The sequence below is a fragment of the Lycorma delicatula genome, chromosome 4, assembly GCF_047948215.1.
Source record: "Lycorma delicatula isolate Av1 chromosome 4, ASM4794821v1, whole genome shotgun sequence".
Taxonomy (NCBI): domain Eukaryota; kingdom Metazoa; phylum Arthropoda; class Insecta; order Hemiptera; family Fulgoridae; genus Lycorma; species Lycorma delicatula.
Genome location: NC_134458.1, coordinates 42159043 through 42447400, shown reverse-complemented (window position 1 = coordinate 42447400; position 288358 = coordinate 42159043). Strand labels below are relative to the sequence as shown.

General features: G+C 31.1%; 2 protein-coding genes, 1 long non-coding RNA gene and 1 other non-coding gene across 8 annotated transcripts; 1 reads left to right on the top strand and 3 right to left on the bottom strand.

Annotated features, from left to right (window-relative positions):
- Nucleotides 1-28195: 28195 nt before the first annotated feature.
- LOC142322907 (uncharacterized) lies at nt 28196-147304 on the bottom strand. Its single transcript, XR_012755958.1, has 3 exons — nt 147258-147304; nt 43456-43568; nt 28196-28295 (listed from the first exon to the last, which is right to left on the bottom strand). It is a non-coding gene; the product is annotated as an uncharacterized LOC142322907 (long non-coding RNA).
- On the bottom strand, nt 72421-72493 carry TRNAR-UCU (transfer RNA arginine (anticodon UCU)). The gene has a single exon. It is a non-coding gene; the product is annotated as a tRNA-Arg (tRNA).
- A 12968-nt stretch (nt 147305-160272) lies between the features above and the next one.
- Nucleotides 160273-227165, top strand: LOC142323321 (L-serine dehydratase/L-threonine deaminase-like). Of its 2 annotated transcripts, XM_075362805.1 has the most exons (9): nt 160273-160396; nt 162034-162135; nt 187711-187916; nt 211514-211681; nt 216414-216514; nt 217910-218034; nt 220774-220876; nt 223424-223548; nt 226668-227165. In XM_075362805.1, the coding sequence occupies exons 3-9, from the start codon at nt 187740-187742 to the stop codon at nt 226982-226984; spliced, it is 1116 nt and encodes a 371-aa protein (XP_075218920.1). In that variant the 5' UTR covers nt 160273-160396; nt 162034-162135; nt 187711-187739; the 3' UTR covers nt 226985-227165. The 2 variants fall into 2 exon arrangements, with proteins under 2 accessions (XP_075218920.1, XP_075218918.1); XM_075362803.1 differs by lacking the exons at nt 160273-160396; nt 162034-162135 and adding an exon at nt 176154-176319.
- Pgk (phosphoglycerate kinase) lies at nt 211409-288049 on the bottom strand. 4 transcript variants are annotated; one of them, XR_012756082.1, is made up of 14 exons: nt 287870-288049; nt 282795-282998; nt 272864-273001; nt 262449-262593; nt 259166-259365; nt 254234-254372; nt 253742-253898; nt 250509-250608; nt 243576-243682; nt 238902-238994; nt 236615-236688; nt 232955-233094; nt 221890-222061; nt 211409-211658 (listed from the first exon to the last, which is right to left on the bottom strand). XR_012756082.1 is itself a non-coding variant. In XM_075362801.1 (11 exons), exons 1-11 carry the CDS (start codon nt 287929-287931, stop codon nt 236648-236650), a joined length of 1386 nt encoding a protein of 461 aa, XP_075218916.1. In that variant the 5' UTR covers nt 287932-288049; the 3' UTR covers nt 233797-236647. The 4 variants fall into 4 exon arrangements, 2 of the variants coding, with proteins under 2 accessions (XP_075218916.1, XP_075218917.1); XR_012756081.1 differs by lacking the exons at nt 211409-211658; nt 221890-222061 and adding an exon at nt 226168-226444; XM_075362801.1 differs by lacking the exons at nt 211409-211658; nt 221890-222061; nt 232955-233094 and having other exon boundaries at nt 233797-236688.
- Between the last annotated feature and the right edge of the window lie 309 nt (nt 288050-288358).

Sequence of the window (288358 nt, the reverse complement as noted above, 5' to 3'; positions counted from 1 at the left end):
TACTGCTGATCTGGATAATGGAAATGAAGAAAATATAGTTGCATTTTTATACGCCAGTGGACTTCTTAAAAGTCTATAAAATGAAAGTTTAAAGCTGTGACAAAAGAATCTCTAAGCGGTAGTTATATATATATATATATATATATATATATAAGGGAATCTCGAAGCATGGCACGTATAGTGACGGGAGGTAGCCCTCTTGCGTAGGCCATTTTGGCTCACCTGCATTCAAGAGCAGTGAGTCGGAGTGTGTCCGATGATGGCATGGGGGACCCTCAAGGGTGGATTGAGGGCGCGAGGCTATGGGTGTGCGCGGTGCATGCCTATAGCCTGTTTATAAGAAGGATTCAACTGCCACGGCACCCTGGCGCGACTGATATACTGCTCAACGGCGGTTCTGGTCGCCCCGAGGGTGCTCAAACAAACTATAAACGAGACTCGTATAAGAAAGAAAGAAGGATGTGGTATTGATGGGTTGAATTTTTAATTTCATGGACTTTTGAGAACCTTATCTCAAATTTTAATATCGGGGCCCTTTATACCCCGTAAGTGTTGTGTGTTGTACCTGTCTTTTGTGTCTTAATGTTTTGTGTAGTTTGTGTTTTTAAATAAAATTTAAGGGCCCTTTACACCCTTACATATGACGATCCAGATGGTGATAGTAATTTCTTTTAAAGAATGTGACGAGGAATGACCTTAGCAGTCGATGCCCGTAAAAATTCAGATAAAAAAAAAATAATAATAATAATTATAATATAATTATTATTCTATATTATATTATTATATATTTTTAATTTTTTTAATTCATTTTTCAATCGTAAATATATGTTTTAATAAAATCAGTACAACTTAAAAATAGTAATATAATCAAATACTAATCGGTATTCATTATTTGAAGTTTTCACTTCTGTCGGGCAGTCCCGCAACTGCCTTTTTTTTATACGAATAAATTTATGGAGATATTTTTTTTATACAGACATGAGTCAAAAAATATTTTTATATTATTTTTTATCAGTTCACCCAAAACCTTAAAAATACGCGACCTTTCACGGTATAACGAGCTCAAATCTGGTAAATTTGATTTCAATCCTTAAAGAAATTTTATATATTAAAATTAATTTTATATATTAAAATGGCTAAGATAAAGAGATAAACAAACGCAGCGATAACAAACAGGTTGTAAGTAATAGCCAATATTTAAAGGCAGAAGAATAACAGAATGAAATCAAAGTAGGCAGTTACGAGTTGAGATTCAAATCCATGACCTTTCAAATGCAAGGTAAACCTGTTAACTGCAGCGCAAGTGAACTTGTTATAACATTAATACTAGGATTTAAATAAAGTAATTAGATTACATAACACGAACTATTTTTGTAATTTGCACATTTTTTTATTGTATTTATTTTTATTTTTTATTATTTTTATTAAGCCATGAAAAGTATTTACTATTAACTAATATGGTCTCGTATATCCTATATGGACACAAAAATTTCTTTAAATGATCAATTAAGGAACAATAAAAAACCTTGATATAATCGGTTACCAAGGTTACACGGAGCAAAATAAATAAAATAAAAAATATCCTCAGGATTTAGTTAAATTAAAATATATTAAAAAGGTTTTTAATTAAATTCATTATTTAAACGCTTAAGTTTTAAAATCTATAACTGAAGTTTAATTAAATGAAAGAAAAAGGAATTTTCAATCTGGAACAGTTCGTTTAAAAATCCACAGCTATACATTTTTTGCTTATAAATTTATAACTGCATTGTGAAGAATGCATATCTGACAAAAACAAAATGTATATCTTTTCAAATACAATGGTATTTCTCGTACCGTACATCCTGTTATATTACATCATGTTTTTATATATCTTTTTTTTTATAACAGACAGAAATTATAATAAAAATTTACAGCATACTCCTTTTATTTCTTTATTGACATTTTGAAATCTGTAAGTCAAAATATATTAAAATTTTGGGTAAAACGTTTTTAATGTATGTTAACATAATTTATATCTTAAGAATGATTTATCCAACACTCATAATATATTACAATAAAAAATTAAATTCTGGTTAATTTTTTTTCTATATCTAATCAGAAAAGCTATATTTCGAAGAGACTGAACTTTTTGAAAATATTTTTGTAAGAAAATCAAAACCTCCTCTCACAGAAAATTTAATTTTATACATTTTTCAAACATTTTATGTTATGAACCAAACGACTTGAAATTGTTTTTTTTTTTTTTTTTGTCTTGGTTTTATATTTTTTACACACAAGTAATAATCAGTGAGAGAGTATTCATTCATATCTTAATTTTTGTATGCTAATCCACTAATTAATGTTTCCAACCACATGTTCTAGCCGATCTCTTGTTCTATGTATCAAATCTTCAACAATACTTAATCTAGTCCACTATCTTATGCCGCGTAACCAAGATGATTTACTTCATCCAACACCTCGCCCATTACTTATATAGTAAGGGTTAAATTACTACCAAAATTAAAAAAAAAATAATAATAATAAAACACTGATTTTTGAGTTATTAATTACTTTTTTAACACCTTAGGAAAGAATTCGATCCGTACCAGGATTAAATTTATACCTATGAATTTTTATAATTTTTACTGCTTTTATAACTGAATATAAAAATATTATATTTCTAAACCACTACAGCGATCTCCGTGAAGGAATATTAGTGTATCTGCCTCACATTCAGAAAGTCCTAGGTTCAAAACACTCTATAAAATTTATTTTTCGTTATAAGCGTAATATATAAGCAAATAATTTTTTTTTTTATAACTGGTCAAAGTTAAAAAGCTTAATTGACAAGCAGGGTGAGGATGGATTACTGGACCGGCGACTGGATTCACCCGACGTTACGGACAGGAGTCCGGAAGAGAGCCCAGCGGAGATGCACCGTGAAGGGCAGCCATCAAAGAAGTGGACGAAGAGCTTCTCCTTAACCTTTCATATAAACACTTACACTTAAATTAAATTAAATCAGCAATTGCGACTCCCACCGGAGAAGGGGGCGCATTGCTCCCTCCAAACAGTTAGTGCCCCGTTGTGGCGTATTCCTGCTAGCCTATGAAGTGTTAGCACCGAAAGGACTTCAGTGGACGGTCTGAAGGGGAATTACGTTGGAAGGACAGGTTTCAAAAGCCTAGCCTCCCGCGGTCGGACCATAAAATGGGTTCGAGAACGCTGGTAAAAACGGATTGGAATGCTATTAAATCCGTCCTTAAAATTAAAAATACAAAATAATACACAACTTAAAACTTAGACCCGTCATTAAAAAATAAACCCTTAAACACGCCAGATTCTAGAATCATCCACCAGCAAGGGACACTGTCCAGGTTCTGCGATTTGTAGGGAGAATTTGTGAAATTCCCGCCAACTTTGCATTCCATTCCGACTGGCTTCTTGCTATCTACAATGTCCTGTCGCTTTAATTCCTATAGAACTAGTACGCATCTACGTGTTAACACTTTCTAAATTTTGACGAATAAAGCAAAATAATATGTCATAAAATTAAGATAAAAATTTTAAAAAACCAGATAAGTAAACAAAAACTCTAATTTAATGAAAGTTACCCTAAAATTTATCTTACAAAAACAATGTTGTGATGTACCTCACAATAAGCAGATTTTACTTTTTGTTATAATTTGACTGATCTGATGCCCCTCTCTATTCCTTTTTGTTATAATATAACATCGTAAAAGCTTCTATCCTTTATTTTCTTGCGTCTCTAGTGTCCACGTTTCGCTCCATCGAAATAATTTTTTTTCCTTCTACATTTAATATTAACACTTAATTTTCTGCATAAGAATTCAATTGTCTACTTTTGATATCTACCATATTTAACCCGTTTTTTGTAATTTATAATATAACAAAATTTTTTTGCTTAACAATTTTGCTATAAAGCGTACTCCTAACGTGTTTAATTCCTCTTTGCCATATTTTGTATCGCATTTAATTAATTTTGCTGAATTATTTTTGTACTTACAGATTCTTTGTTTTTCTCTGACATTGAATCCATAACATTCATTGTTTTCTCTAACTTATTTTCAAAAAATTATCGGACCATTTTTTCCCTGTTACTCAGCATTGAAATTTAAATAATACCTTTATCGCTTCTTATATACCTAATATATTAATGTGAAATTTTGTCTGTTTGTTTGTTCTCGCATCACGCGAGAACCAATCGACCGTTTCCTTGCAATTTTTTAGATTGCATTCGTGTTAGGCCACAGAAGGTTTTAAGCTACAGATCGAGGCCCTAACCCCCTTGGGGTTTAGGATATTAAAGATATTCATTAAATAAAGAAAAATTAATCCTTTTACTTTATTATATTTCTGTCAACATGGCAACAGAAATTTAACGAAGTAAAATGAGTAATTATTTTTTCTTTAAAGAATATCTGTAAAATATATATTTTGACAATCATGAGGATTACAAACGCGACGGCTCTTCGTGTACGTTCTTGCAGATCCTGATCTTCCTGTGATTTGCTGACCCTTATTCATATCATAAATAACTCTTCTTTCTGTACACTTTAATCACTCTTTCTTTAAACTGTTGAATATTTTATTTAACGGAAAATATTCTTAATTTAATTTAAAAAAATTATATTTAAATTAAATTAATTTTCTTATTTATTTCTCAAATTTAATTTGTTTATCTATTAAATAATATCACTAATCGAAGGAGCAAAGTCCGTGTAATATCGACTGCTTTAACTAATTTTATAAAAATATAAATTATTTCAATATATGTTGGTTGGCGTGTCTCGTGTATCTCGATTTAGATTTCCGTAATGCGTACGTAGCGTGTCAACGACTGTACTGTAATCATAGATTTATATTTCTTTCCTAATACCAACTTTCATAAAATTATTCTTGTGTAGATTTTTATGAATTTTTACTTTAATAAGACAATAAGATTTTTTTTTTTTTTTAATTGAAGATCAACTAAATTGTATTATTAACAATTAATAAAAAAAAGTTCATCTTAAATATATTTTTAATGTTTTTTTTGTTTTTTTTATTTATGACTGAAATAATACAAAAATGAGTAACTTAACTAAAGTATTTTAAATTTTTAGATATTTTGGATGTACTTCCACAAATACGAAAAATTAAAAAAAGAATCTCAATTAAAAAATTTATGTGAACAGAGTAAAACAAAAATTAAGACTTTTTAAAAAAAAAATGGTTGGGGATGCTGAAAACATATTTGAAATCGAAAAACATATTTTAGGATGAATAACGTTTACTAATTATTAGAGCTAAAAATTTTAGGTTGACTAACATTTAAATGGGTACAGTAGTCAATGAACGGATTTGAACGGGCTTGACCTACGTTGTTTCACTCCGTGTACTTTGCGATTTTTATTTTTTTTATGGTTTTACGATGTTGTTTTCGTTTTGGAATATTGGAAAAAAGTCGGTTGGATATTATAATGGGCACGTCATAATTGTTTGAGATTTGGAATAAAGATTACTGTGTTTCTGAGTTTCTCATTTTTATGAACCTTATTACTAGTACTAATAAGGCTCAATATTGAGTGTGACCGTTTTTGTGTGTTGAACTGGGTTTTATATTTGTATTTTTGTTTTATTATCAGTTTTATTATTTAATTAGTTTATTTTTTTCTGTTTTTTACTTTGGATGATCCTTATTGTTAGTTTCATAAGGCTCACAATTGAGTGTTATAGACTTGATTGTATTCGAACGGGTAAGTGAATTGTTTACTTGGAAGACTGGTTAGTGTTATCTACGGTGATAACAGAAGTATTTAAGCGGTAATTTAATTTTTAATTTTAATTTTATTTTAGCTTGAACTGATAAGATATCAGATAACAAGACTATTAAGACTATTAATAGTTAAGACTTTGATAGTAAAGCTATTTATTAAGGTGGTATTATTGATTTTATAATACCAGCAACCATTTTTTGATTTGGGCTACATAGATGGCAGATCCTCATGAAACAATGGAAACAGAAGAAGTTTTTAAAAATATCGATAAGACGGCCAGGTCACCTAGGGTGACCCCCGCCACCAGTTTAATTGATGTTACGACAGCTGGGACAGTTGCATCAGGTCAGAGTACGATGACGACCAGGAAATCTGAGCATAAGAAGCTGAAGCGACCGACAGTTGTCTTCGGCAGAAGAGGAATCCCCGCCCAGTAATTTGGAAGATATCACCAATAAACTAGCGGGTCTCGTTATACTGCTTAAACAGAAATACGGTGCGAATCTTCGTAAGTACATCTTCAAACATGAGGAGGAACTTGCTAAGATACATACTACCTTTGAAAGAATTATCAAAGATGTCGCCGTCATTCACTACCGTTACACAGGCGACTCAAACCGATGAGACCGGGTACAAAAATCTGATTGCGATTTTAAAAGAACCAATGCCCGACGACTAGTTGCTTAATCTAGTGACAAAGATGGCTTGCGGAGGCCACAAGAAATGTGAAACACATAAAACAACTGAATGCCGAAGTTGGTGCGATAGTCCATTTTCGCGACTTAGCCGATGAACAATGTGCCAAAGGGTCACCGAGCGGTTGTGGCGATATTCAGATTGGAGATATATTTAAAGAGCAATCAACCATCATAGGTCGAGAGGCCCTTCGGCTGGTAGAGCAAATACATAGTGCATTACGACTCCTCGGAAAGTGACGAAAAAATACTACTGGAGATTTTCGTGGCCATTCGGAAGATACGTGAATCACCTGCGCCCATCTACATACTCCCAGTGAGCAGACTGAGATCCCTGGCACGGAAACTAGATGCATATACTTTTAGAGATATTACGAAGCCAGTTCGAACCTTTTCCATGCGTACGGATGCTAAACCAATGGATGATAAGAAGCCCGATAGGTGGAGGTCAACCCCTGCGGTGCAAGACAGCGGTGTAGTTACGGTGGTACGAGTGGAGGACAAATCATACGCCGATCTATTGAGAACTGTTAAGAAAACAGTGACACAAGAAGAGGCGGGCGAAGTCCTGTCCCTTAGAAAGGGGACTAGAGACGAATTGTGTATACGTGTAAAAGGCGCGCAAAAAGACAAAGAATTAAAGAAGACCTTGGATTCTAAAACAGCGGAACTTCTAGTAGACCTGAAAACCAGAAATAGTCAGCGCACTATTGTACATATCAAAGACATTGACGTACAGATTTTTTTTCCCCTACTCTCCCCGACCGGATATCCAATTAAGTATACTCAGTCGGGGAGAGTGTCCTTTTACTCAAAGGAGGCGTCCGGCTGTGCCCACCCGCCGGCTGTACGTCCGGCACGGCAGGTTGGCCTCCCCGGTCTCGGATCTTTTGTTTTACATTGCCTGCCTCTAATTCCCCACTTTAGAGCCAAGGTCCGGCTATGCCGTCCCCCAGCCCCTCAGCAGGGAACCGGAACTCGGTCTTTACGCCTTTGGCCTCTAATCGACAGCGCCGACCCAACGAAGACCCTAGGCTCCCGCAGGGACGACCCCGCCGACCGGGACTTGGTCTTTTATTTTAACCCAAACTCAAACTCCCCTGGAGTTCACCCCTTTCTCAGGTACCCGCACACCAAGGCATACGGGCCCTCCATGGAGTGACTGTCCGCCCTACCCTACTGTTTATACTCCCATTCTTCTGTCTTCATCCTCTTTGGCCCGCAGGACCTCCCCGGCGAACCTGCGGAACCATTCCCAGTTCTCATTGTTGTACCCCAACCAGTTTATGAGATTTTCTGGTGTAAGACCATTAATTACTATTTGACCTCTGTTAAGGGCCCATCTTGGACATATGAACAACGTATGTTCGGCATCGTCGTTCTCTAGACAATAGATGCACTGCGGGGTGGCTCTCTTCCCGATCCTATACAGATACTGACCGAAAGAGCCGTGCCCCGACAGTAACTGTGTCATGTAAAAATTGACATCTCTGAGTCTATTGTTATTCCAGGTTTTAATATTAGGGATTAGACGTCTGGTCCATTCTCCCATTCTGGACCCTGCCCACTCTTCTTGCCATTCTTGTTCTATAATCCCTTCCATCTCTTCTTTCGACATACCGCTGTGTCTGAGGGTTATGGCTTTTATCTGAAGGTCTATGGGTAGGACCCCATAGACCTTCAGATACCGTACCCACAGAGCGTAATACGATACCGTACAATAACTAGCAGCTACACGCAGCAATGCCAGTCTATGGACACTTCTCAACTTCTTTTTATTTCGCTGTATGTTCATTGCCGCCCCCCATATGGGAGCCGCATACAGTACCACCGAAGTGATAGCCGCGGTTATCAATCTTCGAATAACCATTTTAGGTGTGCCCTGGTTTTGAAATAATCCTCTTAATGCCTTTACAGCAGGAGTAACTCTCCAACAAATCATATCAATTTGCTTGCTGAACCTTAAACTTTTGTCCAGAAATACCCCCAAGTATTTTGTTTCTTTTACTTCATCGATTCTCTATCCTCTGATATTTAGATTCACACTTCATTATGGTCTTCTACCCGAGAGGACCAGGCAACAGGATTTATTAGGAGCTTTTTCTAATTTGTTATTCTCCATCCATTCGTCTATTGTTCTTAGAGCTTGGTTTGCCTTGTTCTCCAGTTCATTAATATCCCTGTCTTCTACTAATATTGCGATATCATCCGCGTATCCTACTATCGATACCCCTTCGGGGTAGTTCAGCCTGAAGATTTTATCATAGAAAACATTCCATAAGGTTGGGCCAAGGACAGATCCCTGCGGAACCCCTCCGAATACCTGTTATATCGCTTTCCTTTCTAGGGTTTTGACCTCTATGAACCTATTTTGCAGATATTGATCTATCTGATTTACTAAGGAATTACTTATTTGCATGGCTTGAAGCGCCTCAATGATGGCTGTCCAGGGGACCGTACCAAATGCGTTTCTAACATCAAGCATTATGATCATGGGGATTTTTCTAGTCCTCCATGTACCGCTTCTGCAATTTAATGCCCAGTTTTTTACCTTCTCGATTGTGGTCACCGTGGACCGTCCCTTTCTAAATCCGTATTGTTCCGGATGTAGACATTGTTTTTCCTCTATTTCCTCTCTAAGTCTATTTTCTACCAACCTTTCAACTACTTTTCCCATATTGTTTATGAGCGTGATCGGTCTATATGCTGTGTTCTCTTGAATTTGTCCTGCCTTTGGGAGGAAGACTGTTCTTGCTTCCTTCCAGCATTCAGGGAAGCTTCTATTTGTAGGCCGTAGCTGGCTACGTCGACTATTTCCCAAGGTACGATCCTAGCTATTATCTTAATGATGGCAGCTGGGATGCCATCTGGGCCGGGGCTTTTCTTATTTTTAAATTTATTTATAGCTTCCATGACCTCTTTTTGTGTAAATCTTCCTCCCTGGCATTCTATCACCTCTCTATTATATTGCTCCTCCGTTCTGGGGAATAACTTTCTGATCTGCAACGCAGCCGTTTCTTCATTCAGTGTCGGAGCTTGTCTCTCAAGCCGCTTGGTTACTATTTTGAAAGCCTTTCCCCACGGATCAGCATTCAATTCCTCGCATAGTTCTAACCATTTCCTTCTTTTGGCCTGCTTTATGAGGAAGTTAAGCGTCTTTCTCGCTTGCCTATATTGCTCTGTCGCAATGTAACATCCTATTTCCGAACCACCTCTAGCTCGCAACCTCTGGGCCGTCCTCTTGTGTCTTTCCATAATTCTACGCTGTTCCTCTATCTCCCTGGACCACCAGTAGACCATATTGTGTTTAATATTATTTCTCCTCGGTATTTGGTTAGCTGGCATCTCTCCCGCCACCACCCCATTCGGTCGCCCTAGAGCATAGACCAAATGTTCCGTGCCAAATAACGGCTACTGTGCCTCAAAAACTGATTTGCGACCTCGTTATTCCTAATGCTCCTAGTGAGCTCATATCTTGCGTGAGCGGTTAAGCTGGGTGCCGTACAGCACTCGCTTTATGTGTCCCTACCGCTCACTTGTCACATTAAAACTAGATCGGGGAGGCGCACCCCTTGTTACAATTTAAAACTAAAAAAGTTATAAGTTAAAAAGACGGCAATTTAAGCCACCACGCCTCGTTCGCTGTTTACCAGCTAGTGCCTGTCCACCATTTAAAGCGCTTGGAGCTTATTACTGGCTGATGGCAGCCATTATTTCAAGGAAGACTTCCCTCAGACACGCTACAGGAATCAATAAATCCCATTTAAATTAAACAATCTAATGATGACTGTTGAACATCGCCACCTCATCGAGGAACTCCCACACGGTCCGACAATGCGGCTCACGCCACATTGACTCGCTGTTTATGAGCGGCCAGTTTTCCCCCTGACCTCTAAGTTCCAGGGTGGCCCGGTCTCTGGTCCCGCCAAGAGCAGGGCAGTCGAACATTAGACGTTCGTTCGACTGGACCTCCCCGCAGACACACAACTCATCAGCCGCTAGGCGAAACCTGAACAGATATTGCATCAAATTCACATGGTTGGTGAATTTTCCTCGGTATGTTCGCCATCTCTTCTTTAACTATATTTTGGAATATTTCAGGTGTTATCTGAGTCCTATTTCTAATTCTATTTGCCGCATTATTAGCCACTCTATATATCTGTTGATCAGACAGTCTGATATTGTTATTTATCTGTGTTATTTCTGGCCGTTGCTCTCTGAAGTTAACAAAGATGGCTCTGTGATCGCTGGCTGTTTCGTCATTAAGAACCATGAAATCAGCTGCATCAGTGCGCATCCTTCCATCAATTATAACTAAATCCAGGACCGATTGATGCCCTCTTGCTTGATAGGTGGCTGTCCCGTCATTAATACATGTCATTCCTGTCGCTGCCAGCAATTCTTCCAGGAGTTTTCCTCTAGCGTTCGAGGAGGCCGCTCCAGCTAGAACAGTCCTGCAGTTAAAGTCTTCATGGACCACTATTTCTTCCGAGCTCGTATAATGACTTGTTGGAGGTCAAGGAGTCTGTTCTTAAGAGATTCCCTACTGCAGTTAGGGCTGATATATACACCTATTATAATCTTATCGCTTACCTCAATAGCAATTAGTTCGTCACCTCTACCATACAGATCATAATCCACATTTCCAACGATCTTTCTAATTGTCACATCACCGTTCCCATCGGTCAGCCACTGTTCTCTGGCCGCCGAATACACATTAGGTTCGATGGCCACCAGGAAGTCCGCTCTTCGTATCTAGCTGCTATTTCTATGCTCAAATCACTAGAGAGTAGGCTCCTGTTATTATTAACAAGTATTACTTTAGTCATGACCTTTGTTACAGCACGGGTTCCCGGTCCTATGTGAAGTGGCTCCACAGTTCAGGCATATGGTCGCCTCCTTGCAATCTTTAATTACGTGGCCGGGTTTACCACAGTTGAAGCAGAGGTTTGAACGGTCCTGGCCTCTGCACTCTCTTCTGCTGTGACCGACATCCCAACATCGATAACATTTCTCTATATCCGTCCGGATGTAGGCCCTGCAACTCACCCGCGCTACTCTCAGCCTTGCTGCAATTAATTTCGTTGCATTCCTTTGACTTGTGACCACCGTGGCATTTTTTTGTGTTTCTGAATGCCTCCCTTAGTGATGTTACCTGAAAGTTTTCTCCTTGTCCTAGTACCTTCCCTACCGCTTCCCTGACCACCCGCTCAGTAGTGTCGCCCACTAATTCGGACCTCTAGTTGTCGATCCCTTCTCTGTTTAATTGACAGTATTTCGCCGGCCTCAACCTTAACCTTTTCTTTCATGGTTTTCAACAGATCGGCATAAGATTTACCGGGGGCCCTTACTACGACCGTTTTACTTTCAACGACCGGTGGGGGGGTTCCCCTTCTTCCTGATACAGACCTCGACCTTGCCCTCCCTTGTTCACTCAGGCTGGGGAGTAACATCCTCGGCAAGGTCTTACCCTTCCTCATCATGTATATTACTATTTTTCTCACTATGATGCCCGTTGGACCACTATGATGCCCGGGGAACCACAAAGACAGCTGACTCCGGCTTACCTACAGCTCTTCGTAAGGCCTTTATAATATGAGAGGCCATTATCTTATCTCCTTCTCTAGAGTCATAGATTACCGTGTACCTAGTTCCGGTATTTGTGATCTTTCCATCTTCGAGGATGGTGGAGTCTTGTAAGATCATTGCCCCAGGTGCCGTCCCAGCATACCGGCTGGATGGCTTTAATCCATTCAAATCGATGAAAAAACAGCTGTCATCTCCTGGTCTTAGATCTTTCTCCTGGGTCAGCCTGTTCATTACCCAGGTTGACCATCGTGTGAGTAATCTGTCTATCAGTTGTTCATCTGTCAGCTCTACATCTAGAATATCTGACATCTCGTTCCTGCCATGACTTTCGGTTTGCGTACTTTTGTCAACTGTGTCTGGAGTCTCGTCATTTATTCGTTGTAAATCTTTATAAATTTCTGTCAGTTCCCTCTCATGAGCCTTGATTGCCGTTACACTGGAATTGCCAGTTAGTTGTCTAAGGTGTAATAGTGCATTACCCAGCCTGTATTTAACCTCCTTCAAATTAAGGGGGGCCTCCTCTTCTTCTGATGAGCCTGCTCTCGGCCGCTTGGCGGTTCTCCCCTCTACTGTCTTCCACTTTGCTTTTCCTTGATTTAATCCTGTAGTGTCCATGTCTTCTGATTAAATCAAGGAAAAGCAAAGTGGAAGACAGTAGACGTACAGATTACCGAAGAAGAGATCCATACCACAGTACTCAAGATAATTGGGGACACGGACGAGTTTAAAGTGTCATTAGTCCGACCGGCCACTGCCGAAACCAAGAACGCTACGGTGATAACAACTTTGAGAGCGGCAAAGAAATTGACAGAAACAAGGAAGCAAGAGTAAGAGTCGGTTGGGTTCATTGCAGAGCAGTCATCAGGGCGCCCGAAGACAAGTGTTTTAGATGTTGGGCCGCCGGACATGTTGTGTCCACTTGCAAAGGGGTGGATAGAACGCAAAATGATAGAACACAACTGCGGTAAACTCAGCCATTGATGCGCAGAATGTAAAAATGCAGCCACGTGCTTACTATACGGAAAGAAAGGCCACATTACCGATAGATGTATTCGATCATGAACGTCATGCTACTGAATACAAACAGGAGCATCACCGGAACGCACAGGAGTCGTTCACGACTTAGCATGGGTGGCGGCGCTGGATCGAAACATAGATTTCATAATCACGGTAGAACATAACCGGCGAGTAATTGCTCCCAGGACTGGCTTGACGGACCGTGAAGAAAATGTAACGATCATCAACTTATCTGGTAAATTTGCGGTTACTGATGCTGATAGAAGAGATGGTCTTCTCGTGTTGCAGTTGGCCCATGATCTGCTCGCGGGATGTTATATTTACCCTAACTGCGACCTAGAAACCTTTGAAGACAGGATAGAAGAATTAGAAAATCTGATTAGATCCTCGGCCACACCTGTCTGTTTGTCCGGCGACCTGAACGCAAAGAGTGTTGAGTTGAGGGGAATGAGGTCCACGATAAGTGGCCACATTCTTGCTACGATGCTGGGGGCGACCAACATGGCAGGAGTAAACACTCCTCGCCTCACTACTTTTACTGGCAGGAACCGTGGTTCGGTTTTGGGCATTACCGCTGTTCCTGAGAGATCTATTTCCCGTGTGACGAGTTGAAACATAATTGATGAAGACTGTGGCAGCGATCACCGGGCTATAATGTTTTGTATACACTCTGACCACCCCGCACCAGAGGTTTTCTACAGATGGAAACCGTCAACTCACGATATAAAAATTATCGCCAGAGCTGTTGATAGCTGACTCGATTCTAGGCAATTTTAGACACCTGAAGACCTCTCCTGAATTATGGAAGAAAAATGCTCCCGACTCTAATCCAGAGCGGAACCTAAAAACCAAGGGTTCACTGATAGTCAAGAACAAAAAAAAAGTGGGTACCAGTACACCCAATAACTCACAAAAGAAACATTTATCAAAAGACTTAAGATTTAAAGAGCACAGAAGGTAACCGTCATTTAAGACATTTTTTTTAACTTAAAACTCCAAATCATCAAGATCCTATCGAAATAATGTAAATAATTTTTCCAGCTTCTTTAATATCTTTTAATGCTTGAAAACGTTCTGCTATTTATGTATATATAAAACTCGATTTTCATTTAAATATTTGTGTTGTATGTTTAGTATGTGTGTTTGTGTGTGTGTGTCTCTCTCTCTCCCTCTGTGTGTGTGTGTGTGTGTGTGTGTGTGTGTGTGTTTCCTATAGTTTTAAGTATTTTAGGAACACAAACCAGATTTTTTTTTTTACTTAAAGAACAACAAATATAATAATGTAAAATAAAAAAACAGTGAAATAGGATTTAACTTTTTTTTTTACAATAATAAATTTATAAAAATCGAATAATGTATCTAAACATTTTAAAGGAACGGAAAAAACACAGAGTTTAAAGTAAATGGAAAATATTTCTTTATAAAATAATGGAAATGAAAGTCAGTTATTAAAGGAATTTTCATATATATATATATATTTACATATTTGGAAGTTCTAAAGTATGAAACTTTGAAACAAGTATGTTTATACTCAAATTCCGTTCACATGTAAATATCTTTTTAATACTAAGATTTCAACAAGAATTTAAAAAGGAATTAACTGAATCTGATAGGATTTTTTCATATTCTCTTACTGAAATTATAATCAAAATCACCTGAGAATTCATTAATACTAAATAACCTAGTTAATGCAACGGGTCTAACTTTCTAATTTATCATAACGTTAAATATTTCAAGGTACTTAGAAAATAGCTTTATTTTTTAAAAAATTATATATTTTTTAAATATATTTATACAAATGCCACTGGATAAGATTTTAAAAATAATATATAATAATATAATAATTTTTAAATAAAATATAAGATTTTTTTTTTCTTTTTTAATTAATTCTTTACTTTTATGAATTCCCTATTAACCGTTTCTTTATTTTGCAGTTTCAATTTTTATATAAGAGACATAAATTAAAGATAAACTGATGATGATAACAACAATAAGCTTAATACTTTTAACTTATCACGTAAATGAAATATTAAAAATCAACATTATAAAGGAAAAGGAAATAACATAACTCTGAAAAAGAATTCTTCATAAAAGGTAAAATATCTTCCTTGTGTATACTGCTTAAAAGTGAATTAATTGTTAATATAAATATATCCTATTAGAGTTGCTAGTGTCACATCGATTGCCTCACCAGGAGGCAGATTAGAAGATGCTCACTAAATATGGTGGTTATTAGGAATATAAAATATCCAGAGAGAACCAGAACCAGAGAAACTTAGAAGTTGCAAACTGAGAACTGAGAAAAGGCTGCTTCATAGTTCGAGTTTTGATCTTCAAAGACTAAGCTAATATTTACCTAAATATATCAATTGCCGGTTTAGGTTTAGGTAAGGCATAGAGCTGACTCCTTCATACGGTAAAAATACATTGTCATGAAACAAAAACTCACCTTGCATTTGAACAGAAGATCTCAAAGAGATGGTGAGAGAGCTGAAAATGTATAGATGGCGGAGAGAGAAGAGTGGAACTATAATACATACATCACTTATGAACGGCTCTAATAAATTTAACTAAACACTTGCCGTGTGCAGGACCCTGTAAGACATCCAAACGTCAAAAATCATGGTAAAGAAGCGGGATCTTTTCAATCACAGAGCAGTTTTAAAGCAGCTCTTCTACTTACGCAGAATGAACCGACCACCAAAGCTTGGTGGGAAAAGAATTTAAGGTGAAATAAGCACGATTCCTCTTTGATTTAAACAACATTTTGTGTTGGTTCTTTAATTTCGGTTACTTCAGTCAAACACATCTGAAATATGTACCCTTCTCCTACACATTTTAGTGGAATACACTCTTCCATTACCTCAATATCGCGTCGATGCAGTATACTACAATCGGTAGTAATAAGAAAGCGAATAATGCATTGTCAATGAGAAAATGGTGTTTTTACAAGAGGAACATATTTTTATTATTCGTTACACTTCAGTATACGATCAGTACGAGAATCTTTTTCGTAAGTAGCAAGATAAACCGATTCCTAAGACATCAGTATTGAGGTTAGTAACCAAATACAGAAAGGCAGATTCTATTGGTGACAATAAACACAACGTTGAATCCAGACACAGTTACCGAAATCAATGAAAGATTAACTGTCTCCCCAAAAAAATCAATTAAGCTGAAATTAATTTTCCGAAGTCAAACATTCGTAAGATGACAAATAATTAAACCGATGACAATAATGAAATGAAAGAGTTCATCAACTAGTTGAACCCGGCTAAGAAAGATTTTTACGTGAAGGGGGTTCACGTTGCGGTCTAGTTATTTTTCTCTGATGAGATGTGGTTCAATTTGGACTGCTACGTAAACAATCAAAGTTTGAGGTATTTGGAAGGATGAAAATTCCTACATATATAATGGAAACCGTTGCATCACAGAAGATAGGTGTCTGCTGTGCGTTATCACTAAAAAAATTGTTAGTCTTATTTTCTTTGAGAGAACGATATCAAAATATTTTATTGCGGTTCAGCGTACTCTCGAAAAAAAAAGATAAATTTTACTAATTACGATATGACAGGCAACAACACTCTACTAAAATTGAAAAACTGCTTTCATTAATGAATTCTTTGGTTATTTTGTCATTAATGGTGGCTTATAGCCACGGAGATCTCCAGATTTTTTGACATTGATAGACTTTATCTTTAAGGATTACCTCAAATAAAAAGTGTACAGCAATAAACCACGAACAATATAACAACTGAAGATCAATATCGAAGAAACGATTAAATATCCAGTCACAAACTCTGAAAACAGTAGCAAGAAACAAACTGAAAAGGTAGAAGCGAGTGTATTCAGGAAGTCGGCGACTACTTTCAATATTTACTCTAGAGATTAAGGGTTATAAAGTTTTATTATAAAATGTATTTAATAACGTACTCATGCCCTTTTCATTTAAGTATACCTATTGACATAAGGCTATGATAGATGGATTACGATTTATATGAGGCAATCTGTAGTATTATGTGAATATTAATATCAAGAACATATCGATAATTATAATACTTACACTTAAAGTGTAAAAAAATAAATAAATAAAAATTATTTAAAAGGAAAATTAATACTTATGGTTTAATCTAACAGCCGAGATAAATCGTTATATCCATCCGAAACACTCTCTAAATGTACTTCTTTTTCTACCGAGTGAGATAAAAATGTATAATTTACAACGATGAGAAACTTTTTCATATTTTTACGTTATTTATTTCCAAATTTTAAAGCTTAGATTTCAATAAAAATTTCTTCTTATAAAATAACTTTTTAATTTGATGCAAATCAGCTTAATAGGGTTTAAAACCCAAATGTATGAAAAATTCTGACAACTGTTAGTTCTAAACTTGAAAACTACTTAAGTTTGAGAACTTATGGATTAATGTGATACTAAAACTGTAATCAGTACATCTTTTTTATACTTTCATCAAACCATTAATAATTTGTTTTTCTTAATTTTATTTTTTTATCAATAATTGTATTTTTATTTATAACGGAATGGTTTTTCGGCATCTTTTGTGCTAATGCCGAGTAGGTATTATTTATTTTCATATAAACTACCGATGAATCTGGAAGATTTGGTACCAATTTTTCGTTTATCTACTTTCAAAAATTGACATGATTCATTCTGTCATGATATATCTCCGGCAAGAAGTGACTTCTCTATACAGAAAACCTTTACTATTTATAAGCCTAGTTTAACTTCCAGCATGTAAATAAATTAGTATTTTGCTTACATTGTAGTTTTCCTATACTCCATATTAACACTAATGTTTACTATCTAACCAAGCTTCGTCCAGATAAAATACCAGGGTGAGCAACATAAAACCGAACCCGTAATGCAACCGCTACCCAACGCTATTTATGTAAGACTCTCCACACAACTAGCGCGACTAGGGGATGTATATGTTACTACTGATTGTTGCTGCCATTTCTCAGGTGGTTACGTGTCAGTGCAGTACACATTTTGTTACAATGCAGTATTGTGAGTGCAGTTGTGTTTGTGTAAAATGCCTTATTCAATCCAGGAAAGGAAAGCTATAGTTGAGGCCTATAATCGTTCTGGATCGTTTGAAGAATCACGTCAAGTATTCGTAGAAAAATTTCCGAATGCCTGTATCCCAGCGAAGAGTAGCACACACGATTTAGTTAAAAAATGGCGTACAACAGGTTCGGTTTCAAATGCAAAATAAGATAGGCAACCTTCCGTTAGGATTTCAGAGCCCATTGCCAATATTGCAAGGAGAATTACTGCAAGTCCAAAAAATTCACTACGCAAGTTATCCCAACAATTTGGTGTTAAATATACATCTTGTGGTAAAATTCTTCATGAAATAAAATTGAAACCGTACCGCGTTACAACTGTGCAACAACTGAAGGAGACAAACAAACCGAAACGACTTGATTATTGCAACTGGCTTATCGAAAACATTGTTGGTGAACAGATAGAGTTGTCTACTTGCGATTTCTTCTTTTGAGGCTACTTAAAGAAGAGTGTTTATGCATCTAATCCCCACAATATTGATGAACTGAAGGTGAAAATTCAATGAGAAATCAACGCAATTGACAACAACTTTTGCGTCAGACGACTCTCAATACGGTCAGTCGAACACAAAAGTGCATCGACGCCCAGGGTGGTAATTTTGAACATTTTTTGTAACAATAAGGTAAATAAATTCAACATTTAAATTAAGTTTTATGTTTTTCTTATTTAATTTATCCGTATCATTCATAAAATTTCATTCCAACATAACCTACCGATTCTGCAGCGGTTACATTATGGGTTCGGTTTTATGTTGCTCACTCTGTATAATAGTAAATCGTTAGCATAGAATTCATTTTTAGCAGAAATTTATATCGGTAAATATAATTTTTATATTATTTTTCAATTAAAAATTATAAATTCCCGTATTAATCCCCTACCTTTTTAGTAATATGCCTATATACTATCCGTATTTAGAAAATCTGCCTGATGATAGGTTAAAATTGAATTCTTTAGATTTAAACCCGTTATCACATTTTTCCCTTTTACTTAATGATTTATTTATCAGGCTTCGCTGAGAGTAAACAAATAATCGTTTTTTTTTAAGGTGCGCATTAGTTATGTTGATCCTTAATAAATTCACAGAACACCATACTCGCTTAAGAAAAGACGAACCAAAAAATAAATAAATAACAAAGAAAATGTGTTGAATTAGCACGTTATATTAATTTTCAAATTATAATTTAAATAATTAACATACTTAAATAAACATTCCAAAACGCGTTTAACAGCTTTCAATAATTTAAAACCACTTAATAACGGTAAAATAATATTCCTAGAACGGCACTTTATGCATATTATTATACGACACAACTATAATAGTATAATACTATGTTTTCAGTAAGGCACAATCATCAATAAAGAGGTCAATGAACAGAGTGACGTCAAACTCGAATCTTCCCTCCCCTTCTTCATCAGAGAAACCCACTGAGTTTGTTGTCGCATACATTTGTGTTATGTATGACGATACTCTCTGTTTAACGACCGTGTCAGATAGGTACCGATGAAGACAACTACAGTAATTCATAGAGTCGAGTTGTTCGTCGAGTGAGAGCTGTCAGATATTTTAAAGATGGGTTATAAGAAAATACGGTGTCCGATCCCGATCAGGATGTGAGCTTACGAAGTATGTAGAATAGACAGCGTAATAAAAATTTGCGCAGCGTTCAATGGATTGCAATAATTTTGACCATCGAACGTAATTTGATGATAAGATTGTTTGAGGCAACCGTCGTATTGATAAAAGCTCTCTTAGACTGCTAATGAAAAACCTGAGCTGATATGAGGAAATTTCGAAATGCGTAGAAGTTATAGGAATTCGGTCGTATAAACCGAGGCGCAGGCCGAGGTTTTGATCCTGAAGACGATGTAAATATTATATTTTTGTCTTATCCTGTTTTAAATAAGAGGACACCTGTTTTTAAAGCATGATAGAATGAAGAGAATTGATACAAGGGAAGATCATGTAAGTATTATACCAGATTTAAGATGACGGTATGCCAACAAAGTTCATATATGTGTTACAGTGGTTCAGACCCTGTCAACTTTTGATGAGGTTAATCTTACCTACAATTTCAAATATATTATACATTCACAGTACGTCATAAATAGTATTGATATATTAAAAGTATAAAATTAATAATATAATAATACATGATCATGACGATAAATAAACCTGCGTCAGTAATAAAATGATTTATTTTAATATTATATATCTTTCACGATGCAGGATTAAAAGTATAAATTTATAAATTTGTATTTTATACGTCGGTTATAAAGTAATTTCCTAATTTAAATCGTTAATAACGTTTTAATTTAAACATCGATTTTAATGAAACATATATTATTTAATTCCTTACAGAATGAGAGTTGTATACCAGCAGGAGATAGTAACACAACAACGCTAGACTAAGTGCATGAACAAGCTTAGCTGGCCTCCCGTTAAGCATGGCAGTCATAAACCTCATGGTGTGTTAGAAGCTATCGCACTAAATAAATGCAAAGCTGATATGTACGAGATATGTATCAGTTAGTGGCAAAAGTGATCGTCTCGCTACATAAAGATTAGGGAAGATTGTGCAATTCAGGCAGAATATAATTTTGTTTATGTGGCAGACCTACACCTAATTCTTACCTCGCGTATTTTTCTTATAGGGGTGAACGATGGAGGAGCTTATAAAACCAAATTTAAAATTCTTGACCAGCTGAAGGAGCGTATGAGGGTAGGATCTCAATAAAACAAAGAGAAAGATCTGAAATTTCTGCGGCTGATTTAGCCGCAGATATTTTAAGACGTTTTATATCATTACTGAAAAATCTGCTAAGTAGGAACTATTTTAATACTAATTTAGTTATCACCCAAATAAAATTCCAAATCCAAAATGGTTTCTATGAAAAGGATCAATATGTATAAAATTTATCAGCAAATTAAAACAATGTTACTTCATAACCACTCTATATTAAATATATATATATATATATATATATATATACATGCGTTTATGTTACCGTGAAAGACCGAAATTAGAGAATGTCGACACTTACCAAATACGTCGGTGAATGACCGAAATAGTTGCTTATATTATTATTCATTCGGACCTTCACCGGTATACGTCGATAAACACAGAAAATCTCTGGTGGGAGTCGAAACGATAACTAGAAATTTAAAAAATCACCCAATACTAATCTTTAAGATAAATAGATTACGAGAAAACCTCGTAAAAAAATAAAGTTTAAATTTATGCCTAACATAACCTACGTTCGCTAACCTCGTTTAATTAACGTAAACCATACAAATTATATATGTTATTCTCCAACATTGGAGGCGATTAATCAAATTCACTGCATTCAGCATACACTGATGGTCAAAGATGAATAAAAATATTTTTATAAAAAAGTTGAAGAAAGGGCAAACCATCTGATCTAACCATTTATTTGTATCGTTATCGTTCATCCATGCAGTTAACATATTATGTACATCCTGATTGGCCCTTTCAATTTATAAAATGCTGGAAATTTGATTAAACTTTTTTATAAATGCGGTAAATTTGATTAATCGCCTCCAATGTTGGACAATAACATATATAATTTGTAGATTTTACGTTAATTAAATGAGGTTAGCGAACGAAGTGTGCGTAGGTTATGTTTGCTCTAAATTTAAATTTCCTTTTTTTTACGAGGATTTTTCGTAATCTATTTACCTTAAAAATTGGTATTGGGTGATTTTTTTTTTTTTAATTTCTAGCTATCGTTTCGTCCCCCACCAGAGCTTACCTGTGTTTGTCGAAATACACTGGCGAAGAATCGAAAAAGCAAATATTTCGATCTTTCACCGACGTATTTGATATGTGCCGACATTCACCGGAGAATATTGACATTTGCCAGGTACCGGTCTTTCATGATAACATATACACGCAAATTGTCTTAGTCATTAGAGAGAAGACTTAACTACTACATAATTACAGACTTATTCAAACTAAAACCGATATAAATTTTTATTTTTATTTTTTTCAAAGTTTTTTTTTGTAAATTGCACTAATCTTAGGTTCTTGTGATCACCCGATCATAAAGCTAACTTACTGTTATATTTCAGAAATGTTTATGGTTTACGAAATATACTTTCAATGTAATGTCTGAATGATAGTTTTGTTGAACAACCTTTGATGACCTTTAGTTATAACATGTTGCAAATCCATTGTACCCAAACTTTCATCTTGCTTGCTTTGGTCGTGGAATTTTACGCTCAGCTTAATAAAAAATCTATAAACATTTTATGATTTCTAGAGCATGAAAAATATAAAAGAAATGAACCTGGATAGATTGATGTTAGTCTTCTTGGAAGCATTAAAAGAAACAAACCCGACACTCATGAAAAAATTAAATAGGATAAAAACACTCAAATAAAATAATAATACTGAATACTTTGAGCACAATTAAATCTTTCTGTTTTATAAATCTTATTTTTCATAAAAAAACATTCATATTCGTTAAACATTATCGTCATGTATATAAAAATTAAAGAAAACGGATAAGTTATGTAAACATATCAGAAGTATTTCACTAATGAATGGAGTTTAAGTATAACTTTATTTCTTCATTCGATTAATGCGATTTAACGCGTTTTAACATCAAAGCGATTCGTCAATCATGTGAACTGTAGCCCTGCTTTTACGAATGAATGGCTACAACACTTTTCGCGTCACAACATTATAATACCACGTTGTTGATATTTCAAACGTGAAGCACAGCATATGATTGAATCTGTAGAAAAGCTGTATCACCCGACTATCATCATGTAATAGAATCTTTTTTAACATCTTTGTATGAGAATGGATATTATAAAATTACAGTTAGGATATACAATGATTAAATATACTATGGTATTTAATAGTTGTAAGAGTAAAAACTATTTACTTTAGAAATGTAAAAAAGTGTTTTTCCCTCTTATAGAAATATAGTTATGAAATCTCTTTAACAACTGAGATTTCAGATACATCGCTATTTTTCACATCGGAGGTCCGATCTTCAAATCTTATAAAAAGAAATAACGAACTTACTATATGAAATTAAATCTAATTAATTAGTGTCCCCTACGTTACATAAAAAATAAAAATAAATGTAATCGTTAAAAAGATTTTAATTTTCATTGAAATAAAAAAATATTAGACTGTTTTTTTTGTTTTTTTTTTTTTACAAAAACAGTACTAAATAAATATTTCAATATTTTTCTAATTTTATAAAAATGGGTTGCTGTTTATGTTTGACATATAAACGTTGTTGCTATTTGTATGTGTTACACTTCATAAATAAAAAGATTTTAGGCGACCAAAAATAAATTTAAAGTCGCACCTGAAATTGGCATAGCCATTTTCAAGATAATTTGTATCCGCTCTATTACCAATTTTATTGTAGAGAATGAGGAAAGAAGTGATTTCTCTTTGCTCTTTTACGCATCCAAACATAGATAAAACTATCCCACCGAAATAGAGATAATAGATGATATTCAGTTTTAAAAATAACTCATTATACACTATAATTACTACCTCTAAAAATGAGCATCATTATCTGACTAGTACCTGTATATATTATCTAAATATATTATCAAAAATGTCTTTAACATAGGCAAAAAAAAATGATATGGATATTTTGTCCGTTTACTGAAAAATCACCCTGTAATATAATAAGGTTTGTTAGCGTTATTTAAAAACATGTGTCTTTAATTTTTAGGATATCATTAGTAGGATATCTACTGCAACAGAAATGTTTCGACAAAAACTGCATCTTAAACCTTTTCTTAAAAATCGAATACACATACAACACAAATTTACAAATATTAGGTTCACTTACTAGAAATCTATTGTAATTTCAATATTCTCGTATTTTTATTAATATATATATAATTTTTTAAATTTTTTTAGAAGACATTGTTGCATAGATTTATCTGTAGATTATGAATACAACAAAGATCTTGTAATTATTAATTACTTTCAAATTGCCAAAACTATTAACGAATACAAAGGGAATCGAACAGAACATGTCTCTTTACGAAGAAACTAATTAAAACTAACGAACTTTTAAACGGCAAAACCAACAAAATTCATTAAATACAGAATATTTTTTAAACGTTTGATCAAAACAGGCGAATGAAAGCGTTACGTTCTAAGTTTTTAAAAGACTACATTTTATAAATTTGGTTCGGTTTATCATTTAAAAACATTATTAATTTAAAAAAATTTGATTCGCTGACCATCATGGATATAAAGCATAACAAAATTAATTAAATGTTTGAATTGTCCACAGGTTTCGAATTTTGTAAGAAAATTACATTTGAATAAAAACGATGTTGCACAATGAGGAGACGTTTAAACATTTAATGTAATTTCCTAAATCAAAGAGTTTAGGCGGCGAATATTTGTGAGTATATAATCGTAATTGATTTTTAAAATGATATTTTAGGGTGCGTGGATAAAGGACTATTTTAATTGCAAAGAACCAAGTTTAATATAATTAAAATTATCAGGTTGTAATATCTGTTTTGATCCAGTTGTTACAGGTTCAAGTAGAAATTTTATCCTGTTGACACCCTTGTTAGGATCATTTAGTATTCTTCCTGCCTTAAAGTAATGTAGTTCAGGAATTTGTCTGCTCAGAAGGAGAATATTTATAATAAGCCTATGCGAGTACAGATCATAAGATAAAGATATTCTCAGGAAGAACGATGACTTCCATTATGTTTAGTAACGGCAGAGTGGTCAGGCTGGAGCTGCCACAGTGTGCATTTACATAAGCTATTTTTTATTGTACACCTATAATTACGTTAAATGAATAATGTCTCTTGAACGGAATGTCGTACGACTCAATTTTCCTTTTAACTTATGTGAATAGCTTGTGAAATGGTGACTTTCAAATAAGTACAACTTGTTTTGCTACCGATGATAATAGATTATATTACAGATTGCAATTAATAGTAATAACGACTCTTTAAAGTTAGAAAATAAGTTAGTATAGATTCAACTGTGCATATTCATTATTATTGAATAAGCAGTATTTGCATTCATGTTTCATCTACAATCAAAGAAGTTGTAATACAAGTCCATTCAAATCAATATAATGATCTGGACTCAAAGAGGTTGTATTGCAACTTCTTTGAATGCAGATAAAATTAAATTTACGTCTCAAATAACAAATTACAGAAAATTATAATCGAAAATTTAATATAGTACAATATGTGTTCAAGTAAATTGTAGATCTGAACACGTTTGATCTTAATTAAGCATTTTCGATAAATACATATATTTTATAGGTATTAAACTTGGAATTATCAACTATTTAATTATCTGTACCCACCTAGTGTTCCTAAAGATATAATTCGCTTTAATACAATGAAAATCAGTTACTAATACTATTTATTGGGAAAGGAATATCATAAATTCCATTATATGTACAATTACTGAACCAAATCTCATAATCTAATGATGTACAGATGCTTCGGATTCTCTCTTCCATTTAGATTACGTAAACAGCATATAATATGATATTGTAGAACATTCATACATACATATTTAGAATAGTGGGGAATCTTATTTCAAAATAGGTAAGGTATAGAAAAATTTATAATAATTAATCTATAATAAATTAGTATAGAAGTGTTTACAAAATATTATCGTTTACAAAACAAATTTAAATGAAATTTTTTTCGTCTACATATGAGCGTAACATGTAACAGCCATCAATATAATTATATAAACATGTAGAATTTGGTAAACAAAGTTTATTATTTTTGGGTTCTGGGTTCTTAAAACGTCAGTTTATATAATTATAAGCTAATTTTTAACTTGAACATATTTACTGAAATTTACATCCTTAGTTATTAATTTCATAAATTCTAATTTTTGTGTTTTCTCCAGTTTTTATCTTTTGCATACCCCTCAAATTACCAGGTTAAATTGGATGTCTTAATTCACTCACCAATCTATATCGTCCCTACAGAATTCTTCCGTAAATTTCTTCCCTCTCTATACAGATTCTTATAGAATATTATGAGGTCTTATAAAATATCTTCATTTCAAATTTATCAACCAACCTAATCGTACAAATTTTAAAATTAAATCATTCTTTTCTCCTTTCTCTATCATTTATTCACCATATTTCGTCACATAAAAGCGGCCAATAACACACCATATTTCAACGGCCACTATTCTTTTCATTTGTTTTTTTAATTTCCATTTTTCACCACTTTAAATTTCTACACTTCATGGTAACTTTTGTTTTACATAAATACTCTCCTCTTTTGCGGAACCTGCTTTTTGAATCTTCCTTATTTCGTTCATCCTTTATAATCATACTATATAAATTAAAATATTTTGTAACTTCTGGTAAATTGTGTTAGTAGAGTTTAATATTTAATTAGTTATTATTTTTCTTTTTATCACATCTCATCACCGTTTTTATTCTTATTTATTTTCAAACTGAATTTCCGTCTTTTTCAATAATAACTCTAATTCTTTCTGATTTATGTAAAAAGAACAGTACTGTCGGCGCATCTTTTTTATTTTTCTTCATAAAAAGTTACACTTTCAAATTTCACATTGGTTTTATTCTTTTTAAGTCTACTTTCTAAGATACAGTCTCGCTTTTACTCATGCTCTTCTTGTAAGTGAACAAATCACCTAAAATAGCTTTCATCACGTAACTTTACTGCGGTGATTATAATCAAGTAATTGCATGTATAAAATAAATTTTATATCATACAAAATTTATAAAGTAATTTTTGTAATAACACTAAGATAGATTTTTACTTTAAAAAAATGGAAAATTGTTAAATATAAAAATTTATTTTTCGTAACATATTTCTATTTTTAACGGCAACATCCACTTTTTATGTTTTTTAATGATGTAGTAAAATATATGTATAAATAAAATTTTAATTATGAAGCCATTATTACACAAAAAATGTCAAATGTCCCTTTATTCAGAAAAGTAATTTATTATAATATTATTTTCCGTTAAATAGCATACAAAAATTAGATTGTCAGCAGTAAATAGACATATTTTCTAACATCTAGAAACTATATGAATGTGTAGATAAAACAAGGCTGTGTTTTTTTCTGGTGGCAGAACATAACTTTTTGATTTATTTTTATATATGATTATTTATATTCACAAATAATTTACCTATTAAAATTTATATTTGTTCTACTTATTCTATCTTTTAACCGGTATTTTTTCTAAAGCTTTTTCAATTATCTAAGCGTTTTCAAACGATACCTTTATCGATAGATGTGCTAAAATTAAAATAAATAAGAATATTATTTAACAAAAATGTAAAATAATGAATAATTTCAACTTTCTAGATTCGATATTTTTTTAGTTATAGGGTTACATAACATAAAAAATATTGATATTTGATAAGACTCGTTACTTTCGTTTTAATAATAAAACGTATTAGCCGTTACAATCGGCTTTTAGAATTTTTATTATTTTAATAAATAGATCTTAGCTTGAACCGTTAGAATAAAATACAAAATTTATTTACAATGCTTTCCATATTTTGAAAAAATCAGTCGATCGATGAACTTTTAAGATTTTAATTAGAATATGTATATTTCATTTCCTTTTAACTGCAAGTATATTTTTCACCTATAATAAAAGATAAACGAAAGAAAATACGGAAATAAAATTGATAAACTTTGAATTACAAACAATGAATCAGAAAAACAGAAAACAACATTACACCTTTGTAAGATAAAATTTTATAAAAATATTTACATTTTATAAAAATACTTAAACACAAGATAAATTGTGTTAGCTGTAATGCAAGATGAATTGCTTATTTTTTATTTTTTTTCTGAACTATAATCTAAAGAATGTAGTTGCTTCTCGTCTTTTTAGCTACTTCTGAAGAGAAAAAAAGTACATAAATAGATAGAATGAAGGTTAAATTAATATTAATAGATACGAAGACATCAAAGGAATAAGTTTTTCAAAATAAAATATGATTAAGCCTTATTGAAATTACATATAAAATAAACTTATTATTAGGCTTAGTTTATATTTCAAAAAACTCTTGCGCATTTCTAAGCAAGAAGACGTACTTTTCGTTATTTTATTTTGTTTCCTTTTGAAAAACTATCAGCTCGTTCTAATCTAAAATTTAACAAAGAAAATAAATTAAGAAATAAATAAGAAACACATATAATTAAACAATCAAGAAGCAAATTAAAATAAAACTACACAAATACAAACAATAATAAAAGAATAATAATTTGAATGCACTGTAACAATAAAATCAGTAATAAGTTAATAGTTTCGACGCCCTAACTATTTTGCCGTCAGAAACGCACTGAATTTCAGAGTACTACGCACTACATGCGTTCGATTAACTAGTAAACCTACACAGACACGTCAAGTTTCAACTCGCTCACCACTGTAACTCACTGCATAAGCTCCTATGAAAAATACACCACTACACAGTCAACATAGCCCTTAGATAAAAAATACATACCAAGTCATCATGACCCTCAAAGTAGGTAACGCTATCTGAATACGCCGAACAATCAAATACTGCAGATAAAGAAAAAGTCAATATTCCAACTAGCAGCATCTTAACGAACCACGCTTCTAACTTGCCTCGCTCAAATGTTTTCGACCTTAAATTGAGCGTAACTCAAGAATGACTACCAATTTTCATCAAATTTTCACCTATACAATTTGATACACTACTGCAGTATATCTATATTTCAATGAAATTGATCTAGTAGTTTTGGAGATTTTGAACCCAAAAATTTTACACATAGGCCTATAAATAAATGTATATATAAAGGAGACTACAATTTAAATTAATGATATTTTCGTATTTCTCATGCCCCAAAACGTAAAGAAAATTCATTTCCTCCCCCCCATGCAACCGGAAATAATATTATACTTTTCTTCGAAAAGTGTGTAAAAAAAAAAAAGATAAAATAATAATCTATCTTAAATATAAACCTACATAAAAAATTAACTCATAAATGATTTAGCTTTTTTTTATTGACAATTATTCATTTATAAATTAGTTTTTATTTAATTATTTAATCGTAAAGTTTATTAATAAATTTTTCAACGTGTTACCAGCAAAGAGTTTTAATCCACAGTTTTAATCCACAGATTACGATTACTTCGGATGATTTAAGAAGTAATATCACGTAATTTTATAGTTATTTTTGTTGGACTGAAATTTAAAAGAAGTACTACCCCAAATGGTTTTTCGCACATACCGAGCGAAGGGGTGGGCGGCTTTTAATTTTCTTTTCACCAAAATTCGTTATTTTTTTCGGGTTGTCAATTAATCTAATTAAATGTCACCATTGCCATTTAAAACTTTTTGAGTTGTGATGTGTGTTGGAGGGGGGGTGGTTGCTTGAATTAATGAACTGTGAACTATGAGCCTCTTATCGCTGTGAGTTGGGCTTGAATTAATGATTCGATTCAATCGAATGAATAATGTTACAATAATAATACAATTAAATTTATGTTAAACAAAGTAAAACAATAATAAATAGAAATATTTTTAAATTTGTTTATTAATAATGGGCTTCTCGTGGGAACTGCGTGTGAGGTTATAAGGTGAAGCAAGCACCTCAAGTAAGACTAGACAAATCATCTACATCAATTGGTAGTAAAGGGGGTGGCCTCTGGTGCGCTGCTTTGGTAATACAATGGGGGTGCTGTTATATATCTCTCCAAACAATAGTCCGATTTTCAGAATTCAAACTGGGTACTTGTTAGTATGTTGAAGATTAATTTTTACTTGCGTCAGATCCCTTCTCGATCTAACAGATCACAATTAGTCGGAAATGTTGTATTTTTGCAACCAATCTTCTTATTTTCAGAATTTAAACGGGGTATTTTCTTGTACAACACAAAATCACGATAGATCCAAACCAAGACAAAAAGAGCAATGTTCGTCAGCAATGTTTTCATTCGGTAGTCGTGTTTTTTAATTTTTTTAATTTATCTCTTGTATGAGTATCAGTTCACAAACGTCTATGAAAGAATAAATAGCGTTATTGTTAGATTGCATTCCTCTAAAGCGTTTTTATCATTCAACCCATAATAGGGAAAATATATTAAAAATGAATTACAATTATGTCGCAAATCAAAGGTTTATATCCATATCTTTCAAAATATTAAACTTAAACATAATTATTTATGTATTATTTAACCATCTATATTAAATATTTTGACTAAGGTAATAACTGTGTGACTCCAAAAATATAAATGTGAAATGTGAACTTAATTAATTTTTTTAATATCAATTTTTGAAGTTATACATCTTTTGGCGCGTTAGGAGAAACTGATCAGAATGTATTTTCAGCAAGTTACGCAAGTTCCGCGCGCCAATGTAACACACCATGAAGACTTGCGCAGGACCAAGTGGATCAGTTTGCACGAACATGCGTGTAGTGTTTAATTCAGTCAGTCGCTCAATGCAATTAAATGATTAGCACGTGTTGTAAACGTAACAGATTTTGAGTTTTAATAAATATATATTTATATACACGGACTTCTGAAGACGTATATTTTAAACTGTGAATATTTGCGTTCATATTCATAAACTTTATTTATGTTGCAGTGTATATTTATCTTATTTATATTTTTTTTGTGAAAATTGTGTATCAAGATTTGAGGTTACATTTATGTATTATTTTTTATGAGTAAAATTATATTTGTTAATGACACAAACAATAGCACACATCAGATATATTATTGATTTTGCATAAGTAATTTTAAATTTAACAAAAACAAAATTTTTGATAAAATACGCTATTATAAAATAAAACAATTTGAATCATATTTTTCAAATCGTAAGCCGCTTATAACCCTCGTGCCTATTCAATCATCATCCGAAGAATTAATGGAACTAAACTAATCGAAACATATTCGATGAACTTTATTTTGTATGTCAACGAATACTTCAATACTTTTTAAACTGTATAAAATAAGTATTATTTAATTTACTGTAAGTGTTATTTATTCAAACTTTAATTCATGGTATTTAATGTCGTCTATCGGTCGTTTGACTCAGTTCAAATTTGTTTAAATGCGTAAAAAAATTCTTTTTTTATTCACGCCAAAGAAGTATAACTTCTTTTAAGCGTACATAAGTACATACGAGCTTTTTTCTACATAATACTGCAAGAGATTTAGTACCATGCTTTTATTTAACATTTTATACACCTATTTAACGTTTAACAGTTTATAGCTACTATGAAGCGTGTAATTAAGCTTTAAATTTGTTGGCAAAGATATAATACAACGAAAAAACTAAAAAATTAACACGTTTTATTTAAATAATATGTTATGTTACACGTTCGTTTAACAAACAGAGATATATGACTAACGGGTGGGTATGGTATTAAATTCCCAGTATTCTGTCCCAGATGGTGAACTGGTGAGGATAGACGAACGGAGCAGTTTGACGTTGATTCTTTAATATCAAAAACTTTATTCGAATAAAACTTATAAAAATAAAAATGTAATACATTGTTACTTGAATATGAATCATTTCTGACGATTTCATAGAAAATCTTAAATTTTCAATGTTATTTTAAATGGGTTAAATCGTTTTACGACCATATGTTCGTAGAATTTTTGAACGGGCCGCCGCCGCACCGCTCCGGCGATCGCCTACGCCAACGCGCGCGCGTAATCGTCAGTTTCCGTGCCCTGTGCGGGTCGTCTGCTCCGTAACTTCCGATTCCGTTGCAAGCCCGTCGCCCTGCCTGGTCATCTCACCGAGCTGCATTCGACTGTCAGATGGGGGGGCTGGATCTTTTTGTTAAAAGATCCGAATAAGTAATCAGACTGTTTGTTTTCGTCTCCACCAGTAGTTGATTGTGGCGGGAGAATCTCCATTCTATACTAATAGGGGATCTTATTTATGTACAAATAGTGCGGGAAAATACAGTTATCACCAGTATGAATTTTCCTGGGCATAATTACTTAGATCCTGGTAATCCTATCGACAACGGCGACCCGGTTGACGTAGATGAGATCTGTCAGGTTCACGACTCCGCCTATGAATCGACCACTACCAGTGATCATATAAGTGCAGCAGATCGACAGGCTAGAGGCGATTTTTCTGGGGACTTATATCGGACTGGGAATTGACACAGCCTCGTGGGCGCTGGAGGTCTTGCAGGAAAATACGCTGTCGAATCCATCACCGGAGTTCTACATCCAAAAATGTCAGGAAACCGTACCTCAGATTATGGGATGGTGTTGAACGAACCTTCTACAAAGGTGGCTAAACTAGACGAAAAATTCGTGGCTCACAACAGTTTGACGACACCGTATCAATACCGGTATATATCTCGCAGTTTGAGACGGGCCGTCTGCAGCTCAATCATCATCGTCTGTGCCTGTATCTGATCAAGTCCACCACTCTGTAATTCTTAAACCGTCAACCGTTGCAAATTTATGAAACGCACATTCATCACAGTAACTAGTGGTATCACAGGAACAGAGAGAGAATGAATTAAATACGAGATGAAGTTGCCAGCATTCTGTTCAAGATCGTAGGCTAGTGGGGAGTTGTTTCTTGTTTCTTTAATATCGCAAACTCTAGTTTATACTAGTCCCATTAGGTTTTCTGAAAAAAATGTACTGGTATAAAACCACTCTCTATATTTATGAATTCGAGTAGAAAGATCTGTTTTAAATTTAACATGTTTGTAGGTTAATGAAATAAAATAACGTTTTTTTTCTGCTTTTTTTAAAAATAATGCTCTTAATGTACTTTAATAATACTGAATGTATTTTTTATTTACTTTTTAACTTTTCTTCAGAGAAACATGAATCCTTTACCTATTTCTTTAAAGAGTAAGATCTCTGTAAACTAATCAGTTAATGACCACCCAGCTGGTATAATAGGAAGGGAGAGCCTTAAAATGTTCCTCAGGCTATCGGTTGTGTTCAGCAACTAAAAGGATACAACATTCTGTATAATACACCGAGATTAATAAATTTTCAGTTTTCTCCACCTTTTACAATACGTTATCGATGTAAAATATACAGCAAAGAGAATTTAATAGGTACTTCAGAACATATCATTATTATTTTGCAGACTTATACGAAACTCCTTTATGAAAATTATTGATTTTGTGTTATTCATGTGTTACCGATCACCCCTAACTCTTAAACTAGCCGTAACATTAATTCATATCAAAAAAAAATCTCATAAAAATGCCCTCCTATACTTCAAACGTCTAACAAATTTTTGCTATTAGATGACGGATGCCGAACGAGTTTAAGATTTTATCGGGACCGGAACGATTCCGGGATATGACTGTTCTATATAAACAGGAGGAGCATGAGGGTTATTTGATGGGCTATACAGAAGGGAAGAGTAAGAGGGAGAGGGGGTTTATCTGAGCCCGTCACTCTATTAGCATATGTTAACTGGCTCCGTATAACTTGGTCTATTAAGGTATTCGTATTAGTAACGGCCAAGCTATCGAGCTAGTACTCCAACCGGTCCTTGTAGCTAAATGTGCCCCCGGCCACAGCATCTCACAACATACTACAACCTACAAGGTTGCATATATTTCCTGATTCTTCTTTGAAACAATGTGCGGTCAGACATTTATTATAACAATAGATAAATAATACATTACCGTAACAAAGATTCCCTAAGGAATATTAAATTTGTTACAGTCTTAAAAATGGAAAATACACATATACTTTTAAAAATTAAATATCGTTTAAAGAAATTGATTGGTGAATTGAGTTTTACCAATAAATTGTAAAGAAGATAATTAGAGATCAAGAAAATTTATTTAAATCGACAAAAATCAAAGAACATTTTATAAAATTAATTTAAAAACGCTCAATCTAATATCTCTTTTTATTTCTAATTACGATATTTTTTTTATTTTTTTTTTTTTACGGAATTATAATTTCATTTTACGATTACTTTTTGTAAATAAGAAACTAACAAAAACTAATTAAAATAATATAATATTTTTTGTACATTGGATATAAAAATCTTTAAAGGAAGTTGTCTAATATGCACAAAAACATTTAAAGGATTTAAATGATAGAAAAAAGTATCATTCCATTGTAAATTCATTCTTTATAGTAGATGTATAGATATAACTTTACCGTTAATTCTTAATGATCTTATTTAATATACCTGCCAAAATAACCACAACAATAAACAATATACAGAGTGTCCCATATAAAACGCAACCCATCAATCACTCATCCATGAAATTTCAAAAGTCAAGCTTACTCCCATACTCGTTACTGAAATGGACTCGTCCAACATCTTAACATCGCGGCGACGCAGTAGAACACTACCGATAGTCACAACAATGCAATCATAACGTTCAGTGCATTGCTAGAGACAAGATGGTGTTTTCGCTAGATGAACGTATTTTCATTGTTGAGTCGTACTTCACTACGGAATCAGTGGTTGCAGTGCAAGATTTGTTTCGCCATAAGTACCCAGATAAACCAGCTCCTAACAAAACATCAGTATTAAGGTTAGTTGCAAAATTTAGAGAGACCGGTTCTGTTAATAACAAGGAACACAAAAGATCTGCGTCAGTGTTGAATACAGATACAGTCACTGAAATCAAAGACCGATTACTCGCCTCGCCAAATAAATCGATCAGACGTTTGTCTGCTGAAATTAATTTGTCTAAATTAACTGCTCATCGGGCGACAAAACAATTACAATTACGAACTTATCGCATTCAAACGGTTCATCAACTTCTTGAGCCCGTCAAAGAAAAACGGCTACAATATTGTCAATGGTTCCGCCGATTTCTGCGTGAGGGAATTAATGTTATGGATTCGTTATTTTTCACAGATGAAGTACGGTTTCATTTGGATGGCTACGTAAACAGCCAAAACAGTAGAATTTGGAGTACTGAAAATCCCCACGTTTATCACGAAAAACAATTACACCCGCAGAAGTCGGGCGTGTGGTGCGCGATATCGCGGAAGAAAATAATCGGTCATATTTTTTTCTAGTACATCATTAATGCAGAACGATATCAGGATATTTTATTTCAGTTCATCGCACTCTTGGAAGAGGAAGACAGACACTGCTGGCTACAACATGGCGGTGCAACATCGCACTACGCAGGCTCAACTTCTGATTTCGTTGAGGAATTGTTTGGTAATCGTGTTATCGGTCGAGGCTTGTGGCCACCAAGATCTCCAGATTTGACTGGAGTTTTTTCTCTGGGGTTACCTCAAAGAAAAAGCCTACAGCAACAAACCACGAACACTTGAACAATTAAAAGTCAATATTGAACAAGCTTTATTAAATATCCAGCCACAAACTTTGCAAGAAACAAAAGTTGCAAGAAACGCTGTAAAAAGAATTGAAGCTTGTATTCAAGAAAATGGCGGCCACTTCCAACATTTACTCTAAATGTAAGGTAATGGATGGTAATAATAAAAATTACATTTACATTTACACGTGCCTTTTTATTATTTCAATACCTACCAATATCAGGTTGGGTTGCGTTTTATATGGGACACCCTGTATTATTAATATAGCAATAATAAACAAATATATTATTATACCTAATGATTTAAAAGTCATATTATCGGATAACACAAAATAAAACCATTTCTTATAACAAAAAGAAAAGTGGAAATTAAATTATGTGGAAGAATCTCAAGAAAAAATACGTTTCACATACCTTCGGAGCGTCTTCATTGTTAAGACTTATTTACAAAATCGAAATTTTATTCCAAATATAAATAAGATTTTTCTTGTGTTTATCCAGATACGAATTATCGTGATACTATTAAAGAGATTTATACTCACACTTTCATGCTAAATATTCAATCACAAGTTAATAATGGCTTTACTGGGAGAAAAATCAATACATTATTTCTAGGAATGTTAAAAATATAGTTATACAATTAATTTAAGTATGTCTTCATTGGTAATAAATACTTCTATAATATCTGCAATGGTTTTGTCCGTAAAGATGATATAGTTTAAAGATACAATTTTTTTTAATGACGAACTGGATCAAATTTTTATAATAAAAGATTTTTAATGACACCTAAAAAGTTTAATTATTATACTTATAACATCATTTTCCAATTTATTCTATTCTGTCACAACAGTTTATTGTATATCTTTCAAGACTCAAGCCTATTTCTTTTCTAATATAGACTACAGTCAGTTCCGGAATCTTCAACTACACAGTACCTAGTATTTCAAAGGATTTCTTTTACGTTAGAAATACATGTGTTACTATTCGGGAACACCAGTTTTATACTTATTACTATTGAATCCAAAGATGAATGCTATTACAAATTGTGAATCCCAAATTACCTACTTCAAAAAAAAAGAAACAGAATTAGCATCAAATTTTTATTACTGGTTTTTATAAACCGATTAAATTTGTGAAGCGATTTAATTTGTATTAATAACAAACAACGAGGATGTAGGTATTTCCCCTTTAATTCATGACTTCTATCTGAATGTAAGTCCATTTTTGGGAGAATTTTTACGATAAAATTTTAACGATTTTTAATAACAGTGAAAAACAAACATCTAATCTCCCAAATATTCCAAAACAAAGAAAATGTCAAGGGCTTTACATTTTTCGTCATGTTTGGAATCATGATGGCCACTACGAGCAAATTGGCAAAAAGAAAATTGACTGCCCATGAATCCAAACTCAAAAACATTAATCTAGATCAGCGTTTCTCAACCTGGGGATCGCAGTGATATGAAAGGTGAATCGCAAAATTAGCCTACAACTTTACACGTAAACAATAATGAAATTTTTTTTTCTTCAGACATTTGACTGGTTTGATGCAGCTCTCCACGATTCCCTATCTAATGCTAGTCGTTTCATTTCAGTATACCCCCTACATCCTACATCCCTAACAATTTGTTTTACATATTCCAAACGTTGCCTGCCTGCACAATTTTTTCCATCTACCTGTCCATCCAATATTAAAGTAACTATTCCAGGATGCCTTAATATGTGGCCTATAAGTCTGTCTCTTCTTTTAACTATATTTTTCAAATGCTTCTTTCTTCATTGATTTGCCACAACACCTATTCATTTGTCACTTTATCCACTCATTTGATTTTTAACATTCTCCTGTAGCACCACATTTCAAAAGCTTCTAATTTTTTCTTCTCATGTACTCCGATCGTCCAAGTTTCACTTCCATATAAAGCTACGCTCCAGACATATACTTTCAAAAATCTTTTTCTGTAAGCAAATTATATTTCTGACTGAAGGCTCGTTTTGCCTGTGCTATTCGGCATTTTATATCGCTCCTGCTTTTGCCATCTTTAGTAATTCTACTTCCCAAATAAAAAAATTCTTCTACCTCCATAATCTTTTCTCTTCCTATTTTCACATTCAGTGGAAATAACGAAGATGGACCCTTCGTTAATTCTACTACATTTCATTACTTTCGTTTTGTTCTTGTTTATTTTCATGCGGTAGTTCTTGCGTAGGACTTTATCCATACCGTTCATTGTTTCCTCTAAATCTTTTTTACTCTCAGCTAGAATTACTATATCGTCAGCAAATCGTATCATTTTTATCTTTTCACCTTATATTGTTACTCCGGATCTAAATTGTTCTTAACATCATTAACTGCTAGTTCTATGTAAAGATTAAAAAGTAACGGGGATAGTGAACATCCTTGTCGGACTCCCTTTCTTATTACGGCATCTGTCTTATGTTCTTTAATTATTAATGTTGCTGTTTGGTTCCTGTAAATATAAGCAACTGTTCTTCTATGTCTGTATTTGAACCCTAATTTTTTTAAAACACTGAACATATTATTCGAGTCTACGTTATTGAACGCCTATTCCAGGTCTATAGATGCCAAGTATGTTGGTTTGTTTTTCTTTAATCTTCCTTCTACTACTAATCTGAGTGCTAAAATTGCGTCCCTTGTTCCTATACTTTTCCTGAAACCAAATTGGTCTACTCCTAACACTTCTTCCATTCTCCTCTCAATTCTTCTGTACAGAATTCAAGTTAAGATTTTTTATGTATGAGTAGTTAAGCTAATTGTTCTGTATTCTTCACATTTATCTGCTCCTGCTTTATTTGGTTATACCAGTTTGTATAATCTATCAATTGCTTCCTCACCTGCACTGCGCAGTAATTCTACAGGTATTCCGTCTATTCTTTCTGCCATTCAAATCTTTTAATGCTCTCTTAAATTCAGATCTCAGTAATGTTTCTCCCCTTTTAACCTCTTCGACTTCTTCTTCTTCCTCTATAACACCATTTTCTAATTCATTTCCTCCGTATAACTTTTCAATATATTCCACCCACCTATCGACTTTTCATTTCGTACTATAAATCGGTGTACCATCATTGTTTAACACATTATTAGATTTTAATTTATGTACCCCAAAATTTTGCTTAACTTTCCTGTATGCTCCGTCTATTTTACCAATGTTCATTTCTCTTTCCACTTCTGAACACTTTTCTTTAATCCACTCTTCTTTCGCTAGTTTGCACTTCCTGATTATAGTATTTCTTAACTGTCGATAGTTCCTCATCACTGGCATTCTTATATTTTTTACGTTTATCCATCAGCTGCATATATCCTCTTAAATCCAAGGTTCTCTACCAGTTTTTGATTTTATGAGAAAAAATCATTTATTATAAACATTTTACTTACATTTATAAATACACACGTAAAGAAAATAAATTAGTGAGATGGTTGCGTTTATTTTCCATTTAAAAGTTTCTCCATACGTGCATCTATGTTAGAAACACACAAAAGAAAATTGTTTTCAAGTGATAAAAGACGATTCCTATACTTAGTTTTAAGCGCAATCATAGATGAAAAACTCTTTTCACAGAGGTAAGACTTGACAAAAATTTTCAATGTTTCTGTGACTAAATTACCATATTTACTTCAAAGAGCAAGCCAAAACGTATCTAAATCTTCAGATATGAATTGTAGTTGTAACGTTTTATCGGCAGACATTTTGAAGAGTAGGTCGTGAATCTCAACTGTCAACTTAGATGCTGCAAAAACGTCTGCATAAATGGAACCAGTACCCATTTCTTCGAGAAATCATTTTTATCTTCCGGGAAATACTCCGCCAACCAAATTTTTATCTCACGCAAATGATCTTCCTGTTCGCATGCTTTCACAGATTTATCCATTTTGCATAAAAATCTAATTGGAAAAAATAGTTACACCGTTTGACCGAAACCTCAATTATTATTATTATGATTATTATTTTCAATGAAAATGCGTTTTTAAAATCTTAAATAAAGGCTCCAGATGCACGCTTATCATTTAAAACTAAACTGGTGTTCTGCAATCCCTTACCCCTCTTTTATACTTCTGAGAGCACGACGTGTTTAAACGTATCATATGCATGTTCGAACATGACGCTCTCACAGCGAATATAATGCAAGCGGAGCAAGTTACAAAGAACACGTACTCATCAAGCTGGAACCTGTAAATTGCTCACGTTTGTACACTTCACACATGCCTGTTCATGCCCGTCGTTATCAACCCAGCTAAATAGTTTTAACTATTGGATGTTGTTGGGGAGACAATTAACGAAATTGTTGGCAGGCTCCCATGATAAAGGTTGATTAAATGAAATAATCCACTTTCCATCACTTTGAAATTTTTACTAAACTATTCAATTAAAAATTATTTTATTCACTTAAAAGCAAATTTAATATTTAACATTAATTTTTAGTACACCACTCCTCAAAAATACTAAATTCCGATCTTCTTTAATTAAGGTACTCCTGTAGTTTTTCTTCTCCGAAAAACGTTCTGTTTATTATCTTAAATAATTAACTATATGTTATGAATGGAATATCTGATTAGAATAATTAATTCATTCAATGCTTATATTTGAAAATTACGGTGAATCATTAGCAACTTTTTTCCTGTTTAGCCTCCGGGAATCACCGTCAGGTAAAGGATGAATGAGGATGATATGTATGAGTGTAAGTGAAGTGTAGTCTTGTACAGCCTCAGGTCGACCATTCCTGAGATGTGTGGTTAATTGAAACCAGGTAAACCAAAGGTAAGTTAGTTGTGTTGAGTTGTGATAAATTAAAAAAGAATATTTATTTCTAAAAATGCAATTATAGTTTAGATTTTTATCGTAATTAAACCGTTACAAAATAAAAATATCATGCGCGGAAATAAACTAAGTCATAATATTACTTTTGCATCAGAAGGAAATATTAAATTGCTTGTATTACGAGATTTAATATTAGAGTGACATGATATTTGACTAACTGAAATCATTCAAATTTTTCATAACAATGAAAATGAAAATCCCATTTAAGTAGTTACTTATAAATCTGATCTCTTTATTGACTATAATGGCAGTGCAGAAAAAAGTGGAGGAGCAGTGCTCTCGTAAAGAATAAACTTGTTGAATGTTGCAGCTTTAGTAATACACTAAATATGAAGGTTTTCTTTTTATAGAGTAAATTGGAAATCACTACACATATTTTAAACCACATAGCTTACCTCTAGGACTTGGCCATCTAGTGTTTGATAACATTTAAAAATTTAACTACTATTCATATTCTAACTTATTGCATTATCTAACAAGTATATAACATTGCATGTACAGACGTATATTAAAAGTAAAAAGGTCGAAGACGACGAGACGTAAGATAATAATCACTACTAAAATTAGTAAAGATATTTTGAAGAAAATATGTATTACGTGAACCAGGAGTTGAGTGGTTTCCCGTTACTTTATCCAGTGAGCCAAAAAATATTTTTGCAAATCGGTATTCCAAGTCCAATAAAATCCTGAAGGTCAAATCTGAAAGGAATACCTTTACTGTGTTTACCACAGGTAAATAAAAAATTCCATTACTCTCAGAAAAAGCGAGTCTGAATGGTGCCTCTTACATAAATCACTCCCAAAAGATTTGAACGCATAGGTGAAACAAATATTTAATATATCCAACTTAAAGAAAAACGACTCGATTATAAACTTCTCAAACAAATTGAAACGTGTTAGTTTTAATATCCAGAGTGACATAAAAGTATGAAAACGGCTTCATATTTCAAAACTGAAGTAGAAACAAATGCACAGAACTATATAGTTACAAAATTAATATTCTATGGCGTTTGAAAATTTTGGCCGCCATCTTTGATCCGCAACATTGATTAAATCTTTTTTTTTTAATAGACATGTGATACAAGATTTTCATGCAAAATTTTACGAGAAAAACTATGGTGACAACCGTTTCCCGTTAAATCCCTTAGTTTTTTGTGTTATAATCAACTAAATTTGCAAAAACGGAAAAATCACTGTAGTAATAGAACGAGGTAAAATTCCCCGTAGTAAGTTTTTTATTACCTTCAGAATTACACCCAATATCAATCTTTAAACAGCTAATCCTGGAATTAATGGCCCAAAAACTAATAACAACAGCCTATTTCTTAGAGTACCGGTTTCTTCAAATCGTTGTACATCTTGGTTATACTTGATTTAGTTATTGGTTTTCTGTTTTGAAGTGTATTATTTAATAAATGACATACCACTTGTAAAGGTCGTCACTCTATCACTGTATCCATATATCATCAACAGAATTATTATTTCGGTTTCACTTAAAGGATGGATTATTATTTTATAAAACTAATTAATAAACGAAGATAATAATGATAAAATTTACATTAGAAAACAAAACATGTATTATATAGAAACAAGAAAACTAATATTTTGTATGGTAAACTGAAATTTCTCTCCTTAAGGTTGGCGAACCTGTGTGTCGTTCATGACCACGCTAGTAATAAACACCCTGCATTGTTGTCTGTAAGTTGTCGCGTTGTAATATCTTTGATTACGTATGAGTTATTACTCTATAAAATTAATCGAAAATCGATGTTGCCGCCGAATGTGAAAACATGGGAGTCATACGTTTTTTAAACCATCAATACGTTAAGCCGGCTGAAATTCATAGGAAGTTGGTCTCTGTGTACGGTGATAATGGAATGAATGAAAGAAACGTCCGAAAATGGTGTGAATGGTTTAGAAATAACAGAATTAATGTGCATGATGAAGAACATTCGGGGAGGCCCTCGATAATCACCGAGGACTTGTTGAAACGCGTCGATGATGAAATCAGAAAAGATCGTCGCTCAACGATTTCCGACCTAGCACTTCTTTTTCGTGATATTTCAAGAGCTGTTGTTGGTCGCATTGTTCATGACCATTTAGGCTTCATAAAGGTTTCTGCACGAAGGAAGCCGCACGTCTTAACGGAACGTCACAAAAAAATCCGAATGGGATCTGCTTTGGTGTTTTTGATACGCTACACAGAAAAAGGTGATGAGTTCCTTAATTCAATTTTTACCGACAATGAAACATGAGTTTCGTATTACACGCTACAGAAAAAACGGCAGTCAAGTGAATGGCGTCATCCTCAATCACCAACCAGACCAACAAAGGTCAAGCCACAGCCATCTGGACGCAAATCGATGGTCACAGTCTTTTGGGATCGGTTTGGCATACTGCTGATTGATTTCATGCCGCGTGGAACGAGTATAAATACAGAAGCCTACTGCGAAACTCTACGTACGTTACGGAGCGCCATTAAAAATCGGCGACATGGACGGCTGACCGATGGCGGTGTCCTGCTGCACGAAAATGTACATGTCCACATGTTCCGGGTCAGACACGTGATTTACTGAGAACATTTAGATGGGAAATTTACGATCATCCATTATAAAGTACAGATTTAGTTCCTTCTGATTACCATGTGTTTGGGAAATTGAAAGAATGTTTGAGCGGTAAGCAATTCGCGTGTGACGATGAACTTAAAAATGCTGTTAATCAGTGGCTAAATGGACTGGCGGCAGAAGAATACGACGAGGGTATATTGAAGCTGGTGTGTCGCTAAGATAAATGTATTAATTCATGTGGCGATTATATAGAGAAATAGTATAAGGTATGTAGTTTAAGAGAAATAAATAATATTTATAAAGTTTTCAGAATAAAATTTTTACAATGAAACGGTCTTTACTTTAGAGATAACCTCTCGTACATCTGATTGATATCGATCTGTTTTGATAAAATTTAAAAAAATAATAAATACATAATTCTCTTTTTTTACATAGAAGTTTTTAGTGTACATTATAATTCAGAATTAAAACAGTAACATGAAAAGAAATCTGCCGTAGTTGTTACGTACTCTGCGAGTAGCTGTAAATAAAATCTGCAGTAATATAAGTAGTATTGTAACTTGAATAATAATTTTATAGATTTAAAATATTAAATGTAAGACTTGGAAAATATTCTTACCTCATATTTAATTCACTCGTTTAAAATTTAAATGGCAAAAAGGCGATGATTCATGGAATTCTAATACCCGTGATTCATTTGTGCAGAAAATATTTTTGCGCATTTCATCCGGTCTGAAAAAAAGTTTAAATATTTAAAAATGCCTCATATATTTACTAATAAATAATTTATGAGAAGCCTATAATACACTAGTTTCTTGCAAGAATAGGCATAATTTAAAAATTCGAATTTATGACGCCACTTTTCTTCAACCGTTTAAAATAATGTAACTGAGTCAAATATTTCAATGTGCCAATTAATTTCTGAGATGAATGATGTTTTTATTTTAGGATCCCCGTACCTGTTCTAAGATGACTTTTTAATTTCTGAAAGAAAGGAAATTCTTGTTGAAATATATGTTTAAGTCGGTCAACCCGTATAATGATTGATCAATAACGTGCTCCTTCCAGCGGGAGTAAAAATATTCCGATCTCCGCTGAATTATGAGCGGGATAGCACCCATTACACGAAAGAACCTTTTCTTTTGGTGGGTTTGTTTGTCTCGTTATGTGATTCTTCTGAATATAAATCGTCCTTCTTTTTCATTTCTCATCGCTCTTCCTTATTCTTCATCTCTTCTTCCTGATTTTTGATTCTATAACTGTGGTTTTGATCGTAATAGATCCATGCAGAAGACGGATGTCATGTCGAACCGATGAATATTTGATATGAGTTGATGAAAGGGATGATTATTGGCCTTCTCGAGAAATCTATTTCCTCTAAATCATCCATAAGTCTAACAACTGAAATTTCTCTGGCGAAAAGAATATCTGCGACACCGTTTTTTCTTAAGAAAACCTTTTTTCTATTAAAAAACTGATTTTTCTTTAAAAATACTCATAAGTCGTTTATGAAACTTTTTTTGTAAATATCTAATGAGATAGGAAGCTAAGATCTAGTACATACCTTACCTGCCGGCTTGGTCTAGTGGTGAACGCGTCTTCCAAAATCACCTGATTTGGAAGTCGAGAGTTCCATCGTTCAAGTCCTAGTAAACTCAGTTATTTTTACACGGATTTGAATACTAGATCGGGGATACCGGTGTTCTTTGGTGGTTGGGTTTCAATTAACCACACATCTCAGGAACGGTCGAACTGAGACTGTACAAGATTACACTTCATTTACACTCATACATATCATCCTCTGAAGTATTATCTGAAAGATAATTACCGGAGACTAAACAGGAAAAAGAAAGTACACATCTTATTCTAACTATAGCAAAAACACACTTTTTAAAGGGTTTTTAAATAGCGTTAACCCATCTTTTTGTAAAATGGTTTTTATTTCCAGTAAAAATGCTCTTTATTCATATTAAATTTTTTGGTATAATTCTCTGATATTATTATGCAATCTGTTTGTTGTAGGCATGTTTTTAGCAATCCTAACAAATCACGATAAAATAGTTTTATTTTACAGATGTTTACTTTTTTATAATGAATAGATTAGTATAGCTTGCTTTTTCAGCTGCCATAGTCCATTGCCGGGAGATAGCAGTCTGTTACGGGTTTGATTGAGTATGGATTACGCGGTGTGATATCATGATGTAGCAGCCTGTTCGTTTCAATGTATTATAACATGTTTATAAATTTAGTTCGGATTAATATTTTTTATTTTGGAACTTTTTACAATTTTGAATTGTTCTTTTATGATGTAATCCTTGCATATTTTTAAGGTTTTTTGTTGGTATTTTTGGATTTTGGCTTTTAAACGAAATAATGAGTGTTTCATAAATATCATCGTATAAGATAAACCTTATTTTAAAGCGTGAATTAAAAAGAGGTTAGTCGGTAGAAATGTTATTTTAACTTCTATTCATCGTTTAATAATATATATATATATACAAAGCGATTCAAAATTGTATTGTAGGGAATTATTACTTCGGGAATCGATATAGGATATTATTATAATCAACTTCCTATAAATATATATCCAGAATTTTTTTTTTTTAGTTACAGCTAGCGAAATATTTAACTCCGATTTCTGCTCAAATGATAAAATATTGCCATCGTAAAATTCTTGGAACCAAATTAAGTAGAAAATATTGCTATCATAAAATTCTTGGAAACAAACTAAGTAGAAAATTTGATCGTTTTACGTGTATTTTACCTGAAAAATAAAATAAAAAGAAGTTTAACTGTTGTAATTTCTAAGAAAATCGTTGTAAGCCCTAAAATTGGAGTAAAAAAAAAAGAAAAGTTTATTAGATTTTCCATAAATTAACTTCGTTAAGTATCCGATAAACCGATAGAACGTTTAACAAATTTATAGATAATTTAATTCTGTAAATAAATTCTAAAAAAATATATTTAATTTTCAGACATTTGACTTTAATTTAAAATAAATCAAAATAAAGTTTGGCAGAAAAATGTTGCAATTTTAAACAGAACAAACATCTTTATAATGCTGAGTAAAATAAACAGAAATAGATTCTAAAAGGACTTATTTGAAAAATCTTTTATTTCATGAGTTGGCAGTTTATCAGTTACTTTTTGTGTATTGTACGCGTATTTTAATAATTCTGTGGACGGTTTTCTATTGCTATATGATTTAACAATTAGAAAAAAAAAAATTGTTTGTTCTGTTATTTTACATAATAGATGACAAAATGAATTTGTATACATTTAGACAGTTGACGGACATTATATTAATTTATGATAAAGTAAACAATAATGGTATGGTTGCTATTAACCGTAACTTGTTTGAAAATATTGAGAAACGTCATAGAGATACAAATATGCCGAAACCACTAGTCGAGGTCGGTTTCTAAAAAATTCAAATACTGAAGAAAAATACTCGGTGATAACTATTTCTTAGTACAAGCATCAGAAAGTTATCAGGCGTTTAAATGGTTTACTGAAATAAAGCACGTCGTTAACAATATGGGAACTACAATTGTAGCCAATCTTCAAAACACGTATTATAGTAGTAATTATACAATATTACTACCAGATTTTAATAAACTGATTAAACTCACTCAATGGTTGATTATAAAATGTGCAACAACTCCAAATTCCTTAAACATATTCTGATTACTGACGAGTTGTACTTCAAAAGAAATTGGAATTGTCAGTTTTTGAAGCAATTATGATCTGGCGGAAAAAAATTTACAAATATTTCTACCATACCCTTTTTTTTAATGTGTGATTTAGTCTTCTGAAGTGTATTAGTGATAATCTTATTAGTCCTACTTTCGTAAAATCAAAAATTTCAGGAGTACGGTATTACATTTTTTGCTAAATAAACTGACTAAATGTCATGAGGAAGACTTAATAAGACCTTAAAAAAGCTCGAGAGGTTGTTTTACCTTTATCATTTTAATTTTTTGGATCAGCTTATTTTCCATAAAATAGTCAGCAAACTAGAGATGTTGTTTGTGTATGACTGTGCACTAGCTCAATTCTCTCTTAATATTAGAAATTATATAAATAATACATACTGTGATTTATCGAAACGGACCAGTAAAATTACCATCACGATCACTATATCTCAAGCTATCAACCTATTCCTTCCTTTAGGGTTGGATTAAATCGTCAGTTTATGCTGTACACATTGGCACACAAGAAAAAATAGGAAATTGGATAATTGAGGCTGAAATAATTATTAAGAAGAGTCTTGATGCAGTAAAATGTACTGTATATATGTTGGAATTAGTGATATTTATTTTTAATAATTATTAGGGAGATTATTACAACCACCATGAACTCAAAAAGAAACTGGCTTTTCGTGTGTTTAATTTTTTTTTTTTTTTTTAAGTAAAACTTTTATAATTAATTACTTGTAAAATTAAAGAGTGAAGACAGTTCATATTAATAAATAGTTTTACAAAAGAGCTAGGAAATGAAAGAGTTTATAATTTAATAAAATTTATGAACAGTTAATTGAATTAGTAATAAAAATGGTGGGACGGAAATGTAATAATCCAGTTTCTTTATAAGAGATAATTAAAAAAAAAAAGTCCTATGTTTATAATAATATAATTTATTAAGCAATTATTAATTAATTATAAGCAATAATTTATTGCTTAGGATCTTATTACACAATGAGTTTGATTATGAATAAAATGCTATAAATAAATCAAATAATACTGTGATCAACAAAAAATCTGTATATGAAAGCAAATACAATAAATTTAACTTAATATTATTAGTTTTCCTCTTTTTCTTCTTATATCTCTAATTTCTTGTACTAATTATGTATTTATATAGTTTAATCCGAAGTTAACAGACTATAATATATTTTCTTCTAGTATTATATATTATTAAAGTGAATCTAAACTTTATATCTCTATCACGTAACTAAATCACTGTTATTTTGTAAGCGATTATACTTGTTACCATGTGAACAGAAGTTTGCTGTGGCAAATATTGGAAATTAAAGGCTTACCTATCTATCTGATTAAGGTTATTAAGAGCTTGTATAAAGGAACAGCAATAAGGATGACCAAAGGAACCAAACTTTTAAACATTAATTTAGGGGTACGACAAGGGCGTTCTTTATCGCCCATACTAATTAATATTTATTTAGTCCATTAAATTTTTATATGGAAAAGAAAGCACCACTTTTGTAGCATTAGATAATAATTTTTTAAATCATCTATTATTTGCTGACTATATGGTTATCCTTGCTGAAACTGAAGACGAATGAGTTTGTTTAAATTTAATAAAACCACTATGAATTTTAACTGTAATGTCTCTGTCCGTAAAACGGAAATAATGGCATTCAAAGAAAAAGAATTGGTTAGAAGTAAGATAATATTAAATGACGTAATCTTTGAAAAGATTCGACGATTTATTTACCTGAGCTGTTGTTTAACTTTGGATCAAAACAGATATATAGATAACAAGTTGAATAAATTTCGAGCAATGTGTGGAAAAACTCGGAAGAATCTAAAAAATAAGGAGAGCATTGAAAGCCAGTTAAAGGTTTATAAAATAATGGCAGTGCCAATTTTATTTTATGAAAGTGAAGCTTGAGTGATGGAATCTCGAGATTACAGTAGGATTCAAGGAGCAGAAATTGATTTTTTGAGAGGATTGTAGGAATTGAATCGTACGGATAGAATAAGAAATGAAGATATTCGGGCAGACTTGAAGGAAGAAGATCGAACCCCGAAACGAGCTTTAGTTTGTGCTCCTTGTGGAAGACGTGATAGAGGCAGCTCGAGGAAAAGATGGAGTCGGAACAGGTCAATGAGGTAACCCGTACAGGACATAATGATGATGATTATACTTGATATGTCCTTCTATCATCCATATGGTATATATAGAACACATGTAAAACTTATCACTCGTACTCCACAAATTAAAAAAATTAAAAATATTATAAATATGGATTCGAAAATATTCTGTTCTTTTTTTGCAAGTTACGATCACAGAAATATTTTGCCCTGATTTTTGCTGTAACGGTTAAGTGAATCGATGTTCAGACTCTTGAGTCGAAAATTATGAAACAAAATTGGTGGTTTCATATGTTTTGGGAACTGGAAAAATGGATTCCAGAACTGTATTTCTAGAGTTTAGGATAAAATCGTTTTATCCTAAAACTCTAGGATAAAACCTATAACATAAGCTTCATATATAAGTAGTATAACATAAGTTTTAGGATAAAGCCTAAAATATTAGAGTCGGAGTATTTCATTAGATTTGACGTAAATTTGCTTTTAAATATACGACTATTTATACACCAAATTGCAATTTTCTTATTTAAATGAATCGAAAATTCATTTAAATAAGAATTAGTTATTGTGATTTTCTTAAAATTCCTTACAGGAATTGATAATTCAAGACCAAACTGAACTAGTAATAATATTTTAACTTTTAAATTGACAAAAAATTTAAATTGAACTTCGTAAAAAAATTTATTGAGACTTTAATTCTGAAAAATGTTATGTAAATAAATAAAAAATGTAAGAAATTTAAATGTTATTTAAAATGTGACAACCCAAATATGGCAGTAAAATGGTATAACTTTAAAAGAAACAGTAATGATGAAGATTGATGAACTGGTCATATCTGTGTCACATATCAAGTATCACGTTAAGAAATTTACAGTTATAACGTATTACCACGTAAAGCATTTATATATTTAATTTTTGTCCAGTTTTTATTTATTTAGATTTTCAATCTGTTTTAATGTTTCAGTCGAATTTTTATACTTAAATTTATTCTACCCTACAAGAATGCACAAACGATAATAATATTTAGTAAGTAACTTGTTGCTTAAATATACTCTAATAATTTTTTTAAAAAAAGATAACAATAATAGAAATTATGGTTTTAAAATTCTACTACTTAATTCTTTTCTTTTTCTTTTTTTCCTTTTTTTCCCCCTACTCACCTGGGCCGGACATACAATTAAATAAAGCTTGTCCCAGGAGAGTGTCCTTTTACTCTAAGGGTAATACCCTTAGATTAACTCCACGATAATACCCCGGTCACCATTCTGTCGATGAGGTTTTAATTAACAACACATTTAAACACGGTTATCCGTGGTTGTAACATGATACTTATTATACATGAACAACGAACGCAACTTCTAACGGCCTCATATCAAGATAGCTACACTCTATATATAGACCTTTGGAATCATTAAATATAGACTAAATACTCATTAGATAATAATAATAATAATAATAATAATAATAATAACCGTTCACATTACATACAATAGAAATATAATTAAAAAAAAAAAAAATAGTAATAATATGAGATGTTTCTGAAACTAAAACAAGTATCACATAATAAAAGATTAAATTTTATATAATTGAATACTATATTAAAATACATCACTAATAAAAAATTCTGTTTTAATTTATTTGTTACGAAAAAAATGTATACTACTGTCACATTCATATAAACAATTTTATTTTCCTAACGGCTGGTTAAACAGTTGGCATTGTCAAGAAATATCCAAGTGATAACACCATTGATATATAGAAAACAAATAAACCCCAATGCATTTTTAATTTAATTTCAGGAGTATTAACCAGTATCGTGCTGAAAGTTGTAATTTTTAAAAATTGCATTTTTTTCTCTTAAATATCAAGAAAACTTCATTTTCTTTAAATAAGTATATTAGAATTTTAATTTTAATTTTTTTAAATTTCATTGATTCTGTTTATTATATACTGTTCTATTAATATGGAAATTAGTTTTTTTCTAGTTTCAAGATTAATCCACTTTTAAATTAGCAGTTATACATGTTGATCTGGTAAATAAAGATTCTAAAATTAGATAAAAGACGTTCAACTAAAATTACTATGAACATAACATAGCCTATTATTACTGACTATTTATGGATTTATGTCACGGAAGATGGCCTGATCGTTTGTATCAAAACACGATATTACAACATACATATACTACTCAAATCAGAGCTGTTCTCTTTTGATAAAAACCCTACTTTCATTCAAGTAAAACAACATACTAACTTTTGTCATAAAGGTAAACAAATTGGTAAATATTCCTACAACTAATCAATCCATTTTTAAGTTTGTTTATATATATATGTGTGTGTGTGTGTTCAGGCAACTGAATTGCTTTATGTACTAGGATCATTTAAATTAATGCCTTTTACTAGGTTTAATGGTACCACATTTATTATAGCACCTGTTCAATATTCTTTGCCCTAGATAAAACATTCCCAGTTGATTGATATGAATATATGGTTACGTAATTTGTTAAAAAGCCTTGAAAGTATTCTTAAAATTATAAGTATATATATATATATATATATTGTATAATTTTAAATAATCAATCTTAAGTTATGGAAATAGTTCAATTTTAAATTAAAAACTAATTTAAAATATCATTATATTTTTAATCCAAATAATAATTTCGAATTTTTAAAACTTATTGTATACGTATTTTAAATTAAAATTATAATAATGATGGTTATTAAAAAAAAAAACAGACAAAATAGAAATCAAAAAGATAAGTAATCGAATAAATACAATAAGTTAAGAGCAAAGAGAGGAGAGATTAATAAAATGAAAAGATATTACGAAAAATAGAATAAAAGTGAACTTAAAATAAAACTTTAAACATTAACTAGAAAAAAAGATTGGATAAACAAAAAGAATCATCATAGAAGTAATTAGGAAGTATATCCTAGTTATTAAACTTTTGATCCACGAAATTGATAACAGAAAAAAAAACTGGAAAAATATAAACCGCATTATCGATGTTGTGGGAGGTTGGACGACGAAGAGAGAAATAAGGTTATCCGCTACTTTTTTTCTTAAAAAAAAATTAAATTTAAAAAAATACGAGTAATAAATAACAAAACCACCTCTACCAAACCCACGCAACAGACGAGATGTATTTTCGTATAACACAGAGAAATTCTTCGAAGAAAGGAACTTATTATTTTATTACGCTTTTTTAATCATTTTTCAAAAATTACCAATCCATTCAAACAACGAAAGTATTCCCCAAATGTATCTAATATAAAATTAAAAGATTCTGTTTTACAGAATCAATATTATTTTTAAATAATTCTGAGTAAAATAAAAACTGATTTTTTGGCATCCTTATTTAAAGTATACAAATCATTTCTTCTCGAATAATTTCCATTAGTACCTATAAATTATTACTTTTTGTGGTTATTTTATTTATTTGGTATCTTCATACATTTTCTTTAGAATTATTTTTTTTTTTATATTTATTATTTTTAAATATTAATATAGATTTTAACCACTCTTCTTTATATATATATATATATAAATAATTGTATAATTCCCAGCACTACTAAGATTATGATTTTCCCATGATTTTCCTGTCCATACGACTTGATTTCTTCGTACTAAATCCGAGATAATCCCTTTTGTAATCCGTGACGTAGCACACAACTACACATTTCTGACGTGATCTATCAACGATGAGAATAAAATGTTTATTTAAGATATAGACTTAGTAAAAGATAATAAGTAAATAATACTAGTAATTACTTATCGTAAAATATCTATTCTGGCACATCAAGAAATAAACATAAATCATATAATTATAGAAATAATCTCCCGTGAGTTGTCATGTTGCGTCAGAAGAGAGATGTTAATCGATGTTAGAACTGTTTGCATTTGATGACATAAGGTATACCCGAGTTAGACTACAATACTGATAGTAATTAGATGTTTTATGAGATGATTTAATTAGATGTTTATGTTTTCAGTTGGGTGAATAGTACAAATGTGCTGTTATTTATGTGCCGTATTCCTTCACATAGGCATCATGAAATGGAAACATGTGACAATTTAAGGAACTATTGTAGACGTGAAGTAAGCAAAAATCTGTTAATCATTTCGCACTGCAAACGTGATCAGAACCGCTCCAAAGTTAATACGTGTATACAGACCGTGAAGTCTGATACTGATCTTGGACGGATGTACATTAACAAACGAGCCAAAAAATATGTTAAGAAAGCTTAATTTTGAATCTTGATTTTCTATCTACCATGGTATTCTATCTACTATGTATATTTCCTACATTTCTCAGATCATTATCGGTATTAAAAATGAATGAGCTGATTTCGTTCTATTAAACCATTAATAATCCACCCAATAACGAACAACGTTTTTCCTCATTATATTTTAGATACATTTCTTGTTAAATGTTACTGAAACAATTCACAATATGAAGAAAAGAAATTAACATACGAATTCTCTCAGCTGAAGATCTTTCAAGATGAAAAAATTAGAAAGATTATATATATTATTTATAGTAATTACTACTTGTTTAATAAAGAAAAATCTTTACAGAGAGGAGCGCAATGAGGTCCATATTATCATTTTAACAAACATGTATTATATTTTTTAAATTGCCAAATATAAACTAATCGTATAAAAATAATATTGCAAGTATTTTTTTTTTCGGGGGGGACTAGTAAAATTTTAACGTAATTAACCGTTATAATGTTACCTGGAAAAAGGTCAAAAATAAACTAAAAAAGTTCTTGTGTACTTATGTACGCACGTAAGAAGTTATACTTCTTTAGCGTGAATAAAAAAAAAACTCATTCAAACAAATTTTAACAGTCAAACGACCGATGAATACCATGAATAAAAGTTTGAATAAATAACACTTAAATTAAATTAAATAATATTTATTTTACACAGTTTAAAAAGTATTGAAGTATTCGTTGACATATAAAACAAAGTTCATCGAATATGTTTCGTTTAGTTTAGTTCTATTAATTCTTCGGATGATGATTGAATAGGCACCAGCGTTATCAGCGGCTTACGATTTGAAAAATATGATACAAATAGTTTTATTTTGTAATAGTGTATTTTATCAAAAATGTTGTTTTTGGTAAATTTAAAATTACTTATGCAAAATCAATAATTTATCTGATGTGTGCTATTTTTTGTGTCATTAACAAATATAATTTTACTCATAAAAAATAATACATAAATGTAACCTCAAATCTTGACACACAATTTTCACAAAAAAAATATAAATAAGATAAATATACACTGCAACATAAATAAAGTTTATGAATATGAACGCAAATATTCACAGTTTAAAATATACGTCTTCAGAAGTCCGTGTATATAAATATATATTTATTAAAACTCAAAATCTGTTACGTTTACAACACGTGCTAATCATTTAATTGCATTGAGCGACTGACTGAATTAAACACTACACGCATGTACGTGCAAACTGATACACTTGGGCCTACTGCACGCTTTTGTTTTTTAGCGCCTTAAACCGTTCGGCTATAACGGCTTGGACCTGCGAAAATGTTCATGGTGTGTTACATCGGCGCGCGCAGGTTGCGTAACTTGCTGAAAATACACTCTGATCATTTTCTCCTAACTCCCCAAAAGAAGTATAACTTCAAAAATAAACAAATGATTTTCGTTTGAACCATAGTTACTACTTATCAACCATTAGAAAGCGATGTAACATCATATTTATATTACTGATTTTTGTACAAAGGGTAAACAGAATATGACTCTTTTCACTGACGCAGCTGAAGCAGCCAATATTAAACTCCAACATTCTGGTTAATATTTCGACGACAAAAAACTTACAGCAAGTTTTCAGCTCTAAATAATTTAAGTACACGTGACAAGAAACTTTAGTGACAAAATTAGATTTATTTTTTGGAAATTAGTAAATCATCCGACAATTTGACAAAATCCTGCTGTGATTTGACGTGGACCTGAACATTTTTCTACTTTTACAATATAAATAAAATCTATTTTTTGCAACAGTTTTTTATTTCTACCTGAGTGATGACATGACCCATAAAACAAAAAGGTGAAACTGTGTTGAACAGATTAAGAAAAACTATCGTCGGTCGGGTGAGGACACACTAGTATTGTCTAGTTCTACGTCACTCAAACAATATCCCTCTTGGAAGTACCGTATTTTTCGAAGGGTCAAGTAAGTTAAATAACAACTATTTACACTAAGTGAGCTGAAGGTTTTCTCCTGTCTTTGTCAACAGAACTGTCGGCTGTCTTCGGCGGGACGGGCTAGCGGGGGATTGTTCTACTATCTAACCAGATGACATCAACTGATTACTAATAACAGGATACATTTGTATATAAAATGCAATCACAGCAAGCTAGTACAATACAATGACTAACACACTAAACACAACTGTTGGCGAGGGGCAAACTTTCAACTCACCCTTTTGTACTAAAATCTAATGAATCACTGTCAAGCCTAAGCTCTTATAAAAGTGTGGCTGAACGAATTTGTAGTTCAGTATCATTAAGCGTTGACGCCCACTCTTTGAAGATACATTGAGCTTCTCCTGTAGCTGTTTTTATCACACTGCAGTTCATCTTAGGATAGATCATTCTTTCTCAGTACCCATTCCTGGTTCCCTCTACCTAACATTTAGTTCTATGTACATAGCCCCTGCTATAATCACAGTAAGAATGCGGGTAATGTAGATCCTTGGTCTACGAAGGGAACAGTCGGTGGTGCGTCCCGGAAATATTTTTCTTGCATGTCTGCACAATAAACCTAACTGCATCAGATTAAACAAGTAACTCAATATTCATTAAATATACAAAATTCACTGATAACGTTTTTAACAAAATTACTATTGAACTGAAAAAACAATTAATTTAAATATACTTAAATAATTTTTACTTTACGTCAGTAAAAGTCCTATAACTGTCATTAAAGGATTTTAAAAACTGAATTTTTTATCAACTCCATCAGTTTGAGCAACTGCTCTCTTTACTTCAAAAGGAAACCCATAGTTGTTCCCGTTGAAATATTTTAATAGTTCTGTTTACAAACTCAATTCGATTGTATTTTTTTTTTGGTATGGAATAAAAAAATAAACGATGTCCACGCATCTTGGGTTTCCTTATTTTTGTGATGGTGTGTGTGTGTGTGTGTGTGTGTGTGTGTGTGTAGAACTCGTCTGCCATAAATAATCCGTATGACTTTAATCGCTACTGTTCAGAACAATCATTACAAATATACTTTTTTTTCTCATTTAATTCATTAATCAATAGTTCGTATAGCTTCTGACAGGAAAGAGATTGAAAAGTTTGGACGATTACCTCATAATTCATGAGCTATTAAACTTCTGTAATAATTCCTAGGCTTTATATAGCAGTTAATATTATTAATGGCGTACATAAACAACTTTTTTGGACGATCATAATAGAAACAACATTAGCTGTTTGAAAAATTTCGGAAAAAACAGATTTAACTTTATGTAAAATTAAAATGTCCTTTTTTTTACGATCCTAAGAGGTGAAATATGTGTTGTAGAAGACCGTAATCAATTTGACGCCAAAAGTTTGTCGGATTCAAATTTGATTAAAAACGTTTAATATTCTCGAGAAAAAGATTAGCTTTATAATATAATGATGTTAAAAATTGATATTACAACTTGCGTAACGTAATATACAATACAGCCTATATTATAATTTTACGAAGTATTTTAATCAGTAAAGGAAGAAGTTTTTATAAAAACTTTCACAGCCTAATTAAAAAAGGTACATTAAATTATCTTTTAACCGGTTATTTTTTCTTAAATTATTTAGCCTTCAATCAGTCTTCCTGAGCGAGTGAATAAATGAAATAAATATCTTTTGTCGTGGAAGAATAAAAGTAAATGTTTACGAACATTTAACAAGATGTGAAAAGATATAATCCTTATGTTTATATATTACATGGATGAAATAAAAATACGTGTTTTTTTTCTTGAATTTACATAACACTTTAAACGCACACACTATTTCAAGAGGACATAAATTATTACGTAGTACTGACAAAGCCACTTATATTTTGTGGCCGGTTTAAGCTACATGAAGGTAACGAAATTCAAAATTATTACAGTTTGGGGTCGGCATACTCTCGCATTCATCTTTTAAATGAGGGGTGAAGAAGTTTTAGCACGGATACGGGTGGATAGTCTGTGTAAATGAGCATACGGGGCGGAATGACTACTCATTAACAACCGGAGCGCCCTCACCCTTACTAAGATATGACACTTGTATAACCCGACAGTAACAGTCTTCGTGCCATATCTCTAAAGTTGCAACACTAAATCATACAACGACAGTCAAATAATAACACTTCGACTTTTAAGCGTAATTTTTGCACATGCATACACATACACAAACACATAAAAACACAAATAGCATTAATTCTAATAATAACGATTTTAATTACTAAAAAATATTTTTTTTTTTTTAATTAATAAAAACAAAAAGTAATAATTTAGGTCGCTTAATCTAATTTACATTTTAATACCTTTTTTATTAGAAAAGTATTTTGAATATAAATTAAAACCGATTTTTTTTTATCAGTAGCCTGTAATATTTCTTTTTCACAGATACCACTAAGAATTAAATTACAAAGGATTGCAACATCAAACGCTTTGCTTTTTATTAAAATAGTTTTTTTTATATTTAATATTGGTTTGAACCAACCATTTTATGCTGGAAAAACAAAATAGTTACGACAGAAAACAACACTCTGATGATGACGAATATACCTCTTTGTACAGAAGTCGACCACTTAGTACCCTATACTTTTTTAAGCAGAAAGTTGTAGGTTGGAATTACAGACGGGTTTTTTAACAAAATTTATATCATCCTAATCATCATTATAAAAATAAAATAATATTAACAAATAATTTACCGATTGTATCTGGGTATGAACCTCTTTCACAGGAAAAACAATTATTAATAAAAATATTAATTAAATCGTTTCAGGTTTTTTAAAATATAGAGTTAGCAAAAATCCAAAAGACAGAAACAGTCACAAATGCTGATATTTTAACTTAATAAATATTAATAATATTATAAATGTATATATTACACAGTTATTACTTACATTACATTTATAACACGATTAGCATTACTGCAAGCAGTAATACCAAAAAGGAAATAATTGCGTCATAGTTCTGAAAAGATCTTTTGGAAGCATATTTTAAGTATTTAAATACCGAGTCTTAACAAATTTATTAGTAACAATTTACGCCATATTACACGTTGATCCGTAAAAACTATTTCGCTTTTTAATTACGTCTTCATTTAAAAAATAAAAAACTTCACCTACCAAATTAAAATAAATACTACACAATGCGTTTGAAGAGTAACTGTATACTTGTTATGCATTAATACAACACTATGTAAAGTGGTTTCTATGAACATCCAGCAATATCTGAGAGCGTTTCTTCTTTTTCTCAAAGACTCTCACGAGTTGTTCATGTGGAATGTTCTTGGTGAAGACGCTGTGAGGGTTTCCTCGATAAAAACTGACTTTTGCATAACCCCAGAAGTAAAAATCCGATGGACTTAAGTCCGGAAAACAAGGTGGTCATAGCCCTTATAAATGATTCGATTTCCGAATACCTCTTGGAGTTATTTCATGGACTTTCTGGCTGTATGCGCGGTCCCGCGGTCTTGTTGAATCCAAGCGTTGTTAATTTCGTCTTCGGTTAGCTCTCCATGAACTAGTGAATGATTTCACAATAACGAGCAGAATTTATCGTTTCTGCAAAGACTATTCTATTCCTGCATATTGCAACCCAGACCCCAATCTTCTGCTCATGTAGAGGAATTTCACGTACGGTTTTTATTTACGATAGTCTACAAATTCTCTCGTTAGGTTTTTTCGATTCGTAAAACTGATAAGGTAAATGAACTATAAATTTGTTCACCGGTTAGGCTAAACCCGGTTAGGCTAGTCATTTCCACAATCCTAACAGATTGTTTTGTTTGCATTATCCTAATGCAAACAAAACAGAGTGATGTCATATTTTGTAATCGGTACGTCAAACAGTAGTTAATTAATAAGAGAATGCGCAATGAATACAATACTCTCGTTCTAGAACTACAGCTAGCCCCGACAAATTTATTGTAAAAAGGCTGTAGCGTAAACAATTTGTCTATAAATATAGCAAATGGCAAATACAGCTTATGACAAATTACGTATTAATGGGAATGTTCTTTTTTTAAATATGACTAGGCTATACTTCCATGAATTCAGTTTGTTCACATGATGGTAGAACTAAGAACAAATGAAGTATAAAGGATTGACGATTGTGATTTAAATATTTGATTTTGTTTACGTAACTAATTAGTAGATATTTAAATCCAATCCACTTACGTGTGGAACTGATGTAAATAAACACTACTCGGTTATCTGTAGGTTGTGTCCTTGAGCTCACACGGTACATTATACTAAGCAATTTTATGATATAATCGCGCTTGCGTAAACTTCAATAAAATAATATCTTTCCTGTCTAATAAAAATGGTATTTCTCTTTCTAGACGTAACAAAAACTTAGGTTTTTTATTAAAACTATTTAGAGTTGTCCTATAAAATTCGCATAAATTTCTAACCTCCTTCACAACTTTTGAATGTTTATCAAACGTAGGAAGAAGCAAGTCTATAACTAAAAAAAAAAAAAGAATAGTTCTTTAAACAAATTTAAATATCGAAACCATCCGTTTTAATTGACATGTTTTTTCTAATTTCTTCAGTGTCAAAGATACATTTTTTTAAGTTTAAATTTTTTTAATACTTTAAAAATATTATTTTTGTAGCACCTGCTGAAGTCACTATAACCTAGCGAATGGTGTCATCATTATCGCTCAAATACGCGTAATACTGCTCGAAAATACTTGAAGAATAACATTTTAAACTAATAAACACATTTCTTATGACTACGTTACATTCATGAATACAGAAAGATAAGTATAAACTGTTTAAATATACCATAACTTTTTATATATCAAGTAATTAATTTTTTTTTAATGAAAAAATAATTTATTACTTAGTTGTGTCCCACCTTATGTGAATTAACATTTTATTTAGGTACTCCTATTTAAGGTAAACATGTAAAAACTGTACCATTAACGTAGATCCGAGTTTTATAAAAAAGATATATATATATATTTATTGTTACATAAATGTATTTGATACCTTCTTACCCCATTAAAAATGTTACCGGTTAAACGATTCTTCAGATAACCGATGTTTTACTACATTTATATTTTGTTATATTTACAGAATAAATAAACGAATATATACCCCGAATACAAACTAGATGAAAAAAATCATTATCTAAATTTTACATAAGGTGTCATTTACTCAGAGACATCAATAGACTCAAAAGGTGTGACAGCTCATACCTGCTTAAAAACCCGTTCGTTTAACGCTACCAACAGAGAGTTAAATTCATGAGTGTGCTGAGCAAATCGTGCAGAAGCTCTTTGATAGGGAAAGTAAACATTAACGCGTGGACAATTCTTGAGATTTAATTGGTTTTCTTCGATGTACATTCTGACCGGTTTAATAATACTACTATCATTATTAATTTCTGGTTGTACCTTGTTTCGTTGTGTTTAATTCAGATGTAATTAGAAGCACATGAGACTAAAGAGTTAATAATTTTTAAATTAGTCTAGATTCGTAACCGATATTTTAATCACTGGTAATAACAACAATTATATTCAGTCTGTTTTATCTATTTGCACGTTAATTAAAAACAAATAATTATATAATGGTAAAAAAAGGTTACATATTAAAAATCTTTTTTACTATCAATTATCGATAAGACTATAATTTTAAATTAAATCTCAATTTAAAAATTTAATTACTAAAATTAATTTACAAATGTATTAATGACAACCCGTAAAAAATAAAATTAACTAAACGGTAATTAATTAACTTGAATTGAAAAAAATTCGGCTACACACAGACAACGTATACCAGTGACTGACATTACTAATAACGATTCCAGAAAATTTTGGTTGCGGTGATTTTCTTATCCATTCATGCCTTACATTTTTTTAATATTAAAATTTCCATATGTATAAACAAACAAGAATTCAGCTACTTGGGAGTTTTTTCAACCAATTTTAAGAAATAAAAATACACTTTTTTTAATTTATTGCTGAAACAAAAACCTAAAAAAAAAATTATGGAGCCTCACCTATCTACAGCAATTCTTTTTCAAAATAGTATCTAATAATATTGACGCTTCATGTTGAAACAAAACTGTCATAAACAAGGGGTGCACTTGTAAATTTTCCGGTACCGGAACATTTGATTTTTTAATACAGGAAACACAGGCTTTGGGCGTATGACAATGCTATGAATAAATGTACATTAATTTTGATGTTAATGAGATAGATCAATATGACTGATAAGGCAAGATCTATCTTTTTCTGTAAAATGTTTAACAGATTTTCGTAAATTAGATTTTTAGCGGTTTAGGCCGCTGTTTGCCTATAGATATCCAAAAGCAAGAACCATTTCCATGCGATCTGATATTTATAATTTAGTTTATATTTTTTATCGGCTATAAGTTAAAACAAATTTTATGCGAAAGAATAATTTTTTTTTTTTTCCCAAACAGCAGTAACGAAATGGCGTTCCGGTACTAGTGCACTCCTATCGTGAATTACACCCTCTCTTAAACATGAAAATCAGTTTTATAGTGTCGATAATTTGAGTTCCACGATAAAGACTGTTTGTTATATGTGTTTTTCGTTAGCTGGAAAGCTAATTCCATTTTATTAGCTCTAACTGTTAACGCTTTTTTATCTAAAAAATTCCAACCGATCCATTCTCCGAGATATTTTTAATTATTCGCTTCTCTTTTTTTTATTATTTTTTATACTAAGGAAATTCGGGCAGTTTTTATGTTCGAATTTTCATTAGTTATTATTCATTAGTCAAAATTTTCGTTTTCTCAAACGCAATTTTTAGTCCCATTTTAGCAGCTTGTTTTTCTAATTCTTTAATTTGTTGTTCAGCTACATTCCATTTTTTAGCTAATAATGCCATATAAACAAAATATACGGATATCAATAGATAAACTAAACATTTAATAATTATCTACATTAGCTATCACTCGGATGTAAATAACATAAAAGATATATGTTAAAAATGAGGAGTTAAGTAGTTTCTTGTTAACTTCTTCACTTAAATGAATGAATACATCTGTATTACTGCCTATGAACACATCAAGCCAGCGTAAGTGATGATCTCTACGAAAGCCATCCTTACTCGGTTCACCTTACAGACTGGGTAAATAATGGACACGTTGAGGAGAAAACAACAAATTAATTTACCCATTTCTATAAAAAAATCTCCCTCTTCTTAGTATTAGAGATTTAATAGGAATAACTATTACTAGTTTTAAAAAAACGTAGTTTTAATGAAACGGAAATGGTTTAAGTTAATAACAATTAGTAAACACTGTTTGTGATAGTATAAAATGAGGCATAGTTTACATCTTTTTAATATAATAAATACAAACAGAATTAAAAAGATTACGTCATTAACTATATTACTAGTACAACATAAAAAGATTAAAACAAGGCTTCTTACAGTTTGTTTATATGGGGAGGGAAGTGAAAATCAAAACCCGTACTTTTTTTGTAACATTGTCTGAAAACAGTAAGTAATTTTAAATAAATGAAGAAAAATTCGGTTTATCTATTATGAATATAAATATATAAAAATTTTATTTAAACGTTATCAATTTAAAAGGAAATACAATAATTACAGTACATGAAATATGGATTTAACTGTGTGTGTTAGCGCTACCATAAACTTACGGTTGCAGGTGACACGAGAAAGAAACCAGAAGTGGGGGGAAAATATAAGAGTATAATTCATTGGCGTTTTAATATTTTTATGGGTAAAATTTTATTGTGGTCGTTTAAATATTTTTAAAAAGTTTTCCCGATGATCGATTTAACATGCAAAAATTTTAATATAATTACTATTTCGATTCTTAGTAAAGATAAAAATTTGCTCCACTGACACTTGTTAAAGAATAATTACGTTTAATGGTAAACATGTATCGCTCGAACTGTATATAGAATATTATAGTTTAAAATTAAATTTCTTTGTATATAAACAGATTTTCAGTAAAACAGCATTAGTTTGCTTTTTCATAAAATTTATCGGTTCTTTATTTTTTTATTATATCTTAAAAAATCATTCTTTTTATTTTAAATAAAAACATAATGAGAATAGTAGTTGCCTTTATCATCCAAAAATGTTAACATTCGTATTCAGTTTTAGTCTTAATAATACTACAAGAATTATTTTATTTAGATTCCATTTATTTATTTATTATTTTGAAAACATGTTACATGAAAAATTTACTTTAGATTAAAACAAAAAGAAATATATTTATTCATACACACACACACACGCGCGCGCGCGCGCGCACACATATATATATATATATATATTTCTTTATTCTACAGCTTGAAAAGGAAAAATGTTTATGTTCGAAAACTCTTGTTATCGAGTTACGGCAAGCGAAAAATTTCATCCAGATTTCAGTTTCTCCGGTGGAAAGAGGTCATACTAGAATTATTAAGACATTATATAACTTGACGATTTCTTATGTTTTTTATCTGAATAAGTGAATTAAACAGGTCCCAGAACTCTATATCTCGTAGTTATGATATCCAACGTAAAACAGAAAAATTCGGTGACGAAAGCTTTTTAAGGTTTGAAATACAACTTTGTTAAATGACTAATAAATGCGTAAATTTTATTATCAAAACTTGTATAGAAAATTGGTATAATAAAATTTATGAAATACAAAACAAAAATGAGCTTTTATTATTAAAAACAAAACGGAATAAAACTTATGGTGTGAATTTATAAAACGTAAACAACAGCTGTTAGACTTTATTACATCAATTTTCTCAGAAATAAGTTTTCTATAAGCTTTTATAACAAAATTTACGCGTTTGTTAGTCTTTTAACAAATTTTTTGTACTTCAAACCTAAAAAAACGTATTTTTCGCCTACGAATTTTTCTTTTGCAGCTTGGAAAAGATAAAAAAGTCAACTTTTATTATTAAAAATAAAACTTAACAGAGAAATGTAATGAAGTTATACAAATTAAGCACGGCTGTCTTTAATACAAAAGAGGTACATTAACGTAATATCATTTTTCAGAATTAATTTATATGTTTGAAAAATTAAAATACTTTTAATTTACTTTAAAAAAAATACTTACTGTAGTTTATATAGTATTAATTTACAATAAATATTCAAAATATCCGCCATCGACATCCATACACTTTCCCACTCGTTTTCTTACATTTTCTGTCGTCAACCTAAAGATATCTTCGTTGCTCGAAATTTGATTCAACTACAGTACGTGGGTTTTCTTCAGACCACCTATATGAATTTCGTGTGTTGTTTATAGCATTACAGGGCGCAATAAACACTCCTCAAACGAGCTGACCGGCGAGACGACCTACCATGCCGGATATACAGCCGGTTGGTGAGAATGCTCGTTAGAGTAACCAGACACTCCTCTTTTTTCTTTTTTTCTTTTTTTCTTTTTTTTCTTCCCCTACTCTCCCCGACCGGATATCCATTTAAGTATACTCAGTCGGGGAGAGTGTCCTTTTACTCTAAGGGAGTGTCTCCCGGACACCGGTTGTACACCCGGCACGGCAGGTTAGCTCCCCCGGTCTCGGATCTTTAATTTTATTTTATTCGCCTGCCTCTAATCCCCCGCCTCGGAGACGGGGTATGGCTACGCCACCTCCCATCCCCTCAGCAGGGAACCGGGTCTCGGTCAAATTGTCTTTGCCTCTAATCAGCGGTACCGCCCCCACTAAGCACCGAGGCACCCGCAGGAGCGGCACCGCCAACCGGGACTCGATCTTTTATTTGTCCCACACTCCCCAGGAGTTCCCCCCCCTTCTCAGGAACCCGCACACCACGGCGTACGGGCCCTCCACGGAGGGACTGTCCTCCCTACCCTAATTTCACAAACCCCTTCTTCTGTCCTCTTCTTCCTTGGTGCGTAAGATTTCCCCGGCAAACCCACGGAACCAATCCCAGTTATCGTCACTATAGACCATCCAAAAAAAATTTTGGATTTTTTTTTTTTTTTTTTACACTGAAAGACTTACACCTGAAAGAGGTTTTCAGGTGTAAGTCCGTTGTCCGAAATTTCTCTTCTATTTGGAGCCCATCTTGGGCATACAAACACAGTGTGTTCCGCATCATCAGTCTCTGGGCAGTACACACATTGTGGGGTAGGTCTTTTTCCAATTCTAAACAGATAATGGCCGAACGAGCCATGCCCCGTCAACAGTTGTGTCGTATAAAAATCTACATTACCTATTCTATTACTAGTCCATATATTTATGTTGGGGATTAGTCGCCTGGTCCAATCCCCAACTCTAGAGTGTGTCCATGTATCCTGCCACTCTTGATCAATTAGCCGTTCAGTCTCATCTTTGGACATACCCCTATATCTAAATGTTCTTTGTTTAATTTGTAAATCAATGGGTAGAACCTTCGTTAGTATACACAACGCGTCGTATGACACTGTTCTGTATCCCGCGGCTACCCGCAGTAAAGCAAGCCTGTGTACTCTTTTTTAATTTTGTTTTGTTTCTCTGAATATTCATTGTATCTCCCCATATCGGGGCCGCATATAAAATTGCTGACGTGGTAGCCGCAGTTATCAGTCTCCTTATTACCATTTTCGGTGTACCATGGTTCTGGAAAAGAGTCCTCAATGCCTTAATCAAAGGGGTGACCTTGTTACAAATCATCTCTACGTGTTTGCTAAATCTTAGGCTTTTATCCAAAAGAACACCTAAATACTTTGCTTCTTTGACCTCCTTAATTCTCTCTCCTCTAATGTTTATATTGAGGTTTCTAAATGGTCTTCTACCTGAAAACACCAAACAACAGGATTTGTTAGGGGATATCTGTAGCATGCTTCCTACCAGCCATTCATCAATTATTCGTAACGCCTGATTTGCTTTATCCTCTAGGTTATTAACTTCTCTGTCTTCTACTAGGATAGCAATGTCATCAGCATATCCAACAACAACAACCCCCTCGGGATAATCTAATCTAAAAATTTTGTCATAAAAAATATTCCACAGTATAGGCCCAAGGACTGATCCTTGTGGAACTCCTCCAAATATCTCAAATGTGGATTTTCCTTCTAACGTTTTAACTTCAATGAATCTATGGTAAAGGTATTGATTAATCTGGTTGACTAGATAATCACTTATATTCATGGCTTGTAATGCTGCGATAATGGCTCTCCAAGGAACAGATCCAAAAGCATTTTTTATATCCAACATTATAATAAGTGGGATTTTCCTAGTTCTCCACGTGCCGTTTCTACTATTTAATGCCCAGGTCTTAACTTTGTCGATCGCGTTTATCGTAGACCGGCCTTTTCTAAAACCATATTGCTCCGCATGTAAACAACCTTTTTCCTCGATTTCTTCTCTGAGTCGGGTTTCTAGTAATCTTTCGACTACCTTACCCATGCTATTTATTAGTGTGATTGGTCTGTATCCTACTTGTTCTTGATTTGGTCCTACTTTAGGAATGAAAACAGTTCTGGCTTCTTTCCAACTATTGGGGAAGTTACGGTTTTGTAAGCCATAACTTGCAACATCCACTAATTCCCAGGGTATGATCCTGGCAAGGTCTTTAATGATGGCGGCAGGTATGCCATCCGGTCCTGGACTTTTTTATTTTTTAATTTCATGATGGCTTCCAAAACCTCCTTTTGAGTGAACCTGCCAGCCTGACACTCAATTACCTCTCTATTGAGATCTTCTATTCTGGGAAATAGCAATTTAACCTGTCGTGCCGACATTTCAGCACTCAATGTCGGCACGTATCTTCCCAGGCGTTTGGTCACTATCCTAAATGCCTTTCCCCAGGGATCTTCGTTAAGCTCTTCACACAACTCCAGCCATTTCTTTTTTTTAGCTTGTTTGATAAGGAAGTTAAGTATTTTCCTAGCTTGTCTGTAGTGCTCTATCGCAAGACGACCTTCTTCTTCCATTCTATTTCTAGCGCGTAATCTCTGAGCTGCTCTTTTGTATCGTTGCATGATTCTTCTCTGTTCTTCTATCTCTGCAGACCACCAATAAACCGGGTGATATTTATTGTTACTCGGCGGTATTTTAGCTATCTCCTCTTTAATTATATCCTGGAACGCCTCAGGAGTTATTTGTGGACAATTTTTGATTCTGTTTGCTGCGTTGTTGGTAACGCGGTGAATCTGTTGTTCTGTCATTCTACTGAATATGTTTAACTGTCTTTTCCTGGTGGGTACTCTCTAAGGGTGACTAAAATGGCCCTATGGTCACTAGCAGTTTCTTCGTTAAGGACCTCGAAGTCGATTGAGTCAGTACGGATCCTACTGTCGATTATAACCAAATCAATTATCGAATTATGTCCTCTTGCGCTATAAGTGGCAGTCCCGTCGTTAACACAATTCGCGCCATTAGCCTCAAGCAGTTCCTCTAGTATTCTTCCTCTAATATTCGTGTAGGCCGCACCAGCTAGCGCTGTCTTACAATTGAAATCGCCTAGGACAAGCGTTCTCTTACAGGAGCGCGTCATGACTTGCTGTAAGTCAAAAAGTCTATTTTTAAAGGCTTCCGTAGTACAATTAGGACTAATGTAAATTCCTATTATTATTATATTACTTAACTCTACGGCTACCATACCATCACCCCTATGATACAGGTTGTAGTCCACATTGCCAGCAATCCTTCTGATGGCCACATCCCCATTCCTGTCAGTCACCCAATGTCCCCTGGCCGCCAAGTACACATTTGGTTCCGTGGCCACCAAGAAGTCGGCATCGTACCTTGTTGCAATCTCCTCAGACAGATCACAAGACAAGCGACTTCTATTATTATTAATTAGTATTACTTTAGTCATGACCTTTGTTACAGCACGGGTTCCCGGTCCTATGTGAAGTGGCTCCACAGTCCAGGCATATGGTCGCCTCCTTGCAATCTTTAATTACATGGCCGGGTTTACCACAGTTGAAGCAGAGGTTTGAACGGTCCTGGCCTCTGCACTCTCTTCTGCTGTGACCGACATCCCAACATCGATGACATTTCTCTATATCCGTCCGGATGTAGGCCCTGCAACTCACCCACCCTACTCTCAGCCTTGCTGCAATTAATTTCGTTGCATTCCTTTGACTTGTGACCACCGTGGCATTTTTTGTGTTTCCAAATGCCTCCCTTAGTGATGTGACCTGAAAGATTCCTCCTTGTCCTAGTACCTTCTCTACCGCTTCCCTGATCTCTCGCTCAGTAGTGTCGCCTAGCATCTTTTACATGAACAACTGTTCTACGGTCTCCTCTTGTTCTTATATCCACCTGGAGATCCTCTGCTCTGTTCTTCAGCAGGGAGGAAAACTCCCCCGCCTTCTGCGCCCCACTAATTCGGACCTCTAGTTGTTGATCCCTTCCCTGTTTAATTAACAGTATTTCGCCGGCCTCCTCAACCTTAACCTTTTCTTTCATGGTTTTCAACAGATCGGCATAAGATTTACCGGGGGCCCTTACTACGACCGTTTTACATTCAACGACCGGGGGGGTTCCCCATTTTGTTGATACCGACCTTGACCTTGCCCTCCCTTGTTCGCTCAGGCTGGGGAGTAACATCCTCGGCAAGGTCTTACCCTTCCTCATCTTGTATATTACTATTTTCCTCACTATGATGCCCGCTGGACCACTGGGAACCACAAAGACAACTGACTCCAGCTTACCTACACCTCTTCGTAAGGCCTTTATAATATGAGAGGCCATTATCTTATCTCCTTCTCTAGAATCATAGATTACCGTGTACCTAGTTCCGGTATTTGTGATCTTTCCATCTTCGAGGATGGTGGAGTCTTGTAAGATCATTGCCCCAGGTGCCGTCCCAGCATACCGGCTGGATGGCTTTAATCCATTCAAATCGATGAAAAAACAGCTGTCATCTCCTGGTCTTAGATCTTTCTCCTGGGTCAGCCTGTTCATTACCCAGGTTGACCATCGTGTGGGTAATCTGTCTATCAGTTGTTCATCTGTCAGCTCTACATCTAGAATATCTGACATCTCGTTCCTCCCATGACTTTCGGTTTGCGTACTTTGGTCGACTGTGTCTGGAGTCTCATCATTTATTCATTGTAAATCTTTATAAATTTCTGTCAGCTCCCTCTCATGAGCCTTGATTGCCGTTACACTGGCCTTGCCAGTTAGTTGCCTAAGCTGTAATAGTGCATTACCCAGCCTGTACGTAACCTCCTTCAAATTAAGGGGGGCCTCCTCTTCTTCTGATGAGCCTGCTCTCGGCCGCTTGGCGGTTCTCCCCTCTACTGTCTTCCACTTTGCTTTTCCTTGATTTAATCCTGCAATGTCCATGTCTTCTGAGACTTCAGAAACACCATCCCTCTTTCCGGCAGTTCCCCTGGAGGGCCCAGCCTCTGGAGAGGCCTTATCTTCTATTGGAAGCGAGCTTCGTCTTCTCATGACTCGGATTCGAAATCAGGGGTTGATTCCGAGTCCTATGATACCCCACACGGGCGGGTACCCCCCAAAAAATTTGGGGGGGGGGGGTGGTGTTGGGGGGGAAGTAAAATGTGTGTGTCCAAATCCGGGGTCAAAAATTTTGGGGGGGTCAAAATATGAGGGGGGTCAGAAGGTCAGAAATCGTTGGTTTCGGATAGATATTTGGGAATTTTGGTTCTATGGTAAAAACTATAGGAGATGTGGAGGATAGGAGTTTGCCCGTGTAAAGTATCGCAAACACTTAGAAAAATTTCTACTAGTACACCGTAAAACTTCTGAAAATTTTACAAGTCCTTGTTTACTTGTATTTCAATGACGTCACGAACAAGCCAGAGCTTGTCGCTTGACTTGCAAAATTTGTCTCTGAGCAACCGAAATTAATTAAATTAATTCCAATATCAAAAGCTTATCACTTGAATAATAATAAACAATATTATCAGTCGATGCCAGTTACAACTGTCTATGCCATCCACTACAGATAAGCTACACCCGAATTGAAAACAACTCAAGGTACACCACTACTAACACACACTAACCACTGCGACCAGCAGTCAACTATGAACCTTATTGCCAATAGCTATAAGGCTACTCAAATAAAAAAATTCAATAAAAAGGTCAGTCCGCAACCAAAAATCACCAAATTATATTAAAACACTTCCGAAAATTTTCCACCGTCAATTCCCAGTTCCAAAAATCAGATATAAAACCGTTGATCCGAAAAAAAACAGTATAAGACAGAGCGCACAACAATACGTCCGACCGCAACACAAGCTTCCACTCGACTAACCAGACACTCCTCTGGGTGGACTATACCCAACCGTCCGGACCGACCTAGAGGAAAAAAAAAAAAAAAAAAAAAAAACTTCATCCGAAAATAGTATAAACGGAATTAAGTGGTAATTATTGTTTAATCCATTGACAAAACTGCAGCCGTCTGGCGTGGTCACCAAGCTGGAGATGTTGAACTTTCTGAACATGATAAGGATCCAATACTTGAGCATATAATGTTCTCTATGCTGTACTTTGTGGAATGGTAAGTCGTTTAGAAATTGTTCGCGTGCTCGCAGTAAGACAGTTATACCACCTGAAGAATGTTTTCCCTTTCATCACTATGTACCAGTTGACGTTCAGTTGAAACGTGACGGTTGGGTACTTTTTTAAAGTAAATTAAAAGTATTTTATTTTTCGAACATTAAAATTTATTGGAATAAAAACAGGGATTTTTTAATTTTTTTAATTCATATCATTTTCGTTAAATTTTGTTTTTAATAATAAAAGTTGATTTTTTTTGTTCTTCATACACCTTATTGCATCAATTTTCTCTACAAGAGTTGACAATAAAATTTACGTATTTATTAATCATTTAACAAAGTTATTGTACTTGAAACCTTATAAAAAACTTGTTTTTCGTCACCGAATGTTTCTGTTTTACGTTGGATATCAAGAAAACTACAGAAGATAGAATTCTGGGACCTGTTTTATTTGATTTTTTAGGTAAAAAACATAGGAAACTGTCAAGGTTACCTGTTATATAACTCCTTAAAAATTTCAATTTGGCTTTATTTCATCGGAACTGAAATCCGGGAGAAATTTTTCGCTAGTTGTAACTCAACAACAAAGGGTTTTCAGACTATGTTTGTGTGAACCTTTTTCCTTATTTCACGCTCCAGAATCTGCTCCCTAATTATTTTCTTTTTCTCCTGAATCACTCTGTATGTATTATATATTTTCATAATTACCATCATCATCATCATTATTATTATTATTTATTCGTTTATTTTTTAGATAATTGCTAATCGTCTAGGATAAAAAACCTGTTAGAACAGTATTCCTCACAAAATAAAAGCTTTTCATAAATGAGTTAGATTTAGAACCATTTATTTTGAAGTTATATAGGCCTAATACAAATTACTCGATGGAAAAAGCTGAATCTTTAGCCTGTTAAATTGTTTATTTTCTATATTGCTTTTTAAAAAATACTCTGTTTTTGGTGTAATCCAATCAACTTCTTAAGAATACAATTCTATTTGTTTAAATATCTTTTTTAAATTTTATCCAACTATCAATTTAATAATTTATAATATATTAATTTTGTTTCTTTAATTTTTCAATTGGATGTAATTTCCAAACTACTTTAATCTCAACAAAAAGCTTACAAAAACCCGACGAAATATATGAAGTATTTCTTTATGTAAACTATCTCCTTTTTTAATAATTTGTGGATACAATCGTTCCATTGCCCTTCTAACTACGATCACTAATGAACTACAGACAACACTGGTGTGGAAATCTTTAAAATTCTTTTAGAGTAAAATTTTGCTAATTGATGTTTATGAGTGTGCAATTAAGACTGCTAATTTTTCTCTTTTTTATTTACGATTACTGTATAATATTTCCATACTCAAGTTTTTTTCACTTTAAATAAATATTTAGCATGTTTATTAAACTCAGCAAATCGAATCTTTCAGTATTTATACATGACTAATCAACATATCCTGGCAGAAACTAATAACAGTATATTTAGAAATAAAGAAGAGAGGTGTAGATAGTTCGCGGAAAATTTTTCTCAATTAACATAACATATTTCTGAAATCGACCCAGTAATTATATTTATATACGAATTCAATAAAGGAAACGGATTATATATATAAAACAATATTTAATCACACCTTTAATATTTTAAATCATACCTCTTTACGTAAGATTCATTTTTATCTGTCGTTAAAATTGTTTTAAAAAATATCTTGAAAGAAATAATTATAATTTTAGAAATAATTATTACGCTAAAATTTTCATCTGAATATTTAAAACGCTTTAATTCATTAAACTCAGTATGTTGTTTTAAAACAAACCGATCACATAATGACCTTGAATTACAACACCTGTGTAATACAAGTTGTTTAGTTAACCACATAAGGCTATTATAATAAAACTACGTACATTTATACCTGAAGGCTAAAACTAGATTAGTAAAAAGAAAAGATAATGTGGTTAAAAAACGAATAAAAAAAAAATTAATAAAAAAATGAACGGCCACCTGAGCATACCCCGAAATTGTCGATGAACAATTATCAATAGGGTTAGCAGACAAAAAAAAAAAAAAGAATCATCCCTGGTGGGGATCGAACCCACGACCTTTGGATTAGAAGTCCAACGCGCTATCCTCTGCGCCACAGGGACATCTGACCATTCAATATCAAATAAATCTAACTTAAAGTTTACCTTTCACAGCAGTGTTTAATTAACATTTAAGTTTACCTTGTGTATGATTTAAACAGCAGTTTCAAGAAGCAGATCATGATGAGTGAATTGAAAACTGTAGTGACTTTTGAAGATTAAGTTTAAACCGTTTCAAAAAATAATCTCATCTTTAAAATTATTGAGAAATATTAATAAACTCTTAAGATGCAGTGATCTATTTTCGAAACGTTTTGACCTTGACAAAAAAAATGTGTCGGTTAGATTCTGCACGTTTCTACGTCACTTCATATTATAGAACGAAAGCTGATCCAAAAAAGGTATGCTAATTTTAATTTAATATTATATAATATATTAGTACAAAGACGCTGATGGGTAGGATACACATTCTGAATTTTATAAATAAAAATAAGATGTAATTAATAATTAAAGAAAATATTAAATAAAATTAAATAAACCGTTGAAAAAGGAGAGTAAAAAAAAACGGGTTGAAGGAATCACTTAAAATTCCAGCTATGAGATGTCTTACACGGAAACATACTGCAGACTGCTTCATGAAAACAAATTTTGATGTAATGGAAATTAAGATAAACAAAACTTTTTATCCTAGACGCAGACATTCTCCAGCATAAGGTTTACTCCTTTAAAGAATTACTAAAAAATTAATTTATAAACCAATTCACAGATCGTAAATTAAAGATAAAGATTTTTTTTTTAGAAAAAAAAACAATAATTTTTACTTTATCAAACTGTCAATGAATTTCCTTGTTTACTGTATTGTACGAGTAAAAGAAGTATTGTGATCGCGAAAAATTTCGATTTTCAGATTTTTTAACGGAAATATCCATTTTGACCCTCCCTGAATCATTTTGACTAATTTCGGCGTGATGTCTGTACGTACATACGTATGTATCTCGCATAACTCAAAAACTATTAGCCGTAGGTTGTTGAAATTTTTGATTTTAGGCTGTTGTAACATCTAGTTGTGCATCTCCCCTTTTGAAAAATAAAAAGAAAATTGACTGCCCATGAATCCAAACTCAAAAACATTAATCTAGATCAGCGTTTCTCAACCTGGGGATCGCGGTGATATAAAAGGGGAATCGCGAAATTAGCCTACAACTTTACAGGTAAACAATAATGAAATTATTTTTTTTTGTTCAGTCATTTGACTGGTTTGATGCAGCTCTCCACGATTCCCTATCTAATTCTAGTCGTGTCATTTCAGTATACCCCCTACATCCTACATCCCTAACAATTTGTTTTACATATTCCAAACGTTTCCTACCTGCACAATTTTTTCCATATACATGTCCTTCCAATATTAAAGGGACTATTCCAGGATCCCTTAACATGTGCCCTATAAATCTATCTCTTCTTTTAATTATATTTTTCCAAATGCTTCTTTCTTTATCAATTTGCCACAACACCTCTTCATTTGTCACTTTATCCACCCATTTGATTTTTCTAATCTTTTCTTCTCAGGTACTCCGATCGTCCAAGTTTCACTTCCATATAAAGCTACACTCCAAACATTTACTTTAAAAAATGTTTTCCTGACGTTTAAATTCATTTTTGATGTAAGTAAATTATATTTTTGACTTAAAGCTCGTTTCGCGTATGCTATTCGGCATTTTATATCGCTCCTGCTTCGTTTAACTTTAGTAATTCTGCTTCCCAAATAACAAAATTCTTCTACCGCCGTAATCTTTTATCTTCCTAATTTATATTCCTATTTTTATATTCAGTGGTCCATCTACATTATTTCTACTACACTTCATTACTTTCCTTTTGTTCTTGTTTATTATCATGCGGTAGTTCTTGCGTAAGACTTCATCCACGGCATTTACTGTTTTTTCTAAATCTTTTTACTCTCAGCAAGAATTACTGTTCATCAGCAAATCATAACATCTTTATCTTTTTCACCTTGTACTGTTACTCTGGAGCTAAATTTTCTTTTAACACCATTAACTGCTAGTTCTATGTAACGTTTAAAAAGTAACGGGGATAAGGAACATCCTTGTCAGAATCCCTTTTTTATTATGGCTTTTTTCTAATGTTCTTTGATTATTACTGTTGCAATTTGGTTCCTGTGAATGTTATACTTCCTTCTGTCTCTATACTTGAACCCTCCATTTTTTAAAATGCTGAACATTTTATTGCAGGCACTAACAAATGCCTTTATTAAGTCAATAAATGCCAAGTATGTTTGTTTGTTTTTCTTTAATCTTCCTTCTACTATTAATCTGAGGCCTAAAATTGCTTCCCTTGTCCCTATACTTTTCCTGTAACCAAATTGGTCTTCTCCTAGCACTTCTTCCACTCTCCTCTCAATTCTTCTGTACAGAATTCTAGTTAAGATTTTTTATGCATGGCTAGTTAAGCTAATTGTTCCGTATTCTTCACATTTATCTGTTCCTGCTTTCTTTGGTATCATGACAATAACTCTCTTTTTGAAGTCTGACGGAACCTACCATTTTATATAAATATTACACACCAGTTTGTATAATCGTATATCGCTTCCTCACCTGCACTGTGCAGTAATTCTGCAGGTATTCCGTCTATCCCAGTAGCCTTTCTGCCATTCAAATCTTTTAATGTTCTCTTAAATTCAGATCTCAGTATTGTACCTTCCGTTTCATCCTCTTCGACCTCCTCTTGTTCCTCTATAACACCAGTTTCTAATTCATTTCTTCCCTATAACTCTTCAATATATTCCACCTACTTACGGACATTTTCTTTCGTATTATAAATCGATGTGCTATCTTTGTTTAATACATTATTAGATTTTAATTTATGTACCACAAAATTCTCCTTAACTTTCCTGTATGCTCCGTCTATTTTACCAATGATTATTTCTCTTTCAACTTCTGAACATTTTTCTTTAATCCACTCTTCTTTTGCTAATTTGCACTTCCTGTTTATAGTATTTCTTAATTTTCGATAGTTTCTTTTACCTTCTTCATCACTAGCATTCTTATACTTTCTGCGTTCATCCATCAGCTCCAATATATCCTTTGATATCCAAGGTTTTCTACCAGTTCTCTTTGTTCCGCCTAAGATCGCTTCTGCTCGCTTCTGCTGATTTTCCTTTTTAACATTCTCCCAATCTTTTTCTACATTTTCTACTTTACCTTTTTTACTCAGACCTCTTGCGATGTCCTCCTCAAAAATCTTCTTTACCTCCTCTTCCTCGAGCTTCTCTAAATTCCACCGATTCTCTGACATCTTTTCCTCAGTTTTTTAACCCTAATCTACATTTCATTATCACTAAATTATGGTCGCTATGAATGTCTGCTCCAGGATAAGCTTTGCAGTCGATGAGTTGATTTCCATATCTTTGTTTAATCATGATATAGATCTTGCACTATCACTTGGCTTTTTACATGTTTTTTGCACGTGGAAAAAAAATGTTTACAATTAGTAATAATTCAATAATAACATTTAAAAAAGAATAAATATGAGAAGTTATTAATGAAACAAAATTTGATGTACTTTGCATTAAAAGCAAAATGTGATATATAATTTAATAGGCGTACAAGGAAGTCTTGTGATGTCCATATCAGATTTTTTTTAGAGTGTAATTAAAGATACAAGGAAACATGTAGATTTTCAGTTCTTGCAATTTTTTCTAAAGTAATGTCTTCTATACGTGTTTAACGACATAATAAATTACAATTTTGTGTAAAAACATATTACAAATTTTAGGTTGGAAGCGAATATTTAGGTTATTGTGATTCTATTTCAAAAAATATGAATTGATAAATTTTATGGAATACTAATAAGATAATTTCTTAACTTCATTTCAGAGTTTCTTATAAACTGCGAGCAAAATGATATTTTTTCAAGAATAAATATGAACTACCTACAAACCTTTTTTATTAGACCTTCCTAACTCTAGGAAACGGTGAGCAAAATAAATTTAGAAGATTGCTGGGAAGTCATAAGTACTTTTAATTAATAATCAATACTGGAACTGACAACGATGATAAAAATTATTCTTTCCGAGAAGAAATTGAATTATAATATATTTTAAATAAAAGACTTACCGAAGAATTCAATACAGGGATTTTTTATTTGTGTTTTGAAACAAATTTTCTTAAAGACATTTCATTTAACCATTATAAAATCATATTTTTATAAAATGTGGAAAAAGTTGAAAAGAGCAGACGCCAGTTTTATTTTGAAAATAACATTCAATTCTTTTTTTATTTCATTTATTTTCGAGGAAAACTATTGATGTAAAGAGCAACATATTTCAATCCTATTATAATATGTCTTTCATTTTCCTAGAAAAACTAATTTTCCATATCTACACAAAATATATTGTCACGTGTTTGCTGTTCCACAAGGCTTTCTAGTGACAAACAAATGCAAAAATGTCTTATAAATGCAATTTATTACTCTCAAATAAATAATAATAATAGTAATAGATATATAATATACTCGTTTAAAATAATTTCTAGTGACAAACAAACGCAAAAATGTCTTATAAATGCAATTTATTACTCTCAAATAAATAATAATAATAGTAATAGATATATAATATACTCGTTTAAAATAATAATTCAAATTAAATACAAAATTAATTTAATGACCATTAAGTTGTACAGAGATACAGCCCGATTTACTAAAATTTTTATAAAGATTAATAAAAACTAATATTGCATTAACAATAAAAAAAAAATCTGCAATTCATACAATTCACTTTCCGCAAGTATTATTATTTTTCCTGTTTACAAAAGAACTGCCCTGAACTTTATGAATGAATAGAATACTGTCAACTTCTGTTCCAAAATAACTCACCGAACAATTTCTTGTTTTCAACCACTGCCCAAAATGGAATACTCGTGACGCCACTCTTCACTCGTTGTTATCAAACACTTACTGTAATCTCTTTTATCGCCGCTGCACCGAACTCGATCTTGCAGAACTACTAACTCTTTCCACTGGTCCCCGGCAGTATTTATACCTTCTGGCCTGCAGAACCAGTACCCGACTGTCCTTTTGATTGCTCAAGCATAATATTTTTTATTTTCCTCATCTTCTATGCTTTTCTATAAGTTTTATTTCTAGAAAGAACCCATTGTCGTTCCTTCTAGATTCTTTTTTCTTTATTTCCTCTCTGTTTCTTCTTTCTGAAAGAAGCCTGGTCCTGTTACAATATATATAAAACAAAATGTCCTGACTGACTGACTGAAAATCAAGGCCCAGCAAAAACTACTGAAGATAAATCGGTGAAAATTTGTATACATGTTCTTCTTACGGTGTTAAGTAGGCACGAAGAGTTAAAGTGTTTAAATGGAGTAACATTAAATTTTACAATTTTTTTTTTTTTTTAATTACTCTGTAGCAAATGAAGATATCATTTTGATTATTGGTGTACGTAATATTCACGTGTATATTTAAAAATAAAATTCTAGATGTTCTTTCTTCGGCCTTGAAAGGAGTGAAGAAAGGTAAAACATTTCAAACAGTGATTGCAAATTTTCACCATTTCCTACTATACTAAACGAGATGTTTAAAGAGTAAAAAAAAAACATATTTTTTTTTTTTTTTACAATTTTACCGTTTTATGCTATCGCTATTGATACAATGTTTATGAGATTTGGTAATATTGTAATGGCAATTTATGCTTTTAATTCTAATTATGTCTTTCGCGATGTATTATGTAAATATAATACATAATATTAAGCCGCGACGGGAAATGTTAGTTTTTATATAAATATAATAACTATAAAAATAATAGTTATAGCCCTGAGGTAGGTAATCCCCACGTCCGGAACACAACATCTACGTTCCACGTCCAGGGCGGTAACAGCCGTACTTATATACAATACATATAGCTGGCTAACGGGGCTCCGAGTAAATTTCTCGGATATGCTTTTCTTTTGACCTGTTTCCACCTTCAGGTCCCCTCATGGATTGGATTTTTCGGCTACCTGCAGGATATGAACAATTTATTGATTAGGAAGTGGACATATACCAAACTTAGAGCTGGCGATGTGGCAGCCACGGTCGAAGTTATTTGCAGGTGTAACGGAGACCTTTCGTTGTCCACATGCCCCCCGCGATGGCAAGCATGTAGTTAAGGTGCCCATGTTGTTCGGAGCATGGGAGCCCTGAAAGCCTCGGTGTGTAAGGGCCTGCAGTCAGTGCAGACTGCGCATCCGCTCTCTGCCAGGACATATGCCGGTTCCACCGGAGTACCGGAACGGACCTCCAGGGTTGGTAGCTCTGGAGTGGGGGTGTACCCCGGCGGCTAGCCTTACTACAGAAGGGATTTATTGTTCATGCAAGTTGAACAATTAAACGTGGCAGAGGGTTCACGCAAACACCCTCGTTTAGAACCAGCCGTTTCGCCTGAGGCAAAACGGAGAAAAAGTGCGGAAACTAAAAGGATAGAGATTAAGGCTAGAAAAAGCTTACAAAAAGCTTTTTTCAAGAGCAATAATGCACCGAAACCTAAATATTTGGTTATTATCAAGGAGGATGGAAATTTTTCGAAGGTGAGTCCTTTTCTCATCGCTCGGGAGATAACCAAATGCGCTGGTGGCCCTGTAAAAGAAATAAGGAAGACCTTCATGGGACTTCATGTTGAGACTGTAAATGATGTCCAGTCTCAAACGATTTTAGGGCTTAAAAAGATTGGAGAACTGGCTGTACATGTTGATCCCCACGGTACGCTCAACACCTCAAGAGGTGTGGTCGTCTGTCGGGACCTTCTAAATTGTACGGAGCAAGAAATTGTTGAGGAGGTGTCAACGCAGGGAGTCATAGAGTGTCGCCGATTGAACATGAGGAGGAATGGCGAAGTTCTACCTTCAGCCTCTCATGTTCTCACATTTAACCGGCCTACTTTGCCGGAGAAGATTAGACCGGGGATACATCGATTGGATGTGCGGGCATTTATCCCGCAACCAATGCGATGCTTCAAGTGCCAACGTTTTGGCCACACCGCCATCAAATGTGAGAGAACGCAAATATGCGTGTGCGGCGAGGAGGTGCATGAGGAAGAGCCGTGTAAAGAGCCCCCTACATGCATGAATTGCAAGGGACAGCATTCATGTAGATCCAGGAATTGTCCTGTCTACAAAGAAGAAGTAGCTGTGCAGGAAGTTAAAACTCTGCAGAAAGTCAGCTACATTGAAGCCAAAAAGATTGTTAACGCCCGCAAACCCAGAGAAACAACATCTTATGCTCAAGCTGCGGCTACTGTTCCTGCTCCTGCTCCAATTGCTGTAGATGAAAGTCAGCTCATCAGTAAACTTGCTCCGACCTTGGTTAACATGATTAAAAGAATTATTGACAATAAAATGAAATCATTCAATATTAAAGATCCAATAAAACCAAAGATATTAGTACAGCCTCCTCCCGAAGATAAAACAAAGCTGCTCTCGCTCTGAAGAAAACGGACGCCAAAGCAGAATGCCAAGTCCGTATTAGTGAGATTCTTGATGACAAGAAAACGATAATACCCACAGAGACTGTTATGAAGGCTCCCAAGCCTCCTGCAACTGAAGTGGCCTCTAAGCCTCAGAAGCCACAAAAAATCACACAGGGGGGGCGAGTGTCCCCCCTCCCACAGGCGGTGACCGGTGCGCCCCCCGTGTTAGGGAGCGGCCAGGTTGCCGCCTCTCAATCGGCGCCAGAAACCGGCGCCGATCCATGCCCGTCGTCGTCGGCGGCTTCGGTGGTCTCCGATTCGGAGACCGGAAGCTGCACCGGCGACGACGTTCTCCGCGAACATGATTCCGTTCGCAATATGGAGAAGAAAAGAAAAAAAGGATGGCCGAAAGGAAAACCTAGGACATAATTTAATTAAAAATTAGCGAGTCGATTATACAATGGAACATCAATGGATGTTTTTCAAACATCCATGAGTTCCAACGCTTGGTACATGACGTAGACCCGATTTGTATATGTCTGCAAGAAACGCATTTCCGCCGAAATGAAAATTTTAAATTAAAAGGATTCGATATATTTCGGCGAGATCAACCGCCAAATGTAAGAGTTAGAGGTGGAGTAGCTATATTAACATCGACTAGAGCTACCACCGAAGCGGTTGTTCTAAACACAAACCTACAAGCGGTCGCCGTTAGAATGAAGCGTCCGCTCCAGGTCACTGTTTGCAGCATATACTTGCCGAATTTTGATTGGAATAAGGATGACATAGCAAGACTAATTTCCGAGCTTCCCCCGCCTGTTTTACTGGTGGGTGACTTTAATGCTAATAATTCTCTTTGGGGATCAGATCGAGTAGATCCTCGTGGAAGAGAACTGGAAGGGTTCCTGATGAATTCAGAACTTATTATTTTAAACGACGGATCAGGAACCTTTTTCAATGCCAGAGATGGATCGACGTCCTGTATAGATCTTGCACTTATAAGCGGATCGATAGCACCGAGGTACAGCTTCCATGTCATAGACGTTCTGCATGGAAGCAATCATTTCCCGGTGCAAATTGTAACTGATGTTACAAGAACAATATATCCCATCCCTAAAAGATGGTTATTTGAAAAGGCAGACTGGACGAGCTTTACAGCAAGAACGATACTCCCGGAAACAACTGGAGTTATCGGAGACGATGTCGACGCCATAACAAATGCAATAATTGAATCGGCATCGAGATATATTCCCAAAACATCTGGGAAACTTACGAAAAAACCCGTTCCATGGTGGAACGATGAAATAAGTGAACCTATAAAAAGAAAGAAAAGGGCGTATAACGCCTTTAAGAAGCGTCCTAGCATAGAAAATCTTGTTGCCTTTAAGAAATACAGGGCGTATGCAAAACGTCTTATGATAGACTCGAAAAAACGATCCTGGCAGCAATACGTGTCATCCATCGACAAAACTACTACTGCATCAGATGTTTGGAGGAAAGTGAAGGCGATTTGTGGGCGTAATGATTTTGCTCCCATAACTAGCCTTCAAGATGAAGATGAAATAAAAGACACTCCATATGAAATTGCAGAGCTGTTATCCAATCACTTCGAAAAGGCCAGCAGAACGGCCAACTACGAGGAAGGTTTTCAAACCAAAAAAGAAGAACTCGAAGGTCTACTAAATTTTAGAACTGAGTATAATTACTCATATAATGTACCATTTAAAATGGAAGAATTCGCGAAAGCGTTGGAAAAACGCTTTCGCGAATTCTTCCATTTCCCTTTTCCCTTTTGTTAAGATATGCAGCAAATGTATGGGCTTTCCCTGCTCATATAAATAATAAATTGTTTACGAATCATCCTATGGCTGCAGTATATGAACATCGTACTACCTCCAGACCAACTGTCCATGGTACCAATTAGGTACCACGAATTAAGAAGAAAATATGAAATTGCTATACCAGAGACACTAGCAATTTCTACTAGGGAAATACCGCCATGGCTCTTGCCAGCGGTAAATACAAGTTTGGATCTCTCTCAAGGGGAAATAAAAAAGAAACCAGCAGTGATCATCCAGCAGCAATTTTTAGCAACCGTCAGTAGTTACGAAGAACATATTAGAATTTATACTGACGGTTCTAAAACCGAACATGGTGTTGGATGCTCGATATATGTAAATGAAGAAGCCCACTTTTGGAGACTGCCAGATGTGGCCAGTGTCTACACGGCAGAACTCACTGCAATTCAGCAAGCTCTTCGCTACACTGAACACTATTGCGAAGAGAGAGTGCTAATATGTTCCGATTCATTAAGTGCACTCGTCGCAATTCGGAACAAGAACATTAAGGATGTCCTAATTGCAAACATCCTGTCCATTTTATACGTACTAAAACAACGAGGACAGCGATGCGTATTTGTATGGACTCCAGGGCATGCTGGTATTACAGGTAATGAAATCGCAGACGAAGCTGCCAGAAAGGCAACAGTCTGTGATGATTTGGATACATTTCCTGTAAGAGTGGCAGATGTTAAAAACCGTCTAACAAACATAGTAAAAAACAAGTGGAACGCTGAATGGAGGAGTTTAAATACAAAATTAAACTCAGTTAAAACTTCTCCTTATAAATGGAAAAGCAGACTTAGAATCAGTCACACGCGATTAACAAATTTATATATGTTAACCGGCGAAGTGAGACCAATGTGCGGTGTTTGTAATAAAACACTGACAATCAAGCATCTAATAGAAGAGTGTACCATATATGAGGACCTCAGAAAGAGGTTCCGTCTTACAAATAATATTAGTGCTGATCTGGATAATGGAAATGAAGAAAATATAGTTGCATTTTTACACGCCAGTAGACTTCTTAAAAGTCTATAAAATGGAAGTTTATAGCTTTGGTAAAATATACTCTAAGCGGTAGTTTTATATATACATATAAGGGAGTCTCGAAGCGTGGCTTGTATAGTGACGGGAGGTAGCCCTCTTGCCTAGGCCATTTTGGCTCACCTGCATTCAAGAGCAGTGAGTCGGGGTGTGTCCGATGATGGCATGGGGGACCCTCAAGGGTGGATTGAGGGCGCGAGGCTATGGGTGTACGCCGTGCATGTCTATGGCCTGATATAAGAAGGATTCAACTGCCACGGCACCCTGGCACGACTGATATACTGCTCAACGGCGGTTCTGGTCGCTCCGAGGGTGCTTAAACAAAGTATAAATGAGACTTCGTAGAAGAAAGAAAGAAAGATATGGTATTGATAAGTTAAATTTTAATTTTAATTCCATGGTCTTTTGAGAACCTATCTCAAATTTTAATATTGGGGCCCTTTACACCCCGTAAGTGTTTGTGATTGTCCTTGTCTTTCATGTTTTAATGTTTATTGTGAAGTTTGTGTTTTTAAATAAAATGTAAGGGCCCTTTACACCCTTACATATGACGATCCTGATGGAGATAATAATTCCTTTTAAAGAATGTGACGAGGGCTAATGACCTTAGCAGTCGATGCCCGTAAAAATTCAGTTAAAAATAAAAAAAAATAATAGTTATATAAATATTGGGGCCTATATGAAGATAAAAGAAAAGTTCTGAAATCGATTAAGAAAACTTTTATTAGAATTGAAAATACTTCGGTAAATTAAATTATAAGTTTGTTCATGCATTCAACTCAGGATATTTTAAATATTTAAGAATTCTTAAAGTAACGAAATCATTTTCATACCTATATATCCGATAATGGAATCAAAATATCAATTTTCTTTCGAATTAATTTTATTTTTGCAAAAGAAAATATCTTCCGTTAAACAAAATGTAGTGTGATGGGAGAAGAATACTCAGTTGGCATCACAGAATTATACTAATAGACTGACAACCGCAGACCTTTTCAGGTTTATAAAATACGATCACTTTGTGTTTTAAACCGACCGGCTGGAAATTTTTATATCGGATATCTTTTATTTCTAATAATAAAATTACAGAATTTTTCCACCACTGATTTTTAAGTTTTTTATCTATGAATGTCTTGATTATGCAGTTGCTTTATATTGTTTGGTGGTAATATTTTAACCTGATAATATTTATCGAATCCTATTATGCTATTCCAACTCCTCTAACTCCTTACAGATTGTACTTGTATACATCACTCCACTGCCAAATCAGTTAAATGTAGAATTCTTAATGCATATGACCGACCAACCGAGTGCATCTGTTTACAAAGTTCTGCCACAAATTTTATTCCTCGTCTATCGACTTAATACCTCTTCATTTCATACATCTTCACCCATCAGATTTTTCAAAGTCCTTCTGCAACACTACATTTTTAAGGCTTTTATTTATTTCTTTTCTGCTTTTCTATCGTGAACGTTCCGTTATTATAAACGCCTATACTTAGACACACAAAAGACTTTACATAGCTTCTTCCTAATTCTCAGAACTACATTCGACACCAGCAAAAAACCGAAAATCCGCTTTTAACAATTTCCTTACTTCATCGATCTTTTGTAATTTTACTTCCTCCGTAAAAAAATTCTGCAACTTTCTCGACCAAATTAATATTTAATTCCTAATTTATAATACCCTCGTATTTCATTACATTCGTTTTATTTTTATTTATTTTTAAACTGAATTCCTCACTGATAAAGGAATGCATGACACTCATTATTTCTTGTAAATAATGAAGATAAAATACTTCACTCTCATCAGTACATAATAATACATCATATAAAACATATTAGTAATGGGTAACCGTACTAATTCAAGGATAAAATAAAGGATATTTACCAGAATTTATATAGAAGAGTCAAGGAAATCGTGGGAAAACCTTCCTCAAACAAATCCAAAATTTAAACAAAATAGTACATGGTTCAAACTAATATATAAAAACAGTTGTTTTACAAAGTAATAATGATGCAAAATATTTAAAATGAACAGAGACTTAAAAATAAAATTTCAAAGTCACTAATTGAATTATTAGTTTACTTATTTAAGCACATGTACCCAAGAATGAATAAAATTTACGTTTATTCGATTAATATTATTTAAGAACTCTAACAAAGGAATATTGTAAAAGAAAGATATTTTAATTTAATTCTAAATAAATTGTTTTTTTGAATTCTTTTGAAAGATTAGTTAATTTATAAGCAATACAAACGGAAGTATAATAAGACCCTTTCTCGTAGATCGAAGCATTGTGTTGAATTACGAGAAAATAATTGTTTTTGTATTTGATAGAGGATAATATTATCATTTTCATAAGTACTTTTATAAATTACGATCGTAAAATAGTTATTTAAACAGTTAATTCAACAGTATTTATAATAATTTTAATAAATAATCAATTTAATTACAAATAATAATAATATATCTAAACAGTGATCACAAACTATAAGGCATAACTTCGGAAAATTATATGTTGCGTCAAACAGAAAAAGTGTCCAGTGAACATCCAGTGGATCTAAAACTACGTCTGTGTCTGTCTTATATATATTTCCTTTTTTCTTTCTTTTAAGAAATTAATAACTTCTTATCGAGATACGATATTGATCCCAAATTTGGTACAAGTTACACTTTTGTACGTGACCTCAGAAAGTGTAAAATATAAAAATAATTTTTCTAATTTTCAAAATCGCGACCATTTAAAACATAAAATGTCGAATTTCTACATTTGGGAAAATGTAGGGCTTCAAAAATCTCTACTAAATCGATCATGTACTTGTCCCCGGCATTCATATTAATTTACTGACGTGAGGAATTAAGGAAAGCAAAAATGTAACTGATTAGTACTTAGTTAAATCGATGTTAAGTGAGAGAATAGTTTAACTGACCTACGGGACACAGAAGGAAAATATTGGATATTTACAAGCTATTGAATGAATCGCAAAAACCGACTTATCAGAAAATCTTGAGTAAAAATGTAGCATAGAGCGATGAAGATGAAATGTTGAAAGGTTCCAAATAAAATTGATGTCATCCATTAGTAAAGCGGCTAATGAAGCGTTAGGAGAAAAATGTAACATTAGAAATGAAGAATGCGAGAAGGCGATAAAATTAAAAAATCAGGCAAAGCTAAGGATGATAATCCAGAAGAAAACAAGGATAAATAATTATGCTAAATACCAAAACTGAGAAGGAATACAATAAGTTGATCCGAAGGAATAAATGAGGTACACTAAAAAAAAATTAGATGGAGAAAATACGGAAACTAAGAACAACAAATGAGATCGGAAAAATCTTAGCCGCAATTAAAAGAACAAAACAGGAATTTCAACCTAAGATATTGACCTGTAAAGACTTCACTAAAAGGCTGGTTGATGCAGAAGATTATATGAAGATAAAGTAAAGGAAAGCTTAGCTAAGTATTTTGGTGGATTATTAAATAAAAGTGGTAGGCAATGAATAGAGCAAAGGGAACAGCTGAATCTAGATGTGGTAGAATTTCCCTCTATTTTTTTACGGAGGAAGAAATTTAAAACCATTAATAATCTCAACGATGGGAAAACCGCTTATAAGACTGAGTATATCAAATATGGAAGAAATTTCGTAAGAGACCAAATATATGCTTTGACTTTTAACGTATGGGATGAATAAAATATGCCTGAAAGTAGGAATGTTGGCCTTATCAGTCTAATTTATAGAAAAGGAGATAAGATGGCGTGTGGAAATTATAGGGACTTATAATATCCCTTAGTATTACCTCTTTGACTTACAAAACACTTTGTCTACAAAGTGTTTGAGAAAATAAAAACCGATTTTTAAAAGTTTTTATTTACGTTTTAATGGCTGTATTTACATCAATTTTCTCAGAATTAAATTCTCTACAAGTTTTGTTACTAAATCTTCCACATTTATTATTTATTTAACATAACAAAGCTATTGTACTACAAAACTACAAAAAAATTATTTTTCGGCACCGAAATTTGTGTTTTATGACGGATATCTTAAGAACTACTGGAATTACGGTACTGGGACCTGGTATACCCTATTTCCCAGTTTTAATTACACAAGAAATTATCATATTTACTCCTTAATTTGGGTCCAAAAAATTACAGCGGGGCATCTTTTTATTACAAGAGCTGAAATCCGGGTGAAATATTTCGCTAGCCGTAACTCAAAAGCAAAGCGTTTCCAGACCTCTGTTTCTATGAACTTTTTTCATTATTTTCACCAGTAGAACGTGTCCTGAAAATTTCTATCGTTCTTCGTGGGACACTTTGTATACATTTTTTTACGATACCTGTTTGAAGTTTACGTACAAAATGAGTACACCATGTTTTGATTCAATGTCTTGCTCGATGAAAATATGTAGACAAATAATAAAATATGAAGTACTATGTTCACAGGAAGTTCTTCCTTTATTTTTGTAAACAAAATTATTTATCAAAGTTTAGAATGTCTTACATAAGTTAACTTATACAAAAATTATATGTAGAGTAAAATAGTAACAAATTATAAAATCCGTAAAAATACAGCACAAATTTTAATACGCAACTTTGTACACGAGTAAGTGAAAAAATGTACAGTTTCCGGTTAAAGAACAATGTCATCACGCAAACGTAACAACTTTATTTTTATTCCGTAGCTTATTACCGTACTGTTAGAATTTTCCTCAACAACTTTACTGCATCTATTAAATAAAACCTGAAAAGTAACGAGGATAAATTATATACATTTCTCATTATTTTGTGAATTAGATCTTTTACTTTTTCTGCTTTTCTAGCTACCTGATTTTAATATAAATTGAAAACAAATCTTCTTTTCAACTCTATTCTTTATTTCAACCCTCTTCACCTTAATTAGGACCATTAAATCTGTTTCATCTAAAAGTACAATAGTTAAAAATATTTTAAATCAACAGTAAACAAGCTGTTCGTTTTTTATTTGTAATTAATATTTACTGTTTGAAACGTAGAACAGAACTATTTCCTTGACAATTTTGTATCTATATCTGTTATTACCGATTTTTTATTATTATTATTATTATTATTATTATTACAGTAATAAAAATCATAATAGAAGTGTATTTTATCAAACAAAAATTAGAACACAGCTTCCGTTTTGAACATACTAATTATCATCATTCGCATTATTACACTGAAACCAGAAATAATTTCCAGTTTAATGGTTTTGTTTGTTTATCTGTTTCTTTTATATATATATAAATCATTAAAAAAAATACAGTTAAAACTGTTTTTTTTTTAACAACGGTAACACACATATTTAAATTAAACCAGTCAACATCCTTTAATTCATGTTTAGAAAGTTACATTAACTTAAGCACATTATGGTACCCAATAATTTTTAATTGATTATATGTGATATAAAATCGTTAATTTTTATTTAAATATCCTGTAAATATATTCAATTGATGTAATCTAGTATTAATAAATTATACGATAAATAGTATATTATGATATGTATAATTAATTTTTTATTGCGTCAGTGAAAATAAGAAATTAACTATAATGCTGTTTTTTTTTTAAATCATTATATTATACCTGCCGGTTCACTTCTATAATGTTTTTTTTTTTTTTTTTTTTTTTTTTAGCAATATCTTAAAAATAATGGTTTTTAATATATTTGTTACAAAATAATAAGATTTTCCTTGAAAAGTTAACGAACGAATTAGTGGAAAAATGTTTAACGATATCAACAAGGTTTAATGCCTTGTTTTTTTTAAATTTTATTCTTTAAGAATTTCAATTTATTCCAAGAAAATCCATTATAGGAATTACGGAATACTAATAATAAAAATTATCCTGATTTCGTTTGTTTCCCCAGTAATCAATTTCAATTTTCTTAAAGAGATTATATAAAAAGAATTAAAGCTTAATTTTACCTATCTAAAATTGTAACTAAACTCATGAACAAAAATTGTATGTGATGTATACAATATAAATTATAAAATAAAATAATTTTATAATTCTAATTAATAACAAAACGAAGAAAAACCTGTAAAAAATAGTTTACATTAAAACTGCTAGATTTTTCAACCGCTTATTAGAAAAGATGATTAAACAGCCAAGTATACGATTGTTTTGTATTGTGATGTACTTTTGGAGAAACGAGTGTACTCTTTTTTCCATCATGTATTTCATAACGCAAAAATTGAAGACAAGTTTTTCTTTTATGACTATTATAATAGAAATAAAGTTATAACTATAATAAAAGTCGATGTTTCTTTGATAATTTTACTATCTTAGGGTTTTATATTTTTATGTTTTTCACACAAAATTTTACGTAAAACTTCAGATTTTTTTTAAATTTTGGAAAAACAAGTATATTAGAGAATGAATATTAGCTACAGTTTGGGCCGCATATAGAAAAATATCAATACAAACCCTTTATAAAATTCATTTACTATTTCACAACGTAATTTAAAAATAAATTATCAAAAACCATTCAAAAATAAGGAAAATTATTTTTATTTTTTTTCAGGTAATATACAAGTGTAGAAATTCAAACGTAACTATTATCCCTTTTTTTATATACAAGCAAAATTGGTAATATATTTCGCACACAATATGAAAAAAGTACTGAAGTATAAATATTAAAACCTCTGTATCACTTTGCTGAATACCGACATTAATAAATTGCATTTAGACAATCGAGGAATCTGCATTCATTGCAGTCTGCTTCATTGCAATCTGCAATCAAGCCTGTACCTCACAATGAAATTATTCCAGTTCCTTAGCCACCTGTGAATGTATGTTTCAAAAGCAGCGATGAAGAATCAGGCAGTACTGAATAAGACAACAATTATTTTGATTTTGAATTGAATTATCTTCCAATATGCCACATCTTTTACACAAGGTGAATTAAATGACTTGGTTAGGGATTTCAATTTATCAAAAAATCAAGCTGAACTGTTACGATCACGAGTGCAAGGTTGGAATTTACTTTTAAAAAAATACAAAAATTTCGAACTTTCGAAGCCGACAAAAAAAACTTTCTCAGTACTATATTAATGAAAATAATTTGGCTTATTGCACAAATATTGATGAGATTATGTTGCACTTTAGACAAGTTCATAAACCTGAGGACTGGTGACTTTTCATAGATTCGTACAAGTATAGTTTAAAAGGGGTTCTACCACACAACGGTAACAAATATCCTTCGATACCAATCGCTTATGGTATTAATTTGAATGACATACGAAGTGATGAAAGACGTTCTTGAAAAAATAAATTATAAAAAACATAGCTGGAACGTATGAAAGTTATAGCTATTTTATTAGGTATGCAGTTAGGCTATACTAAGTTCATGTATTTTCTTTGTGAATGGGACAGCCGAGCTAGAGATAATTATTATGTTACCAAAGAGTGAAAGAAACCAGACAACTTAACTTCAAACGGAAAAAATATTATTCATTAGTCCATAATTGAACTCAAAAAAATATTTTTACTCCCTCTCCATATCAAGCTAGGAATAATGAAAAATTTTTTAAAAGCAATGAAGAAGGATAGTCCCAGATTTGTGTACATCAGGCAGAAATGTAAGTGAAGGAAAAATTAAAGAAGGAATATTTTTTGGTCCTGAAATAAGAGAGCTGGTCAAAGATGATATATTTAACTCAATGTTAAATACCGCAGAAATTGTAGCTTGGGCTTCATTTAAGGAAGTTTGCAAAAGTTTTCTCGTCAAACAAAAATCCGACGATTACCACGATATTGTTAATCAACTTCTTACTTTATACAGAGCTATGGATGTAATATGTCTTTGAAAATACATTTCCTCCACTCACATCTGGATTTTTTCCCGGACAACGACACGAGACGTAAGTTACGAACACGGTGAACGTTTCCAGTAAAACATTTCTGTGATGGAAAGCCGCTATAAAAGGAAATGCAATACTAACATGCTAGCCGACTACTGTTGGACATTAATTCGGGAAATGCCTGAGGCTATTTATAAAAGAAAAGCATCAGCGAAATCACTCTAACACAGGCATGGTCATGCAAAATTATAAATTTTACAGATTTTAACTGTATTTTCCCTTAATCTGTTTTAAGCGTAATTTATTTAAAACTAAGGGTGACAGAAAAACCGTATTTATAGATCTACAATGTACGCAAAAAAGTAATTCATGAAATGGTATCACACTTAGAGAAATATTAAAATTTTTTTTTAGTCTATCGGCGTAATATTAATCAATTTCAAAATTCTTTGATGTACTTCAATAGTACTAGTATATTTTCAATTTACTTCTTTATATTAATGAAAAATTAAAAGAGATGTTACTTTATTATCCGTTCTTACTATTTATTATTTTTACTATTATTATTTTTTTCATTAATGATATTTTTCTTCAAAAAACTAAAGAAAAACTAATAAAAAAGTATTTTTTTGGGACTACTTTTAATCATAAATCCGTGTCAAACCTATAAAGAATCTAAATTTATGTTCTATTAACTAACTGATACGTAATCTTTTCTTGTTGTTTTGAATAATCAGAGCGTTTTAGCTAATGATTTTCGTGACATCATTCATTTTATCAATAGTATTGGTTATGTGAAAACTTTCAATCAGTATTGGTTATGTAAAAAACGTTGGCTAAGTATTGAATGACTTTCCATAATATTAAAAATAAAAATTAAAAGAGAGCCAAAATACAAAAAACTGAATATATATATTTTAGAGTTGAGGAATAAATTTTAAAAAACATTTTTCTAAAAATATTCATGTATAGGTTAATATTAACAAATTTGCTTAAGAAAGGTTATCAATAATTATAACACCCCCATCAATAAAGGCTAAAATAAGAAAAATAATATTTTCAAAAACATTTCTGCATTTTAGGTCCGGGATTTATAATTTTAAAAATGTAGACATTTCTTTATAGGATTTCCATATATTTTTTTTTATTTTTATATATGAAGTAATTTTTTTTTTAATTTTTCAATAAATATTTACACTGTAGGAAGTAAAAGAAGAAAAAGCACATTTTTCAATTTTAAGAGGTAGAGGTTGATTTTTTGAAAAAAAATATTTTATTATTTATTACAGGTAACAAATCTATTTCAATAAAGTTTTCTCTAAAATTCCTCTGAACAAAATCTAAAACAGTTTTTTCGTGATAATCCCCCTTAACGAATTTTGAAAAAAAAATTACTATGAATGTTCCACATATGGAGATATTTGATACAAATTAGAAGAAAATTGATTTGGTAAATCCTGAAATATAAGGCCAAAAGCAGTGCAACACGTACCCACATATATACGTATGTCTTTTGGTTTTTATAACTAGTTGGACCCTAAACCGTAAAGATTTACAAAAAACCCGATACCCCATTTTTGACATGATCACCAAAATTATTATATATAAAAAGACGGGTTTTCTAGTTAGTTTAACATTTTGGTAGTTACGTTCGAGCTGAACTCAAGCGTTCGCATTTAATATCAGCCCTGATTCCAACACTATATTTCAATTAAGTAGTAAGTGATACTCGGATCTTATTCGAATGCTGACAAGGATAAATAAACAGCGAAAAAAGCAATTAATTGACCGCAGCTCTGCTTGTAGATACAAATACAAAACTATTTTTGGCTATGATTGTCTGTAGACTGATTAATAAGTACAGAAATAATGGCGTATCTTTTTTCTACAGTAAATTTTCTACAAGTAAATGGTTAGTACAAAATAGAAATTAACTGGAAAGTTTATCAAGCAAATCAACTAACAAATGACAAAAGAGTTAAATATAAATATTGTATACTGATTTGCAGCAAACTCCTTTTACAGAAAAAAATAATCTACAGTTTTTTTAATATTTTTGCTAATAAAACATTTTTCTGAGAAAAAAAAACAACAAAAACGTAAATTATTACTGCAATAAAACTGATAAATAGAAACTTTATTTAAATAAAACAAGCAAGAAAGTAAGGTTAAATGAAGTATAAAAAGCGAATTTACTCTTACTTTACGTTCATAGGATAGCGATTCTATTGTGTCTGTAGGCAAATACAAGTTAGATATATACAGAATGGTAAACGACCTGAAACATTAAGTTAACCGCTCCCGAATAAGAAATAGTTAAAGTTCGTAACAGCAACGGCTTAGAATTTATTTACATAGCGCTGTAAGCAAAACCAGTGTAAGCTATTTACTTAATTTTATTATTATTATTATCTTTATTACCACTGCTTTTTATAATTATTATTATAATAATGTATTAATATTTTATATATAAAATATAACACGAAAAAATATAACAGAAAAAACAACAAATATTAAAAAAAATTGTTTTTGTATTTATAATAATGTTCGATTAACAGTTTACTAACCTATAAAATACAAAATATAAATAAATAAATAAAAATAAAATATTTATTTTATATATATTAAAAAATAGTACAATGTATAACATCCAGTCTAATCCAAAATAACTTTCTCTAATTTTTTTTGTATATCTCCCTTAAGGCCCGATCCACGATCGCGTATAACACGGCCTTGAGGGTACCAGTGGCTTCTACTCCCCTGGGAGGCCATGCCACACCCGGCTATGCCGTTCCTGACAGCACCCCTCCAGTGGCTGGGTTAACTGGGTCTCGGTCTTTTAATAAGCGCCTGCCTCTAATCCGGGGTTCCTACCGGGCCCCAGACCGGATCTCGGTGTTTCTTTTCCCCAGCTAAGGACCCCAGGAGTCCCCGTTCAATCATTGAAGGTGGGACGCCGGAGCATCTCACCCCTCCTGAACGGGGCTGTCCTCCCTGCCATAACCCTAACTCCCTCACCCATCTTCCACTTCTTCCAGGGTCTTCTTTCGGATGATGTTTCCTTACTGACTATTACCGTACTGACTATTGACCAGTTTCGTTCACCATGAAGCATTAGCTCCACTATATTATCTGCAATAACCTCTCCAACCGCGTCCTCATCATCAGCCTGTCTTCCTCCCACCTTGGGCACTGAAAGACAGTATGTTCTGTGGCATCCCGCTCTCTACAATATTGGCAGCTTTCAGACGACCGTCTCCTCCTGCCGCATAGGTAGCTATTAAAGCTACCATGCCCCGATAAAAATTGGGTTAGCTCAAACGTGAGTTCCTCGTGCTCACGTCTGAGCCAAGGCCTGTTATCTGGTATTAACTTCTTTGTCCAGAGATCCACCTCTGATCCAGTCCATCTCTCCTGCCAGCACTCTGTCGTCTCCTTCCTGGTCATGCTCTTCCACCAAGAGCTCCGTAGGGGGGAGCAAGGCAATCATCAGAACTGCCGCCGTAGAGACCTTTCGGTAAACCCTAGCAACGACGATTGCCAGTCGGCGCTGCAGCCCCGCAAGCCTCCGAATGGCCACTTTCGTGCACAAAGCCTTCTTCCACACTAGTATGGCAAACAAGGCAACGGGACGAGCCACCGCCGCCAGCATCCACCTCTTTGATGAGCTCGGCCCGCCGACCTTGCTCATGAGCCTTGAGACAACCGACACTGTTGTACTTGTCTTATCGACTGCCTCCCTGACATGATCTTGAAAGGCTCTCAGACTGTCAATCCAAACCCCCAGGTATTTGGCTCTACTGATCGGCTCGATAACGACCCCCCTTACCTGTAGCTTGATGGGGGAGAGTCGCCTTCTCACGGCCATCACCAGCAGCTTCGTTTCCTCTGCAGCGACGAAGCTAAGGACGTGGCCCGCCAATCATCTATCGAACAATAGAATGGGCAGTTCACCTTTCCTGATTATTTCCTCTTCTGTTCGGGCGACTAATACCATAGAGACGTCATCAGCAAAACCGGTAACTGAAACTCCCTCAGGATACCACAACCTCAGGACGCCGTCATATGCTAGATTCCACAGGTTCGGAAATTACCGAACCCTGCGGGACACCGCGCTCCATACTTATCGTAACCTCCTTACCCTCTGCATGACCAACTATCCTCCAGCCAATAAAATAGTCCTAAAGATAACAAAGCTATTAATTTTCTATAACAGCGCAATATTTGTTTTAATCAACATTTTTAAGTAGAATTTAAAAAAAAAATAATTTTGATAAAGTAAGTAAGATAAATTAAAAAAATAAATAAAACAATTTAACAATTAAATAACTAAATTAAATAATTTTATTAATAATAACTAATTAATTAAAATAAAATTATTATTTTTTTAAATATGTGTATACTGTAATTTTATGCCTGTTTTTATCATTTGCAAACAATTTTCACTTAATTATTGAAAAATAAAATTATTTGTCTAAATATTACTTCGAATTAAAAAGAAAGAATTGTTAAACAATATTATTTAATTTATTTGTATAAAATATATTCAATAATAAAATATCTTTAAAAGTTGATTTATATTTTGAAAGAGTTTGGTTTTAGTTTTGGTATGTTCCGATTGGAATGATAATGATGAACCCAGAACACCATCACAAACACCAAACGCTAAAACGATAATTAAATAATAATAATATTGTTAATTAAAATAATATTTCTTTTTGTATAATCAGGAGGATTGAAATGGTTGTAGAAAGTATGTTATATAGATCGATAGATTAAAATCTTTAAGGATTGGGATGTTACCAAAAGATTTAGTTATAATTCAAGCGGTTCTGTGACAACAGAACTTGTCAAAACAGAACATGAAGAGACAGAACACTGAAAAAAACAGAACATCGAAAGAACAGAACAAAGAAAGAACAGAAAAGTGAATAAACAGAACTATGAAAAAACAGAACAAGGAAAAAACAGAAGATATCATATTTACATTCGTCTAATTTCACTTTATTAAAGAAAATACAGTATTCATTTTTTGACATGAAGGGAATAATTAGAGAAATACTTATTCATATAATATAATTATAATTAGATTTTCTAATGACATTTATTTAGGATTTCTGACACAAAACATGTGTTTAAACAAAATAAACGCAAATAATAACAAATAAAGAATTTTGTTTAATTATTTTGTATTTATTCATTTATTTTTATGTCATAATCGCAAAATAGGAGAAGAAACAAAATGTTTATTGTTAATTTTATCGTTTAATCATAACTACTGTTTAAGTAATGGGATAAACAGTTTGGTTTTATTATAAATACAAATAGACTCTTTGCTTATAAATCCAAAAACACTATATTATAATTTTAAAACCAATTTAAAAATTTAAACACTTTTACCTGCAATCATCAAAAGAATGTTATAGGTTGATAAAAACATATCTTAACTATAAGTATAATTACAAAATTTAAACATTATCAGGCACTAAAACACTCTTTAAAATATTTGATCGGTTTTTGAAAAAAATAAAATAATAAAATACAGGTAACTTTCTTAAAATCCTTTTAGAAAGATTACGGATTAAAAATTCCACGAAACCATTACACGGATTTTAATGCGCTTTTCCAAGAAATGAAAAAACTACCTGTGATAACATCTCAGATTCTCAATTTGAATTTTTAAATTTTGATTTCGTCTTTGTGACGTAGATAATTGCCAGCAATAATTCCAAACAAATAAAATCTACTTACGGCATTTTTACAATTTTTATACCATCATATTCTATCAACAATTCTCATAATTAAAACCCATATTTATTAAAATCGGTTGATAATGAACAAAGTGATTAATTAATATTTGAATAAAGGTGTAGTAACATCGAAAATTTTTAGCAATAAGTCCGGCCAAAGAAAATCTACTTACGGTAATTTTACAATTTTTATACCGCCGTATTCTGTTAACAATTCTGCATAATTAAAACCCACACTTATTTATTTATGTAATTTAATGAGGTTTAGCGGTTTTTTAGCCACATCTTCAGGTTTTATATTTTAGGTTAGACCTTCGCGTTATAATAAAAAAACAATCATCAAGAGGTCAGGAATTATTACAAAAAATTCAGTAAATAGTTCCAGTAAGTAGCAAAAATGTTCAGTAAGTATAACATTGGTTTATCAAAAAAATAATAATCGTTCATTTATTAAATCTTTAGTAAAAATGATGAAAATTAGTGTTTGGTATTTTAATTTTGATTCAGTAAACTTAAATTATATAGTTAATGGAAATATTGTTTTTTATGAAATAACTTTATCAAATTCAGTGAAATGATACACTAGTATTATACAATTAGTATTATACAAAAACGAACTAAAATGACAAAATAAAAATAATAATGGATATTTCTTCTTCCCTATTCTGCCATTATGGGATAAATATTAATTATTAAATGCAAAATTAAAAAATTACTTTCCTTTAATAATAAATAGATAATATAATATAACTTATATGTTCTTTACTTTATATAAATACATTTTTGTGTCAGAAATCCTAAATAAATGTCATTAGAAAATTTAATTAAAATTATATTATATGAATAACTATTTCTGTAATTGTTCCCTTCATTAGTAAAAAATAAATACTGTATTTTCTTTAATAAACTGAAATTAGATGAATATAAATATATGTTCTGTTTCTTCACTGTTCTATTCTTTTGCTGTTCTGTTTTTCTGGTTACAAGATAGACCATATCTTAGTGCGTGAAAGGAATAGGAATGGTGTTAAGAAAGCCAGGGGACTACTGGGTTTAGATATCAGTAGTGATCATGTGCTACTTATGGTGGAAATGAATACAGCTTTAAAGTAGGTAGAGAAAGCAAAGGTAGTTAAGAAATGGAACTTAAAAATTTTAATGAAATTGGATGAAAAAACAATGGAAGAAAAACTAGTTAAGGTAAATAAAGAAAACAAAATGGAAAATTAAAACAGTGAGCAGACCTGAATAAAAATAAAAAATCCCATAGCAAAAACAGCAAACAAAGAACCATGATTGACAACTGATATGCTCAAGAATTTGGCAGAAAGATTATTTTGTTATTTAGAGAATAGTACAAGAGAAAATTAAAAGCCAATAAATTAAACAATGAATTAAGGAGGAAAACATAAAAAGCTAGAGAAAGGTGGTCAAAAGAAAAATGCAATGATACTGAGGATTTAGAAAAGAAAGAGCAGTACAATATGGAAGAGGAAAAGCGTTATGAAGATAAATGGAAAGGGAATGGTAAAATGAGAGAAACTGGGTTAAGGATGGTAAAACGCTATATGAAGAGAAAAGAGTAAGAAAAAGATGAAAGGAGTATGTAGAGGACCTGTATACAATAAGAAAAGACATCTGATAAACCAAATATAGAAAATGAATGGGAGGTAGATGAAGAGAATAAAGAACCATCAATATTAAAATGTGAAGTACAGAAACCAATTAAAAAAATTAAGAACAAAATTTGACAGGAATAGATGAACTTTCCACAGAACTTTATCATTACTTAAGTTAAAAGAAATCGAAGAAATAGTTGAATTGTGTAAAAGAATATATCATTTCCCATATATATGTGGGTAAAAAGTCTAAAGACTTTGTGAAAACTTTAACGATACCAGTTACGAAGAAAACTGGTACCACAAACTTTATAAAACATAGAATAATAAGTTTAATAGCCCATGCACCTAAAATATTGTTAAGAGCTCTAAACTGGATGTCATGATCTGCAAGAATAACTGCAGAGAATGCAGGGGAGGAACAGTTTGGCTTCAGAAAAGGTAAAGGAACCAGAAATCCCACTGTGTTACTATGGATGTTTGGGGACAGATATTTAGAGAGAAGAAGAGGAATGAGTCTGCATTTCTTAGATTTAGGAAAGATATTTGTTAGAGTCAAATGGAAGAAAATGATGGAGCTTCTTAAAGAGAAAAAAGTAGAATGGAAGGTTACTTATAGAATTATACATGAGACAAATAGAAGCAATGAAAGTAAATAAGAATATTACTGACTATCTTGGTTTAGGCAGAGGTGTTAGGTAAGGATACTCTCTTTCACCAACATTGTTTGGCTGTTCAACATTTACACTGAAGATATGAAAAGGACTATATTAAAAAAAAGAAAAGAAAGAATAATTATAGGAATACAAAAAGTAAGATGTGTAATGTTTGGTGATGATATTGTAATTTTAGCTGATGGCACACATGCATTTCAAAGATTGTTAACAGCCCTAGAGAAAGGAATAAAAATACATAAAAGAAAAACAAATGGAGTAATGGAAGTAAACGTCAATGAGGATTTAGTGGTAAGGACAAGTTGAAGGAAGAATAGAAAAAGTAAAATATTACAGATATTTGGGATCAATGATAACAGAGGACTGGAACACCACATTGGAAATAAAAGGAAGGATACCAGTGGCAAAGGAAGAATTCAGTAAAAAGAGAAGATTAGTAAGCATTAAAAGTCTAGACTTAGAGGAAAAGGTTATCCAAACGGTATGTGTGGAGTCTTGTATAGGAATAAAGTATGAACAATGAGGAATAAGGTCCAAAGGACTGGATTGAGGCTTTTGAGATGTAGATATGGAGAAGGATGGAGAAAGTAAGGTAATAGATAAAGTGAGGAATGAGGAAGTAATGAACAGGATTAATAGAGAAAGAGCACTAATGCAAGAAATACACAAGAGAAAAGGTTATGTTATGTGGTTAGAGGAGTAAGTGGAATCTGGACAATTGTATTGGAAGTGTTAACAGAAGGTGAAAGAGTAAGGAAAGATGAAGTTAAAATGTTGAGGTGAAGATCGGAAAATACGACGAGACGAAGGAGAAAGTTTGGGACAGTGGTGGATGGAGACATCAGTTGCATAAGGGACCTGCTGCCAAGCAAAACACCAGATGATATTTTCCGACTGAATTCATAAAACAATTCAACTTACAAACAAATGAGAAAACAAAACATCTGATGTGGCAAAAAATCTCAGCTGAGTATATTTGGCGAGTAGAAACAAATCGTTTAAATTAGTACAGAAAAAAAAAATTAATAAATCAGGTTGCGAATTTTTTGCAATCTTAGGAATACTACTAGTTGAATATTAAAAACAGAAAATAATAAAATATGTTATTATATAATCACAGAATTTATTCAAAAAATCACAATAGCTGTTTCGGTACACAGTACCTTCCTCAGTTTTTACGAACGGAATGCTCTGTTGTTATGTCTAATAACATACGGTATTTAGTTATTTTCTTTTGTTGTGATGGATTTTCATCAAATAACGGTTTAATCCACCGATTAGTTAAATACACTAGGCGAATGGAAAAATTACTGAAGTAATATATATCATTAAATGAGTTTTCCAAATTAAACAAATTTTTAATAGTAAAACGTAATTATTGGTATCTATAAATATTTTTTTTTTTTTTGTAATAAATTTTAGCTGACGGTTTATAATACAGTTGTATACATTTACCCATACACTTTCTAAATCTCAAAATTAACAAGTTTTTCGCTCGGGAATCCTGTCCCGTCCTGCAGAGATTTTTGACAATGTGTAGAAAATAGCAATTTATTGCAGAATTAAGTTTAGCAATTCGACACTAAATGATTCTGATCTGGACAAGAAATCCCGATTTTCAAAGTGATTGTGAGCATGATGGACGGTAATTCCTGGAGGAAGCCCAAAAGTACTCGTCCGGTTGGAATTGTCTTGTTTCGCAGTCCCTCTGTATACGCGTATACATTATTCCTATTACGTAATCCATTCCTTTCCCCTATTTTTGATACCTTTCTTCCCGGTGATATTCTATGGGCTTTGGTCAGATGCCTATTGGATCTATAGTAAAATTTTGGAGACCTATTTAAGTAACTGCACCTTAGAAATTGCTTTATGGACCTATCCAAGTTTATTTCCCGTGCGATGAAAACCCAACTCAGAAAACCCGATCTTTTGGCATGTGCTTAATCGCGTTAAGCTTTTAGCTCGCGCACGCACGCGCACATACACACACACACACATTCATACACTACATATATACAAATTTTAACTTATACTGTAAAGTGTGGCCCATAAATAACAGACCACATTTTAACACGCCGTAACTTGTAACAGTGTGTGAATGAAAAGAAAACAAATAGTTTATTTTATAACACAAATTCTCCTTAATATCGGTTTTCCATTGTGTGATCAAATTGCATGCCATTAACGTCAATACAGGCCTGTAATCGCAAAAACACATTTTTACACGATTTTGCACAGAGTTCATGAGGAACGCAGTAAATTCGTCAGTAATCACATCCGTCAGGTCCTGTAGGGTGTTGATGTTGCGGGAATAAATTTTGTCCTTTTAATAGCCCAACAGGAAAACATCTGGTACGGTGAGGAGATCGGGCCGGTTATTCGATTGGCCCGCGACGTCCAATCCAACGTCTAGGGAATGCCTGGTACGACCGATTCCGTAATGTTATCGCATAATGAGGGGGAGATCCATCCTGCTGCCACCAAAACTGATCAAAGAAGTCTCTCTGTTGGAGTAAAAGGTAAACTGTATCCCTAATGAGTTCCAGGTAATTCTCACCATTGACGCCATCTTCAAAGAAGAAAGGACCAATGACTCCTTGGTACGTAACACCTCCCCAGACTATGATGCCAAGACTTCCATCATCGTACTCGACTACCATATTTGGATTCGACATACGCTAGTAAACACCATTATGTCTATTTACACTACCGGTCAGGTGAAATTTGGCTTCATCAGTTCACACCACACTGTTCCAATTGTAGTTCCTCTTCCGACTTGGTGAGCCACTGCTTCAGCAGTGGCCACTGCAGGCGGCAATGAAGATCATCTTCATTTAACCTATTGATGAGTCTTGGATGATATGATTTCAATTTCATCTCTTTGGATATTCGCTGTAATGATGTTCTGGGAATTATCAGTGCTGCGGAGAGACGGCGAGTTGATTTGGGTTTGTGAGGGTGACGATACCAACACCTGCTGCAGCCGTTCCTTGTTCTCGATCGTGTTGACAATTTCTTCCTGCTTCGATGCAGTTGCATCGAAGTGTTTGTTTAAACGTCCAATGGTCTTCGGCTTTGGTTGATCCGGTTCATACTCAAAACGCACGCGGCGATGAACTTCTTACATGTTGTCGGTTGCGGAGTACAAGCGTACGCACCGAATTCGTTGCTCCAGAGGAATCCTACTAACTGCCATTACAGAAGTTCAACTTGTAAAAATCCCTTTTGGAACAACGTAATATGACACCTCTGCTATATGTTAAAACTTAAACCAGTCAGAAAATGCACATTCGCTAGAAGTTATGGCGATTTAAACTGTGATCTACTATTTATGGACCACTACTTTAATATTACATATTAATTTTAACTTTAAGTATCTCTCTTTCTCGCACACACACACACACACATACACACACACACATACACACACACACACACACACACACACACACACACACACACAGAGAGAGAGAGAGAGAGAGAGAGAGAGAGAGAGAGAGAGAGAGAGAGAGAGAGAGAGAGAGTGTGTGTATGTGTGTTGTGTATATTAGCTTATTAGACCTTTCTCTCTTTAAAACCACTGCTTTATTATTGTTTAATTTAAAATTTGAAATATAATTCCACCGAACCAGAAAATATTTGGATAATTCTTACGTTAGTTTATTTAAGTAGAAATATCTTTTTTTAATATATTTCCGTCTTCAGTTTCTTTTTATCTTCATCTAATAACTATAGAGATTGAATTAAAAATATTGAGATAAAGTGTTTAATTGAATCATCCCACAGATTAATTAAATAAAAGAAGTTCAAGATGAATTATATGATCTGTATGCATTAAATTCGGTTCTCATACACATAAATAATTGAAAACTGACTTTATTTTCACGAACTATTTTATTTTTTATAGCAAATTTCACTTCTTCCGTTGGAGCATCGCTGGACTTTCGTAAATTTGAATGTATAAATTTGTGTGGTGCGCGCGCGCGCGCGTGCGAAAAAAAATAATAAAAGAAGAGATATGGTGTAATACTTTAAAAACCTTTAAACGTTTAATATAATACAATTTAAGAAATAATAATTAACCGTAAAATTACAAAATGAAATTAATAATGCATATTAAAAATGTAAGAAAAAACAAGAGTGAACATTTATGCTTAAACGTGGCATCATTATTGTCTCTCCTTCTAGTTAACCGGAACGTGGCGCTATTAACAGCATGGCTGCTTAATTCTTTTAATTGCTTCGATAATTGAATAGAAGAAGCGTTTATCCGGGCTGATTACATTAAATTATTTCCTTTTTATTTTGCAGTCAAATTTTTAACAGTTTTATCGCATAAAATGTTGTTTAAAAACAATTTCTCTTCTTCATTGAGCAATTACTGCAACAAAATTATTCACTTATGGTCAGTATTAATTCAGATTTAATTAAATATATTAAATTGAGGAATAAATTACTGAAAACTACTCTCCTTGATTATTTTATTTTTAAACTGTTAATTACATAAATTTTGCACGAATGAAGATTTATGGATCCTTATTTCAATATATTATTTACAATTCTTTAAAAATTTTGGGGTGAGACCCTGTTCGAATAAAAAGGAGATTTTTTTATTTTGAAAAGGGGTTATATCCAGCTGGTTCGATGGTCGTAAAAGTAAAAATCTGGGCACTGGTCTGGGGAAAGTCGGGAATAAAAGGAAAAACTCATCAGACAAACTAAATTATAAATATAGTGTAAGATTTTAATTACATAGGCCTAGTGAATAAATGAAAATTAATAATTTTAAATTAATTATAAGTTAATTTTATCACTAATGAACTAGCATTATAAAACTGTTCCTCTCAACTTGCGGTTAACAGCATCAAAAAGATTATTTCATTTCATAATCGCGTACCATCTATAATTCTCTAAATATGTTCTAGCATTTATAATACTTTAACAGACAATTATGCTTGTTTTTTCAAGCCAATTATATGTCTGGTAAAAAATTACGCAACTCAACAATCTATTGCGTTCCGGGATCTTCTGCAGCAAAACTCCCACTGAAATCGAAACACTTCTCTCGTTGGATTCCGTTAATATCACACCAATAAAAGTTATTCACAATCCTTATTAGTTTATCATTGCCACCAAACAACCTAACCTTATTACGTAACTTAAAATTGTGACTGAATTAAAGATAGCTTCAAAATCAAAAGAAAAGAAAATAGGTTGAACAATAAATAACGGTGAACTACGGAATACAGTTAATTTAGCAAGACGTTAACATGTAAACTTTATACTCCTTAGCTTCTGATCACAGAGTTTACCACATAATTATTTTTTATATCAGATGAAAATTTTTATTTTAATCAAACAGTAAAAGGTTTTTATATCAAATCGAAACTTAACTTTACATTCTTAATCTGTTTTTTGTCACTCAAGCAGCGTAGAATATTTCAGGGAATGAGAATTTAGTTCCATAAAAATGAAAAATTTCTAATGAAAACTTATCGATATTTTCAATGAGGGTACTTTCCGAGTAATAATTAAGAAATTAAACTTAATTAAAAATCGTTGAAAATAAATTTATGATAAAATTTAAAATAAATTTATGTGTAAGTATACATGTCTTGTTTATTTATTTACATAAGGATAAACTAAGGGATCTTTCAAATTGAGCGTAACAAATTGACAGATTGGGGTGACGATGAAATGGTTTTTTTTTTTTTTTTAGTTTTTCAAGCGTCATTTGTTTCAGCAGTTTGACAAAATCATCATGGAACTGTACACGCCTTAACAATATTTACAAATCATAAAAATTTATATCGAAATATGGAAACTGTTACGGCTACATATTCGCGATATTTATGGTCTGCATAACAGCAACAAAAAAAAGCACAGTTCATCGTTTGGTTAAAAAATTCGAAGAGAATTTTCTGTATTTGATGTTGAAACACCAGTTCACAGAAGAAATGCAAGGAGTCAACAGAATATTGCAGCTGTACATACTAGTTTTCGTGAGAATCGAGCTTTATCGGTTTCATATCGTTCACAAGAATTGGTGAATTCTTCAATAATAACATGGCAAATTTTGATCAAGATCGTGATCTACACATATATAAGTTTCAACTAACTCAAGAATTAAAGTCACTTGACCATTCTTTGCGTAAACGATTTGCAGGTTGGACTAGAGTAGCTCGAAGTGGATCCAAATTTTCATTAAAAAAAAATTGTCTTTTCAGATGAGGCTCGTTGTTGGCTTGATGGGTTTGTGAACAAGAAAAATTGCCATATTTTAGATGATTCTAATCCATAGTTGATTCAACAGCGACATTACATCCGAAAAAAATCACTGTTTTGTATGGATTATGAGTTGGTGGCATCATTAGGCCATTTTTTTTTTTTTTTTAAATGATCAAGGAGATGCTGATACAGTAATTGGTGAACGCTCTCGAGCTGTAATTCGGTGAATTTTTATGTGCAAATCTGGAAAATTTTGTTTGAATGAGATATGATATCAACAGGACGGTGCCAAATGCCGTTCTGTTGCTGAAAAGATTCACTTATTGCGACAAAAGTTTGGTAATAATTCGACGAAATGGTAATGTCAATTGGCTACCAAGATCATGTGATTTGACTCCCATAGACTTTTTTCTCTGGGGGTTATGTTAAGTCACAAGCCTATACCAACAAACCCTTAACGATTGATGGCTTGAAAGCAAATATTTGACCCGTTATTAATGGAATTCAGGCTGATTTACGCGAAAGAGAAACATAAAAGTTTGCTGATAGGCTTGGCTATGTCAAGCAAAGCCGTGGAGTCCATATGAATGATATTGTTTTTTGAACATAATGTAATGTTAAGCTTCAAAATAGAGATAAAAAATTTCGTTGATATTACTCATACTTTTTGTTTTACTGCAATTTTACTTTTTTTCGCTGAAAATGAAAGACCGTTTGCTTTGTATTATATGGAAATTAGTTTACTGTAAATTAAGTTTAGACAGGTAATTATTTATAGAGGTTATTTTCTAAACTGTCATTTCTTGTTTACAGTAAATATGCTTAACATATCACTCACATGGGAAATCAAATGTAATCAGTAACCCCGACCAATTTTATTTTATAATTTATCAAACTAAGAAGAAAAACTGTTAAAGGTCGTGTATTTTTGAACAAAAATATACGTATATATACAGTTTATGTGAATTAGTTTATTAATTATTAATATATAAATATACCCATTAGAATACCTTTTTATTACCGTGTAAAATCTAATTACATAAAACGCCGATTTAGAAAAAATACATATATTTTGAAATTATTTTTTAAGTTTTACCGGACCGATTTTAACGATTTTTTGTAACTGTTCGAAACCTTTCTTAACTATTTAAGACCTTTTCTTAAAAAGCCGTTTTTTTTTTTGCAAAATACCTATCCAATTCCCTAACCGTCGACGATAGATTATAGAATTCGAACTTTTTAAAATAAATTCCTCGACCCAGAAAACTGAAAACCTTTTGCAAAGAAAAGTAAAATCCGTAATGTTTTTGTTGTAAAAATTGTAATAGTCTTGATTTAATTGATCGAAGGTTTTCTGTTCCTATTATAAAATTAAATTCCCTATCTGAATTGTACACATTTAACCCCTCCCGTATCTATCAACACATACTATTTCATCTGGGTTCATATTCCAATCAAGCTAGTGCTAACTCAGAAGTCAAGATGTACAATTTGTTCATTTAGATTCGCTACAGAAGAATTATTTTCACTACGTAAGAAATCAGAATTTTCATTCATTTTAGATTTTTTATTTAAAAAAAAATTTTTTCTAACATAAGAAACAGTGTTTTCGGAATCATCTTATTTTTTTCTTTTTTTTTTATGTGAATTTTTTACGGGCATCGACTGCTAAGGTCATTAGCCCTCGTCACATTCTTTAAAAGAAATTATTATCTCCATCAGGATCGTCATATGTAAGGGTGTAAAGGGCCCTTACATTTTATTTAAAAACACAAACTTCACAATAAACATTAAAACATGAAGGACAAGGACAATCACAAACACTTACGGGGTGTAAAGGGCCCCAATATTAAAATTTGAGGTTCTCAAAAGACCATGAACTTAAAATTAAAATTAAACTAATCAATACCATATCTTTCTTTCTTCTACGAAGTCTCATTTATAGTTTGCTTAAGCACCCTCGGGGCGACCAGAACCGCCGTTGAGCAGTATATCAGTCGTGCCAGGGTGCCGTGGCAGTTGATTCCTTCTTATATCAGGCCATAGGCATGCACGGCGTACACCCATAGCCTCGCGCCCTCAATCCACCCTTGAGGGTCCCCCATGCCATCATCGGACACACCCCGACTCACTGCTCTTGAATGCAGGTGAGCCAAAATGGCCTAGGCAAGAGGGCTACCTCCCGTCACTATACGTGCCACGCTTCGAGACTCCCTTATATGTATATATAAAACTACCGCTTAGAGTATCTATTACCACAGCTTTAAACTTCCATTTTATAGACTTTTAAGAAGTCCACTGGCGTGTAAAAATGCAACTATATTTTCTTCATTTCCATTATCCAGATCAGCACTAATATTATTTGTAAGACGGAACCTCTTTCTGAGGTCCTCATATATGGTACACTCTTCTATTAGATGCTTGATTGTCAGTGTTTTATTACAAACACCGCACATTGGTCTCACTTCGCCGGTTAACAAATATAAATTTGTTAATCGCGTGTGACCGATTCTAAGTCTGGTCACCGCTACTTGTTCACGGCGAGTCAACTTAAAGTCGCTTTTCCATTTATAAGGAGAAGTTTTAACTGAGTTTAATTTTGTATTTAAACTCCTCCATTCAGCGTTCCACTTGTTTCTTACTATGTTTGTTAGACGGTTTTTAACATCTGCCACTCTTACAGGAAATGCATCCAAATCATCGCAGACTGTTGCCTTTCTGGCAGCTTCGTCTGCGATATCATTACCTGTAATACCAGCATGCCCTGGAGTCCATACAAATACGCATCGCTGTCCTCGTTGGTTTAGTACGTATAAAATGGACAGGATGTTTGCAATTAGGACATCCTTAATGTTCTTGTTCCGAATTGCGACGAGTGCACTTAATGAATCGGAACATATTAGCACTCTCTCTTCGCAGTAGTGTTCAGTGTAGCGAAGAGCTTGCTGAATTGCAGTGAGTTCTGCCGTGTAGACACTGGCCACATCTGGCAGTCTCCAAGAGTGGGCTTCTTCATTTACATATATCGAGCATCCAACACCATGTTCTGTTTTAGAACCGTCAGTATAAATTCTAATATGTTCTTCGTAACTACTGACGGTTGCTAAAAATTCCTGCTGGATGATTACTGCTGGTTTCTTTTTTATTTCTCCTTGAGAGAGATCCAAACTTGTATTTACCGCTGGCAAGAGCCATGGCGGTATTTCTCTAGTAGAAATTGCTAGTGTCTCTGGTATAGCAATTTCATATTTTCTTCTTAATTCGTGGTACCTAATTCCGGTTGGTCTGGAATAGGTAGCACGATGTTCATATACTGCAGCTATAGGATGATTCGTAAACAATTTATTATTTATATGAGCAGGGAAATCCCATACATTTGCTGCATATCTTAACAAAAGGATCTCTCTTCTATAATGTAGTGGCATTATTCCGGCTTCAGACATTAGACTAGCCGCCGGACTTGTGCGGAAAGCGCCTGTTGCATATCTTATTCCGCTATTATGAACTACGTCTAACTTTCTTAAGTGCGACTTTCTAGCGGATGAATATACGATGCATCCGTAGTCTAGTTTAGATTGAACCAATGCTTTATACAATCTCAATAATGTCTCTTTGTCTGAGCCCCAATTTAAATTCGATAAACATTTTATAATGTTTAGCGCTCTTTTGCATCTATCACTGATAGATCCTGATCTGTATATGTAATCCTGTATATGTAATCCCCTGCGATCCTGTATATGTAATCCCCATGTAAGGGATTTATCCAATACTAGTCCTAAATATCTTACGCTATCTTTATATTGTATTGGATTATCGTCAATTGTCAACGCAGGACTTTGATGAGGAATTCTCTTCCTACAAAAGTGTACACAGCACGTTTTCTCTGGTGAGAATTGGAATCCGTTATTCCTTGCAACTTCATTTAGAGCATTGATCGCTCGTTGCAATTTGTACCTCACCATAGCAGTCTTGTTGCTGGCATACACAATTGCCAGATCATCAACATAGACGCTTTTGCTGACTTCTACTGGAATGGCTAGTATCAATTTATTAATAGCAATGGTAAACAAGGTACCGCTCAACGGCGAACCCTGCGGTATGCCATTTTCGAAGATTCTTTCACATGAATATTCATTTTTGACGCGTACTTGGAAGGTACGGTCATTCATGTAGTTGCTGAGCAGTATAGGCAGATTGCCACGAATGCCCCATTCATGTATCTGGAGCATTATACCATGACGCCAGGTCATATCGAAAGCCTTCTGAAGATCAAAGAAGACTCCGACACAATGTTTCCTTTTAATAAAGCTGTTATATATAATGTCCTCTAAGCTGATCATTTGATCAGTGGTAGAATGGTATTGCCGAAAACCTGCTTGATACGGTGATATCAGGTTTTCTTTTTCCAAAACCCAGACGAGTCGATTATTAATCATTTTTTCCAGTATTTTTCCCATAGCACACGTCAAAGAAATAGGACGATAGCTATTGGGGTCTGTTAAATTTTTATTTTTCTTTGGTACTGGAACAACATGAGCTTTTTTCCACTGCTGCGGGTACGTTCCATCCCGCCAAATTTTATTATAAAGTTCTAATAATCTGCGTTTTGCAGTGGTATTCAGCTGCCTGATCATATTATAATGGATTTCATCCGGACCAGCAGCTGTGTTACCTGCTTTTTCCAACGCTTTCGCGAGTTCTTCCATTTTAAATGGTACATTATATGAGTAATTATACTCAGTTCTAAAATTTAGTAGACCTTCGAGTTCTTCTTTTTTGGCTCGAAAACCTTCCTCGTAGTTGGCCGTTCTGCTGGCCTTTTCGAAGTGATTGGATAACAGCTCTGCAATTTCATATGGAGTGTCTTTTATTTCATCTTCATCTTGAAGGCTAGTTATGGGAGCAAAATCATTACGCCCACAAATCGCCTTCACTTTCCTCCAAACATCTGATGCAGTAGTAGTTTTGTCGATGGATGACACGTATTGCTGCCAGGATCGTTTTTTCGAGTCTATCATAAGACGTTTTGCATACGCCCTGTATTTCTTAAAGGCAACAAGATTTTCTATGCTAGGACGCTTCTTAAAGGCGTTATACGCCCTTTTCTTTCTTTTTATAGCTTCACTTATTTCATCGTTCCACCATGGAACGGGTTTTTTCGTAAGTTTCCCAGATGTTTTGGGAATATATCTCGATGCCGATTCAATTATTGCATTTGTTATGGCGTCGACATCGTCTCCGATAACTCCAGTTGTTTCCGGGAGTATCGTTCTAGCTGTAAAGCTCGTCCAGTCTGCCTTTTCAAATAACCATCTTTTAGGGATGGGATATATTGTTCTTGTAACATCAGTTACAATTTGCACCGGGAAATGATTGCTTCCATGCAGAACGTCTATGACATGGAAGCTGTACCTCGGTGCTATCGATCCGCTTATAAGTGCAAGATCTATACAGGACGTCGATCCATCTCTGGCATTGAAAAAGGTTCCTGATCCGTCGTTTAAAATAATAAGTTCTGAATTCATCAGGAACCCTTCCAGTTCTCTTCCACGAGGATCTACTCGATCTGATCCCCAAAGAGAATTATGAGCATTAAAGTCACCCACTAGTAAAACAGGTGGGGGAAGCTCGGAAATTAGTCTTGCTATGTCATCCTTATTCCAATCAAAATACGGCAAGTATATGCTGCAGACAGTGACCTGGAGCGGACGCTTCATTCTAACGGCGACCGCTTGTAGGTTTGTGTTTAGAACAACCGCTTCGGTGGTAGCTCTAGTCGATGTTAATATAGCTACTCCACCTCTAACTCTTACATTTGGCGGTTGATCTCGCCGAAATATATCGAATCCTTTTAATTTAAAATTTTCATTTCGGCGGAAATGCGTTTCTTGCATATATGTCTGCAATCATGATGTAGGGTCTACATCATGTACCAAGCGTTGGAGCTCATGGATGTTTGAAAAACATCCATTGATGTTCCATTGTACAATCGACTCGCTAATTTTTAATTAAATTATTGTCTGGGTTTTCCTTTCGGCCATCCCTTTTTCCTTTTCTTCTCCATCCTACGAACAGCATCGTGTTCGCGGAGAAGGTCGTCGCCTGTAAGGCTTCCGGTCTCCGTATCGGAGACCACCGAAGCCGCCGACGACGACGGGCATGGATCGGCGCCGGTTTCAGGCGCCGATTGAGAGGCGGCAACCTGGCCGCTCCCCAACACGGGGTCGCACCGGTCACCGCCTGTGGGAGGGGGGACACTCGCCCCCCCTGTGTGATTTTTTGTGGCCTCTGAGGCTTAGAGGCCACTTCAGTTACAGGAGGCTTGGGAGCCTCCATAACAGTCTCTGTAGGTATCAGCTTTTTCTTTTCATCAAGAATCTCGCTGAGACGGACTTGACATTCTGGTTTGGTGTCCGTTTTCTTTTCTGGAGGTGCAACTTTCACTTTTATCGACTTATCTTCAGCAGGCTGTACCACTATCTTTGGCTTAACAAATTCTTTATTGCCAAAAGGTTTCATCTTGTTTTCGATGATCCTCTCAATCATTTTAGCCAAAGTAGGCGCAAGTTTATTTATAATTTGAGCCTCATCTACAGCAATCGGAGCAGGAGCAGGAACAGTAGCCGCAGCCTGAGCATAAGATGTTGTTGCTCTAAGTTTGCGGGCGTTAACAATCTTTTTGGCTTCGATGTAGCTGACTTTCTGCAGGGTTTTAACTTCCTGCACAGCTACTTCTTCTTTGTAGACAGGACAATTCCTGGATCTACATGAATGCTGTCCCTTGCAGTTGATGCATGTAGGGGGCTCTTTACACGGCTCTCCCTCATGCACCTCTTCGCCGCACACGCATATTTGCGTTCTCTCACATTTGATAGCGGTGTGGCCAAAACGTTGGCACTTGAAGCATCGCATAGGTTGCGGGATAAATGCCCGCACATCCAATCGATGTATCCCCGCTCTAATCTTCTCCGGCAAGGTAGGCCGGTTAAATGTGAGAACATAAGAGGCTGAAGGTAGGACCTCGCCATTCCTCCTCATGTTCAATCGGCAACATTCAATTACTCCCTGTGATGACAACTCCTCAACAATTTCTTGCTCCGTGCAATTTAGAAGATCCCGACAGTAGACCACACCTCTTGAGGTGTTGAGCGTACTGTGGGGATCGACATGTACAGCCAGTTCTCCAATCTTTTTAAGCCCCAAAATCTTTTGAGACTGGACTTCATTTACAGTCTCAACATGAAGTCCCATGAAGGTCTTCCTTATTTCTTTTACAGGTCCACCAGCGCATTTGGTTATCTCCCGAGCGATGAGAAAAGGACTCACCCTCGAGAAATTTCCATCCTCCTTTGTAATGACCAAATATTTGGGTTTCGGTACATTACTACTTTTAAAAAAAGCTTTTTGTAAGCTTTTTCTAGCCTCAATCTCTAACCTTTTAGTTTCTGTACTTTTTCTCCGTTTTGCCTCAGGCGAAACGGCTGGTTCTAAACGAGGGTGTTTACGTGCACCCTCTGCCACGTTTAATTGTTCAACTTGCATGAACAATAAATCCCTTCTGTAGTAAGGCTAGCCGCCGGGGTACACCCCCACTCCAGGGCTACCAACCCTGGAGGTCCGTTCCGGTACTCCGGTGGAACCGGCATATGTCCTGGCAGAGAGCGGATGCGCAGTCTCTGCACTGACTCCAGGCCCCTACACACCGAAGCTTTCAGGGCTCCCATGCTCCGAACATGGGCACCTTAACTACATGCTTGCCATCGCGGGGGGCATGTGGACGACGAAAGGTCTCCGTTACACCTGCAAATAACTTTGACCGTGGCCGCCACATCGCCAGCTCTAAGTTTGGTATATGTCCACATCCTAATCAACAAATTGTTCATATCCTGCAGGTAGCCGAAAAATCCAATCCATGAGGGGACCTGAAGGTGGAAACAGGTCAAAAGAAAAGCATATCCGAGGAATTTACTCGGAGCCCCGTTAGCCAGCTGTATGTATTGTATATAAGTACGGCTGTTACCGCCCTGGACGTGGAACGTAGATGTTGTGTTCCGGACGTGGGGATTACCTACCTCAGGGCATCATCTTATTAAAAATACTTTAACATCTTTTTTTTTTTAGTCAAGAAAACATTTTTAAACCCGCAACAAAAAAAAAAAAAAAAAAAAAATTAAGCTATAAAACGAGAGCGAAAAAAAAATAGAAACACTCGAAAGGGTATGCACTTACCTTGAAAAGACTGACATTCTGCAAACACTTCAGCAATTTAATAAAGAAATTCCCAGTAACAGTTTTTTAGACCCCGCTTTATTTTTTTAAACCGAGTTCATTTCTCAGAGTACATCCATTTTAAATTACTATTTTAGAACAGTTTACCTTATTAAGCTTAAATATAAATAAAGGCAATACAAGGAATAGATGCGTCTTTTTTTACACAACTGCCCAAAAAGGAGTGTAATGTATATATGGTTGTTTGTTTGTTCACTCAAACAACAAAAATATTTAAATGCAGTCGGGGTGGGGGGGCTCTCTTTAAAATAGAGCAATTACTACTCAGACCCACCTGACCATTTAAATATTTACATTAAAGGACAAAATTCTCTTATCGATGTAAGACCTGATTACAACTTAATCATTAGACAACCTTTCACGTCTGCTATTTCTAAAACATGAAAAATATATTTAAACAAATTAAAACTGTCTGAAAGTTGATTTCTCACCCATTATTTTATTTAATTAAATACTGCATAAGATTCTTTATTTCCATATCTTGTTTTCTTTTTTTTAGTTCAATTTTTGACGTTTTTTTTTTTTTTGTTCAATTATTTTATTTTTTTTTTTTGCAGTCATGTTTTTTAATTCCTATAATTGTTTTTATTACTACTGAGATTAATACAATACTAAATTAATATATCTTTATATAAATTTAGCTTATTATTACCTTTTGTCTATGAAATACGCTATACGTTGAAATTAGAGAATAAAATTAATTTTATACTGTAATATTTTCATAATAAATTATCAGAAAATTACCAAATTTTCATGGAACTAACATAAAAGATAAAACATTTTTAACAGCGTTGCTATTCTACCCTTCAACCATCGAAGACACTTCAGCCTCAAGAAGCCCAATTAATAATAATTCAAATTATAACAATGACGATGATAATAATAACAATCCTATATTAATAAATTATAAATTATTATAATAATATTACTAAAATTACTGTCGTTTAATTTTTGTTACGGAAATTAAATACAAATGATTATATATAATATTACAAAAAGCTTATCAATATATTATTTGATTTCCTCAAACGTTTTCGGCTATTCTGCCATCTTCAGGAGGAATTTATAATAATTTAGAATAAAAATATAAAATTGACATGATAAAATTAGAGATATAACAATTGATCGTCATAAGATAAATTTTGTAAACGTTATAGTCGTAAATTAAATTAAAAAATTACGTCAGTTTTGTAACAGTATCAGAATAGCCGAAATTTATGGCAGAATAGCCGAAAAGTATGAAAAAATCAAATAATATAATCGTAAGCTGTTTTTAATATTAGATATAATAGTTATATTTTACCACGGTGCCGATTTTGAAAAACTTAATTTAACAATACATAAAATAAAATGAATTTATATATTAAATATATTGTTAAATTTAGATTGTTTAGAATGTATGGAATGTCAGTGAAAGATATCAGCAACAACGATAAAACTTTAGGAAAAGAAAGTGAATGTTTTGGATCCGGTGTGGAATGACTCAAAATAACGGAATAAGAAACGGATCAACCGATCAGTAAGATGCGGAGTGATAGGTTTCCTGTACAAGGAACTATATTAGGAAGTTATGGAATACTTAACGTAACATAAGCGGGAACAAATAAAAATTAAACAGATCTTCAGTGAAATTTTAAATTCGAAACAACCCATGAGAATATTTTTGGTGTACAAGAAAGAGTACTTCATTATTCTTCCCTTGTCATTTTTAATAATTACCAGCCCGTTTATAAAAGATTTACTCATCGAGTTATTTAAAATAAAATTAAAAGTTTTTTTTACAAAATCAATAATTCTAAATTATTCTAATTAGAAAACCTGAATATTATGCTTTTAACGGATACTTATACTTAAATAATAATTACAATTACCACTACCAAAATGTTATTAATTTTATTTCTCATTGTTTTTATTTAACCCCTTTTATTTTTATTTTTTATTTTTTGGATTTTATTTAAATCGAATACGATTCTTCATTTTTATATACGCAATAAAGTATAGCCAACATTAATCAAGAATAGTTCAAACCCCTGCAGATCTTCAATACCAAAAAAACAAAAAAAAAGTTAAATGAAATAAGGGAAAATTAATTAAAAATTTCGAGTAATACTTGCGGTTAAACCTTTTTTTTTATCACAAACTGAAACAACAATAGCTGACCGTCCACAAAATTAAATTTTTTAAAGTTGGCTACCTGAATTACGACCAAATGTAACCGCAAAATCTTTTCATTCAATCCTACATGAAATTTCAAATATACCGTAAACGAAACGATGTTGAGCAAATATACAAACTGACAGTATGCAACAAACATTTTTTTTAATCCTACTAACCTATGAAATTATTTAAAAAATTTGTTTGTTTGTTATTTTTTTAATACCGTTAAATATCAAGATGTTAATATTGAACGAAAACGAGATGAAACAATATGTATTAAGCTGGTAATATGAAATAACAACAAAAATTAACGGCCATAACTAAACTAACTACCGTTTTTCCTGCACCAGGATTGTCGATTTAAATTCCCGTTTTATTCCGCTTTCGTTTACGCGAACAAATTTCAAAACTTTTAACGGTGAATCAGAAGTTTTGCAATTGTGTTCATTCTCTGAGATTAAAAACAAATAAAATTTTAGAAAGAAAGTAGTGGAAAATCGCATTAAAAATTGAAATATTTTTTTAAAATTTGGAAATTTCATGGATATTAATTTTTATCTTTCTAATTTTTTCTTTCCTTTTTTAAGTAAACGAGTAAATACCAAAGATATTTGTCATCAAGATGGGATTTTCAATGGAACTAAGATAATTTCTTAGTGCAAGTTCGTTAAAGTCGATTCTGCCATTAAACGTACGACGAAATACCCGGTCAAATACATATTCGAAGATTTATATAACGAGTTTATTTTGTCCGTTCAGTTTCAATTCAATTTTGATGAAATTCTTTCTGGTTTTGATTTCATTGATTTTAAATTTGATATTTTAATTTATAATTTATAAAACTACACTAAGAAAAGGTCAGGCATAATTCTCTTTTATAGGTATTAATTTCAATATTACTTGACTGATACGCAATATTATTAATTTACTATTCGAAATTCGTCATAGAAAGGTATTTTGGTATTAGGCAATGACAAAAAGGTGAGCTGTGCTAAACGGTTATTGAAATGGAAAAAAATTTGAAAAGAATAAAGTTAATTTAATTCGACTAATTTATTGCATCTACTAACTATAATTGTATAAAAATCCAAACGCGTTTGTGTACTTTGAACTGTTTTTGTACATTTTCTCTTTTCAAATTAATAAGAGAATTATTAAATAATTAAGTTTATAATTAATATTCACACTTTACCAGTACTCTACTGACGAGATTTTTTCTTAAGGCGTCCGGGTATCGACTACGTTGGTCATTAACACTTTTCACAAACAAACAAAAAAAGAATAAAAATTTCAATCAATCCCTGATAAAAACACTACCGAACTAGTCACAAGACTAGTCTAGTCAAACAGATCATCCAGAAACAGACTCTTCATATAACATTAAAAACCCCCAAAAAACACAAGATTACAATACATCGCCACTTAAAAACATATAATCCATTTTTATGGAATGTTAAATCTATAAAAAGAGCAGCAAAGTCATACAATTACTAAAAAAAACTGATGCTTCATTAAATTCGTCCAAACCTCATAAAATATTAACTTTTTTTAAAGATTATGGGCTCAACTGCTGTTGGTCATTAGCCCACATGGAAATTTGTAGCTGTAGAAAAATGCCAGAGCTAACCGGGATTCAAACTCAAGGTCTACGGATGAAAGGCCGAAGCGCATTCACTTCGTTTTCTATGTTAAAGTGAAATGTTAAAATATATGTATACTAGCACACCCGGCAATGCTTCGCTATTGCTAGATTTGAGTGTATGTATATATATATATATATATATACAGAGTTATCATAAAAGAATGGTGCGGTTTCAGTAATTCATAGGAAGATTGTAGGGAAATTTCTAGATGTTATATTGGTATCCCTGAAAGCCTCCAACCCAAAAGTTTGTTTATCAGCAGTTGTAACCACAACATCAGTTCTTATATTGTTGTTGCGGTGAGTTTAGTGAGTTACTATGTTCTCGGATAAAGACAAAGCAAAGTGTGTTTTATCGATGGCTGAATTAAAATCCGTATTTTTAGTTCGACGTGAATTCGGAAGAGATCCACCACACAAAAATAACATAACACGTTGGTTCAAACAATTTGAAGAAACTGGATCGGTTAAGAAACAGAAATCAACCGGCAGACCAAATGTACCAGACGAAACGATTGAACTAATTAGACAATCGGCAATTAGAAGTCCTGGTAAGTCCATCCCCCGTCGAAGCGTCGAATTAGGTATTCCAAAATCAACAGTTCACAAAGTTTTACATAAAAAACTGCAATTACACGCTTATAAAATCCAGATACTGCAGGAATTGAAACCCGATGATGGTGTAAAACGTTACAATTTAGCTGTTGAAATGTTGGACAGAATAAGTGAAAACGAATCATTTTTAGATGATATAATTTTTACAGACGAAGCTACATTCCATGTGAATGGATGCGTTAACAGACACAATTCACGAATATGGGGCTCTGAAAACCCACACGCAATTATTGAGAAACAACGCGATTCGCCTAAAGTTAATGTTTGATGTGTGATGAAAAAAGGCGTGATGAAAAATCGTGTAATAGGGCATTTCTTAGACTCCGGAGCGATAGACTCCGCTTGGTTCATCATTCCCTGCGGCGAGCGAAACATCATTCTGAAGGGCCATCTCGCGAGTAACCCCACCGCCCCGGTAATTATCACTGTTTTGCTTTTCCATTTGTTTTAACGGGTGATGGTAGATAAGCTCCAGCTGGCCTGTGGGTGTCCGACACCCCTCTTCTCATGACAGCCGTAACACGAGAAACAAACGCTGACCAGAACGCCGCCCAATATAGGTACAGACGCCTCAATATTTGGGTGCCTGTGTTTGGTCCGCGGGTGGTAAATAATGTGGGAAATAAAATTATTTCCCACGTACCCGGCACATCTGCTGACCATCACCTATCCCCCATCTGCGAACGCGTCGTTATAATAATAACAACCCCTCATGGGTTGTTATTATTATTATCACAGGAGCGTCATTTTTATGATCCTGTAAATATAACTTATATATTGTATGTTTACAAACCAAAACTATGCGCGCCTACGAACGTATATTATCATATACATGCACGCCCGCGTAGGTTTTGAAATCTGAAAGTTGTGTTTCGCTCTAGGCAAAATAAACATGAAATGAAGTCCTCCTCGTCTATTTTATGCTATTTATAATTTTAAATAATTTATATTACAAAAGGTACCGAATGACTAACCTAAAATATTATTTAACCTCTTTGTTTATTTTCTGACGAACTTATAATAAATCTTATGCGATTACACAGTTTGCAGCAAATAAGAAAATTCATACTTACAGGTATAACTTATTTATTATTGTTAAAATTAAATTGCTTTTAAATTGATTTATCTTCACTGGTTTTAAATAGGGAATTTCTTTTTTTTTCTTTAAATTTAAATAAGTTTGTAAAACTTGTATGGTACGAGGCCACCAGTAAAGAGATACCGTAAACTGATTATGTACATGCAATCTAGGGAAATAATAGGTATGGCTGAAGGCGACCACCTGAGGTCGAAATATTTCTAGGACGTTCATTTAAAGAAATCAATAAAAAGAAAAATTAATGTAAAATTCGCACAAAATAATGATTTATGTAGCGATTGACTTGAGGATTGCGTAACTGCAAATAATTTTAAAATGTTAAACACTTATTAATAAATACACACTGAATAAATAAAATTATTAAAAATGATAAACGACTCGCTTTCAGATTACTTGTAGATTGTTCTTAGAAAGGTTTTTCGGATCAAATTAGCAGCAAATTCTTAGCTGTAACTCCAATTTAGACGGTGATGCTACTCGTAATTAGCATGAAAAAACTAAAAAGTTGTTCGGAAGAACAATTCACATGTAATTTGAAAGTAAATCGTTTATCATTTTTATTAATTTATTTTAACTGAAAACGTTTATTAAAATTAATTTAAATTTTATCATATTATAATTATTAATGTTTTCACAGTTCATTATGCTGTTGTATGAACGTATTACAAACGAACCCTTTATTCAGATCGTTACAAAATTATATAGATCACATTAGGAACGGGTAAGATCGCTACTGCACAAATATAACAGTTTACGACCCAAAAATTTCCTAAAAGTACAAGGAAAACTATGGATAAACCTCAATCAGAAATCAGAACAGTGAAATATTATAAAAAATGAATAGATAAAAAGGAAAATTAGTTGAGTGCATTAGAAAAAAGATAAAGGACTCGCTTTCAAATTACATTTCATTATTCTTAGAAAGTACCTTTCGGAGTTAATTACAGAAATGTACCAAACATTTTTCCGATTCGATAAGAAAGTAAAAGTTAACGTTCTAAGGCAATTTTTCAAGAATTAATAAAAAATACATCAGCCTAGAGAATACTCTAACTTTTTAAACAACTGAATTAACGTAGAAAATTCATGAAAGAGAACAAGTTGGAGGAAACCCAGTATAGGTAAATTTTAAGAAAAAATCCAAATATTGCAATGTCTAAGTCAAAATCAAAAACCCAGGAATTAATATCCAGTGGTTGGATAAAAGAAAGAAGCGGTACTGTTAAATGATGAAATATCGGAGAAAGTGAAAACAACACATAATAAAGCGAAATAACAGTTGTACGCGTTCGATTAATGGCCAGATAGAAATAAAATAAAAAATGTTAAAATTTTTATTAACATGTATAAATAATTAAATAAAATAACAGTAAAACAAATAAATGAAGATAAATTTAATAAATTTTGGGTTTTAAGTGAAGAAGTCGGGTATAAAAATGTATTTAAAGAAACGTGTACGCCAGAATAAAAGCAAAAATGTAAATTTCTAAGATTATTTTAATGAAATATAAATAATAGCAGATATTTTTTACCGGATTTCCGAAGAATTTGTAGAAATCGGTTCTGCTCCCGATTAGATTATCTAAGGGGGTGTCGGGGGAGAGGTGATAAACTTTTCTTTACGTTTTGGAGTCTTATGAGCACGATTCAGCAATGTTTATATACATATAATGTGTAAAAGATTTTTTTTTACCCGCTCTACCGGACGCCAATCTTAACCGATTTTGACAAAAGTTGGTGGACTACTGTAAACCTATTCCGAATATATCCTCATTGAGTTTCATGCGAATCGGTTCGCAGGAACTGGAGTTAGAGCCAAAAAAACAAGGTTTTTGGGTACATTTTCACATTTTTTTCGTTTTATTGGACGCGTTGTTTTTTTACATTTATTTTTATTTTTTTTTAATAGATTATTTTTTTATAGATTTTAATAGATTATTCTCGATTGAAACTAGCCTCTCTTGTAAATATTGGTATTCTTTTTTACCCATTTATTTATATTTCAAATATTTAACAAAAAATATTTATTTACTTTTAAAGATAAGACCGGTTTGATGTTTATCTACTGCTCTATACACACCCTATGTAGCACTGGTGAAGCATAAAAAATACTTTCATTTACACTGACGGGTAATATTTAAATAAGTGACAATATGTAATAAATTAAATATCTAATTATACGCCAGGAGAAATATTTTTTTGATTAAGTTTTGATATCCTAACCGCGAAACTCAACTACTTAACAATAATACAATAAATATTATTTTTTTAGCGGATTTTATAAGGGGTCAGATTTTATAAGCAGGTCCTGGGAGAGGGGTGACCAACTTTTCTTTACCTCTTGGAGTTCTGCAATGTTTGTTTATATATGTGCATATGTATATTTGTATGTATGTATAACATTTTTTCATCCGTTCTACTAGACGGAAATCTAAAGCGATTTTGACGAAACTATGACGTAAACCTATTGGGAATAGAGCCTTATTGATTTTCAAGCGAATCAGTTCATAGAACCGGAGTTACAGCCAAAAAACGGGGTTATTGGATACATTTTGAGCTTTTTTTCGAACTACTGGGTGCAACTACTGGGTGGTTTTGATGAAACTTGTTAAGATGATGTGAACAGAAAGATAGTATAAATGTATACTATAAATGTAGAACCTTATTGATTTTCAAGCAAATAGGTTCAAAGAAATCGGAGTTATAGGCAAAAAATGAGTTTTTGGGTACGTTTTCAATGTTTTTATATTGTAACTTGAAGTGTGACACGTTAGAAAGCCAAGATTAGATTTTTACGAGCATCACCATGTCCAAGCTGGTTTCCCAACGGTCTCAAAATATCAAAATTATAGTTTTTAAATATTTTATAATAATTAATTAAGTAATGAAGTACTCAAATCGAAAATTAAATTTTTTAGAAAAAATTTTTTGAAAAATAACTTCGTTTATTTCTTTATATGTATTTAAAATAATTGGGTTAAAAAAATATTAAGTCATAGTAAACGGTTAATGAAATATAAATCGACAAGAAAAAATTGTAAAAACGGGTCTCATTTCTATTGTTAAACAACGATATAATAAGTAGATTATGTTCTTTTAATAATTTAAAATATTCCGATTGGCTCGATTGAGACTATCCCCCTCGAAAATACTGGTATTCTTTTTTGCCTATTAATTTATATTTCTATGATTTAAAAAAAAAGTTATTTATTTACTTTTAAAAATTTTTGTTTTCGTATTTATTTTATTCTTACTAATTCACTGTATCTACTGATAAATATTTATTGTTAATAACTGAAATGCGCATCTAATTTTAACATTTATAAGCTGTTTCAGAGTTTTTTCTTTTGTATATTTTATTGTAATCGAATTTTTGATTTAATAAATTTATTTATATATTTTTATACATTTAAATTCGTGTAAGAAAAATTAATGCATAATATGCATTAAAATTTTATTACTATTACATTATGTTGAAACAAGAAATACATTGAGAAAAAAACGTGGTAAAAGTAAAACTGTGCCTGAAGTCCAGTTACAAGAAACAGCTTAAATAATACGTCCAGTCAAAACCAATTTAATAAATTGATTTTTCCGAATTTTCCAAAATAAACACGAAATAAGTATCACAGTTTACGTCTGAGCAGCCAAAAGAAAAACTTGATATAAAATTAAACTACGGGTTAGTACGTAAATCAACAAAATATTTAAAAACCATTCGCCAGACTACGTAGGGTTAAAACTTATCAAATATTCTGGATTATTATACTGTGGCTAACCTGTAAAATAAGCATCGTACGGCGCTTATTTTATACATGCAGTGCTTTAACGGGGGCATAAAATACAAATATTTGAACGGAATTTTTGTAAGTAAATATTTTCTGTGTACGAAACAGAATAAACATCCGCCAAAATGAGATTTTTGGGTCAATAAAAATTTACAATTTGTTTGTTGTTAAATAACAATACTAGCAACAAAAATAAAAACGTGTATTAACCAAACATTTTTCATATTTTTACAGTTAAAAAAACTCTGTGGTCAGAATGGCGGATTTCCGGTTTAATTAGGAAAGAAATTATGTTGCACTGCTGTAATGATTTTTGAAAATAATATTGTTTTCGATGTTTAACTAGCTTACGGCGTTTTATCTTTTTTTTATGTTAGTATCATGTGTTCTATAATACTCTATATATTGTTCCAATAAATACATTATATTTGTAGATTTATGATTTTCTTCATCCTCCTTTTCACACAGTTGTTGAGTTGTGACTGCATCAATTGCTTAACACTGCTAATTACCAACAACCCACTTTGATAATGTTACCCATAATTTGTGTGATTTTAGAGCAGTGCTCACAAAAAAGAGAATGTTCCATTCAAATTGACCCAAAACGATTAAAATTTCAAAACTGATTTTTTAGACACCAATCCCTTTCCTTCATACCAGAGAACATTATGTATTATTACGAAATTAAAGTACTATAACGAAACTAGCTCGCGCCTGGCGGTGCTCGCAAAAATTTGATTTTGGCTTCAAACATGTTACTCTGAATTTGAATCATTGCGAAACCAGATCGCACCTGACGGTACTCGCAAAAATTTGTCGTAATGAAATTATTAATCTGTGAATTCGTTCACATTTATTTTTTTAATCACAAACTGAAAAAATCGGAATCTTGAATGTAGGAATGGTATATTTTTTGAATATAATCAGCTAAACCGATTGTAAAATACAGCTTTAAAAAGATTTACTTTTTATCTTATTTTGAGTCAAAAAATTTCCAAAAATTCCAAGTGTAATGATTTTTAATCGCACAGGATGGAGTTTCGTGTCTACAACATGATTTCAATAAAATAATTATCAATATTGCGTAAAACAAGACATCTATAACCCGTTGCGATTAATTTCATTTACTCAACAAACTCGAACACATCGTTACATTATTTTCCTGCATAGTAAAATTTTAAAACAGCTATCTTATCTAGAAAAGAAATAAGAAAACTAAAAAAATTTCATTCCTCATAGTAAAATCTAGGCATTAACCGGTTTAATTTTCATAAAATTCGATCCAATGGAACTTGAATTTTACGGTGTAATATAGCAAATTGATAACTTTATATAATACTAGCCGGTCAGAACTCGCTTCGCTCACCCTTCCCGTCTAGCCAAGAGGCAAAGCCCCATGAACCGCACTGTATTCATTATCATCAGCCTTGTGAGAATAATAGTGTTAAATACAATAAAACCTATTCAATTTATTTTTAAAAATTGGTGTATTGTAAATTCTTAAGAGCAACAGTTTGATCAGCTTAGGAATCGAAACATTGATCTGAAGTTTGAGAGTAGCCGGCCCCCATCTTAAAAAGAGCACTTACAGCCGGTTACCTATCCTTCGTACGGGTAAGAAAGTATTTTGCACGGTTCTTAGAGTTAGTTACCTTACAAATTATGCGGCGGTGAACATGAAACTTCGTTTCCATTTTTTTATTATCTTAAGTTTTTTAGAAAAGTAACCGGAGGAAGCTGAAGTCAGCCGCGTTCCATATATAGAGTACATATACAGTATGCATAGTACACATACAGAGCGGAGTACATCATCGCACCTTTAAAGCTACTCTTATTGATAATCAGAAGATATACTGAATAATCCTTTTTATAGGAAATTTAATTTAAAATACTGCAAGTGGTGTCCGAATTCGATATAACCAACGGTTTGGCCATGGTAAAGTTGAATACCGGTAAAGAACATAATCAAATTGTTACCGCAAGCCACTAAAACGTTTAACATCTTAAAACGGTGAAACATTTCGTAACGGAAATAGTCCTATGTTCTTCACAGGTATAATAATTATGTTGATGAAAAATTTCAGCTCAATCGGCTAAGTATTTTTTACATGAAAGAGTAACACAAAATTCGCTCGATATATATACTCGTATATCAGATAAATGTAATTGTTACTAGGTGAGTACGTGTACAGATATTTATCAGAAGATGACAATAAAATATAATCATATTATTTTGTTTTCTTTTACTTGAATGACCTTCACCAACATATTAAGATAAGAGAAATATTTATACCCAAATCTATTAGCAAAATTAACTACGGAAAGGAATGTTAAATGCCTTCCTAATGTGATGGCAGTAACAGGCCATAATATTGTTTAGAATAATCTGCGAATTGTAATATTTATTTAATAGTTATTGATAAAACTATAAAGTAATTATGTCTACGTGATTCACAAGCAGCCACATGTATAAGTGTCTTCGTTACGTAAGACATCAAAACGATTATTAAAAACCGATAAAAAAGCTGTGCAATCTTGTTATGAATTTGATAATTCTTCTAAAATTAATACTTAAATATACATGTGATACATCCATGATAGATAATAATAGCAATAATACGAGTAATAATAAGAGTAAAAATAATAATTTTATTTATTCAATTATTTTTTTAAATAAATAAATTTATTTATTTGATTTGTTGTAAAATTGATTTGAAAATCTGTTAGAAGGATGTTTGTGAGCACTTCAAGCAAAACTAACATCTTTAAGATTACAAAATGTTCATATATTGTTTTAAAATTATTATCCCAATTTCCCAAACAATTAGGTTTTTTTTTTTTTTTTACTTCGCCGAGACAACTGATTTAAAAAACAATTAGGTAGCAATTAAATAAAAATGTTTGATAACAATATCCAGACAATACTCCATATATATGTTTGACAATACTCCAGATATCAACTGCTTGACAAAGCGAAGTGTTTAATTAGATGAGGAAGCGCACTATTTCTGTTAACTAGTTAAGAAAGATAATCAAAAGCGTAGTACAGTCGCTGTTTTTGAAATGCGTTTTTCTCTGAATCTATGCATTTTAGAGAAAAGTTTTTCAAACAAAAAATGTAGAGGACATTCTCCTCAACAATTAATTTTTGAAGTTATGACGTATAACTTGAAATTGAAATACTAGGTGGCGCTGAAGTTGTAAAAAAACGTGTTTTTCGGTTTTTTCACCGGAAAAAATTGTTTTTCGTCTGTATTTCATTTGGAAATGTTGTTAATCTCAAAAAAACAGACAACTTTTATTCAAACAATTTTCTTGTAGCGTTCCAGAGTTGTAGCGGTACAATGGCAACGCAGCGGTCCTATTGTTACTGTATCCGGGGAGATCGGCATTGTTCAGCGACTAGACCGGTTTCGAACACGTGCCCAATTCACAACATTTTCACACTTTCACAAGCTACAGTTCCAAAACGGTAAGTCGTACAAAAAATGTACGACTTATCAACTTAACATCATGTACAAAATAATCATGCAGTAAAGCATTTGTAACCAAGAATATACTGAAAAAACCTTATTTATTCATAATTTTATTTGGTATAAATAGAATGACGTCATTAAATGTTTATAACTCGCTCATCAAAGAGAAGTTAAAGACTAACAGTGTCCACTATGTTTGCAGTACACTCACCAACCAAGACTAGAGCTTTTGCCGTCAACTTATCGTACGAACAGCTAACATAAACGTACTTACTGTGTTAGTAAAAAAGAGTCATTTTCAGTATAACTAGGCTACATCTGCATGAGTTCAGTTTGTTTTTATGAACATTGAACTAAGAAACAGTAAAAGTTTAGTCATGTCAAATTCATGTAAAAGGGTTTAGTAAAGACAAATTGAATATTTTGTTTGAGACATCATTCTATACTTTTCAGTCATTTAGAACTGAATTATTTATAATAAATATATCCTTTAAAACTCATATCCTAGTTTCCCAACTATCCGCATTTTTTTTTCTAAGAAATTACTAATTAAAGAAATATATAAGTTATATAAATACTTAATTTACGAAACGTGTTCTTCCATATAACTTTGTATATTTTCAAACACTTCGAATTTTGTATTTTTTAAATGCATTTCAACTCAATATTACAAGTGACTTTTAGTTACTTATTGTCACACTAGCTTACAATGAAATTTATGGATTTTCGATGTCGTAAAGTAAAAATTTGAAAAAACTTCTACAACTTATTGTAGCGTCATCATAATTAGAATACAGACCTGACGTTTTTCCGTTGTAACGTAGCCAGTTATTTTACGATGCGAACAATGAATAATGTAAACAGTATTCGTCTTCATTCAAGACGGTAATTTTGAGGAGAATGAATGCGATGTACTGCCCATAACATCAAACTGTCGATATTATGAGATTTCGTGGATTCTGATCCGGATGTTTACACCAAAACGGTGTTCACAAACTTAGGAAAAAATAATGTAGTATCTTAAGTGGCACAATAAAACACATCACGGAATCATACAGAACATTTAAAATTACTTTACTGAACTCATGTGCCATCGTCAAATCATAAACAATGACCCTTTATTGGCTACTTTATATCTGGGCTCTTAACGTAAGTAGTGAAATTTATTCCCTTTACATAACTTTTTTTTTTTAGAAAAACAGTAGAATGTGCATGATTGATTACGCGCGTGTGTGTATGTGTAAAAAACTCATCTTTAAATTTATAAACATAATATTAATTTTCCTTCTGTTCCACGAACTTTAAGAAAATTAGGTCTACTGTTATAGTTGTAAAATATGACGAAAGAAAATTTGAACACTTCAAAACCGAGTATAACGCAGTTAAAATGATAGTTCGTATAACCATTATGATGGTTCCTAATCAAATTCCGAATATTTTTTAGACTTTTAATTTTTGCAGAATGAAAATCGACAGATTTCAGGGGAAAATGTATTATACATTACTTAAAAAATAATATCGAAGTAAAAAAACGCAAAATTCGAATTGGAGACATTATAATGGAAAAGTACCTGAGAATCATATTAATTGTATTTATTATAATATAATTAATTTTCTTTTTGAATACAGAGACTTTGCTATCGCATTAAAATCTTTCTATGATAACGCGAAACCGTTTTTCGCCCCCCCCCCCACAATAAAAAAAACAATTTTTTATTTAGCATACAATGTGACTGATATTATGAAATTACTATTTCGCTCGCAATTAACGTAAATGTTACACGAAAAATGAAGACCATATTTATTACAATAGTTTTGAATATATGTGATATAAATAATAACGATTAAGACAACCAAGTCGTGCACAAACAGAAAAAGCGACTGTACCACTCGATGAAATGTTTGCGACAGAACGATGAAATGTTTGAATTTGAATCATGATCCAACTGATTGGAGGCTATTCATAGACTTCTCCAAGCTTAGTTTGAAAGCTGTTTTACTTCACAACGGCAACCGTCTTCCTTCTTTCTATTCCTGTTGGTCATGCAGTTCACATGAAGGAGACTTATGCAAACATGACAATCTTCCTAGACTCAATCAAATATGCTGAACACAATTGGAAAATCTGTGTTGATCTAAACGTCATCGCTGTATTCTTAGGGATGCAACTGGGGTACACTAAATACTGCTGCTTTTTATGTATGTGGAACAGTACGGATAGGAAATCACATTATATTCAAGCAGACTGGCTTACAAGAAATTTTAACTTTAGTGAGAAGAATTTTGTTGCCGAGCCTCTTGTGAACCCAAAAGATCCATCCCTTCATATAAAGGTGGGTTTGATGAAATATTTTGTCAAAAGTATGAACCGAGAAGGACAGGCCTTTAAGTACTTAAGAGATAAATTTCCTACATTTAGTGATGCAAAAGTTAAGGAAGGTATTTTTGTTGGGCCACAAATTCGACAACTTGTAAAAGATCCTGCGTTTGACAGAATTTTGGAGGGGAAAAAAAAGGAAGCTTGGGAAGCCTTAAAGAATCATTCATTGAATTTTAGGTAACAAAAGAGATGAAAACTGCAGTCAGTTGGTGACAGTACTTCTGCAAAAATACCATCAACTCGGATGCAACATGTCCCTTAAAATCCATTTTCTCCTCCCACACCTGAACTTTTTCTCTCCTAGTTGTAAAGTTTTCAGTGACAAACATGGAGAAAGATTCCATCAGGATATTTCTCTAATGGAACAAAGATAACAGGGTTTTTGGAATGAATAAATGCTGGCGGATTACTGCTGATCTGTGTGTAGGAATGCTCCGGAACTCACTGACAAGAAGAAAACCAAAAGACAATGATCTCGTGAAGCCACCAGATTCTCTTCAGACCCAACCAGCTTCCAGGTATTCTTCCATCAATTAAGAACTATTAGAATGTAACTGTCATTAAAAAAAAAAAATGTCAAATGGACTTTCTATGCAACTGGTATATTTAATTAAAACGTATCGTTTTCTCTTACTCCGTTAAAATAAAATACTTTCACCTATTGTATATCACAGAAACTAGAGCTACTAAAACTTTTTCTGCCATATTCATTTCTCTCAACCCAAAATTAGTAAGATTTAACTCATGAAGTGACTCAAAAAAAATCGTTTGTTGGGCAGTAATAATAGATCTTACGCAAATATAAACATTATGATTATTAAAGTGATCCCTCCAATCCACTTCTGATTTAAAAAAATATTTAATCCTCTAGGAGCATCCAAGAATCCACATCGACTCTCCCTTACACTAACTTCAATGTAAACGTTATTAGCTATGCTGAAAATCTAGGAAGTTTTTAACACATTAATCTCACTAATTTCCATTAACTGAATTATTTTGAAAAAATTCGTCTAAGTTGAATGTTTTTGATTTAAGATGGTAATCACTTTAAACGAATCGACCTTACGATCGAGGATATCTAAATTGTGTTCTACAATACTATCTTAGTAATTCTTTTGAATTTCACGAAGACTTTAGAAATGCGGTAATTACAGATAACCTCTATTCAAAACATTTCTGTTGAGGAATTGTCTGTAACATATGTAGATCGGTTCGGTTTCCTATTCAAATTTCAATTTTAATTTAATATTTTATCATATAGCCTGCAGATTTTTTTTAAATTATAGGTTAATTTTATACTTTAATAGTTATACTAAAAAATAATTTTTATGCTTCGGCTTCTAAGAGTAAAATAACATAAGCATTATATACGAATAAATTACGTTACGATACCTTATTAATTTTTGTTCACTTTTCCTAGTCCTAAACTGATAAAATCTGTTCATATTAGTCTAATTTTTTATCATGAACTACCCGTTCCTGACTTGATTTATATAATTTGTGTTTATTAACCGATCAGAATAAAATATTTAAAAAAATTAATATTATAATCCAAAAAATATATCACAAATTTACAGTTTTTTCTTTAGTTTTTAAAGAACTTTATTCTTGAGATTTTCTAGTTAGAATATTAAAAAATGCAACGATTTGTACGAAATATCTACCTTGATAACTTAACAAAAAGTCCGGCAGGGTAGCAGAACCATTAAAGAAACATATTTATTGGATCGAGTACCAGTGTTGTCGAACTAGACGTTCTTGAAATATAAATACAAAGAAGTGAGCGGTTATGATGAAGAAAAATATCTGTAGTATTTATCTACAAAAACACTTATAAAGGTTATTGTTAAGTTAATATTGTCCTAAAATAAGATTCATTAGAAAAACAAAAAATTAATAAACCATTAACCGCCGCTGATTAGTCATAATCGTGGAAAAGAACATACGAGTATACGAATAAGATCTTCAAAGTTTCTTAATGAGCCGATTATTTACTGAAAAGATAAAATTCCGATATTTGACTGTTCTTTAGTTCTGTTGTTAGTATAACGTTTTGAAATAAAATGGAAATCAATATTTCACTCGCTACGGTAAGTTACGTTTAATTAAAGTTATTTATCATTAAATAAAATTTAATTTCAATAATTCACATGTATGATTATTATTTTGTAATCAACAGAGCCTTTAACTGTTATTTTTATAATTAAATTATTAAATAAATTATTTCTTCCAGCCGTGCTTCGTACGAATAGTATGTACTGAGGAATCGTAACATTAATTTATTTCTTATTAGAGATCTTATTTTATTCAATATTGCTACAGAGGAATACAAAGCCGAGTTAAGTTTTAATTTAAATAATTTTTAATAACTTCTTTTTTTTGCCCTGAGGTAGATAATCCCCACGTCCGGAACACAACATCTATGTTCCACGTCCAGGGAACGTCCAGGAAATGGAATAATAAACGATTTTGGAAATGGACTCATACCACTCTTAGAGCTGGTGATGTGGCGGCCAGGGTCAATGTTATTGCAGGTGTAACGGAGACCGTTCCGTTGTCCCTGCGATGGCAAACATGTAGCAATGGTGCCTATGTATGTCGGTGCATGGGAGCTCTGAAAGCTTCGGTGAGTAGGAGCCTGGAGTCAGTGCAGAGACTGCGCATCCGCTCTCTGCCAGGACATATGCCGGTTCCACCGGAGTACCGGATCGGACCTCCAAGGTTAGTAGCCCTGAAGTGGGGGTGTACCCCGGCGGCTAGCCTTGCTACAGAAGGGATCAACCGTTCATGAATATTGAACAATCAAACGTGGCAGAGGGTGCACGTAAACACCCTCGTTTAGAATCCTCCGATTCGCCACAAGCGAAGAGGAAAAAGAGCAAAGAGTGTGACAAAATCAAGAAAGATGCTGATAGAATCAGTAAAGACTTACGTAAAAGCTTATTTGGTTATAGTGTACCTAAGCCAAGATTTTTAATTATTACAAAGGAGAATGGAAACTTCCAAATAGTTAGTCCATTCTTAATCGCAAGAGAAATTACAAATTGTGCTGGTGGTCCCGTTAAAGAAATTCGAAAGACTTTTAATGGATTGCACGTCGAAACTATCAACGACGTGCAAAGCCAGAAAGTCCAGCCGTTGAAGAAGATCGGTGAATTTGCGGTTTCTGTTCAACCGCATAGCACACTGAACTCATCCAGAGGAGTTGTTGTTTGTCGCGATCTTCTTAATTGTACAGAAGAAGAAATTGTACAAGAAATGTCGAGTCCGGGAGTGACTCAGTGTCGCAGACTAACCATGCGAAGAAATTGTGAAGTTGTTCCTTCGGCCTCGCATGTTTTAACATTTAATAGCCCGAATCTTCCTGAAAAGGTACGAGCTGGCATCCATCGGCTTGATGTACGAGCATTTATTCCGCAGCCGATGAGATGTTTTAAGTGTCAACGATTCGGACACACAGCAGTTAGATGTGAAGCGCAGGAAATATGCATATGTGGAGAGAAAACACATGAGGGGGACCCATGTAAAGACCCTCCAACCTGCGTTAACTGTAAAGGGCATCACAATTGTCGTTCAAGAAACTGCCCTACATATAAATTAGAAACACCGATTCAGGAAGTTAAAACGCTTCAGAAGGTCAGTTATCCTGAAGCGAAGAAGATTGTTAATCAACGTACACCACGACCATCGACTTCTTACGCAGAAGCAGCGGCTGCCCCTTCCACATCTAAAATTAATGTGGAGCAGTTGCTTAACACGATGGCACCAATTCTTGCGACAATGATTGAAAGAAACATTGATTCAAAGATTGAGTCGACTCATCAGAGAAAACAAAGTAAAGATGAGAAGGCTCATCCCCGGACTGACGCCGTTGACATCAGGGACGCACCAGAACAGTTTAAATCACCAGCTAAACCTGCGATTATTAAGCCACCAACTGAAGTAAGAATAAAAAATCTTGACTTATCAAGCAAAGAGAAACGGATCACTCCGTCGTCTAGTCACAAGTTTAAAGAAATTGTGACAAGAAAATCTGAATCTGCGGAAATGGAGGTGCAAGTTATTATAGAAAAAGCACCAGACGCAGATGAAATAAAACCTGTACCAATAGAGCCTCCAAAAGCGCAAAGATCAGCTTCGGTGAGAGCATCTATTTCAGCTGAACCCAGTACTGCAGTAGAGATAGAGTCCAGCTCATCCGCCGCGGAGACTGCATCGCTTATTAGCTTAGATTCCCTAGCAAAGATGCTAACAGCACCGACGAAACTTTCATCAACTGACGTCAGCCGCAGAACGTCAGTGGCATCCGAAAGAGAGGAAGACGATGCCATGTCTGAGGCCTCAGATACGCTGTCATCAGAGGTTGAGGCCGTCAGAAGAATGGAGAAACGGTGCAAGAAAGGATGGCCGAAACGAAAGCCTAGAAAGCAATATTCTGGATTCGAAGTTAGAAGAACGTAAATTTTTGAACATTTTTGATTCATAGAAATGTGAATAATTAAACCTTTTTTTTTATTTTTTTTTTTTTTTTGAAGTGGGATGGGGCTAATGACCAAAGTAGTCGATGCCCCTAAAACCCTCAAAAAAAAAAAAAAAAAACTTCTTTAATATACACCGCCTTCGGAAATTAATATTAATAAATGATAAAACAAGTTTTTTTCATATGAAGGCAACAGCTCTCATATTAAAATAATAAAAATATTCTAAATTATTAGTTTTAAGATAATGAAAAATTAAAAAAAAGAGTAATATTAAAAAGTAGTCCTTAATAATAATGTTGAAATTAAATTTTCTGTGTATTTTTCTAGGAATAATATTAAAAAAACTAATTAATTTAAAAAATAACAAAAATAAATTAAAGATTCTTGAAAAATTTTAATTAAAAATATATACATACACATGTTACATTTCATAGAACGATAAGAATCTATAAAAGTTAATAAACGAACAATGAATACACTAAAAATTATTCAGCTGCTACCATAATTTTACATTTTACTAAAATTTCATAATGGAAACGTACGTAGATCGATTTTATTTTTATGAAATCCAGAAATACATACATGTAAATATGAAACATGCACGAAATTATCGTTCGGATTTTTAACGGTTGGCAAAGATTTTTGACACGTGGAACGCTCATCATTACAAACGATAAGAAAGGCTTTTCCATTCATTTTTTCACCAAATTTTAATTGTTAATCTTTTTATGATGATTTTATGATTTGTTTAACCATTAAGAGCTTTCATAATGAATATCTCACCTTGATTTTATTTTTTTCATTTAGATTGTTGGAAAATATTTTACGTTCTAGTGGAGTTAAAATAAAACTTTATTTATATATATATATATATATATTTATTTATATATATATATATATATATATATATATTTTTTTTTTTTTTTTTTTTTTTATAAAATATGTACTTCATTATAAGCTCGAATAATTTAACAAATATATGGTGTTACAAAACATCACTCCCAGTAAATATTCTGTTCTTTTGTTATGATGTTCTTTCTGTTGTGTTCTTTTGTTAGGATTTATTATTATGTTTTAAATTTTACATTAGTTTACAACAATTTTTTAATAATGAAAACCTAAGTTTTAAACATTAGGTTAATTTGAAAAAATTAATGCTAACAAATAAAATAAAACGATAATAAAACTTATTTTTAAATCACAATTCCCCTATTTCCGCCGGGAACCAACGAATATTTAAATCAGTTGGATAATTGAAAGAGGAAAAATTGATTGGAATATCTAACCCGGAGGAACAATTCGAATAAACAAAAGCGTATAACAATAATATTTCCGGTTTTTAGAATTGCTTTTCCGTTATAATAATAATTTTTAGATTTTAATAGTTTTCTTTTAATTTACCTTATAAACTAATTATTTTCATAAATTGAATGTAATAAAGAAAATTGCCTTTGTTTACAAAGGCAACTCTATCTATCTATTTTAAAATTAAAATAGATATTTATTTTTAGTACCAATTCAGTACCGTTCAGTTCGGGCATATTTTTACACTGGAGTTTCAGTGTAATGTCTAATTTTATTTTTTTTTTTTTTTAGTTAATGTCTAATTTTTGTGTATTCAAAGTTTGTAAAAAATTATCACATTACGAAATGTTAAATCATAAAAATATGAAAGTTATTAGAACAATTTATATTGAAATTTAATAAGCGATTTCATTATTTAAATTGTTTATATTTATATTACAATAGATTTTTATTCTATTATCCACAGGAAATACATTAAAAACCATTTTACAATTCTAAAACAAATCTATTTACAGTCAATAATTTATTTAATAACTTTCCAAAAATCAAGTTAATGAATTCACAGATATGTTACATAATATATTCCTTGATGACCTCGTTAACATTAATTCATCTTTACATTCAGTCGCTAAATTTTAAGTTTATGAACTGAAATTGGTAACTGCGTTGCATTATAATGTTAAATATTAAACAATTTTAATATGACTTGAATATAACGAATTTACTGAAATGTGAATAGATAAAGATATTTTGGGGTTACCTTCGCAGTTCATTAGAAATTTTAATGAGAAGAAATTTTAAAGATGTTTAGAATAAACATCTTTCACATAACTACACGCAGTTTCAATTGGAATTATATCCTGCTGCAAGTAAGAAACGTGCATTTTTTTTAATCGTATGTTTATTTTTTTATAGTTTATTGAAATAATTTAATTTAAGTAGCAAATATACATCTTTAAAAAACTACAATAAAAACTGTATTTATCTACATAAGCCTCGCCACCGCATAAGACCCGCAGGCTACTTTTAAGATTAACGAGAAAGAAAAGAAATTTAGAATATATACTCATTTACAGTTAGATACCTCGATAAATGAAGACATGGTATTAGTAAAAAAAAATCTGAAAACACACTTGTTTCTGATGCACGGCTTACACACACAATGTAATTTAAAATATTTATCATTTTATTTAAATATAATATTTTTCGTTTATTTAATTCAATGACTCTAACTAAAGCGCGTGCGTAAACCGTATCTAATTCGCGCGGGTGTGGCAGTATTAGCGTCGACGGTCGGCATTAACTAATGTAATTTTCCAAATTACATAGAAAAAATTTGAGTTGTTCAAATGAAACAACAAAACAAACAATTAGAAAAATTTCTTTTGGTTTAATTTTTAACAAATGTGCCTAAGAACATATGGCCTTAATTAGGCGAAATCTCGAGATACTGAGGGTGACCCTGCTCTACAGGTCTTCCTCCGTTGACCTTTTAAGTTGAAAATGTAACGACATCAATGCCCCATATATAGACATAATCTGACCAACTTTGGTCGAAATCGGTTCAGTAGTTCTGGTGATATAAGATTATTTAGAGGCCAACACCGAACACACGTACATATGAATATTAAAATCCGGAAAATTTCCATCCGGTTTTTTGGATTCCTTAGGTGTCAAAACGCCAAGATCCGGTGAAAACCCCAAATGCCGAATTTGGACCGATTACAATACTTTCCTTTCTAGAGCTACAGCTCTGCTTGATAAGCGTTACCTATTTGTGATATTCGAAACTGAATTTTTTGAGTAAGCCAATAAGACATCTCTGAAATTCTGTAAGTTTTTCTTCGTATGTATCTGGCATCTCTGACAAATAGTGGTTCGTTTTCTTATAATCAAACCAGATCTATACGTAAAATTTTGAAACCAACCTCTGCTAACTGTAAAATTCTCAATATTATTTTCTAAAGCTATTTGTTTCACTTTTGTAATGTACATCTCTGTAAAAACTGCAAAACACTTTTCCCTTAATTTTCTAATAAACAAAGATCTTGCACTAATTTGGGTAATTTTTTTGGATTTCGGTTCACAGAACGATGGTCTTTTGAAGAGGCGCCAACCAATAAATCCTTTTACTTCGCCATTCTCGAATACAAGACTCATCGATGTCATATTTTTTACTGGCTGTTAGGTTACCGAAAATTTCAGTTTCTTTCACAACTTTTAATTTCTCAGAAAATATAAATAAACCATTTTTTTGTTCTTTTTTTTTAAACATAACTTTTAAACAAAAGGTAGTTTAAAAAAAAAGAAGAGGAGCCTGTAACTGAGATGTGACATGTATACAAGTTTGAAAGTTTGAATTGAGTACTGAAACGTGAATGAAAAGCGCGAAGGAAATTCATTTGAAATGAATAAAACTATAAATTTGAATGCACCGTGTTTCCAGAAACCCGTTCCATTCTACGTATTTTGTTGCAGAATAAAGCAATATTAATAGAGAAGTAACAGTATTACCCCTTGTACTCTTCCGCTAGAGGTGCAGGCGGGAATTATAATAAAATTCACCTTTGTTTACGTGTTGTACCTGTTTCTGTATAACCTTTCAAAGGCACAGTTATATACGACACTGGCTTGTAAGATAATAATCAAATACAATACAACGTTCATGCAGTAATAATCATTCAGTCATTATAATGATTCAAATAAGAACTACAAACCGACATTTTAAATATAAAATCATCAATTAATACTATATTTAACTAAATATTTTCATTACTTTTAATTTTAAAATTTAATAATTATTACATTTATTTATTAGATATTTATATAATTTATTTTTTTACTTTTCAGTGCATTTTTATATTTGTTAATATATTATATATACATATATATTTTTTTTTTGTTAATATATTATATTATATTATATTTGTTAATATATTAAAGTTCTCAATTTGATTTAATTCTTATTTTTTACTTTTTAGAGGGGTTTTCTAATTTGTTTCCTTTTTTTATTAATGTTAATATTAATATTGGTTAAATAAAAGCTTTTTTAAAAAATAATTTTTCATATGTAATCAAATATATTTTTGTAATTTTTTTTTTTGTATTTTTTACTTTTTAGTCTTAATGAACAATAAACTTTTTATATAAAAACAAATATTCTTAATAATATTTATATCTGAATATTATTGTTTGTTCAAGTTAGTTTGTTTATTAAGACTAAAAAAAAAAATAAAAATATTTATTTTCACACATCGAAGTTACATTACGTGTATCAAATTTCATTGATTTTCATACGATAGTTAATGAGAATTTTAAGCAACATGCATGAATTTAGTTAGCGTAGTGGTAGCGCGTGGAGGGTGGAGGTGGGTCATATTCACATTCTAACACCATAGTATTGTACTGTCATCGAAGTTACATAAGTTTACCAAATTTCATTGATTTTCATACGATAGATCAAAAGATATAGCAGTTGCAAGATTTGATTATAACTAAAGCAGGTTAAATAAAAGCTTATGATAAAAGATTTTTTTTCAGCTTGGAGTTATGATTTATCTTTATGAGAATTAAAAGTAGTGTTTTTAACACTCCTTTCAGTCTACCATATAGTTCCGTCCTTCAGTGATGTAACTACTTGTTAGTAAAGCAATTCTTTTACAAATTATAATGCGTATTTTTGTTAAAATGAAGATAATTCAATAAAAATTTAAGATGTAATTTTTTTAATTTTCTGTGTTAATTGTGAAAAATACGGCTAAGAATTATAAGAAATCAGCTAAGTTTTTATAACAATTATAAAAACATATTATACTCAATTTAATCCGGTTTAAACCTCACATATTATTGGTAGATTTCTAATTAGATGTTTTACAAACATGGGGAGTTATAATTTGGAAGAGACCGCTTGAGCAATTTTCTCAGTAAATGTTTTATAACATTATTTTTTGATATTAATAAATAGTTTTAAGGTTTAATTCCTACCTATTGGCTTACTTAGCAACTAATATCATCGTAAATGACCATTACCATTAAAACACCGCATCTCGACCTGTAGTGATGCAGCAGATCTAGGATGTAATTTAGTTAAATGTATATGATTTTATTTGGACTCCAATGCCCATTTTAGAGCTATTTTTTCATCTTCTGGCTTTTAAGAGAATTTTTCAAGACTTATCTCTCGGTATTGAGCAAACCCAGGAGTATGATTTAAAGTGTTTATTATAAAAACTTAGTAGATGTAAAAAACTAAAACCAGTTTGCTGTTTTTTTTAAATATTATAACATAACCACGTCTGCCATTTCAGAGCGTATTATATCCTCATAAAAAGTTTTTTTTATTCTTTCTCTGATATGTTCTTTTGTTGTGTTTACACACAAGAATTTTATTGTATTTTTATGTAACAATTCTTTTTAGAGTAAATTTAAGTATAGCTTTATAGCATTTTATTAAGGCAATTTCACTTTAATATTTGTAATAAAAGAAGATAGTATCAAAGTAATAAAATTTATTTTTCTGGTACTAATTTCAAGATACACACTTAAAAATGAGTACTTTTCCCGCACATGAGAAAAGAACATGGAAGTGAGAACGGCAGCTTCTCTTTCATCCGAAAAATTTCTTTCCGGTCAAGAAAGCATTTTTCACACACTAAAAATTACCGTATTTATTTCCTCTAGTAGACGAATCAAAAACGAAATCTGCCCGTAAAAACTCTACCAGAATCCTCTCATTCTTAATAAAACAAAAATTGGAGTTAAAAGAAAAAATAATGTGAAAAAATCTAAAGAAGAATGTGATTAAGATAAACTAAATTTTGAATATTTTACTAGAATTTTCTTTTTTCGAAGGCTTCCTGCTTTAAGTTATGATATTTATTACTGTTTCTTTTCTGATCTTATGTAATTGATGGTCCTTTAAAAGTCTTTGAGAAAACATAGTAAAATGTTTGAGTATAATTACTTTCAATTTTTCTGTCATTCAGCAGAAAATTAATTTTTTTATTTATAATTACTTCCAAAATCTTAATACAAAAAGCAATTAAGTCTATACACAAACACAGATAAGATTAAGAAAATTATTAAAATAAAAAAGGATAAATAAAAGTAATGAAAAAATATTTTTAAAAACTAAAAAAATATGAATTACAAAACATTTATAACTTTATTAAATTACAATAAAAAATGTACGAATAATGTACACTATTCGTTTATTTATGTCCATAGTTTGCCGTCTTGATACTATTTCTTAATTAATAATTAAAATTACCTTTAAAAATCTAATTAGATAAAAATACGTAAATACTAAATTAAGCTTTTAGATAATTACCCTACTAAACTAAGCAGCTCTGCGTTAATTGGCCGGAAATTATTCCCCCAATAAGGCGAATCTGCGTTAAGGGTCAAGGGAGTAGAAAATGTTCAAATATTGATTGGAAGTTTACAATGTAATTATACTAATCAAAGTCTGTAAATAAAGATTAAATGAGATTAATAATTCAGAAAACTATATAATTTAAAGAAAAATAGTATACAGATTGATTCAGGAGGAAAGGAAAATAATTTTAGAACTGATTTTAGAGCTTGAAGTAAAAAAAAAGTTTTACAAACATACGTCCGAAAACGCTTTGTTATCGAATTACGACTAGCGAAAAATTTCGCCCGGATCTTAGTTCCCTCGGTGAAATTTCAGTATATTAGGGGTAAACTTGACGGTTTCTTATGTTTTTTGACGTGAAAAATAGAATATAATAGGTCCTAGAACTGTATCTCCTGTAGTTTTCATGATATACAACGTATAATTTGGTGAAAAAAAACTTTTTTTTTTAGTTTGAAGTATAATAACTTTGTTAATAAATGTATATATTTATTATTAAAACTTGTAGAGAATTTTGAAAAAAATGGGTGTAATAAAGTTTATGAAAAACAAAAGCAAATCGACTTTATTATTAAAGACAAAACTTAACTAAAAAATGTTATGAACCTGTAAAAATTAAAAACAGCTGTGTTTAGTACAATAAATTTGAACTTTTAATAAATTAAGTTTGCAACATTAACTGTACGCTTCGAAATTAATTTGAATACTACTCATTGCTGTCATAAAACTGGGGTTACGTATTAATTATAAACGTTATATGGTTTAGTTATTTTTGAAATAATTTTGATTGTCTTTAATAATTTTTGAGAACAACTTATGTACGGTTTTTGTGTTATTTATACATTAAATTGTACCTAAATGTTTCCAACTGAATCTGAATTTAAGAAAGTTAAATTCCATTTTGAACTTTTTGTTTTGAAAAATCCCGCCACATTTCTTCACTCATGCAGAATATGCCGATATGATTTTTGTATACGGTTTTTGCGATTGAAGTGCTCCAGCTGCGGTGGAAGAATACCGACGTAGGTATCCTGGACGAGTAGTACCAAACTGTTAAGTATTTTGTAGAATGTTTAATAATCTTCGTGAGAATAATACATTTACCAACTGAAACATTTCATCTGAACGTCAACCGGTACACGGTGATGAAAGATAAAACATACTTCAGATAGTACAGTTTAGTCCTGCAACTAGAATATGAAGAATTTCTATACGACTCAGCATTTCACAAAGTACAGTACGGAGGACATTACACGCTCATGGAATGTATCATTTTCATGTTCACTTCGTGAACATGAAACTACTGCAGTTTTCTCAATGGGTTAACAATAATAACCACTTGATTCTGTTCATACTATCTTCAGACAAAACTGCTTTTACCCGTAATGGTATAGACAACACGTGGAATTCCCATCGGTGGTCTGAAGAAAACCCACATGATGTAGTTGCATCAAATTTCCGGCAACGATTTTTGGTGAACGTTAGGAGTGACATGATCGGCAACCGATTAACAGGATTATACTAGAATAACGTGTCACAGAGAGAAATAATGTGGAATTTTTAAACAATGAATTTCTTACAGCGCTCAAACATTTCTACTGGCGAAACAATTGAAATGTACTATCAACTAGATGGAGCACCAACACATTTTACGAATGAAGTAAGACAATTCTTAGATGAAAGATTTATTAGTAAATAGATTGGACATAGAGGACCGGTAAATCAGCCACCTGGATCACCGGACCTTACTCTCTTAGATTGCTGCTTATAGGGGTGGATCTAATGTAATGTATATAAGCCTTTAGATAGTATATAAGCATAAGCCTGTAGATAGTGCGTGTGAATAAGTAGACACAAGTGGTGAACTGATCGCTCGCATTCTCAATACTACTGTCCTCATCAAGGAACGCAAGCATAATATTAGGTAAGCGACAGAAAATTTAAGGAAACGAGTTGAAAAGTGCATCGATGTAAATGGTGGAATTTTCAAACATTTACTGTAAATTAATACAGTATAAACCACAGTCAGTATTTTTTTTTAAGTAAATTAAAAATATTTTAATTCGTCAAAAGTCTAAATTTATTGCACTAAAAACAACTGTTTTTAATTTTTTTTAAATTCATAAAATTTTTCAGTATTGTTTTTTTAGTAATAAAAATTGATTTTTTTTTAGACTTTATAAAATTATTTTTCTCATAATTAAATTCTCTACAAGTTTCGATAATAAAATTTACGGATTTATTAGTCGTTTAACAAAGTTATTGTACTTCATTAATATGAATAACCTGCAAGTCATAAGAGGAAAGAGAGAATTATTTATAAATTAATAATTTAAAATAACTGCATCAATTGGTCACTGCTTTTATAAAGAGATACTTTAAGTTTTGATAACCGTGTTTCAACTTCAGATAATTCACCGTAAAAATAAATAAAGTTTTACTTTTACCTGCCATCTTATTAATCGGCTGCGATTTCTAGTACTCTGGACAAACTTAAACAAGTGAAGAGATCAGCTTATATTTCACAAGCGTAGCTGTTCATTCCTAAATTAAAGTCATTATATGCTCTTGTCGTATGATATTATTATTGACAGCGATTTGAAATGTAATCACTATTTTCATTATGACGCTTTGTATGTTGCTGCTGCTTTGCCTTCCCCCTTCTACTAATAAACTAGATAACGCGGTCGTGCTATAGATCTGAAGGAAAAAATACGTTTTGACAAAATTATGCTCCATAAATATTGTAGAAGGGGTGGCTGAAATATAATGCACAGTCGCTTAAAACTCTCAAACGAAAATAAATATTCGAATGAAACAAATATGTAATAAAACTACGTTTTGTTTGTAATATACAATTTATAGCTACGCATTTCTTCCAATGGTGAACCAGTTTCCTCAGTCCGCAAATATAAAATGGTGGCGGTCTTTCCTTGATCTACGACTTTACTATGTCCTTTAGTTCATTATCGGTGGTAAAATAAACACCTTAATATCCCTCTATAATTGTAAAACGAAATGAAAATCGCAGGTTGCCAAACTGATGAGTATGAAGGATGTTGAAGAGGTTAAAATGTCAACTTCACAACAGTCTCGGCGGTTGCACGCGATATGTGTGGCCGAGCATCATCGTGGATTGTTTGAAGGACACACACATCTCCTGAGGTGTTTTAGTATGTGTTTTAGAAACAAATATTTCCATATCCTTTTGGTGCTTTTGAACGGTCGCAGAGACTGGGCGAAGTTCATCCTTAATATTTGCTTTACCAGCTTCTGATCACGAAAATCTATTGTGCACCTACTCATAGTACTTCGATCAACAGTTTCATTATCATAAACTGCTTTTAGACGACAATGAATGTCACTAGCATTCACTTTTTCCGTTATTAAAAATTCAATCACTGCATGTTGTTTGAGACGCGTTTATTTAGCAGGCGTATTCGAACCTGGCGAAAAAATTGACGGAAAGTAAGAGCGCGTGGGTCAACGAGTTTTGGAATTTTAATAGTAGAGGAATGAAATTACTACATAGCAACATGTTTCGCTTTGTGCGATATTTTGTTTTCCTGTTACGTTCCAGTGCGTATTACATTTCAGCCGTCCCTCGTATTAACAATTAATTTTTCGTGTAATGTATTATAACTTTACTTTTTAATTTTTGTATCATATTTATTTTTTTTATAAAAAATATTAACATAAATACGTACACACAAACAGAAACTTACAAAATATTAACAAATTTACTATTAAATTTGCCATCCTGTCCATTTACTGTTACATTATATATATATATATATTTGTATTTTACAATACATATGTTTAAAAGTCGAAAAGTGTGTATAAAATCCATTAAAGCACATTCACCAAGACAAGTGGAAGCGTTTAATATAAAAACCAGTCCTGTTCAAGTACTTTTCTTTTCTAAAAAGAATAAATCAACGTGACTTATTGATCCATGTGTAAAAGAAAAACGGTCCTTATATGACTATAAAGTGTAGAATGTATTTTCTCGCTCCATTAAGTTATCTTTTTTTTACTACTACTGTAATCAGTTTTAATGGATGTTTAAATTTTAATGCGTAATATTTTACATTATTATTGTAAAAGTAATGATAATAGAATTAGAATATCGCATTATATTGTTACAAAGTATAATTTATTTGAAAATAATGTATGTATTTAATAAGATTGTGTGTATGTGTGTGTGTGTGTCTGTGTGTTTCATACATACTCGTGGAAATTTTCACCACGAGTACACAACCGATATGAATAAAAATACGAGTAGAACACTTCTGTTAGCCTGCCATCATTAATTATTAAATAAACAGAAAACCCGCCACCAGTATAGTAACATATAAGAACATATACTGTATAATAATTGTCGGAATTACTACATGTACTTAGAAATAATATATAGGCTTAAATAATGACAAATTTTAATCGATATTTTCATTTTGTTTTAGACTTCAGGAATTTTGCTGAATCAAAAACCGAAATTCACAGATTCATATCTTCCAGCTGCCATTCAAGTACTAACCATACAAATGGACCGTTTGGAAAGATTAAAAAATTACTTCAAACATCATGCTTTTCCTAAGTTATTACTGCCCGAATACAATACAAATATGAACGGTTCTAATGAAAATAACACGCATCAAAATCATATAGAGCAAATTTTAACCACTATTAAGACAGTGGAATCGATAAACATTAAAGCAGAAGAATATACAACAATAAAACAACATCTGGTTTTAGAATCTGTGGGACGAGTAACTACAAATTCGAATGAGTTTTTGAAAAATCGACAGGTAAGCAATTTTATAACACATAAATATGCATACACGCGAGATTCTTTATAAGTAAAAGAAAAAAAAAACATTAACGCAAAACGATTAGCGTCTATCGTCATAAACAATTATGATACAACGAAAATAGTTTCAACTTTCAACTTAGAGTAAAGTAAATGAGAGTGTAATAACATTTATAATAAAATATAAAACAAATAAAATCAAATCTACTCGTAGAGTAAAAGATTCTAGTTCAAACAGAAGATTAAAATTATTAAAATAATTATATTGTGATTAATAGACTTATTCGCTCACAAAACCAAAAAACAACTTACTTATCATAAACAAATCGTTACCCAGATTAAATTTCCTATGTGATGCCGTATAGAGTACTCAAAAACTAAGAGTATGACGCATTATTATTCGGGAACCGCTTACTAAATATAATGTAAGCACCACCAGTCGACATCAAAAAATCCGTGCGATAACTTATTGTAATCCAAACTATAAAAATAACCTCATTCGAGTCTTTTCCATAAGAATAGGCTGTATTATTAAATCTGCTGAGATTTGTTTTTAAAGACTATCAACAAGACTATTCAATTACCGCTTTACGTTCTTAGTAATTACGTTTTTAGAGTTTTTACAACTTATTTTATCACTCTATGTAGCGTTCCTTAAGCTCGTATTTCGTAATTCTATTCCGATACAAAAAAAAATTGGCTGAATGCCGATGTCTTTGGCCGCTGTTTAACATGTTTGAAAAAACTGTCGAAAGAAAATAAAGTAATACAAAAATATTTACAGTGGCTGAGAGGATTGATATCGAAATCGGTCACAAAATGGTTTTTAATACGGGTATTTAGGTCTAATCGAATAGCGGCTAACAATTCGCTACGCATTTCTTCAGGAGGTACCTAAATCGATTTGAGGGCCTCTCTCAGGTAGAAATATTTATTAATAAAGAGTAGTAGAAATAAAATAATAATTTTTGAGCAATAAAATATAGGAAATGACTTAATCATGGCAGAAAGATGGAACAACTCTTTTGTTTGTAATTTTATGCCTAGTCTCATCCTACACGTTTCTCCGAGATTACCAGAAATATGGATAAACATGGACCATTCCTTGACAACCCGTGAAAAATTCAGTCGCTGAAAAGAAAAAACTATTTTTTTAAAATAGGGAGGACGATGCCAACAAAGGTATTTTGATTTGCTCGATTATAAAGGATTTAAGGAAAAAATCAAGCTTTAATAGCTCAAATAGGCATTGAAAAAATTAGATGTAATTTATATGCTGCTATTTTTCCAGGTTTATACAAGTGTTTAAAGTTCATAATAAAAACACGTTTAATTTCCAAATTCTTCGTGTATGAACAAAAAACGGAAGAAAAACTTTAGTTTAAACGTAATTTAGTATATTAATGTTATTAAAAATTAATAAATTATAATAAACATTACAGAAAAACAAATATCAATTTTACATCCGGATGTTAAGCATCCATATAAATAAAAAGTAAAAAACCTTACTAAAAACGAAGGTTAAATATATTTTATATAAAATCTTAAACAGCTTCTTATTGGTAAACATGAACTCAAAGAATTATTCTACAATACAAAATATTATATTTCCATACTTCACACGATACATACGCACACATGCATACACGATCTGCCAATAAAATGAAATATACGATGCGATTGCATGTTAAAATATATTATTTACAAAAATAACGTAAACTACTTTCAATCATATTTTTAAATTATAAAAAAAAATTAGTTCGAAGAACTACATATAGTAACGCACGCACACAAACACAAAAATTTTTACACATATATATATATATATATATATATATATATATATATATATACATAAACAGTTTTATAGCATTTAAAATAACTATTGCGTAAAACAATTATGTTATCCGTAATGAAAAAAGATTTTAAGTTGAAAAATACCAGTCTAATTTTAATCATAGTTTCTGAAAATGTTTCTAAAAAAAGGTTTTTATTTTTCACTTACTGGATTCTATACAATTCATTTTTCATTAAATATCTACCTAAACACAAATAATTTGGAAAAACACCATTTTCTATAAGAAAACAGCCCGTCTAGTGTAGTGACTAGATAAGTATTATTTTAAAGCTTCTGACGTTAGAATGATGAAGAAAATTGTATAAATTATCACATATTTCATTACTAGATTTAATTTTTTTTAAATATGTAACTTGGCGTTTAATTAACCTATCGCTGAACATACATATCGAATATTTTATAAAGTAATAACAATAAAACGTTTGAAAAACTACATAAAGTCCATGAAATTATTTGTGTTTGCTGAAATAATTAGATCAATAGTTAGTTCTAAAGGAAACTCTACTGAAAAAGATTTTAATAATTACTTCAGAAAAGTAATTTCAAAGAAAAAATTCCATTAATTTTAAATTGAGTAATTTACCATTTTTAATAAGTTTAATTATATATTAAAATTATACTAATAACATTTTTACGATTGCAGTGACAGATTTCATTCTTTTTGAGAAAATTTCTTTCACAAGTATTCGTTTACTTTATAATTATCTGAATATCATTATCAAGATCGATAAAGAGATAAAATCGATTACCACGCCGAACTCCGTGGCAGAATGGTAGGGTCTCAACCTTCCAACCGGAAGGTTCCAGGTTAAAATCCCGTTCAGGCACGGCATTTCTTCATAAGCTACGTAATTCCATTCCCATATACAAGCTTCGAACTTATGTAGTTAATTAATTATCAATCACAAAAAAAAATAATCAGCTGATCCCGATTTTAATTATTTTTAACGATAATTAAATACGATGATAAAATTAATTGATTTATATACAAATCTATTCTTAAAAATTGCATAATTCTAAACGACTAAAATATTTTTATGCGTTTAAATATTTTAACGAATTATAATAAAATAATTTTTAAATAATATAAAATCACTTACAATTATTACCAATTAGAATAAGGCGAACTTGTATTTGCCACTTCAGCTACTGAACAATCTATTATTAACTAATCGGTGGTTGAAGTGCGAAGTGCTTACATCACGTCACTGAAAACAACGCCTGATAAATTAAAAGAAAACTATTTATCCCACTGTTGTTTTTTGCATTTTTATTATCTGATTTAATTTCTAAATAACTTCCTGAAATTCGGGAAAAAAATTTGTTAAATAGTTTTATGCGCACTCAATGTACGGTAAACAGCTATGCTTAAATATTTTTTTTATTTTTTTACTTATACTAGTTTTTTCCTCTTTAATACTTTACGACTTTATGACTTTTTTGTACTAATTAGCGTAAAAAAAAATTGTTTTTTATAATTTGGCATGCAATTAATCATTTAAAATTAATTTACCTAGTTGTAAAAAAAAAAAAAAAATTTAAAGAAAAAATTACATATATCATTAATTCATATTAAAAAAATCTTTAAATTTTTTGTAACGTTCTTAGAAGTAAATTTTCACAATTCTTGAGAAAATAAAACACTATGTAAGCATTCCCAAAAATTGACAAAATTTTTGTCATATATTTGAATTAATTTTTTTCGATTTATACCTTCAATATTGATAATATTTTATCATAGAAGAAAATAACTTTCATTTGTTTCTTCTTTCTTAATGTGACATAACGAAAACTTATTTCATCTAATCTTATCAGTAATAGAAATTTCGTAATTTAACATTACAAAACCTGTTTCACTTTGTTTCAAATTAGTATTTTATTATAATCCTCTTGTTTTTTTTGTTTTTTTTAATTTTAACGCCCACATATTTCTGATAAATTATCTTTTACCCAAAATAAATATTTTCAGAACCTGATTTTTGATTATAAACATGATCCAGCGCAGTAGCGATTTTCAAATTCTTTCGAAATCCTCTAATTAATAAAAGCTTTAACTCATATAATAATGTTTCAAACATTGAATACTTATATTTATTCCGTAGGCCAAAAAGCGACAATATGTTCCAGAATTGCTTGAAAAAAAATCACTATCTTAAACTTAAACAGAAAGAAATGAACATAAATTTGAGTAATAGATTTCGTTAATACAGTCTTGTTTATACGTGCAGCAATAAATGTTTACTCGAATCACTTTAAGAGCTATCCTGTTGTAAACAAACCGCGCGGTGTTGAAATATAATGTCTCGTAAGAGAGGCGGACAAATTATATGTTTTGATGTTTTAGGTTTGATTCATGATCCGATTCGTTGGCTTGGATCAGAACTATCCTAAGTCTAAAATTTTCAATTTTGAGATATTCCGTGTAAATATTCTTTGGGTGCATACCTTTTGAGTGCAGAACTATTCTAAGTCCAATATTCAGCAAAGAAACTATTTTTCTAAAAAAAAAAGAAGTATTCTATAAAATAAAAAAAAATTTCCTTCGTGCAGAAGTAGCCTAATTGAGCTCTTCTTAAAAAACGAGTTTTTTGGATTAAGCGTAGTTCTGATCCAAGCCAACGGTTTGATTTTTCAATTACCGCCGAGGTAATGAATCGAGTTATTTACGAATTAATTACATGGCAGTATATTTAAAATTATATCACTGTTTTCAAAAACACGATAGACAATAAACTATTATATAAATTTTAGTGAGGACTAACAAACTGAGTCACCCGGTACATTACTACACCAACACAATTGCATATTCTGCAGTAAAATCTAACTATTACAAGCAACAGCTAGGATAGCTCTTACGCTGAACACTGTACGGCGTCATTCAAAAAGGACTTATCAACTTAAAAAATATATAAAAATTTATTGAGATAACTTACAGGTTCGGTTGAGGTCTCATTTCATAGAAAAGCACATCAAGTCACCCGACATTCACTTTGGTTCGAATGGCTTTCATTTGTAATGCGACAAACATCCCAGCAGTCAGTTTCATTCTAGACTGTAGCAAGTCGGACATTACCTTTGCAGCTGCTGCGTTAATTCGAAGTCTTAGCTCGACAAGAGCAGCAGACAAAGATGGTACATGAACCTGATCTTTAATGAAACCCCACAAGAAAAAAATCTAGCGGGGTCAAATCTGGGGAGATAGGTGACCGTGCAATTGGATCTTCATGGCCGATCCACCGACCTGGGAAGCGAGTATCAAGAAAACCTCCGGATTCTAGGAGGTAGTGAGGTGGTGCCCCGTCTTGCTGATAGTAATGACATCCACCTTGGTCATTATCGTCTAACTGAGGATTTAGAATATGTTGAAGTATATCCAGATAAACGATACGATTTAAGGTTGCCTGCTGGAAGAAGAATGGGCCGTACAGTTTATGTTTGCTCAGGGGACAAAAAACATTGACCTTAGGGCTATCACGAATGTGTTGCAAAGTTTCATGAGGGTTTTCGCTACCCCGTATTCAACAGTTATGAGAGTTCACCTTGTCACTGACGTGAAACGTTAACTCATCACTAAAAATTACTTTAAAAATGTATCGTTGTTAGCAATTGTATCCATCATTTACACAAAACTGCAGCCGAGCAACTTTGTCGTCATCTATAATGTGTTGATCCACAGTTAGCTTGTATGGCTTTAAGCGCAATCGTTTACGCAATACACGCCAATTAGTCGTTTGTTGAATGCCAGTCTCACATGATGTACGTCGAGTTGATTTCTTCGGGCTACATGCAAAGCTTTTTCCGAGTTGTTCCACAGCAGCTTTAGAATCGCGCGAGCGTCCTGGTAATTTTGTAAGTTTAAAGAACTTGTTTCAACGAAGGTTTGGTGCCAAGAGTAAATTGTACTTCTGTAAGGAGGGTCCCTACTGTACTCTCTACAAAACTTACGTTGAACTGCAGTTGCTGACAGCAAATTGTGAAACCAAAACAGCAAGTTCCGCACCAGTAAATGTATCCAATTTTAACAACACCGATAACAGCCCTGGTGGACGAATTCGGAACTAATGGATTACTTGAGTCAAATCATGATGTATTTTTTTAGGAAATGAGACTAGGGGCGGCTCGTAGCTTAAGTTAGTGGTGGTGCTGCTCCAGAAATGTTTTTCTGGGCCTTTTCAAGGCCATGGTTAAAGTTTTCTATAAAATAAAAGAACCGAAAAAATGAATCAAATAGAATGTTATAAGGAATATACAATCCATCGAAATAAAAACAAATGAAACATTTTATGCTGTTGTGTTAAAAGCCCTATTGATTTTTTTTATATGAAAAACATGAGTAAGTAATGAATAAATTAGAATGAAAATTAATTCTATTAAAGGAACGAAAAAGGACAGAAGAATTAATGAGGAGATAGAAAAAATAATCCTGATATTTTATGACGTCTTGGTTAAAAAAATTACATTACGAAAAAAAGATTATGTAAACAAGGAATAAGTACTTCAATAAATAGAATACACTTTTTAATGCATAAATTAACAAAAATAACTAATATAAATTCAATTGACAGAGTTTTCTCTCTCTCTCTCTCTCTCTCTCTCTCTCTCTCTCTCTCTCTCTCTCTCTCTCTCACTCTCTCTCTGTCTGTTGGTCCAATATCTATCAAGAAGTGTTGGCATTTTACATAACTATCCGATTTTATATTTCATTTTATCACATTTATTTGAGAAAAAAGAAAGAAAAAAAACAAAAATAAGAATGAACCAATAAAATATACATCTAGTTCCATTTACAGTATGATAAAACAAATGAATGTATATAAAATATGTTTATGTAGTAAGTGTACATGATAGTAATGTGTGTGCACGCGCGCGTGTGTAAGAGAGAGAGAGAAAGAGAAATAAAACAAGAAATACTTTTTTAAAATTATTTAAAAAGCAAAACGATAGAATTTAATTATTAATTAATATTGTCTACACATTTTTTATTACAACTTTGAAAAAATAAATAATATTAAAATTAATCGAAAATAACCAGAAATTAAAATTGTGAACGGAATGAAGATGTCATTTGTACGTTTGAATATCACCTTCATTTCTTCGGGTTTATTATTCAACTGCATATTTGGTTAAGCAAAGAAAATAAATAAAAAAACAATCCTCTTTCCCTTGCACCATTGGAAAAAATAGGTAGTTAATAAGAAAATAAAATGGCAACGGAAGAGTAAAAATCCCATTTAAAAGCCGAAGATCTATGATTTGTAACGCGAAAATAGTTTTCTAGTTGCGTTAGATGAGGTAAGATTTTATTTTCAGAAATAAATATGAATTCATAAATATAAACGCATGGAAAAATTAAAATTTTTAATTTACAAAATTAAAATTGTAAATTAATTTACTAAAAACATAACAGCATATTAAAAAATAACAATATTAAACAACTGAAACGTCATATTATGCCTAAAAACGCCAAACGACCGCATTATGTTGTTTGTTTATTTCATATTTAAGTGCGCTAAATAAAAATCTGATGGCCTGTTTTTATATCCTACAAACTCGTTCTGAATCTTTAAGAAGCCCCAACAAATAATATTATTTTTCATAGACGTAGAAACATTTAAAAAAATAATAAGTTTAACGTTTTATTAAGATATTTTGAAAAGAAAATTGAGGTTTGATTTTTTCTTTACGGAATGGATTTCATCGTCCAATAACAATTTATCACCAAATGTGATACTAAAGAATTGCATATTATGTACAGCAGAAATAATAGCGTCATTAATTAGAAAAATTATCATGAAATTATTAACATTACTTCTACCTGCAAAGCACGTTGAAACAATTTTATACTTTTTTAAAAAATCAGATAATTACAATCGATTTAATGAGTGATTATTCCGTTCAACCTTAATTTATTAAATCCTATTAAGTAATTATGATATACAAAGGTAAAATTTGGAAAGAAGTGTAAAAGTCTATGGCCTCAGATTTTTACAAAGTTCAGTGAAAAATATTTTAAAAAACAACACTCCGAGAACACTTTCTGTGCCTCTCAACATTGTAAATCTTGGAATTGAGGACCTAGATTTTAAAAAGATGGCTTATTAAAACAATTAAATTTCAACAATCTCTTTAAAGTTGGTGAGATATCCTTTAACAACTAACTAAGAAAAAAAACAAACCAAAAAACGGTAACTTTTCTATTCCTACAAAACGACTAATTCTTTTATAACATTTATTCTACAGTTTGTTCGGAAAATCGCTGTGCAGTATGCTTTAAAATTATGTTTTGCATTCTGTTCTTTCGACGTTAGATTGATTGCCCTGTGGATTCGTTAGGCGTTGCTCAGTAATAAATCAAGACATCAGTTGTTGAGTTGTGATTTAAAGTGATTCGTTTCGTTTTATATTGTTTCGTTTATCGGAATCAATAACTGCGAGAAACGTAATGGTCTTTCAATAGAAGAACGCATTTTTCCCGTTGAGCACGTCAATCGTGAAGGTGACAAGTATACTGATTTAGTGAATTATAAGTTTTCTGAAAAGTTTCCAAATACTTCTGTTCCTTACCGCAATGCAATTCGAACTCTTATCAAAATATTTTGGGCAACAGGCTCTGTTGAAGACGCAGATCGAAGTAGAAGACCACCTAAACTAAACGAACAGAAGCCGATTGATATTTCGGGATGTTATGGTCGAAAGTCCATCAAAGTCAATGCATAAGTTAGCACAGCCGCAACGTGAACTGTGCGAATGTAATGGATGAATGAATGGATGTGCGGACTTGCGACCGTACATAAAGCTGTAAGAAAAGAAGTAAAACTTCTCCCCTACAAAGTAATGTTTGTTCAAGAACTGAAACCTACAGATCATCCCAAGAGAGTAAATTATTGTAGATGGGTTAAACGTATTATTGACCAAAATTCCGTAGGTATCCTCGACATTACGTTATTTACAGATGAAGCGTGGTATCATCTGGGAGGGTATATTAATTCACATTATACACGACTGCGGTCGACAACTAACCCCCATGAATTACACGAACAATCTTTACCCGAAGCAAAAATTGGAGTCTTGATCGTTGTGAATAGAACGCGCATTGTGGGTCCAATCTTTTTTTAAAAATACATTTAATAGTGATCGTTATTGTGATGTTTTAACAAATTTCATTAGTCGGTTAACAAAAGTGGAAATCTATCAAGGTTTATTCCAACTAGATGGCGCCACAGAGAGCACACAGCTAACAGGTCTAGCACACAGGTCAATGATTTTTTAAGAAATTTCTTTGGAGAACGAACCTTTTCGAACAGTTTGTGGCCTGCACGGTCGCCCGATCTGACCCCCACGTTACTTTCTATGGGAAGGCAGCGAAGCAAGCGGTTTATCCCAACAGACCACGCAAGATTGATGAACTAAAAACCGCAATAACGGCATACGTAGGAGACATTCCAGTATATCAGCCGGTTAAAATGTTTGAAAACAAATTGAAACGTGTGCAGTGTTGTATTGATATTGAGGGAAGTCATTTTCAATACCTTTTATAAACTAAGTTATTGTAATATCCGTCTCTATAAAATACTGAAATAAAAATACAAAGTAATAATAATTAAGAACATTTCGTCATTACACTTCCATAATTCCACTGCACAGCAACTTTCCGAACGCACTGTATCAAAATGCTCGCAGTGTTTATATGTACAACAAAGAAGACGGTTATTAGAAACATTCAATTTAACATCTGCATAAGAAATTGAGAATATCCTGATCATTAGTAAGAATAAGAAATTAAGAGAATACCAGAAGAAATAAATGAAGACAAAATAATTGGATATAAAATCTAATTAAATATTTTCCGTTCCACAACCTTCATTATTCGTTACATGGATAGCTATCATCTTATGTGAAAGCGTATGTGTTATTTGTATAATATCGCTTTCGAAATCAGTCACGCTTATTCGAACAAATGTTAAACGCGTATGATTTTAATTTTTCTCCTCTCTTTCAGTCGAAAGCAAGGAATAATATTTTTAAAAAAATACAAAGCATCAGTTAATAATTAAAAGACTTACGAAAAGACTTGCATTTAGAATGTACATGTTCAAATAAATAGGTGAAGATAAGTATAGGAATATCCGGCTACAATTACTCTTTGTTTAAAAAAAAAATATATATATATATATATATATATATATATATATATATATTTATATATTACATCGTATTTTATTTTACACGAATAATTAGATTAAAAAGAAATAAATATATCCCATCATAATAAAATGATTCAATATACAAAAGAACTTTCCACACGTTTCTCAGTACTAGTTGTTATTAAGTTCTGCTTCAGTAATACGTAACATTAAATATTTATTCCTGGAATAATCGGTCAGTATTGATTACAATTCCGTAAACATATATGATAATAAAAAGCAACAGACAATATCTGGTATCCATCACGATTTGAAAGAAACTTTTAAATCAATAAATCTAACTCTGATAAATTTCTCTATAGCCAAACTAAAATTGAATGAAATAACTGGTAATTTAATATTATAAAAACTCTGTCGCAGTAAGAGCATCAGAAGGGCGGATTTCCGCTATTAGTTTAGAAAGAAAGGACGCTGTAGTGATTTTTGAAAATAATATTGGTTTCGGTGTTTTATCTTGTTTTTTGTGTTTTTCTTTTATATCTCATATTATGTTTTCCTTTATATCATGTGTTCTTTTATAACACTGCGAGGTACTGTGTATTGTTCCAGTAAATAGATTATAAATGTATATTTGTGTTTTTTTTTCTTCCTCCTTTTCACACATTTATTGAGTCGCGACTGCATCAACTGTTAAACAACTTGCCAGCAACCAACATTGATACTATTACCCGTAAATTGAGTAATCATTTTGGAGCCGTACTCACAAAAAAATAAAAGGTTCAAATTGATCCAAAACGATTAAAACTACAAACTGATTTTTTTGACACCAACCCTTTCCTTTATACCAAAGCACATTTGGATTACTGCGAAACTAGCTCGCGTCTGGCGCTGCTCGCAAAACATCTGTTTTGGGCTACAAATTTCATATTTTGGGGACTTTGGGAAGCCAGCTTGCACCTTTGGTGCTTTTAAAAGTCTAATTTTGGCTTTCTAACATGTCATCCTTCAATTTACAATATTAAAACCTTGAAAGACCTTGAAAACTTACCCAAAAACCCAGTTGTTTAGCGTGTAACTCCGGTTCCTGCCAAACGACTGGCTTGAAAGCCAATAGGGCACTATTGCCAATAGGTTTACATCACCCCACCAAGTATTGTCAAAATCGGTTAAGATTTGCGTTCGGTAGTGCTCCCGAAAGAAAAGTATAAACAACCTTCAAAACCAGTTAATGGATTTGACAATTTTGATCAAGGCGTTGTAAGATGAACAGTTAACAAGTTTCAGGCAAAACATAATGAACTGCCTTCATTAAATAAATTACATGAATAACTTCAAAAGAATATTCTATTTAAAGGTTTTAGAACTACACTAGCAACTATCCTTCGATCGTTTGTTTGGACGAATCGTATATTATAACGTCCCATTTGACGACAAAATCACGGTCGGATGCCAATGGTGCAGGAGTAAAAGTGCCGATAAATAAAAGCGATCGGTTAATCATAATCCACGCTGGAGGAGAAACGAGGTTCATTCCGAACGCAATGTTAACTTGGAAAACGAGTTCAAAAAGCGGTGACTATCACGACAACGTCAACAACAATTTCATGAAATGGGTATCTGAAAAATTAATTCCTGCTCTTCCCCTCCATTCAGTGAATGTCATCGACAATACACCGTACTACAATTCACTTGTAGTACTAGAGAAGCCTCCGAATTCAAACGATAGGAAATGTAAAATGATTAATCGGTTAGAAAAGAATAATATTTCTTTTAATAAAGCAATAAACTGTATAGAAATTAAAAAATAGAGTACCATTTTTATTAACTATTAAAAACAAAACGGAATTCAGGTTTTGAGACTTCTACATTACCATCCCGATTTAAATCCGATAGAGATGGTACTGAAAAGATAGAGAAGGTCGGCTCTGAAAAGATATGTTGATAGTAATAACACAATTTTTTTAATGTTAGGTATTAAAAATTAGGTGAGGAAAAAAATAATGAAATAAGGATGATTGAAACCCGCATTGCGAACATGTAAAGCAGCTGAAATTGAGTTCAAGAAAATGGAACCGCTAATCCACAAAATGGCGGATAAATTTGTCATACATCTAGACAGTGGTAGTGAAAGTGACGGAAGACAGAGAAGATGGTGGACTTGCACAGGAACTGAAAATGTAATGCAAATTCAAGTAAGTTTTAATTATAATAACAGTAGTACAATCAACAATGAAAACAACCGAACAAAAAAAAAAGAATTTTAAAATTCTAAATATCGTCCAGTAATAATTGTACATCTGATTTAGTGTATTTATTAGGCTGCCTTTTAAAATATATTTCTTGTAGAGACTTAATAATACAGAATGTCAAGACATGCAGAAACGCATATCGGCTATCAATAGTAGAGTGTACAATGGAGGTACTGGATCACACAAAACTACTAATTATTTTTTTTAGAAAAAGTTTCAGGTAACGATCAATGATGTTTTCATCATTGAAAACTGAAAGATTTTAGGATCACGATGTGCAAAAAAACTCGATCCACACACGTCACCGTCGATCATGAAAAAAAAATGGATATAAAAGCACGACTCTTCCCGAAATAAAATAAAGTAGAATTAAATTATATAAATACTACTAAATATTTTATAAATACTAAATACTAAAAAATATCTCATCGCTCTAGCAGATATAAATATAGACTTTGAAAAAAATAATAAGAAAAAATGTGTTATCAATATTCGTAATCGAGTGTTAGACAGAGGTTAGCATTTCTTCTATAAAAGGAAGACGGTTAGAAGCCAGGCCGATCAGCTACATACGCTAATAATTCCTCGATACTATCTCCCGGTAAGCATTCTTTTACCGGGTTCTAATTAATAACAGATTTAAAAATGTATCGAACGTCAAACATACTCATTACAGGAAGAAGAGACGTAACCCACCGGGTTGGTTTAGTGGTGAACGCGTCTCCGCAAATCAGCTGATTTCGAAGTCGCGTTTATTAATTGTACAGATATTATTCCATAATATCTGTACAATTAATTTTTTAATAAGAAAAAAAGGGAAAAATAAAAAGGTAAAATGGAAAGTAAAATACAATTTTTAATGCAATACGTTATCAAACGTTTTCAGATTAAATAGATTTATGCCATTAGTAGAAAGAAATAAAGGAGCTAAAGAAAGGAAGGAATAAGATGAAAGCTCATTTTAATAACATAGTAGTGAAGCACAAGGTACCTGAGGATACAGTAGCGATTAAATAATCATTTGCCCGATCGAAATTAATGAGTGTTACATGAATAACCTATATATAACTTGTATATAGTTTCAAGTACATTACATTCTTTGAATGTGATGTACTTGAAATAGCTTAACATTTTACGGGAAATGTTTAATGCGGTATAAAATTTAGTAAATTTATGGTCGGTTACTTTAAGAGAAATAAAATAAGTTTAACTTTATTTTCTAATAAATTAATTAATTATACAGATATATAATTAATTTATATAATTTATAAGCAAAATAAAGGACTTTTTTTTTTATTCAACTACTAATCATCGATAAGCATTTTTAACAAAACTATTTTAAGTAGATTCTAAAATATATGTAATGAAATCAATGAAGAAAAAGATAAAACTGAATGTTTTTATGACAGTCCACCGTAGTAAATTTGGCCGTTGTTTAGAGCTATACGCTTAGAGTAAGTTAAAAAAATCTTTGCTCTAAGATGATGGATATTCTCGAAAAATAGCCGGTCTTGATGATTTATAACAGCCGTAAACCTTACCGCTTTACTGCACACTTTACTTTGCTATATTTTCGTCTTAAAAAAGTCGGCCGTAACTTGACATAAAATGGAAATTAATACCTTAAAATTTTTCACCAAGAATCGGAAAACATTTAATATACACAGAGGGTCTGATAAAGTCAGTACCTATTTTTAAGTTGATAATACGGAGTCATCGAAGGCAGCAAAAAAAATCATATCTCCCTATGTAACTGAGATAAAAAATTAATTGGAACCGCAAAATAATTGGGATACAAGTTTTGTTAACGTGACCGGCCGTGACCTTGAGCCGATGCGCACAACGGTACGACGCACAACGCCTCTCGACGCGCTTTCAATGAAAGATTCCGTAATCGTTGGACTGGTAGGGCCGGTTTTTTGCTTTGGCCTCCAAAAAGCCTAGATTTGACACCCCTACACCTTTGTCTATGGGGATACGTTAAAAACATTGTCTACAGTGAAAAAATCAGGGATGTACAACATTTAAGGATTACTGCTGCTATTGCCACAGTTACGACTGTGATGACCCAACGGACCTGGGCAGAAGTCGATTATCGGTTGGATGTTTGCAGAGCGACCGATGGAGCTCATATTGAAACATTTTAAGCTATTTAACAAAATTTTTTGGGTTGGTGAATTTTTAAAAAAATCATGTTTTGAATATCTCTAGTAGTTTCTGAGATAAGATATTTTTTAATTGCTGCAACCTTTTTCGATGACCTCTACATAATGTTGAAACATCATTTTAAGGGTAATTATCATACAGATAGCAAGCTTATTTCTTACTATTTATGTTTCAGGTACCCGAAAAGAAGAAAGACCCAAAATCGCAACAATTTACGAAGAATGGAATTCGGTTGTACATGAATTGTCCAGCGTTGGTAGAGTGCTGAAATACAACGCTTAATCTAAAAATCATTAGAGCCTGCTATCGAAAATTAATTACAAGTTCTTTATTAGATTTTCCATGTTCTGGTCGACCATCGACGGTCTGAAGTAAATGTTACCAGAGTACGAGCTCTGTTTGAAAGAAGGCTGTTTAGAAAGATCGGAGTAACACGCTACACCATTCACACTGTTTTAAATTAAGATTTTAATTGTTATCCGTGGAAGCCTCATTAAGACCAACAACTCTTTCCCGAAGACTGCGACCACCGTATGGAGTTTTCAGAAATCACGTTATGATGGAAGAACCTTGTGACTTTTTCTTGTGAAGTTGGACCAAAGAAGAAATTTACAAGATTCATCCTAGAATTCTTGATGAAGAAAGAATCCGTGATGCTTTGAACTCAATGCTTCACGATTTCTGAAGTGGATAATGTACCAAAACGTTTAAAGAAGTGTAGTGACAATGCTCGTGCTTATTTTGAATTCTAAAGGAGATTATTTGCAATGTTAATAAGTGTTCTTAAGCTTCCATGGCCAAATATATGTTAAATTTATATACATGCCGTTTAGGATGCAACTGAAAATAGGTTTTGATTTATCAGACACTCTTTACACATTGTATGGTTATGTTTCATTTCTATAACGCCCGCACTAATACTTTTATACAGTTGCAGCATCATTTTGTTTTATACTTCCTTTTTATTTCTCCCGGTTATTAGGTTACAAGTAATTTTATAGATAAATTTTATATTATATTAACCTAAGTTCAAATTAAACTAGTATTTAACAACGAAATCATGATAGGGGTTATAAACTAACATTAAGAAACATTTATCTCTCTTCTTACGTCAACAAAAATAGGCTAGGACATTTTTCCTTTAATGTTACAGTTAAGTGTAATTATGCGTAATATTTTAATACTGTTAATTTTTTTCTACGAATTGTTTTTATTACTTTCTTAATACAGTACGATCCCCCCTCTATAACGCGGTTCAAAAAAACGCAATAGAAGGGGGTTCCCCGAAAAAAGAACTGTTATTAGATATTTAATAACATGTTCCTACTCCTCAGTAAGTAAATAAAAACGCATTTTAACTGCATATTTAATCATTAATTGAACAGAATAAATAAAAACGATAATACATTTAGTTTTGGGAAATTACACGTAGCTGTACTGTATAAACAATAAGACAAATAACGACAAAAATTAATGTTGACTTAATTTTTTTCCTTTATTTTCAGATGTATTGTATTTTTCTAATATAGTAGTACTATATATTACTTTACGGTTTTTTTGAATTTAAATCAGTTACTACAGTACCGTATATTCAATTAGGCTATAAGGGACGTGCATATTTACCGCAGTTTATCGTTCCGAAAAAAACAATATGAAAATTAAAAATTTATCTTCAAAAATGTAAGTACTGTATAATATATACGCGTTTATGTGTTTTTATTTTTGTACGTTTTATTTTTTCTCATAATATTCTCATTTTTAATTTAAAAATTTTATAATATTTTAATTTAATTGCATTATTAACTCAATTGGGATTGTTTTTTTCTTTCATTTATCACTCTATCTTTGAAATAATGTGTGTATACGTAACAGTTGTCTCCAGGTGGCCGCATTATAGCGGGGTCGTACTGTATATAGGATTGTAAAAGTATAAAAAGTGTATTTTTTCTAGTTAACGTGATAAATGACAAATGCAAAATAATAATATCATTGATTTTATTGTAATATTTGATTAGATGAAAGATTTAAAACAATCCGCATATTTAATATTAATAACTATGAAAATTAGTATTTTAGGTTCATATTATTATTATTATTATTTAGACTGTTTAGTTTATATTATTCCGTTTATTTACTCTAAATGTATGTTCCGTGTTTCTATGTCAAGGGTATATATAATTATTTTTTTATTTTTTATTCCCGTTCATCATACAGGGCATATTTCCCAATTTCTCTTATAATCCACCAATAAAGTTCTTTAAAACCATATTTTTTCTTATTAATTTATTTAATTTTTTGTCGATGGCCTAACTTCTAGAGATATTATTTTATTTTCCAACAAAAATAATATTATACTAGAGGTAAATTTAAAAATTAATTTGATCTTGTTGAAACATCAGAAAAAATAATCCATAAAAATAGTGGCATACAAAGGAAAAGATTAATTTACAATGACGGTTAGTAAAGATACCCCGTATACCATACTGAAGTACAGCTCAAAACAGTTTTAAGTACATATTTTAGTTCAGCTCTTGTGATCTTTACGGTTATTTCACTTTTAAGTGTTGTGAAATTGCGTCCGACAAATAAACAAAACGGAGACGTTTTCTCTTATAATTAATATATTTTTCAAGAAAACTTTGCAAGTTTAGTCGGCTTTAATTTTTATATTCATTTTAATATAAAAAATAAAACTTGGTTGAAGTTTTACACAATTACCTCATATTTCAACTCCCATATACTCTTATTCGTATTCATATGTTCCTATAAACGTATTTTTAATTCTTTTATTTACGTGTTATTTTGTAAAACAACGTCGTTACTCTATGAAATAACTGTTCGTGATCACCATTAAAATATAAAATAACTTTTTTTTTTCTTATTTCGTAATTTTTTTTTTTATTGACCTCATTCCGTCTTTTTTTTTTAGTCAGGCACCATGAAAAATATCGAATCTATGAAACGCAAATTCATTTTATTAAACTCATATTTATTTAAGTAATTAAGAAAATATATACTTCGGGATTAATACCTGGAATTTACCAGATGTAAGCGGAAACGCTACAACTCCGTTATAATAATCGATATTATGAACAACCTAATCTACTTAGTAATTCTCACAATTCAAACTGGTAAATTAAATTATTGTTATCTTTATTAACAAGAAATGGTCTTTTTCGTTTTTATAAATTCAAGGTTTATTTCAACTTCACGCCATTTTAAGAATACTAATTTTTTTCAAATAATTTAATTAGATGTGAAATTATGTACAATCATTCATTTATATATGCATTTATTTATTTATTTTTATTTAACAGACAAATGAAAAACACAATACAAAAATATCGACTAAGAAGTTGAGTCAAATACAATACTTGCTCATAATTGATCCAAGTCAGCAGGAATTATCTAAACTACAGGTAAAGTAAATTCATTTAAAAAAATATAAACGTGAATCGATCATTCAGGTCTGTTATTTTAATAAATATTCAAACTAAACTAACTTCATAATTTCATTTAAAAATAAGCAGTCAAAAGAACCAATGTATTTTCAATGAATTTATTACTAGAGAACGTTCAAAAAGTGACTCATTCTTATGGAAGAATGTTTCCTTCTTTTCTTTCAGGTTTAATTGAAGAAAATTAAAGAAAAATGAGTTACGCAATGCAGCAGCGAATATTCATTGTCTCCCGATGCATTAGATGTGCCAGTTATTACCAGATCCAGAATATCTTCACAGAAAGTATGGTGTGGATGCACCAAGCAAGTCCTCCATCAAGCGGCTGTACGACAAGTTCCAAGAGACAAGGAATGTGGCAGATGCAGCCAAAAGCGGTCGACCGAAAGTGCTAACACCAGAAAACTTGATCGACGTGCAAACTGCATATTCTGTTAGTGTCAAGAAATCTGTGCGACACCTACCTAGCAAGTCTGGTCTCTCCGTCGGTAGTGCCCACACGGTATCCCGCAAATGTTTAAAGATGCATCGGTACAGAATTCGTGTTGTTCACTATTTGTTACCTGCAGACACTGGAAAACGTGTAGTTTTCTGTCAGCGGTTCATGTTATCTGTAACGCCAGATGGGAAAAAGCTCGATGATCGGTTTCGGCTTGACGAGGCATGGTTCCACCTTGATGGATATGCGAGTGCACAGAATTCACGCATTTGGTGTACGGAAAATCCCCATCAGCTGCACGGGTCTCCTCAGCACGGACAAAAAGTAAATTCTTGGTGTGTAATGTCACGTAGGCGAACCTTTATGACATTCTTTCACGGCACAGTGAACAGTGAGCGCTACATACATATGGTGCAACAATTTGTAAATACTATGCCTGAATACCGGCTAGAGTACACGTGGTTTAAGCGGGACACTGCTACGACTCATACAGCCAACAACACTATGACTTTCTTGGATCAGTATTTTCACGGACAAGTAATTTCAAAGGGGTTGTGGTCCCCTCGGTCTTCTAATTTATCCGTGGGATACCTTAAGAAAGCTGCTTACAAAATTCATCCTCACACCGTTCCCAAATCGGAGAGCAAAATTGAACGATGGTCGCTGCAATTCCTTCACAAACGTTACAGCATGTGTTTAAGTGCATGCAACGGCGTATTCAATTATGTGAATCGCATAATGGAGGCCACTTTCAACAACTATTGTAACTTACTCATTTTCCCATAAGGTTGAGTCACTTTTTGAACACTCTGTACCATAAGCTATTAGAAATTAAATACTTACTGAATATTTGGATGGAATAACTAAATTTCTGTACCAATAATAAGTAAAAAAATAAGAAAAATCTTTTAAAATCTGTTAATAAATGAAATAGTTTTACTTTAGCGTCAACAAACAATTTAAATATAAATTAACGAAGTAGAGTGATTCTTATTGTTCTACATTCTTCAAAGGCTATTCTTTCATTTATTATAATTTGTTCACCACTTTCTCCTTCCCACATGCGATTAATTCTGTCTCTTCATCCTACTTCTATCACATCTTATTTTTGTCTAATATGCCATAAAAGGAGATGGGAAGAGATATAAGTTAATTGATGTGATCTCACATCTCGTAATGAATTACCGCCACGCGCCGAGAAATTTAATATGTTTAACATATACACATTTTTTTTTAAATCGCAATTTTAATGTTGCTATGACGACATGGTATGATATCAGTCTTTGTCCATGGAAGCGCTAAAAATGAAACTAAACTGTCGAAAATGCGGGCATTACAGATTTACTCATAAAGATAATAATTGAAATTTAGGATGTGTAGGACAAAATAAAAGAGCGTTAAAACTGGAATAGAGGAGCGTTAGCCAATTTAAAAATAAAATATCAGAGATATCGGCCTGGAAACTGATCAGAAAATCAATTTAAAAACTAGAGTGAAATTGAATATCTACTGATGATGATTGTTTAACGATCACCATTTAATTTTTAATTTTAAGTAAAATTCTTTGTAAACAATTTTTGAGCATTTTTCTTATATTCCAAAATTACAAAAAATAAATAAAAATTTTTAAAAGTAACTTTTATAAAGAGGAAGGTACTCTAATGAATATATAAAAAAATTAGCCTTCATAACTGCTGTTGATAACAGTAATTCAAAGATAACGTGTAGAGTCATTTTTATTCGAATGTACATTATTATTAGTAACGCAAAATATTTAATCGCATTCTTCTTTTCAAATCCCACTCTAAATATTAGTGGTTGTTTATCAAATATTACTAAACATGTTTTCGTATTAACCTCATCGAAACGAACTTTTTTTTAATTAAAAAATAAGATTTTCGTCTGACTGAAGTAGCTATTAGAGTTACCGAATTTGGACCGCTCGACATACAGTTCATTCTACCACAAAAATTAATTACATATAAAGAGTTTCAATAGGAGAAATAAAATACCCAATAATTTCTTCAGAATAGTGTAATTACTTTTTTTTTAAATTAACTGTTAACGAATGTAAAAATCCATTCAAGTAAACCAGTTTCCTAATTTGGTCCGGTGGTTTCCTAGTTTGGACCATCCAGTATATTCGAAAAAATACTTTAAGATAAAATTATTTTTAATTTTATATAATACATAAATGATTTATGTCTATACCAATAACAAATAAAAAAATTAAGAAAAATGTTATAGTAATAATAAAACTGCGTGACATATTACTGACATTAAATACATAATAAAAATATTTTAATATTTAAAAACATACTATACAAAACAATAATAATAATGAAATGGAAGAAGTTAATTAGTAACAAAAATATTAAAACAATAATAAAATAATGAAAACTTTTGTTGCAAACGAAAATTTATTAAATTTTACTCGACGTAATTTGTTTACTCTAGTGGTAATTCCCGCACAATTTATGTGAATCCAAATGCGACAATCCATACACTGTATTATTGGTTTTTCTTTATTTTTCTTGCAAATATTTTAAAATCATTTGTTTTCTTTATCAAACACTTTTACCTGCTTTTTCGGAAAATAGCTTATTAACATTTTTTACGTTTTTCACCGGTCAAATTTGTTTTTCGTCAGACTCAATTAGTTGATGTTTGTATGGACTACTAGTGATTTCCATAGCTTTTTGTGCTGTATCATGTCTTCTTTTTCTGGAGTTATTTCTTGTAAAAAATTGTTAAAGTCATTTGCTCGTTGTGGAGTTGTGAATGTACTTGTCTCGACGAACGGTTTGATTTCTGATTGTGATTGTACAATACCTGAATACCCAAGTGATGTCAACCGCTGTTTCTTGCAATAGGAGTTAATTAAGCGTCAGCAGCTGCAAGGTGTGAATCATAGAAAACCTTCTCTTTACAGGCCATAATCCAGAAGATCGAAAAGCACTCCCTGCATTTCCAACCGTAGCTGCTCTGCCATAGGCTTCATTTTGCAGGCTTGCAACCTGTCTGTGGTTTACTTTATCACCCTTATACTGACGTAGAAATGCCTCTTGTGGCCGAGTAAAATATGTCCTGCAATAGGCCAAACACGGCGACATTCAACGGTTGTAACCGGTGAGTCGGGTGATCAGATAATTGCAGCAATATAATTCCGTATTCCCGAGCAAACCCAACAGCTTCAAAGTTTTTACTATGAGTAGTACGCCCGTTCAGGAACAATAGTACCTTATTATTTATTCTTGCTTCAATTAATGCACATGCAAAAATGCTTAAGCCACTTCAGAAATAACTGTGTTAATATACCCTGTTTCCGAAATGGTAACAAAACTGTCTTGTAGAGCACCAGCTTTTAAATTGTCATTCAATATTTTCCTCTTAAAGGTTATCACAGGTGGAATAAAAATTCCCGCAACCCTGGCACTAACAACCATGATAATCTTAACACTCGCCGCTTGTAATGGCGCCAATCTGCAGTTTACCTTTCAGCCCAACTATTTTTTGAGGCTTTTTTATACTGTTGAACACCCCGTTTAATCTACATTGAAAATGGCATTAGTAGTTATTTTATTCTCACCCATATTTTTTTCTAAAAGATCAAAAATATGGTTTAAATTTTTCTGTTAAAGCCTTTTTCTTACAAGTGACGAATTTTCAGGCTTGTGAAGAGACAAGTTTTTTCTTCGCATAAATGAATAAAATCAATTTTTTCGTTTCAGTCCTTTCTTTTTATTAAACGTCTGAGACGGCGAGTACTTTTCTGCGAACTCAAAAGCAAATTTTCTTATGTCAGTATCGGTCAGGTCGAAAAAAAAATACTTCAAATTTAGGAATGTGGTCAGACAACATTTCTTCAAATCTTTTGAAAATGTTTATCGTCTTCCTAACGCCTTTGCTTCGTTGACGAAAACGTTTTTGCTGTCATCATGCCTGTTATTTGTATCTTTTGGGACTTCATACACTCTGCTACATTCAATAAGTCCGTAATCACGATTTCTGTTGGCTGCTAGAGCAAAAAGAAGGTCTTTTTCAGACCATAACGCTCTCTTCCAGCAATATATATATATATAATCTAGAAGGAAAATATTACTTCCAGTTATCTGGTATTATTTATCAAATTATTAAAATAAAATAATTTTTCAACGTAATATATCAGTTGTCTGGAATGGATCCTCAAGCAACTCACCACGTAACTGAAAATGAGCGACCAAACCTTAACTTCAAAATAAATTGCAATAACAATGCTACCATTACAGAGCTACATAAACATACTTTCTAACTGTACAATAATATGCCATTTTACTTCAGGTGTAATGTCAGTAGGATTTTTGAAATACAAACAAAATATTTGATCACTACTTCATAAAATCTTTTACGTACAGCAAACTGCGGCAACCAGAACAAAGGAAGTGGAGGGACTATATTCCCGCCTATCTAAGCAACTTTTGCTACCAACCAAACATCTAAAGATTTCCATAATTGTCAAGTAGTGGTCCAACGCCGGTCCAATTCAGGCAACTTCCCCTACTTGTAAAATAGTTGTTACTACAATAATTCCCAAATTGGACAAGGGCAATTAATCATTAGGCAGTTCATAACGCCTATGCAGTATTTTTAATTTTTATTTTCTTTCAATTTTTCTTTTTAAGATACCTTTGATAAGAAAATGAAATTGTTCAGTTTACTACAGTGAAAATCCATTGAGAAATAAACTTACATACATCTTGAATATTTATCTTAATTATGAAATAGCGAAATATCTTTTCCAATCATTCTTACGGCTGTTTACACATTTAAAGCATCTGAAGTATAAAATACACCTGACAGAATTGGTTTTATTTACTTCTGTTAGCTTACAATATTATTCATATACAACATACAATTTTATTGTTTAACAGCTGTATGTGGAACATTAAAGTAGAACAATTTGTTTTTGTTGAACGGCTGTTAATATTAGCAAATTACGAAATAAAATTTTCTCAAATAATTTTAATTTAATTTTGAATATGAAAAGTATTCAATTCCTTTCTTTCAATTAACTTAAAAGAATGCTATCAAACAAAATTTTTCGTTCACTTTTTTTATTTTGAGTAGTTAAGTCTTGTTTGTACAATTTTTCGCAAAATAAAAAAAGGTTTTGGTTTGGATAAAAATGAAATTTTTCTGTTAATTTTTGCTCTGTCTTGTTTTAAATAAAAATTAATTTCTTAAAGTTTTCTTTATTTTCAAATGATTTTACACAATTTAATAAATTAAATTTATGCCAAACGTAAAAAAAAGGTGCATATTTCAACTCCAATTTTTTGGGTTTCACAATAATCTTCACCGAAACTACTTAAGTTATTGTTCCGAATCTAACTTTTTCTTTAATTTTTCATATTAATATATATATATAAATATAGAACCTCAATTTTTTTCATAATTTATGCCTCAAGAAATACAATATAGTCTCATTTTAATATCGGAGCAGAATCTTATAATTTTTGTGTGAAATATTTCGCTGGCCGAATTTTGAATAAAAATTTCCGGATCTAACTATGTTTGCGGAACATTTACTTTACCTTCACTAGTAGAGCGTATTCTGAAATTATTTCCGAGACATTCTGTGTAGGTGAGGTTTGTTATTCTATAACCATTTATCGTTTAATGTATTATCGTTTCTTTTTACTCTGATATAATAAGAATAATGTTTATTAGGTACAGAAAGAATAATATGATTTTCTGTCTTATTTTTCGTCAGTTTTGCTTAAATAAGAAACCGATTTTTAAAAGTTCTTTATTTACTTTTTATTCTCTGTATTTACATTAAATTTCTCAAAATCAAATCCTCTACAAGGTTTGTTACTAAATCTTCCGCATTTATTAATCATTTAACAAAGCTATTGTACTATAAATCTAAAAAAAAGCTTGTTTTTCGAAACAGAATTTTGTGTTTTACTCGGATATCTTAAAAACTACTGGAGTTACAGTGTAGGGACCTGTTTTATCCTATTTCCCAGATCAGATTACATAAGAAACCACCAACATTAATCCTTAATTTGGGTCCTAAAAATTACAGTAGGGCTTCTTTTTATTAGAAGAGCTGAAATCCAGGCGAAATCTTTCGCTAGCCGAAACTCGAAAAGAAAGCGTTTTCAGACCTATGTTTATATGAACTTTTACATTATTTTCACCAGTAAAACACGTTCTGATAGTTTCTCCGTTTCTTCACGGGACACATTCTCTACATATATATATATATTTTAATGCGCATAAAATTAAATAAAAATACAACAGTGCTCTATAAAAAATTGATACGTACCTGCAAAACTGTTTTTTATGAAACAAAATAAAATAAATTTAAAAAATCAATTTTTCTCATTTTATTTTTCACAAACCAAATTAACTTTACTCTTTTTATATATTATTTTACAAAAATAAGATTTATATAACCAAAAACTTAACCTAAATATTTAAATAAATTATGTATTATAAATAAGTATGTTTGGAAGATCTCATAAAAATTTCAAACTCTCAAAAAACTGAATTACGTTTTAGATATTTACTTATACTATATTCACTTATTGTTTTGTGCATATACACAAGCTTTTTTTGTCGCATAAAACCAATACAGACTAACGGCAGCAATCATGAGTTTTAAGCTATTCTTTTTCAACATCTCGTAGATGCACTCATATATAAATATTTTTTTAATTGCTCATAAATACTTAACATATCGATTTTAATTTTTATTATTGTAAAAACGATATTTTTTATTATTTTTTTTTTAATTTATGATTTCTTTAGAAATTGTGGTGTTCGATGCTGTATGAAAAATTAATAATCTTAGAAAAATTTCTAACCATAAATTTTTGATAAATATGGTTGTCCGGTGGTCGATGACTTAAAACGTTGGAATGCAAAGCGATTAGAAAAAAAAGGAAAATTAATGAACCGGATAAAAAAGAGAGATGAGCGAAGAAAAATCGATTCAAGAAAATTTACGAGAAAAATCAATTTACGATCAGAAATTTTCTGAGCAATTTATAACATAAATCTATTCGCTAGTAGCATAATAGCAATAATTTAGTTTGACATGCGGATGTTGTAGCAAGAGAAAATTGAACTTTGTATTTTTGGAAGAATTTTGTTTTCTTACAGAGGTGTAAAATTCATATTAAGAACGTCGGCGCTAATGTATGATACTATATAAAAATAATATCTACTGGACAAATGAGTGCGATATGACATATAATTTTCCTCGGTCTGATGTTTATCGTTTTGTTATGCACGTGACACCAGAGTTTTAATGGGAGTTTCTCTGCAGTTTGTAACTGTCACGACCGGCCGACCTATATAATTTCAGTTATAAATTCATTTTTTAGTTAGCTCCTTGTCACTACCAGGTTGAATTAAAATTAGAAGTATTTGAAAGGAAAAGAATAGAGGTGTATTTGTATGCATTTTTGTAAACGTGTGTTGAATAGCACCTTACATTTATCCTCCGTATCCCCGATCCCAAATGGTTGTATTTATTTATAGCGGAAAAATTTATATAAACGGTCAGGCCTGCTTCTACCGTATGTATTATACGTGCAGAAAACATGTTTACATCCTTTTCTACGTAAAATATTTTTGTTCGAAACATAGTGTGATGTTTTTGTACCCGGTTATTTCACGGGTTAACCCTGAACGCTTTCTTTTAATTCATTTACTAAAGAGTTCAAATTTCATATAATTACGGAACATTTTTTGGAAATTAATACATTATTTTTATATCATTTTTAAGAACCGAGATCTTCAACAAATGTTATTCAAATCGTCTAATTTAATGTGTATTACGTCCAAATCTTTAATTATTGAAGAAGATTTGTAAATATCAAGTAATAATAATAAAAACAAGAATAAATAAGAATTAAATACACGGCTGCCAAAAAATTAAAAATTAATTGAACTAAAAAATAAATAATCGAATTAAAAAAAGAAAACCAGGTACGGAAAAAAGGACTAAACATCGTTATGCAGTATTTAATTAAATAAAATAACGGGTGAACAATCAACTTTCAGACGGTTTTAATTTTTTTAAATATATTTCACGTTGTACAAACCATTTAAATCATTTAGCCATTTAAGGTTGTTTAGTGATGTTCACACCATGTCTTACACTGATAAGAAAATTGTGTCCTTCAATGAAAATATTTAAAAGCAGTCGAAGAGGCGGCCTGAATATTTTTTTTTTTTTTTTTTTTTTGTCTTCAGTCATTTGACTGGTTTGATGCAGCTCTCCAAGATTCCCTATCTAGTGCTAGTCGTTTCATTTCAGTATACCCTCTACATCCTACATCCCCAACAATTTGTTTTACATACTCCAAACGTGGCCTGCCTACACAATTTTTCCCTTCTACCTGTCCTTCCAATATTAAAGCGACTATTCCAGGATGCCTTAGTATGTGGCCTATAAGTCTGTCTCTTCTTTTAACTATATTTTTCCAAATGCTTCTTTCTTCATCTATTTGCCGCAATACCTCTTCATTTGTCACTTTATCCACCCATCTGATTTTTAACATTCTCCTATAGCACCACATTTCAAAAGCTTCTAATCTTTTCTTCTCAGATACGCCGATTGTCCAAGTTTCACTTCCATATAAAGCGACACTCCAAACATACACTTTCAAAAATCTTTTCCTGACATTTAAATTAATTTTTGATGTAAACAAATTATATTTCTTACTGAAGGCTCGTTTAGCTTGTGCTATTCGGCATTTTATATCGCTCCTGCTTCGTCCATCTTTAGTAATTTTACTTCCCAAATAACAAAATTCTTCTACCTCCATAATCTTTTCTCCTCCTATTTTCACATTCAGCGGTCCATCTTTGTTATTTCTACTACATTTCATTACTTTTGTTTTGTTCTTGTTTATTTTCATGCGATAGTTCTTGCGTAGGACTTCATCTATGCCGTTCATTGTTTCTTCTAAATCCTTTTTACTCTCGGCTAGAATTACTATATCATCAGCAAATCGTAGCATCTGTATCTTTTCACCTTGTACTGTTACTCCGAATCTAAATTGTTCTTTAACATCATTAACTGCTAGTTCCATGTAAAGATTAAAAAGTAACGGAGATAGGGAACATCCTTGTCGGACTCCCTTTCTTATTAGGGCTTCTTTCTTATGTTCTTCAATTGTTATTGTTGCTGTTTGGTTCCTGTACATGTTAGCAATTGTTCTTCTATCTCTGTATTTGAACCCTAATTTTTTTTAAATGCTGAACATTTTATTCCAATCTACGTTATCGAAAGCCTTTTCTAGGTCTATAAACGCCAAGTATGTTGGTTTGTTTTTCTTTAATCTTCCTTCTACTATTAATCTGATGCCTAAAATTGCTTCCCTTGTCCCTATACTTTTCCTGAAACCAAATTGGTCTTCTCCTAACACTTCTTCCACTCTCCTCTCAATTCTTCTGTATAAAATTCTAGTTAAGATTTTTGATGCATGACTAGTTAAACTAATTGTTCTATATTCTTCACATTTATCTGCCCCTGCTTTCTTTGGTATCATAACTATAACACTTTTTTTGAAGTCTGACGGAAATTCCCCTTTTTCATAAATATTACACACCAGTTTGTATAATCTATCAATCGCTTCCTCACCTGCACTGCGCAGTAATTCTACAGGTATTCCGTCTATTCCAGGAGCCTTTCTGCCATTTAAATCTTTTAATGCTCTCTTAAATTCAGATCTCAGTATTGTTTCTCCCATTTCATCCTCCTCAACTTCCTCTTCTTCCTCTATAAAACCATTTTCTAATTCATTTCCTCCGTATAACTCTTCAATATATTCCACCCATCTATCGACTTTACCTTTCGTATTATATAATGGTGTACCATCTTTGTTTAACACATTATTAGATTTTAATTTATGTACCCCAAAATTTTCCTTAACTTTCCTGTATGCTCCGTCTATTTTACCAATGTTCATTTGTCTTTCCACTTCTGAACACTTTTCTTTAATCCACTCTTCTTTCGCCAGTTTGCACTTCCTATTTATAGCATTTCTTAATTGCCGATAGTTCCTTTTACTTTCTTCATCATTAGCATTCTTATATTTTCTACGTTCATCCATCAGCTGCAATATATCGTCTGAAACCCAAGGTTTTCTACCAGTTCTCTTTATGCCTGAATATTAACTGTCCTATATTTAAAAAGCTCTGAATAGTAATTATTCTATATTATATAAATATTCTTTTTTTGCAGTCGTGTTTTTTTTAATTTGTATAATTGTTTTTATTATTTAACACGTTTTAGTGACCGTCGAAAAAATTCACGATTCGAGAAATTATGGATATAATTTATTTAACGTACTAAGCCAAATGAGAAAACTGTAAACATTTCAATTTATTTATTTAATTACCGTATACCGATCTAAACTAACAGATTTCTCAAGCGATTACGTTCCTCGAGAGACTTTTTATCGTGCGGATCATACAGTAATTATCTGGGATGCAAAGAACTATCGGCTAAATTCTCCAATTGACTCACGCGATTCAGTGCTACGCAGGCCTGGGCCTTAGCAAAGTTCCGAGTGCTCAGATCTACAACAATTTCATCTAGGGTATCCACTTGTAGTTTATGCACCGTCACAGCCCAATAATCAAACATAAAAATAATCATAAATATTAGTGGCAGCATACTCCGTTCCGCTTTGCCTTGTCCCCCTAAAGCATCAAATTCGACAATAGTGGGCTCGATCCTCAATCCGATGCCGACAGCATTGCCTCTAATCGTACTCTTATCAAACTCTACAAAGACCGTTTGTGGGAGCTCGCCGGGCTAAAGCTGATCTCGGAGTAGCGCTGGTCATTCGATTTTTCTGAGTATATCAATTAATTTTTGTTCTGGTTTGGTTCCATCGGGATTTTGTATTATACTAGCAAGTACCGCGTTTGAATTTTGAAAATCGGATGACTGGTTGCGAAGATATAACAACATTTCCGAATAACCGTGTTCTGTTGTCATCGAGATCGAGAGAGTACCTGATACATGCAAAATTTAGCCGTCAACCTACTAACAAATACCTTATTTGAATTTTGGAAATTTGACCATTGTTTGTAGAGATATTATAAGAGCACCCCACTGCACCTCCCAAAACAGCGCCCCAGGGGCACACCGTTTGTTACCTGTTAATGGCGATGGACTAGTCTAGCCTCAAACGAAGTGCTCGCATCACCTTACCACTCTAGCCTCACCCGCAGTTCCCACGGGAAGCCCGTTACTATTAAACAGAATTTTTTTTTAAATTTATTCAATATTATTAAAGGTAAATTTAATTCTATTATTTTTTTAATATTATTCATTCGATCGATTTGAATCATTCAGTTTAAACCCAGTTAACACAATGATAGAGACTCATAGTTCACACTTCATTAAAGTTTGTGCTTCAACCGGCAAATCTTCACTAGTGTGTGTGTGTGTAAATATAAATATATATTTATTGTATATATATATATATATATATATATATATATATATAGCCTATCCAACTCTGGGTCATTCATCTAAATCGGTTCAGCCGTTGAGCTGCTACGTTGCAACAAACACACATACATATACCCTAAATACATTACACTCCTTTTTGGGCAGTCGTATAAAAATTGTAATACTTGCTCTGTAGTTATTTATTTAAAAATTTACCTAAAATTGTAGAGGAAAAAAACGTAAAAAGCTTTAATTAATTGATCAACTATTTTCTGAGAAAGATTTCCTTGTATTAGTATTGAGATAAGTTTTCCGGGTCACTTAAAGTAAACTGTTGAGTAAATAAATCGTTATTTAGTAAATAGTGCGAGTATACAACATTAAAGTTTTTTGTTTAATTTAATATTAAAGCAATTCGTTTAAATACCATAAAAGGTCCGAGTCAAATTATTTAACTTTCTCGGTGTTTGTATAACGTTTATTTAATACTTTAACTAATAATTCTTTTAAATTATTTTCTAAGATATAAAGTTATCAACACGTTATAATTGTTGAAAACAGTATTGTTGTAAAGTTTCACTATATGAATTTATTCACTATTGACAAGAAAATTCTTTCCTCAATCCTCTTTATGCAATCAAATTAATGAAAATTGTTTTATATGACCGTATAAAAAAATTTTTTTTTTAATAAAATATCTGTACAGAGTACTAAAATATTTTTACCTTTACAGTAAAGTACTGTCTTTACTCATTACATAAAGAACGACCTTTATTACTATACTAATCATAAAATTTTTCCCGATGAATTTGAATGTAAATAATTACCCTCTTCATAATAACAATAAGAAATCTAGGATGATCTTATCTTTTCCCCGATTACTTTCCTTTAACCTATTAAATTTCATTTTATTACTGAAGTTTTCTCATAAAAAACTAAATAAAATTATTCCTTTTGAATACTATTTAACCTAACTTGGCTTAATTACATTAAATGTATAAAAAAAATTCCTAATACATGCCCTATTAATTTACAAACTAAATTTTTCTCATTTTCCTCTCCTAATTTGGGCGTTTTTTTTTATCAACGGCTCAACCATTAGGTTTACTGAACAGCCACCGGAAAAAAAAATAGACTTCGGAATCGGTCTACTTATAACCAACCCCCAACTGATCACTTCACTTTTGCAACAATTGTGCAGGTCCTGGTATCATCAGCAAGGACCTATCAGGATCATACCTACATTTGTTGAACCTAAAAGGGATTAAAGATTAGAAAAGATTATGGATGGTTAGAAAAATTTACCCTTGAAGAGAATTTACATCGCTAAGAAGAAACTTCAAACCTCCAAAAAGTAGTGGACGCTTACCCTGTCTACAATCTCTAAGCTTCCAGGACATTTTATCGAGAGATCGGAAGATTGAGCACATTATTGATAAACAATTATACATTACAGTATACATATACGCTACAATGAAAATTGGTTTTCTTACATAAATTTAGGACTCATCTGAGAATAGACACAGATTGTTCTTAATTATTTCTTTTAAATATTGCTCGAATAAATAGAATTTAAACTAACTTTCAGAATACTTTTTCTGTTTCACAACATTTTTTCCAGTTGCTAGAAAGAATCGCGTTGAATTTACTTTTATAGGTTTTTAACACAGTAAATAAACTTTACAATTTTTCAAGTTGGCATGAGAATAAAGCGTATTTTTTTATTTTTTTTTATTTTATGATGTAATATTATTCATGTGGAACGTTGAGGAAGTGTTGTTTATTTATTATTGTAATAAAATTAACAATTCTAATTTTATAGTTTTGTTTATCGTAAAAAATATTATTGATATAGATTAATATAATATGATAAATTACACTTTAATGATACCCGTAATGATCTAATGATACCCATTAATGATAATGTAATGATACCCGTTATTTTGTTCGATTTGCAAACTGTATATTTCGATTTCGCATCCTTTATCTAATCAATTAATCTAAAAAATATATAGTAATGTATCTCTTTTTATCTTAATTGCTTATTTAGCGACAAAAACCCTTTATAATCCAGGAAAACACTCTATTCTTCCTCGTAGAGGTCGCAGAATATAGTGACAATTAGTTCACTACGTGCGAATTAATAAGATCGCTTTTTAAAACAACGGTATCTAGCAGACGTTGAAAAAACCTCTACAGTTGTCAATACATAAACAACTTACTTCATCATTTCTTAAAGGTAACTAAAATTTTAACGATTAATTATAATTATAATTTAAAATAACAGAGTAAGTTAATCGCATTTAAATTGCCTTTTGATTACTTTTTATTGATGAATTATTAATATTTAATTTTCCAAAATAATGCTTTATATAAATTAAAATAACTATTTTGTTCGAATGATTAGAGAAAGATATTCTATTTGTTAGCCTCTTTATAATAATGTTATTAGATTATAATCGCACTTGAATACTATCTGAAAATACAGTTTATTAACTAGTAATTTATATTAACTTTGGAATAAACACAGTTCTTTCATCACCGCGTTAACCCTACTAAGCTGTTTCCTTCGCCAAGCTGTTGATTATTAAGAGCTCTACTAAAACAAGTAAATAGGTTACTACTGTTTTATTTGTTGTACATCAAAACTTAAAAAATTAAATTAATTAATCTCAACCATATTCAGGTTTAATAAAATAATCACTAAGTGACCATTTAGTAACCTAAGTATTTATATAAAGTGTTTTTTATAACAGGAAGTGGCCGCAGCTATGTGCTTAGTATTCTTAGTGAGTAAGATGCAGATCCTTCTAAAGCAAACTTGTTTATATATAGTATTTTCTAGTTCTTCCCGAAAATTTTTTTTGTCACTGAGAATTGAATGTCTTTCTTGAAATCATCTCTAAAAAACTCTAAAAATTACAAAAAGGTTTATTCAATCGATTCAGTGATTTTTAAGTTATAGACTGAGAGTTGAGACATGATTTTTTATTAAAGTCTGTAGAAAATTAAATTTTGTTATAAATGTGCATATATTTTTTGTATTGTAATATTGTGATTAAAAAACAAATAGAGAAAAGTAATGAATATTTTTAATCCATAACCGATTCAACGTATACATATAAACACAGATTTAATTGAAATTTATTGAAAATGTGTCTTTCCATATTTAATTCCTTTTTTTGTGTATATATTTTTTAGTATATTAATATTTGTAAAAAATATTAATATACTAAAAAAATTGAATCAATATTTATACTTCACTGTATTTTAATGGTAAAAATGGTAAAAATTAAATTCTATTATTTAATTATAAATAATAGAATTTTATACACACACACACACACAGCCAACACTCCTTTTAATTTTAAAACTAAGCATGGTACCGTATTTTTTAAACAGATTAATTTTCTTAATTGGTTCAATTAACCTACCTAAATTTTGACTATAAGTAACAAGTATACAAATTTCTACGGATTTCAGGTAATTTAAATATGTTCTTTAATTGGCACCTGAAATTCAAATGAAATAACTACTTAAACTAAAAATCTTACACTCATATATATATATAATAGTTACTTTTTTGGTCAAATTTTTTCCTTTTAAAAGAACTTGCGTTTTTATCAGACTTAAAATATACAAAATAAAACAAACAAACCAAGTCGTCTCATTGATATCTGATTAAAAATTAATTTTATGCTTATTTGATTTTTTTTTTTAATGTAATCTATCATTCGATTTGTAAATTATAAAATGTATTTTACAAATAAACAAAATTAGTCTGAACAAAATTTCAACGGAAACAAATTTTTAAATGAAATATATAATTTTGTCATTTTATATTTTAACTTTTAATGTTTTATATATATATATATAATATAATTATATTATATTTAAATAACCTATATATATATATATATATATATATATATATATATATAGGTTTGCCATACCTCTTTTTCAACCGGGACAATTTTGAGAAAATACACACAATAGAAAATAAAGCCTAGGATAACTACATATGATTGAAAAAGCTAAATAAAGATATTGGTAACATAAAACAACGATGAACTTTCTTTAGGAATACTTTGTTATTTTTAATGGCGTCGAAAAATTCACTGCAATTTAGTCCACTGTTAATTTTACAGCGTACTAAAGCTTTTACGGTCGATTCAATCATTCTACCTCTTTCTTCGATCCATATGATGTTCATAATTGAAAATACTCTTTCGACTGGTGTAGATGTGCCTGGAATGCTGAAAATTTATTTTATAATTTGAACAAATTGGGCAAAGAAATATTCTTTTCTTTGAAACGACTGATAAGTTTTATCTGTTTTTCTTCACAACCTGTGTTTTTCCAAACGTCATTGTTACCTAACCAAAAAGCTTTTGCAGTCACTACTACATCAAACAGCTGATCCGTGTTTATTGTATTATTTGCAACAATTTCATTAATTTTTTCACCCGAAGCTTCAATTTCAAATCATATTAACACATTGCTGTTAATGTAAGTAAAAGATTTGCTCCACCAAAATTGTTTTCCCATAGCTCAATCTAAGAAAGATACTCTGTCATAAAATGCTGTAAACTCTTGTAGGTTATTGATACTAATACTTCCATTATTTTCTAGTATTCTAAAACTTTTTTTTTTTTTTTTTGCTTCTTGAGGCATAAATTTACAATCATGCCTTTTCTAAAAGTTTGTTTTTCATTTTCCAAGTTCAAATGATAATATCAGTTGCACTCGCTTTTGTACTTTCCGTGATCAAGATAGTCTTGTTAAACAATCTGAGTTGCCCTTGCAGAAACCACAAACACATTTCACCACAATCATTATCAAAAACTGTTTTATCCTTACTGGACAGTGTACTTGTGAAATAAAATAAGATTTCAGTCCTTCATATATTTCAAGTATTCTGTCAATAGCTGGAAGTAGCAAAAGAAAACGGGTGTTGCCACGTTGAAGAACCTTTTTATATTCTACATATACAAATTCACAGAACTGTAGTCGATTGACTTGAACCGTATAAACGTGGAAATATAAATTTTGACAGCTAAAGATTCTATTTCAATAGGTAGGAGGACATCAACTGCAGTTTAAAGGCAGTTGTGTAAGTTGTGAGCGCCGCAACCGATGCCGGCAATATTTCTTCCTAGTTTCGTCTTCAATGTACTGAAAATATTGTTTTCTCCATTACATTTAACAACCCCAAGATTAGTATTGCAAATCTCTTTACAAAATCCGATAATTTTTTTTCTATATTATGAGTTTTTATAACTGACATTAAACGGTCAGTATTTCTGCAGTTTAGCAGGTAACTGATTTGAAGTCTAAACGTTTAACTTTTAAGCCACAATCTGATACAAAATACCTTACAACAATCTGCACAGTTTTAATTTCTTTACTGTTGGAAGAATTTACTGAAATCGTCACAAAATTTGTTTTACTTAATCTTGCAAAGCTGCTACCTGAATCAAAAGAGGCTCAATCGCATTAACAATGACTCACACTTTGTTTTGGCTGCTCTAAACTTTGTTTCAAAGAGCTTCGAAATCAATTTAGATGAACGATCGGCTGACTTAAAGCTGAAATTGTGAACAGCAACATGAAATGCAAAATTTTCTTCTTTAACCGCCATTAAAAATTCTTTATCGGTACCTTTAAAATATAAAAATATATTTTAGGAAGTTCCTGCTGCTGCTACTAGGCTTGCTTTATTTCAATTAAATTTTAACGTTTGAACGCCCACCATGAACTATTGTAAATTCTGAAAAGCTCAGTTAACATTTCCACTTTGTCAATACGTCCACAAATTTTTTTCCAAAACGGATAATCCTTTTTTAATTCATCAGTAAACACTCAGTTTCTTTTGGCATTTAGGAGATTAATTTAATATACAGAACAAAATAATTGCGAATACCGACTCGTTGTACTAAAATAGGACATGCGCTGCATTTACATAGCCAGTGAAGTTCCAGTGAACAAAGTATGTAAAAAATGAAATAAAAATATCCGAGTCTCATAAGCTACGTATTATTATGAATTCTGTGAAAAAATATCTATAAGAAAAAATAAAACATCTAAATTCATTAAGCCACATGCTATACATTTTTGAGGAAAACATCTAAACAAAATTAAAAGTACTTAGATCCAGATGAAAAATATTTAGATTGGAAACATTGAGTGTAACAGAGAGGACATTTTAGTTGCAAAATCGGCAGTTTACCCGAGGCTGCGCTATTTTTACTTCTAGTATATTTGGCACTTTTAAAATTTTACCAAACAACTAGGACAAAATTAAGAACTGGTTGGAACGCTGGGACGACATAAACAAACCGGGACAGTCCCGGTCAAAGCGGGACGTCTGGTAAACTTATATATATAGGTATATATTTTAATTATGATTTTCAAGGGTTTGGAATTTGAATATGTAATTATTAATTTATGAAACTGAGACTTATCCTACTTCTGAAAATATGTACTTTTTTTTATTTTCCAATCTAATCAGTGTAATTAAACTTTAGCTTATCATACTTTTAACGAACGAACAGCTCGTTATTGAATTCAATATGTTGGTGGTGAACACTTTTTGCCTCGGATTTTGATTTTGAATTCGGATTAAACATCGTTGGAAGAATACAAAAATACACGAATGACTACGATCGGCCGTCGAGTTTATCTCAAAATGGCCGCCAAAATTAAAATCTTTTAATAATCATTACGCAATAACGGTGTAGGCTATCAAGTTGGTTTAAACTCATTAATGTAAGGTTTACTAAAATTCATAAAATATATAAAAACCAATTTTGTATATCAAGTGTAAGACCTCAAAATGGCGGAAAAGCTGACTTTTTAATGGTTGGAAAAAATGCCGTAAAACTGCCAAAACACGAGATAAATAAATAATATTAACTTACCGTATGTAGGACCCCAATAGAGATTTATTAAAACTGTAACAAACTCATTTGCGCCACCTGCAGTTTTAAAAAAAATTCTTTAATTTTAAAATTAGAAAAATGTGTAACTTTTTAATTATCAAATATATTGAAAAAAGAACCAATGTCATAAAAGACTATAAATTATATTAACATTAGTATATGAATGAGTATTGATTTGATCGGCCACCAAATAACGGTCACTTGACCTAAGGGAATTTTAAAACATAAAAGTAATTCCTTAAAGACTTATATAACCTTAATAAAGAGTGTTTATAAAAGAACTCCTCGGTTTCAAGTATTATGTAAACAACGTTATATGTAAAGTATTACTTACACGAGTATATATTCTGAAACTGTAAATTCTGAAGGTTTTTGGAGTTTAATACACTTCGATATGTACACAATTCGTTGCCCTGCTCTCGTCCAGACGATATCTCTCTCTTCCCATCATCACTGCTTGTTAATTTGTAGCACTCTGTGCAAAAAACGTATTAACGTTAATTTAATAAAGTTAATATGGATTTACGAATAAAAATTAGAAACTAATCTCGAAAGATTGATTTCAGATATCGGGATGTTATCTTAATCGTTTAATTTTTTTTCTTTTAACAACCGCAGACTTAAATTGCAATTACAGTCGATTATGAGAGATCAATTTCGTTATTAGTAAAATATACAAAGTACGGGTGAAAAACCTATTTAAATATTTCAATAAAACTTGCATAAAATCTAGGATTGAGGGATTGTTGTACGGAAACGTATTTTTATTTAATACATTTTTATTAAATTCTAAAAAAAAATATATTTTCTTATAATTTTATTTCTTTTAACAGCATCATATTTTGTTGTGGTTTGGTAGAACTGTATATAAAATATTCAGCGTACAGTGTTAAAAGAACATACTAAATAAAATTGCTTATAGCGATCTGATACGATGCAAAAACAATATCGTGAGTAAGAGCGGATCCAGAGGGGAAATATCTCCCATTCTGAATCACGTACGCACGTAGAACCTTGAGGTTACAATGGTCGGTACTAGATGAAGTGTGCTTTTTTCATTCGCCGATTCGATAAATGCTTTAGTTTTCAGAGGAAACAAATAAGGAATTTGAGTCCGACTCTTATTTTAAACACTTGCCGCCAATGATAATCAAAATGTGTTATTTATATAAGAACTTGCTTTATTTAGTCTTTGTTCAATAAGGCAACTGTAGTCTTTTGTTAAACAATTCAACAATAAGGTAGCTTCTCGTTTAAATAGAGAAAGCAGATTAAAATTCACAAAGGGTCTTATATACTTCCTAATGAAATCTTTTTAATTTTATTTCAAAATTAAATTTCCTTGGAAGTCAATCAAGAATAACACAGAATAATAATATCATATTTTTCCGGTGAATTCTAAATTCTTTCTAGTTAGAGATTACTAAGGAGCGTTCCATAAATCATTCCTGTTGCATATTAAAATCGGTTCCTTAATTTTCATATATTTTTTTTATTTCAAGAGTATTAAATAACTGTCTGTTGAATAATTATGACACTTTATTTGTTAAAGTATTTAAATATACAAATTTAATAGTTGTTGGAACAATATATTTTGTTTTACTTTGAATGTATTTGCTCATGTTTTACTATATGTATTCAAATAATTTTTACATTTTTCTAAAGATCAATTTTTTTAACCGAAAGAAACGTTTAATCAATGTTAATCTCCGCAGGTTTTTTTAATTATTAAGTAAATAAAATAACAATCAAAACCATTAATATAAATAATTTGTTAATTAGTCCTCTTTATATATATATATAAATACATTTTCTATATGCCAATGCATAAAAATTTAACAAGTACGAAATAATATAATTAGGAAGGAATATAAGCTGATCATTACATACAGAGACCAAACATTTTACAAAAATATCCACATTCATCTCCATAAAGTATGAAATAAATACTTTCCAAGTAATCGGTATTCGGGGTCAAAAGGCTAAGCTATGATTATATATTTTTCATAGCTATTTTTAATGATGATATAAAATGAATATTACATCGTTATTTTTATAAAGGCACTAATAAAATTCTAATTAAAAAAAATCCCTTTCGGCATGCCGGAAGGCGGAGGTAGATTTCACCGGTGCTAAGTAGGGGATTAAAAAATATTTCCACCTTAAAGTTAAGAAAAACTTCAAATTTACGCAATACGACAACGGTTGCATGTGAAAAAAGTTTCCCGTGTTTAATATACTACAAGCCCCATTTTCTTACAATTCAATCAATATTTTGGTCATCCCTTGCCGAAAGGGTTGGTCATATCAAAAATTGTTTCAGACAAAAGTTTTAGGTAATGTTTAGAGAACTAACGACCACTTTAAACCGATTCGATACTGATTTTATTCTCTTCGACACCCCATTTTTTCAACCCCCTGGGCCAATAGTTGGTGACATAGAAAAAATTTACTTAGATAGGTGTTTCAGGCCCTCATCCAAATAATAGTAACTTTAATCGAATTCGATATTTTACTTAATAAGAAAGTTGTAGCGATATTTTGTTTTTGCGAACCCCCCCCCCCCATTTCCACTCCCATGGTCCAATTTTGTCCGTTAAAGAACTCGACCGAGATTTTAGGACGAATTATTTTTAAGAAACTATTTGAAAGTGATTGGCGCAAAATTACAGCAGTTACCGTGTCCACAAGAAAGTGAAATATACATATATAAACTTTTGAGCTGACGGTGGTTTTGAGGTCTGGGGGATGTGAAACGCAAAGATATGTCGAAATTTTCCGGAAGTCAAATTATGGTACTCATTACAATAGGTGAAATCTTATGAAATTACAATAATTTTATATGTAAAAACACAATTGGTATAGTGTACATGTAAAGAAGTCAAAACAACACGACAGTAAAAATCTATAAACTAATAACATTTTAAGGAAATATTATCAATAGTGTTGACATTTTATAAGATAACAGATTATCGTTATGGTATTATCGTCTTATGGTATCGTTATTTTTACACGGAAAATTATAAAATTAAAATGTTTTCAAGAATATTAACAATTTTGTTTTGAATGAGGTAATTTAAGTCTTTTTTAAAATTAATTAATCCATAGTACACATCTACCATCTACCAGTAAGCTAGTAATAACTCGATAAAAATTTGTTTGAACATATTTCTATATTTTTAAATAAACGGAACTCTCATGTATACTATTACTAGCAAAGAGGGTTATGTTACTTTCAATTGTAACAAAAATTGATAAGGTTTTCGAGAATAGAAATAGTTTTCCTGCATTAATTACCATTCTTTACCCACTACTATAACTTTCAAACATTTAATTAATTTTGTTTTAATGTCGTTTCACTTTTTTATTTATGATATAAAATTGTACTGTTTAATATATGATACAATAAAAGTTTTAAAAGATTAAATTTTGGAAATCTTCCATTCTTTTTTTTAATTATTACGCCGAAAAAAGAGATCAGGATGCTATTTTTTTTAAATCCGGCTTTTTCTTTTAAAAAAACCCTGCACAATATCCAAAAGCGTGCAAAAAGAAAAGAATTTAGCCCTCGGGAATTCTTTAACGGGAGAAATTGAATGTAAACCTCCACACTGAAAAAATATGTTCATACAAACATTAAAAATTTATTCTACAGTTAAATTTTTTAAGGAGAGATAAATAATGATTGCAACCAGAAAGAGTTTTACAAAATGTGATAAAATTTAACAAAACAAGTCGGGATTAAAGCAGTTGGCTTAAACGTAATTCTGAGCGGTTTTGTTCACTTTCTTCTTTAGCATTTCGTAATCTCTAATAAGTTCCTAGTAGCAAATGTTTAGGTTGTGAACACGAAGAAATTAAACACAAGTTTTTTTTCTATCACCATATAATCTTGACGTGAACCTTTTTTTACGTAGAAAATAATAAACCGCAATATAAAACAATATTTTTTTTTGTACACTATAATTAGAAATTAATGAACGTCGATATCCGAAGATCCGGTTAACCGACCATGAATGAAGTAATGTAGGGGTAACCGATGTACTACTATTCTATTAGTTGTAAACTCTTTTCTCAAGACTTGCTGCACGACAACTTCAGTCGAACCCACGAAATGTCGAAGATTTCAATAAAATTCCTAAGATTTATGTTTAAGCCCGACACTTATAGTCTTACTATTTCTAAACTTTTACCCGCAATGTTTTCATCTCCACTGTAATTCAATACATAACTGACATAGACAATATCGAACGGTATATTTGTGGTCAATCTTTTATTAAAAATATAAATTAATGGAATTATTCTCGAGTAAAAAAAATCCCTATCTTTCTATCATTTTTTTTTTTTTGTAATTTCTCTTGGGATCTTTTTTACCTACAAACATAATTAAATAAGGATATAATAATTTTAATTACAACAACCTTTATACGCAGACATATAAAAATATCATAAGGTAGAGAAGACCGATGAAAAATGCAACTAAGTTTGAACTGTTATAATTCTGTAATAGTTACAAAGAAATATAAATATTACATATATATAAAAATCTACTGGTTTCTGTGAGTGTAACTTTTTCACGCAAAAGCTACTCGACCGATTGATCTGAAATTTTGCAAGAAAATCGTTTTTTTATACTTGAAAGAACATAGTACTGTTGCCGTTATTGAAGATGACAGCCGTTTTAATGGCTAGCGGTAATAACCGGATTATGTTCCTTGTCCAACTTTTCCGTGGCCAAATCGCTGATCAAATAGAATTCAGAGACGACTTGCAGTAAATTAAATTAATTTTTTACAAAAAAAAAGGGTCTCTTTTTTTCGACATTTCTTTCGGTTACTGAGAAAAGTAACTTTAAAGGTGCGACGGAGTAAAGCGAGGCGGCACAACAAAAAAAACCACTGCCACTGTTACTATGTATGTGCGGCGATTAGCTGCACCTGCAGCTAGTCGCCGCAGGTGCATACTTCACACAAAGTTTCAAGTTCTGTACTGATCAAACTTTTCATATGAAGAAATTACAATACACTGATGATTTTTATAAACTGAACAGTGTTTAATTGTTATATATCGGTATTACTCTCACAGTCATGAGAATAATGAACACAGCATGGGTCCTGGCTAGTATATATATATATATATGTAGGTTCATCAAATTAAGTCTATTCTGGCTTACATAATTGTATTAAGAGCTTGTTAATCCCTTTTTTACGCATATTCTATTTCCAAGTTCTATAATATCAACAAAATAATTCTGTGAAATAAATGGTTAGCATACATTAAAACAGGACGAAATTTCTGTTTAATTTCATAAAATTTCAAGTTACTGTTCAATGACAACTGAAGTTTAATAGAATTGTTCAAACGAGCTCTTAATATAATAATATAATTAATACTAATTAAAAAAAAATTATAACAATTAAAAATTCAGAAGTCTTCTTTAGTTTGCCAGACTATAATCAAGTGTTAAAAAATAGTTGCGTTTTATTGAAAGTGGAGTTGGAAAATAAATTTTTATAACACTAAAGATCTGATTAATGATAATGGTAAATTAATTATAGATATGGAAAAATTCAAAATTTAGAAATTCTCCGTTATTTGGAAAATTTTATCCGGGAACTGAACTTCGGTATAGAGAGTACAGACGATTATTTTGAGTAGGAACGATATTGTAATGTTACATTCTGTTGTATCGCGTACTGATATCAGTAGAACATTTTGAAGAACCTGATACTACACGAATGAAAAACTTGAATAAAAACACGAGAGAACAGGTTAGGTTACTTTCAGTCGAATAGATTTTTTAGGATATAAAGAAAATACAGATTAGGAAGGGCAAAAAAGAAAAAGACTTGTTGAATTGGAGAAATCAGTTATGAAAATTTTGGAGTGTAATTGTTAGGTTATTTGGTTTAAAAGATATTACTTCTACAGATCGTCACGCTAGGATTTGATGATAATCAAAATCGGACAACAAAATGGTGACCAGAAACATTTTAAGGAACCGTTAACGGATTTGGCTGGGCTTCAAACTATCAATATCCGAGCAGGAGGCTAACGCTTATACTATTTGTGTCACTGCGACACACAGTCAAGCAGAAAAAATGGAGCGCAAAGGTTACCAAAGGCTATTAATAGCACGTATGGATAAAAGGCTGAAAAAAAGGGGGACGATCGTTAAAAATTTGTGACAACAACGTAAAGAATGTACGGAAAGATATGAGTTACAGCAAGAGAACACTGTTAAGCGCCATTTAATTTGGCGGATAACTTTGCTGTGTTCTGCATAACATCGTTTTTTCTGTATATATACCGAATTTTTAAACTAGGTGTGTATGTATGTTAGGTTGTAAAAATTTTAGTATTGAGAAATTTTTCAAGAAACACTTAAAAAAGATGATTTATTCTAACGTTTTAATTACATTTTTTTTTGACGACGCAGTAACACGACAGTCACCGGCCAGATTTTATAGCGCTTAGTACAGTGCCATTTATTTATATAAACGGCGAAGTACAAAACAGATTTTTACGAAAAATGAGAGATTATCCCACGATAAATTTATGTGTTTTCTTCTATAGTTATACTGTTTATTTAAATCGCATATATATGTTTGTTTATTAGAAGAAAACCTCAGTATTGAGGAATTCCTTATATATTAAAAATAAATGACTAATAATTAATTATTTTACAGAAAGAAAAGAAAAAACTAGCAAAGTAATAATGATTATGAAGACAGAAATCTCAACATGTCCTGCACCATTACATATCCAGACACCTCTAATATATAGCAACTCATTGAGTCGATTAGTGCCTGGTGCTGAAATCTATCTTAAAATGGAATGTTGTCAAGTAAGCGGCTCTTATAAAATAAGAGGAATTGGTCGCCGTTGTCAATTGGTAAATAATATTAGTTAATTTGTTTAATTATTCAAATATCAATTATTTAAACGTAAAAAATAGCATAAATCAACTGACCTCCATGTAGGAGTGGTAGCATTTTGGCTTTCATCCGGGTTTGAATGCAGGTCAGATATGCTGTTTTTCATATGCCACAAAAATTTCCATTTCATACATCCAAGCCCAAGCTAAAAAGCTTATGTGCTTAATTATCTACAACAAAAATAAAAAAAAAGTAATATTATTCAATTTTAATTAAAATCTAATTAACGGTAAGAAACAATCTACCAGTAAATGTGAGATCTTTAATGTGACAATGTAATTTTTTTTTTCTTTTTTATTTAAAAAAGTTAATTTACTAATAAAACCATTACATAAACTTTTGGAAATTGTTAAACTATCAATCAATACAAAGAATGAAGAAGGTGTTTTTTTTTTTTTTTTTTTTTAACTGTCCGAAATACATTAAAAGTAAAGATTAGAATTTTGAAATTTTTTTTAAATTATTTTATTCTTTTTTATCTTGGAGCTAATAAAACTTTTTTTTACATAGTTACAATAATTATGAAATAGTTTATTATAGTAAAGGTGAACTTGAAGAATTAATCAACCAAAATATTTATAATAAAACTCTTCGAAGTATAAAGCCTTCACAATAAAATAAAATTCAATTCATAACTAGTTTCTGTCAATTAGAATAGTTCAACATCATTTCATATTTTCTAAAATAAATTATATTAAAAAAAAAGCTTATGATACAATTAATCAAAATAAATAATTGAACAACATTATTCATCTAAAAATTCATTAATTAAGACTATTTCAAAAACATCTCGAATTTTCGATTTAATTATCTATTAGGAAATATCAGGTTTATTTATTTTTTTTTTTTGTGATGACTGAACATTATGAATTAACAAGTATAATATTATTATAACAGTTCTTCAGTAACTCTGATTTAATATTTAAAAAAAAGAATTCAGCCTGAATGAATCAATTTATAACATTAATATTCTAGATCAATAGATCAAATCATTATATGAATAAATTATAATAATTGGCTGTAGACCATAGCGGTTGACAAAAAAAAAAAATATATATATATATATAACATGCTGTTAAATGTTAAAGATATGCATATATAGTAAACCAATATAAAGATAAAAATGGCAGTATATTAATTTACGTGCAGTTTGGTTTAAGGCACTTTTAATAAATACGTAATTTAAAGTTATTTCAAAAGAACTCAATACGTATGAGGAATAAATTAATTCAAAAAATTTCAGGTAGTGTAAAATATTGTAAAAAAACCAAACGCATTCAAAATATTATTATATAAATTTAAATTCGTAATGAATTAATTCAATTGATGAATTTTATTCTCCCACAGCTTATTTAGTTATTACTATTATACTTATAATAAGTACAAATAAAGAGCTTTGCAAAAAGGCTATTAAAATGAATCGAGACGCTCTTACTTATTTCAACAAAGAAAAGAATAGCGTAAATTTTAAATCGATCTATAGATATCCAGTCTTGCGAAGAAAATTTAAAGAAGGGAATAATCGTTTACTGTAATGTTCTGACGATTGAAAATTTTCATAAAAATAGTTTTTAAAAATTCAAATTTAAAGAGAAATAAGATATTGATTTCATATCGTACTGAAATGTAAATTCAGCATATTGTTAAATACGTTTTTAACGACTAAATTTCTTTTTATTACGTACATTTCTAAAACAACTAAAACATTGGTTTCAAATAAATCAATTTTTTGATCAGTTTCCAGGGAACTAATCTACAACAGATTTCTCTGTTCTTCTATAATCATATTGAGTCAAATTTTCATTTTTTTTCCAATTTCAATCTTTTTTTTATTTACTCTACCTTCCTAAATTGCAGTTATTATCAATTAATAAATTCCCGATTTTTCGATTGGTTTAGTTTTAGCGTTATGATTTCTAGTGGCAGTGACCAATTTCCTGGATGTAGTCATGATAACGTTGTAATTCTCTACTTTGTTTTTATACGCAACAAATGTGCAATATTTATTCATGCTTACTTCTAGCCTCATTTATTACCGTATTGGAAGATTGTTTTACTCCATTTGATAATTTTTTTTATAAATATCAAAGATATTATCAATGATATTTCTAGTTAAACCATAAAAATCAGCTGTTCCTTTAATAGAATTCATTTCTGTACGATAAAACTCCAGACATAGTACTATCGGTTTGTTCTGTAAACCACCGCATTAAAAATCTAACATTTTATGCTGCTTCGAACGAAAAGAACTGTTAATTACATACCAACCTTCAGTAGGTGTGTTTATATATATATATATATATATATATATATATATATATATATATATATATATATACTAGCAAACCCCGCGGCTTCGCCTGCGATATGTAGTTGATCTTCAAAAATTGGAAATAGTTTTTTTATTAATTTTGTGTGGATTGCTGCTCTCATAGAGTTATTGCTATTCACAACTTACCGGATATAATAGATTAATTTAGACGAATAACAACTTTTCAGAAGTTAAATATGTAAATAGTGGCCATTCCCTATAATTTTATTATTAAACTGATTTGTTTTCACGTATATTGATAATAATACAAACAGATCTCTTATAGACAATGACATTCAATTTATTAAAAGAAGTTCCAAGTTATTTATTTATACTTTTTTACCCACGACGGAACGGTGACGGTATATACGTCTGGAGTAACAGGGTTTGTGTGTGTTTTACAATTTTCCTCAAAAACTACTGGACCGATTTCAATGCGGTTTTTTGCACTATATAGGTATCACCTCAGAGCAGCTTCTTAGACACGTTTTACGGTTAGAAGCCGCCAGGAGAAGCCTATAAATCCTATATATATTTATATTAAATTAAATAGTCTGTAAATTAGTTGACAACGGATTGCTTGTAGCGAGAGAAAGTCGTGGCTGCTTCTGGCGCAGAGCGGACCAATGGTGGTACGCCGGACGGCTGCACACGGCTCCTTTAACGACTCTCCCCCGCTAGAAGCAGTCCATTGTCAATTAATTTACAGATTATTAAATTTAATTCAATAACATGAAAATGCATCTATAAACGGATTTTTAAAAGTGTATTTATTAAAATTCAATTAATCCTGAAAAGTACACCTTGAAGAAAAGTTAAAAAAAAAACGTATTTATTCTGTTGCAGAATCGTTTAATAATATGAAAAATAGTTATCTTAATTACCCTAAAATTAAATAAAATGTATGTTGATATACGGCAAGAAAATCTAATACCATCACTGCCGTACAGCAGTTTGAATATTACATCTACTTAGCAGAGTTTCACCAAAATATTATTCCTGAATATGCCTAGCGTGCCTTTATTCAAATAAGAAAGAGATTCATTGAAGAAGGCAAATTCAAAAAGTTCTAGGTCACGGTTATAGGCCACCAAGGGGCACTGCAGTAGATGTGCTTCTCTAAAACGGCTGGGACGATTTTATGCGGTTTTTTGCATTACATAGGTATCACCTTAGAGAAGGTTCTTAGATTAGTTTTACACCGCTGAGGGCGATGAGCCGCTGAGGGCGCTGCAGTAGATATGTTTCTTCAAAACGACTTTTCAATGTTTTTAAGTCTTTCTAACTCAACCACCGGGTTGGTCTAGTGGTGAACGCGTCTTCCCAAATCACTTGATTTAGAAGTCGAGAGTTCCAGCGTTCAAGCCCTAGTTGTGGTTGGGTTTCAATTAACCACACATCTCAGAAATGATCGAACTGATACTGTACAAGACTACACTTCATTTACACTCATACATATCATCCTCTGAAGTATTATCTGAAAGGTAAAATTACCGGAGGCTAAACAGAAAAAAAAAGTCTTTCTAACTCCAGCAAGGCGACATTATTATGTGGATTATTAAATTATTTGTGCTGGTCAAGTATACTAAATTTTCATTATCGTCAGCCTATAAACGTCCCAATGTTGGACACAGGCTTACTAATCTTCAAAAAGTAATAAATAAAATTAAAATTGTTAAAAAACCCGCGACGAAAAAACCTTAAAAAACGTGAAATAATTAAATAGCTGTATTTTTACCTTATAATCCTCTGTGACGTAATATTGTAATACAATTCCTAGTATTAAACAATTATAAATAAAAAAGTAAGTCTATTTTGATTAACCGTCGTGCGTGATTATGATGATAACTAAAGCTTATCTATGCAGTCTATGGGCACGCACGACGGTTAATCAAAATCTTAAATGTTATTGTTGTATGTAGGTACAATTAATAAACTTACTTTAATATTTATAACTATTTAATATTAGGAATTTTAATACAATATCACAGATTATTATATGGTAAAAATTCAGTTATTTAATTATTTCACGTTTTGTAAAATTTTTTCGCCATGGATTTTTTAACATTTTTTTTTCACGTTTTTTAAAGTTTTTCGTGGTGGGTTTTTTAATTTTTAATTTCATTTTTTATTTTTATGTTGCTCACAACTAAACAGATAACAATTTCTATATAAATTTTATATATACGTATATAGTAGTAATCATAGATTTATAAAGTAGTAAGTTTGGTGAGGTTTGAACTGTGATAAACATTCCGGGGTCATAAGAAAGTTACAGTTAAAATTTCGTAATGACTGGTTCAATTTCGCGACTTTCGTAAACAAACGAAAAAGATGTCTCTTTATGCAGTAGTGAGATGAGATGTGGGATATATACATAAAATTGTAAAATCTTAAAGAATTAATATTGAAACCAAAAATTGTAACATCTTTCTTTTTGGATTTTAAAATGAATAATAAGGAATAAAATTTGAATAACTTTATTTTAATCTCCATTTGTTTATTTTTTCAACTTATTTTTCTTACATCTGTGTAAATTATGTAGGATTTTTTCAGAAAAATTAAATAAAATAAAGTATGTTACAAATTATCCTAAGCAGAGTGCTATTTTTAAATTACGATTACGTCTACTTTTAATAAAAATTATGGTAAATGTTAAAATGTATCAATAGAAAATTTAATGGAACGATAACCTAAACGACTCGAATAAGAATATAAATTGAAAGATTTTTATTGGAATTTCCATTTATGGCACAGATTTAAAAAACTTCACAAAGTAATTTCCTATGTTTTTGTCTATAACGTTTGACGATAAATACTATTTAAAACTACAAAATTTTGAAATGATAAACAGAAACAGATCTAATAAATACGTTTTAGTAACTCCGTTAAAACCGTTTCCCGGACATCTTCAGTTATTTATATTATTTTTCTCTCCCTGGTATCAGCTGATGTTATTGCCAAAGATTTTCTTGAGTTACACAGGTACGTACTTCGAATACGGTTGTTCTTAATGTTAATAAACCTCGATAATTATTCGTGCACAATAACGGTCAAGATGTTAACGTATTTAAACATTAATAACGTGTACCACGGAACGAGAAACTAAATGGATACGATCTATTAAAATCTAAATTGTTTTCGTCGTCATTTTTTTTTAAGTATTGTCGTGTATTCGCGGCTCGATCAGGATATTGAGCGATTGACAATTGAAAATCTTTATATAATTACAACTTATTAGTTTTATAACGTAAGTAAAACAAGACAAATCAATAATAATAATAATAATAAACGACAATAATAAACAACTCGCAATAATAATCAGAATAATAATAATTATGACAACAGCAAACAATAATAATAGTAATAATAAATGTCAATAATAATAAACAGTGATTACGTCAAAACAGAATTTAAAGTAATCGTTAGGATTTATTTACAGGAAATTAAATATTGAAAACCAGAATTCAGTGCCGTTGATAAAAGACATTAGCATGACCGCTATCTAAACACTTTTAACAACTAACTAGACTTGTATTAACAATAGTAAAATAGATAAGACAAGTATACAGTTCTTTCACTCTGCAAATATCTTTGCTGTTCACAAATAAAACTACCCTAATAATTTATAAATAAATTTATTACATCTTTTTCTTGTATTATCTAACGTAACTCACCGAACCACTTCTGTTTTCCTGTACTGGAATTACTTGTGACGTCACCTTAATCGCGTCGGACTTGTACACACTAAAAATTCGCTCCTTCAAAGGCTTGCTGATCTCCTCGCAGGATAATCTCGCTTCGGACTCATATAATAACTCCTCGCTTAGAACTCTCTCGCAGAACTCATTTCAACTCGTCTTCCCTGGAGTATTTATACTCCTATCCTCTTGACCTGCAGGACCCGACCCCAGTTGAGCGTGAGAACGATTACCGACCCCTTTGCTTTTCCATGCATTCCTACTCTAGATTCGGTAACTCTTCTCACGGAACAACATCTGTTTAGGTGTGTCAGCGGGCAGTATTACAAAGGACGATTGTTAAACAGACCTGTTACCTTTACTAAAAGGGTTTCTTTATGCCCGTTTATGGATTCCTTCCTTTATTACATTTTCTACTACTTTTCTCTTAATTGGCAGGAATCCGTTACTCAGGTCCGTTATACCGGTCTAGTTACAATATATACGCCTAAAATGAAAAAAAAAATACCAACAACAAATTAGCTGATATCAGAGCAAGAACAGCAGCATCAATCATGGTCTAGAAATTAATAAAAAACGTTTAAAAATAGGCTTTTAGAAAAATTCTAATTGTAAAATTTGGTTCGGTTTATAGTTTTAAATAATAATTTTTTACTTAAGATATTAAATTATCTGATTTAAGAACTAAAATTTGTTCTTCCCAAAAACCAGAGGAAATAAAATGTAAAATTTAAATTAACGCTAGAATTCAAATTCCGGTTATTTTTATTGAGATTCGTCGTAAAACACAGAGTGAAAGGAAATAATTATTTTCATTAAAATCGATTTAGATTTAAAAGTAATCAAAAAGAATACTTTTCTTGATTTTTTTTTAATATAAATTTCAGTAATGAAATTTAATTGCATAGAACAAAAAAATTAAGACCACTGTGCTTTTTTTATAAATTTACTTTTTATGAAGCTGATATTATATTAATTTTCAAAATTAATCGGCAAAGATATAACCCGTATATTACTGGAAGGAACAGAACGTTAATTTCTTCCACAATGCGTCTTATAATTTTTTTCTACCTTAAACGTATTTATACTTTATAATAAATGATCATATTCTGCGTACGGTTCTAAATAGTAATAGTAAATTCTTTTAGCAAATGACAGATGCTGCTGCAAGAGTACATGTCTACATAAAATATTACGTAGAATAAAATTTACTTCAAATCACTTTACTGAAAGATGATTTATATTAATGTAGTTCCAATCCTACAGATTCATAGCTAAACCGGTTCAAACGAATAGTAGACTAATAAATAAAACTCGGTGATCTAAAACTAGCGAAATGGTTCTACTAATAAGCATTTTAAAATATTTTAGGAGGTCTCAATTAACAAAATAAAAAATAAGATATAATCCTATTAGTTATAAGAAATACGTTGACACAATCGACTCCATATACGGTACTTCTAAAATAAGTAGGTTTATAGCCCGAACAAGGTTATTTAATTTAACTGTAACCCGTACGTACAAAGAAATACGGAACATGATTTTATAACCATCTTGTTAATCAATATAAATTCATAAAAACTTTATACTAACTTATTACGTATTAAAGCTTAATCTTTTATGTACTCTTAATAAAAGTTAATAGAGAATTTTGTAACTGACAATAAAAAAAAAAAAAAACGCCTGTCTTTTTTCTCATTTTTCAGATAGATCATTTTGGAAACCATATATTTTCAACCTTCTAGTGTAAAGTGTTTTCAAGTTACATCAGTTTAAAAACAATCGTTGTTTAAGTTCCTGAGATACATAGTGAAATAGTTCAAACGATTTCGTCCCTCTCTTTTATATATATATATATATATATATATATATATATATATATATATATAGAGAGAGAGAGAGAGAGAGTGAGAGAGAGGTTAATTGTATGTAGGTTTTATCCCATTATTATTAGCTAGTAATTTATTTTGATACTGAGCACTTTTATGGTGATCTCTAGTTCATTATACGATAATTAAAATATATAATAAAAAAGTAATAAATAAATAAAAACATTAAAAAAATTAAATGATAGATTATCCACTCTCAGTCAAACTTCAATTAAAATTGATATGTTGAAATGCATTAGCAACAAATAATGAATATTAAAACAGATATATAATTATTATTATTATTATTATTATTATTATCTGCTACAAGAAAAAAATTTAATAAATTATTCATTAATATATATATATTCAGATGTCGGTAATAATATATTATCCAGATCAAGAATGGATAGGTATGCTACTCCAGCGACAAAAAACTCTATTTAACCAGTTGTCTCCCAACAAATGCTTAAATAGAACAAAGTAAACAGCAATATACCTTGAGAAGCGTCGTAAAACACATAATGTTAGTAAATAAAAATAATAAATACATGAAATAATACTGAAGTAAATGTGTGAAAACATTTAATAAATATCAATTTAAAAATTAACAAATTTAAAGGTCATTAATGAAAATTCCCTCTCTTTTTAAGTCATATTTGAACTGACAAAACAATGGTACTGATCTTATTATAAATTTGTGAACAATGTAAGAATGCTAATCAAAATATTTAAATAAATGCCTACAATTCATTATAGATGATTTTCAATAATATTTTTATTTGTTGTTTTATTAACGCTTCAATATATTTTAATATTCTATATACGATTATAGAAAAACACTTAATTTTCCTTGATATATTTATTCGTCATAACACAAGAATAACAATATTTAAATTACTTCGCAAACGTATTCGAAAGTAAATAATGTTTTTATAAATTGCTGTAACTGATAAATTCCTAGGTGTAAAAATCTGAAATTTTACTTACGCTAAAAGAAAATACAAGAGAATATTTACTGTAAAGAAAAATTATTTTTATTGGAAATTGCAGCTTATACACAAGTCTCAAAAAAGCCTATCGGAAAAGTTATTAAAAATTGTATAATTATTTCTTCTGTAACAGTTATATAGTGTTCATATAAATTATTCAGTGCATTTTAGATGTTAATAAAAAAAAAACAACAAAGCAATGCATTTACATAAATGTTTTATTTTTGAATAGGGCATTTCAAACGGTTTTGTTTACAACACTTATTAACTTCAAGAAGGTTCCACATGAGCACCTTTTGTGGTGCGTAACATGTCTAAACGATATTCAATTTCATTACGAAGAATATCTGGAGTTATTCCATTAATTACACCTTCTATTCTTCTTTTTAGTTCATTACTGTTGACAACCTTCGTTGCGTACACCCTGGTCTTTGGCAAACCGCCAAAGAAAGAATTCAAGTGGCGTAACGTTAGGGATCGAGGGAATTGGTCCATCACGGCCGATCCAACATTGAGGAAATCGTTCATGTTGGTAGTCCCTAACATGGAAACCCTATTGTGGTGGTGTGCCATATTCTTAGTAGTAAATGCTGGGTTGCCGATGTTCAATTTGTGATACGGCATACTCCTGTAATACGTCTAGATAACTAACACTAGTAACCGTTGCCTTGGCTAGTTAATAGTCTGCTCCGATCATTTCATAATCAGTCAAAGCACATCAAAAGTTATTTTTCGGGCTATCACGTTGTGTTTGTCGAACGGCATGAGGATTCTCGCTACACCAAATCCGACAATTATGACGATTAACGTGACCAGAAACATGTAAGGTAGCTTCGTCAGAGAAGATTACTTCCTCTGAAAACGCATTAACTTCCTTCATTTTATCAAAAATGTTAACGGCAAAGTTGTAACGGCGTGGTTTAACATTATCTTCAATTCCATGCACCGGCTGAATTTTGTATGCATAAAGCATAGTTTCATTAGTATGCATGATAGCCGCTTGTATAGAACTTCATCATTGTCGATCGTAGTATTCCCGATTCTAAACTCACACGACTAGTCGATTTACCCAGGTTTCTCTGATAAGTTTCTTTTACTCGATCCACAATCTTACTTGGAGGCGGGCGGCCTGCCAATACCGTTTTTGTGTACTACACTTCCTGTATACTGCTTATACCAACGTTTAATAGAATCTTTATTACGAGGATCGTATTAAACGAAATCGTACTTTAAACGAAAACGTCTACGAACAGTAATTACAGATCCGCTTTCATTAAACCATAATACGCACATCGCTATCTCCTGCACGGTAGCCACTGCCTAACTGACGATCCCCCTGTCGTTACATCGCGCTGGCTTGTTCATTCCAGGTCATCAGTAACTTTAGTACCTACTAATTTTTTTTTTAAATCAATGCTTCTACAGTGATTTGTTCAATTTTTATTAACCTCTAAATTGCGCTGAATAATTTACGTTCACCCTAATCCCAGAGTAGCTTTTGTAAGGTTTTATTACATAAGAATGAACTTAAATATGTACATCGTATTTTTAATTTTTATGAATTCACATTTAAGTGCTCGTCGGTAGTTCTTAAATATTCAAGCCTCATTCCTTGTTTATGAAATATGAAAATGTAAAAAAAAGATAGATAAAAAAAATCATTATCTTTTTTAATTGAAAAACGGTTCTTATAACCAAGAAATATTCAACAAAGCAACTTTCGGTTGTAAAATAATAGTATATTGTCGGATAGGTTTATTATTAAATTATAACAATAACAACCTTTTCTTAGTGAGGAATTCCTCATTAAGGAAAGTGGAGAATAAAGTTATTTCCCTTTGTCAGTTTCACTGAACTAAATATACTGAGTCACATATATCCCAATACGCAGCCCTATAAATAGCATCTTCACTTTGTTTATCACAAGAATCGGTTTTATAATTAACATAGCCCCAGCGGCTTCGCTCACGCTATATGAGTATAGAACTTCAAAAATTATAAATCGTTTTTTTAGTAATTATGTGTGGTTTGTTGCTTTCATAGTTATCACTATTCACCACTTGCCGGATAAAATAGATTAATTCGGATGAAAAACAACTTTTCAGTAAAATAAAATTACCAAAAACATGATAAAATAAGAGAATTTTAAAACTTCTGTAAATTTTATTTCTTGGTTTGTCACTCGTTCGAAACAACGTCCTTTGGACCTTAGGGTCTGCAGTTCTGGAAAATCCTACATATAACTCGCCGTGAGTGAAACTTCGAATGGAGATCCACTCCAACGTGATTGAAAGTTTGGACTTGCGACTTGTTAATAGTAACAGCAAAAGAAACTCTGACGGGGAAAATTATAGATTTTTAAATTGAAATGGTAGATCTGTAGAGATTATATGGATTCGAGGAATAAATGCAATTTCCATTGTCGCTGGCCGAGAAAGAATTGTAGATTCAGTGATATTGTTACCCATAGCTCTGATCTGTAGTACGGTACCATTATCAGATAGGGAGGTTGTAGGTTACATAATAGCATTATTGGGGAACCGACTTTTAATATCAATGTATGATATGAAGATCCTGTTGGACTGAAAGCATTAAGAAACACTTGTGGGTAATGGACTCCATCAACGGTGCTAAATTGATAAAGAAATTCACGGAAATTACTGTCAAATTTTTCAAGAGCAATGTTATTTATTTCTTCTGCCGTTATTATGAAAATATTAATACCAAATTGAAAATCGAAATCTATGCCGACTACGTGTATGGCTTATCCTGATGGAACATCTTAGTTCAGGATATAAAAATTTGTAGAGTGGTATTTTACTTGAGTCGAGGATTGAGTTCTCGGGGTTCGCCATCAGATTAGACAAAAAAAATTAAATTTAATAAAAGTAGTTCTAAGTTATTTATTTAAACGGGGTTTTTATTTATAATTAACGTAATAGTTAAAATGGTAAAGTTTGAACTACGGTAAACATTGCGCGGGTCATAAGAAAGCTACCGTTAAAATTTCGTAACGATTGGTTAAATAGTTTTCGCGGTTATCGGGAACAAACGAAAAAACGTCCCTTAATCGTCTCTTTATATACGAGGGCTACTCAGAAAGTAAGGAACGTTTCCACCTGACGCCGCCAGGCGCATGCCAATCGCGTATATATTGGTGTGCTCGTGCTCGGCACCTCAGTCAGCGTCCAGCCGTGACAACTGGAACATCTCCGCACTGCCCGTTTTTTATATACAAATTTGAAATGTGTGCTGCAATCGAAAATCCCGCCAGTTGTGAGGTGCGGTCTGTGATTCGTTTTTTGTTGGCAATAAAACTTAAAACCCATAGAAATTCATCGGGAACTGTGTGAAGTGTACGAAAACAACGTAATGAGTGAAAGTTCTGTCAGGAAGTGGTGCATTCAGTTTAAAAATGGCTGAAAAACGTTCACGATAAAGAGAAGAGTGGACGTCTGAGCATTGTGACTGACGATCTGGTCTCCAAAGTTGACGAAAAGATTCGTGAAAACCGCCGTTTCACAGTAACTGAGCTTTCTCTATGTTTCCCACAAGTTTCACGGACTTTATTGTTTGAAATTGTTTCACAGAAGCTAGGCTACCACAAATTTTATGCAAGATGGGTGCGTCACTGAGTGGTTGAGATCACAGGCGGCAGAATTCTATGACACAGGAATCTCAAAGCTTGTCCACCGCTATGAAAAGTGCTTGAATTTGTATGGTGATTATGTTGAAAAGTAGTATTTTAGTTCCTCTTTCACATGTATATAATAAAAAGTTTTTCTTGTACTTGGTTTTTTTAAAATTCCAAAACGTTCCTTACTTTCTGAATAGCCCTCGTATTAGCGAGATATAATTTTAAAGACGGCAACTTTGATGCTTCTTGAATTATATTCTTTTCACTCATCACAGCCGTAAGAAACGTTAAGAGAGGTAGTGTAAAGTAATAATACACTCCTTTCTAAGAGAAACAGTGCATTGTATACACAGTAGACAAAAGCAAAATAATTAAAAATAGTTGAATCGATAAAGGTAGACCCATAGAGTCTCAAGGGTATATAGCTGAACACCTGATGAAAAACGATTTTTATATTTAATAATGACATAAATGTAACGGAAATTATGCAATTTTGTCTGAGGTACAGTTTTTCTTTTTAACACAAGACAGTAATGGAGTAATAATTACAAAATATGAAAGCTAATCAGCAACGGATTGGCAACAAAAATAAAACCGGAACGCATTGGTCTCCGTAATAATCAACACAAAAACGTGATATTAAAATAAAAACTTAAATATAGAATAAAGAGTACAAACAAATACAGGTTACACGAAAGTAATTCTTTATAAATTATTAAATTAACATCGCCCGACGACTGAAGTGACTTAAGACACGAGTGAAAAACGAGTACGATAGTTAAAAGAATACAGCCAGTTGTTTCGTACGACTATGAAACGGTCAGTAGCCGCGTACAATTAACAAATATTACCAAATATTACGAAGCTTACTGTTCGAAGGGTATTAACTACATATCAACTTAATTGAAAATATCGCCTCGATTTTCAAAAAAGAAAATTAACTTTAAACCGATCTTTACTTAACCTCCGATCGATTTTCGATACATAACGTATATTAAATATAGCACGTAATGTTTTCATTTATATTATTTAAATTCCTTCAACGAAAATTAATGCATATATAATGAAAAAATAATAATAATTTAATAAGACTAGCTGATATGCTGTGTAAAAAACAGATTGACAAGCTATTAATTAATAATTTATAAACGTTTCTTCTCAGACGAAGTAATTAGTCTAAACATCAACCACCAGTTTACTTTGCAACTACTAAATTACTCTCTTCATATGATCTAAGAATCAAAATTTATACATCGCTAATAATCGTAATGTATAAAATATAAAAGTAGTGTACTTAATATAGATTTCAGTAGTTAATTTAACATAAAGCATAGGCGTAAAGAATGTAGTTCCGTTGGCACGGGTTATATTTTTTTTTCAATTTGTGTTTTATATAAAGAATAAATGAGATTTTCTTATTTTTAACTATTCTTCAAATTATCTACCGTAATATTCTTTGTGACGTTAAATAACTTTTATTTTAATATCTTAGTTTTATACGGAATTAATTAAGTCAAACTCAAGGCGAAAAACTGAAAATAAATCAAATAAAAAAAGTAAATACTTAAAAATTATACGAGTAATTAAAATAGCTCGACTATTTAAAATTAAATAAAAATAAATTCGTATAATTACACGAAATTAAGTCGTAATATAAGCTTGCTTCAAAATTCGTGGCGATAGGTGTGTAATAACCACTGGGTCACGAACTGACGTCACGATTTTAAATGGCTGAGAAATAGCTGACAGAGAAATTGAAAGATTTAAAATTAACGTATAGATTGTATTTTCTTCCGTTCTCAAAAAGAAATTGAATAATAATCATCGAAGTAACTGATAAAATGTTCTGTAATATTAAATTATACGTAAATATATTTAAAATTCTCTCCCAATTAATAAATAAATAGGCTAGGGGTGGTATGTAGAGCAATGTAAATGTATTTCTACTTGTGTCAGTTAATGGGATGTAAATAAAAATTTAGTAGGCTATAACAAACTTCCCACCATCCTCTCAACTCATCAGTCTGTCCATTTAATTAGTTAAGCGATTAAATAATTAGTTCCGTTCAAATTATTTATTTGATTTAAATTTATTTATCGTTAAGTTCATTGAGCAATGTTTTCAATTAATTAATAAACATATTAATTTTATTTTACACAGCCCAACATTTATGGCATCTTAACCTTTTTCTCTTTCCCTGTTTAGCCTCCGGTAATTACCTTTCAGATAATACTTCAGAGGATGAATGAGGATGATATGTATGAGTGTAATCTTGTACATTCTCAGTTCGACCATTCCTGAGATCTGTGGTTAATTGAAACCCAACCACCAAAGAACACCGGTATCCAAGATCTAGTTTTCAAGTCCGTGTAAAAATAACTGACTTTATTAGGACTTGAACGCTGGAACTCTCGACTTCCAAATCAGCTGATGTGGGAAGACGCGTTCACCACTAGACCAACCCGGTGGGTCATGGCATCATAACCTAACTAGTAATGAAGATAAAATGTAACATTTATTACACGTTTGCTATAATTGATCTTCATTTGATTTCATACTTCTAAAGATGTTTAAATTTAAAAGCTTAAAATGTCAATACGGCGCAGTTTTCTTCCTTTCCTTAAACAACAATCTCAAAAATAAATCCATATCGCATTTCTTACAGAGACAATAGTTATACTGAAATGAAAATATTAAACAGGTTTATTACATTAATAATAAATAACACTTATATCTATTAGATCATATGAAACCATATTGTGAGCTTCTCAATTGGAGAACTGAAGGAAGGTATTTCTTAAGAGCATTAGTCAAATTACAAATTCCGTCTAGTCTAAAGTCACATTTTAAAACGATTGTAAATAGGAAAAAATAAATTAGAATAGATTCCGACACACCTTTTATTAAAGTTTTGATTACACTGATAAACATAATTTTTGTTTCCTAACACGATTTTAATGTGTTTTTGGATGCTGAAAACGAATATGAACTCAGAATCTTTCTCACACCATTTTTGAAATTTTTTTTTAATTTCAATTAAAGCATTTTTTTCATTTTTCAACGTATAGTTAGCATTTTAAGCTCCTTCGTTGTATTTTGTTAGCTCATTCTTTGTTGACGTACTTTGTAAGCTATAAATAAACAATACCAGACAAAGAATTAAATCGCATATTATGACATCATATCTAATCCTGAAGAGTGAGTCTTCATGGACAAGATTAATCATGTCTGCGCAGGTCAAAACATGTAGTTGAAAACACAGCTGTGTTGTTTGTATTAAGCACTGGATTTAGGAACGAATTAATTTTGTTCACTCTTATTGCTATGTTAAGTTTGTTAACAGTGCAGTGTCACAATGCCTCAAAATTGTGTAAATGATGTGCATGCCTTTTGTTATGTATATGGTGAGTTTACCGTAAAATCAAATAGAAAAAACATTACACCTTTAATTAAAAAAGCATATCATTTGTACTCTCAGTGTAAAATTGGTGTTCTGGATAAAACGTGGGCTCCTCATATAGTATGTACTAATTATTTTGTATATTTAAGAGAATGGCTGAAAGAGACATGGAAGGCTTTGCCATTTGGTGTACCTATGGTTTGGCGTGAACCAAAGGATAATGTAACCGATTGTTACTTTTTTTTATCAAGTGTGTCTGGAATTTCTAAAAAATCTAAATATAGTGTAAAGTACCCTTCATTGCAATGTGCAATCAGGCATGTACCTCACAGTGAAATTATTCCAGTTCCTGAGCCACCTGTGAATGTATGTTTCAAAAGCAGTGATGAAGAATCAGGCAGTACTGAAGAAAACAATGATTTTGAATTATCTTCTAACAAGCCACATCTTTTATCACAAGGTGAATTAAATATCTTGGTTAGGGATTTCAATTTATCAAAAAATCAAGCTGAACTGTTAGGATTAAGAGTGCAAAGTTGGAATTTACTTTAAAAAAATACGAAAATTTAGGGCTTTCGAAGCCGACAAAAAAAACTTTCTCAGTACTTTATTGATGAAAATAATTTGGTTTATTGCACAAATATTGATGAGCTTATCTTGCACTTAGGACACGTTCATAAACCAGAGGACTGGCGTCTTTTCATAGATTCGTACAAGTATAGTTTAAAAGTGGTTCTACCACACAACGGTAACAAATATCCTTCGATACCAATCGCTTATGGTATTAATTTGAATGACATACGAAGTGATGAAAGACGTTCTTGAAAAAATAAATTATAAAAAACATAGCTGGAACATATGTGGTAATTTGAAAGTTATAGCTATTTTTTTTAGGCATGCAGTTAAGCTATACTAAGTGCATGTGTTTTCTTTGCGAATGGGACAGCAGAACTAGGGACAAACATTATGTAACCAAAGAGTGGAAGAAACGAGATAACTTAGCTCCAAATGGGAAAAATATTATTCACTAGCCCTTAGTTGAACCCAAAAAAATATTTTTACCCATTCTTCATATGAAGCTAGGAATAATGAAAAATTTTGTAAAAGCAATGAAAAAGGATGGTCCCGGATTTTTGTACATCAGGCAGAAATTTCCGAATGTAAGTGAAGGAAAAATTAAAGAAGGAATATTTGTTGGTCCTCAGATAACAGAGTTGGTCTCTCTCTTTTTCTCTTTTTCCTGTTTAGCCTCCGGTAACACTACCGTTTAGATAATACTTCAGAGGATGATATGTATGAGTGTAAAATGAAGTGTAGTCTTGTACATTCTCAGTTCGACTATTCGTGAGATGTGTGATTAATTGAAACCCAACCATCAAAGAACACCGGTATTCATGATCTAGTATTCAAATCCGTGTAAAAATAACTGGCTTTACTAGGACTTGAACGCTGGAACTCTCGGCTTCCAAATCATCTGATTTGGGAAGACGCGTTCACCACTAGACCAACCCGGTGGGTCAACAGAGTTGGTCTAAGATGATCTATTTAACTTAATGTTAAATAATGTAGAAACTGCAGCTTCACTTAAGGATGTTTGCAAAGGTTTTCTCGGCAAACAAATACCGATAATTACCACGATATTGTTAATCAACTTCTTACTTCATGCAGAGCTATGGGATGTAACATGTCTTTGAAAGTACATTTCCTCCACTCACATCTGGATTTTTTCCGGACAACCTCGGAGACGTAAGTGACGAACACGGTGAACGTTTCCACCTAGACATTTCGGTGAGGGGAAGCCGCTATAAAGGGAAATGGAATACAAACATTCTAGCCGATTACTGTTGGAAATTAATTCGGGATATGCCTGAGGCTATTTATTAAAGAAAAACATCATTCTAACACAGATATGACAATCCAAAATTATTAATTTTACAGATTTTAACTATATTTTCCCTAATTTTTTTTGAAGCGTAATTTATTTAAAACTAAGGGTGATAGAAAAATTGTATTTATAGATCTATAGTGCATGTAAAAAAGCAATTCAAGAAATGGTATCACACTTAGAGAAACATTTTAAAAAAATTTGTTGTCTATCAGTGTTATTAAAGGACATCAGGTAATGCGACATTTTTTCCAACAGGCAATTCTTCAACCCATATAAGAATTCTAAAAATAATATTTTTAATTAATTCTGTCTAAAAAGTACATCTGATAAAATTTTATTATGATAAATGAAAGGATCAAAAAATTACTTTACTAATAGAATGTACGAAATTTTAAGTAAGATAATATGTTTATTTTAAATTAAAGTAGATGTATAAAACCTCTCTTAAATAAACATGAATAATTAACACTACTATAAGTAGTTAACAGTAAATTAAGGTAAAACCAGTATCGACTGTTATTAAAATGTAGTTCTGATTCTAGATCATATTACCAATTTTGTTTCGAGATTGATATTGAAATTAAATTGAAAGTCTGTTATTTTAATTACTAATTTAATAACTTTTTCACACTCAATAAAAAAACACAATTTTGCCTTAATTTCTTTACTCCTACCATAATCTAAGTATATTGATTTGACGTCAGACCACTCATAAATATAACTACACAGTCTATTATAAATTTATAAAGAAATATATGTATACATAACAGATTTAATTACTTTTTAACACTCCCTTAACATGACAAAAAAAAAACTTTAATTTGTTTAATCACCAACTTCCTTTAATAAGTTTCCAATTATAGCATCGTTAATTTCATTAATTATTACTTCATTTTGTGCTTGGTCAATTATGATTTCTGGAAATAATTTTATTAGCACACACGCGCGTGCACACACACACACACACACATACAACTTCTATAAACATGTCCAGAACGTTTTGTATTTCGAGTTAACTATTTCGGCTAACAAAATACCGGGTGATTCGAAAAGTACTTCACAACTTTAAAAGCTTATTGAGATAACTGACAGATTCGGCTGAGGTCTCATTTCATAGAAAAAACACCAAGTTTGTCACCCAACATTCACTTTGGTTCAATATGACTTCCATTTGTAACGACGACATGCATCCTACTTGAAGTCGATTTCATTCCACACTGTAGTCAGCAAGTCCTCTGCATCTGTTACCTCTGCACCTGCGGCGTTAATTCGAAGTCTTAGCTCGACAAGATCAGCAGCAAAAACCGGTACATAAACCCAATCTTTAATGAAACCTTACAAGAAAAGATCTAGCGGGGTCAAATATAGGAAGCGAGGTGGTCATGCAATTGGACCTTCACGGTCGATCCACCGACCTGGGAATCAAGCATCAAGAAAATCTCGGACTTCTAGGCGGTATTGAGGTGGTGCCCCGTCTTGCTGATAGTAATGGTGTCCCATCTTGGTCATCATCATCCAACTGAGGGATTAGAAAATTTTGAAGCATATCCAGATAACGGATACGATTTACGGTTGCCTCCTGAAACAGTCTATGTTGGCTTAAGGCACAAAAAAACATTGTAGGGCTATAACGAATGTGTCGCAGAGTTTCATAAGGGTTTTCGCTACCCCGTATTCGGCAGTTATGGGAGTTCACCTTGCCATTGATGTGAAACGTTAACTCATCACTAAAAATTACTTTGTTTAAAAACGTATCGTTGTTTGCAGTTTTATACATAATTTCCACACAAAATTTCAGCCCAGCAACTTTTTCGTCATCTGTAATGTGTTGATCCAGGTTAGCTTGTATGGCTTTAAATGAAATCGTTTACGCAATACACGCCGATTGGTCGTTTGTGGAATGCCAGTCTCACGTGATACACGTAGAGTTGATTTCTTCGTACTGCGTGCAATGCTTTCTCCGAGTTGTTCCACAGCAGGATCGCGGAGACGTCCTGGTAATTTTGTAAGTTTAACAGAACTTGTCTCAACAAAGGTTTGGTGCCAAAAGTAAATAGTATGCCTAATAGAAGGCTCTCCTACCGTACTCTCTACGAAAATTACGTTGAACTGCAGTTGCCGACTGCAAATCGTGAAACTAAAATACACAGCTAGCAGGTTCCGCAATAGTACATGTATCCATTATTAACACTGGTAGCAGAATTCAGTAATAATGAACTACCCGAGTCAAAACTTGATGTGTTTTTCTGTGAAAAAAGACCTCAATCGAATGTGTAAGTTATCTAAATAAATTTTTATATGCTTTTAAATTTGTGAAGTCTTTTTTGGATCGCCCAGTATTTCGCCTTGATTCTTTTCAAACGATTAAATGAAGCCATATTGAAATTCTTGGGACCCAAAAATAAGAGGCAAATTTGATAGCTTTATATGTTTATTGACCTGAAAAAAGATTAATCAAATACGATCCAAACTCCAATAAATTGGAACAGAAAAGACGCTGTTTTATGTTTTCCGTTTCAGTAATATTGTACAATATTATCAAGTATTGGGCGAGATAAAAGTTGGCATGAAATTATTTTGTAATCTGAGTATACTAATGATTTCTTTTATAATGCGGCTGTTTGAAGTTCGATTTGAAAAAGCTCTATGTCATTTTGACCATAATAAAACGCATAAAATTGTAACTTATGAATAATTACTTCTTAGCCGCTAGTAATTCTTCAGGTTTCGTAAAATGAAAAATTAAGATGGCCGTAATTTTGAAATTTACAAATGCAAATTCTCCATATTTATTTATTTTTTAGTTTAAAAGGATGAGCTGAATTTATTTATTTTATATCCAACAACTATTTGGAAAAAAGTATCAATATTGTTTCCATTATATTAATTAATTTTCTAAATTTTACTTTTTTATTTCATCAGTTAATCTTTCATTGGTTACACGATATTTTTATATGCGAAATAGAACACATTAAATCTCACAATCATGTGTAACTATTATTACAAAATAAAATCACGAAAAGCAATTTATAATTGAATTAATTAAACTGTAATTTCTGAAAACTAACTAAAATAAAAGATAGATTGCGTTACAAATTTATAATGATAATAAAAGAGATCAATTTCACTAAATGAATTTAAATAACGAGTTTAATATTCAGCTTTACGCCATAAATTAATAATATTTAAACGAATGCTTTACAAAAAAAGGACGTTTCAATCAAGCGCGTAATAAGTTACACAAATAACAAACTGAATCGGCTGATGAGCTGCTAGATACCCGGTACGATATGACTTCTGGACGTAGTGAAAGAGTGCAGCACGTTCCAATGTATATTTTTGTTTCTAGAACTAAAGAATCAAAAAAATGAAATCATACCGTCGCAGATTTAAGTCGATTAAAGCAACAAGGGAAAACTGTTAAATCCATTATAGAACATTTAGGCAGGGAATTAATTAAAATTTTTCAGTACAAGTTAAAAATACAATAAGCAATCGAAGGCTATTTATAAAAACCAATCGCAAAAAATTAAAATGAGATTATATATGCAAAACCTGAGGCCCGTATCACACACACATTGCCCCAGGCCATTTGCCTGTTTTTATCACACACTAGATAATGATTACTATATTTTATTATATAAAATATTTCACTAAAATTGTTTAATTATTTCAAACAATATTCTGCTTTAACAATGTCAATAAATTTTATTAAAAATTATAAATACTTTCAATAATCTTTGTGGAAAATAGTCTTATCTTGTAATAATAAATCGTTAATCTACAGATGAATTTTGCTTTTAAAAAGGGAATATTCTGTATAAAATAACTATATAAATGTAATATTTAAAAAAAGCTTGTAATGGAAATGTTTTTGTGACAGATATTGATAAAAATGACAAATTTGTCAGTCTCTATGATTGTGGACATGACAAAAATTGTTACATTGTATTCAAGCTTTTGTGTTTTATAATAGATGCTGGATAGTTATTCTGCAATAAAGATGTTTTTAAAAAACATATAGTTGTATAAAAAAAATAGGTTTAGTCAAAATGCTTAATTATTTATTTAAATTATTAAAAGTATTTTTACTTTTTTAATAAAATTTGTCAACATTAATTGCTATATATTTATAAATACATTTGAACAAATAGTTTTGTGGCATAATAAAAATAGATTTATTTGCATGTGCTTTAACGGTTCATTATATCAGTTTATTTTTAATTATGAATTGATACCTTTTATTGAAATGTAAATGTTTAAGTACAATAAAAAAAATGTTATAAGACAAGGTATATTTAAAATTGCATATATAACAAAAAGATTTCAATTTTAATTTTTTTGCAATCTCAGGAAAACATTTGATTTAGTTCCCGCATATTTTACCGATGAAAAAATGTGATAACTATGGTATCAAAGGAGCTGCTTAGACATGCTTCAAATCATACCTTACCAACTGCAAACAGATAGTTGTGATCTCATCTTTTGATAAGAATACGCATGAAAAGTTTAGGCTCTCACTTCAAGGTGTAGAAGACAGAGTACTGCAGAGTGTTTTAGGTCCCTTGTTTTTCTTATTGTTTATTAATGACCTGCCTCAAAAGCTTGACATACTCATTGTAATCTTTTTGCAGACAACACAACTAGATATATCCTGAAAATAATTATTTAAAAGGAACTGAGAATTATACAACAGCAAATCAAAAAATTATTAACTGGATTGCTTATAACCATCTAACTTTAAATATTGTTGAAAAAATTGTATTATGCTTCTCATATAAATGTTATATTGCTGATCGCATTGATAAAATTCCCATTAATGATAACAGTAATAACTCTGTTGCCCACAAAGCAAAATTTCTGGGTGTTTTATTAATTAATAATTCTCATGGGAAGATCAAATTGATTTCGTTTGTAACAAACTCAAACTGTACTCTTTTCTGAAGCTCCTTAATAAAATGCTAAGCTTATCATAATTAAATATATATTTTGCCTACATATAATTCTGTAAAGTATGTCATCTCATGGGCCTATCTCAAAAAGTCAGAATTAGTTTTTAAGATACAAATGTGGACTGTTAGATCATTATCTGGTGCTCATAAATATGAATCGCATATACCAATGTTTAGAAAATTAAATTTGCTAACTAATCCTCTTATTTATATTTATGAATGTGCAATCTTTGCTAAAAAGAATGGTCACTTATTTTTAAAAAATAACATTCTCCACCTTTATCAAACGAGGTAACGGAACTAATTTTGTAGAATTCAAGTTCATCTTATGAGAAAGAACCTTATTATGCTTCCATTACCATTTTTAATAAATTGCCGAACCATTTTAAAAATCTCACCGATTATTTAAAATACAATTAAAGGATTCTCTTTTACGGAAATAATATTACTCTGCTGAAGAATTTTTAAATAGTACTAATTAAAAAAATATACATGACTTATCTGTCCTGTGTCAATGTGTACATAAAATATGTGCTCCAAATAATTTTCAATAATGCCTTCTTAATTGTAAATTATTTTGTAGTTATATTCTTACTTTTAATGTAAAAATAAATACATGATATTTAGTATCATCATGTATTTACTTTTACATTATTTCATGCATGTGTTTAAACAATTAAAATTGACATTAAACACATCTATTTTTTATCTTATAATTTATTTTTATATTTATAATTTATCTTATAATTAAATGATTTATATAATGTATCTATCAGAATAAGGTTTATTTATTTATCACTACAGGCTCTTGCAAGAGGTTGTCAAAAACTAGTTGGTTCAAGCGCAGGAAATGCAGGAGTCGCTTTAGCTCGTGCTGCTAGGCTTATAGGATTGCCATGTACTGTGTATGTACCACGAAGTACATCTCATATTGTTCTGGAACGTCTTACTAGAGATAAAGCAAATGTTATTGTAAGTACAAAAAAATAAAATTTCACTATTTTTAAATTCATAACTAGCATATTTATACCTCAAAAATAGTTTTTACTACGAGTTTATTTTTCACAAAATTATATAAGTAAATAATTCTTTAATTGAAAATATACATATAGAAAAAACACTTATAGAACTAACGAACTGTAGTATAATAATTAACACAGCTTATTAGTAAAGATGTTATTTTTGAAGATTTATCTATACAGATGTCCCACGAGAAACCCGACATACTTCACAGGTGTATTCCTCTCATCAAAATAATGGAAAAAGTCTATATAAACATAGGGCTGTAAACGCTTCGTTAGCGAGTTACGGCTAGCGAAAGATTTCGCCCTGAATTCAGCTTCCCCGGTGAAATGAGGTCGTATTGAAATTTTTAGGACGTTAATTGAGGGGCAAAATTAATGGTTTCCTATGGATTTTGACCTGAAAAATTGAGTAAAGTAAGTTTCAAAGCTGTATCTCTAGTAGTTTTCATGATATCCGAAGTAAAACTGAAACATTTTTTGTCTGAAAACCGTGTTTTTAGGTTTGAAATACAATAACTTTGTTAAATGTTTAATAAATGCGTATAATTTATTAGCAAAACTTGTAGAAAATGTTATTCTAAAAATAGTGATGTAAATAAGTTCAATAAAAATCAAATAAACGTTATAAAAAAACATATTTTACTGAAGAAGATGCAGAATGAAAATAAATAAATTATTCTGGAAATTTTTGCAATCAATTCATTTGTTTATTTAAAAAAAAAAACAAATACTGTAGAGCGTAGTTAATTAAATACTTACAAAACATATTTCAAACGTTCTACAAAAAGATGATTTCAAGAATAGCATATTAATTGAAATTCTTTAAATTTATTGAAAACCTAACGTTGGCAACACTGTTCTTTTTAGAAACAAAATTTGAATCGAAGTTATTGTACAGCTGTTCAACATTTAAGTAATTATTAAACATAACAAGTCACTGATCTGTGTCGTGTACGTGCGCTTTTTATGATTTGTATCAAGTATTTGTGCTTTTTTAAAAAATAGAGATTCCATTCAAATCAAGAAAATGCAGATATTGTTTTCGTTTACGGTTTTACTAATGAAAATGACCCGGCTGCACGTGAATATGGACAAGTGAAAATCCGAATGCAATTTGAGTCAAAGTTTCAAACCAGATTTTCGATAAATGTAAGGTGTGGTATAACTGGGGACCAGTTAAATCGGACCATTTATTTTTCAAAATCGCCTTTATGGAAGTGTATAAAGATTTTTTTTTACAAAATCAGTTGCCAGTTCTGCTAGATGTACCTCTCAAACAAAGGGAGCAAATATTATTCAAACATGATGGTGCACCACCTCATTATTCACAAGACGTTAGACAGCATTTAAACTTAAGTATTCCGGGCAGATGGACTGGTCGAAATGTGGTGGCCCAATTAATTGGCCTCATAGGACCCCCGATTTAAATCACTTGGATTATTACCTTTGTGGTTAATTAAAGGAACTTGTTTACACAGAAAGAGTTAATGCCAAAGAATTATTGAATCGAATTTTAAACGCATTTGAACATCTTAAGAACGACCGTGATACTATTAAAAAAGCTTCCTTTGATGTTACGCGTCGCACTAGATTTTCCATACACTATCAAGGAGATCATTTTTAACAGTGGTCTGTAAGATATGAAAATTAAATTAAAAAAAAATTAAATACAATAATTTTTTTAATATACTGAAAAATAAGCGATTACCAACGTGTGTCGTTTCATTTGTTTTTTGTTCTGTTTTTTTTATTTCAGTAAAATTTGATTTTTATTGGACTTATTTACATCATTTTTTTTAGAATTACATTTTCTACAAGTTTTGTTAATAAATTTTACGCATTTATTAGTCATTTAACAAAGTTATTGTATTGCAAACTAAAAAAACAGTTTTCAGACAACAAATGTTCCAATTATACTTCGGATATCATGAAAACTAATGGAGACACAGTTCTGAAACTTAATTTATTCAATTTTTCAAGTCAAAACTATACGAAACCAGTAATTTCGTCCTTCAATTAACGTCCTAAAAATTTCAGTACGACCTCATTCTCCGGGAAAGCTGAATTCCTGGCGAAATCTTTCGCTAACTCGTTAACGAAGCGTTTCCGGCCCTGTTTATACAGACTTTTTTCATTACTTTTATGACAGGAATACACCTGTGAAGTATGTCGGGTTCCTCGTGGGATACTCTGTATACACCTATGATTTTGTGTCCATGATAGTTTCCAAAAAAAATTAATTAAAGAATTTTTAAATTTACTATTTTATCTTTTATTGTCTGCAGTCAGTATTTTACAGCAATTTCTGGTCCTTTAGAACACTTTTTTTTATAGTAATAAATTAATTAAATGTTAAAAGTGTAGAGGTAAATGTTTTACTATCTCAGCTATTGAAATAAAAAATTCTACTTTTATGACTATCGCAATAAATATCTACCACTACAATCTCAAAATTTAATTACGAGAGGTTATCTCTAAAGTAGACAGTTTCATTGTAAAAACGTTTACTCTGAAAACTTCATGAATATTTTTTATTTCTCCTAAATTACATATATTATACTACTTCTCTATATAATCGCCATATGAATTAAGACATTTATCGTAGCGATACACCACCTTCAATATACCGTCGTCGTATTCTTCAGTCTATTTAGCCACCGATTAACAGCATTTTTAAGTTCATCGTCACCCGCCAATTGCTTACCACTCAAAACCTCTTTCAATTTCCCAAACAAATGGTAATCAGAAGGAGCTAAGTCCAGACTATATGGTGGGTGATCGTAAATTTCCCATCCAAATGTTCTTAGTAAATCACGTGTCGGACCCGCAACATGTGAACGTGCAGCAGGACGACGCCGTCGGTCAGCCGCCCACGTCGCCGATTTTGAATGGCTCGCCGTAACTTACGTAGAATCTCGTAGTAGGTTTCTGCATTTATAGTCGTTCCACGTAGCACGAAATTAATCAGCAAACCCCCCAAACCGATCCCAAAAGACTGTGGCCATCAGTTTGCGTCCAAATGGCTGAGGCTTAACCTTTGTTCTGGTTGGTGATTGAGAATGACACCATCCACTTGACTGCCGTGTAATATGAAATCCGTGTTTCATCGTCGGTAACAATTGAATTAAGGAACTCATCACCTTTTTCTGTGTAGCGCATCAAAAATTCCAAAGCAGATCCCATTCGGTTCTTTTGTGACGTTCCGTTAAGATATGCGGCACCCAACCTGCACAAACCTTTCTGAAGCCTAAATGGTCATGAACAATACGACCGATAACAGCTCTTGCTCTTGAAATATCAGGAAAAAGAAGGGCCAAGTCGGAAATCGTTGAGCGACGATCTTTTCTGATTTCACCATCGATGCGTTTCAACAAGTCCTCGGTGATTATCGAGGGCCTCCCCGAGAACGTTCTTATCATGCAGATTAATTCTGTTATTTCTAAACCTTTCACACCATTTTGGACGTTTCTTTCATTCATTACATTATCACCGTACACAGAGACCAACTTCCTATGAATTTCAGCCGGCTTAACGTTTTGATGGTTTAAAAAACGTATGACTCCCACGTTTTCACAGTCGGCGGCAAAATCGATTTTCCTATTTATTTTATAACGTAATAACTCATAAGTAATCAAAGATAAAACAACGCGACAACTTACAGACAACAATGCAGTGTATGTACATAACTAACGTTGCCATAAACACAGGTTCGCCAAACTTAAGGAGAAAAATTTCCCAGCGGTCTTTACTTTAGAGATACCCCTTGTATATTTTTAATTTATTAAAGTAAAACTATTCTCAATTGTGCTTATTGCTTATAAATATTCATTCTGAAGAAACAGAAATTTCTGCAACAGTACTTAGCAAATCACAAAAAAAATAAATAATTGGTGGTAAAATGTTTCAATTAATTTTAATAAACTGATCTATTCTGACTAGGATGCAATTTTTTAAATCATTTATTAATATCAGTAAAATTTATATAAAATTATTATACGTTTAAACATTTTTAACCGTTTTTATAATTATCATCAATGACAATGCAGTTCTTACAGAACTCAATTTTTTTATGATCATTGAATACATTAGTTTTAAATAATTCACCCTCAATGGAAAATAACAGTGCTAACATCACTGATTATGATTAAACAGTCAACTCTCAAATAACTCTAATACCAAGGGCTAAAGAAATTACTTTGAAATAGGTATAGTTCGAGTTATAGAGGTTAATTTTCAGATTTTTTTGACTTATGGAGATTATAACTTATTTTATGATACAGAGATGTAAATGAGCAAACTTCAAGATACAGAGATAAAAAATTCCAATTTGTATCAGTTTGTCATTAAAAATAAATAATTTCCTAAAATTTATGTTATAGCTTAATTTAAAAATTAAAAAGAATTTTAGTTTTTTTTTTTGAAAAGGTAAAAATTTTAAACGTTATATGAAATATTATAATCACAAATAATCAACTTGTTACTTAACTTTTACATTTTTTATTACAATCAACTATTTACTTATTTTAAACAGAATTATTTTTTAAATGTAATTTTTTATATAGCGCTGAAAAATATGATTAATCATACCTTAACAGTTATGAAATAAAAAATATACTCATAACTTATTTTCAAATTGAATAAGTCACATTAATAATAAATGTTTATCGTAATTTTTTTAGATTCACGGAGAAAACTTCAAAGAAGCAACTGAAAAAGCATTAGAGGAGGTTGATGAACCAAGAGTTACATTTGTTCACGCTCATGATCACCCTGAGATATGGTATTATATGTTGTATTAAATTTTATCTATTTTATGAAAATGTTAAATTAAGCAAAATTTATGTTTATAGACTATTTATTTTATATATATTATATATAAAATAATCCTAAAATGTTATCATATGAAGCAATTTCCTCGAATAGAAACGGCATTATAAGATTTAAGACTCCGTTCGATTCCGTACATTTATATCCTGGTAATATATCAGTCATTAGTTTGTGATATAAAAAAAAAGTGGAAATCCACCCAATAATTATTGATCTTGTATGCTGCCAATTCTTTGTAATAGTATATGATAAACCAGTAGTAATACTTACGAGGACAAACCAGTTTTTGAACTGAATATGAGTACTCGTAACACTGACGAAAATTTATTTCAAATCCTGCTAATTTAATTTAATTATACGTAAACTTTTGACAAAATAAAATGCCTTTTCAAACTTTTATTTCATCGATTGATTGATGTAATTTTAAAAATAATATGATATATGATTTTAATAAATTTTAATCTTTTCATGAAAGAACAGATAACAGAATTTCCTTCAAAAATGCATTCTTCAATAGAAAGTAAAAACATCTATATTTTAAAACTGTATATTAACTATAGAAAATATGGTATTATATATACAAACACACACATACCATTTACATGGTGTTTTTGTCAACTGAATGACCACAAATCTGTTTTTAATAATTTACAACTTACTATTTGTTTAACAAAACCAAAACAGTAGTCAGCTGAAAAATAGATTCTTCCTTCACACTTATAAAAAAAAAAGTGTATACAGCTCCAAAATACAGAATTAATTGCTTAGTTTGTTTTTTCATCTGAAGTATCATCAACACTTGTTTTTAATATTCTATCATTATCTTTAGGTTTATATTTTCATTAGGCCTATGTTTTATTCAATATTTGGGATTTCCAGTATATAATTTCTCATATTTTTAGATTACATATTTGTTGGATTTTTATGCAGCTTATAAAAAAAAGATTATGTTAACGATTAATCCCATAAAAGTTTCAAAAATTAAAATGATTTTTAACTTCGATCAACCTGTATAGTCATTGTACATGTGGAATGCTGGAGTAAACGTTGATGGTATATTTTAGAATGCTCATTGCTGTCGCTGATTTCAGTATGCTGTAATAGTAACATTTTCTCTGTATTGAAATACATTTTGGATAAAGGTAGTACATGATGAATTCATACATTTATACGTGTGAATTCATCATGTACTACTACATTTGTGTTCACTTACATGATCTAAATGTGTCTACTCAATGAGGAATGGAATACTTATAACCTACGTGAGTTTAAAAAATTATCATTAATTTTATAAAATAAAGACAATTTTGTCTTTTTAATATAATTAGAATAAATGTTTAAATTACAGGGAAGGACATCAAACACTTATAGATGAGTTAATATTTCAAGCACCTTGTAAACCAAGTGCTATTGTTTTATCAGTTGGTGGAGGAGGTCTTCTTTGTGGTGTTCTACAAGGCATTGAATCACATGGTAATGATAACTTATTAATAATCTGACACAACCGCAGCAGTTGATTTAATCAATATGTAGATTTTACCGACAATAATATTAAATCACAATGTGTCATTACTATGACACATTATGTGTAATTACACGTAGATATTGTAATATTACAATATGTACAAAATTGATGTGGTATAAATTAATGACACTAACATACTGAATTACATTATTTCATGTAAATTTCTAACACTATAGTAGCAAGTAGCACTATACATCTAGATCATAGATCTGGGAATAAAAAAGTTGTTAATGAGCAACAATGAATGTGATAATTAGCTAATTAAAGTTTTTTTGGAATATTATATTAAAAGTAAAACATTTCTAAGTAGCAGACTTTCTAATTTGATTTTTACATTTACGCTTTTAAATATTTATAATCTAATACAAAAAAATAAGATTGATCAAAGTATAAATTAATAGATGATCAGAAATATTCAATAATAATCAGAGCATCTGATTGTGAAAGGAGTACTTCAGTATATTGATATATCAGAGAATACTATTTAAACTGAAGTATTCGTAAATCAAAACCTTTCATAACTGATAAAATCCATTAATAGCTATGTATCAGATAAAAGAATAATTAATTATCCCCTAAATAATGCAAAATTTATCCACTTTTTAATAATCTATTTAATATTAAACAATGATGAAATTAAATTTTAATTCAGAATTCATTTTCAAATATAAATTATATACATAATTTAAATTTACATAATATGTACTTGTTCACAACACTGCTACTTTAACTGAAGATGAAGGTGCAAGTTTGAAGGGTCCATAATTATCATGGTAACAAATTTTGCTCGTGTTTTCGTTTTACAAAGATAATTAAAATTCTATTTCTATTTTGCCTATTAAAATATTCAAATAACCCTCTGGTCTACTAGAAGGATTAATGAGCTTAATTTTTAATGAAAAATGTATACACCCATGTCAAATAATTACTGTGACGTCATGAAATTTCATAAATCCACGAGCATAAATTTTATTAGAGATTAATATTACTCAGTCTTTCTTATGCCCATGATGTGTATAGAGCACCTGAAATATAGGAGGCAAAAGAAAGATTTTCATTGTCTACGATTATTGATAATCACTGTACAGCCAGTTGCTGCAGTGAATAGAGTGCACTTATAATTTTCAGAGCTGAATATACAATCTTCATATTCAGCTCTTCAACAGTTAGGTTTGAATCGGTGAAAAAGGCACCAGAAGACTACTTTATTCCTACCTTTCCTCAGTAAGCCTGGCAAGGGATTCTAATTATGTTTAGAATAGCTATGCATTTCAGAAGTGACTTATCTCACATCGGGTCATCTACAACCATCTTAGGTATGGTGCTGAACATACATTAATGCAGAAAGTAGTTAAGGCTTTGGAGACAGTAAAGGTAAGGCATTGTATATTAGGCGAGGGTGACTCAGAGACGGAGAGGTTGTATTAAGAAGTTTACAAATAATGCTCCATCAGTGAAATTTGATCTTACAGACTGAACCAAATAAGAAAGATCTTTAAATATATTTCTGCTAGAATGAGTACACCACATTCAGGTACTTTCCTCTCTTCTGATATCAATACACCCTGAACAAATGACTTTGATTATTACTGAAAGGATAGTCTTCCGGTTTGGTCTTGTAGACTGAAGTCAATATGCTGAATATCTTGCATTATCAGAATAGATTTTTAAGAATTCTGTTAAATTTTCTGAAAGTCTTTAAATAATAATTATTGTAATTTTATACTCCTATACATTTAAATTTGTATTTTTCAAATTCCCTTTGTCAAATTCTTCTGAATTCATATGAGAATTGAAGAACAGAAACTAACTCAACTTATTTCAATTTATGTATATTAAGTACGATAATCATAATAGTTGTAGATGATCTGACAAAAATCACAATCACTTCCAAAAATGACACACCAACTTGCAAGAATAAATCTACTGTGCAATACTATTAAAAAATATGATAAGTTTTCTCATCGCCTTCACTGACCTGAATATATTGTTGCATATCAGCCTACCAAACCCACAAAAATATAGATTAAATATCAACCACATAATGCAATGTAAAATGTGACAAGCAATATCTTCACATTGTTCACCACAGGGACCGAGTTGTATAATGAAACATTATTTTTCTCAAAGAAAGGAACTATAACCAGTCTCTCTTGTACATCGGTTCGTTTACATGAGTGTCACCATCAAAATAAAACCAGGGCAGGTGGAATAAAAAAAATTAATTAATGTAATATTTTCTTCTGTAAAACAGTGTTATACGCACTGCTTCAACTTGGTAGATGATTTCTTGGTTTTTATAGATTTAAAATAATTATTGTTTGAATGCATATTAAATTTAAATAAAATTTGTAAAAAGATATTCTTGGTTTTATTTAAAATTTTAAATTCTATATTAAAACAAATATAATTCTAGTTAATCTGATGGACTTACTTCATTAATTTTATGATAAAACTTAAAAAAAAAAACATTATTGTAGGGTTAACATAAGCCAATTAGGGTTTTTGTTTATAATGGAAATTAATCTTAATTCGATTATTTCTAATCAAATCTAAAGCATAATTTAACCATAACAGTTAGCATAATGACTAAGTCACAACAATTAAGATCTACCAATATATAAATGGTGTTATATAAACTAATTATAGCAATTAAAAATTTACAAACAATTTTTTTACTGTTTCAGGTTGGTCAGACATTCCAATTATTAGTGTAGAAACAAAAGGTGCACACTGCTTTAATCTGTCAATAGCATCAAATAAGAGAGTTTCATTGGATAAAATTACCAGGTGAGTAAATTACAAAATAAATGTAATTATCAATAAAAATCAGATTAATATAAAAAAGTACAGCTATGATTATTGTAATTCTGATTAAGTAGGAAAAACATAACCTTATTTTTGGATTAATTAACTTCTTACAAGAAATTTTAAATATATTATTTTACCTAAACCAAAGCATACATAAAAAATACACAGATTATTCAAAAATTGATTAATTTATGTAATAAATTATATGCTATTTTTATATTTAAATTAATTATCAAGTTTCTTGTCAGAAGCTACCATAAAATATTTGAACATTAAATTAAGCTAAGAAGAAAAATAAGAATAATACATGAAGTAAATTTCTCCTTTAAATTGAGTCTTGAAGCAATCAACAAGGCCATTTCTTTTTAAATAATTATGGCTTATTTTAATGAGTCTTTTCAGAAGCTACTGTCTTATTGTATTATCAATAATATTTACTGACATGTATCAAATGTATATAATACTAAAACTTTTTCCTGAAATTAATAAAAAAAAAAAAAAATTCCTCAATGTAATAAAGTATAATATTACTTCCTATATATAAGTTATCTATATCATTTATTATCTAATATCAGTACATAAAGTATGCATGTTCAAGTTTGAAGTGCAACAACTCAAAAAATAGTCAATCTATAATTAGAACAAATTTTAGATATTTTTATTGTGCATTGACAGTAAAATGAAAATTTTGAATCCTTCTGGTAATAACGTCAACATTTAAGTAAAAAAAAAAATTGTATTTTTCTTTCTAAATCTGGAAAAGGTGAAATGATGAACAGTAACCTAAAACAACTTCAGGTCGATTTCAGTAATTTTATCAATACAAAGAAAAAGTAGTGTGTATAAAATTACAGAACAATTGTGGTTTATAATTGTGGGAAAAAATTACATTTGTGGTTTCCTTTTAATATTTGCACAATATGTGAATAAATAAAATTTACATCATTTCTCTACAGCCAATAGGAGAATATACTAAATATCACTGGACTTACATCAGGTAAATAATAAGAATCCAGAATCCAATCATTAATAAAGACGCCAATTGTAAAGATTTTTTATTTTCATAAGTGACAATTTTTTTCCACTAGAGCGTAGAGATGAAAAATACAGTCTGGCACTGTTAGTAGAGCATATTATGCTGTCTAATGAATCTCTTTTGTTTCTCTGAAAATTTGTTTTAAAAAAAATTTCAACTGGTAAAAAAATTAAATAAACATAAAGTTCTAACAGAATCCATGAACAGCTTCTCAACATGACTTCCTGAAAATAATTAGGCCTATAGATATAAAAATATTTTACAATTATGTTGTATCAGTTAAAAACCACAGTTATCACCATCAGTATACATAAAATTAACTATAACTAACACTGAAAATTAAAAAAAATCGTGATTCATGACTGATCACCTTTTATTACATGCAATAAGCTAAAAAGTAACACTTAATACCAGGAATATTTTATTTTGGTGTGTGTGTGTGTGTGTGTGTGTGATCATGAAAATGAGAGTTTAAATTAGGGACCTTTCTTAAACTAATGTTGACATTTTTTGTCAATAGGTAATATGATACTGATACTGATACTTTCTAGTATTTCTAGAAAAATGCCTCAATTCTCAATATGATTCTCTCTAGGACTTGTCAATAGACCCATGTAATTTTCATTAAAAAATCAATCTCCTTATTTTGTTACACAGATCCTACTATTCATTTACTGTCACCAAAGGGCAAATAAAAACAAATGGCACAGAATAATATATTCTGTACCATTAGATATTTGTGACAATGATTGCCAGTAGTAAATTAGATTAAAAAGAATATTTTGTTTTTATCTGTACCAGTAGTGAAACTTGGTATCGATATTGCGATAGCATCATTAAAAAAAATGTATAAAATACACTAGGTTCACCAGGTTTCTGACAATACCAGATCAACCTAATTTCAGAATTTAATAATTTTAACTTTTTCAGTCATAAACATCACTTACATAAGTCCTGTTTGAACTACAAACAGATATAAAACTGAACATTTGCTGGTAAAAAAAGCCTTTAGAAATTTTCAAATTTAGTGAGACTATTATAAAATACCAATGATTGAAATTTTAATAAATCTGTTCATAAGTAAAGTCTGCTATTTCTGAAAAGGTACAGATTTATGGGTGTAAATACTTGAGGTATCTGAACAGCAAGTATTCAAATTCCCCAATTAAAAAGAATAAATACAACACTTAAGTCTTAATAGATGAAAATATTGTACTAAATATTCAAGAAAAATCTCATCATAATTATTATGTAAAAACGTTATTCATAAAAACAATTCTATTACAACAAATGGTGAAATGCTGTTAAAAATGTTTATATTCAATGAAATAAAAAGCTTTTGATAAAATTAAAAACTTCATATTAACTTTAATGTTAATCTTAACCTAATCTTAGTTATTGTTGGTATTAACATTTAATTTTGTAACAAGGACAGCACTAAACACAAATTTAAACATTTAATCTAAGCATAATTTTTTTTTTTAACGCAGCATTGCAGTAACATTGGGAGCAAGTGTAGTGTGCAAAGATCTCATGGAAATGCGAAAAAAATTTAAAATCTTGTCATCAGTCGTATCTGATGCTCAAGCTGTTTACAGTTGCCTACAATTTGCAGGTTGGTAATCCCAAATACTTTTTTATTTACTTTAGAAAAACGGATTTTTTACAGAATTTAAAAAAGTAATTGACTTAGCTAAAAAAGCAAAATAAAATCAAATGGAATGTAATAAATTATACCTTATCATCATCTAAAGAAATTGAGAAATACTGAATAAACCTTTATAGTAATATAAGCAGTGGAATAGCAATGAGCATAACCTGAAAAATTTTTTAGAATTTTGTTTATTGGCATCTAGATGTTTGCTGTAGTGATTAAAAATAGAATTTGACAAACCTAATACTAGTACTATCATTTTTTTAACATAAATCATTAGTAAAACATCTGTCTCTTAGTGCCCTCAACTGCAACAAATATAGAGGACTGACACAAGACACAAGTACCACCTGGCATTAATATGTGTGTTTAAAAACAAACATCCCATGTCAAGAATGTTAAGGAGCAAAATGATTCTGTTACCTTCTTCATTCAACCAACTACACTACTGGAAATCAACATTCTAGCTCCTAAAATTTATGTGAAATTTTACACCACAATTGAGACATTAACACTAATCACCTCAGAAACCTATACTATTATAGTATAGTATCTATATTATACTATACAGAGAACATCATGACTTTTAGAAAAAGGTAATATTATTGGTGTTTTTTATACCTCAAGTGCTTTATAAGGGTGGTGAGTGCACTAAGAGACTGGAAAAGTAGTTCTTTTCTGCTTTGAGATAGAGCAATAACACTCTGTACCTAAGTATGATGAAATAGTATATAAGACAACAACTAAGATAAAGTACGTTCCTAAAGAAATTTAATTAATTTTCAATACAAAGATGAAAATGACTTCAACAAAAGAACAGCTACTTCTATATATCTGCAATATTTAAAAATATAAATAAAAAGAAATTTGGTACACAAAAGGAAAGTTGACCTTTTGATAAGTTTTTTTTTTTTAATTTTTCACATTAAGTGAACACAAAGATAGTTATGAAGCATTTTTACTTCAACATTCCTCAAAGGGTTTCATGTAATTTTGTGTCCAGTGCCTAACAAGAGAAAAATATTAAAAAGCATGACTGCCAAAAAAAAAACATTTTTGTTCTGGTTTGGTTTCACCATGATTTTATATAATACTGGCAAATATCCCGTTTGAATTTTGAAAATCAGAAGATTGGTTGCGAAGATATAACATTTCTGAATAACCGTTATCTCTTACATAAAGAATGTAACTGATGCATGCAAAAATTAGCCTTCAACCTACTAATAAATACCCCTTTTGAATTTTTAAAATTGAGCAATTATTTGCAGAGATATTATAACAGCACCCCAGGGGCACCCTATTTGTTACTAATTGATGGTGATGATTGGTTTAGCCTCGCACAAGGTGTTTGCATCACCTCACCACTCTATCCTCACACACGGTCACCCATGGGAAGCCCATTATTATTAAACAAATATCTTTATTAAACAGAACCTTTTTAATTTATTTAATATTAGTTTATTTTATTTAATGAAATTTAATTTATTATTTTTACAATATTATTCATTCGACTGATTCTAATCATTCAGTTCAAACCCAGCTCACACAGTGATAGATTCACAGTTCATTAATTCAATTCATTAAAGTATGTGCTTCAACCAGCAAATCTCCACTACTACATATATATTTATATAAATATATATACATTTATATAACCTATGACATTCCTGGTAACATAAAAATTTCACTGCAGGGCTATACATCTATGTTGATTCAGCCACTGAGCTACTACGGTGGAACAAACGTATATCCTAAATCCATTACACTCTTTTTTAGGCAGTCATGTAAAATGTAGCCAATTTGATAGTGAATAAGATATTTCAATCACTTACATTATACAATTTTATATTCTTATGACAAGAATGATATAAGCATAGTATCAAAGAAGTCATCAATTGCACATCTGAAAGCAGAATATGCCATTTAAAATCTTATTTCTTAGTGTATTTCTTTGTTTACATAATACAATATGCAGAATGCATTAGTGTTATAATATTATTAAAATATAACGCTAAAATAATACATTTAAAAAATATTTTAAATACAACTTAGTAGTATTAATCAGTTGCTTTTAGTTCAATTTCTAATGAATTTACTGTTGCTGTATATTAATTTGTTATTTGCTATGACAGCAATAACTAATGTTACCTCTACAAAGTAACAGTACTCATTATACTTGAGTAATTGTTCAGAAAAGCATTTTTAAAATTTGTTTATCAACTGTCTAATAATAAAAAATCTGCTCCAGTCTCTACAACAAAATAAAATATCTCCACACAAGGAGATTGTTCAGCAATTATCACGTAAGTGATTAGATTTGGTAGGAAGATTTGTGGTGCTACAGAACTTGTAAAGAAACTAGATCGATATTGGTAGACAACTGGCTACATAATTCCTGCTTGGTGTTTAAAGAATTTTTCAAACTGGCCAAGAAATGGATTTGTAGGCCTTAATATAAGAAATACTGTATGTGTAGATTTAACCCAATCAATGATTGACCCTTTTGAGATCCAGATTCCAAAACTTAATATCACACAACACCTTATACACATGTTCCAAATTTGAATGAAAAAAAAAATCTGGAGTTGAAAATTTTTATTACAACCTTCATTTTTAAATTTACAGTCAGTCACTTTGGTAAACATTCTTCAACAGACAAATTCAAAATCTTACACCATAACAAATTTGAAGATTTTTTTTCAGTCAATCCTATGTTAACTTAGACACCAACAAAATGTACACATTTTTTTTTTGCATTTCATGAAACTGCTAAGTCCAGAATACAAAAAAAAAGTGGAAAGGTGATTTTTTGGCACAACTGCTGTACACTCCCCTCGTTGAAGTCTTTAAATTATACCTTTAACAACCGGAAAAGAAAAAATAATTAAATTCATTTACAGCTGAATCAGGAGACATTAACCACATTATAGTAGATATATAAAGGTAGGATTGTGACAGGAGAAAATTTGTAATTTTTTACATACTACTACAAAAAAACAACAAAATGGATAAAGAAATTTTTTGTAATTGTGAAAAAACCTACACAAAATTAATTATTTTCTTTTATTTTCTGTTGATAGATGCAGAACGAGTTTTAGTAGAACCAGCATGTGGAGCAACATTATCAACTGTGTATTTTGGAATTTTACAAAATTTTCAAAATGAGGGTTTAATTGATATTACGACTGGTCCTGTTATTGTGATCGTTTGTGGTGGAAACGGTACTTCACTTGATCTCTTACATACCTGGGGTGAAAGATTTGATGTTTTAAATAAGAAGCCAAAGGCGCTTGGAATTAATACAGTTGATGAAAGTACAGGAATCAATAATGAAATTGAAAAGAAAAAAAAGAACCTAGGGTTAACAGCTAATGATGAAAATATAGCAGTAGCCTGACACTAATTCTTATAATTCTAATATATATATATATATATATATACACACACACACACATACACAATAGCATCGAAGTAGTAGAACAAGAATCTATAAACAGCCTATATAAAAAAATATATATATATAGAAATTATAACTTTTAGTCCTCTATATATAAACTAATAGTATTAAATCAATAAAATATATAGATATCAATTTCTATGATTTTAATTATTTTTTAACCACAAAAAAGCAAATTCAAATTCATTCTTTAATAAAATAAAAACTAGCCGGTCAGGACTCACTTTGCTCGCCTGACTGTCTAGCCAAGAGGCTCTGCCTCCTAAATCCTCAACACGTTTGTATCCTCATGTTTGTGAGAATATTAAGTATTTTACTAAAATATTTTAAGAAAATAAATATTAGCATTTCGCCGCACTGAACTAATTGTAGATTTCTCGAACATGGTTACCATTGATATATTTTGATAAATTATTAAAAATGTGAAAATCCACCTTACCGGGAAATTAAATATGTCAAAATAAGAACCATTAAGGTCAACTTACATATATATTGGTTTTAATATTAGTACTATAAATATATTATTCAATAGAATAAATAATAAAATTAATATGACTAATATAAAATTATTACCAGGTAACAACAAAAAAATATATATAAAAAATTAATACACTCCATTTAGTCAAAAAGTTGGAAAATTTGAAAAAAAATAACATAACACCTGCATATACTAAAATAATAAATTAATTAAATATATTAATAATAAGATATCATATAATAATGATGCTAATTTTAATAAACAAAGGGTATATAGTTTGGGTTGTGAAGATTGTGACATGATACAAATCATTATGACCAATCGTAAATTTTCTATAGGTGCAAAAGAACTTATGGATTGTATTAAAAACAATAAACCAGAAAATTCTAACTTTGCTAAACATATATTAGATAACGGTCATACATACAATCCAACTACATTTATGAAAATTTTAGACATTCTTATAATTACTGTAATACATCTAATTAAAAAAAATCACATTTACAGTAATCATAAAAATCTAATTGAGCAAAAATCTTTAAAGATGATAAATTATTTAAACAGGCCCTGAATACAAAGACATAATAATTTAAATAAACAAAATATCATTCTTATGATATTTTGATATGAATGTAAGAATCTCATGGAATGAAATGAAATTTCATTCCACAAGATTCCATTCCGCATTTCAATTCAGTATACTGATAACTAGCAAACAGTCATGATTACTTAATCATTTTAAATCAATGATTTTATTTTATAATATTATTTTATTATCCTGACGATGGTCTAAGGACTGAAAGATCTACAGACACATTTAATTTGCTGATAAGGTGGATTTTCACTTTTTTAATATTTGTTTATTGTAGTGATTTTTTAGCTATAGCTCCATTTATCGATCCACAACTTATGAAACAAAACTGCATCCCAATAGACATTTTCAACGAGAACCTTCTTCAATTTTTAAAAAAAAATCTGTACTCAATAGAGCTTGTGCAGTAAATTTTTGCGGTTTACAGCCTTAATATTGGGTGTAGAAAGATTGTAAAAACTTTAAAAGAGTCTAAAAATCAAGATTTATCATTGTCCTGAATTTTTCATTTTTATATGATGTTTCATTTAAAAGTTATTTAAAATAAAACAGAAATTTTAAAACCTTTGATAACTGATAATTTTAAATAACTATCAACAATATATGTTTTTTATTTTTCATATTGATAAATAATTAAAAAATGAATCTTTTGGTTATTTCGGAAAAAAAAGTTGTGCAGCCAGATTTGTGCATTAGAAATGTGTGGTTTACTGCCACATGAGCAGTCACATTGAAAAAAGAAAAACATAAAATCCACCCTTGCAATAAATATAAACTTTTTGCCAAATTAGATTTTTTTGTACACCTATGGGATCTTTAATCTTGCATTTCAAAGAAATCAACTTTTATCTTTTATATAATAGATGTTAAGATAAAGTAAAAATGGATAATACTATTAAGTAAATAAAATAAAGTTTAATATTGTAGTCAGCACGATGATTTTTACCACAACAGTTCTGGGTTCAATAGCTACAAAATTATATTTATTTTTAATAGTTCATTCATTTTCAAATAACAAGTACAAGCATAAATTCCATGTAATACCGCAAACAAGCAAGAATTATTATAACTCATGCAAATAAAATGAAAAATGCTTTTAAAACTCTGATATTAGCTATTATGAGCTTCAAACAATAACCTCAAGGTTTTTCATAGTAAAATGAAAGATTAAATATAAATAAAAAAGTAATTCTGAACATCAGTCCACATAAGACAACAAACCGCATTCTTTTTGACTATATTTCCGTAACATTTCAGGAAATAGTGGAAAGAGAAGGTGAAAAGTAAGGATAAAATGCCAACATCGAAAAAAGGTTTAACTAATCAATTGTCATAGATTACCAGTCTAAACAACACTGGTCTTCACTGTAGAGTTGGCATTTTCTTAGAGGCTGATAACCATAACAGCCCAGTATATTTGAATTTTTTTTTAAACCTAAATGTAAAAGGTATTCTGATAGAAACACAGAACTAGGTAAGACAATAAATTGCATTCCTTACAACCTGGTAATTTCTCAACAATTGAAACATCTAACAGTGTCAAATTAGAAATTGAAGAATTTGAAGTAAGGTAAAATTCCAATGACAATATTTAATAAACGTCGGAGATAATAAATGTATAGGTATAGGTAGGTATATTATCAGGATATTTAAATGAAGCGGTAAAATTTAAAAGCTTGGTAATTCATCTGACATTTGGGTGAGGGAGCTGAACTAGATGACATATTATCATTCATTTAATGGCATTTAATAAACATAAAACAGTAGTCAGGTGAACATTGTGCTTTCTGTGTGTGTATTTTATAAAAATGATGACTTAAAGACATTGTACAAAGTTTAATTTGTAATAGATTCAATATTCTGCATCATGGGTGGGTACCATCCATTCGTGCAATTAACTTTTGATTTAGTTTCAGGAAATTTGGTCCACATTAAATTTAAAACATAAAGGAGCAGCAAAAGGTGATAGAATGCCAAAAAAATATTGATAGTTTAAAATGTCATAAAGCCCAGTCCAAAACATATTACAATTAATGATAATCATCAATCTGTCAAATTTTTCATAAGGAATTGACTTTTAACCCCTTATAAAATTCATACTGTTCAGGAATTAAATGATGCTGATTTGGTTGCTTACATAAATTTTTGTCAAGAAATGTTGCAGCACTTGGATGGTGATGAAAACTTAATTCACCATATGTTAATATCAGATGAAGCTCATTTTCACCTAAAAAGCTACGTAAGTAAGCAGAATAGTTGATACTGGAGCGCTGAAAACCAAATTCTGTTATATGAGAAACCATAGCTTAGTCTGAAGGTCACAGTATGGTGTGCACTTGATCATGTGGCATTATTGGACTGTTCTTTTTTCAAGACTATCGAGAAACCTGCTATAATCATTATTGTAGCAAATTACAAAAGCATGGTCATAACATTTTTTTAAGCACAAATTAGTTCCATTTCCACAAATTATGTGGTTCCAGCAAGACAGTGCCATTAAGTTGTCTTGCTTATTAGTCTATTATTGTTTTTAGAGAATGTTTTTTGAACCATATCATACCCAAAAATGGGAACACTGTTTGGCCAGCTAGATCTCTTGATATACCTACATGTGAATTTTTGTATGGGGTTTGCTCAAGAGCAAGGTGTATATCAAGTGACCGTAAAAATCAGTGGAACTTAAGTTAAAAATTTAAGAAGTTGGATGTATTACACCAGCCATGTTAATTGTAATATTATAGAAAAAAAAATATATATATATATATATATATAAATGGTTTATTTTAAGTTAAGTTCACTCTAATATTTCTCTACTTCTACTAATACTCCTTAACTGCAATCTTTGCCTAAGTTCAAATAAAACATAAATGTTAACTGTTAGACATGGTTAATTTTTTTGAAGAATGATTTTAATGTTATTCCTTAAACTTAAAATTAATAATTTAATCTTAAATATAATTTTAGTTTTATAAATTTAGATGATACTGATACTAATATAAGATTCTAAATGTACTCGTACATTAAAAACGTTAATCATTCACTTCTATTGCAGCTTAAAATAATATTAGTAAAAATCTCTCATACTTATTCTAAATAACAAAATATTTAGTTGACTGATATTTTGGTAGTTCAAGAAGCACAACAACATAAGCATTGAGATTAATGCATAAGGTCACACAGTTTAAAGGAGATAACTTTCTCATTTGTCAGCTGTCAAATGTAAATAGCATGTAAAATAATTATTTGGGCTAATTACAGAAACTTTTTGAAGGCAACTTGAAGTAACACACAAGGTCTGTTCAGAAAATAACTGAACATTTTTAATTATGCGCCAACAGAGATATTTAGTGACATGCAGTTGGCAGCATTGTATTCCACACAACCTTCTCTGTAACCGCAAGTTCTTGGATTGTTGATATCTCATTTAGTTTTTGTGTTGTTATTTGAGTGCAACATGTTTAAGTGTTAGTAGCGATTTTGTTAATCTGTGATTTTTGGGAGCAACAACTTAAAATCTTGCTTGAATCTTGGGAAACTTTCACAGAAACATTCCAAATTTTGAAACAAGAGATGATGCTCTGGGTCGTATGCAATGTTACAAATGGTTTTCACAATTTAAAAGTGGTCATTAGACCATGAACAGGCCCTGGCCCTTGCCCAGGAAGGCCTTCAGCTTCAACTGATGACACCCACGTTCAGAAAATCAATGATCTGGTGCATGCAAATCACAGATTGACTGTCAAAGAACTTGCTGAAGAGGTTAGCATCTAAATCGCCCATGCCATGACATTTTGACTGAAAAATTGAACATGCATTGAGTTGTAGCAAAGTTTGTCCTGTGTTTGATGACCAAACAGCAAAAAGTACATCGAGTGGATTTTTGTCTGCAATTTCTTGAACAAGCCAATGACAATTGAGACATTCAAGCAAAGGACCATAACAAGAGACAAAAGCTGGGTTTTCAGCTACAACATCAAGACAAAAGTTCAATCATCATAATGGATTGACAAAGGATTTCCATGCCCCAAGAAAGCAAATCAGTCTCGATCCAATGTCAAAATGATGATCTCTGTTTTTTCGATTTTAATGGAATTGTGCATTTTGAATTCATGCCACAAAGTGAAACAGTGAACCATGTGTACTATCAACGTGTTTTACAATGGTTATGTGAAAAAATCCACAAAAAGAGATCAGAGTTGTGGCGAGACAACTCATACCTCCTTCACCACGATAATGTGCCAGCATACACAGCTTTGTCAATTCATCAGTTTTGTGCCAAAAATCAGATGACTGTCCTCCCTCAGCCTCCCAACTCATCAGACCTGGCTCCTTGCGATTTTTTTTCTTATTTCCAAAATTAAAATCATTGATGAAAGAATGCCATTTTGAGACTATTGATGACATTAAATCAAATTCATCATGGATCTTAAAGGCTATTTCAAATGACGCTATCCATTGTTTAACAAAGTGAAAACACTGCTGGGAAAAGTGTGTGAATAGAAGTGGGGAGTACTTTAAAGGGGATAAGGACTAATAATTTGTAAAATAAATAATAAAAAAATTGAAAAAATAAAATTCAGTTATTTTCTGAACAAGCCTCTTATAAAGAAAATAAATGGAGTTTATCAATACTTAAAATGTAAATCACTTAAATATTGAAAAATATGTATGTAATTGTATCAAAGTATAACCTAGCACAAAGTAATTTTACTAAAATATACAACCTGATTTTAGCAAATCATATTAGAATAATTGATCAGCTTATAATCTACAATAAAATTATTTATGTATAAAATTAATTCTTTAAAAAAAACACTAATTAATATTTTGCAGTACATACCAGTAATTTGACATTAGCACAGGAGCAGAATGAGAAAGTTGATCTGCATTATATTACTTGCAAAGATGTCTTAAAAATTTATTCCAATCTGCAAATAGGTCACCCTCCTTTTTGTATGTAGTAATCTTCCTGCTGTCAATCTACGGAGATGAGGCAAACATTTTATTTCAAACAATATACATGTATTCCCTACACTAATCTGTTTCCAACATATTGAGAACAGAAAACTTATGGTAAACTAAAAAACCCCACTGCAATAGTTTTAACAGAACACCAAGGAACCTTATAATTCCTACAAAGAAAATGAATGAATCTGCAGTCAATCCTCCATAAAGAACTCTTTACACTTAACACAGTACACTTTTACATAAATTGTATATACAATTACTCAACATACACACATGTAAATAACCAATTAATAAGTCTATGATAAACAGGATGTTTATTTATAAACCATTAGTTGATGGGCTGGAATTATTGGCTAGAAGCAATCAGAAAAGGCTTCCAAGTGAATGCGTCAGGAAGAAAAGATGCCTTCATATGTAAACCAAATAAGTGCTAAACAGTAAAACATTAAAAAGCTTGATGTAAAAAAATTGAAAAGAAAATTATGTCTACGTCATTCTCTGGACTGAAATCGAAAGCACAGGCCCCAAAATTTTATAAGCAATGAATGAAAATTTTATAAGCATTTGGTAACAAATTCTGTTAACTCTAGTTTTACTGTATGTCTCAGCACAAACCTCTCTCAACCACAAATCAAAAAAATATATACATCCTGAAAAATATAATTAAACAAGACCTATCACCAGTTAGTAACAAGGGTTAATTAAAAAAATGAATAACAAAATTAACTATTTATTTCCAGTACATAGATAATTATTACCCAATTTACAACAAATTTATGAATAAAATAAAAATAAATAATCATAATAATAGTAAACAAGATTTACACAAATAACTACAACAGAGAAATAATATAAAAATGACAGACAGTAACACTATCAAATACGTATACCTTGAGCAAGTTATATGCATAATTATATTTTTTAAAACAAGTTACCATAACAAAGTAGTAACAATGTTTATATAATCTGCAAGAAAAAATTCTAAAATTCACAATTAATGCAGGTTGTGATAAAATTAGTAAAATGAAATAAAGAGCTTCATCAAAATTTCTTTTTAAACAGAGAATACATCAATACAAATATTATATGGAATTTTTAATACACATAAATCTATTAATTATAGGAACTATCAATTCAGCAAAACACAGTATTTCACTTAACAACTTTATACCATATTCATATTTAGTCAAACTTTGAATTCAACTTTCCTGAAGATTAATTACTGAGAAAAAACCACACTTTTATATATTTAGAATAAATTATACACTCAGATAGTAAATACTCATACAAACAGGTCTTCAGGAATTTTGGAGAACAGTGTTCTCCAAACCTTTTTCCCCAAATAATTTTTTTAGAAGGTATAAAAAGAAATGATTAGTTCAAACTTATAAATTTTGCTATTTTCTGATTCTATGTCAATTCTTATAAAGAAAACCTCATTTTCAGGATTTTCTTCTTGAATAAATGAATTATTTATATCATTAAATGGATTAATTGAGAATAAATTCATTTTATAACTTTAACTGAGATAACTCCAGGGAGCTGCTGAATGAATATATATTTTATAAAGATATAGTTTTTTATTTCATACTTTTTAATGTTTTTAAAGCAAAAAACATAACTTCAAAATTTAATAAAATGTAAAGAAGTCTACAATCAACATTGGGTATGATTTGAATTTTTGATGAAAAAATTCATATCAAAGATTTAGTGAACTATTGTAATAATTTTACTCACCTCAATTACTTTGCTGAACATAAATAAAATCAGAAGTTTTTAATTTATTAATAATAAAAACACTGTGCTGTCATATTAGAAATGTTACCATTTAATTATTTTTTTTTTTACTTCATTTATTGAACTACAAGAAATTACAATTTTTTGCTATTATCATATATAATAATCAATTACAACTTTATTCTTACAGTTCTATAAACTTTGAAACCTGTCTAAGCCAGGTAACAAATAGTATGAATCCTAACTATGATTTTCTAAGACCTAAATTTGTTACCACTACAGTGGTAATAATTTTAAGCTGAAAACTATCTTCAAGTGAATCCAGAAAACTAATTAATTATTGTTATATGTGGAAATTTGAACAGACTTTTTATCATGTAAAATTTTCATGTTATGTATAGTCGCCCATGAAATTCAAAAAACTTTCTAACCTGAAACATACTGTTAGTATTTTAAGACAGGTTCTACCACAAAAATATAAAATACAGTGTTAATATGTTTTAAAGTCTAGGTTGTTACAGTTGTTAATTTTAATTTAACTAATACCAAAAACAGATAAACTAAAAATTTTGATACAAAATCTTGACATAGAGTGAATATAAACTGCAACCAGACTGAAATAAAAATAAAATAAAATGTGTGGCACTGACAATTAAAACCATTAAAAACACAAAAATTAACAATTAAATTCAAAAGTTAATTTTTTCAACAATAATCAAAAATAACAAAAAAATTTGAGTGTCAAAGACTGATCAATTTTCTAATTTTGTCACATTTTTATTTCACAATAACAACACTGAAAACAATTAGTTATTGATCAAAACATAATGTTTCCTTTCTTTTGTTTTTTTAAGTGCACATAACATGTAAACAATTTGTACAACTTGGCAACAACCAGTAATTCCAAAATCAATGTAACCCTTTGCGTAAGGTTTTACAAAAAAATATTATACATATTGTTGAAGGTTAATTTGCTAAATGGGTAAAAAAACACCATGATAAAGGAGATTATTGCAAATTAACATCTTAGCATTGAAACAGAACATTTTAATTTTTTTATATTATGAGGGTATGTAATCCTGGTATATTTGTAAATACTTACATTGTAATTATAATTTACAATTTATTATATTTCAGATGTTACTTTCAGGGAAGTAACTTTGGTATTTAATATAAAGCTATTCAGTACAATATTTTAGATAAATTATATGGTCACTTATTTCTATAATCTAAAAATTTGTAATATAAATTAATTTCTCATCTTAATTTATAAAATTCTACACACATCTACACTGTACATAAATGGAATTTGTATTAAAAATTAATCTGAAGAAGTTAAATATTGGAGTAAAAATACAATTTCTATACAAAATACAAACTAAAAGTTTTTATAGATTTTATAACTTATATTAAGGCGGTATTTTAAAAAATGATATTAAAATATATTATAATACAATATTATATTATAATAAATTTATAATATAAAATCATATTATAATAAATTTATAATATAAAATCATATTATAATAAATTTATAATACATAATATTATAATAAAAATATAACTGAATAAATTTTTAGATGTTCTGTAAAATTAAAACAAAAAAATAAAAATGTTTGTTTCTATTTCTCTTTAATAACTGAATAAACAATGAATGTTTCAAGTATACAAAGGCACTTTTTCATTATAATTCTGATATCTCATATTTTATAATAAATAAATAAAAAATCTTGAACACACTTATGGAATTTCAATTAAGCCTCATAAGTCTGTGAAAGTAGAACCTGTATAATACCTTTTACAAACTTCCTTCACAAACCGTTCCTAATTATGCATTAGACAATGCTGCAACACCGGGAAGAACTTTTCCTGCAAAAATAATATTTTTAAATTATTATTACTTCAGTAAATTTTTTTATATATATATTTATATATATTATAATATATTATATATATATATATATCACTTAATGTATATACAATAACATTACTATAACTTTTAAAGCTATAACTTTATAGTACTGCTATAACTTTTTAAGTTTTTATTTCTTTTTTGTTTTTCTTATTTGTTGTGTTAATTGTAGAATTATGTACCAACTGATGATACGAGATCCTGCGAAAGTCTACAACTGTGGTATTAGTTTTTTTTGGGGGTTTTTTCTTACTATGTTTGGTGGTTAAGTTGTTTTTTGGCACATTACTATATGTATGTGTACATTAATGTATGTGTATATATACATAATTTTTGTTTTTTTTTTTTAAGAAATTCCTTTAATAACCATACTCCTCTGTACCAATACAAATTAATTTATATATTTAATAGATCAACCCTAAGTACAGAACAATTGAAATAGGATGACACCTTATTTCACTACATAACAGAAGCACTTATGCAAATTTGATTCGCATCATCAGCTGCGTACATTACATATATATATATTACAAAACCATCAAAAACCTCCAAACCATGACAACATACCGCCCATTCTCTTATAAATTTATATTAAAAATATTTTTAAACTAATTAATTTTTTTTTTAATTTTTAAATTAAATTTAACTCATTATACTTTAAAGCCAAATAAAAAGTTAAAACCTTTTTTTTAAATTAAAACATTTCAAATCATAATCCCAAAAAGAAATAAAAACATAAAATATAAAAACTTTTAGTAAAATTAAAATTTTTACTTAAGCAAAATCAGTGAAATGACCAGCATATGATTTTGCTTTGCTTAGGTTTTTGTTTTTATTTTAAAACTTTAAATTTTTAATTATGTAACTCTTATCTTTGTTTTTTTTTTACATTTTAATTTTGACTTAGTTAAGTTTAATAATTAATTGATGTTTGAAATATTAAACAATTTTAAAAATTTTTATATTTTACGTTTTTATCTCTTGTTGGGATTATAATTTTAATTTTTTTATTTAAATATAAGGTTTTAAATTTCTGTATGGTTTTAAAGTAAACTTAAATTTAATTAGTTTAAAAATATTTTTAACATAAAATTATGTAATGGGCGGCATGTTATATCATTATTACTTTGTTAAAAGGTTTTTTTTACTATTATGAATATGACCACAATTTGTTGTTTTTTATTACATTAAAACAAGAAGTAAATGCTGTCTCTATAGAAGTTAACACAAGCTCAACTATAATTATAGATAAGTAATTTACATTTATGGCCAGACTGTCCCTATGAGTAAAACCACCTAATAACTAATGCTCCACTTTCTAGCTGCCACATTTGCTAGATTATACAACTTGGTATTTCTTAAAATGCTTGCCAAATTGACATTTTTCAAGAATTTATATCAAATAGAAAAATGTGTATAATTATTTTCTACTTAATATAAGATACTTAGAAATTTGCTCAAATAATTTTCAACTTTTAATAATTTTACTCAAACATGAAATTTGTCTCCAACAGGACACAAAAAGTATTTTTCTCAGACAGATAATTTTTCATTTGGCATTTTTCAGAAATAGTCATTTTATATTACTGAAATCTTTCTCAAATTAACAAAATATTCTTATCAGAATGATGCCCATGCATACTACAAAAAAGGATCCAGAACTATTATTGGACGAATTATTGTGTTCAAAATATTGTGGGAGGAACTAGTGTGCAGGACCCAGCTCTCCAGATCTAGTCCACAAACTCATTGAAATTCTCAATGTCTTCAATAACCCACAAAATTAAATTCTTCAAACTGTTCAATTAAGCAAACAAAATTAATAGAATTCAAAATGTTATCAAAGATCTACAGTTCACATACCTAAATTTTAGAAATGTACTTTGCAATTAACAATAGATTCCAGCCTCTTAATGATAAAATCAGTTGTTATAAGAGCATTAAATGCATTAACATAAATGCTAGTGTAATCTCAAGAAAATTGTACATAATTTAATCTATGAAAATTGAAACATTCAATTAATTTTTTATAGACAGAGGAATGCATAATTCTTTATTCCCTCCATACCCACCACTGGGAAAAAGTAATACACATACATCAGTTAATTCTGCCACCTAGTTTAAAAATAATCTCATCAGTCTATAATATTAAATTTAATACTTCAATTACCTTCTAGAAGTTCTAAGCTAGCACCACCACCTGTACTAACGTGGCTAACTTTATCTTCTGTGTTCCATTTAGCTGCACAAGTAGCGGTATCTCCTACACACATAAAAATAATAATTTAATTATGATACCTATGGAACATATAATAAAATCAATAATAAACAAAAATATTTTGTTAGAAATACAGATATACAAGTATGAATTCAGTAATTAAAAATATAATGGAAGAACAAAAACACCTAAGACCAAGATAGTTTAGTAAACAAAAATTGTCATAATTGTAATATCCAAGCTTCTTTAAAATCTAACTGTCTATTATTAATTACTGCTTCATAAATAAATAATAATGGAAAAATCATTAATCACAGGTCCTTAAAGATTAGATTACCAAAAGGTTTAATATTTCCATATTCAGTAATGAATGTCAAATCTTTCCTAAATGAATGTCTGAAACACTTCCTAAATTTTGTTTTGTTAATGATCCCCAAAACATTACTGATTAACGGAAATTACTGCTTGCATCAGTTTGTCACAGCCTGGAGAATAATCTTAAAATGAAACTATTGGAGATAATTTATAGTCTACAGAAACTTTCAAAGAGATTATGATCAATTATAACAACTAAGAACTTTACTAGTAATGATTTTTCATATCTTTATAACCTACCATGACAACAAACTATTTTCTTATCTGTTAAAATACATTGTAAATCTAAACCTAAGTGAAAATTGTTTTTAATATAATATTTGCAGTCTGTACCATAACATGAAAAAAGGTTTATCCTGTATTTTGACTAACCCATTTCAGCTAAAAAATTAATCTTTTACTAAAAAAGGCTGACAACAGTTGTAGGACTTTCCTGTCACATGGCTTTTCCTGATTCATGGCTTACACACACAAAATAATTTAAAATATTTTATCATTTTATTTAATTCAATGATTCTAACTAAAGTGCATGCGCATACCGTACTTCATTCATGTAGGTATGGCGGTACTAGCAGCCACTTTAAATATTATTCATTTATTTAATTCTACCACTCACCTATGACATCACAACATAGCAGACAACTACAGCAGCTGTATGTCAGTACTACACTAGCACTCCTTGTGGTAAGAAGGGGTACTAATGAGCCACTTAGCCACTAGTTTATTTAGAGCATTTTCTGGAATGGGGGGTAATTTTGCAAATTTTTTTGGAAATATTATTTTTTTAATTTCTACCAAACAAATGTTTCTAAGAAAAAGACCTTAATTAGACCCGCTTATTATTACTACTTTTTTGGAGTGGAGGTGCAAAAAAATATTTACAAAAAGATTTTTTTTTAATAATTGTTCACAAAAGTATTTAAAAAACAAGTTTAGCGACCTTTGAAAATGTGAAACTCCATATCCCACACCACTATGTTTATAACTTTCAATGTGAACCCAAAATGAGGGTTTTTAGGGTCCAGCTGATTACCGGCGATGCCTCAGAGGTTGCATGAATAATCAAGGAGATTTTTCCCGTTGGGGGATGTTACACTGGAACACGGGGAGATGGATGTGGGGACAATATCGATGTTCGCAGTGGAGGAACTTAAGGCAGCCATGCAGCAAGTCCCCTTGGAGAAGGCACATATTCCTGACTGCCTACCAAATGCAATTGTCAGAGCGGGGATTGTAGCTGAACCTGAGATATTTTTAGGGGTATATAATGCATGTTTGAGCAAGGGCATTTTTCCTGTGAGGTGGAAGCAGCAGTGCCTCATCTTGATACCAAAGCCAGGGAAGGATTGGCGCACCTGTCGTCTTACCTCCATTATCAATGATTGATATGTTGGCGAAGATATTCGAGAGAATAACACAACAATGGCTCACCTGCGCTGTGGAGGCTGGGGGACTACATGGCAATCAATATGACTTCAGAACCGGCAGATCTGCTTTAGACGCTGTGGCGAAAATATGGAGCTTAGTTGAGATCACCATTGCTAGTCGCCAATATTGCAAAGGGAGGATGTGTGTCCTGGTTGCACTTGATGTGTGTAATGCATTTAATAGCGTAACCCATGTTGCGATCAGGACCACTGCGTCATGATCGTTTTTAGCATCCAACTGCCCCCTAACAATAATTGTAACAATAATTGGATTTGCAGACGACATAGCACTTGTCATAGAGGCCGATACCCAGAGGGAGGCTGCCAGCCAGATCAGGGGTTCCTACACTGCTGTTGGAGCATGGATAGCTGAGGCAGGTCTCAGCTTGGCACCGGAGAAATCCGAGTTTGTGATTATATCTTCTGCCAAGCGTATACCTACCTTGTCAGTTGATGGGAGAGAAATAGAGTCAAAGAATTCAGTAAAATATCTAGGCATATGGATTGACTCCCAGCTGAGATTTGGAAGGCATGCCATTGAGGTTGCTGAAAAGGCGGAGAGGGTCATGCGCCATATAGCAGGAATTCTATCTCACTGTGGGGGTCCGGGGCAACTGCAGAGGAGGTTACTTACAAGAGTTGCATATAGCATACTGCTATATGGTGCAGAAATCTGGACAGACTTGGTGCAGTACAGAAAGTACAGACAGAGGATTGAGGCCTTACATAGGAAGTGCTACCTCCAGATTGCAACAGCCTACAGAATTGTTTCTCTGGAGGCTGCGAAGGTCTTGGTGGGTATGCTTCCTGTAGACTTAGTGATCACACACAGAAGGCTACAAGAACTTGGTAATTTGAATCCGACTGAGAAAAGAGAGGCGAGTTCGGTGATTATGAAGGAGTTGAGGGCATGGCAAGAAAGATGGGATGGATATGAGAAGGGCAGGTGGACCTATAGAGTAATAAAGGATGTTGGAAGATGGTCCAGAAGAACCCATGGCTTGCTGGATTTTAATTTAACTCGGTTGCTGGCAGGCCATGAGGGATTTAGAGAATATCTATTCAGTTTTGGGTTGGATTACTCGGATGGATGCCCTGACTGTAAGGTTGAAGAGTCGGCATTCCATGTGTTCTTTTGTTGAGCTCATTTTAACACAAAAACAGAGGAGATGATGGATGCCATTGGAAGAGATGCAATGTTTGTATCAGAGGAACTAATGGGGATTATGCTTAAGGTAAAGAATATTGGTCTGCCATTTCCGGATTTCCAAAAGCGGCAATGACAAAATTATGCATTCTTAAGGAAAATCATAGGCCAACAAGGGGTCATCAGACGGTGTGGAGGCAGACAGGCATGGGGCTGATAGCCTAGGGGGTTCCCCATACAAGCAGGGGTCGCCTGGGTGCAATGAGGCCATGGGCACTCCACTCCCACGTCCAATGATGACCCATGAGGTAAGTATGATGTAGTGTTTGATTGCCTGTGAGGTATTTATATATGTGATTAGATGTGACTGATTGATGTGATGTGTGGAGTGTGCAGTGTGAGATATGTATTCTTGAGTGATGATTGGATGTCATGGAGTGTGTGGTGCGATTTTAGTCTGATGTGAGGTACCTTATGGGTGAGTGAGGTCGGTGTCTGTTGACTGTGGTGTTTGAATGTGTGTGAGGGCATATTCCCCCCTTCCTGAAGTAATGCACACCAGCTGTACCAGGAAGGGTGGGTAGCCAGGGGTAGAAGTTTAGTTGGTAATGCGCAGGAACACTTATGCATTTAATAACATCTTGCGGAACCTGTTAGCAAGCCCGACACTGCCTAGGCGCCCATAAATGGAGTTCCTCCAACTCTTTAAAAAAAAAGAAGAGTCCAGCTGATAGGTGGGGGTTAGAGCCACCATTTTGGAGGGGGAACATTTTTGGGCACAACGAGAAAACAAAGAAAACTGCAAAGAAAATCACCCCTTGTACTGCCTTCTAAAGCTCTTCAAAATTAAATCCATATTTAGGGGTGGGGATGAAATTTAGCAAAAATTTTTTTACAAAAGTTATTTACTTCACTTAATTAATATTCACAGAATTAAAAATAATATATATAACCTTAATTATACAAAATCTGGAAACGATTTCGTTTCTCCCCCAGTATCCCCCACCCCATGACCTTTTGTACTGAAAATTTAATAGCATCAATACCCCTACTATAAAAATATTATAGCCAAGTTTTTGTGAAAATAGGTTCAGTAGTTCTAGAGATATAAGGCAATTACACGCCAACATTCATACATATACACATTTTGTCGCAGAAATTTCCAATGCCATTTTTTTTTTGGTTTTCTGGGGTTCTTAGGGGTCAATTCATCAAGATTCGGTAAAACCGGATATGCCCAATTTTGATGAATCACCATATTATATTTTCCCTTCTATATAGCAACAGCTTTGCTATAACTGCTATATAGATGGGAAAGTAAAAATTTTGCATAAACTATCACTGCCTCTAAGAAAAAACAATCAAATATTTAACATTTTTCAGTAAAAACTACAGACAGATATTAGTTTAACCAACAGCATTTAAATTTATTGAACCACTTCTGAAAACCTGCAGCAATGTGATTGGCATCTATTGTTACACAAGAATTACTGAGAAAATAATTTTCATGAAAAAACTAAATACAAAATAAAACAAAAACAGGAACAGTAAATGACACAAATTTCACCAAAAATAAAGATTGTCTTACAATAATTGACTTCTTTTTTAAATACTCATATAGAACACAATAAAAAGAATAATTACAAAATATAGAAACTGATCGAAAAGTATACTTACCTCCTCCAATAATTGTAATAGTTCCCTTCTGGGTGGCAGCAACAACAGCATCCATTAGTGCTTTGGTACCATTTGCAAAATTAGCAAATTCAAACACACCAGCAGGTCTGAAAAATATATAATTTAACATTTAAACTTATATACAATCTTATCAACAATTATACATGTATAATTAACCTGAAATTTTATTGTAAAATTATACCTGAAGTTTAGATAACTAAGATGAATAAAAATATTCTTATAATCAGATGATTCTGTAACACCTAGAACATCTCCTGGAAGTTGTATCCTGGAAATTCAATAATATTAAGTAATGTTGAGTCCTGGACAATATAGAAAACTATCACTATACGAAGATTATTCTTTTTCACAAGCCCCTCTTTTCTTAAACTTAATCCATTCTATCCTGTTATCGACTCTATAAGAAACAGGTTTAATCCTGGTAGATCCTCCACACTGAAGATGCCAGGACCTTGATGAGCGAGAACCATCCTTGGATTATCTGGTACAGGAAACTAACTATAGACTGACTTAGGGATACAATTTCCTAAATGGTGGTTCCACAGTAAACCTAATGGTTGTAAATGCCCATAAAATAGATCCAGGCCTCCTCTGGAACCAGCTTTATTGCATGCTTATATCACAGCTTTATTGGCATTTATTGTGACCAAGGCAGTTAATGTTACCTTTAAAAAAATATACAAATTTTATAATGAAGACAGGTAGTGCAAACATAAAAGTAACAATGTTAAGGTAGGACAAAATTTTTAAAATAGCAACTTTGAACAACTAACATTGAGTTGAAACACCTTGTATGTTGAATTTTAACATAGATTCAGTCATGTCTGACAACAGAAGACAATTTTACATAAGACATGATAAGATTAAATATCAAAATGTAATATTTTAAGAATATGATGAAGCAAGTTAATTTGAAAGCACTGTTTTAAAAAGATTTATCATAACTGTTGGTTATGCATTTTGATGTTCATTAAATTGAATCATATCAGTGATACATGTGGGGAAATATTTACTAAAATATATGCACATCCAGAGAATATCTTTTAAAACTTATTACAACAGACATTTTAATTAGACACAATGATAATTCCAACACTTTATAAAACCATATCTTGTGTTTACCTTTTAAACCAGCCAAAAGGGGTGAAATTTAATTAATATAAGTTTCATATTCCAACCATACCTGGATAAAATTGGGCTTCCTTTTTAAACACCACTAAAAAGGTCAAACAAGGTATGTACAAAATCTGTAATTCGCATGGATATTTCTAACATATTTTTTAAATAAATATTTTTTGCATAATAAAAAAATTTTATGAAAATGTATGTCCAGATTTCCTTTTAAACCATCCTTAAAAAGATGGAATAAGATGAGGAGGTTTGGTACTTATAATTTACAATGAAAATTCTAGAAGTATTTAACACTAACATCATGTGAACGAAAAAACTTTACTCTCTTAAGCTACACATACATGTCACAAATAGTACTTCAAATTGACCTGACCACACAAACAAGAGGACTTATTTGCACATATGAAATATTTAATTAAGTTTGAAAAGGCAAAGAAAAATAAGAAAAAACTTTAAAAATTTAGATATATCTTTTTTTTTAAATAATTGAGACATAATATATTTACTCAATAAATAAATATTAATAATACTTATAGATATATTATATTATTAATAAATTAAAGATTAGTTTTAAATAATTCAATCTACCTTCTCATTTCTCTTAATTATCAATATTAACATTTAACTGAGTCAAATAAATAAAGAAAAAAAGAACTTGCCGTTTGAAATAATCTGCATTCTTGATTAATTAAATTAAAAAATAATTTTGATTTATTATTTTACATTAAACATTATTATTATTGCTGTGACAATAATAAAAGATCTAAATTATTTTTTATATGTACGTTATATTTAGCAATTATGATTGAACAAGGTTTTAAGAAATAAAAGATTCCTCTCCAATGACAAATCATTATTAACCAACAGGGAAGGGAAATTCATTTATTACTACTAGATGATTACCAATTAAGGACAATACGTTTTATATTACTTAAAAAATGTGAGTCTCCCCCCTCTCCATCCCCCCCCCCTCTCTCTCTCTCTCTCTCTCTCTCTCTCTGTGTGGGGGGGGGGTGTGTGGTGTGTGTGTGTGTGTGTCATGATACAAATACATTAACAATTAATATTTTGGAAAAAATTTTGACAATGAAAGTAAATAACTGGTTTTTATTACAAACTAAATTACTGTAAACAGAAAAAAGTTCTTGACTGGAGTTCTGATTCAAGCTTTTGATTAGTTACTTAACTGAGTAGCTACACAGAGAAAAACGTTTTTGTGTAATGTGCTTTATCAGAATAAAATTTAATGATTTGTATACTAAAACCATCTTAAAACCTAGCTAGCCAATAACAAACTAAAAAATTAAAAATTAGGTTCGTTAATAATGGATAAAACATAATCAGCTAACTCTACATGCCTGTAGATCAACAAAGTTAAACAACACTGTGTACAGTTCCTCTATTTACAATTAACATTAATCAATAATCAAAAAGTTTATCCCTTAAAAAAAGAAATGTTTTTTACTACATTAAATCTGAATTTAGATATGCTTCACAATAAAAATGTCAATAAATGATCACTTAAATAATTTTAATAAATACATAAATAAAAGTCAATGTGCCAACAATCATGTATTACAATGACTAATTATAGTTCCCATCCAATCAACTGCTCAATAATGTAAAAGCCGACTGAACTGGAATTTTTAATAACAAAAAAAAGTATGAATTATAATAATTAATAGGATAAAATAACGTACTTCCTTTTTCTGGACAGCACAGAATAATATTTTATAACTATATAACATAACTCTGAATAAACAAACTGTATATTTAGTTTTACTATTATATACAGAGCACATAATCACACATTAAACTAGCAAGAATAATGATTTAATTTTCTAAGCATTTGGCACCGTTGGTATTAACATATTTTGTATAAAATAATATTTCCACTTACCAACAATTTTTAATGTAAGTATTCAAGCGCTTTTGGAGTCACTTCTCCATCATCAGGTATTATTTGAAGTTATTAATTTAATATTGATGTATATAATTTTTTAAGTATAATTATAATTAAACTGAAGTTAAAATTGTTACGTTCATAATAGTCGATTGTCAATTAATAAAATCAGTTATACGTTAATACAAATGTAATGTCATGTCTGCAAGGTGTTTATGGTTATTATCTAACAATAATTTTAACTTCAATTTAATTATAATTATACAATAAAATTACATATAGGGATATTAAATTAATAACTTCAAATAATCGCTGATGATGGAGAAGTGACTCCAAAAGCGCTCAGATACTTACATTAAAATTGTTGGAAAGTGGAAATATTATTTTACATAAAAAAGAACAATGATACCAAAAAATTATAAAAATATTCACCACTCCCTTTTATATGATGATTTCTTAAATATATACCACAAAACACATCTTTAACCTCAAATTCACTATAAAAGGCTTTTAATAAAAATAAAACTGTACTAAATAATGAAGCAAAACGTTACAGATTTCATTATAAAATTTTAGCCTTTTCAGTTAACAATCCTTTATAATTTTTGTTTACATTACATTATATGAAAAAGCATTCTGTTGTAGTTCAGAAATTACCTTTCCTGATACAGTAAGATGAATATTAACAATTCATAAACACACAAGTGCTTCAGTGCAGACATGCTTTTCTTTCCCAAAGAGCATCTAACATGGATAAAGAAGCTCTGTTATCAAGACAAGAAGGGTTAAACTGACAGATATTAACAGTTCTTGACTCTCAATCAATCCAGTTCTTTCCTTTCAGAGAAGCTTTTTTTAAGTTTGGAAGATTCTCATTATGAATAGAATACATTTAGTGACAGCTTTGTTAAGAAGTTTGCTGAAGAAAATAAAATATGCAATGAGATGATGCAAGTGCAAGTTGCATTCCATTCATAGATTTTAAATTTCATGAGAAAATATCCTATTCTCATAGAAGACCTAAATTCATTCAAAAAACTAACACTTCATTTTGAAACTTTGTGATCAAACATTTGTACATATTACAATGGCCCTATTTTAGCAATTTGAAGTAATTTTTCACTCTTAATAGTTTAACTTTTATGTACTTTTATAAAATTGTATAATATATCTGATATCATAACTTTGACTTTAAAATAAGGTGTAACCTTGTAATAAAACAGAAAATCTTTTTCAAATGTAAAATACGAGGTGTGTTCAAAAAGTAATGAGAATTTTGAAATTTCAGGTTGTATTAGTCCGATTCTCAGGATTTTTTCGTTATTATATTGGAAAACATGTCTGAAAAGTATCTGTACATTTTTAGCCAAATTGGATGTTTAATCTGTTGTCAGCTGTCAAAAGGATAACAAGTGTTTTGGTACAATTGGCGATTTTTTATTTGTATAAATAATGGATCAGGGAATTTGTATTAAATGTTGCTATAAGAATGGAATAAAGTGTAGCAATGTTTTAAAAATGTTAAATATTGCTTTTGGTGAGTCTGCATGAGTAAAGCAAGGATTTACGAGTGATATAAGTGTTTCCAAGGTCGTGAAGACGTTGAAGATGACGATCGCCTTGGATGCCCCAACACATCAACAACCAATGAAAACGTGGAAAAAAGTGAAAGAAATGATTATGAATGATCGCCGAATCAAAATCAGAGAAATCGTTGATGATGTTTGGATATTAACTAGCTCATGCCATAAAATTTTTTCAGATGTTTTGGGTATGAAACATGTGACAGCAAAATTTATTCCAAAATTGTTGAATTTCGAACAAAAATAGCGGCGAATGGAAGTTGCTCAGGAGTCCCCTAAATTAAGTCAACAACAATGAAGAACTACTGAAACGTGTCATAAAAGGTGATGAAACATGGGTATACAGTATGATATCAAAACTAAGGCTCAATTGTCCCAGTGGAGGCATTCTGGACCAAGACCAAAAAAAGCTTGACAAGTATGGTCGAATGTGAAAGTTATGCTCATCATGTTCTTTAATTTTAATGGTATACTGCATCATGAGTTCTTTCCACAAGATCAAACGATCAATAGGAAGTATTAACTACAAGTTAAACACTGTTTGCGTGAAGCAATCCAAAAAAACACTCGGATTTGTGGCAAAACAATTCACGGCTTTTGCTCCACGATAATGCGCCTGCTCAAACTTCATTGCTCGTTTGTCAATTTTTAGCCAAAAATAACACTGTAATGATACCCTAGCCATTCTCCAGACATGGCCCCCATGTGAATTTTTTCTATTCCCAAAAATAAAGAGGACCTTAAAGGGCCATCATTTTACAAGCATAGATGAGATTAAAAGCGAATAGCAGAAAGAGCTAAACGCTATTCCAAAGATCGAGTTCCAGAAGTGTTTTGGGGATTGGAAAAGCGCTGGTATAAGTGTATAATACCTACTGGGAACTATTTTGAAGGGGATAACATTAATATAGACGAATAAATAAAATTATTTCCAAAAAACAAAAATTCTCATTACTTTTTGAACACACCTCATATATATATAGGAGACAAAACTTAGGAGAGCATAAAACCTTTCCCATTATAATTAACTGATTTTAAAACGAAAAGGCCAATAAATAACATGACATAAATTTGAAAAGTACAACATATATGCATGCCCTGTAATACAAGTAGAAGTTCAGCAAGGCATAAAAAGTTCAATATATATATATATATATATATATATATATATATATATATAATTTTATTAAATAAACCAACAAGTACAGAATATGGAGATATTACATATCTTACTTTAGTTTTTTGACAGTATGTTTGCAGTATCCTGCATCCTCAGTCATGATTGAAATAATTCCTCTATTGCATAATAAAAATAACAATACACAGATAATGATAATTGCAAATTAATTTACATGAGTGCTGCTCTCAGTTGCAATCTTTATAAGAACATCTACTTCAAACACTCTCTGATAGTTTATCAAATTGAAATTTTGTTTGTATTTTTATAATATTTTTCTAATGTATTTAATTTTATATCATCTTTATTCATTTCTAATATCTATAATCTGTGTTAATATCAGAAATGTTTACGGTTTATTAGATGGTCAACCATATTAGATAAACCAAATTTATTATTTTTGTAATTTCTATAATGTTCAAAAAATCTAGTTTTAAAGGATCTATTTGTTTTTCCTGTATAAATACCATCACAATCATTATATTTAATTTTATAAAGTCCACACAGATTGTTTCTCCTATTATTATTGTTATTATTATCACTTGTTTTTTTAAATATTTCTTTATAGTAAATGTTTTCAATGATATTATTAGTGTTTAAATACTTTAAGTATATTTTTTCACTCTTTACTGTCTTGTATGGTTGTTAGGTAGTTATTTGCTTATTATGTTTTGGTAGTTGATTTTTTTTATAAATATTATTAATTACAGTATTATATCCATTTTCAACTGCTATATGTATTATGATGTTTAATTCATTATTTAACTTTTCTTTGGTATTATGTGTGTATTTGATTGCTCTATATTTGTATACATGTTAATTTTGTTTAATAGAATTTAAACATAATTTAACAGTACAGAGGAATAGTATGAATCTTAAAAGATTAATTTTAATATATATATTTATAAAGGCATAAAAAACTATCAACAGGATTTATTGTATAACAATGAGTATTTCAAGAAATAAGTAAAATAATGGAAATCAGGTGTTGTAATTTATACTACTAGAACTGAACTAATAACTGTCGTAAAGAATTTTATGATAAGCCTGTAACGCAGATTGTTTAGAGCTTACTAATCTTAAAACTAAATTTCATAGATAATTAAATTTTTACGAACCCATTCCAAACGATAACTTTAGCTCGGCCAATAGGTTCTTTAAACAATTCTCTGGTTTTTGGGCCAATATCTAAACCCATCCAACCATCTGGAATGCCACCTGGAAAATGAATGAAACTTAAGTTTTAAATAAGCTAAAAAAATAATAATTTAATTTTAAATATTGAGATTAAAATTATATCAAAATTAGCAAATCAAAATGAACACCTCCATTAAATTTTTGATATTAAAAACTAAAATAAATATAGATAACTGGATACATTATTTTTGTTTTAATTTGATACAATTAAATTAACCAAATCACATGAAGTTTCATGGAAATTTATAATACAAATTCAATGAAAACTGATATCTTTTAAGATGCCAATATTTTAAAAATTTCAAAAAGCACATTTCCTGCTTATAAAATAAAAATTAAAATGGCATTATTTTTCTAGTATGCATATCAGATTTTTACATTGAATGATTTGGGAAAAAAATGTTAATCGGGTAATAAATTCATAAAGCAAAGAATTGATTTTTTTATTGAGGTTTCTTTCAAGAAATCCCATTTTTTCTAAAACAAAAAAATTTCCTTCTTATACAAAACCAAACAGTATCATGTTTAAAATAATTTGATTTTAACTGACTATTTAACTTTTTTTCAGAGAAACTGTTGGCATATCAGCTTTATTTTATTATGTTCATTTACATTTACATATCCATCAAAATTACAATTTATCTCACAAAAAAAGACTTGTTTAACTACTGGCAACAGATGTTTCAATCAACATATTTAAATTAAAGTATAAGGATATTTTGTTTATTACCTTATTTATTTTCTTTACATTTTATTTATTTTCAAAGATTTTTATTACTTTCACAAGATGTGTCCTTTACAAAATTTACATTACAATCCAGAGTGCACTGGTGCCAGAACATTGTTCTGGTACTAATTTTTGGGAGAAATAAAAGTTTTTTTCACATAAAATTTAAGGGAGAAAACTTTCAACTTAAATAAAGTCTGACTTAAATTTTAACATTAAGTATTCATTATTAGCTATTTCATAATGAAAAATATAATTACTTAGTTAAATGTTGTTTGACAAAGGAGACTGCTGTAAATTATAAAGATCAGATTGCACAAAAATGGCCCTTATTTCGGATAACCGTAGCCAAACAGTGGTAAAATAAGGCAATGCTAAAAATTTAATTCATGAAAAAAGTTAAACATTTACATGAAAAAGATAAGTTTTGTTTCTTATCAATGTAGACATCTAACTGAAAGAGCATTTTACATAAAACTGTCATATAGCCAGTGTTGACCATATTCTTGCAGTCTGCTAATAATACAATATCAAAGTTCCGGTACTAGAACGTTTAATCAGGGTTACAAGTGTAACCCTAATTACAAAAAATATATAGTATAAAAAAAAAAGGTAAAAGAAACTTAAAAAAAAAAAAAACATTAAAACTGGAAATTATCATTAATTATTAGAAACTAAACATCTTACCTAAAAATGAAATTGTTTTTTCATAAACAATTTCCAATTAATCAATTATTTTAAAGAATCATTAACACAATATTAATTCATTGCCTGTAACCTATACTCTATAAATAGGGTTTATTTCTTTAATTTCATCACACATGAGTATGAAAACCCAACTTGAATCTTGTTGTATAAGCAAGATTACTACTACTTAATGAGAAGTTAATAATCGTACAAATCAAGGCATTTTATTTTACCAGAAATTACTTTGTACAAACAATGCTCCATTCAATCCAAATATAGGTAGAAATTTATCGTCAAATTCTACCACAATGATGTCTTAAGTTATTCACTGGTTTTCCTGAAATTAATACCGTACATCTAACGACTCAATGAGTTTTTCTAAACTAAATGCCATATTAGTACAAAAGGTCTCTAAATATTAGAAAAAGCTAATCATTTATTCCTAAAGAAAAAAATGTACACTGTTCTAATAGAATGTTTTATATTTATTTTTGTATATAAATTTACATAATATATTTCTCTGATTTTCAATATAATTGGTTATTATTTATCTTTTAGTAGCACAAAAAATCAGATTTCTGCATGTGAACACTTTCAGATTTTGACAATAGTAATTTTGTGGCCTACTTTGACATCTGGCCACATTGTCAATGTGTTTGCACACACTTCTTACATATAGCGATTCCAATCAATTATGGCAGCTTTACTCATTTCTAATTGCTTTTTAGGCACATTATTGACATGAGCTGTTCATTCCAATATGAATCTTAGACAGTAACAAACAGAATTCATGAATTCTGAAACCAGTTATTGATACATAAGTTAACTTTGATGCAGTAGTCACTGTATGTGATCAACTTCATAAAATTTCATACTATAGCCCTTCGTACACAATTTATTTGCCAGTAAAACACCATTTTGCTGTATCAGTAAAATGTTTATTTTTTCAGTATTCAGCACTCTTACAATTCCATTTTCAACAATTTATTAATTCATTGTTATTGACCAGTTGCAATGATTGTATGGAATGGAATGAGCAAATATATGTTCCATTTTGAATTTAAATAACAGCCATTAACGTTAATTCATGGTTATTTCAATGTTGATATTACAAGCAGTTTTACTACCGTTGTGTTCTTTTAATGAACAGGTGCAGATTAAGAAGCAGATTAAGATTGATGCATTTAAGAGATAATAAAACCAATGACACTGTTAGCATAATATGAAAAAGTATACATATACGACTAAAATAACAAACAACTGGCCACCCGGTAATAAACAAGTACCTTATAAATCAAATACATTTTGAACAAAATTTAATATTAATAATAATTCTTAAGATCTTCAAAATATCAATAACAAGAGCAATATCAAGATAATCACCTCATAACAGATCAATATCAGTAAATGAATTTCTGACACTGCTTTAATAAAAAGGATTTCTTTAAATTGAATAACAATCCGTAATCAACACAATAAACTAATACATTATTATGGTCAACTTGTAAATAATGACAATCAACAACTGGTTTAATTTTAAATTACAGTTTAACATCAAGAGAAATACATACTTTTATAAATTTAATATCATCACTGTTATTAATGTAAATGATAAACAACATTGAAATTAAATTAGCATCTTGAAAATATTCCATAAAACTGAATCTGGTAATTTAATATTAAAGATATGAAACTCAATCAATAACTTACTAAAAAATACCAATGAACAAATCAACAAACCTTCAACTGTAGCAGACCCAACAGCTGCATCTTCAGCAAATTTTTCTGCAGTAACAAAATCTACTGGAAGATGTACTTTTACCTTATTCTTTTCAGCTTTTTCAATAAGTTTTTTCACAATTTTCGCACCTTCCACGTCATACAATGAAGTTCCAATCTAAAATAACAAAAATCTACAAATATTTTTTTTTAAAAATCACTTTAGAAATTTACTTATAAACTAATTTTAACAAGTAGTTTTTAGTATACAACAGACAGTTTTAATAAGATTATAAAAAAAAGGCTTTTTTTATGTTTACAATTTTTTTTTTTTAATTTAATAAAAAGGAAATTTTTTTTAATATAGATTAAAATATAAAGGTTCTGAAAACTAACTCCTAAGTAATTAACAGAACAAAAACACAATAAAGCAAATATAATTATTGCAGTGGCAAAAAAATAATAATTCACTAAGCAATGAAAATAAATTTCTAAATAATGAAAAATACTAACACTCATTCCTTTCAATTCCTTTAGGAAAGTGTATGCCATACCACCACCAATTATCATTTCATCTACTTTATCAAGCAAATTTTCAATAAGAAGAATTTTATCTGCAACTTTAGCACCTCCTAATATTGCCAAAAATGGTCTGAAAACAGAAAAAAGGTAATAAATTAATGAAAAAAAGTATAATTAGCAGGGGGTTAGGTTTTTAAAAAATACCATTAATATTAATGGGGAAATGTTCTGTGCATTATGGATAAATATCCAAACTATAAAAATAATTAGCTCTTTAAGAAAATAGAATGAATACTAGCACAGAACTATATATAGGATATATTGTACTTTACACATGTTTAAAGTCTCATTTGTTAAGTGTAGCAAAACTGGCTTACAATTACACTAAGTAATATTTTATTTTCAAACATTCTATTTTATTTTCATAATTCTATGTTTTTAAGAATGATATAATTTTCCCTTCTCACCAACTTTCTACATCATTATTATAATGTGCCCTCTTTGCTGGTTAGCTGTGTCCTGAGGTATTTGTTAATATTTTCTCAAATAACACCAAGTTAGTCCAAGAAGGTTCTTCGAAAACTAATTACAGAACTCAAATAATATATCAACATTTCAGACTTTACTAAATAACTTCCATTTTCTTAAGTGAGGATACTTTTATAAATACATCAAGAAATTCACACACATGTTGCATAATTTTAATACTTTCAGTTTTCTGATGAAATTATAATATTTACTAGTAAAAACTACAGCGCACCATAAATCATAATAAATTTTTTTATTTTATATTTTTTAATTTAACCGCAGTTCTCCCAGTAGAATATAGAATAGTTTTCTGTAGCTAAAAATTTATTTTATATGTTTTAATGTTCATTAAATGCTTCTGCTTAAAAAAGCAAAATTAATTTTATTCATGTAAAGAGATATAGCTTTTCCAGTAGCTTTATTGCTGTTAAGTCAAATTTTTGTGGTTACCACTTATCTTAACTCAGCCCCACTTTTTATTATAATACTAAAACTCAAAGTAATTTCATAAAAAAATATATCACTAGAATAATATAACAATTTATTTTGTAAAACACTAAAACTTATCTAAATTAATGTACTGCCTAACATTACGAGTATATTACATTAAAATTAATGTCAAGCCCAAATTCTAATAATCATTATTATGAAACTAACACTAAACTTCCTGAAAATATAAAAATGCTTACTGTATTCAAAATTTAGGGATATACTACCATAGATTTAAATTAATCAGTTAAAGTTAAAGGAAAGTTTTTCTAGGTGAAATTCCTTATAAATATCAATTTAGTGTATATTTCTGCTGTACAGTTTATTACTTTACAGCATAAAGTAATAAAAAATTATCTCGTATTAAGAACTCATATAAAAAATGTATATTAAACTGAGAGACCATTTTTGTTATTCTTGCAATAAACCGCACAATATCAAACAAATATAAAAATGTAAACACAAAATATAAAAAGTATGCCAAAACTTTATACCAAAATGATAAAATCATGAGAACTGAATGCATGAATAAGATTTCACTATATTTTTCAGTAATAAATAAATATTTATACAACATAACTCATCTATGAATTATGAGACCTTGCCGATGGTGAGGGGAGCTTGAGTGTTCAATGATACAGAGTAGTTGGACCAAAGGTGCAACTATATCGGAGAGGTATCTGTTGAGAGCCAGACTAAAGAATGATTCCTGAAAGAGGGTAGCTGCTCTTTCAGTAGTTGTTAAGGGCGCACGTCAGGAGGACTTAAACGGCCATATCAACATCACTCAATCTTTGAGTACTGTGCAGCTAAAAGCAATAGAAAACTACAGCTGTTTTTTTTCTAAGAAAATATAGCTCTCTGCATTTTCATGTAATAAAGATGAAGGCACTTTCCTTGGTAAAATATTCTGGAGGTAAACTAGTCCCCAGTTCAGATCTCCGGGTGGGGACTACGAATGAAGGGGGTCACCAGAAAATAAAAAAATAACATTCTACGAGTCAGAGCGTGGCATGTCAAAGTCCAAAAAAGGTTGGTAGGTTAGAAAATTTAAAGAGAGAAATGGATAGGTTAAATGTAGATGTTGTAGGAATTAGTGAGGTTCGGTAGGAAGAGGAAAATGACTTTTGGTCAGGTGATTTTAGAATAATTAACTCAGCTTCAAATAAAGGGCAGGCAGGAGTAGGTTTGGTAATGAACAAGATAGGGAAGAGAAAAGAGTATTTGAAAATGCATAGCGATAGAATCATTGTAATAAAGATGAAATCAAAACCTAAGTCAACAATGATTATTAATGTCTATATGCCTTTAAGTATCCCTGATAATGATGAGGTAGAGTGAGTATACAAAGAAATTAAAGAACCAATTAAACACATAAAACGAGGTGAAAATTTAATAATAGTTGGGGATTGAAATGCAAGCATTAGAAAAGACAAAGAAGGAAATATTGTGAGTGAATATGGGCTGGGCAAAAGGAATGAAAGAGGGAACCGACTTATTGAGTTTTGCACTAAGTATACTTTAGTAATTGTCAACACCCAGTTTAAAAATCATAATAGAAGAATATACACATGGAAAAAGCCAGGCGATAGTGCAAGGTATCAGATAGATTATATCATGGTTAAAAAAAGATTTAGAAATCAACTCGTCGACTGCAGAGCTTATCCTGGAGCAGACACTGATAGCGACGACAATCTAGTGATAATGAAATGTGGATTGGGGTTTAAAAACCTAAAGAAAAAGTGTCAGATGAATCGGTAGAATTTAGAGAAGCTTGAGGAAGAGGAGGTAAGGATTTTTGAAGGAGGACATCGCAAGAAGTGTGAATAAAAAAGGTAGGTAGAAAATATAGAAGAAGAATGAGAGAATGTTAAAAAGGAAATTCTTAAATTAGCAGAAGCGAACTTAGGCAGAACAAAGAGAACTGACAGAAAACCTGGGATAGATATATTGGAGCTGATAGATGAATGCAGAAAGTATAAGAATGCTAGTGATAAAGAAGGTAAAAGGAACTTGAAAATTAAGAAATGCTACAAACAGGAAGTGCAAATTAGCGAAAGAAGAAAGTTCAGGATTAAAGAAAAGTGTTCAGAATTGGAAAGAGAAATGATCATTGGTAAAATAGACAGAGCATAGAGGAAAGTTAAGGAAAATTTTGTACCACATAAATTAAAATCTAATGTGTTAAACAGAGTTGGTACACCAATTTATAATACGAAAGAAAAGGTCGATAGGAGGGTGGAATATATTGAAGAGTTATACGGAGGAAATGAATTAGAAAATGATGTTATAGAGGAAGAAGAGGAAGTTGAGGAGGATGAAATGGGAGAAACAATACTGAGATCTGAATTTGAGAGCATTAAAAGATTTGAATAGCAGAAAGGCTCCTGGGATAGAGAGGATACCTACAGAATTACTGCATAGTGCAGGTGAGGAAGCGATAGATAGATTATACAGACTGGTGTGAAATATTTACAAAAAAGGGGAAATTCCGTCAGACTTCAAAAAGAGTGTTGTTGTTATGATATCAAAGAAGCAGGAGCAGATAAATGTGAAGAATACAGAACAATTAGCTTAACTAGAATTCTGTACAGAAGAATTGAGAGGAGAGTGAAGTGTTAGGAAAAGACTAATTTGGTTTCAGGAAAAGTATAGGAACAAAGGAAGCAATTTTAGCACTAAGATTAATAGAAGGAAGATTAAAGAAAAACAAACCATCATACTTGGGCATTCATAGACTTAGAAAAGGCATTTGTAATGCCTAGAAAAAAATGTTCACCTTTTAAAAAATTTAGGATTCAAGTATAGAGATAGAAGAACAATTGCTAACATTTACAGGAACCAAACTGTAACAGCAATAATTGAAGAACGTAAGAAAGAAACCATAATAAAAAGGTAGTCTAACAAGGATGTTCCCTATCCCCGTTACTTTTTAATCTTTACATAGAACCAGCAGTTACTGATGTTAAAGAATAATTTAAATCCGAAGTAACAATGCAAGCTTAAAATATAAATGTCTTATGATTTGCCAATAATATAGTAATTCTTACTGAGAGTAAAAAAGATTTACAAGAAACAGTGAATGGCATGGATGAAGTCCTACGCAAGAACTACCGCATGAAAATAAACAAGAACAAAACAAAAGTAATGAAATGTAGTAGAAATAATGTAGATGGACCACTGAATATAAAAATAAGTAGAGGAAAGATTACAGAAGTAGAAGAATTTTGTTATTTGGGAAGTAGAATTAACAAAGATGGAAAAAGCAGAAGCGATATAAAATCCCGAATAGTACAGATGAAACAACCTTCAGTCAAAAATATAATTTGCTTACATCAAAAATTTATTTAAACGTCAGGAAAACATATTTAAAAGTATATGTTTAGAGTGTAGCTTCATATGGAAGTGAAACTTCAACAATCGAAGTACCCGAAAAGAAAAGATTAGAAGCTTTTGAAATGTGATGCTATAGGAGAATGTTAAAAATCAGATGGGTGGATAAAGTGACAAATGAAGAGGTGTTGCAGCAAATTGATGAAGAGAGAAGCATTTGGAAAAATATAGTTAAAAGAAGAGACAACACTTATAGGACACATATTAAGGCATCCAGGAATAGTCGCTTTAATATTGGAGGAACATATAGATGGGAAAAATTGTGCAGGTAGGCAACATTTGGAATATGTAAAACAGACTTTTAGGGATGTAGGATGTAAGGGATATACTGAAATGAAACGACTGGCACTTGATATGAAATCTTGAAAAGCTGCATCAAACCAGTAAATGACTGAAGACAAAAAAAATACAACATAAATGTATGTCATGAAAAAATTACATTATTGGTAACACAGGACTGTAAACAAAAGCAAGTAGGAAAATCAAGTCGACCAAGAGAATATAAATACATACTTTTCAGGATTATCTAATGCTTTGGCAAAGTATGTCAACTCTTTCTTTAAAAGGAAGCCCGCAGCTCTCTGTTCAAATCCTTCACCCAACATAGAACTGTGAGCTCTATGTGCAGTTCCAAAAGCATCATTTACATACAAATCTCCCAGCTTATGCAGACTCTTTCTAAATTCTTTAACTTTAGCAGGATCAGCTTTCACCTAAAAAAAAAAATATAAAATACCTTAAAATAAGATTTTTGAGTAAATATGTTGATGAATTATTATATATATATATATATAATATATAAATTCCCCTCCATTACCAGTTTACAACCTAACCAAAAGGACGACAACATTCTTCTCTTTAGATTTTTTAATTTATATTATTTTTTTTACATCTGATGAAGTGGTGCGCACTGCAAAAGTGCTAATATTAAATATTATTAAAAAAAGCAGTAAGTGAATATTTTCATTTTGTTATTAATTATATATATATATATATATATATATATTATACCATATTAAATATGGTATTAATTAATATTAAATGTTTTTTTTTTGTCTTCAGTCATTTGACTGGTTTGATGCAGCTCTTCAAGATTCCCTATCTAGTGCTAGTAGTTTCATTTCAGTATACCTTCTACATCCTACATCCCTAACAATTTGTTTTACATATTCCAAACGTGGCCTGCCTACACAATTTTTTCCTTCTACCTGTCCTTCCAGTATTAAAGAGACTATTCCAAGATGCCTTAGTATGTGGCCTATAAGTCTGTCTCTTCTTTTAACTATATTTTTCCAAATGCTTCTTTTTTCATCTATTTGCCGCAATACCTCTTCATTTGTCACTTTATCCACCCATCTAATTTTTTAACATTCTCCTATAGCACCACATTTCAAAAGCTTCTAATCTTTTTTCTCAGATACTCCGATCGTCCAAGTTTCACTTCCATATAAAGCGACACTCCAAACATATACTTTCAAGAATTTTTTCCTGAGATTTAAATTAATTTTTGATGTAAACAAATTATATTTCTGACTGAAGGCTCGTTTCGCTTGTGCATTCAGCATTTTATATCGCTCCTGCTTCGTCCATCTTCAGTAATTCTACTTCCCAAATAACAAAATTCTTCTACCTCCATAATCTTTTCTCCTCCTATTTTCACATTCAGTGGTCCATTTTTGTTATTTCTACTACATTTCATTACTTTTGTTTTGTTCTTGTTTATTTTCATGCGGTAGTTCTTGCGTAGGACTTCATCCATGCCATTCACTGTTTCTTGTAAATCCTTTTTACTCTCGGCTAGAATTACTATATCATCAGCAAATCGTAGCATCTTTATCTTTTCACCTTATACTGTTACTCCGAGTGTAAATTGTTCTTTAACATAATTAACTGCTAGTTCCATGTAAAGATTAAAAAGTAACGGAGATAGAAACATCCTTGTCGGACTCCCTTTCTTATTACGGCTTCTTTCTTATGTTCTTCAATTATTACTGTTGCTGTTTGGTTCCTGTACATGTTAGCAATTGTTCTTCTATCTCTGTACTTGAATCCTAATTTTTTTTAAATACTGAACATTTATTCTAGTCTACGTTATCGAATGCCTATTCTAAGTCTATAAATCCCAAGTATGTTGGTTTGTTTTTCTTTAATCTTCCTTCTACTATTAATCTGAGGCCTAAAATTGCTTCCCTTGTCCCTATACTTTTCCTGAAACCAAATTGGTCTTCTCCTAACACTTCTTCCACTCTCCTCTCAATTCTTCTATATAGAATTCTAGTTTAGATTTTTGATGCATGACTAGTTAAACTAATTGTTCTGTATTCTTCACATATATTTGCCCTTGCTTTCTTTGGTATCATGACTATAACACTCTTTTTGAAGTCTTCCCCTTCGATGGAACTTCCCCTTTTTCATAAATATTACACACCAGTTTGTATAATCTATCAATCACTTCCTCACCTGCACTGCGCAGTAATTCTACAGGTATTCCGTCTATTCCAGGAGCCTTTCTGGCATTTAAATCTTTTAATGCTCTATTAAATTCAGATCTCAGTATTGTTTCTCCCATTTCATCCTCCTCAACGTCCTCTTCTTCCTCTATAACACTATCTTCTAATTCATTTCCTCCGTATAACTCTTCTATATATTCCACCCATCTATCGACTTTCCTTTTCGTATTATATATTGGTGTACCATCTTTGTTTAACACATAATTAGATTTTAATTTATGTACCCCAAAATTTTCCTTAACTTTCCTGTATGCTCTGTCTATTTTACTAATGTTCATTTCTCTTTCCACTTCTGAACACTTTTCTTTAATCCACTCTTCTTTCGATAGTTTGCACTTCCTGTTTATAGCATTTCTTAATTGTCTATAGTTCCTTTTACTTTCTTCATCCTCAGCATTCTTATATTTTCTACGTTCATCCATCAGCTGCAATATATCGTCTGAAACCCAAGGTTTTCTACCAGTTCTCTTTATTCCGCCTAAGTTCACTTCTGATGATTTAAGAATTTCCTTTTTAACAATCTCCCATTCTTCTTCTATATTTTCTACCTTATCTTTTTTACTCAGACCTCTTGTGATGTCCTCCTCAAAAATCTTCTTTACCTCCTCTTCCTCAAGCTTCTCTAAATTCCACCGATTCATCTGACACCTTTTCTTCAGGTTTTTAAACCCCAATCTAAATTTCATTATCACCAAATTATGGTCGCTATCAATGTCTGCTCCAGGGTAAGTTTTGCAGTCAACGATTTGATTTCGAAATCTTTACTTAACCATGATATAATCTATCTGATACCTTGCAGTATCGCCTAGCTTTTTCCAAGTGTATATTCTTCTATTATGATTTTTAAATTGGGTGTTGGCAATTACTAAATTATACTTCATGCAAAACTCTATAAGTCAGTATTCAGTAAGCCCGTATTCACCCACTATATTTCCTTCCTTGCCTTTTCCAATGCTTGCATTCCAATCTCCAACTATTATTAAATTTTCATCTCCTTTTACGTGTTTAATTGCTATTAAATGGTAGCGTATTAATATTAAATTAATTAATATGATAAGTTTAACTATCTATACTGTGTTTTAGTGATTTATATTTCATATATTAAATTTTATTAATATAGTGGTCAATACATTAATCAATTATTGAACTTTCAAAAAAAATATATATATATACACACAAACACTACTATTTTGTTAGCTTTTAATAAAATAAAATATATTTCATTATATTATTATATAGAAAATTATCATATTTTCTATGGTGAATATATAATACACAACACAAACCTTATTTCCTTTACCATCAACACCTTTTCCTTCTTCTTCAACATGAAAACGAAGATTTTCCAGGAGTATAACAGATCCAGGAGCAGGATTAGCACATGCGTTTTCAACATCAGGGCCAACACAATCATTTAAAAATTCAATATTCCTACAAAAAGAAAATGATATTGTACAAATTGACTTGCAACTGAAAAAAGTATTCATTCATTCAAAACTGTACAAATAATTTATATAAAAAAGTTAAATTTAAATAATAATTCTAGATACGTGAGGAATTCATTATTTCATAGAAAACTGAGAACAGCTCCAATAAAGCATATGGCTTATAATTCTTAAAATGTTTAACAAATCAGAATCTATTTTAATTCTGCCAAGTGCCATTAAATCTAACTGCATGAATATTATGCACTCAAGTAATTTTAATAAAATTCTAATAGATTATGTAGATTACTATTTTCTATTGATTTTTGCTTGCTCTAACAAATAAAATACAAGGAAACCATCACATGGTATCCAACTTGAGAAGATGCAACACAATCCAACAGAATAACCCATTATAAGAAAGTTTTTCCTACATTTATGTGTGTATATACATATATATTTTAAACATATTAACCACTTCATAAATATAATGAATTAGTGGTAAATAAATAACATGTATAACTACAAAAAAAAAATATATTCTCCCCTACTAAACTGAAGCAATATATATAATGCATTATTTCATAATTGAAACTGAAATGAGAACACCAAAATTTGTAGCTTTACACTACCCATCCCAGTCTTTCTTATGGTTGTAACACATTTGTAAAGCACCTATTATATAACACGTACCAGTTTGAGGTTCCAATCACATAATTACACAGCTAATACCTGTGGTGAACAAGAGTGAAAATGTTACTTGCAAAACTGAATGTCACCACTTCAATCCTCACTTTTCACAGTGAGCCTATCAAAGGACATTTTTTATTCTTGAGAACTACTATTTTGTTTTCAGGAGTGACTTGCCGGGCCATCTACAACCATTTACAGTTATGGCAGTTACTATTTCAATATATATAGATTTACAGTTATAACTTTTTTTTTATTTCAAGTTTTTAAAATATTATACATCAAAACTTAGAACCATATCAAATATATTTTCCATTTTTTATCTTAATGCCTTCATCAATGTAACTTCATTATACACCGATAAAACATAGAAATAAAACTGGAAATGCATGCATTACAGCCATGAGATATTAAGAAAATATAACATTCAATATACTTGTTTATAACAAGTATAAACAAACAGAAAACAGTTGAAATGCAAGTTGTATTTAATGGCTTACTTGAAATTCACTGAAAATGGTAACTGTATATATCTAAACAAAATGAAGAAACAGATGCCCAAATACAGATATCATAAAATAAATACATGCTTAAGAAACGTATAATCAAATTGTTAAGACATTAGAAAGAAGCAATATTAAATTTACACCAAAACCAGAAACATATATTATAAAAACAAAAACATTCAAATATAAACAGACTTAAATTGAATTTTACATAATCCGCAACTTATTCACAGAATTTTTTTCATATTATATTAGTTGAAATATACATTTTTCAGGTCAATGTGTCACTTAATTGAGTATTAAACTAAAAAAATATTAATTTTATTAAATTGTCTTCAAAAATTTTCTGTTAAATCGTCAATACCTCAAGAATAAACACATGTTTCAGAAATAAAAATCACAATAATACTACGGCATTTTTTCTATTTTTAATTATCCGCCATCCTAAATATTTCTTAATAGAACACAATTTGATCAAATTTTATTAAATAAAAACAGCAAAAAAAAAGGTACAAAATTTATTTTTTAAATTCACAGTGGTTTTTATAATTCATGAAAGAATCCTGAGAAAAAGTGTAATTTTCTAATTATTTTTAAATTACAAAACTTAATTCATTTTTGGAATCGTTGAGAAAAACATGAGAAATTGATAGATATCTTTTACAGACAACTTTAAAGAAAATTTTTTAATTATTAATAAAGTACACCCAGGTAAATAAATACCATTAAAAGGGAAATAAAAATACACAAATCCATGTAGAACCATTTTAATATGAATACAGGAACTCTTGATTTAAACTGCATCCAAATCAAAGCTAAGCTGCAAAATGCAAATTACCCATGTTTACATATAGACAGTTTACAAAGTTTTAATTTATACATTCATGCATATAGAACTTTTAGATTTAAATTAGTTAAATACAGCAGTTTTAAATATTTTATTCTATTTACAAGAATCTTTACATAAAGTAAAAAAACACCATTAATTGGACAGGAGTGCTGTTTTTTAATAAAAAAAAAAACATGTTCTTGATTATAAGAATATGACAAATATGATTATAGCTCAACAAAAAAAACACACACACAATTTTTGCAATGTATGTATCAGCTGGTAGATCCTTCAGGATATCTAAGAAGACTAAAGACAGGTGATATTATGATACACAATCATTAGTAAACTAGTAATAAGTTTATTTCTGCCACGTATATTCCAGAAATTTTTTATTCATAAAAACCTCTGTAATGATCTGAATTTTTTTGTTTCTGGATGATCTTAAGGTCCCACATTTTTACATCAAGTAAAAACATTTGAAAATTTAAATTAAATTTCAACATATACAGCTTTAATTACTTCTTTTATAATTATACAAAAAGTATTCTAATAAAATACTGGTTTGAAATATTAACATTAAATAAAATATTACATAATATTTTCACAAAATTCATATATTCTACTTATTCTAAAAGTTTACTGTTTTAATTGTAAAATTTTGTTTGTAGTTCATGGTAGTTTGTTACGGGCACAATTTACTTTTTTTTAAATTTAGATTTTTAAAGTTATTTTTTTATATTATAGTTTTAGTAAATAGATCTAACAAATGGTCATCAATATTTACAAATCCAAAAAATATTAATAATAATTTAAGAGTTTGGTACCAGTTACTTTCTGAATTTTTTTCTAGACTCTTCAAACCATTTTTAAAATCTACAAAAAAAAATTCCATAAGCAATCTATAACTAGTTTTGAAAAATTTCATAACTTTCCTATATAACTGCTCAGTGAAATCATAAAATTATCAAATGAAAAATAACAATGAAAAGATAACAGACTCTTGCCTTTAAAAACAATTACTCAACTTACTTCAGAACAGTAATTTACAAACTGACAGCCTTTTTGAAGTAAATTAATGTTCTATATTTTTCATATTTATTATTTAGTTTACTTAATCTACTTTCTTTTTTATTCTCTCTGTTTTCTAAAAAGCAGAAGCTAGTGAATTGAAGAAATATATATTTTTTAAAATTAAGATTAGACTTAAAAGTGGACAAATATATTCAAAGAAATATGTAAAAAATGGTATAGGTAAAATATGTAAGCCACACCTTATAACACAGATATAGTATAATAATAAAAATACATATGACAGAGGAATATCAACAGGAACATTAATGAGTTTTATTAATATTACAAGTGCAAAAAAATAAATGCACAAAGATAAACTCAGGGGCAAGATCACAATTGCATACAGTGTATTCAAGGACAAAATTCAATAAATAAAACAAGATTTCTAATAAAGGATAGCAATAAACATTTCTGAAACAGAAGTTTTTTATTGAAAATTATAACTAAACAATGGCCCAGAATTGTAAGAATAAGTAAAAGACTCAGTTTTGGATGTTATAAGTAATTTTTTAGAACAATTTTTAAAAAAAGGAAAAAGTGAAACTGATAAACCTCATATGATGATTCAACCGATGGCTATTTATCAACTCATCTTATTTCAACTCATCTTAATTTATCAACGCATCTAATATTTATTTTTTTTTATAGAAAATTATCTTGGAAAGTACAACCTGTAAATTTAACAAATCTCAAATAAGTGGGATAATGAAGACAGTAAAGTGTTCAGAGTGAATAATTTTTTTAAATCAAATTACATAAAATCGTATTGGAAAAAAGTGGATATCTAATCTAGTGTTAAATCTTACAGAGGGAATTTTGGAATATTGTCTCGATATCTAATAGTTTCAAGTTTTACATTGGAGAAGGTAAAATACTTCTTAGGTAATATTTTAAGAAGTTAGTTTTATAGTTCTTTTAAAATTTTTTTCTAGTGTTAAACATATTCTATCAAGAAAAAAAATATGGCCATCCAGCAAATAAATCAAACTCATTTCCAAGTTGTTAATGTCATCACTAAAGCCAACATAATCATGTCACCCTCTATCAAGTTACCTTCATTAATAAGATGTTTACATGCAAGTGTGTGTGTGTATACATATATATATATATATATATATATGTGTGTGCGCATATCAAACTTGTGTATATAGATATATATATATGTGTGTGTACGCATTTCAAACTTACATATATATGTATTATTTAGTTTATACTAAACTATCTTCACCCTAAGTGCACTGGTAAATTTCAGTAACACCATTGCACAGAGCAATTCACTTAGGCCTGACTCCACATTAACAATCAAATTCTAAATACTTTCAGCATTTATAAAATGCTATAAATGCATTTTGTACAAGTAGAACTCCTGATTATTAGGGAGCGATTTAACCATGTAAAAAGTTTCTGCTTACTGCGTTTAACTACAAAATACAACTTTTTAATTATTTTATTCTTTTTTTAAATAAATTTTAGAGATTTCATAGAAGTATATAAATCATAAAAATACAAAAATCATATATCATGCAAATTATGTACATTATTACTCAAATACAATGTTTATTACCCAAGCAATAACAGGCTTATCCCCAATTGCAGTCACTTAATAATAGGTAAATTTTATAATGTATGAAAAATGCCAAGCCTGACCGGCATTTGAATCCAGAACCTTCTGGATGAAAGACAGAGATGCTACAAGTTCACCATGGAGGTCGTCCATATAACAACCATCTTATTATAAGAGAAAATGAACTCATCAACAGAATAAAATACACAATCTGAAAATTTAAAGATCATAAATATGTTTTCAGTTTTACAATATTTGGAAATATAGCTGGTAGTTTTACATATGTGCTGGATGGGCCATATAAAACCGATCTTAGTCGTCTGACAGATATTGTGTCAGAAGACGGTATGTTTGTTGCGCATATGAATTAGTTGAAGGTCACTGACTCACTCCTAAGTCTTCAACATTCCCCTTCTGTTCAGTGAATATGTAGTGTTTGTGCATCACGGTGTATTCAATTGAGCAGCATGTTTTCATTCTTGAGGAAGGAACATGTTAACACAACTTCAATTCAAGATTTAGTGAAAAAATGGTGAACAACTGGTTCTGTTACCAATGCAAAGAGAGTGAAAGAACATACTGTTTGAACTCTGGAAGTTATTGCTTATATAGTGAATGATATTGGAAGAAGTCTTGTTAAATCAACATGGCAATTACCCCAACAAACAGGAGAATTCTCGAACAATAAGTAAGGCCAATATTCTCTGAGACTGTTAATACTGACGTCTATTTATGAATGAAGAATTTACGCATAACTTGACTCCAGAAGAACTTTCTTACGGGTACTTCCAACAAGATGGAGCGATTTGCCTCACTTCTGATTGGTCTCTCATTCAAATCCACTGAGATTTCATGAAGAATAGAACAATCAATAAGGCCTTATGTCCATCCAATCTCCAGACTTAATGCCGTGTAATTTTTACCTCTGGGCCTAACTGAAAGTGAAAGTCTATAAGTACAATCCACAGATGTTTGAAGACTGAACGACAACATATGACAAGAGATTGTCAGGATTTTAGTTGGAGAATTGCAAAAAGTTTTTCTGAACATGATTCACCGCACTGAACTTTGTATAGCGGCTACTGGTGAGCATTTTGAACAAACACTTTAAAATTACATTGTAAACATTTCTTTTTTCTAAAGCACTGTAATCAGGAATCAATAAATGTAAGTAATTTGATATTACTTTTTGGTTTTCATTTTAACATTTTTATTTCCTGGCACCAGTTTTATTTGGCCCATTCTGTATATTTTATTTATATAATAACGATACAAAAACCTAATTAAAAGACTTTTCTACACAACCATGATATAACTGAAGGTAACACAACTCAACACTACCCAATGCAAGAAAAAGTAAAAAACAAATTCATTAACTCAGTCCTACACAAAGTAATTACAAATATAAACAATAACAAAAACAAAATTCATCTTATTTACAAGTATAAACAATGATTCCGGGGACAGAATGTAACTCTCAGGACAAGCATAAAACAAAACAAATTAACCAACTAAACACAAACAATTCTCCAGGAATATATAATTTTATGGTTGTTCTGAGAAAGAATATAGTAATATCAAAGTTAAGTTTTATGTTAATCAGATTCATAATTTCATTTTCAATTTCAATATTTACACATTGTTTCTACTGCTTCTACTAGTTTAACAAAACTAATAAACACTACACTGTGCATTATTTGTTATTAGTTCAAAAATATCTGCCAAATGAATATGAGGTCAGGTTATCTGTGCAACTAACAAATGGATATTTGTTTATCAGTTTTTAGCTGCTATAAATGCAAAATTTATTCTGTTTTAGATATGGTACAGCAATTACTACAAAGTAACAATTTATCAATTTTTTATGAAGAAGAATGCATATTCTTATAAAATTACTTGTGTAGCAACCTAGACTAGACACACTTTAAATCACCCGGAATTGATTTTGTGTTTGTCTGCACAGCCTGCTAAACTAACAATAATGAGATCAATAAAGCAATTACTTAAACAGCTGCATAATGTCTCGAACACAAGGTCTGATCAAAAAGTATCTGAGAAAGAATGCTTAGTAGTTTGTTTCCAATCCTAGCCTCTGAAGTAATTCCCTTCTAACTCCACACACTTACCCAATGGTCCCTCTACTGCTAGAAACATTTTTCATAGTCCTCTTCTGGAACGGCTACCAGCTATACTGTCATATTCGTGTACTCCAACCTGTTAAATGAGGATCCTATCAGCAGCATCTTTAGCTTGAGGAACAACTTAGAAATAACAAGGAGCCATGTCTGATAAGTAAGGAGGAATTCTGTGTTTAACCAAGAAATCGCTGATTAGATGTAATGACAAATGGGAGGGTGACAAATGGGAAATGACAAATGGGTGTGTTATACTGTGATGCAACTACCACTGGTATGATTCCATTTCTGGCCTTTTGCACCAAACTGTACTACAAAGACGACATAGAACAAGGACAATACTATTTGTTGATAGTTTGGTCTTCTAATGGACTTGTCTTCCTTTCTTCAACCCTGGGGATGATGATGACTTCATGAAATCATGACAAAGCTGAGCTTTTGTTCAGGGCTGCATCCATAACCCCAAGATTCATCTTGGACACATGGACAGTTATGACAGTCTTAAGGAAATTAAGATCACTAGAGCATGTCCTGTGCAATATCAAAACCAATCTTTCTGTTCAAATGAAAGCAGCTTGGGCACAAGTACCATGGCAATTCTGTGCAAGTCCAAATCATCTGTTGAAATTGTGTGTATAAAACCATCACTAATCCCAAATCAGTTGCAATTTCTCAGACAATCAGCCAACTCTTTATTATCAAACTCCACACGTTGTTAATGACACTAGGATTTTGGCTTGTTAACAGCCTATCAGTATGCTGGTTACTCTCAAATGTTTAACCATTTTGAAAGTATTTATTCCACTCTTTGTATAACTTTCATATATTTGTTTCAAAAAACCTATTTACTACAATTTGTGTTACTTTGGGTAATATCAAGCATATGGTAGTACTTGAAATAGCAATGCTGACACATTCCATCATTATGCACAAAATAAAAATGGGACAACATTAATATACCTGTCACACTAATATATATAATAACTAGTGGACAACCGACACACTCAATGAAAATAAAATGCACTTTCATGCTAGTTACTAGTACTGCACTTTACTAAGTTCCAAATATGAGAACTACTTAATACAAAATATGATCTAATACTATTTGAATAGACTTCATACACACATTAAAAGAAAGCACATTCAGAATTTAAAATTACCAATGGTGTCTGCTCATTAAGAAAATGAGCATCACATATTACTTGACTAAATTGAATTAGCTATCTAAAAAAAAAAGAGAGAGTTCGTCACAAAGTAATAATAATAGTGGTTTATTCTTTCTTTATACCTTTTACTTAGTGTTCTTATAATTTTTGAAACATTTTTTCTCTTTTTATTGTTTTTAATTTTATATGAAGTAATTAAAGCAAACTTTATTTACATTTTCAACTGTAAAACATATTACCATAGATTCTTTTTTTAAAGACAGTAAGTATAGAGTAAAATATTTATGTAAAGATTTGATTATAAAGTATGTCTGGTATAAATAAAAGTGACTGTTAGTATTTAAATCTCAATTTTTACTAAATAAACAAGTTTTCCTTATAATATTTATAAGCCTCAACTATACATTTCTGCATAACAAAGAGTTACACTACAAGTACTGTTTAAAATATTATGTTGAATGTCAGTAGGAATGTCTGTAAGTACTCATCTGTACGGAAGATACTACTTCATTTTATCAGAATTACAAGAGTGTGTTCATTGATAACATAGAATGAATTAGATAGCATTTTCATAATATATTAAAAAATCTGGTTAAATAACCAGTCCAGGCAGGATCAATCCTGAATTATTGACATTCTACACTAAGTTCTTTGAAATTTGTTCAAAATACATGCCTGTTCAGAGAAGTTTTAGAACATACTTCACAACAAGCCAGCTTAAGAAACAATTAAACAGCTCTAGCCTTGAAACCTGATCTAGTGTGAATGGGAAGGTATGAGTTACCTCGAATGTTGAGTATCACAGAAGGTTGCCTTAACCGAACTGGAATACAAAAAAGTTTATTCTTAAAATTATATAGAACTTGTTCATGCAAGTAAGTTGATCTTATCTTAAACATATTATCATAAACAATCACACCCATTTTAATTAATTTTTAACACAAATAATTTACACAATTAAGTATAGAACTCTACCTAGGATTCAAGTTCCTAATTAACGGTTTATTTAGTATCTTCCTCTTATTTAAGATTAAATACCAGCGTAACCACTAATAACCCAACTAAACTTTCAGCATTTTGAGTTATCAGTAAAAAGCAACTTACAGAATATTTACTCCCAAATGGTTTAATGACAGTGCTATTAGCTAACGAATAAGCTTATATGAATGAGATGTACAAGGACTGTCTGATAAGTTCATACAAAAATAAAGAGACACAATTTTTTAGGAAAAATCTTTTTTTACTGTTGCATTTGCAGAACAGTGATCTGGTGCATTGTCTTCATGAAGAACCTTCTTTTTTGTCAAATGTTTATTTAATTTTTTTTTTTTTTTCTTTAATTGTAGCTTTGAGTTTTTTCTTTATTTCCTCCTTTAGACAATCTAGCAAAGATGCACAATACTCCCCAGTTTTCATTCTCCAGAAAGTCAATGTAGCCATCACCTTTCCTGCTGATGGAACAATTTTCACCTTCTTTGGAACAAGTTCCCCAGCTGTAACCCACTACTTTGACTACTCCTTAATTTCAGGAAATTAATGACAAGTACAAGTTTCATCAACTGTTATCAAATAGTGTAAAATTTTTTATCACCTCCATTGAAATATCCCAAACAATCTTTAAAAATGATTGCTTATTCATGCCTTTTTATAAATTGTGAACAAATATAGCAAACATGTAGCAGACAGTTTTCACATACATAATTATTCATGTAAAATATGACACACCCATTCATTTCAGATAGTTGTATTAGAAATCCCACACACTTTCAATCTTCTATTCTCCACCACCACATCATGGATTTTTTCAAAATTCTCCAAAATTATAATCTCAACATGGTATCCAGGTTCACTGTCATTTGTGCACATATGACCACACCAAATATAACCAAATCAACTGTTAACTGTCCTAATTGATGACTCACCATAATATTTATCCAGCTAAACTTTAATTTCCTGTGTAGTTTTTCCTTTCAAAAAAATAATCTTTGATCACCATACAAAATTTCTCTTTCATTCATTTTTTTATAAATCACAATACTTCATTGATTCAAACTGACAGTAACAAATTTATAAATGTATCTGAGAAACTTGATGTTTGCTTCTAGTAGAGATGCAGGAAACTAAGAATGATCTCAACAAAGTATTATGAGCACCATCTGTTGACTTCGCATGAACTGATCAAACACCCCTCACATGCTAAAGATAAACCATTAATGATAATTACAGAATTATTAATGAATATTATTTAATAAAAAATAATAAAAATAGTCAATAAATTATGTTACTGATTTTTTATAAGCGTACAATACGCACTTCTTAAATACTTGCTCACATATAGATCCTGGGGAGGAAGAGGACTTTATACCAGTCTGGTCAACCAGCCTCTCCTTCTGGATAGACTGAGCCTCTTGTGCACTCAAATTAAGATGAGGTAAACTCCACTTAAAACGGCTGTTATAAATGTAATTATGCAATTAAATAAACAAAATAAATCGATAAATCTATATCTATAAAATTGGGATGACATCTGTAAAACAGTTATTTATAATACATTTTCAAACTGCCATTGGCCGGTTTGTTTAAAAATACTTCCTATCAGATAACTGAGAGGAATCTCATTAACACCATAATAGTCATCAACAAACAATAACACAGACAATATAGCACTCCTGATACCCTTGTGGAGGAGTTTTGGCAATATGTATCAATCTTTTAACATTATAAGTGTATGTCGCCTAATAACAGGTTATTAAAAAAATTCATTATATGCCTTCTACCCCAAGAGTGGCATTCCAGCAGCGTCACATAATGTTGGTGGAGATAATGAAAATGTCACTGATATACAAAAGGGAAGCTGGTCGAATAGGCTAATAAAGATTCCTTACTAGCCCACTATTTTAAATGTTTTATATTTAATGCTTTGTTACTTGTGAATGATTCAGTATGGTGTGTTTATCTTTTAACAGACAGCTGAGTCAGAAAGGCATCAGAACAGAACAATAAAAATTTCACACACTTCCAGTTTTAAACCCAGAACAAATAAGATCAATAAACAAACTCAAAGTAGATAAATATAATAATTTTTATTCACTTAGTAACAACATGTCTTACCATAAAAAGAGAATTACTGATAACTTCCATGTGTAAATTTTAAATAAGTAAACAAATTGTATACTTTATACTTGAATGAGAAACATAGTTCTCAAAAAATTATTTTTTTTAAGAAGTATCAAATTGCAAAATTCAAAGATCTACAAAATAACCACATACATGGAACTACAGACACCACAGTTTTCAATACAGTTTAACATTTACAGACCATAACATCTAACAGAATATAACACTTTTCACAGAGTTTATTATTCAACAAAACACAAAATAATTGTGTTATTGAACATGAGCACATACATTTATAAATACCAAAATCGTAATTCGCATATGATCGCAGAACCAATTACTCATACATTTTCAAAGATGCTTAATTCTAGTTTCGGTACTTACGTATTAACCCCACCGCAGCTACAGCTTTATTTAAAAACAAAGTAGTCAATCGGATTTCGGTGGATTAACATTAATTGGATTTCGGTGCTATAACATTAAGGTTATATTAATAATAAGTTGTATATATTATGCATATTTAATGTTAATTATAAGAAGTTAGTGAGCGAAGCGAGCGTAGGTTATATTTAGTTAGGTTATTTTGATATACGTACGATTTGATAGTACATGAAGTCAACATAACCTAAACAGCAGCTGCAGCTGCGGTGGCGTTAATACATAAGTACCCTAGTTTCTCAAATTTAAAAAAAATTTCGGAAAACATAACATACACCCTCAATAGTTTATAATAATTCCATTAAATAAATCTCTGCTTAGGGTACAATGTAGTTTTATTTTTTAACCAGGAATTTAAAATGAAAATTTCATTTTACTAGACTAATCAAAACCTAGCACATTTCACAAAACACACTGAATATTTTTCCCATTCAACAATAAAAATTATGAAAGAAAAAACACCCTTTTCATATCTTCTCAACAGCTGATTCTATAACCAGATTTAGCATGAATGAAAGGATAAAAAAATTTAATCATTTTTCTCTATTTAAACTCTTTACTGAAGATGAGTTTATTTGTATCCTTGATAATCTGTGCTCCCAGCATTATGGGCTTACATGTACAATTCATTAGTATCCTTAGTGAAATATATCCATACATTTGTAATTCCTTTATTAGTAAGAAATACTACTTTTTTAAACAAATTTTTTACTTGCTCTCCCAACACTGCACTTATTTGTAATGCTACAAAGAAATATGTTTCTTGATGGCATCTATCTCTCTCTTCAAGTGGCATCTCCTTTCAGGAGGTTTGCAATCATCGCTATTTTGACCTTTAAATAGGCAGCTCGGAACAGCTCAGTGGACGTTGTGCTTAACCATTCCCTCAGATTGCGCAACCATGAAATTATGTGCCTCCTAACATAACGTTTGCCCACTACCTTCCCCTCCATGATCAACTGAAGATACTAGAACTTCTCTCCCCTCATTATGTGACCTAGATACTGTAATTTCCATGCTTGTACTGTAGACATAACCTCGAGTTGTTTATTCATACTCTCCAGTACCTTGATGTTTGACACCTTATCCTTAGCATGCGTTTATAGCACCACATTTCAAAGGGCGCTAACTTTTTCATGTGTAGTTTTTTCAATGTCTATGTCTCCATTCCATATAGCAGCACAGGAAACACTAACATTTTGCCATTCTAGCCCGCAGATATAATCTGGCCTGCCAATCACACAAGAAAGTACGCATTTTCAGAAATGCGCTTCTAGCCATTTCTATCCGCGTTTTAATTTCCAGTGTTTGGTCCAGTTTGGTAGCATTATAAAAGTCAATTTTATCCATTGCTTTGGTATTATTCCAGTTCTGTACACCTCATTAAAAAAGTCTACAACAATGTCGAGCTGTTCTTCATCTATTAGTTTCAGGGGTTCACATGGAATTTCATCTGGCCTGACTGCTTTTCCACTTTTCAATGTTTTTATAACATAAAGTACTTCTTCTTTCATGATGTTTGGCTCCTCTATGGCATTTTGATGTATTCTTGTACTTCTTGTATCTTGAAATAGTTCTTGCCATATATTCCCTCCACCATAGAAGTTTCTGCACTGGTTCTATAAAGATGTTGCCTCTTTTAACTTTAATAACAGCAGGTTGTCTTTTTCTGGTTGTTCCTGTTAGTTCTTTAATTTCCTTATGCAAATTGTGGTTGTCACATTTCATTTGTAGCTCCTCTATGTGTTTGCAATTTTCTGAAATCCATCCCTCGTTTGCTTCCCTAATCATTCTTGTTATCTTCCTTCGTAATTGTTTATATTTATTTGCACTGTTCTTACTTTTTCTTCTTTCTTAAGCATTATCTCTTGGGTCATCCATTTCTGTTTTGGCCTTGATGGCATCAGAAGTGCCCATATGTGCTATGAGCATTTTACAGCTTAAAATGCTCTCTCTCTCCAAAATTTGAATTTTGAACTTTTCCTTAACTGCAGTAATAAGCCCTCATTGAGAGCTTCTCAACAATACATCATAAGTGGTACTTATTTTCATTGGTTCCAGAGTTATAGACAAATAAAATTTTAATTAATGAAAAATTTGGATCTTACAAGGTGAAGGCACATCAGTTCAAATTCGACTTCATCTCCTTTTTTTAACTTTTTTTTTTAATTTAAATATCTTGATTTATTAATAATTATTAACCTTAAATATCTTGATTTATTAATAATTATTAACCTCTGATTGAAAAAAACGTTTTTACAATAAACTATAATTCAATAATTACAATTAAAAAAAATATGAAAAAATATCAGAAGTCATTAATAAATTAAAATTTTACGTACGTTTCATTTTTAAAAAAATGTGTATATGTAATTTAATAGGCATAAAAGAAAATCATGTGGTGTTCACATCAGATTTTTTAACTGTTGTATTGGAAATTAATCAACAGAAATCTTTTGTTAAAAAAAATGTCTGACTTCCATAAATACATGATTTTATGGCCTCACTATAAATCTTTGGCTATAAAAAAATTATTTTATGGTCACACTGTATGATAAATAATTACTTTCATGATGTTCAAACAAAAAAAAAAAATAATAAAACTCATCACAGAAGGTCATAGCTAAAAACTTCTACTTGTAAAGGGTTTAACAAATAAAAATAAATTTACAAAAAATGAAATGTAAAGAAGATCCAATCACAAGAAAATGCAAAACAAACAAAAATACATTCAAATAATTTAACCCACCACCGAAAAATGTTATCTAAGAGAAAACTATATATATTACATAGTTCACTTTTAAATATACCAATATAATAATAAGATTTAAAAACACTATACAAGTTTATGCATATGTAACTAACATAAAAAAATTTATACTAACATAACTAATAAAAAAATAAATCTACTTCCATTACGAACTAGTTACTTTTTGAATAGCACATCATAAGTAGTATTATAGGCACACATAAATGAAATGGTAAATGGTTTCAAAAGCATGTTAAATTTTTTTTATCTCACAGGTCATAATCTGAAAAAGAAGATTCTCTAAACAATATTATAATTAAAATTACAGTAAAACTTCACTAATTGGTTTGAGTAATAATGAAGCTCCTGATATACCTGCTTAACGGAGTAAAGTACCAAAAGTGTGAGCATCATGAGCAAAAAACCACAAAAGAAATAAAATCAATGGTAATTAATAAGTAAAAAGATTATGACTGATATAATCAGCCCCAACCAATATAAAATCACTGAAGAATTTCAGACTAACTATACGATCTTAACATGGAATTTATTCCTATTTTTCACAACTTACAATTTCAATTGCAGAATGGAAAATACGCTAAAAGAAAGCACTACCCAAGTGATAAGTCAAGTGAGGAATCCACTTCATGGAATGAATCAGGAGAGTCCCACCATCTGCAACCAGGATGAGTTGGACCATCCTTGAAATATTTCAAGATTAAAATTTTTAAATAAATAATTCTTTGGTGCATTAAATGTCGATTCCTTATTAAATGTTGGCAAACAAAAAGAATTATAAATATTTTAGACAAAAATGAGATCCAAATTTTAGCAGTACAAGAAACCAAATTTTAGATGAAAATGTAACAGATAAGAAAAATAATAGAATTATTAAAAGTAAACCTGAAATCAAAATTATGAAAAGTATACCACGATACTTTTATGTAAACTAGAAAATATTAGATAATGTACTGGAATTCAAAGCCAGTTCCAAAAGGCTATCTCTTCTTACAATTAAATGTAAAAACAAAAATTACACCCCCATCAATTGTCACGCTCTCATAAATGAAGACGAAAGAAAAAATCCACAAAATGTAGAACTCTGGAGGGATCTTTTAGAAGAAGAAATGTCTAAAATCCCAAAGTTAAATATTAAAATACTGTTGGGCGATTTCAATGTTCTATCAGGCAGAGAAAGAAATTTTATAAACATAATTGGTGAATATCCAGAATTTATAGAACCAACAAAAAAGCTATAAGGTTTATTAATTTCTATACAGCTTTTCAGCATAATATGTCAAGATTCTTTAGAAAACTTCCAAGGAACGCTAAAATATTAATATCTCCAAATCCTAACTTGCAGAATTTCAGCTGGATCATTTAGCTATCTCCAAAAGAAATACTAAAGAGATTACGAATATTAAAGTAATAAGAAGTAGAGAATTTGATTCTATTCTGATTATTGCCTTCCTAAAATTAGAATTAAACTTTTAACTTCTAAAATTACAAAAAAAAAAAAAACCATGAAAATTAGTGAAATGTAACGTAGATAGAATTACTGCAATGAAGAATGTGACAGAAAAGTTTCAAAAAGAAATAGAAATATCCCAAAAAAAGGTAATTGGCAAGAACTATCTAGAGGAATAAACAGTGCTGCTAAAAGACTTAAAGATCATAAAGTAAAGTAAAGATCATAAAGTAAAGTAAGATCATACAGTAAAGATCATAAAGAAGGTACCGTAGAATGAAAAATGTGAAGTTGCATCAGCAGAAAGATCTAAAATATGGAAAAAGTGGAAATCTTCTGGAAAGAAAGAACATTATGAACATTACAAAAAAAAATGAAAAGAAACAGCAAGAATTTTATTTAAGAGGAACAAAGAGAGCTTTGAAAAATCTTAGCTTGCGGAAATCCAAGAAGACTTTGCTAAACACAACTCTAGAGATTTCCATCAAACTTTCAAGTACAAACTAAAAGGATACCATGCACTTAGTGTCTGTTTTAAAAAGGAAATTGGTAAAATGGGTCTAAGTAATTCTGAAAACAGTGAAAGATTCTTGCAGAATATTTTGATAAACTTCTAAATTGTCCAGAACCAAATGATAAGTTTGAATTTTTAGGCGTTCAAAACTTAGATGATTAACCACCAACCTCTGAAGAAATTAAAAATATAATTAGAACGTTGAAAAATAACAAAACTAGTGGAGAGGACTACATAACAGCTGAACTTTTGAAATGGTTGGAACCAAAAATCAAAGGAGATCTAAAAATACTTTTTGAAGAAATATGGAAAACAAAAAAGATCCCAGAAGACTGGAAAGTGGCTCTAATACATCCGCTCTACAAGAAAGGTGATAAGCAAGATGTTAATAACTACAGAGGGATATCTTTTTTACCAGTTGCCTACAAAGTATTTTCTAAACTTTTACTGAACTTTTTCTAAACTTTTACTAAGTCGAAGAAATTTTAGATATGGAAATAAGTGAATTTCAGGGTGGATTCAGAAAGGGTAGATTCCTGCTCAGATCAAATATTTCTCCTAAAATCAATAATACGGCACAGAATGTTGAACTCTAAAGATATAGTTGTAGCAGTTGTCAATTTTAAAAAAGCATTTGACTTTATTGATAGAGAAACTTTATACAAAATAATTTGACAATTTGGTGTTAAAGCAAAATTAGTTACCTTAATACATGAAACTCTCACAAACACAACATCAAAAATTCATGGGAGAAAATTCTAAACCCTTTGAAATAAAAACAGGCATTAAGCAGAGTGAATTTATCACCACTTCTCTTTAATTGTATGTTGGAAAAAATAGTAAGAATATGGAATGAGAAACTAAAGGAATGTAAAGTTTTACCTATAAAGTTGGGGAGGAAGAATAAATCTATTGAAGTAAACTATCTAGCATTTCCAGACAATTTTGCCATACTTTCCAAAAATCTAACAGACTTGGCAACAAAAATTAATATTTTAAAAGGAATAGCTAATAAATTAAGAATTTTTGTAGAAAAACTAAATTCATATCATCATTAGTGCACCAAGATTTTTGTTAATAAATATCGGTCAGATAAAAAAAGGTTAAAAAATTTAAATATCTAGGAGACACTCGAAGAAAATTTATTAGAGAAATCCACTACAAAAGACAGGATTCATAAAATGCAAAGATTGTATGGTCTGACTAAGAATATCTATAAAAAAAAAGCAAAAAAAATCACATTATAACACTAATTAAAACAAAATATTTATATGCTTGTGAATGTCTATCACCTAATACATCAGAATTGTTAGAGAAAAATTATTAGGAAAATAATGGGTCCATGAAAAATCAATGAAGACTGAAAAAAAAGAAGTAATGATGAAGTATATGACAACATAGAAAAAAATTCTGAAAATATGAGAAAAAGAAGATTGATTTTCTTTGGGCACATACAGAATGACAGGACAACAGCTTAATGAAATAGAGCTTCAAGTACCTTTGAGGAAAGACGTTAACAACAAGCTGGATTCAAGAGATCAAGTAAGATCTAGAAAGAAATAACATAAAAGAGGATGAAATAACAGAAAAAGATGTGTTTCACAAAAAAAGTGCATAAAACAGGATTCCAAAATTATAATAATTCATAAAAATTTACAATTTTATTAAAATTTCTATAAGTTTTAGCTATCTTAATTCATTACAGAGAATTTTTCTTTCTTTTTGGTAAGAAAATAAGTAAAAACTAGACAATAAAATCAGTAAGGTACTAGAAGTAACATAACTTTTAAGTTTATCACCAAGAAAAAAAGGTTTAAGCTCAATTTAAATATGCTGGCAAAGTTCAGAAAATGTTTACCAGCTGTTTTCTATAATACAGTCTATTTATGAAAAAGCAATATTTTTCTTTGCATTTACAGAAATTAATGTTTAAATACTAAAATAATGAAGAAAGAAAAATTTTTGTCAATTAATTCAATGACAATAGCAGAATCATATATACTGAATACACCTTTCAACTTTACTTCAATAGAATATCATATATGTTTTCTGAAAATAACCAAATTTTGAAAGTATTTTATCCACTGTATATAAGATAAATTTTTCTAGTGCTGACATTGACATCTGGTTCTGTAGTAGAATTTAAACAATCTTACATACTTTTTTATCATTAAAGGTAACGTCATTGTGCATTACCTCTGATAAAATGGGTTTTATCCGCTCCAGTACAAATTAGTGAAGTTCTACAGTATTTTAAAACCAGAAAAAATGTATAGTATAGCTTTAAAAAAAAAAACAGTTTAGTCATATCATGTAACTAAAATTTCCATTAATAAAGATTGAGTTAACTATTATAGATAAATTATTTAGTTTTTCAAACATATGTAAAAAAATAGGAATATTCATAACTTAAATACAACTAAACAATGAACAATAGATTAACAAAACTGATGACAGCATAGATTTTTGAACATAGAATAAAAAAAGTTAAAAAATCTACAACTTAAACCTTATCAGTAGTAACAATTAATTCTCTTTCAATTAACAATAAAAATTAAAAAATATATATATATAACTTACGTCTGATATAATATTAACTAGATAACATTTATACAAATTTTTACTTACAATGAAATAACACAACTAAATTAAAAATGGAGAACTCATTAAAAAAAAAATTAGATTGCTGATATTTCTAATTAAAAAATAAAATACATCAAACCCAGTCATAATTTTTTAGATTGTGGTACAACTCTTCTAATCTGAAATGCAACTAATAAAAATTCTGGTTATTCACATTATTAATGATTAAAAGCATGAACTAAGTTTAAGAAACAGCTGCAATTAAAATATAAATTACAGTGGTAATTTAGATACATAAACTCATAATTAACTTTGTAAAGGACACTATCTATTAATTCATACTAAATTAATAGGACTAAGTACATGATAAACATTTATGGAACAGCAATCTAATTTTTCTTTCCCAATGCGGAATATTAAAACTGGCAATCTGAAAAAACATTTATCTGATTGATAAAGCAGTTTTTCATCTTGTTTGTAATATTTGTAATATTACAATTAGAGTTTATTACTAGTTACTGCAAACTACAACAATCTGTATTATTTTTCTGCTTAAAAATAAATCACTAAATATGAAACAATTTTTCATTTAATATATGTTAAAGAATGGCAATTGTTAGTGCTTCCCTTTCCATCCAAAAAGGAGGCAGTATGTAGGCGTACCCAGACCAGTTTCAACACTAACAAAGTTCCCTTAAAACAACCACTTCCAACTACTATTGTAGGCCTCTAATTAAAACACCCTTGTTCTGACAAGGATATTAAAAAAAGGTTATGTTTTATCTGGTTCTTAGTTAATTAATAAATTGGAAGTAGTTTCACAATCAATATGTGCTACGGCATGCAGGGAAACTAACCACCTAAGTTTAAACAAAGTGACCTACAGAGATCAATTTATTAAATGTGGCATTAATTATTGCCATTCAACCTTACTTGATCCTCTTCAATTTCCCAGAAGCTATTTCCTGAGATGATAATATCAGATTATATGGGATGCAGTTTACTGTTTTATAAAGGACCCATTATTCATTATACATACTCCTGTAACTTTGGATAAACCAAATAAAATAATTTTTTTCTTTTAACTGTAAATATTAGTCCCTAAACTGTGTTTTTGCACAAAATCAAGAACCCAGCATATCAAAATTCAATCTTCCTGTTATTTTAGGTAACAAGGATTGTACTGAATTATAATTACATAAATATTTTACTTTAATATCTAGAAAAGTAAAAATACATTATTCAAAATAATATACATATTTACAGTACAAATCAAAAGCAAAAAAAAAAAAAAAAAATACTAAATAAATCATGCAAAATACAAACAATATAAATATAATACATTTTTAAAAGTTGGAATTTATTTTCAACTTACGTGTTTAAGAGTTTTTTAAGTTCTTCAGCAACTGGTTTCAAAGTATATTTTTCATTTCTATTGCCATCAGGACGGCCAAGATGTGACATCAGTACAACAGATTTAGCACCTTTATCTAAAGCATATTTAATACTATCTAATGCAGCGACAATTCTCTGATTATTAGTGATTTTCCCTTCTTTTAAAGGCACATTGAAATCCACTCTATAAAAAAATTAAATAAATAACATTATTAATTATAAGAAAATATTAACTAACTAAAATTCACTAAAAAATAATCCAAGGATTGTTCAAATGCAAATAAGAATTTTGTTCCCTTTCTTTCTATAATACATTTTTTAATACCATATTAAACGAATAATAAATTTAATAAATCAGTTCAAAGTTATTAATGCTGAACTACATATTAACACTAAATATTGTACAAAAATGCATACATTAATATACAAAAAAAAACACACATAAAAAATAAAGTACAAATTAAATAGAACTTTGGAAATATCAGTGTCAAAGATTTTTAACCTTGCCAGTCATCACTTAACGCTTAATTTGTTGTTTATTAGTAGTTTTTTCACCCACTTCCCAGTTTTTCATTGAAGTACTTGACTGTACATAACCTTTATCCAGAGGCTGTAAATAAGGTTGAATAGTGCCATATCTGAAAGTATAATAGAATACAATAATCTTTTATTGTTTCTGCACCTAAACAAAGTTAAACATTCTCATACTGAATGACAAGGAAGTCAACACTTCATTGAATATAAGCTAATGGGTTATATGAAACAATAAAAAGAGTAACAATTATCAGTGATAAGTGGTCTGAAAAGTTGCAGAGCGACCAATGGATTAAACAGAAATTGAAAAAAAGATTGTAAAAAGTGTACACCAAACTCACTAAATGATACTTGAAAAATGCTCGCAGAAAAGCAAAACAATCATTGAATGAAGCAGTCATGAACCAACATCACAGCAATTTGAATGTTGCCATGAAAGCTTCACAAGGAGTAACACTGTTGGCATATATTATGTTCAAGGAGGCATAAAGTTCTTCCATGTTATTCCCAACTCCATGTATCAGCACTAAACATTAAGCATCAGACATAGATTCACAGTTACTCCAAAAATGGAATATAGAAGATACCATGGATTTTCTGCCAAGTAACAAATTATTTACATAAACAGCTTGGAAACTGAAGTTCCAAAATGATGGTGCAGGTGCACTCTTTGATATTTTAGAAAATGACAATTTTTAGAATATTTCTATGAAGCCAGATTGAATCAGGATATTCACTTCCTTCCAAAATAGAAATAATGTGGATTACCAAAAAAAAAGATGTCATGGAATAACAAATGCATCAGAATATTAAGTACTCTGAAATTCTGGGCAGCTAGGATTTTTCAGTATTCCTCCATTACCTAATCAATCCTTCATTTTTCATCTGAAATGAAAATCCTTCATTGGTACTTACATATTAACGCCACCGCAGCTACAGCTTTATTTAAAAACAAAGTAGTCATTCGGATTTCGGTGGCAAATGGGCCAATATAGAGTTTAACATAGATTCAAAACAGTCTCTTTATTAATTTTAATAAATATAATTTAACCAAACTTAACCCACGCTCACTAACCTTGACTAATTAACAGAAGTGTTTTGATTATATAAATAATAAATAATTGCAATAATTACTGAATTTATTAAATAAATACTCAAAAAATTACGGTGTTAATTAGTCAAGGTTAGCGAGTGAAGCGAGCATAGGTTAAGTTTGGTTAAATTATATTTATAAAATAAATAAATATAAATAACCATTTATTAAAATTAATAAAGACTGTTCCTTTTTCACCGAAATCCAATTGACTACTTTGTTTTTAAATAAAGCTGTAGCTACGGTGGCATTAATACATTTTTCATTTCAGATGAAAAATGAAGGATTCATCTGAAATGAATTGTATATTAATTTCCACCAAAATATTATATTTTGCAATTTTTAAGAATCAGATTTCAATGAAAGAAAAAGAAAGTGGTTAAATTAAAAATAATAATTAATTTAGGTTTATTTGATAATTTACTTTACCCCACATAAACTTGTATGTTCTCCTATAGAACTTAATAAAATATATTAATGAAAATGTATTTAACAGAGAAACTTGAACTAGTTACTTTTAATTTTGTCAATCAGAACTCTTATTTGTTTTAGTATAGAATGAAATAAGTTTTCATTTTTAGATTGGGCATGGTGTTGCCGTATAAACTCCACTAGATAGCTGTCAAAGAGCTGCTGTGAAGTTCCTGTTTTTTATTCTGACAATTAGTTGATCCCCACATGCTTTCTATTTGCTGTGTATTAGACCAGTTGTGAGATCAACAAAATTATATCTGATTTACCTTCATACCATGAAAACTGGCTGCTTGAAATTCTTGTTCACTGTAACCTTTCCAGAAATACAATTTTCTTTTTAATAATGTTGCATAAATTGCACAATGACCTATTTGGAACTTTTGCAGAAACATCTCATTTGTTTCTTAAAAAATTCCACCAAAACCCACACTTGTGGCAAAACCTATCCAGTATTATTTTTCTGTTTGGTGAAAATACTCTCGTCCACTTCTACAATTTTGTCCAGTCCTCCAATCTTTCTTACTAATAGCTTTTCAATGGAGAAAACACAGACTCTTCTTATATAACTATTCCAATCTACAGAGGTACCTTTACACATGTTTACCTGACTATCACACTGTAAAATGTTAGTTAATTTTTCTCTCCAACACATGAATCATACTACTGTCAACAAAGGAAGCCTTCTAGCCAGCTGTTTGAAACATTTGACTGTAAGTTTGATATGAAACTTCCACCCAGCTGTTTGACTAAACTGCTTTTTGCACTTTACAACTGGCTTCATTACACTTCAAAAAAATGTTTATTGCAAAATAAAGCTTCATCTTATGATTATTAGTGCATTCCTTTGTTTTAAAATAATGCCATGCTCTTGTAATAATAATTTGCAGGTTTCTTCTTCCAATAGGGGAAGATCCCAGATTTTAGACACATTTCATATGAAAACAAACGAAAAGATTAACCTACAGCAGAGCAAATCAACTGGAGCATGGTTAAAAACTGAGAACGTGATAATTAATAAAATACATATGAGAATAATGATTATTCAGCCTACTTTTAAGATATTAAGGAGATAACAAATATGCGTATAATTAGACTAATAACTGTTGGTAATGTAGTACAAATTCAACTGTAAAATAGGAATAAACATGTCAAGAAGATAATGGTCAAAAATACATAGCATCAAGCTTATTATCAAAGAGAGATTAATAACCCAATAACTTTTGTTCAACCATAACTCATATAATCTACCCAGTAAAGATAAGATAACTACAAAAATATTTCAAAAGCTCCATAGGTTATTCTGAATACAAAACTCAGGGTTGATCAGATAATAGACAAGTACCGATTTTTCTAAACAAAGATAGCAATGCATCAACCCAATATACAAGATCTGGGTCCAGAAACTAAATCTCAGACCTAGCTCTACAAAGATCGTTAAAATCATTTCAACTGTGCATCACTGCTCTCTTTACAGATAACACTGAATCTAGACATAAAGATAACTACTTCACATGATTAAAGATTTTGGATGAATCATTCAAAAAATTGAGAGGTTAGAGCGCATCTTATGAAGAAACAAGCTCACTAAAGAAGGAAAATTTAAAAATCTTCTAGAATCATATTTATAAGTATTTAAAAAATGAAACATAGTTAACTTATTATTTTTAAAAATTTAACCACTACTGTGACCTACATATATTATATAGAATTATTTTACAAATTAATATGGCTGTAACCATACCTTTTATATTTGTTTTGGGCTACTTTTTTTTTCCTGTTCAGCCTCCGAGAATCACCGTCAGGTATTACTTCAGAGGATGATATCTACAAGTGTAAGTGAAGTGTAGTCTTGTACAGTCTCAGATCGACCATTTCCGAGGTGTGTGATTAATTGAAACCCAACCACCAATATCCATGATCTAGTATTCAAATCTGTATAAAAGTAACTTCCTTTACTAGGATTTGAACGTTGGAACTCTCAACTTCGAAATCAGCTTATTTGCGAAAATGCATTCACCACTAGACCAACCCAGTGAGTTTGTTTTGTGCTACTGCTCTGATCTACTTGATCCTTCCAGCAAGATGCTAATGAAGCTACTTTTTATCTAAAATAATAAATGCAACCCTATATATATATATATATATATATATATATATATATAATGTTGTGAAGGGTTGTAAATGTATAATCAATTACATACTTAACTGAACATTTTTATAATTTATTGATAACTACACAATATATTTCAATTGAGAAACTGGTGATAAGGACATAGAAAACAATTACAAAATTTTGCAGTATTACAAAAAGTAGAAACCCATTCCAACAATTACAAGAAAAATTAGAAACCCATTCCCACAATAATATTTAAAATGGTTAAATATTATTGATATCACTTTAACTTTAATGACATCCCTTTACTGATTAATGATATCTCTTTAATCTCAGAAATTCAACTTAAAGCCTGGTTAACTACAACTTTAAAATATTAAGGAAATAATAAAGTTTGAATTCAAAGGAATGCAAGTAGAATTTCAAGGAATATTTAAACTGGATAGATTATACAAAAGTAAATGAACGCCTACAATACCAAGCAAGTACTAGGAGAATACGTATATGGGTTAGAGGTTCAGCTGAAATCATCAGTTCAGACATTACAAACTTCATGTGAAAATGACTTATGTAAGGCTTAATTCAATCATTCCTACATTATGCATGCATGAAGTGTGGTTACAAAAATATAAAAATAATAAAGACTTGAAGAAAGGGCACAACGCATTTAAAATTTATAATTTTATTTATTTATTAAATTATTCTAACTTAATTTCGTACAACTGACTCCAAACAGTTGCAATGATCAAACTAATTTCCAGATACATTATTTAAGAGGGTATACCGGTAATCATAAACTAACCAAAATTTTAAATTATGGAAAGTACATTTAACTACTCACCTCATCAAAACTCTTTTGCCAGCAATGTTCAAAGCATCAATTCCAAGTTTATTAAGAGCCATTTTTACAAGCTACAGTAAAGGATACCGCCCGTTAATTACACCCTTCAAAAAGACCCAAGGTGACACAAGAACAAACACGACCGCAATACGTATCGGCGTACTTATGACTTTGCCGGCTGATATCAAAGGTTCATTCGACTTTTGCGTATGGATTTATTGCGTGTACTTTACGCACACAATAAAAAGAAATTTCTCAATTTAACAGTTTCACTAGTGTATAAAAATAAAATATTATAAGATGTACAGACATATAACAAAAATAAACGCAAATAAGGTAAGTACATAATGTATAATATTTCTCCTGTAAGAGTTAAGGCACTGTTATTAGAATAAAATGAATAAAGATATGACTTAATTAAACTGAAACATGCATTACACTGTTAATTTCCTTCGATTTCTGGCATGTGAATAAGATCGTTAACTCCAA

Coding starts and splice junctions, on each gene's coding strand:
- Pgk (XM_075362801.1), bottom strand. CDS start 287,931: ATGGCTCTTAATAAACTTGGAATTGATGCTTTGAACATTGCTGGCAAA. Junction 262,594..272,863: donor TGTGAGCAAGTATTTAAGAA/GTGCGTATTGTA, acceptor TTCTTTTTGTAG/GAATATTGAATTTTTAAATG. Junction 250,609..253,741: donor TGGGTCTGCTACAGTTGAAG/GTTTGTTGATTT, acceptor TTCATTTTCCAG/GTGGCATTCCAGATGGTTGG.
- LOC142323321 (XM_075362805.1), top strand. CDS start 187,740: ATGATTATGAAGACAGAAATCTCAACATGTCCTGCACCATTACATATC. Junction 216,515..217,909: donor CATGATCACCCTGAGATATG/GTATTATATGTT, acceptor TTTAAATTACAG/GGAAGGACATCAAACACTTA. Junction 218,035..220,773: donor ACAAGGCATTGAATCACATG/GTAATGATAACT, acceptor TTACTGTTTCAG/GTTGGTCAGACATTCCAATT.